At 33.5% G+C, this 288358-nt stretch overlaps 6 protein-coding genes and 1 long non-coding RNA gene across 33 annotated transcripts in view; 2 read left to right on the forward strand and 5 right to left on the reverse strand.

Annotated features, from left to right (window-relative positions):
- Positions 1-7758, reverse strand: part of LOC111050171 (DDB1- and CUL4-associated factor 7) — a 20911-nt gene extending 13153 nt beyond the window's left edge. Inside the window, exons 1-5 of the mRNA XM_022336442.2 lie at positions 7500-7758; positions 3639-3773; positions 2252-2393; positions 1208-1315; positions 190-312 (exon numbers count right to left, since the gene is read on the reverse strand). Of these exons, the coding sequence (XP_022192134.1) occupies positions 190-312; positions 1208-1315; positions 2252-2393; positions 3639-3751 (486 nt within the window). The 5' untranslated portion in view covers positions 3752-3773; positions 7500-7758. The remainder of the gene's footprint in view (positions 1-189; positions 313-1207; positions 1316-2251; positions 2394-3638; positions 3774-7499) is intronic.
- Positions 7759-7989: 231 nt separating this feature from the next.
- On the forward strand, positions 7990-39304 carry LOC111050170 (lysine-specific demethylase RSBN1L). Its single transcript, XM_039441728.1, has 10 exons — positions 7990-8384; positions 9238-9353; positions 12506-13879; positions 14729-14917; positions 17374-17514; positions 19026-19165; positions 25251-25390; positions 26837-26976; positions 32720-32870; positions 34588-39304. The coding sequence occupies exons 1-10, from the start codon at positions 8213-8215 to the stop codon at positions 35187-35189; spliced, it is 3165 nt and encodes a 1054-aa protein (XP_039297662.1). The 5' UTR covers positions 7990-8212; the 3' UTR covers positions 35190-39304.
- A 6052-nt stretch (positions 39305-45356) lies between these two features.
- LOC111059838 (hepatocyte nuclear factor 6) lies at positions 45357-158741 on the reverse strand. Of its 5 annotated transcripts, XM_039441732.1 has the most exons (7): positions 157134-158740; positions 124853-124876; positions 92601-92670; positions 91856-91879; positions 69963-69995; positions 62635-62747; positions 54113-54246 (listed from the first exon to the last, which is right to left on the reverse strand). In XM_039441732.1, exons 1-6 carry the CDS (start codon positions 158560-158562, stop codon positions 62636-62638), a joined length of 1692 nt encoding a protein of 563 aa, XP_039297666.1. In that variant the 5' UTR covers positions 158563-158740; the 3' UTR covers positions 54113-54246; position 62635. The 5 variants fall into 5 exon arrangements, with proteins under 5 accessions (XP_039297663.1, XP_039297664.1, XP_039297666.1 ...); XM_039441729.1 differs by lacking the exon at positions 92601-92670 and having other exon boundaries at positions 45357-54246; positions 157134-158741; XM_039441731.1 differs by lacking the exon at positions 54113-54246 and having other exon boundaries at positions 58532-62747.
- Positions 158742-220983: 62242 nt separating this feature from the next.
- Positions 220984-258471, reverse strand: LOC111046732. 5 transcript variants are annotated; one of them, XM_039441734.1, is made up of 7 exons: positions 258300-258471; positions 252152-254089; positions 241790-243727; positions 236961-237095; positions 235873-235953; positions 226865-226930; positions 220984-221959 (listed from the first exon to the last, which is right to left on the reverse strand). In XM_039441734.1, the coding sequence occupies exons 2-7, from the start codon at positions 254061-254063 to the stop codon at positions 221856-221858; spliced, it is 4236 nt and encodes a 1411-aa protein (XP_039297668.1). In that variant the 5' UTR covers positions 254064-254089; positions 258300-258471; the 3' UTR covers positions 220984-221855. The 5 variants fall into 5 exon arrangements, with proteins under 5 accessions (XP_039297668.1, XP_039297672.1, XP_039297671.1 ...); XM_039441738.1 differs by lacking the exon at positions 258300-258471 and adding an exon at positions 250128-250448 and having other exon boundaries at positions 252152-252285; XM_039441737.1 differs by lacking the exons at positions 252152-254089; positions 258300-258471 and adding exons at positions 250128-250448; positions 250764-251307.
- Positions 245915-248357, reverse strand: LOC120354482. Of its 2 annotated transcripts, none has more exons than XM_039441739.1 (2): positions 248083-248314; positions 245915-247362 (listed from the first exon to the last, which is right to left on the reverse strand). In XM_039441739.1, exon 2 carries the CDS (start codon positions 247166-247168, stop codon positions 245915-245917), a length of 1254 nt encoding a protein of 417 aa, XP_039297673.1. In that variant the 5' UTR covers positions 247169-247362; positions 248083-248314. The 2 variants fall into 2 exon arrangements, with proteins under 2 accessions (XP_039297673.1, XP_039297674.1); XM_039441740.1 differs by having other exon boundaries at positions 245968-247362; positions 248083-248357.
- A 1636-nt stretch (positions 258472-260107) lies between the features above and the next one.
- Positions 260108-269766, forward strand: LOC120354483. 11 transcript variants are annotated; one of them, XR_005573063.1, is made up of 4 exons: positions 260108-260238; positions 261729-261816; positions 267239-267409; positions 269503-269766. It is a non-coding gene; the product is annotated as an uncharacterized LOC120354483 (long non-coding RNA). The 11 variants fall into 11 exon arrangements; XR_005573059.1 differs by having other exon boundaries at positions 260113-260238; positions 267203-267409; XR_005573065.1 differs by lacking the exon at positions 261729-261816 and having other exon boundaries at positions 260223-260238.
- A 5124-nt stretch (positions 269767-274890) lies between these two features.
- On the reverse strand, positions 274891-284553 carry LOC120354484 (the record flags this gene model as incomplete). 8 transcript variants are annotated; one of them, XM_039441745.1, is given in 5 exon segments in its annotated part: positions 274891-275159; positions 276642-276843; positions 277794-277860; positions 282106-282217; positions 284406-284553. In XM_039441745.1, coding segments are annotated over 4 exon segments (321 nt in total). In that variant the 3' UTR covers positions 274891-275159; positions 276642-276777.
- Positions 284554-288358: the final 3805 nt, after the last annotated feature.

Genomic DNA, 288358 nt, shown 5'->3' on the forward strand with positions numbered 1-288358 from the left:
TCGTTAACAAAAATTCATAAAACAAAATGGCGGCCGTTCAAAATTGTATTTCTTGAATAACAAAAAATCATCGATTTTACAAAAAAAATTACAAGAATAACTTTTTTTAGTAAATTCAATCACAAATCGATTGATAGATTGAACGAATATCAAGTGAGATATGGCAGCTTTAGTGATAGGTGAACATACCTGTGAAGTTTCCAATCCCCATATTGTGCAGGTTGTGTCTATACTTGAAGTACCGATAAGGTTAGGATCTACTTCATTCCAATCGAATGACGTCAAAGGTGCACAAAAGTCAGAGTTTTTATTCTGAAAAGAAATTTAGAAACTTTATTTTGAAGCATTCTAATACTTTTTCTGCTCACGAGAGAATAATGAACAAAACCATGCTATTATTGTTTGCTATGAAAACAATGAGAAAAGTAGAACCTATCGTAAATAAAATAAAGAAAAGTTAGATTCAATTATATATACTTTTGAACGTCGAAAGTGAATGACTTGTTTACGTTTATTGGGCGTCATATTGAAAAGAGAGACGAAATACAGAATCAATCACTCAATCAGCAGGAAAACAAAACTACTCGTGGTCGAGACCATTACAGCGGCACTCACTCTCAATGATCAACTCAAGATATTTAAACATGTTACATTTAAGGTAAGAAGATTGAAAAAGTGTCTGCTTGAAAAGAAAGGTGATGGTAAAATGATCCATTTCTACTGTTATGGGATTCAAAATGTCCAGTTATTTGAAAATTACTGGCTCAGACTTTATCCGCTTGAGAAAGTAACCAATACAAATAAACATTGCTACAAAATAAATGGAAATTCAGGGTTGGGCAAGGAGGTATGAATGATTTGATATGACTGTCCCTTCCTTTCTTTAAAAGGTATTAAAATGAAATTGAACGCCTGTTGTACATGAAAAATTAAAAGCATTCTTTCTTCCATGCTTTCGACAGAATGATGTTATTTTCTATGCATTACTAATGTTCTGATACAGATAAATATAATAAAATTAAAATAGCTACAAATTAAAATAATAAAATTTGAATTTACTTGGAAAATTACAATGTGATAGTTAATAAAAACAAAAACTCTCCTTACATCCATTCAAATTATTTCTGATTGATCAAACATTACACCGATTATTTATTTGTTCTCAACAACTAGGAATTTGCTTTAGCAAATTGAAATATTAACTCACATTATTGAGAATACATTCGAGGAGAGTAGGTTCCCCAATGGCAGGTTCAGTCTTCCATATTCTTAGGTAGTCTCCACTTGTTGCTAATAAATCAGGAAATACTCCTTTCTGCAAAATAAAATCATGTTTTGATCTCATTTTTCTTCAATTTTTCAAAATAAAGAATTGAAATTAACATGTACGGGATGAAAACTAAATGTTTGACACATCATCACTTCTAAACTACCGGTACCGAACTGACTATAACTATAACTTGACATTTTTCATAATAATTCTGAATTTACTGAGGATGGTAATAGGCCTATTTTCATTTACATTAATCAATTAATTCTTATTTAATAATTAAAAAAAAAATTATCCAATTTGTGATACAAACTTCACGTACAGATAAAAACCAAATCTAATAGTCTCTTTCCCGACTGGATCTCTTGGGTCTTGGGGGGGGGGGGGGGGTTAACGAAACTTGTGAATAAAAGTTTTGTGGGTTGGAGTCCATCCACTATAGTTTTTTTCAATTGAATTGCTGCCTTTAGTTTAATCCTAGGAGGGAGAAGTTAGGGCTAAGAATGTTCAACTACAATGAATATGATCTGCATGCTTTTGACAAAATAAAAGATAATTATCCTATGTTTTCTATTGTCAAGTAAATTTGATAGAATAATACTTTTAGTTTTCAGCATGGAATTGTAAAACTATAATTCAATCTACTTGAGTTTTTCACAGAGCCTTGTGGTGCACGGGTTACACCTGCTCGTGACTAAATAGAGAAATACGACCCAGACATTCAAGCCTATAAATATAATACTGTAGAAGACTACCAAAATTACTAACACTGAAAATTAACACTTGCCTTGACTGAAAAGTTCATTAAAAATAACAAGAGTAGGCTAATTTTGTAGTATCAAATTATTTACAAAATGAGATGTTATATTGTGAATTAATTTAGTTTGGATGCGAACTAATTTGTAGAATTTGATGCTTATCACTTTGTATTTTATGAGAGTGCATTGAAGCACCATTAAAACGGGATGAAATATTACTTACACTGTCTGGTATCCACATAATCTTTGTGGTAGGGTAAGGATGATCGAATGTACCTCTAGGAATAAAATCCGACGTGTCCTCATCGAGAGAAACAATTTGAACTTTATTATTATATTCTTCCACAAAGCTTCCCAATGCCAACCTGTAAATAAATTTTCAAACGCAATTCTAGTATCGGTTAATTTAAAAAAAAATACTTACAAACTCAAAGTTAATAATATATAATTAGACGCTTGTAATTAATATAGTCTTTCTGTAATAATAGTTCTGATAGAATATTGTTCAAATAAATAGTTCACAACTGATTTTCCTCATCTAAAAATTCTATCAAACTAGGCAACTTCAACTTTATAACTTGAAAGAACTGTAGCTGAATAAGCAGCTTCTCGTGTACGTAATCTCAATTTAAAATGGGTGAAGGGATGCTCTAGATAATTTGAATTTGAATTAACACTTTTTTATAATCAAAAATAATTATCAGAATTTAATAAACCTAAGCTATTACTCCAATCTAATTATTGCGATCCAATGAGTTTAATAAGCTCTTACTTCAATCTAATTATTGACATTATCTAAGATCTTAGTGAAGTCTAGTTGGTTCTCATTCTTGAATAAGGTTTTTATATTTCAGCATTAGTTATTTTCAGCATTAGTTATTTTCAGCATTTAGTTATTTTTAAATAACTAAGCCTCATAAAAATTATCAAATAATTCAGCATTTAGTTATTTTTAAATAAATAAACCTCATGAAAATCATCAAATAAACTAATAATCCTTATAAAAAGTTTTGCAGAATTTCTCTACTTGAATTATTAATAAAAATGGCTCAACAAATGAAATTATGAGCTCTGTGACTGTGTTCAAATTCATGCTTCACATAAGGATGGCCACTAACGATAGGACATGCATTATACACATGTCATCACAGGCTTTGAGCAAAATTTTTGAGGTTGGGTTTTTATATCTCCGATTTTTTGTTGTTTATTTTTTCTTCGCTGCTCTATTTGAGGTTGAATTATTTTTCTATCAAAATGTGTAATTTTCCAGTGATTTATTTATTGTTATTGGTTGTTTATTTCATGTTAGAAGCCTCTCGCTGATGACAAAACATGTGTGTGTGGTGTGTGTGTGTGTGTGTGTGTGTGTGTGTGTGTGTGTGTGTGTATGTGTGTGTGCATGATAAACATGCCACATTCTACCGTTAGTGGCCAGCCTGAGTTCCTACTACACAATAAATTACTGTTACAAATCATAAATGTTATTTAACAAGTTATAGTTTGAAAATTTGCCAAACCTGAATGGTCAAAATAAAATTCTTGTTCAGTTTGATATAGATTTTGTTTGATTTGAATACAGTGATTGAATTCAAGATCAACTACAAACTTACCTGAACCGTCTATCCGGTCTAACAGACCAATTCATGGAGTAGAGAGGCCAGGGAGCTTCATATTTATAGATCTCTTTCCTTTTAGGAGTTGTCCCGTGAACTGCCATTGTCATTCCCCTGATAACTTATAATATGCTGAAAAATAATAGAAATAAATCAGCGGTATACAAAACATTAAGATGTTTGATCCTCAAGCAATGAAACTTCAATTAGCAAGAAACAAATGAAAAGAACGTTGTCATAAATGACTCAGTTCATAAATCTTTTTAAAATAATTCTTGTCTACTGTGTTTGCAAGGACCATTGGAAAAAAATAATAATAATAATTTTAGAATTATTATTATTTGCAATGATCATTAATACATTAATATCAACATAATCAATTTTCAAAGTTTTGAATATTTTTTTCGATCGACATAAAAATGTTGTAAAAATAAAAAACTTGTGAGAGCTTAAACATTAAACTGCATTTTCATATACATAGCCCACACAGAAATGAATAGATGAACTATCAGTAATAATCAGATGAATCTATTCAATAATGAGCACGATATTGTGCTGAAAACATGTATTAACTACAAACTAAGAAGGTAAATAACAATTACATGCAGGTTAGATTTTTGTCGGAGATAAACTTAGTTGAGCCAAGGAGCAACCAAAGTTTGCATACCAAACTCATTCTAGAATGCTGGCTGGCTTAAAATAATCACTTGTCACTATTAGAGAAAAGAGCACAATTACTACACGCCAAATGTCTGCTTGATTGCATCTATTGAAATAGAGGGATTGATTGAATTTTATAGTTTTAAAACATTTTATTTCACTTGGATTTTTGTAATAGGAGAGTATTTATTCGGAACAATTATTACTATGAGTTCATAATTTAGATCTCCTCACTTATCAAGTAATTTCATATTTTGTATACATAAAAACTCTTCTTATTCATGCAAATTACTCATTTATAAATATTAATAAAAACTTTTCGATAAGTTTGGGAAGTTCAATTTTAATCCGGATGATAACTGGATCCAGTCAAAACTATAGCCTAATTGTTTACTTTGAAGTGTTGATAAGTTCAAATAAAGATATTAATAGTTTAAGTCGGAAGTTTAAGTCGTCAATAGTACCGGTATACTTATTTGAAACTCTTCTTCGTACTTTGAGTAACTACAAAAATAATAACGATAACATATTTTATCCAGGATAAACACTTAAAATCAGTTCATATCCATGCAATTATTATCTTTATTTGAACTTATCAACACTTCAAAGTAAACAATTATAGTTTTGACTGGATGCAGTTATCATCAGGATTATCATTCGTTTGTAATTGAACATTTCTCAAGTTGACTGAGGAGGATAATTTCAACTTTCATAATGATTGGAGAATATATTTTGGAAAAATCGCTAAAATTGGTAAGTAAATACGAAATTGATTATTATCCACTGAATACATGACTGAAATATATAGCATTCAACAATATTAAACTTGAAACTGATAGCCTAGAATTGAATTAGTTTAGCGCTCATTCAAGTACAATCTCAAAAATCATTCAAAATATACCAGTCCTTCTCCAGTATTCTTTGAGTAAGTATTCCACTAATGTATTGGTCAATTTACAATGAGAGAAGCTTACATTGAGTTCAATGTCTCTACTAGATTTTTTGTGATTGAAAATATTGAATATTGAATGCACAATTTTCAACCCAATAAAGTTTCGTTTATTTTTAAGGACAATATAAAAACTACAATGCCATTATATCTAGATCTAGAAAACCAACTGACTGTATCTAACATCATATAGATTTGTTGTGATGTATTATAAAAACAATATTATAATTATAATCAAAGTAAATGTTATTAAAACAATGCTCCAGAATCATAGAATTTAGGAGTTGGTGGTGGACATGTCTACTTAGGTAAACACATGACAAAAATTGTGTGAAAATGTGACAATTTTACGATTTTCACCTTATTTGCCGACACGCAAGAATTCTAAATACTCCTAAACGTTTTATTGTTATTTGAGATTTAAAAATAATAATAATAATCGCGTAAATTTGTTAAAGTTAGTTGCGGCTTCACAACTAGACAAATAAATTAACAATACATATAATTGGATCTACATAGAAGATTATGGTGTAAGCTGTTACAATACATAATTTTTGAAAAGATATATATTTATATTTATTTCCATAATAAGCTAATAAAAATAACTATTTCCTAGCTCAATTATATTAGTTCTAAGATTCAATTCCAATGCGATTCGTATTGATATTTAGCAGTAATAATAGAATAATCAGTAATTTGTATTCAAGATTCAACCAATAAGTTATGTAAGTGATTACACATATTCTAACTTATTGTGCATTATTTTTATTCACGTTCTAGTCTCTGTACTGAATTATTATAGTATCTGTATTATTATTTTTATGATTACTGTTGTATTGTTGAAAGTCATGTTCAGTATGCGAATGGTCTTCGAATACAATAAAAAAAATTTACATTCTGTCCCACGGTTTATTCATTTTTATGTTTACTGCTGTATTGTTGAATATCATTTTTCAGTACCTAGGCGAAGGGTCTTCAAATACATTAATTTTTTTGTGCAAAATCAATAAACAAAGAAGCCGAAAGTCAGAATCTAGCCTAGTCAGACACCAGAGCTAGATTTCGAGTATCATAGATCTGGATTCTCACATATCAGTGACAGTGGAATTATTATTTCCATAAATTTCAATGACACTATTCGCACTCCTATTACCAAGAATTGAGATATCTCCTTATATCTATGAACATATCATAGAAATATTATGCTTAGATCACACTATACAAGAGCAAACATTTCACCCTAGCTCTATTATAGATTAAATATTGTTTGGTGAAGATGATCTTCGCACAATTAGCTATAAGTTTAATGCTTTGTTGTCCTGGACCATAGAGTACGAAATTATTTGAACAATATTGATTTTCGAGCACAAATTTATGTTGTCCTGCCTGCGAGAGGCATCAAAATACAAATCAAATTATCACATTACCTACTGTAAAGAAAAATATTTATTCAGATGAAGATAATGGTTTCAACTTCTGAACAACTGTCGATAAGTGGGAGTTGTAAGGTTAGGTTTTAGGGATTACGTTGTGAAGAAGATAGTAGGCTTCCGCTAAAATTTAACAATGCAGCCGCCACTATATTGACAGAAGACGAAACCATAACCTTCGCCAGAAACAATCGTTCTGGTTAGAATAGTCAGAATATAAAATCATAAATACATTCTACATAAAAATCTTGTCAATCAACATAGCACAATTTAATAAATTGTGCTACAAAATAATCGTGACAATTATACGATAATAACTGTACACTATTTCGAATAATACAAAAATATCGTCATTCAAAAGCAAAAACCTAACCTCCATAACCTACTCTTTTACCTTTAAAACATTATTAAACAGAACCTTTCAAGTTTTGAAGAGAAGACTGTGTGATATATGATGTTTTGATGTATCGATAATTTCATTATAGGAACACCAGATAAGCTTCGGAACTGTTCCCAATATTCACTTGAGAATCTATGTCTATTATACAATATAAGGAACATGATTCTTTGCATTTTTTATAAAGTTACTGTAATATGCATGTTAGTACAAGAGGTTAATACGATTAATAGGAAACTAAGGAACACTCACGGTACGATTCACAGCAGATATGCATGAATATTTCAATTCATGAATACCGGTAATGAGAATTCGTATTGTAATATACGACCTAGATGTGAGAATAAATACTAGCGATATACTATTTAGTAAGTAAACTACAAACCGGGGATATGCTACAATCATGTAAAGTCATGACTTACCTATTTTCTTTTAATCCAAATCATAAAGGTTCACTCACAAAAAAGACTAGAATATATCTCATGATCCGTTGTTTAATGGTTTTGGAAAGAAATCTTATTATCACGTACCGGTATTCATTATGTCCAGCATTTAAACATTGTCAATATTTCATTTTGATTATGTACAGAAACCAGAGCAGAAGGCTTATGTGTTATGCTAATTTGCTAAACCAATAGCCATAGCCATTATTATGAATACTCTTGTTATTATCTTTTTTAGAAGGCATAACCCTACTTTACTCACTGCCAACCCAACAAAACTGTAGACCAGTCACTGGCATCATTGATCTGCAAATTTATATGATACTCGATTTCAACAAATCATTCATAGAAAAATGAAATTTTATTATTTACATTTTTTGATTGATTAACTTTGGTTGAAGCTATTATATTATATTGAGATAATATTTTTTTCTTAGGCGCCATTGCCGCAGGATAGAACAGCAAGTACGAGCAACAGAGATGAGAGAATCGTATGTTGCAGTGTCTCAGTTGCATTCTGCTTCTAACATGTCAAAATACTAGGCTACATAATATGAAAACAATAATTTATTTGTGAATTTTTCTCAGTTATTGGTTTATTTGTATGTGATTGTTTATCCAGTGTTTAATTCGTAAAATTTACTGTAATGATGCAAATGAAGTGATAAATTACAACCTGTCAAAGGAAAATAATGCGCCATGATTACAGTACGAACTCTTGTTGCTTGAGTTCGAAAGTTTCATATTTACTAAAATTATTAGACTTTGTAGAAAACATTTCAACAGTTATCAAATTCAATGTTGGCTTTGGAACTAAGTTATCATTCAATTTCAATTGTTTGCTCGTAGAAGCGTTTCAAACAGGTAAGTTTGTCCACTGTAGGTTACTTCTAGGCTATCGTGATAGGTCACTTCAATTCTAAAGAATTAGCCTAATTATTGTTGAGATTCGATTTTTCCTGACTGATAATGCCATTAATGCGTATTCATTAAAAATATCTTCACTGAACTAGACTGAAAATTAATTTCAAATTCGTCTTTCAATTTGTCACTCTGTTGATAGAGATTCGAGCTACCTTGAACAATAAGCGTATGATAGTGTGGAATTAAAGGCGGCAATGTTCGTTTCTTTCTTAATTTGTGTTTCATTAATATGAAACCAACAATAATTAGACGACGGATGATATTATCGTCTAGACATGAAACCGCTACAAATAATAGAAAATTCAATATTGAAAATTCATTTTATTATTACAAACTGGGAGAAAATATTTATTTTTGTTCAATTAATTACTATTGGTTTTTATTCTATCATTCTAATTCAAAATAGCACTGTATGGAAAATGTATTATGTTTGCTGTCCGGACAAGTAAGTATACATGCAGTAAATCCGATCTTCCTTGTTGCTAAAAGCACTGTAGCAGTACGCCTATACGGTGCACTTCCAGTAGAAACATTGCAATCGTTGAATTCATGAATAGGAAAAATTGTATTGTTCTTGGATGCCGACCAATTATATTGATAGGTTGAAATAATTCTTCTGCTTAAAGCAAAATTATTGTGGGTATACAGAACACGTTCTAGTGTCTGGTTTTTCACATTCTCTGTTTTCTTACAATTTATAATAGAAGAGGCTTAGGTAGTCTTTAAATTATTTTAAATCGTTGAAAAAACTTTTTAACCTTGATGACTGATTCATTGCTTCATTTGTGTCTAGGTGTCAGGAGGAAGGAGTTACTGAAAGAAAATGTAAATCATCACAAAGATCGTAATCGTAAAAAAAAAATTACAACAAAGGTGCCAAGAATGTCATCTGAATCTAGAAGTGGAGAGGTATGAAGTTTTATAAATCACTATATATTTTTATAAAGCTTACATCAAATCAAGCTGGTTTTTTTCCTTAATAATAGAGATTTTCGCGAAGAAATTTTATTATTTTAATCAAACGTACATTATGCCTGTACCTGCAAGGGCCCTATCAACCGTGAACGACAGAGTCTCGGAGACAAAGTCTTCCACGGCTAATAAGGACGGACGCTCTGTCGCTGTCATTGTTCTCGCTCCCTCCCGAGCATTTTTTTCTCGCTCTGTGCGAAGTGCCATTTTTACAAATATACCATTGGAATTTATATAAATGATACAGATCACGTTTTTGATACGTATTGCAGATTTTCTTGATACTGAAGAATTTATCGCATAATATAATATTTCCCCTAAAGCCTAAACTACGATTTTTGTGAGAAGTTGATAATGTGATATAATACTAGGCTTACTGATTGTTAACAAACACTCCAGTCGTGTATGTTCATCAATTATTAATATTGAGGAGATTTATCTAACAAATTAAATGTATGTTGTTGAATTACACGCGTAATAATGTAATAATCATTCCATCCATATATCTCATAATGATTGAGACAAGAATATTTTTGAATGGAAATATTTCTTTTTTATGTCATCTTTTGTAGAACAATGAATACTACAGAAATAGGCCTACTCCAAGATACCACTAGAAACATGCATAATCCACTTATTTGTCAAATAACTTCATATAGCGCGCTTCAGAACTGTAAGTCATTATAACTCTCCTCTAAATAGAGTTCAGAGAATCTTTAATCATTGTTCGGAGCACTTGGATGTCTTCTGATGCCCTCCAAATTCCGTAAGATATCATATAATTTGGTTGGGTCTTGGGTAGCATGTGATCTGTCTTTTTTGATTGGTGCTCTAATTTTATCCCATTTTCTATTATTATTTAATTAATAATTTCCTTTAATTTTTGGTTCTACACAGACATTATTTTTCTCTTCATTTTTCCTTCTTTTTATATTTATGATTCTATTTTGTTTAATGATTATTCTCATAATCTATTATTATTGCTTATATCATTCGCAATTACTTTAGTTGTCATTTGTATTCATTCATAATCATTGTATATTTCTTTCATTTTTTCATCCTCTTTGTATTTCATTTAAATTGTTCATGTTCAAAATATTGTATAGTATGGAGGAGCCAAATGGGGTTTCACCTGTTGTCTCCATTAATAAAAATGATAATAATAATTATTATTATGTAACTCTTTTAAAATCATTTTGTAAATATTGTTAGTTCTGTGAACTTTAGGAGCACTATCAAATGACTTGAAAGTCCAACTACCCCTATTCCGTTACCTGCGAATCGGGTTTGAACGAATTATTCACAGTTGGGTGGATCGCTGCTTTGAGTTGTGACTAGGAATAATAATCCCGTCAAAATTGGTCGCACAATATCAATTATAGACAATGTCTATAGGCCACATTATTTTTGACATTCTCTGTATTCAAAAGTATCACTTGCCAGTTACAAGCCACTCAGTGTCGTCAGTGATGAGCTTCTATCACTTATACAAGTGGATATTACCGGAAATGACACTTAACTAAATGAATGTAATCCTGCAGAAGAGAAACTTGCTCTGACTATCAGGTTGGTAGAAAATATACATCACAATTTTTCTTTATTGATTTAATTTTACAGGAATTGTTGTAAATGGGATTTGGAGCTACGATTCAGATTTCTTACTTCTCGTACACATTTTCTAAAGGGGTGAGGGGTTCAGCAGAGGATACAAATCGAACCGATACTGAATACCAAACACTCAAGTCCAAGAACGGGAGTGGGTGTGAGAAGATGATGACTATCTGTCCTTGCTACTGGGGCAACGCATGCGCATAGGGTTCATTTTCGGTTTTTATGGGACACCCAGTGTATTTCGACTAATAAGCGCCATAAGGCTCAATGCCCAACCAGTCTCCTCGGACACTTTGTTCGCCAGTTTCGGTGTCCTGCTCACGAATCATACCGGGAGATCAACCTGAATCCTTTCTCTGGTGTCAAACAAAACATGAAGTAATATAGTCAACGAACTAGAGAAATAACCAACTTGATAACTATTTAAATATAAAATATAGCGTGCGGCAGTGAGTAGGGCGGTTTGGCAACACTGGAAATGGCCTATTGTTGTTGTGCTAGGGGACCGCGACTACCCCATCTATTGTTTTACCTTTCAGGTATTGGGTAACAGAAAATCTATTCACAGTGTCAAAGTCACAGTCTCATCAAGGGCTATTTTACGACCATATTTTTTAGGGTGAAAATGAATGTTTATTCACAGTGAATACTCAGCTATATTTTAAAATTTTAGAAAACTTTCTTCAATCTTAATTAACTGGTTAATCCTGATTACCAAAACATATTTTTTAAACAAGATGGTGTTAGCTATCACACCTCCGGAAATTCAATTACTGTTCCCGTGATGGGATTGCAGATCACTCTTTTGAGATACTTTTCGTGTATTGTGTGTGAATTCACTGGTGCCCAATACGTGAATGGTAAGGCAGGAGAGGTAAGCAGTCGCTTCCCTTAAAAATAGACTATTTGCAGGTTTACCAAATCACACAATTCACTGCCGCATCCGTTATACTTTTTGAAGTAAACATGTCGTGAATCTTCCACTTCCTAGATTTATTTATTGTAATAGCTCAAACGTAATACTGCATAATTATATTGCATTGTTATCTTTATTATTCTTATCTGAATTATATTTATTGTTATGTACACGTTATTTTTCCGATCCTGGCTGAAATATAACAGTCGTAAGGTCCATTGACGGCTTAAATTATATATTCAGGTCAGTTGGGATATTCTTGAAAGGGACTCGCCACCAGCCTAACTTTTACTACTAAATGAAAAACAAACTGTAGTCTTAATATTCTAATAGGTGGGTCGGGATGTATCCCAATTAATAGTTCGTTGTAAAAAACTGCGTAATAAATAGGCTACATTTAGTATTCAAAAATTCTTATTCTGAGATTATTTTATTACTTTTTTCTGAGAATGATGCCCACACAAATCCTGGGTAGAATAAGGAATAATGTTGAGAGATGTCACCTAAAACTTAATCAACTGTAATAAAAATGATTGTAACTATATGACTTTTTGTGTTGCAGTTTCCCAATAACAACCAACCGGATGTGATTGGTAAACCTCTTTATGAATCGAATTGTGATGCCAATAAACTCGGGTACTATCAGCCGACAAAAAGTGAGAACAAGTGTGATAGTGACTATGTGAGAAATGTGAGTGCAAATGGCAATGTGACCGTTGGCCGGGTGGCCCCTCCCCCTCTGGCAACGCCAATCAATAGGGTGCCTCAAACTTTAAAGAATAGTTTTAGTTCAGAAACAATTATGAGCAATAATAGTGCACTTACAAGTAGCCATGTAAATGTCAAAGAAATGTGTATGGACGTCGAGCTTGCCAGTAACAAGCCAAGGCCAGATTCATGTGTTGATAAATGTAAGGATTCAAGTACAAAACCAACGAATGCCAGTGATGACAAATCTCATCATAAAACAGATCCTGGATCCCATTCCAGAGAGACAGGCAAATCCAACAAAGAAGCTGATATTCGTTCAAAATCCCAAAACTCGCATTCATCTATTTCTTCACAAAGTAATTGCAAGACGCCATATTCTGTCCCATCTACTACAAATGGTAATGTCCTACAAAACATCAGCAGCAGCACTAGCAACGGACAAGCTGATAACAAATCAAAACATTACCACTCTGATAAATCCAACCAATCTAAGGATAAGCACAAGAGACATGCTACCAGCTCACAATCATCGAGGCATCACTACAGCAGCAGCCACAGCACTCACAATAAGAGTTCGTCGTCTTCCTCATCTGCTTACAAGAAACACGAACCAAGCGACCAAAGATCTGAACATGACAAACAGAAAAGGCCGTATGATTCTCATGTGGACAGAAATTCTCTCTCACACAATAATAAATCATCGCGCGATTCAAGCAGCAAAGATAAGTCGCGGGAGGTGAGTAATGGGGAAAAATCTCGCGATTCAAGCAGCAAAGATAAGTCGCGAGAAGTGAGTAATGGGGAAAAATCTCGCGATTCTAGAGACAAAATCCGTGAATCGAACGACAAGGACAAATCATCGCGTGACTCTCATGACAAGAAGCCTTTTTGTCACAAGTGTTACAAGAGATCAAAGAATAAGAAGGCTAGTATTGGTGTGCAGTGCAGGAGGGACAAAAGCTTGGCAAAATACGTCACTCATCAACGCAGTTCTGACAGTGACAGCAAGAAAGAGAAGATTTTTCAACAGCTGAAGCATTACACCAGTAAGCTGCCGAAACCCATGCCCAAGTCTGAGTTTGGTCTTGAAGAATTGAAGTATGGCAAGTACATCAGTATTGAAACCTATCCCAACGGCGGTGCTTCAGTTGTTCACATGTATCAAGATGAGATTCAGTCATTGTCCACTCAAGAAATGGATGAGTTAGCGTCTGAGTATTTCAAGGTAAGTTGGTTTCAGCTTGTTAAATATTCATAAGGATTGTTTATAATACAGATTTATTATTTCATGTCCTCCCAAAAATTTTTCTAATATTTCAAATTTCAAGTTCAAGGCTAGAAATATCCCAACTATTATATAGCCTACATCTATGTAATATGCTGAATTTGATAATATTTATAGTACATAATTCTTATTCAGTTGTATCAACTTGCGAATACCGTTAGCCTACAAGTATTGTGGAATGAATAATAAATTTGAAATTTGTGTTGTTGACGTTTACATTGACTGTCAGACTGTCATTGGTATTGGGAAAGCGTTTAGACATAGAAAAAATGCGTCATGGTACATGAATATTAGAAATAATCTAGGCATAGCTACAGTTACCATAAATCACCAATAACTAGAAAAGGAAAATTTTAGAATACATGAATATTTGAGACACGGCAATCTCTACCAAAAGCTCAAATTGGTGCGTTAGCCTCTAAGGTCCTTTTAAAGAATGTTGCTACAAATGATCTTAAAGCTACATAGAATTGGATATATAGAAAAATAACTCCTGATATAGAGAGAAATTGATAATTAAATTACTGTTGTTAGTCTATTTTAAAGTTTTAAGTAGCATCAAACTTATTAAAGCCGAAAATATTCATTTAAACCATACAACAGCAGATAAATTAAATTTAAAACGATATGCAAAGTTTCCTTTTCAAGTTATATTTCTTTATATTATGTCTTCATTTTATTATCCACTTATTTTCACATTAAATGATACACAAATCTTATGAATGATTGTGTACTGTTCTATTATTATCCATTGTCCATTACATTATGATGATTTCTCGTTACTAACAGGTTGTTTTTGCCGAGGATGAGAGAGGATTCGCTCACCATGTTATGGGCATTGTACATGACTCAGCTAAATATCTTCCTGATTTGTTGGATTATATGGCAGAGCATTATCCAACTCTCACTGTCAAGAATGGCATACTTGGTAGAAACTCCGATATAGAAACTACCATCATGGCAAACTACAAAGAACAGGTAAGGTAATTTTTATATTAAGAAAAAGACGTCTCAAAATCTTATGGTCATATGGCTTCCCAATCAAATAATTTCCAAAATTGAGGTAATGTATTAAAATGCATTTAAATTCGAATTATGTGGAGCATTTAATAAACATTTAAAACAATTTATTGTTAGCATATTGAAGGCAGCCTTGGGAGTGCACAGATGATACCCTAGCCACCAACTTTGCCTAGAATTTCGAATTGTCATGACAGTCAGACAGCTATATAGTAGAAATCTCATGAAATATATCAGCAATCATAAAATAAATCTCTTCACACCACATCAAACGAATTATATTTTTAGATATTCACATGGATTGTCTTTTTTCCATTAGGGCTACTCTTGAATATAAATGAAAATAAAGATCTAAGTAACCTTTTAAAAAGTGTTCACTCACAACATGTTTCGGCTATGATGCCATTCATATCAGTGATAAACACTTGATAATGACATCATAGCCATTCATATCAGTGATAAACACTTGATAATGACATCATAGCCATTCATATCAGTGATAAACACTTGATAATGACATCATAGCCATTCATATCATGATAAACACTTGATAATGACATCATAGCCATTCATATCAGTGATAAACACTTGATAATGACATCATAGCCATTCATATCAGTGATAACACTTGATAATGACATCATAGCCATTCATATCAGTGATAAACACTTGATAATGACATCATAGCCATTCATATCAGTGATAAACACTTGATAATGACATCATAGCCATTCATATCAGTGATAAACACTTGATAATGACATCATAGCCATTCATATCAGTGATAAACACTTGATAATGACATCATAGCCATTCATATCAGTGATAAACACTTGATAATGACATCATAGCCATTCATATCAGTGATAAACACTTGATAATGACATCATAGCCATTCATATCAGTGATAAACACTTGATAATGACATCATAGCCATTCATATCAGTGATAAACACTTGATAATGACATCATAGCCATTCATATCAGTGATAAACACTTGATAATGACATCATAGCCATTCATATCAGTGATAAACACTTGATAATGACATCATAGCCATTCATATCAGTGATAAACACTTGATAATGACATCATAGCCATTCATATCAGTGATAAACACTTGATAATGACATCATAGCCATTCATATCAGTGATAAACACTTGATAATGACATCATAGCCATTCATATCAGTGATAACACTTGATAATGACATCATAGCCATTCATATCAGTGATAAACACTTGATAATGACATCATAGCCATTCATATCAGTGATAAACACTTGATAATGACATCATAGCCATTCATATCAGTGATAAACACTTGATAATGACATCATAGCCATTCATATCAGTGATAAACACTTGATAATGACATCATAGCCGAAACATGTTGTGAGTAAACAATTTTACAAAAGGGTACTTAGATTTTTATTTTTATTTATCTTCACATGGATATATTTTCCCTCAAACTGACTCAACTATAAAAATGAAACCCACAAAAGCAATTAGAAGAAAAATTGAGAACTGGATCAAGACCGCAAATGTTGCAGCCAAAATATTTCAATTCTATGAATTTATTTTTGTTTTATCATTCTATTTATTTCCCCCTTACTACCTAAAGGTTGTCTCTCAAACAGAATTTAATTTTATATGATGTCCTGTACTGTATTACGTCATTTCTCATATATCTTTTTTTGTTTTAAAAATTCTGCATAGAATATTTTTTTCTCCAATTGTAGTATGTTTATGGTATCAATTACTTCAATTTATCATGTTTTGTTATGTGTTTGCTAAATTTTTGTTACATATAAATACTTTTTGATTCCATTTTTTGTCATTGAATGCTTACTGAATATGCTTACTTAATAATTATTATATTATTATTTAATCAAAGTTCTCGTAAATTTATATTTATTTGGCAATAAATTTGATGTTGAAAAAATTGTAACTTATGTCATTTCACTTGCTGATGGAGGGGAATGGATTCAAATTAATGTACAATATATATAATATAATACAATTATTATATTATAATATTGTAAATCCGTGCTTTATGATATTTCTTTTTGAACATTACCCTTTGTCATATTAAATTCAACTTCATTTCAGCTTAATAAATTCAATTAAAAAAAGCATTTGATAAATATATTTATAAAACTAAGGAGTTCATTGTTGTAATTTAAGAATACAATTTAAAGGCGTATGGCCTCTTCCATTCGTTGTGATGCTTTCCGATTAAACCACCCAAATTGTTTTTCTCAGCTTAAAGTTCCCAAACTTTTCTCAGCTCAATGCTGAGACCAGTTGAGATAAAAAATTAAAAACAGCTGTTGTTTTGCTCCAAAGATATAATTAATTAATTGTAAATGAATTATGATTTATGTTATTTATAATAATATATTCCATTTCAGGTATACAAAACTTGCTGCCATGGTACCGTACGACACGGTCCTTTACATCAGATAAGTCTTGTTGGAACAGTCCACGAGGAAGTTGGAGGCTATTTCCCTGACCTTCTTGCGAGGCTAGAAGCCAACCCTTTCCTCAGAATGGTATTTATAGTTTTTTCATCCATTGAAACTTAGATTTTTGACACTTAGAAACGGTTAAGGCTAATGCAATATACTGCTCTCGAAGATTGACTGTTTGACTGGTATTTTAAAAGTTCTAGAGAAGTTATATACAGAAGAAGTTGAGTAGAAGTTGAGTAGTACAGGTAGAAGTTGAGTTTCTTTATTTTATCGGTAGTTTAGTGCAGAGATTTGAAACATGGAAATTGTAACAAAGGCATAATTTTTATTAAAATAAAATAATAGGACAAGTATAAATTTCGAAACGAGAACACCCATAACGATTCATGCCTCTGACAATATACATTCATATTATTTTTTTATTTTCATCTTTAATATAATAAAGGAAAGAATTGGCTTATACAAATACGGGATAGTAAATTCACGAATGATGCATCATCACGTCTTATTTACTGGACTGATTGGACGTTTTTTTTTTTTTTTAATTTAGTACATAGGCTCAGCTGAGGTTTAAAAATTTTTTATTGGAGAAGTTTTAAAATAACGCCAAAGATCCGCCCAAAATCGATGGTTTTATTTAGCTGGAAAGAACCTGAAAGTCTGTATTTGACATGAGGAAGCAAGCTCAAATGAAGAATGCAGGCAACCGAAGTGAGTGTACTGTTATCAACTCTGTATGATACAGCTGGGGCTTGACGGTTTAGTTGAGCAAAGCGAGCCTGCAGACTAGTCTTATATAAATTTGCCTGCGATTTTCATTTGTGTTCATAAATAGACTATTAGTCCTACCCAGTCAATGACTCGGATAATATCTCTGTAGTTGAGTAATATTGCTTTCTTATTATTCATATGTTTTAATTTTCAATAAAGTTTTGGAGTTTCTGAAAAAGTATCTCACTTCAAGTTCTATTTAAACTAATCAACGAATACAATTTTTTATTCATACGGGATATGTTTCCCTATTTTCGGTTTTACTCTTCTGAACAGATATTACAGATCATTACAGTACGTGTAACTTACAAGTGTTACCTTGTTTGACTCATACTTATTACCACGACATTTATTTTCACGGTAATTTTTGTAAATTAACTCATCGTAATTTTTATTGTTATACGGTCAGGACAATTATGCCGCAGTCTGCGGTTTTCATTGATTTTCACTTCTTTTTTTTTAATTGAAATAGATTATTTGTACAATATTGAGTTTTTCCTTATTTCCAAACTTGGGTAATTATTTACCTATAACTTAACAAATTTATTATTAGTAAATTGTAGATTGAGTAAGAATATTAGAAATCGAATCAGTCAAACCAGTCAATCAGTCGTGTCATCAAATTTAATAAAAATAATACTAATAATTCCGTCTAATTAAACTATCAAGTAGAATAGAAATAAAGTAACATGTATGAAATGTAACTGAGCAGTTTCCAAGTACTATTTCTATCTCATGAACCTAGCTGATCTGAAAAATTCGCTTCAATTTGTGCTGTTTATTGTTGATTATATATTTATGTATTTTTAATTTTTTGTCAGACTATGCCGTGGGGTCCGCTTTCCGTTGTTCAGATGGAAACACCACAGGAATCCAACGATGGTCCCATTCTTTGGATCCGACCTGGAGAACAGTTGGTTCCCACAGCTGACATGAATAAATCACCCTACAAGAGAAGAAGGTAGGCTACATCACATTTTCTAAGTTTTAATTGAAACCGAATGACAGCCACTTCTTAGAAAAAAATACATAATCTTACTTTCAAAGTCTCAAATATATTGTATAATTCCCTGCAAATGTTTAATTTAGATGATAAATTTGTAGAAAAGTTTAATTTTGTTACAAGTAACGAAGTAACATAGACATTTTATATCCTGAGTAAATTTAATAGATTATTTACTATTGGGTTGATTGAAATTTATAAAACGAAAACTTTATAACGGGACTCAAAAAGGACTTTACAACTTTGAAAATTTATATAAATCTTATTAAACAAGGTACAGAGCTGGTTTTGGTGTTGTTTTAAAGGAAAACATTCAAGTTTTTTACATTAAACTAAAGATGTTCTATGTGACTTCCGTTGGTTATCCTGCAGACATCCCATCGATAGTCGATTTCTTGCCAGACTCGCATTAGTATTTCAGGTGTAACTTGCTCAACAGCAGCGCAAATCCTTGCTCTAAGTTCAGGTAGAGTGGCTGGCAAAGGAGGTACATACACCATTTCTTTTATGAAACCCCTCAAGAAATAATCCAGCGGTGTTAGGTCTGGGGAACGAGGGGGCCATGCAATTGGCACATTACAGCCAATCCACTGATTTGAATAGCGGTCATTAAGAAAATCCAGGTCAATCAGATAGTGTGGTGGTGCGCCATCTTGCATAAAGAAAACATTTTGTTCTCAGTCATCCTCATCAATCTGAGGTATCGAATTTTTTTGCAACATATCAAGGTACACTATGCCGTTGATGGTTCTCTCTTGGAAAAAAGGGGCCGTACACTTTCCTCTTACTCAACGCACAAAAAACGTTCAATTTAGGGCTATCACGCACATGTTGCAATGTTTCATGCGGATTTTCACTGCCCCAAATCATACAGTTATGTGTGTTAACTTTGCAACTTAAATGAAAAGTTGACTTGTCAGAGAAGATTATGTTGTCCAAGAAGTGTTCTTCATCATCATCATCATCATCATCCAGTTCAGTGTTCATTGAATCCAGTCGATCCAACAAATTCACACAGAAGCTCCTACGGGCAATGTTGTCAGTGTCTTTAATTGCTTGTACGCGTAAAAGCGAATATCGGTATGGTTTCAAATGCAAACGTTTTCTCAACACTCGCCAAATTGTCGATTGTGGGACTTGAAGCTCTCGAGATGCACGCCGGGTCGATTTTGCTAGGTTTCTTGACAAAACTTGCTCAACGATTTCTTCAGATGTGCTTGGACGACCCGAGGATTATGTATGTTTTAATGAACACCTTGTTTCTAGAAAAAATTTATGCTTCTCATAAATTGTAGGCCTACTAGGAGGATCTTTAGTGTACTTGGTACGAAAATTACGCTGAACTGTTGTCGCAGACTTCGATTCTTCAAACCAAAACACACATCTAGCACGCTCGGCTCCAGTGAAGGCAGCCATCTTTGACGTAACTGCCGCTAGCGCTTGTGTGGCGTGACCAGGCACTAGCGGACTACGTGAGTCAAAACTTGTAGTGTTTTCCTTTGAAACAACACCAAAACCAGCTGTGTACCTTGTTTAATAAGATTTATATGCATTTTCAAAGTTGTAAAGTCCTTTTTGAATCAGCCGGTAGAATAATGAAAAATATTTAATGCCAATTGTAGCTTTAGGTTTTAGAAAAGTGGTTTTGTCAAGTGATGGAATTGCATGGGGTCAGTCTGGTTTTGTATAGTGAGATCCGCGTTATAATGGCAGTGGAGAAAGATAGGAGAACAGCGTTGCCGTTCTCTGCCTGCCACTGCTTTCTATAGAAGATAGTTGATACCGGTACATCTGAATTGATATTAACTGTTCTTTCTTGTTAAAAATGATCAGTTATATTTTATTCGTCGAGAAATTTTTTTAACGATTTAATAATAAATTTTAATAATTGAGATGAACTTTTTTGTTAATTATTTATATTTTTACATTGTTGAAAAACAATATGGCAACGTTGCGGTGATAGAAAAGCGGTGGCGCTATCTGCTTTGTCAATTGATATACAAGGATGACTACACCAATGATAATCAAATATTGCCATTATAAATTGGATTTCACTTTGGTCATTGCTCTTAATAATTTAAATTAAATTACATTTTCCAATAAAGGATAATACATCTTCAAATTCATTATTTCCTATACCTACAAGTATTGTGCATATGTGGATACTTTAACTCATTAACTGCCTTGCCATTTTCATCTGCCTTATTTGAATTAATAATGTCTTTTGAATAGAATCAGTCCTATTAGAATTGAAGTGGTTTATCTGCATTTAACCACTAGACTTAAATTTGCTTTTTCAATAAATAAGTCAGAATGTGTCTGGAATAAGGAAATTTTTCCGTTGTCCTTCATTCCGGACCAAATGTTATTCAATTATACTCTTCAACTCTTTAATTAGGCTATATATTCTGATTTATTTTTAACTACTATATTATTACCCGAGTATAATAAATATTCGTGTTTATTGGTAGACTTTAAGTTTATAGGTTAATGTAATATACATTAATGTATTATGGACATAAATATTATTGAATATAGAATACAATAATAGTAGTTTAATAATAATTATTTATCTGATTGCCAATGAATTGCAACCAGAGGAGTTTATTTACAAAACATATACATAATAATTATAATATAAATACAAAGAAGTTGCTAATATTAAACTTAGTCCTAAAAATGATACCCCATTATAATGATAGACCTATGTGTTGGGGTGATCATAATATTCTTTTCTAAAACATGAACCAGTATTTTTTAAAATTTAGTTAGTACTTTTTTTAAGCGTATGGCAGTTTTGTCAAAATTGAGAAAATTTCACACTATAAGTGCACGTCAAGGGTTGAAACGTACTGTATTGCCTGGGGACTGGCTACAGTAGAGTCGTCAGCCTCACCCAGGTAGGCACGTCTCTCACATTCAAATATGATGTGGTGCACTGTCTGCTCCATCGTCCCACAGTCACATAGTGGGGAGTCTGCAAGTCCCCATTTGAAAAATGATGCATTACATCTCCCATGTTTAGACCTAATTCTGTTAAGCGCCACCCAGATGCGCCGGGGAAGTTCAAAACTAGGAGGCTCAGTGCCTGAGAAATAGCTCTCCGGCATTCCTGGGGGCGCTTCCTCTCTCCATCTTCTGGTCAGATAGAACCTCTCGTCTCTTAATTGCTCTGCCATCCTGATCGCTGACGTTCTGGACTTGAGCTCCCTCCTATTCAAGTCTGGAAATGTCCTGATGAATGGGGAGTAGTTGATTGGAGCTTATTCTTCGATAGAGCCGAAGGAGAGCTTGTGCTCTGCGAAGAGGAGGTGGGGGTATGCCTGGGATCCAGGAAACTGAAGCTCCTGAAATTATGCGCATCGAATTGTTCAGTTGCACATCTACAAGGTTAGTATGACAACTGTTGATCCAGGATGAGGCGCAGTACTGAGCAGCAGCATACACCAGCCCCAGACTAGAGCACCTTAGAGTCGAGGAGGAAGAGCCCCAAGTTGTGCCACATAGTTTACGAATGATGTTATTTGTTGTCTTCAACTTGGCTGCTACACTCCTTGGGTGCTGGTTGAAGGAAAGAGTCCTGTCCAGGGTGATGCCAACATATTTCGGGAACTTATTATGTTTCAAGGCAGCACCATTCATTGAGACCTTCAGCTCAGCATTTGCCAGTTTATTGCATAGATGGAAGGCTGATACTTCAGTTTTCCCAGGGCTGGGGCATAGCCTCCATGTAGAACAGTAGTCTGCCAGGACAGCTAAGTAATTGTAGTTATATAAGTGGAAGTTGAGTGATAGAGGTAGAAGTTAAATGGTAGAAATTGTTAGTATATTATAAAAAGATGACAAAAAAGTGACATTAATCTGTCCTATATCCTATTTACAATGAGCTCCTCGGTCTGGTAAGTTCCAGTATCATATAACTAATTTATTACTGTTCTTTTAAAGCTATCTATATATTTTGTCCTTTGCAATCTGTGGGATTCTATTGTAAATTCTAGGACCTAAATATTCTATCGATCTATGACCAAAAGCTGTGTTCAATCTTGAAACGTGATGAAAATTCGGATTGAAATACCTCATCCCAGTTTTTACTCTGGAAAAACAGGGCCGTGTCGTCTGAAAATGCTATTATTCTTCCTCTAATTTGAATGGAACACAACTCACTTACAAATATAAGATATAACATTGGGCCTAAAATCGTTCTTTGTATAAACTTGACGTACTGAAAATTTGACGAATTGAAAACTTGTCAAATTGAATACTTGATTTAGTGGAAACTTGACAAAGTAAAATGTGCAGCCAGCATCAGAAACCGTGTTTTAATGTTGATGCCACCAGCATCGAAAACCATTGCATAATCTTCAAGTCGTTACATAATTTTCACATTTTAGTATAGTTTTGAAAATAATTCATTGCAAAGAGGCCTCTGCCATGAGATTGATTGTGATGCTGTAATTGAACTTGAATTTTAAAAAACACTTTTGAAGTGAAAATACACTTACTTTTGTAGTGACGATCGTTTCGACCTGTTGTTGGTCATCATCAGACTGTGGGAATTCACTCAGATGACAAGGCTATGTGTGGTAAGGGATGAAGGTGGTGGAATAGGTTGTGGTGGGGGTTGGGTTGGTGGATACTTAGTGAGGCGGTAATTTTGAACTATGGACTATTTTGTCAAAGAGTGTGTGGGAAGAGAAATTTACTTGATCATTTAGGAGACTGTTGGGAAACTGTTTTGTGTGGTTGTAAATCCTCCATATCTCACAAAAAAGCAGAAAACTCAATGTATTGGAACAATACGAAATTTACAACCACACAAAACAGTTTCCCAACAGTCTGCTAAATGATCAAGTAAATTTCTTTTCCCACACACTCTCTGACAAAATAGTCCATAGTTCAAAGTTACCGCCTCACTAAGTATCCACCAACCCAACCCCCACCACAACCTATTCCACCACCTTCATCCCTTACCACACATAGCCTTGTCATCTGAGTGAATTCCCACAGTCTGATGATGACCAACAACAGGTCGAAACGATCGTCACTACAAAAGTAAGTGTATTTTCACTTCAAAAGTGTTTTTTAAAATTCAAGTTTAATGTTAACAGTGAAAAAGTATGGATATACAACAGAGATGCTGTAATGTTTACATTATAACCTAATCTTAGACAAAATTATTTTCTTCTCGCATTAATGGAGTTAGAGAGGAATTTTAAGTGATCCATCATCGTTGGTAAGCATCTGTTTTGGAATTGATTTCAATAATTCCAGATAGTCTGGAAATATATAAGATTTAATGTTGTTTTATAAATGATTGAATTTTCAATTGTATTTGTACGGCCATATCCTTGCTTGATCATTTTATTATATATTATTAATTGTGATATGTAGTTGTTAGAATATGTGAAGATTGAACTATTCAATATTTGGACTGATTAATAACTAAATATCACCACGATTCTTCTTCAAGATCTCTAATTTTCTGCATATTGTTCAAACTAAATTTAAATAACAAAGTTCTGTAAGATCTTATTTCACTTACATTGATAGATGTTGAAATTTGTTTCCTTGTTATTTATGTTTAGTATTATCAGTCTATCTTCTCGCCTTGTTCCTCACATTATAACACGGATTTCCTTTGACTTCCTATAACTTGACATGAACACTCATTACACCTGTTCCTTCCTGCACATAATTTTCATCTTACAAAGTCAATAAAAATATTGTTTGTAACTCTATCTGATTGAATACTTTTGTAAAATATTTCCATCATTCATATTATTGGAGTAGTTCAAAGTCGGAAATCTCTCACAGCACATATTCAAGCAATCAAGTCAAGTAATAACCTCAATGTGAATTAATATTGAGTATCTTGTTTTGGGTTCTCTTTCCTTGGAATTGTGTTTTGGAATGTAATTTCTTGATATGATTTCATCTGTGATTTGATTGTATTTGATCTGAATCTCTTGATATTGTTTTCATCTATCTATCAATGTGTCTTATTACTGAACAAGAGACAATAAATATGTTCTTTGAATTACAGAACTGGGATCAATGAGCTTCGAAACCTTCAGTATTTACCTCGTTTGTCTGAAGCTAGAGAATACATGTTTGAGGACCGAACTAAAGCTCACGCTGATCATGTTGGTCATGGCTTGGATCGCATGACCACTGCAGCTGTTGGTAAGTCACACTAGTAAAATAGGCAAAAACAGCAAAAAAGATCCCATGTCTAGTTTCAGTCCAGCTTCTTATGGCACAAAAACAGGGTTTCGTGGGCACTTTGTGAAGATGGAAACAGACCCAAATATTCTGATTCTAGGGTATCTCAGGATATCCAAACCACTTGATGCGCACTTGGGGGTCGTAACTGGGCCGCGTAATAGCCGATTCAAAATGGCGGATCCAGCATTAATTAAAACGGTCATAGAATGGTTACCATCCATGATAGAGACCTCTAGTAAACGCGAATCGAATCACAATGAACTATTCTACCAACTTTGTTATTACACATTTTCACCTAAAACATGATTTTATCCTACAAAAATGCACTTTTTCAAAAACATTTAATTTTTTTCTGAATAACTATTTTCAATGACAATTTTTGGATATAATGTGCCAAACAAAACTTCTTTGAAATAGAATTAATGATCTAGTCCCGTTCGTTCCAAGCTTTTATCACCTTTTGTTCTGGAGTTATGATTTTTTTTATTATGTCATTCTAGCCCCTGAGCCAATTAACTATCATTAAAACTGAACGATAAAATCGATTTTTTCACGACTACTTCATGATAAAGACTTGAAAATGGTCTCAATCTCTTTGTTATAACTAGACAAATAACGCGGCCCAGTCGCGACCCCCAAGTGCGCATCAAGTGGTTCGGATATCCTGAGGTACCCTAGAATCAGAATATTTGGGTCTGTTTCCATCTTCACAAAATGCCCACGAAATCCCTTAAGTAGCCGTACTGTTTAAATAAACTTGCATATTTTTGCCAGTACAACACCAATAACTTAGTTTTAACTAAGGAAATAATATTAGCCAGAGGCCATTAGAGAAGTAGTTCATTCTCTTTCTATTCTATTATCATCTTCTTTCTTCTATCATCTCGTATTTATTCGGGGCTACCGTTAAACCGGGGTCACTTTCTCCCAATTTTGGGTAGTTTAAATTTTAGATAGCTTGCAATCAATACTTATGTTGATACAAATCTCTTGCAATATTTTTTATTGTATTCTGTAATATTTGAAGAGTATTTTTTTATAAAAGTTAGACCGGCAGCACTACGTAGACAGACTTCTCGAAATCAATTATGAAATTGAATTCGTAATGAATCACATAGGTTCCATTATTTGTAACTTTCATGAAATTCATCTTGCAAAAGTAATTATTTAGGAAATTCACCATCAGAGTGACCACTGTATTCAGAATGTAGAATTTTTCATGAAAAAAACACTATAATATGAAAAGTCATTATTTTTGAATTTATTTTTTCTCCAACAGAGCCATACATCGAAAACTCTTTTTCTTACATACTTTGTGGCGGACTATTTTGTTATAGGCTATTTGTTTATCATGAGGAAATTAATTGAGACTTCATTCACTAATGACATGTGATCTCTTTTCAGGTGTTCTGAAAGCTGTGAATGGTGGTAAAGAGTATGATTTCAATCGAATCACAAAGGATGTGGTGGCGTTCTATGCTGCCGATTTTTTCGAACTTGTTGAAAAATTGCAACTTGATCTCCACGAACCTCCAATCTCACAGGTAAGGTTCTTCAGGAATGCAATGGTTCTTCGGAAATATTAGTCATTTGTCTCCCATATAATCGAATTTTGAAGCTAGGAACAGCGCACTTACTTTTGGTCGCTACTTGTTTCATTACAAATTCAAGTCTAACTAGATAATAATTATTGTATTCATATGAATTTGAGTCTCACTGCTCATCATTATAAGTTGTCGTTTGAGTTATCATGCAACTGGCAATGATGAAATAATAATTGAAAGTTGAGTTTTGTTTCGGACAGCATATTGTGTTATTATTTCATTCTGGAACAATATTACATGTCTTAAACTGCTCAGTATTTCAGCATACAGAGTGTTTATAAATACTCCCCCCGATATATTTTAATATTTGCAATATGTGCAATGTATTTTGTAGTTTGTCAATATATAATATAGTTTGATGTTTGTGCAATATTTCCGCTACAATCCGCTAGGATTGGTTGAATGTCATTGTACCTGATCGCTGTATAGGCTGCAAAGGGACTCATAGACAGAGAAAATAGAGCAGTTGAGTTACTAGTAGCTGGAGCTTCTCATCACGCCAATTCTCATCAATATCCATGCAGACTGATGTTTAGTTTATGGAAAATTTTCGTAATTAAATCACTGCCTACCAGTAACCTGCCGTTACTACTCTCCTCGTCTTTAAGCCGCTTAAAAGGGCCAATGACAGCACTTGCTATGCATGGCCTCGGCGTTCTCCTGACCTAACGTCATACCATTTTTACTTTAGTGGCTTCATCAAGGATAGTGTTTACGTGTCTCCGCCACCAACTGACCTAGAATTTATTAAGAAGCTTGTTTGAATTACTGAATATTGCAAAGAACTGTGGTATGGAGTTGATGTGTGCCTGCCATGTAACAAATGGTGGTCATATTCAACATTTATACGGTGCTCGATAAAATATGTTCAGTTACTTTCTATTAAAACTATAATTAAAATTTTACAACTTTTATACCTATAAGTTGAATGTGAAATAGTATTAAGAGTTGATACGCCGATATTCATGATAAATTTATTCATTTATATTCATGTTCACCAGCAATGATAAATCGATTTTATAGTTTCTAGATTGTGATGTGTTTATTGTGTTTAGAATGATTTTCCAAAGAGAAGAGATATTTGTACTGTAATCTCTTTTGTTAAGGCTACCTTGTTTCTCTATTTCCAGAGCCTCTCGTACAATCCTAAACCGAAAATCTTGAATATTGGCTATTTGTTTAGAATTATTAAAGTTAATTTTGAATTTTGCCCTGAATTCTTTTCGTGGTTGTAAAGAGCTGAGGTTGATTGCTTGTTTTTTATGCTCAGTTTGTGTTCCTCTATCCTTTTTTTTTTAAGATTACGTCCTAAAGACTCCAGTCATGGAGTATAAGACAAGTCATGTTATTACATAATAATTCTAACACTAAGTAGTTCAACCTAGTTTAGGTTTGAAAGGAATTCTTGTACACTATAAAAAGCTCTATCAACTAAATATTTTTTAATTTGTTTTTTGAAAATCTTCAAATCATCATTACTTTTCAAGATTTGAGGTAGCTTGTTATAAAATTTCCTACCAATATAATCTGGTTTTTGTTCAAATAACCTACTATTGTGACCCATTATATGATAATCTGCTCTGTTTCGCGTATTATACTCATGAACATCTGAATTCTGGATCACACCACTCGTTTTCACATGCATTACAACTTCATATACATACAAAGATGGCACAGTTAATAGACCAAGCTTTTTAATAAAGGCCTACAAGAGTCTAACCTATTCACTTTCTCTATACATCTGAGTGCCTTCTTTTGAATCTTAAACACCCTGTCCATATTTTGTTGAGATGAATTACCCCATACTAAAATAGCATACCTAATATGAGATAGTATAAGTCCATGGTAAGCAGTTAACAGTAGTTTTTTATCATTCAGCCTAGCAAGCTGCCGCAGGACAAATACCCCAGATGATATCTTATTACATATCCTCTCAATGTAAGGATGCCATGTTAATTTCCTGTCCAATAAAATTCCCAAGAATGCTACTTTCTCTTCTTGGTCTAATTCATTTTCCTCTACAAACACATTTATTTCTCTATCCTCTACTGAATTATATTTACTTTTGAATTGTAGGAATTGACATTTCTTACTATTTATTGTTAATTGCCTTTGCTTCAAGAATTGGACAATTGACTGTACTCCAGTAAAAGCATTTATTTCTAGACTATCTAATAAATAATTGTTAAAGATCAGCAAACAACAGAGCTCTGTGATCTTTTAACTCTTTTGGTAATTGGTTCACATACAACAGAAACAGTAAGGGACCCAGAATTGAGCCTTGAGGTACTCCAGCCTGGACCTCCAGTTTTTGAGATTTAATTTTTACTATTTCATTCCCATCCACCTTGGTAAGCTCAACACACTAGTTTCTACCTATGAGATATGATTCAAACCATTTTAGTTCTATACCATTCACACCTACAGTTTTTAGTATTTCCAATAATATTCTATGGTTCACACAATCAAAAGCTTTGGATAAATCAAGAAATATTGCGGCTGCCTTCTCACCTGAATCTATTATATCTATTAGTCTTTCAACAAGGGATACTATTGCAGTCTTAGTAGATTTCCCTTTCTGGAACCCATGCTGTTCATCACATATGAAATTAATTTCTTCCAGGTGCATCAATAGCCTATTTAAAACTACTCTTTCAAAAATTTTACTTATTACATTTAAAATACTAATGGGTCTATAATTTTCAACTCTTTCAGAATCACCGCTCTTGAAAATTGGCAAAATTTTTCCTTGTTTCAGATCATCAGGGAAAATACCCTGCTCTAGTGAAGTATTAAGGAGATGCAATAAAGGGTCCAGTAATTCATTTTCACATTCTTTTAAAATTTTGCTTGAGACCCCATCCAATCCTACTGTTTTTTTGTTATTCAAATTTTTTATTATTCTTGACAACTCATCTCTTGATAATGGATGAAATTTAAATACCTTTTCAATTGGCTCAGCATTTAATGTAGTTGTATTACAAGTATTAGTGTTCAGTGACTTTTGGAGATTATATGCAACCTGTTTATAATACTTATTGAAAAAGTTACAAATGTCTATACTATCATCCATATAATTTCCATGTTCATCGATTATCCTAGGGACAATAGTAACTGTATCTTTTTGAGCTGCTCTCCTATTTCTATTAATTACCTCCCAAACAGCAGAGTTAAAATTGGTACTAGTTGTTAATATTTCAGCTGTTTTCTTACACTTAGCTTTCCTCACTTCTTTTGCATAGTTTTTCTTTAGACATTTGTATTTGACTTCACTCGGAACATCCCTCACTAATTTAAATTCCTCATAAGCTTCCCTAACAATATTTCTTTGAGTAAGAATATCTTCAGTTATCCATTCATCTACTTTGTTCAATTTACTTTTTACTCTGACTTTTTTTATTGGACAGCATACACTAATGTGAAATCTTAGAGTATCAATGAATTGCTTATATTTGTAATTTAGGTTACAACTGTTATAAACACTACTCCAATTTTCTTGAAGCAGTTCCTGCTTCAAACAATTTATATTTCCTAGCTCATATTGCTGAATTTCTTTCACAAAAGTTTTTTTTCTGCTTGGATTCTGGCCCTGCAACTTAACATCTAAAATTTGATAGTTATGATCTGATAGATCTGAGCTACCAACCTGACATTACAACCTTCTATATTTGTGAGGATATTATCAATAATTGTCTGTGAAGTTCGAGTTACTCTTGTATATTCGTGGACCTTAATTTCTAAATTATTCATATTAATAATATCTCTAATATCCTCTGTCATTTTATCCTGCCTGGCAAAATCGGTATTGAAATCTCCTACTACTATAACATTTGTGAAACGAGCGGTTGTAATTTTCAAAAGTGTATGGAGCAGCTCACAAAATTTTTGCCAGTCTCCATTTGGTGACCTATAGATACCTAACACTGCTACCTCAAATCGATCATCAATTTTTAACCTTAGTCCCGTCACCTCTAAATCCATCTCAACAGAAAATCTCTTAACAAAATCCAGTTCATAAGTTTGGGTATGTTTAGCATTGCTAGTGAATATACATACACCACCACTTCTATGAGCTATTCTACAAAATTCTGATCTCAGTGAATAGCCTGGAATCCTAACTTGATTTATTTCCTTTATTTTTAAGCCATGCTCTGTGAAAATAACAATGTCAGGATCCTCCTGTTTAAGAAATACTTCTAATCTGTCAATTTTGTTGCGAAGATACTGAATATTTTGATGATAAATACTAAAAACCTTACCATCTTGTGCTACTCTATCTCTAGCATTTGTAGCTATTTCCCTTTCCCTGTTTTGAGCCAATTTACTAAAAAATCGTTATTTGTTTTTTTGACTGTTTTTAAACCAGAGGATTGCAAACGGCTTTCAATCAGCTCTGCCAATCTATTACAAAATATTACTTTGCCAGATCGATTTAGATGCAACCCATGATTAGTGAAGTTATGTCTTTTCAGCCTTTCATTTAGAAAACAAATCCCCAGTTGTTTAGAATTCTTATTTTTTAGGCTGTTGATTGTATTATGGATTGATTTGTTTGTCGAATTGATTGCTTCATTTAATTCTGGCCTATCAAACCTATTAGGAATAGTACTTATTATTAAGTTTGTTTTTTTGCTGAGTGGCACAATTTCCTTGATTTTTTCTGTTACTTGAGGAAGATGATTCAAGTTAGGTTGAAATTCTTCTATTTGTTTGACCTACATACATATTGTCACAATTATTCAGGCAAGGGATGCTGTAAACGCCTTGATTTTCTAGCTCTAATCTCTGAACGGGCTTCTTTAGGAATTTCGAAATAGTTTGGAAAGGTTTGTAGACAGGTTTGATTTGATGTTTTTTCAGTATTCTCCCGATACGGTCGGTGGTACCCTTGATGTATGGAAGGGGGACGGTTTTTTAAAATGCTTTCTTTTCCTTGAGTTTTTCTTCAGGTTTGGAAGGTGTCAGTTGTTTTTACAAAGATTTTTCATTACACTTCAGTATGGATTTGATTGTCTTGATCTCTTCTTCTTTGCTTTTTTCATCGGTGAGATGGATAGATCGATAGATTCAAGTGAAGATATATAGAGTAGTATAAAATAATATCAATATTTTGTTCAAGTGTAAACTGTTCTTAATTGTTAAACTATTTTTCGAATCAGGCAAAAATCACTGCAACAAAAGAGCTATTCAAGTAATATCATGCCTTCACAATGGCCTTTCAGTAGTTTATTAGAAGATTGAATCAGTAAATTTCAAAAACAATTCAGAAACGTTCCCAGAAATCGTGCAAGAAACATTGATCATTAATATCAATGCTTGTCAAATGACTTGAGTCCTCTGAAAATTTCAGACCTTACTTGTTGAATTGGTTGAAGGTCTACTATTCAGTACTGTATGTCCAGTTTGCTCAACAATATCTCGTCAAACATCAATGTAAAATTACGAAGGATTCTTGCCGTGCTATTGTAACTATTTTATAAAATAGCTGTATCTATAGTAAATTAATTTATTATATAAGTAATGTTCAAAGTTGTAATTAGTTAGTATCCGTTTACATAATAAAATTGATAAGGTATTACAAAATAAGCTTCCAGACAGTTTGTTTTACTTGGTCGTTAATGCTCTTTTACTGTGGGCATCAATTTCAAGTTCTTTCTAATGTAATATTTGTTCATTTTTCTAGTGTGTCCAATGGATCGAGGATGCAAAATTAAATCAGCTGAGGAGAGAGGGAATCAAGTACGCTCGAATTCAACTTTGTGACAACGATATCTACTTCTTACCTCGCAATATCATTCATCAGTTCAGGACAGTCTCAGCTGTTACAAGCATAGGTGGTCTATTTATTTATGTTCTCCATCTTACATAGCTATTATTTACACATTCAACAATGTATAACTAGTCTAAACCCAGAGTGTTAAGCGCCGCTTGCTTTGTTTAAATTTACCGTCTTATTCAATATTAAAAATTAAATTATTTGTCAAATGAAAATCAATACTTTTAAACATTATTTAATCTCAAAAAATGCCACTGAATGCCGAATTAACTTGATTCAAAGAGGCCAGATGAAGTTTGAAACTATTTTATAATTTCCATAATAGCGGGGAAACGTTGGAAGCAACAGATTGTTCCAATTCATTATAAATGCAAGATGACCCAAAATAACGGGAATTTTGAAAAATTCAAAATTGGGAAGGTACACTCCACGGGACACATTATTCAGGGTCTGTTTCAAGGTTAGAATGGTTTCGTTTTATGAACAGTTGTAAATAAAAACAGCTGATCTCAATTTGCGTCCCCTAATGTCAGTACGGAAAGTGTCCATTTCCCTATTACTTCCAGTTCTGTGTCTTTTAGATGGCATTTCTCCATTACGCAGGATCAGAAGCCCTCAGTTTTAGGACCTTCTCGTCGACTTCTACCTATAGATGGAATTGGAAACCAATATTCTTCGCTGATTAGCTGTTTTCATTCACAAATTTTGAGGGTCGGTTTCCGAGCTCGGGATTTAGCCAAGTTCTAGACTTCAACCGGCTTTAAACCCTGGAGTCAGAAAATTGGCTCTCCGAGTCAGGGCGTTGACGTTAACGAGGACTTGACTAGACCCTGGAGTTTAGAGATCACATTATACTCTGGAGTTTATGATTTTGCTTTCTGAGTAAAGGACTTATAAGTCCAGGACTTGAATTAGATTCTCGTCTCTTTCCGAGTCAAAGGTTTATCAAAAAGTCCAGAAAGTGAAACAGCATGATGTTAAACCCTTGACTAGGATAGGATTCAAGTTCTAGACTCAACTGAGCAAACACGAATCAGTTATTGTTTTGGAGTACATGAGTAGCCTAATAGCTGTCATGGATTACCTATTATTTGGATTAATTCATCTCAATTAATAATTTATAGTTTGCAAGCTTATTTCGGAATAAAATTATATTCAAATTTTGAGCTGTATCGTAACCTAAATGATGAAGAAAAAATAACACAACAATAAATTATCTTGGAATTGCATTATCCAATTTTATTAATTAGTGTCATTTGTAAATTGTAACATAAAATAAACATAATACCAATAATAAATTAAAATTATTCAAAACAAATACGTTTTTCTAGTTAATATTTTTAATCCAGGATCACTGACAATGATCAATAATAGCATAACGTAAAATGAAATTTAAGGTATCCTATCCTAAAAGGATAGGTTTTGCTTTGAAATGGCAATATGCTATTATATTATTTTTACAAACTTTTTGTAAAATTTATATAATAAGCATAGAAACCCAAAACAGAAAGCTGCTACGCTTGCGCATTACAATACAACGCAATTTTATTCACAGGTCTTCATTAGATAGGAAGTATCTAGGTTTATTATCAGATAGGAAGCTTACCGTGTTCAAGAACATCACACAACAGTTTATGATCTGAAAAGAAATACTCGAGAGTTTCTCATATTTCATAAGTTTTTCATTTAAGCTTGTACTTTATACCAATACTGTTGTGTTATTTCTGTAATTCGTCTGCTGTTTTACTTGATTGTCATTTGTGTTCTAATTTCAGCATGGCACGTGCGGCTGAAAATGTACTATCAAGAAGATCATCAACACCTACGGAATCTTTCCCGCGTGGTTCCAACAGCAACTGTACAGCATTTGTACAAAGAAAAAAAGCCAATTATGCCTGGTTCGCCTGTCACTCTATCTGACAACAAACGAAGAATCAGGAAGAACAGTGACGTGGATAGTCCGAGAGAGAAGAAACGGATGAAGTCGGAAGAAAGATCGACCGACTACGCTGCAACTGAAAAATCAAGTGAAACAGCTCTTTTGGTTCAAGACAAAGAACTGAAGCCGGAAAAGAATGAAGACAAGCAGGTAGGAGTGCTTACTGAAATGAAATTTGATACTTATCACTTTCAGAAAATGCAAGCTGATGTCAAAGTTGAAGATATTAGCTGCGCTTCTCCCACTCAAGATGAGCTCAATAATGTACAAATTGTTGAAGACATCAAAATCGAAAATATAGGACAGATGTTTGTGGAAGATGAGTGTATCCGCTTACAAACAAGGTTGCCTATAATTAAAGAGGAAGAGGGTGTTCTGATTGAAGTGAAGGATAACGTTGCAGCTGCTGCCAAAGAGGAAACTCAGTCTACTCTTTAAATTTTAGCTATTTCATTATGTTAATTATTTTGTTGTATTGGTGTAAAAATCTAATTTTCTATTTTTTATATGTTCTTGTATATTATTGTTCTTGTGTAGTTATGTTTTGTACAATATTAGTTTTCTATTATATAGCCTAGATTATTTTTGCGATAGAACTAACTATAAAACAACTGTTCAGCAGAAAGCTCTTATAACCTCCAAATGAATCGTCGATTTTCATGTTTACTCAAATAATTGGCTTGATAACACGTATGTATCACCATTTTGTTTGGCTTTATCAGATACAATATTCAATGAAGGTTAAATGTTAGATAATCAGAATCAGAAGCTAAACCCTATGGTGAAACAGCTGTCTCATAGAGCTGTTTGGAAGTGATCTTTCCATATTTCTAGTAAACATAAAAATTTGGATCAGTGAAAAACGGATGAGCCATATTTAATGTCTGAACGAGACTACAATGCAATTAATATTGAAATATTCTAACTTGAAATACGAAGATTAATCCTTTATAAAGAGGATGATTAGCTTAGCTTAATATTGTTGGAAAGCTGTGAGAATGAAACAAGCTTTGAATTAGTTTCATATTATTGAATTCTGTTTTATTTTCAAGAATAACGTTTTTCCACACACTAGCTTTATAGCAATGAAGAAATGAATATAAATTATGATAATTACTAGTTCTAAGGTACACTATGGATTCTAAGAAAAATATTACTAGTTCAATTCAAAATACTTATTAGTTAGTTTTACTTTCTATTTATTAATTACTAATCAATAATGTGAATTAGTATTTTTAAAGTATTCTGTGAATTTCTCAAAGATAAATAATTGATCAACAAATAATATTGCTTTAAACTTCTAATTCACATAAAGATTACTTACTTTATTAGATTATTCATTATGAATCACATCACAGATCATTAGATCATTGATTAAAAATCACTGTAAACAATTATATTAGGTCATGAAATGATTATTTTTGTGACATATATCAATTAATATTCCAAGATTAAGATTGAGCATTCTTTTACTGAAAATTGAGAATTTATTAATTAGTTATTTTACTTGTCAATTAATCTATTGCTGGTCAATCATGAAAATAAGAATTATTTATTTATTTATTGGATAGAGCAAACAAATACAATATTATATGGAGTATTTGCATGTTTTATTTAAAATTACTCAATATCATTCTGATAAACCATGAAAATATGAAGTATGTGGAGTCTTTGTTTCTTAAAAAAAAATTAATAGAATAGATACCTGCGGTAAATCATGAATATGAATTTTTCAATTATTTATTTATTAGATAGAGCAAACAAATGCAATGATATGTGAAGTCTGTGTTTTTTTTTAAATACTCGATATTAGAATAAATACCTGCTGGTCAATCATTAATATTTGAATGATTTATTTTTCATTTATTGGATAGAACAAAATAAAATATTTTGTGGTGTCTTTGAATGGTTTCACTGAAAATTTACTCAATACCAGAATAAATGCCTGCTGGTCAACCATGAATTATTATTTATTGGATAAAGCAAACAGATACAATATTATGTGGATTCTTTGTATGCTCCATTGAAACTTTACCCAATATCAGAATAAATAATGTCTATATGTCTATTTTAAATACTTAATTTTTTTTAAATACTTATAAAAATGAAACACTAGTGTGTGTAAATTCATTTAAAATTATGTATCTATTTGTTATGTAACTTTTCCTTTATATGAATGAGAGTAATTTATTTTGATCTGTGATCTGTCTGTCATACCAGATAAGTTTCTGTTCTAATTACCATAACTATGATATTGATTTTCTGTTCTAATTACCAAAACTATGATATTGATTTTTTGTTCCAATTACCATAACTATGATATTGATTTTTTACTTATTTCAATTATTTATTTATCACTGATTATTTTAATTATTTATTTATTCATCACAGATTTTTCGAAGAAAATAAGAATTATACAGCGTGTACTTTCATATTCTCAGCAATAAATCAAAACCTATCTCACAACATCACAAGTCATGATATTTCTTTATTGATTTAAGATTCTATATCATGTCGAACATAATTATTTAGTTTCCTTATCTAAGTATGAAATTAAGACCTCTTAAATTATTCCACATTATTCTATTAAATAGTCTTAAAGATTAATATTTGATTTGATATTTGATTATTTTATCGTATTATTTTATTTTATTATATTTGTAATTATTAATATTTAATAATTTCAAATTATTAAACGTAGTCATGAAAAATAAACAATCCAATGTATCAATGTTATCAATTTATTTCAATAACGATATTACGTTTGTAACTGTGGTGCAGTTAAATTGACTCTCAAAACAGACTTCTGTGTTATAAACATAATTTTTTACTATCAGTGTTATATTTTCATTCTCCAGAATAGGGGGTTCTAATAATGTGTTCCCTTGTATAAGCTGAGCTTTCTGTTCGGTCATGATAATTATTGTTAATTTTATTTTTTATTATTTATAATTTGGTGATCGATTCTATGAATTAGTATTATTTGGAGTCAACTCGGTATTCTCTCTGTATTATACATATTATTTCTTTTATATTTGCCACATTTCGGAGTAGATTTTGGAAAATACTTGTTAAAACCGAATCAAGTGAAAGTATCTGTCTCAGCCTGGATTACATTAAAACCATTAGTATAATGTATTTATATACATTATTTCTTGTATAGATGATAGAAATTATAAAATTGATAGATATCACATTTGTGACTAGAATCAACTGTGCTATAGCTACATTTTCTACATCTGGTCTCGAACCTGAAGATCATTAAATGAACTGATAAACCTGCTATGAGCAAAATGCACAATCTCTATCTTTGATAGATGTGGCTCACTCACTTCAAACGATTTCTTAAAATAATAGTAATATTATTAGGTGATTCAAGTCTCTGTTATTCAGTTCCTATTACATGTTGTAGTGTATACAGTTGTACACTCTCAATTATTAAGGAATACTCAAAATATGAAAGTGTCAGATAGATCAAATAAAAGATTATAATAAATATATACCATAATATATTAGTGATTCAGATTATAAAATGATGAAAGCAATATAGTGCAGAAGTAATAAGTGAACTTTTAATAATAATTTATAGGCTTCCGTTATCATTAAGTTTGTGTAATCCAGATCCCTTACCTGTTTCCGTTGTTTTTTGTTTGTAATTTTTATTCATAATTTCCAATAGAAGCTTCTGAAATTCTCTCACGGATATTTCTGATAGGCGAAATTTTCCTTGAATAGTATTCTGCTTCAATTTCCAAATATTTAGCCAACAGTCAAAAATATAATTATTAGCATTTCCCTGTCAGTTTATTCTGATTTTATTTCACTTCCAGTTCCAGAATAATTTATTTTTGCATATCACTCACGTCTAATTGAATGCTCTAAATAGATCTGACAAAATATTTCAAGAAAATATAGCTATCAGGATTTTAATCGTGAAGTTTTATTAACGGATTGTTGCTATTTACTAAAAAAACCTATTTACTAAATGAAAGAAAACCGAACGTTTCAAAGAAAATTAATAGATGACTTTCTTTTCGGATTAGCATAGAGAATGCAGTTAATGACATTATCGTGCAGTATGTGTGAACTCATTATCCCCAACATGAGTATTCTATTTCCGTAAATGTTTTTGTTGAGTTGGAGTATATTATGAACTGCATGTTTATTTTACTGTTTTCTTCCTGTCATTAAATACTGTTTTCTATAACGTAGTATGTTCTAAACTCATTATACTGTATTGATGCCTTAATATAGATTACATGCATTTCAATATCGCCTTTATCATTCACATTTTTCTGACTAAAACTTTTGTTGTATTATAATATATACTTTAAATTTTGTTGGACTATTAAGATTTATCTACTCTATCAAACTAACATAGAATAAAATTGTATAGATCTCGAGGAATAAGTAAAAAAGTGATTCTGTAAATTAGATTGATATAGTTTGTTTGTTTATATCTGTTTCTGTAGTAGAATTTGATGAAAGGCACAGGTTATAGGTGCCTTTGAAATTGACCATTAAATAATAGTAATAAAGTATTTCACCTTTGATATAATGTTTTTATTTACCCTTGAATAAATTATTCGATATAGTATTGAAAGTATAAATACAAATGTAAATCTCAGTACCCTTTTAAAGTATCTACTCTAGTCTAAACTATCTACTCTATTCAGAATTTCCGAAACATGTTGTGACAAAATAATTTAAAATGGTACTGAGATTTACATTTTTATTTATATTAAAAGTAGCCCTTAAGAAAAAAGACAGTATTGAAAGTATTATTTTCTTAACAAAATTATCTTATCGAAATTTTAGAGTATGCTAGGGGGAAAACAAAACAGTAATTGCGAAGATTGAAAAATTGAACTGTATGGGTTTTGTCATAAACCCATCTACTGAACTCTATGGGAGTTATAGCTTTGTGTTGGCCAGTTTAGATTCCAAACCTAGCTTTAAAAATTCAACCAAATAACGTCTAACTAACATAATAGCCCAATTCAGTGCACCACAGCCTAAAAGTTAGTGCTCAGAGACGAATGATGAGAGATCAAAAACCATTTAATACTGTTATAAAATCATAATAATATGAATTCAAAATAACGTATTTTAATGATAATTACATTCAATCAATATATAGGCCTAAATATTTTTACACTATGTGCAATAAAACTAGTGAATGTAACTAACTATAAACTCTTAAGTCTTCACTAAAAATAAATAACTGAAATAGAGCAACATAGTAGTGACATCAGACTTATGTAAAAAACACTTATATATGATAACAGAATTACAGAGTGTATGAAAAAATAATAGATGGAATTCAGTTGAAAAATCCAATATATCTCCACTAAAAATGCTTGGACTATAAATGTCAATAATAAAGACCAGCGGAAATCATCCCGGCCACTCATCATAGAATAAAAGAAAAAAAACTATATACAAGAAGCTACAATTCAGGAGGAAAAAATTAAGAAAAACAGCGGCAAATAGAATGAAATTTAGTGCCAATATACCGACGAAAGCAGGCCTTCTGCCCAAGTAATAAAGCCACCCTTCCACGATACGCTGGCAAATGGCAACCCTGCATTCATTCACGATATCTCTATCTCACCGTATCTCAGTATCTCAGCAGGTAGATCCCAATGGGCTTGGTAACAGGTAAAATGGCGTTCTGAACCACTTGAGGCGTTTCATAGCCATCATTTACTCTATAGGTATGGATGATTTCTGGCAAAATATTAAATCTTTTTTAAGGTGGATCAATAGGAATTTTATTTACAACTGTCTTATGAGCTCATTACGGAGAATTGTGCAATTATTTGTGTAGTTGGATATGGGTAGAATTCTTCAATTGCTTTTATTATTATACTAGCAGGTAACCCGTGCTTCGCAAGGGCCAATTTTAAAACTTTTCAAGCCGAAAACTTGAGGTAATGAAATATTCGAAATTTGAAAATAGGCCTATAACCATCCTCGGTTAATGGAGAATCTTATGCAAAATTTCAAATCAATCAGTCAGTAGTTCAGACGTGATGATGCGTCAAACATAATTTTCCTACATAATTTCCCGTACGTATATGAACCAGCTCTTTCCATCATTATAGAATAGATGATGGATAGATAGATGATTTATCAGTATCTTTGAATGAGAATAACTTTTGAACGGTTTGAGAAATCGGTGTGGTGTTCACCAATCATTTTCTCTTGTATTTCTGTATCGAAATCAAGTATTTCGATACAACATTCCAATTAAAAAAAATTAAGTTGAATTCAAAATGACGGAACAATATTTTGATGCGACAGAAAATCAGTTATTTTTATTTGAATAGTATCCCCAATCATACCCATCATCTAATGTCCCTTTTAACAGAAATGTTCTGCTGTTTCTATACAACAACTGGAAGCATGACAAATTGAAAACTTGTAATGAAATCTTGAAGCACTGAAAATAGGCTTATAATCATCCTCGGTTAATTATGAATCTATATGCAAAATTTCAAAATTAATCAGTAGAGTGGTTCAGACGTGATGATGCGTCAAACATAATTTAGTATTCCTTACGTGTATAAGCCAGTTCTTTCCATAATTATAGTATTATAGATAACTGAAGAAGATACAATACTTGAAAACCTCACAGAATCATAGTCTACTGATTTTTTTCAATACATCAATAAATTTTAGTATCGATTAGATCCTCCTGAATTTGAATCAGGCAGCCTTTTGTTTCCCCAATTCCAAACAAAATACCTAAAATATTCGTTTCACTCCGAATCTGTGTTTGATAGTACATTATAACTGAAGAATATAAATTATTACTTATTTTATTGAGATCTATTCATGTTTTTCTTATGAAATTCAATGATACAGCATGAAGCCTATGTTAATTTCATTTTTACTGGTGGGCAACATTTTACATAAAAAAAATTATTTGATAAAATCCAAGTTCAATTGAAATGAAAACAGATTCCTTCAAAAAAATAATTGATAATTATACATTTAACAATGTATCAGGCCAAATATTGTACCCTATACATGCATAATAAAGAATATAAAAAGAACACATTGAAATAATGCTTTTCTAACTACTTGTTACAATTGAAAAATTCAGAAATGAGAGTGGAAATTAAAAATAGGCTAAACATAGTCCACGTGGTTAGATAGCCGAGGTTGGATAATTGTGATGCTATAATTATAATGGCATTTCCTGCAATATTATAAATCTATATTTTGTTCTTTGTCGTTATTCCTCTACTCGTTATTCCTCTGTCGTTATTTTCTCATTTTTAGATTTTCATCACCATTGAAGAATGATAATAAAAAGTTTCTCAGTTCAATTTAACTGAAATCGTATTGACTTCTATCTAAATTCGGGTCTTTCTCGTTATTAATTTATTTTTGGGTACCGTAACTACTGTTCATGTTCTAATCTTCAATAGAAACAAAACCTGTAAATGCGCTAGAGATAATAATACCGTATGGTGAGCTGTAAATATTAATAAATTACTGAAAATGTAATAATGCTGATTACAAAATACCGTATCAGTTTATGAAAAGATAGTAGAAAAAAGGAACTATAGCAAGCCTACTACATAATTATGATGAACAATGACATTCCGTGAGACAATACTAAAGTTTTTTTTGAAATATTAACTACCATACCTATTAATAATTAATTACCTAACTTGATTGCAGAACTTTACATTAAATAATTGTTTTATAAAATTCAAGTTCAATTGTAATGAAAACAACTTCCTTCCAAAAATAATTTATAATAATACGTTTCGAGGGAAAAAATTGAGAACAAAAAAAATTTGAATTTTTCTCGGGGCTCGAAGCGAGTTTCTTTTGCTTTGAAGCCGAGCGCTTTACCATTACTCCACAACCGCGGTTGGAATGGTCTGTCTTGTAATAACGTTATAACCTACATTACATTATCGTTACTCTGACTCGAACAGTTTGTGTCATCCCGTAGCCTACCTATCTTTTCAGTTTTTAGTGATAGCCTAGAATAGAAATAAATGTGGCATATTTCATTTAAAAAAGATTCAATTCGTTTCTGTCTGATAATTCATAGCGATATCCATTAATTTTTGCATCTATTTATGAAGTGATAAAAATAAATAGATGTAAAATGCCGGCAATATTCAAATATGCTGTTAAATTTTTGACTGCAATTGAATTCGCCCCCAAAATAGCTAGAAAATGATTATTTATAGCACTTTGTTCAAAATAATCCGACACGTATTATTTAAAATGTTTGTTCAAAAAGCTGAATAATATAGCTCTTCAACTGGGTTCAACCAATTTTCGTTTCTGATACACGGATTGCAGTGTGCTACATAGGGTACCGTACCTAACCTTCATCATACTTGAAATACATCTCTTATGTTAAGAAAAAGTTGTCTATATTTAACCGATTTAGGAATTTGTCAGCGGAACAATATAGTATGTTGGCTATATTATTGTATTGATTTCATTTAAAATCAAAACTCTTACATAATTAAACTCACTGCTCGTACTGGCGGCGGGAGTGTTGTATGTTAGATGATTTTTAGTGTTTAATAATATCATATTTAAAGATGACAAAAACAGCTTTTCGAAAATTTGAAAGATTGAGAATCAATAAAATGTTATTCAAAACTTAACAACCCACAATAATATAATATTATCACAATCGCTATAAGCTGCCAGCATTTGTATCAAAACTCCGGTATGGAAACATGAGCTTCCTGTATCGAAACACATATTGCAACACATTGTTACCAGCATAACAAAATTGAAATTGAAATTTGGGCTTCGAGGTGCACAATTTTGATATTTTTAGAATCTATGTTCAAAATTTGGAGATCTAAATCATTTGCTAGTAATCTATATAATAAGAGAGAGTAGGGTTGTGTTTGTTTGTATCAAAACATGTCAACTTGTGGATTGCATACCGGAAAAACGGGAATGATTTAGATCTCCAAATTTTGAACATAGATTCTAAAAATATCAAAATTGTGCACCTCGAAGCCCAAATTTCAATTTCAATTTTGTTATGCTGGTAACAATGTGTTGCAATATGTGTTTCGATACAGGAAGCTCATGTTTCCATACCGGAGTTTTGATACAAATGCTGGCAGCTTATAGCGATTGTGATAATATTATATTATTGTGGGTTGTTAAGTTTTGAATAACATTTTATTGATTCTCAATCTTTCAAATTTTCGAAAAGCTGTTTTTGTCATCTTTAAATATGATATTATTAAACACTAAAAATCATCTAACACAATTTTGAGGTGCACAATTTTGATATTTTTAGAATCTATGTTCAAAATTTGGAGATCTAAATCATTCCCGTTTTTCCGGTATGCAATCCACAAGTTGACATGTTTTGATGCAAACAAACGAACACACGAATAAACACAACCCTACTCTCTCTTATTATATAGATTATATTATTGCTTTTTATTCTATTATATTATTTATCATTTATTTATATATTATATATTAATTTATTTATTATATTATACTATTGCTTTTATTATTATTTATAATTGCTTTTATTATTTGTCTCGGCGACACCGCAAGCGGCTCCAGGAGGGTAGCGTGCAGTCCACCACCAACGAGTACACCGTACTGAATAATAGACAGAACATAAGCAAAGTAATCGGTCTTACAGAGTTTCTTAAGTTTCTCTGACTCAGCTGGAAAAAAGCTTTCAGAAATTCTCCCAGTCGCAGTTCAATGAAATAAATGTGCGTACTCAAACTCAAATATACTAAAAAAGTACTTGTACTTGTTAACTCGCTCTACATATTCACAATTACATACAATAGAAATGGAGTGTATTTTCAGGTTTCTTGGTCCAGGATCCAGTTGATTACAAGTGACTGAGGACGTGTACTTGATCTTATCTATATTCAATTGTGATCGAATGAGCTTTTAATTCTGGCCAAGTCAGCTGTTGCATTATTATATTCCTAGTTTTTAACGGTTGTGATTACTGCCGTATCATCAGCAAATAAAAAAGTTGACTACTGATGTTCAGCAATTGAAGATTGTTAACGTAAATTGGAATTACTTCTCTGTACAACGCCGTAATCAACTTTCTCCATATCAGACTTACCTTCATTTATCTGCACACAATTTTATTCTGTCTTCCAAGTAGCTTTTATATCATTCAGTGGCGTTGGAAGGGGGGGTTTCCAGGTTATATCCTCCCATCAAATTTTCACAAAATCTATAGGGGGAGACTATAGTGGAGTCTATAGGGGCCCCAAAATATTTGGTGGACCCCCACATTTCAAAATCTTCTACGTAAGATCATTACTTCTTAGTAATGAAGTTTGTTTAATCCCAATCATTTCCAATTCTATAGCCAGCTTTTCCCTATAAACTGAATCAAAGGCTTTAGCAGGTTTAAATAAGTTATGACTGATTTGTTGCTATGTTTAATGTTGTATGTACACTATCCTAATCCTATTCATTAATTATTCACTATCCTTGGGGTCAACCGGCCTTTGAAATTCGTGAACTCTCGAGAATCCTTGGTACCCTATTCATGTCTGAGGAAATTATAGAGTGGTAGGGTAAGGTGGCTGGGGTTAATAAGAATCCAAGTAAGGCTTTGACAAGTTCCTTTATTTACAAAATAATTGTACAAATAATGCAATTTGGAACAAAGAACGATATTCAATAATATGAATATGACTCTGTTGACAAACAAACAATAGTAAAGTAAAGAGTGATAACAGTATATTGTACTGAATACAACAACTGTTTTGTTTGACTAGAATGACAGTGGGTCTCTCCATAAATTCATTTTTCGACAAAAAAGCTATGCTAATCAAGGTTTCTACGCTACAGTATTCTGGCATACATATGAACCACCAAATCCAAATTATCAGGTAAAGTTTGAGGCATCTATCTTATTGCTTTTATTGGTTCTATAGCCATTTTCACATTCTGAAACCAACGAAGGAAACATTACACAATAATTTCAACTACATATTTACTTATTTAAAAAGCTGAATTACATTCTGAACATCAAAATTTCTGCATCAGAAGCTGCAAACATAAACAATATTGAACTGAACACATAAAATTCACAACAATAAAAATATTAATTTCTGAGACCGCTTTTTCTAGATTGATCTGTACACCTAACACATTATAAAATACACTATATAATATATATTTATATACCAGAATACATACCTAGAATTATTATTATCAGCACATTCAATGTACTCAACTTTCACATTTTCCCTTACAAAAGAAATAATGGAATCTTTACAGTTTAGACTCTTGTCCTCTCAATTTTATCTGGACATCTATTAAATATAAACTTTTACAATTATGTTATTATGTATAACATGGTTAACCTGACAATATGCAGTTTTGATAGGCACAATAATTCCAAGATTATTTAAACATGGCGCTAGCCTCTGATTTTTATTTATTCTCTTGTGGGTTTTGTTATTTACCATAGCTCTGTACAAATTATTGAACCTAAGAGTTGAAAAGGGTCAATCACAGCTCTTTGGATTATGATTCTCAATAATTTTGTTTTTGTTGTTATTCCAAAATAATTAACTGAATTTGCTGTTGCTGAACACTTCAATAGTAAGTAATTAAACAAAACAAAAGTAAATAAATCATTTGTCTGAATAAATATTGAGGAAATAAAATCATTCAAATAAAAGTGACATTTCTTCATAGAAATATAGTATTTTTGAAGAATGCCTTTCGTCCCTGTGTTCAAGAGGCCTCTATTCTCCCTTTTTATTCTATAAATGGTGGGTTTAAATGAAATTTCAAGGACATGGCTGGAGCATTCAAGAATTCTGAATGAAAAACTTGTCTCCTTTAGAATGAATTTCAACTGACAAATTTCTCACGATACAATTAGAAGAAAAAAAATGATTTTCTCCTTTCCATGACCGTGATATTTTATTCCTCCAGCAACATAGAATGTTCCAAAAAAATTTCACGTTGATTTTCAATAAATTGAATATCCACATTATTTTTACTCGTAAGTTTCACTTTACATTACGAACTGCTTCATAATCATCACTTTCCAATGCTTACGACATAACAGTCTGATTTTTATGATTGGAAGCTTCTACTCACATTTCGGCTTTTATTTTATGGTTTGGAATGCTATATTGTATCCTGCTTTCTTGAAATTTATTACTATTTTGTTGGACTTTGAGTTGATGTACATGAGTGTTAAGAATTTGTTATGTTCAGTGCTGGGCTTTTGAGTTTTTTTTTAATTTTCTGTTGGATTTTGTGTATGAGTTGTGGGTGATAAGCATTAGTTTGGGTCAAGAATGTTATTGTATTGAGTAGTGTGGGTGTGTGGGTCTGTTGCTGATGGGAGTATGGTGTGTTCAGTGTATAGGTCATTGTTTTGAAGGCAGCATGTCTGTGATGGGTGGGGTAAGGAGGTTTGGTGGATTAGGACGTCTGATGTGGTTGGTTTTCTGTATTTATATTGAAGCCGTGTTGATTATTAATTTTATTTAATTGCCGTCACCCCGCCGCCAACAACCATTCAAATAATCGTGCCACTCCTACTACCCACGATGCTAACTAACTGTATAAATACCACAACAGAAGCGTCCACCAGTGTTGGATGTTGGACATGGATATGGCGTCCTAAAGGAGAAGCTAATACGTTTTAATAATAAAAATCATATTGCTATGTCGTAATTCACGTATTGAAAAGTTTTTATTATTTAATGTGAAGTATCATCTGGCTTTATGTTCAACATGGGCTGATAATTTTCTGTGAACCATAAATTAATGATTCTACAGTAATTTGTCATTGACTCTTACGAGAGAGTATGAACGGAATTATGAATTATTGGTGTTATTCAAACATGGCCAAATAATGTAAAGGGTTTTGAAGAAAAAAATAAAAATAAATTCCTACTCTATTTTGGTAAAGGAATGGAAGTAAGAAAAACAACAATTTCTTTTAGTATTCACCAATGCAGTGCAACACTCAAAGATATCTGTTTGAAAAAATTATCATCCTTGCTTATTGAAAAAAATCAATTATAAAAATTCGCAATATGGTAGTGAAGTTTTTGTTTTGCTGAGGATGATGCCCACATGAGCTCTTCGCTTGTGCCTGGGTAATGAGATGGATGATAGTGAGAGATGAATGGATCTACAGCTATAGGTGGGTTCCTAACCACCAGCAAGCTAATTGCAAACTCATAAATTGTATTTACAGGAATTCGGCTCTTAAAATGGTCACCCTTACAACGGGAGTAGCAGACGCATTGAGTTTAACTTATCTTATAGATAGCTTGTCAGCACGACCACGAAACCAAAAATACCCAATATTTTATTAATGAATTTAAAATATTTTATTTGGAATGATGTTAAAAAATGATACATTATAAAAATCATTCAGAGAATACTGCAGAACGGATAAATTTGTAAAAAAGTTACAATTAGTTATTGATAGATTCTGGATCTACCGTGATCCACTACCTGCAGCTATCATGGTCAACTTTAGCCATGATCGTTTATAAATACGGTATGATTGTTGTATCTTAATCGATTTACAATGCAATAAAACAAGCTACTTATCTAATATTATATGCTACCTATTGGAACAAAAAGGCACGCATATTTCTCAGTGTACATTTATTATCACTATTAACTGCATACATTATACAATATAATGAGATTGTATTTATGTTTGATCTCTCCTGATCAACTAATAACTGATGATCTGCAGTGAATCAGTGATCAATATCAGAAATCAATATCTGACCGATTGAAATTACAAAATTAATCTCATCCTCTGTGTTATATGAATGATCGGGTACTTGAAAAGGTTCTGTAGGATTTTTTGAGCACATGTTTAATTTTCAAATAAAGAGCTAAGTGTATTAGACAATAATAATTAGTTATGGAATACAGAAATCTACAGATATTTCAGGATTTTTGTTTTAATGAAGTGACTGCAGTTATTGAGTTAGCTGTGAAATGAAAACTATCAACCCAGATTTTGAACCATGTGATTTTATCAAAAGAGAAAAAAATTAAGTTACAATGATTACAGGTGTAGATGAACTGTCAATATAATAAGAGGTAGCTAGTTAATATCAATACTCATTGATAGAATATTCTTCATGTTATTTAGAATAATATTTAAAATGGCAGACAAATCACCTTATTTTATTTGAAACCTCACCTTCAAATTCACTGAATGACTAGGATTATTCAAAAAGGTATCAAAAAATGAACACATAAAGATATAAAAGGAATAACAAGCTCTATAATTGAACAAAAATCTTCTCTGAATACAATGAATGAGAATATTACTCTACATGAAAACTGTAAATATGGAAATCATGAGATACAAATGGAATGCTTATTCTGCATTTTTGCTTAATATTTACCAACACAAATAAAACTATGTACATTAGGTTAGGAAGAAACAAAATCAAACTCTTACACGAAACTACCAGGTTATATGAATTGGAAATAAAATATTCGTGAATTCACAAATTAATATAAAATCATTGAATATTGTAGAGAATTTCAAAACAATAAAATATTATATTGAATTATAAAAGCTCCCGTTCACAATATTGTACTCGCATCCACATATTAAGTCTTTAAAATAATCTTATGCTTTGTTTTGCTGCCATTATCTTCAAATTCAATCTTCATGAACTATGAACAACACAAAGCTTTCTACTTGAAACATACAAATTATCTACATCTTTATATTGCAGAACATGATTGTTCCCTTGTTCCCTGTACATAACCATGAATTCTATACACAATTTATCATTTATGAAAATCTAATGCAGTATCAATTAAATGATCACACAAGGGAATTAACACATTATATAAATCAATTTCAGTGGAATGGCTCGTAAAAGTATAGCCATCGCCACAAATTCAATCACACATACAAAGCGACTGAAGTAAATTGATTTATTTTATAGTAACACATAGTATCAAATGTTAAACATATAAATCAATATACATAGTAATTCAATGAAATTTTATAAAGCTTCAACTGAATACTCATATACTTGAGAAACAATGAATTTCTTTTGTCTGACAGATTTGAGAAAAATTTAACTATTAAATTAATTCATTTTAAGAAAAGATTATAAGAAATTACGTCATTCACAATCACAAACTAAAAGAGAAGTGGGATCATGAGATGAAAAGGAAGTTCTATTTTGGACTTTGAATTAAAGCTTCCAATGACAACTCTTTCTATGGAATACTTCAAGTTCTTCAAGTTCTCTAAAGCGTCAAAGGATGCTTATGTCTTAGAGGGGAAACAATATTTTTTCTGCCAATAACAGTATCCTACTAAATTTCACAGATGTCCACTGAATCAATTTAGAGAATATACTATTCCATTGCACAAATAGCTCTTACAAAATCACCCCAAATCAAATAAACCAATAATCGATTACTAAGATATTGAAAGAGTTCAATTCCATTGGAAAATTGTTATAAGATTTGAACAATATTAAAAGAGTTGGTCAGCCTATTCATGAGTAGGGATTTCCATATTAATTATCGTATTAACAACCTTCAAATTCATATTCACAAAATTTGCGAAAAAATTTAAAGACAATTATTTGCTGTATATTTTTAGTAAAGGTTAAAACATGTGCTATCAGTGCATTTTTTTCTCGCCAAAACTAAATAACTTCAACATCATTTCCGAATAGTGTGATTTCAGAAAAAAATCATTTCAACTTTGGTATAAATTATTAACAAATTGATAAAATACTGTAAAAAAGATAAGAGATGACAGAACAACATAATGGATTGCAATTTTATTTTAACATTAGTCATTTAGTACTATCCTCTGATCAATCTCTAACAACTATACAGCAATCAGTCTCAATTGGATCTACAATGCTATGAATACTGATTGATTATAATATTAACATTTGATCATGCTAAGAACTTTGCTGTTCTTACAATATTACCGTAAGCTATGAAATCGAAAGAGTGTCCAGGCACTAATCCCATGAAATTATTCAATGAATATTTTAGTAGAGAAAGCTACTCACTTTTCTGTAATAAATGCTTTCTTACTCATGTAATTAGTCATATGGAATAAAATAGTTGCATTATTATTAACACGAATAAATTACTTTAAACAAAGATTGTTCTGTAATCATATCACACCATGACGAATTGAGAGAATTTTCACCTGAAAATTATTGATTTCTACTTTTATGGCAAAGAAAGGTATTGTTTACACGTTTACCCACTAAAAACAGTCTTAAATTCATTTGAGATCAATATAAACAGAAATTGAGGAATAATCAGAGCTGAAATAACAACCCGGTAATCACGATTTAAAATTGTACTCGAATACACAGAGTTGGAATGGAAATATATAGACTAGAAGAGCAAACACTAGCAATTATTTTAAACATGTGCAAGAATCAATTAACTTTATAAATTCTTGGTAACTTTGAAAGGATTTTTTCTTTTAACACCACATGAGATGAGGTTTTTTATCAGAGCTCTCATTACAAATAATCTTAACAAGAGATCAACTTTACAATCTTATTGACTAGTTACAAGTAATTCATTTGCGATTGCTGTCACAAAATAATAGCAGTATAATTTTTTAACATAGCCATAAATAAGAGAATTGACTAGCCATGATCAATACTGGAACTTTCCAGATGGAGCAACACATTCCACCGTCTTATGGATAATAGTTTGGTAATGCAACAGAAACTTATACCTGATCCATATTACCAACACTATAACAAAATGACTAGATCTGTGGAATATATTTCTAAATTAAAGGTTAATTTCAAATTAAAATACTCTTAAGTAAGTAACAAAATAGTTGGGACTAGAAGATAATTGGTTAATTGGAATGTTCTACTTTTCATAGGAAATAATAATGTTTGTAATACTGTCATCATGCAAGAGAGAAGACTAGGCTATCCTGATTAATGTTGCTGTAGGAGAAATCGCAATAAGCATTAATCAATAGCTCAGTAATTGTTTCTACAGACTTGGATTTGGAAATGTTGTGATAACATATAATGATAATCATATAATTGAATTAAACTTGATTATATGAACGAGGATAATCCAAGTGGAGAAATGTTGTTCTGATTGGTCGATTTGAAAAATATAAGCTATTACTATGGTGTTGTCTCACTGGCAATACGCTAATAACTGAGTAGTATACCGTATCTTGGAATCCTCACATCTTGATAATTAGCAATTGCAAACTGTCAATTCATTTGACGCACATTTTGATATTAACTCATCATTTTATTATGATTTTCAATTTCTTCTTAAATAAGAATGAAAAGTCTGCGATTTAAGATTTTCCGAGGACACAACTGTTCAGTTTGCTTGAAATGCCATATGAATGATGGTGAAGTAAGTTCCATCAGAATGATGGTCAAGCATCAGAATGCTTGATGATTGTTTCAGTTAGTGTATGAAAGTAACAATTTGAAACGTTTCAAATATTTCAAAATACTTGAAAAATAATTCAAAATACGATACCAAATTAACGGAAAATTTGAAAGATTTTTTTTTACCAAAGAAAAAATCAACCTAGTCTCTTGCATGATGAGAAAAATTCATTACATTGAAAGGACTTCTAAACTTAACAGCCTTAAAAATTGAACAATAATAATTGGCTGAAACAATCAAATGGAATATAAGGCTAAAAAATTAAAGGATTCGCTGCCAATTATACATTTGATCAACTATTACAAAATGTGCTCTTATTAAAATACAAGTTCAATGATCTAAGAAAATTAATCACAACAAAAATCAAACCGCACAATAATTGTAAAATATCGTGGGTCTGAAACTTTTCAATACAAATACTATATCATCGGTTAACTCCTACTCTTTGTTCAAACAGTTATAACTATTTTTTACTCATATTTCATAACTATAATGATACATAGATTGTAATCTTACTCTATGATATATCTTATTTACATATTGATATTTCCACGATATCCATCTACTCTAATGGAATGATATATTCATAATATATAAAAAAAATATTTACAATTTCAATTATTACAGCTTTTATTATGCATTTCATTCAAATATCAACATAACATGTGTTAAGCAACATTTATATTCCGCTCCTATTCTGTAAACATGAATATGGCTGTGAATTTAAGAGAGCTTAATTTTGTAATATGCAAGTAGTGTTGACTGGCAAGTAAGATTGGCGGATTGGATTGTTTTACAATTTTTTTCTAACAATTTGTACAAACTTTTTGTATCATAAAACATATTGATTGGGTACTTGAACCACAATTTATCAAACCCACTTCAATAAAAAGGCCTAACTATTCTTAAAAAAAAATTAAGAATTACTTCCCTGGACAAAATTTGTAAAATCAGTTACGGTACATCTTACATGCCATACTATTTATTATCTCAGAGTCTTGACTTACTGTCCACTATTTTTTCACAATTTATAAGTCAGTTCCACACATGTGGGAAGCTGACTCTGTAAAGAAACTGCACGTGGAAAATTCTGGAAGTTAGGATTCTTAGTCACTAAAACTTAAAATTATTGACCCAAAGAGGTTTTTCTTTTATCCCAACTAGTGTTTTTTGAATAGACCTCATTTTACATACAAAAATTTGGTAGTATTATTGAAATTTATTATTTTTTAAACAGCGTATGCAATGGACACATTGCATTTGCTCTCTCCTTTGACACACCATACCATGCATACAGAATAAACAGCATGGTGATTGCGCGAGATAATAATTATCGCTCCAATCAACTTTGTGCCCGAGACTGATTTTTTTTATTTTTAGAAAAATAAGATGAATTAAGATTACAATCTATGTAACGAAATCTGTGTAGTTTACACAGTCAGAAAAACTACAGTCAGATAAATAAGCTGTGACCTGGTTGGGTGGCACTTGTGACATAGATTTTACCTAGAATGTGTATCACACTGTAACTAAAGTACCGTTACTTATTATAGAACTGTACTCAACAATCGTTCCGAATATTGTAATTGTCTGCACTGTAAACGCTTGCAGAGTTCATATAGTTAATTTATTAACAAGAGCAAACGTTTCACTAGATCGGTGGCATAGTTTACAAATCTCATTGTTTGATGTGCAGAAAATGTAATATTTTCTGATCTCGGAGAGCACTAGAAGTTCTAGCATCAACCAGCACACGTTTTTTATTCGGTTAGAATGCAGATTGTACACTTAATGGATGTCCCATTCACAAAAAGACGAGGTGCTGCAGGGGGTAACTGGCATGATGTCACAACACGTCAGTCTGCAGCTGGTTACTGCTGGCAGCCTGATTGTGCTGAGGCGATCCTTGCATTGCTTTCGGATCTTCATCTTTCCATTTGTCCATCGATCTCCTCCTTGCGTTCATAAAGAAGTTTCCTACGGTTGTTGGCTCCAGACCCAGTTGTCTGGCGATCGTCACCTGCATTTCTTTCGACGGTCGTTTCGTTTCCTGCAAGTACCAAATTATCACATATTAGAATACTACAGTAGCACTATAGTAGTACAATACACTATACAGTAGTAACAATAAACAACAATAATACTACAGAATTGATGAATGACGAGAAACTCTTCAATATGTCGTTAGGCTATATCAAGCAATAAAATAATGTTATGTATCATAATATTTCACCCACGCACAAATCACTGACTTCATGTAGGCAAAGAGAAGTTCAGACACTGAAATCGTGATAACGTTACACATTACTCTATAACCATATAGAATCACGATCCAAAGATATGATCATCAAGTTCTTCGAATGTCCAGCTTTGTAGCCGAGAAACTAAAAAATATTACCAGAGAAGAATGATGCAATTGACGGTATCTTTTCTCTATGATGTTACCAAGTCATACATAATACATGACTGATTATGTCAATATTGAGCTCCACTCTATTGTTGCCTTTCTATTGATTTTATAACAAGGAACAAAGCTAAATCAAGTACTTAAACATCTAGCTACAAATTTGGTTTGTATTAGGTGATCCCATACTAGAGAATGTTCAGGTGGACAGAAAATAATATTTTTTCATTTCAAGTATTGAATTCAAATCTATGAATTTATCTCATTAAATTCTTCCTATTTTATAATTAGTCATTTATTCCTCATCTACATATTCTACCGTATTATAATGTACTCTTGATGACAATATATATAAAGGGCTTTAAATGTGTAATTTTGCTTGAGATGGGTTGAATATCTTCGACTTTATTTTGAATTGAGGGAGAAAATAAGAAGCATTATTACTGCTTCCTTTTTACTGAGGGGAGATGAGCCACTTATGCGTGGGTAGTCGGAGAATAATAGTAATAATGAGGGTGAGGGATGAGTGAATCTACAGTGAGTTCTGAGCCACTAGAAAGTAGTTTTGAGTGCATATAGATATAGATGTGATGTTGCATAGGCGAACACGTTGTAAAGTTATTATTAACTTTCAATAACAACAATCCTGTTGCTATTGATCAGTGGGATTTGAATGAGTTGCGTACAGTTAGCTCCACTAGTTAGTTAAATGGTTATCTAGTTGATTAGCTAGTTATTTATTTAAATAGTTAACTCTATTGAGAGATATAATAGCACTACATCATCAATGTTTCCCAATTGAAAACAAATAAATAACTAAATTAGGAAACTCATCCAAAGTAGAACAACTCTGCTACAAATATAAGCTACTGCTAAATATATCGATATAAGATTGATAAATACTGAGTCAGCGGAGACGATTGTCTAGTCATATAACTATATCACATACGTATTATAATATAACATTTTTATAAGCTGAAAGCCTGAAGGCTTTAGTTTGTTGCTCAAGAAATTCATTATAAAAAATGACACAACTCTCAGTGTGTGTAGGCCTAAGTTACTTCTTGAATAACAGTTGATTGCAATTCTCAGCGTCAACTCTCTTCAACCTCTCTATTCGAAATAATTTCATTTACATATATAAATACATAATTTCCTGCACCAGTTTTAACGTCGAAATCTGATGATTATACATCAGAATTTCAATTTATATATTTATTATTTTTGGTTACAGATCAATGGGACTCATTTTCCGTCAGAGAAACAAATTTCTATCTTTCATTTACATGCTAGGAATAATGATGCACAAAATGAAAAAAAAATGTACTCACATGTGGATGATCACACTTCATTCTTTGATTTATTATATCATTATTTGTTTGATCTCAGTAGTCCATATCAATATCGGCATCTAGGATTATCTTCATGCAAGAACAAGTAAATTTATCGGGAATATTCCATAGCTCAAAATTTCAATTGCATCACACACACACACACACACACACACACACAACACACACACACACACACACAACACACACACACACACACACACACACACACACACACACACACACACACACACACACACACACACACACACACACACACACACACACACACAATTAAAAGAATGTCATAATATTGACAATATGAGAATAAGTATGATATTGTTCATGGGATGAATTACTGAATTATTATTTCAATTGAATTCTAATTCAATAAGAATAATGAAATACTGTTATGAACAGGCCATACCTATCTAACCCCCTAACTGATTATAAGTTGTAATGGATGATTTTAGAGTAATTAATTATTACTTCATCAACTTGCGTTATTGAGGTTATTGCGAGTTGAAGCGGAAAAAGTTGAAAGTCTTGAATATAACTATCATATAACTAACTATTTACTCTATATTCAACTATTACTAAATATTCAACTATTTACTCTATAGTTATTAACTTTACTGTAGGTACTTCAGCACCTGAAAATCATTAATTCGAGAACGCAATCGACATTTCGAATCTCGGTGTAAGCTAAAGTTGAATTATATTAACTACTTTGAAAACAAGTATCTTGGACTATTCTTTAACAGCATACTAGCAGTTCCATCAATATAATCTCTCTTTTATTGGAGATAATTGAGTAAATGTTATCAAATTTTCTCTCATGCATTTCAATTTTTTTAAATTTCCGTTAATAAATATTTCTGGCGACTATAAGGGTCATGAACAGTTAACTGGATCGGAACAGCAAGTCGTTTAAATTCAAAATTTAGCACGTTATAATAAATACGATCATAGCTTGATTTAATGCAACAGCTATTCTGATTAGAGTTAAACGCTGATTAAACTGTGCATACTATCATAGTAGGACTCTTGGTTTTTGGGGGACTGAAAACTTAGTATTCATTTTATAGATTAAGTAAATTAAGTTAAAGCTTGGAGAAAAGATAGCATAAAAAGATATCCTATGGTATAGGGCGTTTATGTAGCAAATTACACTGCTAAATCAAGCCGATAGTCCTAGAAGTTATTTCTCGTGAAGCTATGCGATACTGGTAGGTTGTCTCTCATACTGTGCCGTGTGCCGTTCTTACACTCTCACCCCAACAAAACAGTAATAATTGACATTAGTCGACAGTAATCGACTTCACTTGATAAAATCGACTCGGAACATAAACGAACTATACCATGAGATATCTTCTTATGCTACCTTTTCTCTATGGTGAAAGGTAGTGGCAGACATCAACTTGAATCGATTGATTCACATTCTATCACACACATACATATCCACACACACCGCATACAATGATAATTCAGCTCAAAACTCGTGTCAAATTTGCTTAGAGCCTCTAGAGCCTGTTACACACACATTGATTTTTGGACGTTCGATTTTTGCTGTTCTTATGAATTCTATCAGATTGATTAAACGGAACTTGACAAACACAATCTGTTTGACATTATCTGTTTATTCTAATAGCATTTATAAGGACGGCAGAAAATAGTACATCCAAAATTCGATGTGTGTGTAACTAGCTTTAGAATGTAAGTTATGAAAATCTTGAGCTTGAAAATTAAAATGAGAGCATTAGCAAAATAACGAGGCTGATGAGGATAACTCACTCTGCACCTTTTTCCAGTGCTTCTCGTTTTTAGCTTCTTGCGAAATTATTTTGCGAATGAAATAAAGTGTAAAAAGAAGAAACACATCTCTTGTATATATGATGGCTTTGTCTGTACTCAGAGAACTCCAAATTTACAATTCTCAACTCAATGTAGAATATTTTTTCTTTCCCGAGTTGCATGGAAAAGAGGTGGAGAGTTCGGTATCTCTTCATGACAATTATAATTAATTAATATTGTTTCCTAGTATAATAGTAGGCTATAGTTTAAAAAGTAGAATGACAATCTGGATGTTAAAAATAAGAGATGGTACGGAGTCGACCTACTAGAAAACTCAAAATTCAATCACCTATTATTGAATTTTATCAATTAAACATAATATCATGATCTATTATACGAGTAAAATCTAATTACTAATAAATATATCTTAGTTATTAGGATAATGAAATTACAGTTGAGAATACCGTTGTTGCTTATCAGCACAGTTCGATAAGTGACAAATTCAATGCTGGAAAACAGTCAGATATTGAGGCAAATGTTTTGAATTGGAGAAAAGGTTATTCCAATTAAATCTTCGAAACAGGGAATTTGATTCAGTGAATCTTCAATCCACAGATTTGATCATGAAAACGTATTTTAAAATTGTTCGTGAATTGTTAAGATATTGACACACAAAAAGGCTTTTCTATTAACACACTAAGAAGGCAAGAATTTGTGGTATCTTGAAAAAAAGTTATTCCCGACTCCGAAACATTTCTTATTTTTATCATTTTAGGGGATAAATTAGCTAGTTCAATGCAAATGCGCAACTTCGAACAACTGTATTATAAATCTCTGGTATTTTAAACAATAATATCACAGTGTCATAAACTTTGAAGAACGATAACTCTGAAAGTTCACTTTCAAATAATGTTTTTGTAGTAGTATTAGTCTTTTCATAATTCAAGATCGTTCTTTGGTCATTTGAGAGTTTCCATCTCCAATTCCCAGAATATTTATCATTATAGATTTCTTCACTACTTGTTCTGCTAAACAGCCTCTTCTCAAGAGTTCAAGTCCATATCACTTGGTTTCAACAGAATCTGCTTTAATAGGCGTCATGTTTCGAAATAAGGCTTTTTAATGCTTCTTACAAATTCCCGAAATAATTAACGAAGATTTATCATGATTTTCAGTGCTGTGAATTGTTGTCATTCGAAGTCACTCTTGATGGTTGAGTAAATCAGTTTCAAGAAGGAGAAGAAGAAGTTCTTATTCCTTGAACAGGAATCTTCAGTTTATTTCCATCGATTTGGTTTATTACACTTTCCATTAGATAATCGATTTTATTTATATTCCTTGTACGGATGAAAATGAGCTGTATTTCAAGAAAAGTGAAATTTGATACAATTCTCCAAAATATTGAGTCTAATTACAACATTCGAGCTTCTTGAACATAATCATACAAAGCTGTTCATAATTATTGATGTTGAAGTACGTTAGAAAAGTATCAGTGGATCAGAAATTTACAGTGTAATTACTCAAACAATGTAAATCTAAAGCAAAATTTGTGAAGTAAAGTTTTGCAATAAATTTCCTGCATGTATGAAAATAATTAAAGTCGTATTTTTACCATCCAATTATTTAGAGGAATAAAATATAAATTTATAATATACTTATTTCCATTAAAAGAATACATAATAAAACGTTTTAGAATCTGGATCAACTTGTGAATTAAATTATTAATTGGTAGCTTTTAAACTTCTTTATTACATGGATTTGATTTTAAGATTATTCAGTCATAACATACTTCTTCTTCTTCTTTCGACGTTCTCGAGTTGAAGGATTTAGATAAGTAGATGAATAGTAGTAATAAGTGAATACTGATATGAAAAATAATTAAATATTGAATTGAAATGTCAATATATTGAAAATTGATAAATTTTACATAAAAAAATTATTTAGAGTATTAAAAAAGGCTGATCCTCAATCCTGAGAGTTTTGAGAAAAATGATGAATGTGTTGAAAAAAGGCAGTTGAAGGATTGACTTTTGCAAGGAAATGTTGTTGCAGTTCAGGAAGTGATGTATCAGTGTTGACTCAAGTGTGTATCACTCCTCGATGTAGTGCATTTTCACTTCATGATCTTTTTTGAGTTATTACATTGCATTATGATAGAATTTCTCAGAATAGAGTTAGGCTTCAGTAATTTAGCCAGTCGTGAGTTTGAATCGAGACCAGCGCATGGATTTTGCATCATATCTCTCTCTCTCTTTCTCATGTGGGCAACATACACCGAAATAATGTGAATCACGATAAGCAAGTTATATCTAGATGATAATTGTTGATTGGAATAAATATATCAAATTGTTATTAAAAAAATTATCAATAATTATCATAAAATCAGAAAATCCCACTCTTTTGAAAATCTTAATTCCGATAAAATATGAATAGAGAATGGATCTCTATAAAGCGTATTTCCTTCGGAATTATGAAATCAATTCAATAACACTCTTTAAATTATTGTTGATCAGGGAGTGAATTGAATTTGAATAGAACAAAATGTTAAGGATATTCAAACAGAGAAAAGTAGTACATGAAAAACTTTAAAAATTTGTTTGTGTATCGTGAACGTTCATGAACATCATTAAATTAATAATTTATTTAGAACTTTCCACTTCGTTAAAAGTATAACTACTGTCTATGATCCACATGTAAAAGATTATTGCGTTATTGCGGTTAGCAATATCCAAAATCCTTCAGTTTATCCAAGTCCTTGTGTCGATTCTAGTTTAGTGTTTCCTTTGTTTCTATATTTTCTGTTTCTCATGTTCTCTTCTAGAAACAGATTCGTGAGAGTGATTGCGCTGCGTTTCTCTGTTGTCCAAAATCCCATGCGTGAAATTACGAAGCTTCTCGGTATCCATGTGTATATATATTATATTGCTTTTCTTCATATTTGTAGGATGTGTAGAAAATTGACAATTTGAAAAACATTGAGACTTGAGACTAAAGTTACTGAATTTAAGATGAATCTAAGACAAACGTAAGTTTTTCTGCAAAAAATTGATTTGATGCTTTCAAGCAACGATTATAGGATAATTGAATTAATTAAATTGTATTTGATTGAGGAAAACCAGATTCATTAAAGTGATAATAGACCATTTAATCGGAAAATTAACCAGTAGCTCATGAAGCAATGAGCGGTGAAAGTTTTGAAAGCTTTTGAACACGCTTTTATGAAATTTTGCTGTTGTGTGATGTGGTGAAACACTGTTGGTTGTCGCATGATATACTTCACAGTTTTCCTCAACGCTTCCCTCGATGGAAACAAACTCGCGTAGGTAGCTGACTCCACAGAACAACAGGGCGAACTTATTTTCAACCGAGAGAGTTTGTTATTGTTGGCGATTTGTAAAAGCCATTTTAATGGTCGATGATTTTGCTGTTTGAAAACGTTCTCGTGAATTGTTTTCAATTATTATTAGACGTGTCAATGAGGATTCTGTCCCTTCCATTATCCAAAATGATTCTTTAATTCATCTGGAAACATTCATTCCATTTGCTCCTCTATCGAGATCGATTATTATCGTAGTGTTCTTCTCCATAGATAATGCATTGTTGAGATTTGTTATTTTTATAAATTATTCCATTCCAAAAATCTCTTATGATCAATCTTGAATGAACTTGATGAATAGTTTCTCCAATATTTATATCGATACAGAAGTTAAGTTCTTGAATAGATGTAGTTGAGAAAGTTTGTTCTTTGATTGAGTGATTAAGAATTAAAATTAAATACGATTTATCATTTCCAAGAATGGATAGAAATATGCTAAGTGACATTGGAAAACAGATTTACGTATTGATTTGAGAGAATGAATTTTACAGTATTATTGATGTGTTCTCACTTCGATCAATTGAAAGGTAGTTGGATCAATTGATAGTTGATCAATTGATAGTTGGCAAATCAAATTACTGGCAAACAAATGGATGAATGAATTTCAACTTCGTTTATGAAATCAGTTGAACTGAACTACCAGATTATTTTAGAATTATTCTTTTTGTCTTCTCAATTGTTTGAATAATAATTGTAAACTTCTCAAGATGAAGCGGACGAAGGTTTCTGCTTTTGATTCTCTAGTTTTTATAATATTGTCTACATTTGTTCTACAATATACGTTTTCATGGAAACTTAATGACTTTTGAACATCAGTAAAGCTTATAAACATCATCGAATTTATATATATAAATATATATAATATATTATATGATATTGGAAAAATATATAAATATCGATGAATATCGATAATGTACATAAACTCAGAAATATACTTGGCTTCTACAGTGCCTGTAAAATGGCTCAACTACTTGATTAATTCATACATTTAGAAGATAATATTGATGAAAATTTAAAAGGTCTCTAAAATTAAAAAGGTAAATTTAAAATGATGATTGAACACAATCAATTCAGATTCCACCATGGTAAGTCGGATAGGATTTCTTGAAATATGCTCTTACAAAAAATACATATTATTTCAATACGGTACAGCTAATGTTAATCATTATGATAATTCACACAGCGAGTCATGTTTCTTGAGCGTCTTATTAAGCGATGTTATTTAAATAAATTACATTGACTTGTAATTATTGAGGACTGGTCATATCCTCAGGCGTAGAGATACCGAACTCAATAATAAAACCACCATATTTGATTTTCGTTGCATAAATCAGCCGGCAATCCTTTTTCCAGTTATGTTTACAAGAAATGTGCTCTCCTATCACCTGATTTGTAGTGACACCTCAGGCTCTGAAAACTCTGGACAATCCTCAAATTAGAAACGGAAATTTGTTGCAATTCGGATTCATTAAAATATAGGTAATTTTGAATTTGTGCCATCTGACTAGTTTAGGCAATGAATTTCATTAGAACCTTAAAAATAGCCTGTAGAGTACGGCGCTGGAGGTCTGTGAAAACCAAACGCGGCTTCTTGGGTGCGGGCGTGTGGTCTGGGTGTATCTGAGGCTCGTCTTTCCTCTTGCAAGCTGTAAAAACAAACAAATCAAAACATAAACCACAAAATTAAGCTACGCTCAATAAACAATGTCTAATCAAATCTACAATAAAACGACATTAAATTTGTCACTGCCACTCATTAATTTTACGAATTTGAGAAACTACTTTCGGTTGTAACACCATCATTCTCTGGCGAATTTTCAGTAAATAAAAGTTTGCGACATTCAAACTACCACAACCACAAAACCACGTTGAATTTGAAAGTATTCTTCATTGATTTAGGAGTTCACTTACTCTTTAAGCAGTTGAGGAATTTTGGCACTTGATTTGGCATTGACATTCAGTGAACACACTAGTGTATATTGCACGTCAGCATTCGGCTTTAACAATGAGGCAATACGATCGTCAACTTCCACCAAGTTTTGACATATCTCAGGGTAGGTGACCAATGAACAATGAGCAATCATGTATAGAGAAAATCTGAAAAGCTGGTGGTTTAAACTCAAAATTCATCAAATTGTAATAAATGGAAATTGTAACCATATATACTTTTGATTTACTGTTGGCGGATGAGTGATGGGTTGGAATCCAACCAAGAGCATGATTGTTTGTTCAAATCATCATGTCATCTCAAAAGCGGAAAAGCGTATGGGGACATCATTCATCAGCTGATCTAAACACAGTATTATCATCCAGCAGCTCATCTCTAATCGCATACCTTTCAATATACCAAATTCATATCGATCATACCAAATTGCATCTGAAGAATGGCCCTCTCTACCCTCTCTACCCTCTCTACTCTCTCTCTAATTCCTCATGAGCACAAATAGCATCTAAAATGTAATGTGACATAATTTTGTAAGATGGGAACTCTAGAAGGCTACTTGATGTGAAATTGACTACTAAATCATTTCATAGTCAGTCTACTTACAACGTTGTAGGTCTATTAATGTAATTTCATGTGACTCGGTTGTTCTCGATATGGACATGTACAATTTTCATCAACAATTCGAGTCTGCTTTTAACATTTTATTGCATTTAGTAAGAATTGTTGAGAGAGTTTGCAACACTATTTTAGGAGTTACGAGAGACCCAAATTGGGGTTTTCTAGAATCTTCAAGGAATATATCAAATCACACTTTTCATAGAGAGTTTAACTATGTGAGGGTTGATTGTTCTTGCTGCTATGTAAATTTGTTCGTATTAGATTGAATGTGTTTTATGTGTGTGTTTAATTGGTATTATTTTCTCCAGTTACAAATTCAATGAATATTTATTTGAGGCCTGCTTATCATCAATACCAATAATAATAGTGATAGAAAGACACACAACTAATCATCTTATTTATTTAAAAAAATTAATTCTTCGATATAATAATGATAAGGCTCTTCAAGAACATCTCTCTTGTCTCTTCACGAATTATCATTATATTCCATCGTTCAAGAAAGTAAATTGGAATTATATTGAATTACTGTCCAGTTTTCTGTTATAAATATGAATTTGTTGGTAATAGGTATTCTAATTATTGTGTATCTGTTGATGGAACTTTCAATCCCAAAAGCATGATAAATTTGGTTTCAGTTCAAGAAATAATATATGTTTTGAGGTTAATGATATAACTTTTAATAAACAAATTCATAGAGAGGAAGTTACAAATACGTGATATGTGAATTTCAATACAATTTTGAAATTAGAATCGATTCAGTATAAAAAGTATAAAAAATTCACTCTTTTAGTTTTCGAAAATAAGCCTTAATTTGACAAAACATCTTTTGAAGGAGAGCAAGTCCTCCCTAGAATAATATTGCATAATCGTCTACTCGAGAAATCGTCACATTATATTCAAGATATACGAGTGAATATTGGGATCGCTTGAATCCATGTGTATGAATACTAAATTTGAAAAATGGCTCACTATCTGTGATAATTTATATTTATGTCAACTGAGGTGGGGAACATTCGATTTGAGCAATCCACTATTATTCATTACCTTCAGTCAAATAATCAAAATTGAGTCATATGATACATGACTTCGATACAAAATGTTAAGAGAAAAATGAATGGTGAAAACCTAACATGAGTTTTGTCTTTATCACATATTATTTATTTCTCCTTTACAAATCCTAGTCTTTATTTAAATAAGGAATTGTCTCCCGTTAATGGTTAGCTATGATAAAATATAGTAAAAGAGAACAAGAATAATCTGATATTCACCCCATAAGATGAGGGATAAGATATTTTTTATTACTAGTCAGGCTTCATACTTCACAAGAAAAAACAAATTTCGGACAATATTTGAAAGACTTTGATAAATAGATGTGCTATTACGTGGCTTGGAAGAGCATCAGGGCTTACATCTCATGGGAGACACACCTGTTATCGTAACATTAGTGATTTTTCAATTATAAAAAACTTTCCATCGCACAAAATAGCCCACGTTTCGAGGCATATCAGCCTAGAAAGATGAATCGATGGATACTTAGATATACATTATTGGATATGCAGAGCTCTTATTTTTATTCTGTGATCTTGGCGTCTGGTTGTAGCATAATAATGTCCTCTTCCTTTATTCCCGTTTTTGGTCCCAGATGTTATCCCCTTGTCTTGCAGTATCTCTATCCTAAGAAATACCGCTGCCTTAAAGTATCTTCCTATGCGAAAACTCAATCTGTTTCCTTCTTCATCCCTTGCTTTTTTCTCATTCAGAGCCAGTAACCATATGGCAGCAATATATTATTCTATCTAAACCTTTTCCGGCTATTTAAAATCGTTTGCCCGTGCAAATTGGTTGAATACTGAATTTAGGATAACTTATTTTTTATAACTTGGTGAATACGAATATATAGTTCTCCAGTGAAAAAAGAGGTCGAATGACTAATGACTTAATTCGAAAGAATAGTTTAAAAGAGCTTAGTTTGGAGTCAATTTTAAATTGCAAATATTCCCCTTTCTTATATTATTTTCAACTTCATAAACTCCTCACAAAAAACGTTCATATTGAAATAATTATGATTTTTGTAAGAATAATATTAATTATTATAGAAGAATTAATAGTATTTTCCTACGGTTACCTTGAAAAGTGACCATTCCTGCACTGATTACAGAACACAAAGAATCCCTTTTACGCTCTAGTGCGCAAAGTATTACTTTGCGTAGGCCTACTCTTAATACTTTGCGTATTATCTTACAGCCATCGCAATCAGCTGTTGACATTGTTGGCGTGTATTTTGAATGCGAATTTGTTCTATCTATATTTTTCTGATATTCAAATAAATAAAAATGAGAACTCATTAAATTATACATTTTGAATATTATTGATTATTCATTATTTCAAATATTTTTTTTTCATTCATAAATTGATTGGTTGAAAAATTATTTAGAAATTGAGATTTACTCAAAATCATTCAAATTTTCAAATTAGTTGGATAATTTAATTTTCAATTGGATTATCAAGTTTAAAATAAATTGAAGTTGTTATTAATAACAAAATTATACAGATAAACATTTGATGGATTTGAGCAATCATTTTACCCATAATCAATCACTTCTCATATTCAATGGTAACTGTAGGAAAAAAATTATGTGTAATACGTGCGCAAAGTTCCTCTGCTGCACTCAAGAAACCATTCCGCCCTCGCCTGCGGCTCGTGCGTAAACGTTTCTTTCTGTGCAGCAAACTTTCACTTTGCTCACTAGTTGCACAAATAACTATTTTGTTAGAACTTCAATGTAGTTCTAAAACTTTTTTAGTTATTCATATCACTAAAGCACATCACTAAATTGATAGCAATCAAAGAGTAGATTTGTTAAGATCTTTTACTGACGATTTTATAAACCTCGTGCTTATATCAATCATTGAAACTGAGTGCGATATTAGTTAGTGTAATCTTTCTATGATGGTGGAAAAACGTGATTAGATTGAGAATTGTTAACCTTATGTGGTCCAGTAAAGGCAGGAATGTATGAAAAGGAAAATTATAAAATTTGTGAGTTTATAGCAGATAGCACTTTGCTTTACTATAATTTTCATAGATTACTAGTATTTTCCTACTAAACTTAAAGCCTATTTCAACTATAACGAACGTAAAAGAAAATTATACGTCTAGGAAATGACAGCTCTCTCTCTGAAGTTCGAGACGGAGAAGACGTTTTCCTTCATTGCTATTTGCACGAGTGTGTTGGAGAAAAATCCAAGTGTAGGCCTACATAATCGAGTGATATTCCCCTAAGTTTCGGGTTAAAATATCCTGGATATTTAATTTCAACATTTAGTAGTGGTTGATAGTTTGATATTCTGGCAAAATTACATTAATGACGAAGTCAATTTATGAGAAAATGAAGATTATGATGGAGAGATTAAAAATCCCTCATAAAGGATCAATCCTAAACAATAGAATATAATATTTAAGGTAATTTAATTTGATTGCTCATCAGAACTTGAGACGTACTTTCTCACCTATACGAGTATATTTTGTTATAACGTAACGTTTCGCCGGACAGCTCAACAGTCTTCCGTAACAATTGACATGCAAGAGCAGACAAACAGCTGCACACTTTGGTCGGAATGCACTAATATTCAAGTTTTCGACTGCACAGTCGAAAATGTTTGGTGAAACTAAACGTTAGTGGCTGGCCTTACAAACTAGAAATGCTGACAGGAAATTGAAGATCTTTGACTCATCAACAAAGACTATGTTCGTTCAGTAAGGGTGGCTGAACAGAGAGTATAGAATGTAGTCTTATATTCTATAGTCTATACGCTGTTCAAACTATCTTTAAAACATTATTGCTTATCTAGATGTCAGTTTTCAGATTGAGGGCGAGAAGAGTGCCAGATGAATAGTGAATTGAATTAGTGATTTCCAACGAGAAATATTCTGATAACGGAAATATACAAACATATAGGATTTGAAAATGAGCAATTCAAAACAAGCTTGGGTTAGTGTACTTTTTTAAAGTTTCAGTAATAAGATCTCATCATAGTTCACTCTGAAATATCACAAGAAACTTTTATAAAATTATCTTATTTCTTCTTAGCTTCCTGGGAAACGATTTCATTATTGTTGAGTATCCCACCTGAATTATGAGTTATATTTAGTTATTCAGAGTTTATAACCAAAACTGACAACTCAGTGTAGATTAAAAAGGTTAGTATAGTGAAGGTATGTTAGATTGTAGGTAGGCCTAGTATGTATGGGTAGTGTATGGTGTATGTGTATAGTATAGGAGATATGAGAGGGTTCTTAGTACTAATTAAGTACTAATTAGTACTTAAGTGACTAATGACTTTATTCATTTATTCACTTATAAAAGTATTCTATGTGTTGAATGACTAATGACTAAATGCTTATTTATTAATTAATTTATTCAAGAGGTAAAAGGAGGGATACCACTGCCATAAAAATAGAGTTTTGAATTGTTTACTGGTACGGTCAGACACATTAAATAGATAAGCGAAATTTTGGCCCAGAATTTTGAATATTGGTTATCTAAACACATCGAGACAGGCATATGGACAGGATCATTGCTAAGTGATAAAAAGACCAGTCGACTGATAAGCGACAAGTTGTTTGTTTGTTATAGCTTGAGTTATTGAGCTGTATCAATATGAGTTATGGGCTGTATGAATAAAGGCAATTTAGAAAGCACAATTGCATCAACTACAGAAACGCAATAATCTTTAGAGACCTTGAATAGTTCCTTATAAATATTGGTCTAAATGAAATGTTTGTAACAGATAAAATTTATAGATTATCCAGAGAAAAATAGAATATCTTATAATTTATTTCATAATTTTATTGTTGAAGGTGACTAATGTTAATTCATTTATATAAGTTTGTGGGCTTATAATTTCAGTGGTCCTCAACTGTATTATGCTAACGAGAAAAGGTTGAAAATCTTTTTGTCTTGACGTGAGAAAATCCATATATAGAGTTGGCGGGAAAAGAAAAACATGGATACAAATTGCAGCCAAAATTTTCTTTGCTTTCTTGTATTACCTTTTACTTGTTACTTGATAGCCGTTCAAGGTTTATTTACCTTATCTCTAATGGAATATTGATGATAACATTATACAGAGATTTGCTCTTCCAAACCGCAAATTTCGTTAGTTATACTGTTACGCGATTTCAAAATTTAACTGTTCCTAATGATTCTGACTACAAACTACAGTGTCTATCGAATAATGTGTCCCTACTGTTTTGAATAAATGATTATCAAATAGCAATAAAAATAAAACATGGGAATTTTGATGGGCATCTTGTTTGGTGATATTTGAGTAATTATGTACACGATTGATTGTGGACTATGTGAATGAATCGGAACAGATAGCGAACAGATCGTCACTCATCCTTCATCCTTCGTTCCAATGAACAAACACAAGTGACAGGTGACAGGTGACTTTGTTCAACATACATAACCCTGCACAACTCATCATCCATCTTCAAATAAATCTTTCAACTAGAGGAATCTTGCGTAAACAGAATATTAGTTTCTGTGCGGTTATTTGAGAGGAAATTAATCTATTAAAAATGAGATCCAATGTTTTCTCCACCAACAAAATAGTAATTGTATTATGAGTAGTATGAGATTGAATGAGGATACTTGGATATGTAGACTTGAGTACAGAACAGTAATTTCCCAAGCCTTTGCTTTGAGAATATAGATGATCAAATGTAAGTTAATCTGGATGTTAGATTTCAGTATAGAACAGTGAATTCCTAAGCCTTTGCTTTGAAAATTTGGATGAACAATCTGGAATTTAGATGGTTATCTGATTGCAATATCATGTCTGAGCAAAGATTAAATTTAAATACAAGAATATATTCTTGTTCATCGATTATAAGAAGTTCTCAAAAATAGGCCTATAAATCCGAGGACATGATGAAAACAGAGAGATATCTTTCAATTGATAAGAACTAAAGAAATCATGTTCACAATTTTAATAACTGAGAAATATAAATGAAAGTCATGGAGAGAGAGAAGAAAGAACTTCTCTCATTTTCAATCGACACTCCTACAATCCAATACTCAGTTGATACAAATCAGTGTTTGTAAACTTGTCTTGTAAACCTTCTTAGCTACAGTATGTCGTTGCTATGTTTTCGGAGCAATCGTACAACCAAGTTTTGTATTTTTATTTATTGGATTCATTCAAATTTCATCATCAAGATAATATTATAAACAATTTCCATAAATATATTTGATACATTTTCACATTCATAAATCAAAGTTGGCTTTCTTACCTAGAAAAGGATCCGAGTCTTGGCAATCCGAATCTGAAATAAGGGTTTTCAAATTATTGACTTTTCACATAAATAAACACGTCATATGATTCAAACAATGATACTAATCTACTATTTCCTATCGAAAATATATTGCTCTTGAATGGTAGATTAAATTGGAATAATTATGATTAATTAGATCAAACTCACTAACTCATATTGGTTTGATGCATGCATAAAAAGAACCAAACTAGAACTAAATCAACATTCTATCAGTCAACTTGAAAAATACACAAATCCCGGTCTCATGTTTGTTCCCTCTTCGAGTTTATCTTTTTTGTCGTTATCATACCAATAGTAAGTATCATTATAAAATTATCAAGCGATAGAAGAAAGAATATTAGTTATATATTATTATGTTGTTCAGTAGCCACTGCACACTCGTCCGAGTCTTTACAAACTAGGAAACTAGGCTTCACTAATCCCGAAACTCATGAGAAAATTTAATTCTTGAGTCCTACCAAGCAGTATAGGAATAGAATTTGACTTTAAGTTATGAAGAGTTTTTGAGAAAATTGTGATTTATGAAGATTTTTTTGAATTTAATGATTTCACGAAACATTGTTGACAGATATGAATGAAGTAAAATAATTTATTGGAGACACATATTTGGAGATATTGAATTTGTTTCAAAATTATATATCATGTGAAAAGAATGAACAAAAAGTGGATTTAGAATTTATTATTTGTATTGTATACAAATGAAATTATCTGTATAAGCTTCAACTGATCCACGCAGTAACGATTGATTTCTCAGTGGTCTCTTAAGTAGAAAAAATCGACAACTGTTGTTATCAAGAAATAATTAACTAAATGAGTTCAGTGGGATTTAGATTTTTCGTAGAAAATAGCTGAGGAGATTGTACGTCATTATATCTGTCTCCTTTGTCATCCTCAATAAAATTAGACCAGTATTTCATCTTTATTTGCAATCCTCCTTTCCATATTTTCCTTTCATCAACCGTGATGGACTAATGTAAAATAATATGGAAAACATTTGCAGCTCATACAAATTGTAAAGTGTTCGCGCTGAAATAACAACGACTTAAAGAGGTTAACTATGATTCAACGCCGGCGAATATACACGAATTATCGGGGGGGGGGGATAATAAAAAGCAATCTTACAAAATTTGCATAGGTTATTCCATGGAAGTGAGCTTCCACTGCTAACTAAAGGAAATTAGAAGATATAGCTTCGAATTATCGAGATTCTAGTAGATATTTTACTTCTACACTATCTGGGCCCGACAAGCATATGTTGCTGCCGAAAATAGCAAAGTATTTACTACGAATGAAACTTTTCAAAAAGTTTCAAATCACAATAATTTACTACTCACAATAAATGTCCACTTTATAGAAGCTATAGAAAATCAAAATGCTAACCACCAATCACTCAAACCATGAGGTCTTCAGAGATTTAGTTTTTGAAACATTAAACAATGTGCAATTTGAACCGGAGCTCAACGAATGGCGATTCAATTCTGGTCAATGAATGGTGAATTCATTCTGGTGAATTTTCTTGGGCGAGTCTCAACTAATATTAATTTATCCTTTATATCATTAATTGTGTTTCAGAGGGAGATGTGCTTACAGAGGTATGACTATTGATCCTGAAACTAATATTTGAGTATTGGTTTAGCGGAGGAAAATTTTTATGGGGAAACACAATTCCTAAGTTCATCCAATCATCAACCAGTTGCAAGTTCGATCGCTCTTTGATAAATAAACTTCTTTTTCCAGTGTCAAGAGTGTTTAGTGGACATTTGAAGATACCCCATTGAAGCTCACACTTGAAAGGATTCTTAGTCATTCAATATAGAAAACTCATTTTTATTGGCTTCTGAGAAACCCATCACAATCCAGCCACTCTCGCTCATCTTGACAATCTGTCTGTATCTCGCAATCTCTGCATCATATAATTGCTGGAACATTGTGATGTACACTTTCTATTCAATTACGTGTGAAAGGAAATAATTTCCTATTAAAAGGAAACTTTCTCAAAATGCTTTTATAAGTTAGCTATTGACAACTTCGAGCGAGTAGGCCCTCTTTCTTCTTTGAACCTTGTAATCTACTAAAAAATATTATCAATGCAATCATAAACATATATTTGAAAAAGCGTTAGCGAGTCCTTACTTTTGACTTAAGGGCAAAATCGTTGTCAATCTGTCTGTTCTACAATAACTTTTGAACGATTCGATCAATCAGCTTCAAATTTTTAAAGCACATATTCTTCGAACCTTTTCACAGGTCAAGTTTGTTGGACAACCAAATTGATTCATTCCTTCGTCTTTTTCAGGATATAAAAAAACATTGAAAGTGCATAAGAAAAAAATTGTTGTGATTTATCATTTAGTCAGTTGGATTATTAATTGCATACATTTCTACAATTTTTCCATTCATCTGCCTGTAACAAACGCGTTATTAATAATTGTGATAACAGTTGCTATAAAGTTACTAGTACTGTAATAGCTGATGCTATTTGAGAGCTATCACACAGACTTCACTTTATGCACAGACACATGATTTCAGCAGATTAATAAACACCTTAATTTACAACTTTTACATCAACTCGCTTCCGGTAATGTTCTGCCTATAACATACGCGTTATTAGTAATTCTACTTGTGATAGCAGTTGCTATGATGTTAGGATTATTGGTCTAAGGGATTTTGAATTTTGATAATGTATTGTTCACCCACACGGAGTTAATAAAGATGTTAAATGGATTAACATAGGCATACAAAGTTGGAGAAAATTATGAATAAAGCTTAATATATATATTTTCCAAAGATAATTTGACTGGGTTTCATTGGGGATTTTCGAATTAAAAAAAACTACTTTTCAGTACCTTCAAAATTCTGTTCTGCCATAATGACTTCAACTTTTTTTTAGGAAGGTTGTCAAGTAGAGATGCATGATCTAAAAACAGAATTTCAAGAGAAAATGGATGGTGAAAACTGCACATCAAAATCTCAAACCGTTTTAAAGATATTCACATATTAAATCATACAGAAATTTAATAAATGAATACATTAAGAATACGACAGATCAAATATGTTTTGTTCAAAATGTTCAATATGTGAGTAAAAGTTACTATCAGTGTTTACTTGGACTTGAAAAAGTAAAACTAGATAGTTTCGATTTTCAAAGTCATTAATTTTATTTTTACTATAAATAATGTAAAAATAAAATTAATGACTTTGAAAATCGAAACTATCTAGTTTTACTTTTTCAAGTCATAAATATATATAAATGTGAATATCTTTGAAACGGTTTGAGGGTTTGAGATATCGATATACGAATTCCACCATTTATTTCCATCTGAAATTCTGTATCAAAATTATCTATGCATGACCACCTTCCCGTTTTAAATATGAAGTTAGATCCACATGATGGGTCCAAGATGATGAGCAAAAAAGTGACAGAAAATTAGTTTTTTTAATTCGAATAGAATCCCCAATGAAACAAACTGTCAAATTATCCTTGTAAGAGAAATGTTAAGCTGTTCCCATAATTTTCACTAGTAGTTCTGTGAACAGCAGACCTCGCGCAGTTATAAACCACAGCCTCCTCTTAAACTGTCCGTCAGAGTAAATCCAGCCTGTATGACGTGTCGGCAAGATATCGGTGTGAAAACGGCTAATGGCTGTTGGGGTTGGTGTATCAAAAATGCTAACATCAAAAGCTAATCTACTTCAAGACATACTGGCAACAGATCAGGCCGAGTTGAAAGCAGAGAAAGGTCCAGAGAAATAATTATGTTATTTGGTCTATGTTAGACTCTGTTGAGAGGTCTATGTTATTTAAGTTATTAATTGCATGCGATTAATAGTGCATTTAATGGTGCATGAAAATTGTATGCAATTAATAGTTCACATGACTGCTGATTTTTTACCAAGTTACATTGAGATATTAATTCCATGCGTCATTGCATGCAATTAATAATCCACTTGGCAGCTGATTTATGATGAAAAATTCTATAGTCCGATTAATCCTATCTTTAGAGTAGATGATATACCTTATACAGCGATATCGGAGTTTTTGAGGAAATTCCTTTTTCTTTCACATTATCCTTAAAATGCAAAATTTCAATAAAACCTTGTGTATACATCGTCGCGTAGTTGAAAAAGGAATATTTCTGCCATATCTCATAGAATTCTTTCAACGCGTTTGACTGTAAATGCGTTAAATATATACATACATTCTTACATTTTTATAAATTATATTATATATACTTGTAATTACAAGTAGCGGACTTTAAAGATTAATACAACAGTTCATGAGCGAGTTATCCAACTCAGGGGATCACTAATATTAATAATAACTTGATATTGTTTAATATAAAATAGTATCGAATACTTTTTGACACCCTCTCAACAAAATGGTGGCTATAGGACTCCCCCATCTTGAGGACCCCTAGCTTCTGCTTTAAATACAATTTGATAGTCGAAGCTTATAAAGACGAAAGTATGAATGAACATTGTCAATAAAGAAACATGAATCGTACTGATTCTAATGAACATCAAAGGCCGCAGGCTTAAAAAGTATTTGCTCACATTAGGAATGAGAAGAAGGCCTAAATAGATATTCACCTCCTTGTACGCAATGTAATTTTACCAAAGAATATTGGTATATCGTAGGATAAAGTCGTAGTTGAACATTTGCGTGAGTGGATCGAAGAGGAGTCAAAATTCAGGGAACTCCAAAGTTCGGATCACCATTATGTTAGCCAATCTAGGTAAAGAATGCGACTAGGATAAGTATTTCACAATAAGTTTTAGCTTTCTTGACGTGATTCAGCTTTCTTCAATAGTAATAATTGAGCAAAATATCTCTCAAAAACTTTTCTTTACAAACATTGAGTATGTATACACATAGTTGAGTGTATACACTCATTCTACTTTGATGTTTATTGATTTGTATTGTAATAATAATGAAATAATACAGACGATAAAATACATTTTTATGAGATTTTGTATGGGTGTATTGCTAAACTCTTAGTTTAGGATTGTTTCTCTTACTGAAGTGATGAAAGTTACTGTTGGTGTGAAACCTGTCTAAATTACAATGAACATAACATTGAACATCAAGAACAAAAATAGTGATGGTACCGTCAATATCCTAAGGCGAACAAAAAGCGGCTTGCAGTGAGTATTAAATGGCAAATTGGAAATTATTCTTACTGCCTTTTTTGGAGAATAAAGATTGATCTGGCTCCCACACTGTTCCCTCAAAGAGCAACACCATACATAAGGAGACTTTGGATGTGAGCAAAATAAACATCTAGTAGGACAGATGAATTAACAGTTGCACTGAGTATCTGTAACATGTACATGCCCTTAGCCAACCTGCCGGATAAATAATCCAGGTGAGCATTCCAGGATAAATATTGGTCAAAGTGAAGGCCCAAAAATTTAAGGGGAGGCTCATTCGAATTTCTGATGAAGCTGAAAATGATGTCAGTGGTTTTATTTCTATTTAGAGATAGATTGTTTTCAGCACACCAATCATTTTCATAACTGCGTTACTCCTTTCAAGTACTAAATCCAGATCAGTCTTGGAGGTACAAATAATTTTTAATCCCAAATCATCTGCAAACAAATAGCCATCATTGTTTATATTATCAATAATATCAGGGCACCGATCTTCGCTCGTTATTTTTATTTATTGATAAACAGAACACAATTCTCTAAAGTGATCGTGTTCATATTTTACAGCGGCTATACGTCAGCTTATGAATTTCTGGGATGCGATATTTTGATTTTCCACAGAATCATTCGCTCACTTTTTACTATCCACAGACGACGAAAGTCTCAGTGGTTCCAGCCAAGGATGAATTATCGTTTTAATGTCGTTCAGCGAGTTTTCCCAAGGATAAGACTTCTATTATTTATTTGTATCCACGAGGGGTTGATAAAGTCGTTCGTTTATTGAATACAGAAAGTTTTATCTTCATTTTATTAGCTGAGATTAACTTAATTTTTTTGTGAAAATAATAGAAATAAAATGGTGGAATATAATCTTTTGAAAATATGACAATTACTTTCAAATGAATAAATAATAGATCAAAAGAATTCTAGTGTCTACGTCTATCGTAGACGTTGCTTTTCTTGAGTTCTGTTACCCTCAGAAAGTGGGAATTGTTCCCCATGAAGCTCAAATACTGGATATATCCTCTCCTAAATGTAATATTTGTCTTTTTGTGTATTGTCGGTACGGTACTGATAATTCATTAAGAAGCTGATGATACATGATGAGAAAGCAGAAGGTGATTGTTTAAGTGAGGTTGCATCGCCAGTCCCTAAGGGAGGCCATAAGGGCTGAGTTTGGTGGTATTTGTCTCATCATTTACAGAGATCGCGTTCTATCAGACAAGTAGCTCTTAATAAGGTCAAGGAAGATTCCCCTAAAACTATATATCTGGAGTTAATCAAAAAGATAATCAGAAAAATAATCATGAAAGATAGTATCAACCGCATTTTTATATGTAATAAAACATCAATAGTTTATAGATTAGATTCAAGGTTCTGGGAGACGATATTAGTATAATTAATTAATTTACGGTGTTTTTACGTATTTGAAAGCCATATTTATTCTTATTTATTGAAGAAGAGCTTGCTCAAGAACAGTAAGAACAAGTCTTTTTTTGATTATTTTTTTCAAAAAGTTTTGCAAAATTACTGATAAGACTAATTGGCCTATAGTCACTGGGGTCTGAAGGATCGGATCACCTTGTTTGAAAAGCGATTTTAATCTAGCTCTTTTGAAGTGTTCAGCAAAATAAACTTCTTCAAAACATTTATTACAAATAATGGTTAGTGGTTTAGAGATTATATGATCTATTTTTTAATGATTGAATTACTAATATTATCTATCCCTGGGCTTGAATAATTTTCAGTTCCTTAATTGTAGATTCAACTTCATCAGAGTTGGTGAGCTTTAGGATAAAAGAGTTTAAAACAGGAGTGATATGTTTGTAATTGAAGTTTGTGAGATTATTCCTAGCCTAATGGGCCTGTCTTGATCCCACATTGGTGGAGAAATCATTCAAATTAGCGGCGTCAACTTCAATGTATCCAGTTTCTGTCCACCGTTGTGAACTATTATCTTTATACTTTTCAATCTTGGTTTTGTAATAAATTTCATTTGTTCTACTCATACTATTCAATGTGTTTATCTGTTAATCAAATCTACATTATAAGGGTATTTTTTAACCCCACCATGCATTTTATATCGAACGATTATTGATTCAACTATACCTTTTGTTATCCAAGGTTAGAGGGGATGATTTTTACAAGGAATTTTAATCACAGTTTTACAATCATTTATTGTTTTATCAAACGATTTAACAATTTCTCAACAAGTGTGTAAATGGTATCTTGATTTCCAAAAACAAAATTCCAATTTTCGTTCTCTAACTGCTTAACAAGTATACTGTAAGAGGTCTTAGTGATATATACATCCCTATCGGCAGTATTTGTTCGATTTTTATCATTGCCCAGGTGAATAGATACTGAATAATGGACGGTAATTGTCGTTTTGAGAATATTCCCTAACGAATAATTGAAACTATTATTGACATTTGAAATCGTATAGACAAATTGTTAAAATTTAGTACAAAGGTTAATCTAATATTATTTTTTGGTTTGGAGGAAGTTTTCCCTAGATTTCCAGGAACAACTGAACTTCAAAGTGTAAACTCGATAACACCTTAATCTCAGGTAATTGCGGTGCTGAATTAGATGGTTTATTTGCAGCAGTTATTCATTGAGTTTTCAATGCATTTTCCTATATTATTTCCTCAAGTAAATTCATACTTTAGAGGGTTGGATGTAAATGCTATGTATGTTTTCTACATAATTCCTATCTCAAATGTCAAAGAACCAGACTGAAATACAATAATACTCTTAATATCTTAACTATGTCTCTGTAAAATAACTGAAAAAATTAGGAATTTGTGCGATACTGCGCTACATAATTCAAATTAACCGGTGATTGAATAGACCCCGAAAGTCTCTTTTGACTTTTCGACGGAAGGAAAAATGCAGGCGAGCTAATCGAGCTTGCCGGCTAGTTGTAAATAAGTCTACTAAACTCAAAGCTCTGTTTCGAAAAATTTTATATTTGACAGCTAGAACTTTTTCTATATAGCTTAAACAACTCAATATATTTGAATAACTGCCATAATATAATAAAATAGAGAACAGAGTATTTTTCTCCTCCTAACTATGGAGAATATTGTCTTCTGAGTTTAGATATTATCAATGATCAAACTGGCATGAATAGAATTTGGTCTAGAACTTTTGGCATAAACCACTCCTCGACTATCAGTAGACATATAGACATGATTCTGTATATGAGATCTGTTTATAATATTGGTGTGGTAATCAACCCATTGCCTACGATGATGAAATCCTGGATTCCACCAAATCATATCGATTTTAACATTCAATTGGAAGTACTTTAATTATTTAGGGTAAACAATAACAAATCAAATCTATAATTTATTATAGTGAGGTCCAAGCGTGCAACACAATGCTCATTAATTAACTCAATAGCAGGAATTATTTCCTTGTAAATAAACAGAAAATGGAAATGTTTGGGGTGAATAAAGCAGGAATAAATTTGGACTAATACTCGGGGCAGTATTAAACTCGATGTTGATATAAAATCGATAAATTGTAAAGCTTCCTGTGAAAAATGTGCTCTCGATACTATGTTTGCTATTGATATTGTCAATGAAGGAGAGCTCTCACTTTTGTAAACATCATTTATGAAAACACGTCATATTTTTTTTAATTTCAAGAACCCTCGAATACAATGATTGTTTGCGACGGAAGTATTGTGTTCACTCACCAGAAGTAATACAGGGGAGGATATATATTGTTTGATTTTCTATTGATTAATACACAAGGACGTTTTGATTCAGTCAAGGCCAAGAGAAACATCTGTTCATCACATAAAAATTGAAAACCAAATGTGAGCTGTCTAATTGTTTTCACTTGTATGGTATTTTCTTCTTCAAACCCCTTCTATCAAAATAAACCCATACGTTATTGGGAATCTCTTTTTTTTAAACATCATGAGACTTTCATCCTTCCGGTATTTCCCTCCATAATGTATTGTGACTTTCCTGTGTAATTCCCTCGAATTGACCGGAAATCGAAGAATGTGCAAACACGAACCGCTCAATTAAGTAAGCATCGATTATTACAATATTTCAAATCACTTTCAATCACCATCCTTCATACATTTCATATGTGAATACTGAATTTGTATTTTATTTACAATATCGCAAGGTGAATTTCATCTGGTAACTGAGATTTTCATTTAGGATGGCTTAAAATAAACCTCTTCGACTTATTCCAATGCTGAAGGTAAAACTCATGTGGTGGGAGCTTCCACTTGTTAGAAAAGCGTGGTATAAGTGATATTTTTCCCAGGAGCATACATGCTTCTTCTGCCTTATTACATTGTCGAGTGTTTGAAGGTTTCGTGAGACAATCACTTCTCCATGTACCGTGGGATTAATGGTTTCAGTCTCCTGTTTCTCTTCCATAAAGAAAACGCTCTTGAAACGGTTTTTATTTCGGTCTTAATCCAAGTAGAAGGGATCAATTAAAGTGAATTAGCTGCATTCAATAATCAATGAAGAGTCGTTAAAGTCATTGCTTGTCGCAAATTGAGACGCAACTGTTAAACTAGCACGTGTGACACGATGCGAATTTACGATAATAGCGCTATCGTTGCAAGACACGATTCTTCGTTGCAAGACGTACCGAAATCATGAGAGATTGAAAACTTGTTCAATTGAATACTTGATTCAATGAAAATTAGACAAACTGAATCCTGCAGCCAGTAGTCTATCAGAATAGAGCTCAAGGAATCCAAACTAATTAGAAGTACTACAACATGCCTCAAGAGTGTAAGTGCTTCTTGGTTATTCGGATTAGCCAAGGTGTTTCAAACATTTGGATGATTGGAGTGAGGAGCAGGTACAACATGTTCTAATCTCAGCTGATGTATAGCGAGACACGTTTTGTGATGATGGGCCAATCTACTGTGTTTAATATAGGGCCTGCACGAAACACGTGTGTTTTACATTAAAAGCTTATGCATGATGCCAGCAACAGGAATCAATTTGACTCAAGGGATGAGTATCGTATATAAAATGAGGATGACGACACTTTTGGGGCTACTGGCGGAAAACTTTGAAATATTTTCCAATCATTCAAGTGAATTGCAATTCAGTAAAGATTCTGTAAACGCTGCTTCATAACTCAGTAAGTGAGTGCTTTTTAGATTCTCACACTTTTCCTTGAAAACAAATTTCAGTAACCTCAATTCAATCTATGTAAAAATTTGATCATTTGCTTACTTTTCAACGTATCAAATTTAGAATATATAAGCTAAGTATTAAAGGGGGGATTTTATTCTATCACAACCTTTGAATTCCATTCTACTGAATTACAAATAGCACGATCAAAACAGCCTTTGAAATTGTTTGACGGAAACTCTGGCACTGTATTTTTTAATTTTTCAATGAGTTACCCTATCACCTTTGATGTTGTTATACAAAAAATGTTGATAGATTCTATGCGATTGTTTTGATAATTGGATAATCTGATAATATCTTAACTTTCTCTTTCATTTTGCAATGTGAACAGCACTTTGCTGCTCTTAAGAATACCTGTAGCTATGAGTGCTTGTTTAACTACATTAACCCAAGCCTCTAGAAACCACTTGATCAATGTGAAATGTAGAAGCTCTTGTACATAGTTACTAAAGTCCGACAGTTCTGAATGTGGCGAGACGCGAGAGTCTTTGACTCAATGCCAACCTATCTTGAAGCTCTCACTTACTCAAACTACTCTGCCTAGAATTTCCTTGAAGCATTCTGAACTCCATACTTCGTTGCAGTCAATATTGACACTTCGATTTCATGTATGCACTTCAGTTTGAATCAATCTCCTTGCAACAAAAAAATTTTCCTGAATAATTTCCATAGAAATTAAATAACGCATCTCTATCGACGATAAATTTTTTCTGTGATAATACGTATACGTATGTGAATTTTGTAATACGTCAAACCTTCTGTTAGTAGTGTACACTTTTTCATTATTGTGTTTTGTTAATGCAAGAACATAAGCAAAGTGAGCCTGTCCTTATGTTCTTCATACAATTCGCACCACTTGAATGGACATACTTTCTTCAAATATAATTACTAATCTATTTTGTCTAATTGAAATTGGGAAACTACTTTGAAACGCAGAAGCACTGGGAAAACATAAATTATTTTGGTCATTCCTCAACAACCATTTCCATTTTTTCGAAAATTTGAGAAAAAAATTGAAACATTTTTTAAAAATTAACTCTTGAGGAAGTTCTAGAAATGAAAAAAAAACCTACTTTGTCCACAGGTTTATAACGATTCAGGCTATAACTTAATCGTGAATGATTCGTTGTTCTTGGTTTTCCTCGTTCTTACACCAGGTGCAGTCAAACTTATATTATCATATTTGAGTGACAGGAATCAGTTTGTCTTTAAAGATGGGGTTCTGTCAAATGGCAGATTATTGGAGTTTGGCGTTCCTCAGGGCTCTATATTGGGCCCCATTCTCTTCAATATTTATATAATTTACCAATTAATATTGATAGGAACTGTCTGGACGGTTACCTATTTGCTGATGACTTAGGTTTGAAAATAAATTGTCCATCCAAAGATGATCTTGAAAGAGAACGGAATCACAGTTATTGTATTCTAAAGGACTGGTGTGCAGCTAATAATCTGTCTCTTAATAAGGATAAAACCTCTGATATAATTTTTAATTTTAGAAAGGAGAAGGACACGACGCCTATCAAGTTTCTTGGTGTTATGGTTGATTCTTGTCTATCATGGGAGGCACACATTGATTTCTTGTCTAGTAAACTTGCTAAAGGCCTTTATATGCTTCGTAGACTATCTGTAACGGTTGATAGGCCTGTGCTGATGCATATATATTACGCACACATTCAAAGTCTCCTATCTTACGGAATAATGCTTTGGGCTAATAGTGTAAGAGCTAATTCAATCTTTGTCCTTCAAAAAAAGCTATTAGGATCATTTGTAATTTGCCTCTCAATGCTCATTGTAAACCGCATTTTATTGAACTAGGCTTACTGACATTGCCATCACTGTATGTTTTTAATATTCTTTGTTATGTACAAAAAAATTAGGAAAAATATGACTCAAATAATAATCACCATAACTTAAATACACGAAATAGACATAGACTTAGAATTCCTCAATACAGCCATACCAAATCGCAGAGAAACTGGCATTTCATGTCAATAAAGCTATACAACTCCACACCTGACAAGTTTAGGTTACTCACATATGCACAATTTAAAAATAAAATATGTGTTGATTAATGAATGTTTGTATACTGTGAATGATTTCTTTTTGATTAACTGGGTGCAGTTTCTGTAGTAATAGTGATTTATGAATTTATGTATTAAATTTTTATGTATGAATTTTGATTTCAAAATGTAATCTGACAAAGTCAATGTATTTCTTGTGAATATTGAATGACCAATAAATTCTATTCTATTCATCTTCTATCAATTCTTTTTTACTTTCCTTGCCCTATTACCATAGGTAAGGAAAGCATTGCTTTCCAAAAAAAAATTAAGGTACCCTAATTTCAAGTTTTCTATACGTTTCAAGGTCCCCTGAGTCCAAAAACATGATTTTTGGGAGTTGGTCTGTGTGTGTGTGTGTGTGTGTGTGTGTGTGTGTGTGTGTGTGTGTGTGTGTGTGTGTGTGTGTGTGTGTGTGTGTGTGTGTGTGTGGTGTGTGTGTGTGTGTGTGTGTGTGTGTGTGTGTGTGTGTGTGTGTGTGTGTGTGTGTGTGTGTGTGTGTGTGTGTGTGTGTGTGTGTGTGTGTGTGTGTGTGTGTGTGTGTGTGTGTGTGTGTGTGTGTGTGTGTGTGTGTGTGTGTGTGTGTGTGTGTTGTGTGTGTGTGTGTGTTGTTAGGATCCGACAATAAGAAATTCAATGAAATTCAATTCAAGATGGCGGAAAAAATGGCGGATAATTACTAAAAAACCATGTTTTTCACGTTTTTCTCGAAAACGGCTCTAACGATTTTCTTCAAATTTGTACCATGGATAGCTATTTATAAGCCCTATCAACTGACATGTGTCTCATTTCTGGGAAAATTCCAGGAGCTCCGTAATACTCTTGAGAAAAATGGCGGATAATGACTAAAAAACCATGTTTTTCACGGTTTTCTCGAAAACGGCTTCAACGATTTTCTTCAAATTTATACCATAGATAGCCCTATCATAGCCCTAGATAGCCCCACCCCCATTCATAAGCCCTATCAACTGACATGAGTCTCATTTTTGGGAAAATTTCAGGAGCTCCGTAATATTCTTGAGAAAAATGGCGGATAATTACTAAAAAACCATGTTTTTCACGATTTTCTCAAAAATTACTTGACCGATTTTTTTCAAATTCATACCCTGTATAGTTATTTATCAGCTCTATCAACTCACTGGCATGAGTCTTTTTCCTGGGAAACTAATGGGGGGTCCACCCCATCCTTGAGAAATGGACTTTGTAACCTCCTTCTCGTGCATGAGGTAGGTAGGTACTAGGTAGAGCAGTTTATAAAAAGAACACAGTCATAGTCGAGATATTTCATCTGTAGAACAGCTGTTTTGACGAATTTTGAAAAAAATCATCGAATTTCACAATTTACACAAAAGAAAAAGTACTCTGAAAACAATTATATATACACATATAAAGTAGTCTGATCGTATTTGCAAATATTTTACCGCCAATCGTCATTATGTATTCCCCTAAATTATTCTCGTCTAAGAATGAGGCTTACAGATCAATGAGCAAGGGAAGTTGTGTGAGTGTACCACACCAGATTTTTCCAACGTTCTATCTTCCATAATCCTTATAATCATGTGTTTCTTCTTTTAACCTGATACTATAATATGAATCTATCATCCTCCTGGCTCACTTTGCTATCCTCCTGGTTTTATACTTTCTGCTTCTCGTTTCTCCTTTACTGTGTTTTGTGATTTTAACTTTCTGTATATATTTTGAAGCGCCGTGAGGAATAATGAATTTAAACTCTTTCAATAAATTTGTACTTGAGAAGGTGAAGAACGTTGTAAGGAAAATGGTTTACTGGTTTATTCATGGGAGAATGAATTATAAACAATTTCTACTCGCGTCTAGAGCACAAAATATTTTGACTTTTGGTTTAGTAATTTCTGCAATCTGATGATGATTGATGCATGGGATGTACTGCTTCGCGCTCATGTGTAAGATACTCCACAGCGTTTCACTTGAAATTCAAACGAGAAGGAATTTCCAGTACATTGTATATGAGTATTCCAATTTCCTTGTTTATTGTTGTACCATATGCGTGAATGCTTCCTCCGTGTAATCCGAAATAGACCATCGGCCACAAGGCTGATTTCCTGGTTTCATATCTAGAACATTACAATTTCAACTAAATTGAGCAAGAAACTAGCCGGCGGACTCGCTCGCAACGATCACTTTACTCATTTCATCGATTACATCAATCAATACTGGAATTAGTGGTCCAATAGTAATTATATTGAAGCATGTGGCAATCATAGCATCACGAGTATCCGTGCGATGTATCAGTTTTCCTCGTACCATTAATTAATCCATGCTAAATTATCTCAGTTATGTATGTTGCGGCAGGGCTGGAAAGTTAGACGAGCAACGAGCATCGAACAAGGATAACACTCAATTTATCCCATCTCGTCTGTCTCTGTTCTTCAATGGCGTAAATATGATCTCATTTCTCACTCAGTAATAATGCTATAAGGTCATTTAAACCATTCAATCAGTGGATACGAGTATCAAATTCCATGACGGAAATATTCGCATCATTTTTTAATATCGAATGAGATATTGAGATGGGACGTCATTGAAAAACACAAATCGAATGAGATATTGATAGATTTGAGCCGGGCTTTTGAGAGTATCCATCATGGAAAATTGTTGGATAAGTAAACCTTCTATGGTGTTAAAAATAAGGAACTTAAACTTATCCAATCATACCTAATTAATAGGAAACAGAAAGTTGTGGTCGCTGACACCTCAGAAAATTCTCAATATAAGGAAGTACTAGCAGGTGTTCTTCACGGCTCCGTACTTCCTGTTTCTGGTTTTTATGAATGACCTTCAGTCCAATGTTCACACTTTACCTGTGCTCTATGCAGACGATACCACTCTGATTAATTCTAATGTAAGTAGGAGGGTTGTACGGAATATGCTAAACCAATCCTACGTTGATGCAAAGCAATGGTTCACTTCAAACGACTTGTGCATTAATGAGAGCAATACAGAAGAAATATTCTTCTCACTCAATAATAATGAATTAGCAGATGTTGGTGTCACCTCTGTTAAGCTATTGGGTATGAACTTGGATTCAAAGCTTGATTGGCATATGCATATCACGGAATTATGTAAAAGACTGGCTAGAGTTACATTTTTGCTCCGAAAATTAAAATTCTGCGTTAGCCATCAAGTTTAAAAAAAAACACTTATTTATCTGTTGATACAGCATAGTACATTCGTTATATTAGAATGCTACATAATATTTCCACTTTCGCTAAAATTGGCATAAAATCATGATTTTTATTTCCAATATAAATTTGTTATCATTCTTCATGAACAGTGATCCATGTGGAGAGTAAAACACACTTTTTGTAAAGAATGTAGACTACTGTTATTGATTGAAGGCTTAGTCTGTTTAGTCTCAAATAGTCTCTTTAGTATCAGCTAAAGAATCCATTTAAAGAAGATGTCTGAATCTTTACTATTCAGGATTTCCGATCTCAGTTGCCAATGGTATTTGCACAGTGGAAACGACTCACAATGAAGAATCCACGGTCTTCCATAGTAACGTACAGTCAATAAGAAATAAACTTGGACAACTCGAGATTTTTCTTCATTCAAAGTTTACACACATTTTATGTATTAACGAACATTGGCTTACAGAGGAGGAGCTATCACTGTATGTCCCATCACAATTTGTTTTGGGTAGTAATTATTGTAGAAAGTCTCGTACGCATGGGGGCTCGGCCATATTTATCAGGGAAAACTTGAGTTTTGATGTTATCGATGTGAAAAATATCAGTGCAGATTCTGTTTGTGAAGCATGTGCGGTGCATCTGACAAAACTGAATATGGTTATTCTTACTGAATATCGTACACCAGACTCTGATGTAAATATTTTTATAAGCAGAGTAGAGGACATACTTTTAATAATCAAGACAACTAAAATTAGATATCTTGTACTAACCACTGACTGTAACATGAACTTATTAGAGACTGTCACATCAATTATTCAGGATTTTCTATTGCTGATGAAATCTTTTGATCTGTATCCAACTGTAAATGAACCTACAAAGAACTCCTCATGCTTGGATAATATATTTATCAATTCTTTTTCTAATAAATTAGAATATACCATGCTCGAGCAGAATTTATTATCAGATCAAGCCGGTATATGGCTTACATTAAAGTTAGATCATAAGGAATTTAATAGTAAGAGTAGTAGGAAAATAGTAAAATCCAGATTGGTAGCAGAAACAAGATTAAGGAATTGCAGTCCTAGTCTGTTGAATATTAACTGGTCTTTTCTATTCAGTAGGCCTATAAGTGATGTTAACCTGGCTTTTAATCAATTCTTGAAAAGTGTGTTGTCAGTTTTCAATAAGAAATGTCCAATTGACCAGTGAAGGCTGGTAAATTTAAGAATAATAGATGGTTTAATCAGGATCTTGGTAATATTAGAGCTGTATTGATATTATATTATAATAGGTGGAAATCGACAAGCAGGGAGGAGGATAAGAAGAATTTTAAAAAATATAAGAAATTGTATGCCTCTGCAATAACAAAAGCAAAAATAGAGGCGAATGATGTGTTAATTGAGGAATCTAGAAACAAGTGTAGTGACATGGAATATTGTCAAGAGTGAGCAGTGTAAGAGAACACCAAAAAAATTTCCATTTCTGCAGAGGTTTTTAACAGTTATTTCATAAACTCAAGCATGCTGACAAGTAATGGGGAAGTTGATGGTGTACCCAGTCATCTTGAGCTACTTGAAAAGTTTGTATGGGAACGAAGTGAGCGGGAAGACAATTTTCATTTAGGGCAGATAGATTCTCCCACCGTTAGGACAATTGCTATGCAGTTGAGTTCATCACGGACTGCAGATGTGTATGATCTATCTAATTATGTTATAAAGCACATTATTGATGCAATACTGCTTCCTCTCACTCATTTAATAAACCTGATTTTTGTAACTGGGGTTTGCCCAGACGCTCTGAAATTGACAAAGATAAAAAGGGGGACCACAGTAAACCAGAGTGCTATAGACCCATTGCCATAATTCCTATTGTAAGCAAAATCATTGAAATGTGTGTATTGATTGAGCTTTATGGGTATTTTACATCTAAGGGTTTATTGTATTTCCATCAATATGGGTTTAGACCAAAGCATTCCACAGTCATGGCGATTGAATCTGTGGTAAATGAAATACTGAAAGGCTTTGAAAAGAAATTAGTAACTGGTGCGAGATTGATAGATTTGAGCCGGGCTTTTGAGAGTATCCATCATGGAAAATTGTTGGATAAGTAAACCTTCTATGGTGTTAAAAATAAGGAACTTAAACTTATCCAATCATACCTAATTAATAGGAAACAGAAAGTTGTGGTCGCTGACACCTCAGAAAATTCTCAATATAAGGAAGTACTAGCAGGTGTTCTTCACGGCTCCGTACTTCCTGTTTCTGGTTTTTATGAATGACCTTCAGTCCAATGTTCACACTTTACCTGTGCTCTATGCAGACGATACCACTCTGATTAATTCTAATGTAAGTAGGAGGGTTGTACGGAATATGCTAAACCAATCCTACGTTGATGCAAAGCAATGGTTCACTTCAAACGACTTGTGCATTAATGAGAGCAATACAGAAGAAATATTCTTCTCACTCAATAATAATGAATTAGCAGATGTTGGTGTCACCTCTGTTAAGCTATTGGGTATGAACTTGGATTCAAAGCTTGATTGGCATATGCATATCACGGAATTATGTAAAAGACTGGCTAGAGTTACATTTTTGCTCCGAAAATTAAAATTCTGCGTTAGCCATCAAGTTTAAAAAAAAAACACTTATTTTGGATTGTTCCATTCTATTCTATCATATGGTGTTTACCTTTGGGGGAACTCAACCCATACATCAGGGCATTTTTGTGGCAGAAAAAAGCGATAAGAATCATAAGTAACCTTAGTGTTTGGGATTCATGCAGATAAGCTTTTAGACAGCTGAATATTATGACCCTACCAGCACTTGTCATTTATCAATATCTGTTACAGGTGAGAAAAAAAATTCCCAGTTTTGATACCCAGTCAAATACCCACAATTTCAATACTAGGAATAGGGAGAATTTAACAGTGCCTCACGCTCGACTGAGGAAAACTTTCAAAAGCCATTATTTCCAGCAAATAAAACTATTCAACAGGCTGCCGCTAGAAATTAGAGCGCTTCCAGTTGGTCAGTTGGTTTCAGGATGGTATTTAGCAAGTGGGTTACATCTAAGTCCTTCTATACAGTGCAAGAGTTTCTTGAAGGTGATTTGTTATTAATGTCTAGCAAAGTAGAGTTTGTATAAGTATTTTTCATAAAATAAGCATATTGTGATAATGTTACACTTGTGGTACAGTGTTGAGTGTTTTAGTTAGTTTTGAGTTTTGCTTTTTTGTTTGACTGTATTCGGTTGATTCAGTTGTTGGTTGTATTGTCACTTGGTAATCTTTTGTTTGTATTGCTATTTCCGCCAGTGATATGATTATGTTACTTTTATTGTATTGTTTGTATTGTGACTTTTGCCTATTACTGCACTGTATATGTTTATTGGCAATAAAAAATATCTTATAGGCTATCTTATATCTTAAAGTTAAATTTATGGAATATTGTTATACTTTCTGGCAGATTTATCACAGAGTTGGATAATGTTTTTTAAACATGTTGCAACGATCTCATTCATTTGAGAGGAGGGATATGCAATGAAGAGCGCCCTTATTCAAAGACAGAGATACCTGGCAAGAGATAAGTTCAGTTTTACGTCATTCCACTCCCCTCGTGACGTCAGACTCCCTTTCAACTACGGAATTCAAATATAAGCGATGCTACTTTGTCATTCTACCTTGTCATTCATGTTGTTGCTGAACCTGAGGCTGCACTGTTCTACACTTTGTGAACAAATAATCGCATTAGTGTTCACAGTAATTGCAAGTACTACGTGATAAAAACTATTCATTCTATGGCAAGTTCGATTTCCAGCCTTCCGAGTTGAAATTTAGCTACGCTTACATTTCATTTTCCAACTCTCTTGAACCCAACTATTTCCGTTTCAGATAGTATTATAATATTCAGTAAGCGCTCCTATTTTCAAAAATTTCTTCACCTATTCATTTATTGTCAATAAATGAAGTTTGAGTTTAAGCTGTTGAAATTTGATCTTGATATAATGTTAAGAGATAAATTATGGGATAACATTATCTTGCTCATATTTTGCATGAATACTATGTGTGAAGATTCAACAGTAATTTTCACAAACCTGCTTGAAACATAAGTTGGAATTAATAGTCCAGAGTTTAAAAATTGAGTTCAAAATAATTTGGCGGAAACATACATTCTCGTGCAGTCATTATTTTTAATTCAAACGTATGTTTCTATATCCACTTGGAATAAATTTATCATGCTTCTGAATAACCTTTATTCATTTCAGCTATGGGGTAGGTAGCTGAAATGTTAATTAGATGTTACAATTATACATTGTATGAACATTATAGAGTTGGAAAGTTAAAATGACGGGTACAACAACAGAGTATCGAATAGTGTAATAAGTAATATAGTGTATTACATCCTATACACTCTAGGTAAAACAAGTTTAACTTATGTTTTTTGGAGGAATAATTTATGACAGTTTTCAAATTTCTTTGATTGAAACAAATCTGTTATCTAGCAGGGGAGCATAATTATTTTCTATGAGTGGAAAGTGCACCATAATTCAACATTCTTGATACTGCACGCCAATTTTTAAAATATTCAAGCTCAAACATAATTTGGTTCACTTATCTATGAGTTACTCATAAAATAACTTATAAAAACTTATAAGTTGTTTCTGGTTGTACGGACAGAGTTTAAAATACTGAATGTTCTGTGAACGCAAAACAGATACGTCCAGGCAATGAATGCTCAAAAAAAGGTATGAATGGAAAAGTTTGGATGACAATTTTTGACCTTGTAGTTCAGTTCAGGGTAGTGAGGAGGTTAACATATCAAAAGTCCCTACCCCTGCCCCCTGTGCTGAGAGGGTGGGTGTGGCTCAAATCATTTCTTGATTTCTTGCATAAATCTCGGAAGGTGAGTTTGATAGGTGAGGTGGTAAGTGTGGTAAGGTGTGTCTGGTACAAATCATTTCTTGATTTCTTGCATAAATTTCGGAAACTATGCATTTTAAAGACATGATTATATCATACAAAATTGAAGCTCACATAACTTCCTACAATATTTACCTAAAAACTTATTTCTGTATCTGTATTCTGTATATAATTTTCTAGATATCCGCTCTTAAAGGTGTGACATTTTTGAAAAAAAACTCGTTTACCTCCAATTTTATCTATTCTTGCAAAGTCATAGTTAGTCATGCCGGTGGAAAGCTTTCTTCCCAAGATACAAGTGGTATATTGTTTTATAAAACTGAAGATTTCACACTCTCACTTAACACTAAAGCTGCTGCAACAGTCGTAGGAAAATGCGTAAAATTGTGAAATTATACATCAAATTGCAGAGAATTTAATGCCCTATAAGCTCATAATCAGCATGGATTTTATACATCAATTCTCAATAATTACATAAATTCGATTTTACATCATCTTTGAAAAGTTCTAAGAGCATACGTAGCAGAAAGATAGAGGCAAACGGGGTTTTTTGTTAATGTTACACCTTCAAGAGCGGATATCGGGAAAATTATAGAAGATATAGAAAAAGCAAATTTTATATAGAATAGTCATATCCGTAAGATGCATAGTTTCCGAAATATATACAAGAAACCAAAAAAGGCACCTTTGAACCACTTAACTCTTAGCACAGGGGATAGGGGTGGGGATTATACATATGTTCACCTCCTAAACAGAACTGCGGGGTCAAAAATTGTCTCTCAAACTTATCCCTCTATAGCCCTTCGTTGACCGGACTAACTATATACTACTACTGTAATTTATTTCTTTCAATTTCGTAGAAAGGACCCGTGAGAAGCTATGATTGTGGAATAATAAAATCAAGCTCTTTAAATCATATTTTTTCCAAGTATGATAGCGGAGGAATGAGATATTTTGTTATGATCTCCACAATTTACTACTAATGTAAAAAATAGAGTAGATTAGACGATACCTATTTCGAATAAATGGAGTTTGATAACTCTCCAGTAGTTATTTACTGGAAATTACTCTCAATCAACAATAATCGAATCAGTGTCAAGATTTATTCAAGAATAGAATCACTTCTTGAAGTCAATCACGATGTCATCAATTTTTCACCAAGTAAGTGATAATTGTTACAATCAAATCGTTATCTTGTATGTTGAATAAAATTCATTAATGATGAAAGGATAATATAATGATTTTATTCTACTCTATTTCATGAAATTATGAGGGAAATGACTCCTTATCAAGTTTAGTGGTATTAGCATGGAAGTACAAATATATCTATCTACTCACGACAAGTTGGCCAAAGAATTTTACTTACTGCCTCGTTGTGGAATCTGTGCAGCTGAAATAGAAAACAAAAACACCAATTACACATTGATTTCATTTCAATTCATTCATCATTCACATATATAAACATATCAGTCAATTATATAGATAACAACAGCAAAAACATCGATAATAATATGATTCGAACGATGATGATTGATGATGAAAAAATAGTACCTTGAATTAGGGCATATTCAAGTAGTAAATATACATATCAATAATGAACAGAGAACATAGCAACACATAGAACGACAACCTCTCCACTACGATATAAATATATATATTTATTTATAAGAATTTGAAGACTAAGAGATAAAAGACCTACTCCAACCAGCGTAACTTCCAGGAAACTGAGGCGGTTTTTGAAATGAAATCTCTATCGACCGGGCAACGGGCAAATAACGGCTACAAAATGAGAAATAATAGCGGTCTGAGTACGTTGAACACAAAGCTATCTCCAGATAGACATCAAATATCAAATAATGGGATTTGCGACGACATTTATATATTCATCTTATATATAGACAATGGTAACAGTGATAACGAGGAGAGCCCGATTTCGAACCTGAGCTATACTTTTCTAACCAACTAACAAGATGCAACATGGAATACACATCGGTACAGGTTGGCTCATGCACTGAAGCGAACGGGATATCGAACATCAAGGCAAGGTTAGGATGGAACTAAGCGCAATCAGACTATAGATTTATGACATTCTGGTTTATCAAGAGACTCACAAGCACGACGAGGGTGTTTTCCTTCGTTTCGTGTTGACTGCTCTCACGTTAACATTGCGCATCTGGCAGTCTGCAATGCAAACAAGAGTCGAGTCAGTTAACAACAACATATAGGCGCTCCGGGCAGCGCTCTGTCCTCAATAACATCAATCAAGCAATATTAACACCTTACATTAACACCAAAACAAACATCAAGCATCCCTTTCTCGTTATCACTGCATCACCAGACATCAACATAGTAAATCGAGTTTTATAAAAACTGTTGGTATGGTCCAATTTTTTCAGGCATTGGAATAATCATTATTCTGTTTAGTCAATTATATTCAAGACGAAGTTTAATCCTGGTTGGTTTCTTCAAAAGTTTCTTCAAAGAGATATCAATAGTAGTTTCTTTTATCTACTCCTGAGTTCAAGAAAAGAATTAATTTGTTTGAATGCCCTCAAAGTTTGTGTGAAAGTTATATCACCACTCGAAAAACGTTGTTAGGTAATATTCCTATCTGATTCTACATGTAGTTTCAATTTGGAAAACTACGTACTACGTACGTAGTCAAATCCTAATTCTTCGAACATTTAGAGGTATATTGATAGAAGTTTGTTAAAATCTATTTCATAAATCAACACATGATTTGAAGTGTGGTTTAATTCCTCAAAGTTTAAAACAGAACTCACTCGAGCACGTTGATATTATTACAGTTGTTAATAACGCAGGGATCCAGGTAGAGGAGACTTATTATATAGTTGAGACTGCATTTGTGGGAGTAGAATACAAATATCTGACTGCATTTGATAATTTATTTTTAGTTGGGTACTTCTTGGGTTTGAATCAAGTGCAGATTATTGTCTCATATGCTTTGAAAGTACCTATATTTGGTGTTTTGAGCTAGTCCCTCAACATGGACATGTACCAGATCATGGCTTATCTACAATTCAGTACCAATTCCACCTGACTAGAATATCTAGTGACTTAGTTTATATGATCTTATTACACTATATTCTTATCAAATATTTAACCGAGTATTGTTGAGAGAATCAATTCAATTGATTTTTTGTATTTTTGTTCTTGTTGAGGGTTTTTGTCTTTTAACTGGGCATTGCTGTCCCAATAGAACATAAATATATATTAAAAAAAAAAATAAAGACTGGATCAATGCAGAACCGTGAAGGTTATGGAGCACGGTTAACTACAATGCAAACACTATTTTTATGATAAGGAATCGTTTCTTCTGAAATTATGATAATAATATCCGAATTGAGGTTATTCTAATAATTGTCGATAGCAGATAAACGAGCAATCAATTACCGAGCAGACGAATGATATGGTGTTATTTGATTTCAACCACAAGTGAAGTACGCAGTCCTTGACTTTCAATCGATCAGATTTCTGTTCACTTGACACGATGGCAATGATGAATGAAATCTCAATCGGATCTAAACTGCATTCACAGACGAAGAATTGGGTAGCCGAAGTTTGGAGCAGCTGCAGTTTTGGATTACAGCTGCCAGGGCATTTGCGAAGGGTGTCAGGGCATGTGCCTGCGAAGAGCATAAACTGGTAGTACTAGTCCAGTAGCTTTTGCAAATTGAGGAGGGAAAGGATGCCTGCTAGAAAGGTGTTAAATGATTTATTTTTTGGCTAAGCAGTGCGAGATTTCAAACTTGATTTGTAGCCTATCATGAAAGATTTAGAAATCATGATGAATTCTCAACCTGTAATGTTTATTGAATAATGAAAGTGGTTGAAAATGTACTCTAGTAAATTTTCTAGTACTTTATCATACTCTAGTACAATCTGAGTATGATTTTTTATGAACTGGCTAGTCATTCAAACGAGTGATGATCTAAGAAATGTTTTACTCTTATCCTTCTTTATCATTTTCTTTCCTTAAAATTATTATATTATAATTATATTCTCTTATATGATTTACTATTATCATGATAAATTCTTAACTTATATACTATTATTATTCCTTTTGTAACTTCCATTGTTCTAGAAATCGAATAGCATTCATTTCCAGCTCTTACGTATAAAGAGAATAACATAAATCCCCAGTAAGCAGAAAAAATACATATTCCTCAAACTGCATAGCCTTTATAGGATGTTTTTATTATAGTGCTATCGCAAATAAATATTCTGTGGTCATTCAAAATGAAAAACCTTATTCTTCTATGTTCTATTTTTGTACTTTTCTTGGAGTCATAATAATCTTTCATCCATTCATGTATCAATTCAGAATAGCTTTAAACCAAACGGAATTATAATTGACAACACCAACGATCATAGTCCTAACTTTTATTGGATTCAGCTTAAAATATGAAACTTATTCCTAGGTGAGAAATTTTCAACTTAATAAAATACAATTTATACTTTTCCAATGAATGATAACATGCCAAATTATTGATGATCACCTAACTTATTGGATAGTGTTGTTCACTGGCATCATACAGTGATGCTATCACCTTTCATTAATTTGGTAAGAGCTCATATGTTGAGTCCAAATTGTTGTTCGGTTTTCCAGTACCGGTACTCATTACATTGTTCAACAGTCGATATCAGTTCAACAATATATATTATATTGGGAGGGAGTCCGGTCTCACAAAATCTTGAACTATCATGCGATAAACTAAAAAAATTATGAGCTAATGAACTAAAAATAGTGTAGGGGCCTCTCTGGCTCCAAATTTTCCATGCCATGTAAAAAATAAGAAAGGTAGTAGTTCTCTTAAAGATATGCCATATATGCATCAAAGCAACCTTAAGGTTTTCCTCCTAGAAATAGAAGTATGTCTCAGTAGGAATTCATCCTCGACCCAAAACACTTTTAACAAGATTGAAAAGACTCTCTACATGTCTTGTGGTTTGGGAAGCAGAAAACACGGAAAATACGTTAGTTTTTCGCCAGAGAGGAAAACCTGAAACCAGCGAGTAATTTTTTTCTAATTTCTGTAAACCGCATAAGAGGTCAGAGAGCTGTAGCATTGTAGCATTGATAGGTCGGCCTTGCCAATAAAGCGAATAATGGAATAGTGGTGACGGGTAGAGGGGTAAAAGGCCTGTCACAAGTCCAGATTAGCTGTTGAAAATTTTCAGCACTGGGGAGAGAAAAGAGTGTAAAAAGGAGTGTGTGGTTGTTAAAAGCTTCGTGGGATTCATCACACCTGCTCCGCTTCTCAGCCACTTCTATTTTCTTCACATTGCTAAGACAGACAGAACTACACCGTACTCCCTCACCACTCCCCGCCATCCGACCGTCGCTTTTGGGTTTCCAAAGACTTCACTTTTCTCCTACTGACTGACTTGTTCTGTTCTCTTCCACCTTTTTTCCTCTCTATTTTCGGGTTTCACCCATTATATATCTCCACACAGCTTCTATAAGGATTTATACTCTTTCAATTCTTACAAGAGCCGCATCCTATCAAAGCGAACAATGAACTATTGACAAAATAAAATACTACATCGATTCCTATCTCTTAACTCTTTCAATTGAGATAAATATCATAAATTCGTTAGACTTCGGCTAATTGACAATTCACAGGCACTAGATCCATTTTTCAATGAGTATTATAATATTGTTTTACCTGGCTGATTAAGATAATGTGTTAGAGCTTGCGGGGCACATCAAAATGGGTTCAGGACCGATCATGTTGTAACCTATTTATTAATAATGCTGTCAAAGTTGAAACGAATGATTAATAATTCTATTGTTAGATATTTTTCATCATTTCGTTTTGTATTCATATAATTGAGTAATAGCCGCCTATACATATATAAATAACTACTACGATATTCATGTTTTTGAAATTTTTATTGAATTGGAATGAACCAATCACTATAATCAACTCAATATCAGATCGATTGGCATCGTTAATCAGAATATCAAATCATTGTTATAAACATAAAAAAAACCACACCGATTGATGATGAAATTTCAAGTCAAATCCAATTTTATCATGCTACCGATAAGATCACCTCTGCAGGAATGAAAATTCCCTGACAGCTGAATGTATCCACTTTTGAATCACAACACCAAGTTCCTTAATTAGATTCAACCAAAATGAATAGAAGATATCGATCACCTCGAGAATAAAATCAACTTGTGTTGAACCTCATTTAAATAATTATTGATTAATGGAATAGTTGGATAACTGAAATTGTAAATTATGCTGCGCAAGCCTTTGATCAGCGCTTATGAACCATCTAACAAAGCCCATCAACTCAATTTCCCCTTTTCAACAATGCTGGCCGCAGCTACTATACATAATACAAAGCTTTTAATCAATTTAGCCAATCAACAAGATTTCCTGTTCTTATATGAGATGAAAGATTCCAGTTAATCAGGAAAATGAATCAATTTTGTTTAACCACATGTGTTGAAATTTCCATCGAGCCAACCGAGATATCACAAGGGAACAAGAGTTAGAGGAATGATTTATCTATATGCGGTAGGGGTATGAATTTTATGAGGTTCATTCAATAAATCTCATATTGGAATTTATAAGCTCAACCTGTTAAGAACACTGTCATTGTATTGATAGATGAATGAACACTGTTCAGTATTTCCTGAGCCATATTATGACGACGTCACACTGTTTCCAAGTGCGTACAAATGACGAGGAGTGCGAGAGTGTGGATGGCTACTATGCCAACGCTCGCCTTCACTTGCCTTGTCTCCGATTTTTTAGAGACGTTCCGAGCAAAGGCAAAACAAGCGAAGACGAGCGGCGACCCGAGCTTCCATGAATAAATCTATTCCATCCACACTCTAGTCAACCATTGCGTGCTTGCGGCAAGCGACTCGGCAAAAGTGTGGCCTAGGCATAAAGAGTGTCAGAAGAGCTCTCAACTATAGATTGCTTCTAGAACCATAGAAAAATATGATATAATTTAAAGTTGGTACAACGTACCAGAGTTATCTTCTTTCAACCTGTAAAAAATCACCTAATCATTGCTTTTGTTGAAGAGTATTAGTGTTTAATTTTAGCTGATGAAATTGATCTCGACTATAGGTATCGATGTTGAAACTTTCAGACTGTCACCAATAAATTAGCAAACAATTTCGAAAGATTGTATAAAAAGGCTGCAGTCTACCGGGGAAAAATTCTATTATTCATAATTCTATGCACCACATAGTGCACCTTCATACCTCAACTACCAAACATCATTATTCTACTTTTTTCATAAAGGTAAAACTTCTTCGAATCTTAATACTAATGAGCAGCTTCTTCTAAATTACTGAAAGGTTTTGGGAGAGTAATCCTCCTACTTGTTTAAATTTCAGTATAGTACTACTCTCCAAAATGGCATTATTTTAAAATGTGTTTACAAAATATTGATTGAGCTCCTACTATCAGTAAGTCATCACTCATCGAACAAGAATTAAATCCCCGGTTATTTGTTCGACGGAGAAAGTGAAAGCTCAGTAGAGGGAATCTACTCTAAGCTTGTGTTAAATCGAGTTCAATGCGTATGTATGATACAGCAGACAGCATACAATGCATGATGATGTTGCGCAGATAGGATATGAAGTGATATTGCTCTGTTACAAATTCATCATCATCCATCGCTCGTTTTAAGCTCCTGCGAACGGCTACTGTATTTCGGGCAAGGGCAACCCTGTTTTCCACCTGAATAGTCAGCACCGAAAGTGAGTCGATTAAACACGGTCGGTTGGCTCTAATCACTGTGAGGAAACCCTGTATAATTTTACTTTTATTTTTCTTGTTATAAGCACTCTTATCATTTTGCCTGGTACTTCCTGCCCTAAATACTCAAGCGGAAGAGCTCTGTTACATCGTTTTGCACAGAATTTGAATGACTTACACGTGTTACACGGGATAACTGGGATGAATTCGAATCGAGGCAATTACCTGGTTAATTCTCTGTGAACGATTTGAAAATGACAGAGATTTGGTTGCATCTGTGGAGCAGCTCCATTGTTCCCTGTTGTATGCTCGAAGGCATGGATCGCTTAGTAACTTCTTTCTACTGGAAAAATCCATTGCAATTTGGTACACGCGTACTCCATCCTCAGTAGTCTCACTATTACGAGTCCCCGCTATTTCCAATGTTGAGAGTTTAGCACGTGAAGACTCCACCAGTTCATTTCTCACATACGAGCAACTGCCCATACGTTAAGCTCTAATAAATTCAAGTAGGTGGCTTATGACTACATACATAATACTTGTGGTTATGTTGGAAGAGACTTATTTGAACTAGAATTTGTAGACTAATTGAGAATTTACAAGATCGTTATCATCCATACTTGTATTATGTTGTGTAATGAAGGTTTCAGTTGAGCGTGGGTAATGAGACGGGATGATCGAACCGAGTAGGGCAGTTCCGGTAGAAAAAATTAAAGAATGCCACAAGTAGAATACCACAGTGTTCAACGTAATTTATAGAAGTAGCCTAGATGTAATTACTTCAACTCCTTAAATATTCTTCTACTATAATGATCTTAGTTCCAAGCATTGACTTACTATCCGATCATTCATTCAGTACTGACTAATAAGTAACATTGACTCAATAAACATCACTGGTCTCTTCTTCTATAAATAATTCTGCAAATTTTCCTTTTTCTTCTGCATTTCGTTTAAAGAAGTTTATGGTTAGCTGTAAACATACCATACTATGATAGCCATATCACTGGGTTGAAAATCCAGAGGTTCCAGGCCTAATTCTAGGTATGACCAGGAATATGAAATGTTGAGGTTTGTTTATATAAGTAGCAAGATACTGGAAGTCGAAGACTAACTAGAAACTAGGTTATCATCAACTTATGCAAAAGTATAATCTCCATCAATACAGTGATCTCATCAATAATCATTTCTATCGATACGTAGGGATTAAAAGAAAGAAATTCTTTTGAAAGAATTGGCATGTAGCTGTAATATGACAGGCAACATGTATAGTGTACATTATGCAGATATTTAAGACTTATGTGTGTTCAATGGAAAAAATTCCAGGTAAATAGATCTACTTAAAAATTGAATAACGATTCGTATAGTGCACTTCAAGATAAAAAAGAATAGTTTTTGATCTGTTGGAGAACTAAGAATGATTACCTAATCCACATTTCTATCATTTACCCAAATTAGAAATAAGAGAAGTTATGGACTTCTTTACAATTCCTAGTTCACCATTTACCACCATTTTGCGGAATTCATAGATCAATAATAATTATTCACAAATCTCTATCATATGATTTGTATTAACTGAACTTATTTTCAAACTCAAAAGTATCATGTGATTAATATAAGAAATGTTTGGAACAATTTCTATGTGAATCAGAAAAAAATAAACTTGGGCAGTGCTCAAATTGCATGCGTTTTCTTGTGGAAATCGATGGTAAGAGTACATACTAAAAATTACGTAAGATCCAGCTTTTTTAAACATATTGTGAGTGCTCACACAATATATGAGTTGATCACACACATAATACACACACACACACACACACACACCACACACACACACACACACCACACACACACACACACACACACACACACACACCACACACACACACACACACACACCACACACACACACACACACACACACATACGTATAGTTCGATAGAATCTGAACTCTGTCCAGACCTTTAGGGTTACTTTTCTTTATTGGGGTGTATTTAAAAAATTGACACGGAAAACTCACTAATATACATGATTTTGTGATTGAAGAAAGTAATTCAACGCATCATTTACGTGATCAAGAAAAGAAGCCTTGGAAATAGTGAATCATTCAGATACTGTACATGATAAAATATTAGATGAATATTGGATATAATGATTTCATAACAGAATATAACATTAAATATGATATCATGGATGATAATATTATAATAGCATGCTTTTTTTCCTCAATGGTTTATTGATTTATTATCTAGCAAGGTTCATATTTTTAGGTTTACGAGACTGAACATATTACAGATTCAAATAGTTACTTGCATAGAAACTTGATGTTTGTAGGCCTACAACCGAACGGAAGAAAGAATCATATGTGATTAATTAGTACGTAATATTACATAAGATGTATACTCGTATCCAATTTTCTCAAGGCCTAAATATTCCGCTATGCGAATCGTTATAAGCTAGTAGGCTGTTTCATGCGGCAGAAAACCAAGGACAGTATAGTTCTGCTCACGCAGGGGTTGCACCATTAATAAGGACACTGGAGAGGAGAGAGCAGCCCTTGAACCCTTAGCAGTTGAGGGCCGCGCCAGACTCCCTAGGCTCTGACATTACGCACCCCTGTTATTGAGAGGGATGCCCGCATGACACACACACACACACACACACACACACACACACACACACACACACTCACGTCACCAACTTCCATTGTTGAGCGAATCTTCGCCAAATAATAAGGTGAGGACATTGAACTTCCTCCATCCATTTCATGAATAAGTGAAAATGTATGCAATGAAATTCATCGATCAATTTTAATTAAAATGCAGAACTAAGGAAATCAATTAATATGAAAGGCTTGAGGAAATTTCAACTATTTCACTGGGATTATCGTTACGGCTCGCCTACAGTAGGTCATTAACTATAAACATTCAAACTCAACACCTGAATTAAATTGGTTTGCTATACTTGTATGTATATACAACATACATATACATTAATACATAGCAGATAGTTCTATCCTTTTCCAAATGCACACCGTTCTAGATCTTTTTCAGCTTATGAAGAAATATAATGAAATACCAGAATATTTCATCACAAATACGAAAATTTATTAGGATCATAGAAGATATATTCTATTGGTGAATATAGTATACTATATAATATACTGCAAATAAGATATTGATAATAAAAAATCAACAACAATTGATATTTTATAAGGTAAACCGGGATGACTAGAATCACAGCTCACTATAGAAGATTGTGGAAAAAGAAACTTTTCCACTATGCTGTCCTATCATTTTCACTGATTTTATAATGTGAATCACACTTTACGTTATTAATTTATTTATAAACATGGACAACAGAATGTAATATAAATTTAAAATAAAATGAGCAATGTGTAAAAATTACAATTACAATGCAATGTGATGAGAGGAGAGGACCCGGACCTAATTGTTGGTGTATGGCCAGCAATCGAGTGTGGTCTGTTAAAACGTTTACTATAATTGAGTTGGGCTTCCTCAGAATAAACATTACGCTCAATAAATATTAAGCGAAGCTGAATATACCCTGTTCAACTCCCACAAAGTCCGCAATTGTGCTAACGAAACTTGAGACAACCTTACTTGGACTGATTTTCAAAAAAAAATTGGGAATTGAATATTAAGGTCTAAATGCTATTTCACATCAGCCGTAGCGTTGCTTAAAAAAATGCGTTTATTGAAAGACGTAGCCGTCGTATCTCCAAATGCTAAATCTACGCTACGGTGATTTGAAATGACACATTCATCAACATAGGAGATACATCGGCTACATCTTTCAAAATAAGTATTTCAAGCCAAGCTACGGCGGTGTGAAATCGCCATAAACTTGGGTTCCTTTCCTAATCGATCTATGATTATGATTCCATGTTATTGAAAAATAAGAATAATTCCACACAATCATCTCGGTGCATGCCATGCATTTCTTCCATATAGGATGAATTAGAGATTTCTCATTCCAGTTCATAGGGCTGTAAAGCATGGTATCTAAATCGAAAGTTCACTTTTACAATGGAATAATAATAGACAAACCTATTTCAGTCTATATTTTTCTACTCATAAAGTATGTTTTTGCCAACTAATCGATTTATGAAAGAAACGTAATTTGATTGCTCCATTAATATTCAAACTATCAATACAGAAATATAATACGTACAAAGAGGTGATAGTAAATAGAAACATTTGAATTTTCTCCTATTATGACAATCATTAGTCAGAAACCGATTGGAATCAGATAATTGGCTTAATATGCTAGTATAAGATCTTTAAGACCGATTATAAGATCTTTATTGTCATGCAAATTATTTATATTTGCTGGATAATGCCAACATGAGCCTTCAATTTGTGACGAGATGAAGACATGATTAAATGACGGTGCTGCTTCGAATCCACCAATGTTACGTCAGCAGTTTGAAGCACCTTAAGATACTTGTGAGTACTTGAGATACTTGTGCAGCACCTCAAGATACTTGTGTATACACAAGTACAATAATACCCCGTTTCAACAATTAAGTCACAATATTGTATTAAGCCACAATTATTTGCCTATTCGAGATGAACTTGCATACCGTAATCAGAGACGTACCAATTACATAAAATAGACTTACTAAAATGGAATAATAGACTGTGAACAGTGAAATAAAAACGTGCACAAGAACACTGTCAAAGGATGAGAAGATTTAATTTGAAAAGAGTAAGAAAAGAGAAGAAAAGATGAAGATTGAAAAAGCTGTAATTTTTATGAAAAGGTGATGAATTATTGAGGTGGATTATTTCATTTTTGAATAAAGCCGAAATCTAACATAATTACAATAAGAAGTTTATTTTTAACATTATTTTACAGTTTATTTTCAACTTGGCAAACAGTTTTACTGGTCTGTAATAATTAAAATTAAATGGCATTATGTCTGAATAATGAATGTTAACTCATGTTAATTATGTTTAACAGTCTGGATAAGAAAAATATATAAAAATAAGTTTTACATCCCTGTTTTTTGTTTTATCTATTGAAGCATTTAAATTTCTGAATTGAGTATTAATTTACTCAACCCCTTTCTTTGTTAGTATAAATGTATTTTTGAACGATTGCTACAATTTCATTGTTCACATTATTATTTTCATAATACATCATCGATCGATCATACATTATTTATTTAGGAATCAAAAACGAATATTGGTTTTCATTGAACATTGACTAGCTTCTCTAGTCTATCTCTACATTCTTGCTCCCAGACGGCACAATTTCTTGAATTATAACATTTATACAATTAGAATCTAAAGCCAGTTAGTTACACACACATCGATTTTTGGACGTTCGAGTTTTTGCTGCCCTTATGAATGAATAAACGGATCAGACCTCAGATTGAACGGAACATGACAAACACAATCTGTTTGACATCATCTGTTCAATCTAAAAGAATTCATGGGGACGGAAAAAATCGTACGTCCAAGAATCGATGTGTGTGTAACTGGCTTTAGAATATATAAAGGTGCGTACAGATCAGATAATGAGTGTCATCAATTGTAGAATTTACAATATGCCTAATGGAGAAAAACTCAATGACGCGGAAGTAGCTTCCCATCAGCAAAAAACTCATTCCAATTATAAAGGTGCGTAACATGAGCAATTCACTTTTAATCAGCTGATACCTGTATTTTTACAGAAAAGGTAAGATACAGATATAAAAAGCTTGGCATCAGCTGATTAAAAGTGAATTGCTCATGTTCGCGTCGCGTATATCTGTACGCACCTTTATAATTGGAATGAGTTTTTTGCTGATGGGAAGCTACTTCCGCGTCATTGAGTTTTTCTCCATTAGGCACATTGTAAATTCTACAATTGATGACACTCATTTCAAATTAATCGCATAATTAATAGATTGGTTGACTTTCATATTGTCTCGTTAATTCTTCTTAATCTAAACAGAAAATACAACTATTCAAAACTAATATACAGCGAGACTACTAGAACCTTTCATATGCTGTAAAATATGGTTTTAAAAGATCAATAAGTGAATGGAACTTCTCAAATGATTCATAATCATCTAGTTAGCAAACATATTTTTTAAAATCTCTTCCTTTGTCTTTGCGTATTCAAATGCCACTCTGGATAACTATTAGATTCTTCAAAATTGCCTTAATAACATTTGGTTCTCATAATTACCTAGTCAACATATTCATTCATTGCTTGATGAGTTCTTTCCAATCGTTACTTTTACTATTTAAATTATAATATGATGCAATAAATGGAATCAATGAGATTACTTTTACTATTCATAATGTGATGCAATCAAGAATAGTACGGTAATTGACATTTCTATTTACAGTTGTGGGAGAAAAATTCAAATTTGAACAGTACTTGAATGCTCATCAATTTTGTATGAGGCTGAGGATGGTAGATTATTAAAAGAGAAAGTAAAAAATTTTAGCAGTCAGTTGGCCCCATCGCTGATTTAGGTATGGTACATTCTTCATTACATACCGAAATTTGTGGGGCGATAGAGAATTGTACTCGTTGACAAAAGTTTAATTCACCCCGATGTTCGCCAACTCCAATCCCTCGACCCGGCTGTTATCTTCTTGAAGCCTTAGATACAGTCGAAGCAGATGAATTCTCCTCTTTTTGCACCAGATTTCTTCTTCTCTTTTCTTTTTCTTCTTTTCCCTTTTGTGCATGTTATTAGGCTCAATACAGGGCCCATATCAGCGAAGCTTCTCGAATTTATTTCTCTCGTTGTAGGTGAATACCACCATGATTAAGATGTTGGCTGCTCTATTCAGAACGAACAAAATCAGACTCCTTATTTTCTCCTTATTTACCTTTCTCCTCACCCTTCTTCCACTGACTACACAATCAATCATGACTTCTCACAGCCAATTTCTCCTCTGCGTTTTTTCTGTAGGTATTCATCTCGTTCTCGATCAAGCTGATCGTATTCTTCACAATTACTTGAATCGCTGTGTAATTTCAAGGAATAGAAACACTCTCATCAAATATCTATACAAGATTATTCAGTTTTCAATGGTTGGACTAATAAATTTATCCTTCATGAGTACAGTACAACCTATTCGAAGAAAATTCATGCACTGTGGTTATCAATTCATTTCACATTCATCTCATCAATGAATAAGTGTTTGCTATTCAGTGATATTATAGTTCTCATCGAATAAATAAAACTTGTCACTTGCATGAGCGTGGTCCCATTCAGAACGAACAAAACGCCTTATTCTCACCTTAATTACCAATTCAATAATTATATATTTGACTTGTCGATCTTGTATTTTCTTATGAATTCATCTTTCTACATGAAAAAAGAACTTATTTTTTGAAAGTGAAGATTTGAAGTGTTGAACCTATACTACAACCTATGTGTGCGTTGTTTATGAAGCTTTACAAAACATCGAGGAACATTAAATTATACGGCAAGATGAGACACCCATCATCGTCTCAACACTAAATATGACATTTATCAAACAATAATAAAAATTCTAAATTCTATTTTATTGTGAAGGTGATTGGGGTTTATAGATCACCAAGTAATCAAAATATTGATAATTTTCTTAATAGTCTGAGTAATGAAATCAGTAATATTCCTAATGGAATAAATGTATGTGTGGCGGGAGACATGAATATAAATACACATTCAACTAGTGTTCCTGTTCAAGATTATCTGCATATTTTCAATAGTAATGGCTATAAGTCTTACATAACTGGTGATACCAGAGTAACAACCACAACAAATTCTTGCATTGACCACATTTTTTATAAAAATTCAGGCAACCATTCTATGTCCATTAAAGGAGCTATATTTAGGACAACCATAACTGACCACTACGCGGTTGTACTGAGCTTGGTGAAGGTTCCTATCAATAAGAATAATAGAAAAGTATTGATAAACACATTAACTAGAACCAACTATCATGCACTATTGGAACGCATAAGGAATGAAGATTGGGAAGAAATCTATACCGTGAATGGAAGCACTGACACTATTATGGATAAATTTGTCGATCGTTTGACCAGTCTCATCAATCAATGCAAGAAGGTAAAAGTGATACCTAACAGACTTCGTCCCCTGAAGCCCTGGATATCTGAAGGCATCATAAGATCAATAATCACGCGGGACAAAATGCATTCTAGACTCAGAAGAGATCCTAATAACAATATATTAAAGAATGAATATAAAGTTTATCGTAATGGTTTGAATAAGATCATAAATCATGCAAAGGAAGTCTACTATAAAGGGAAAATTGAAAATTGTAATAACAACAGCATGAAGTTGTGGAAGTGCATAAACGAAGTTATAGGTGAGGACAGTATCAACGACAAGAGTACTGAACTTGATGCTCAATCCCTCAACAATTATTTCACAAATGTGGGTAAATTACAAGCTCAAACTATCAATATCCCTGATAATACTGGTGATCGATTTCCTGAAATACAGATCGATAACACGTTTTTTATGAGACCAACGTGCCCAGTTGAGGTTGAGGCAACTATTAGAAATCTAAAGAACAACTGCAGTCCTGGTATTAATAGTCAAGGTAATATTACGCTGAAGATAATAGCCAATTTTATATCTCAACCTCTCTCTTTCATTTTTAATAGATGCTTTGAGGAGGGATATTTTCCTGAGCACCTCAAGTCAGCCAAAATAAAACCTCTATTCAAACAAGGTGACCCGACTAATCCCTGTAATTATAGACCGATTAGTCTTATCAGCAACCTTGCTAAAATAATGGAGAAACTAATAAAGTCAAGAGTTGTTTCTTTCTTGAATCTTAACAAAATAATCAACAAGAACCAATTCGGTTTCCAAAATGGTAAAAGTACATCTGACGCTCTAATAAAATTCGTCAATACTTTATCTGATAAAATAAACTCCAATAAGAAAACTATTGCAGTCTTCCTGGATATACGCAAAGCTTTTGATACAATACCTCATAATACTTTGTTCAATAAACTGGAGTCCTATGGTTTCAGAGGAGTCTCGCTTAAATTGTTCAAAAGCTATCTGAGTAATAGAACCCAGTCCCTAACCATAAATGATCAATCTAAAGTAACTAACTTAACTTCTTATGGTCTTCCTCAAGGTACTGTACTTTCTCCCATCCTTTTCATACTCTATGTAAATGACTTTTTAAATTTAAGACTTCTAAACTCAACTGTGATATCCTTTGCAGATGATACTGCAGCTATTTTTCACGGTAATTCATGGAATGAAGTTCATACCATAGCTGAAAATAATATGCTTTTAATCAAGAAGTGGTTAGATAAGAATACCTTGAGTTTAAATATTGAAAAAACGAATTACATAACTTTCTCTGCAAATAGAGTAGGACAGCCCAACGAGAATCAAGATTTGAGACTCCATTCTCAGTGCAATTTAAACTTGGGTAATTGTGATTGTCCCACCATTAAAAAAGTCAATAATACTAAGTACTTGGGAATCATAATTGATGAAAACCTTAAATGGGATGTTCATATTAAATACATATGTAGAAAAATTAGATATTTATCTTTTAAATTTTACCAAGTTAAAAGAATTCTTAATAAGAACCACCTGAAAATGATGTATCATGCTCCAGTCAAGTCAATTCTGCAGTATGGCATAGTTGTTTGGGGAGGCTGTTTCAACTGTCATATTGCTGAATTATTTGTAGCACAAAAACTGATAATTAAAACTATATTAAGCAAACCCAGGCTCTATCCAACAGATATGGCTTTTAGTGATTTTGAGGTCATGACTATACGTCAATTATACATAAAAACCGTAATTGAGTACTTAATAAAATATAGATCCGATTTTCCTCTCACAATAAACTCTACACTTAATTATTATAATCTAAGGGCCACTGCTAGCAAATATGTAACCTATAACACTAATATTGAATGTATAAGGAGGCAGTTAATTTACATAGGTACTAAAATAATAAGCCTCATTCCAAATCACTTTCTCATGGACAATAAGATCAGCGGAAAAATTAAACTGGATATAAAAAACTGGACATACAGTAATTTCTTCTTCCATTTAGATATATGACTCGAGATTTCTGCTCCAGCATTGTTTTTTCATTTTTCAGTGGACTCGCTTACCTTTATTTTGAGTACCTATTCCTCTGTTTTCTTCCTTCCCCCCCTTTCTCCCTTACCTTTTTCCCTCATTACTTCTCTTCTCTTCTTTGCCTGCCTATTACATGGGAAACCATAGTTGGCTAGGTATCTTCCTCTCTTTTTTTTCTCTTCTCCAACACACCCAACCACAAAGCCCATGGTTTTTTATATTTGTAACATTTTATTGTGTTTTATTTGTTTCAAATTCTTTGTAATATTGTTTTGTCTTGTTATGTGTGTTTTTAATAATAATAAAAAAAAATGTTATTAATAAGTTTTAGTTTCTTTTACTATCACAATCAAGTCAACTAGGAAAATATTACTATAGAAGAATAAAATTCAACATAACTGGAGTTTTATTGAATGAATAAAAATAATAGAGAGGGATTGGTATTTTTTGATAGAGAATGATACTATGAAAAAATAGAGAGTTTCCAATACCTATCTATCTTATTACGGCCAATAAAGCATTCATTTTGTTTGAAATATGTGTAATAGATTTCTTCAACCTTTTTTATAAGCAGTGTTTATTCTAAAAACATTATTGAAGCTTGATCATAAATCCGATTTTCTCTTTATAAATTTAATCTCCCCAAGAAATATCGAAATTGATTTATAAATTTGCATTTCATTCTGCGAATGTAGAAAGACGGCGCTAGATAGGCTGCCTGCTTCACCGCTGTATTCATTCAGCCTTGAATTGGCCACTGCTGATTATGTTGAGATTTTGAATGGCGCAGCTATGAGATAAGCCATTTCTCGATTAGTTCTATTGGGGCTGAATTAATTCATGGATGGTATTCATGGAATGTGAATCCAGTATGCAACTACAGAACCTGGATCACATCTCATGAAGGCTTAATGAAATGTGATTCAGGTACTACAGATGCAACATTACGAGGTGCTATCAATGATGATCAATGATCATGGTGTGCTGGCCTAGTAGTATTCACAAATTATTGTCATTACTCACTGAAATATATTAATTGTCATATTCATCTTAGTGAAGAGTATGAATGGTGAAAGATTCTCATGCAAAGGGAAACTATTACGTATTCATTTTTATTGATTGGTGAATGAAAGAAAAGCTTCCACAACATTTTTGTCGCAGCTGTTATAACAAGACTGAATGATAAATTGATGGATTGAAGAGAGTAGAAAATATTAATTATTGAGTATCAACACACTTATACTGCTACTGCAGTGTAACAAGTACTACAGTACTACAGTACTACAGTACTACAGTATACAAGTGCTATATTTAATTGTGTGCACCTAAAAATTGCCCTTTTGTTCAAAAATCGGAGTTTCACGTTGACTGACTAACTCAACTCATACTTTCAAAATGACATTCACAATATGAATTTGATTTGAGCTGACTGCAGATCAACCACTTCTATACAGAAGTGTTCACTTCAGCTGGGACAACATACCTCACATTTAAATCAGTAAAAGCTTATCATTTCCATTACCAAGTGACTCCAATGAAATTAATTTTCCATTCTATATAATGCACTTATGATGTACTGTATTTGTGAATATATATATATACAGTACAATGTGCATTTATAAATCAACCCAACCACAATTTTAGCACACACACACACACACAAATATTAATGTTTATTGTTCATCACTATAAATAAGAAAACATATTTTGTAAGAAGAGTTGATGGGCGAGAATTAAGTAAATATGGGTAGCATCAGTTTATATGGCAACAAGTCTGGTTGCTGCTTAAACCTCAATAAACCTTTTTCGAGCATGAAGAACAGCATAGTAGTTGTCTATACTGCTTGATTCAGTTCCTAGTCGTAAAGTGAAAATTCATTTTTTAGATTGCTCCTCATATTTGAAAATTGTTCATTATCGTGGAACAATAGTTTGCAAAATGGAAGCATTTATGTAAGTTGTGTCTCGAGTTTCATCGAACCAGGATGTTCATTTTTATCGCCACCCAAGTTCAGTTCTCGTTTGTGTGAAAAATACAAGTAGGCTATGAGAATGCCAACGCAGTTAAAAAGCTATGAAAGCTTATCACAATTCATACATCATTTAGCTAAACGAAACATCCTTACCGAAACTCCCTGGCAACAATGACTTTTAAATGACAAGGGTCCAGGAACCAGGAATGTAGACAGGGCCAAAATTGAATTTAATCTTCACATCGATTACTGGCTGCATTGTCACAGCGAGACTTCACTTTCCATCTCACAGTCTTCCCGCCGACACTGCTTCCTATCAATGCCAAGTCAACGGTAAAAAACTCGCGAATTGACAAACACTTGAAAACTGCAAACTTACAAGAATACCTCTCAAATTCAATTTATGAAATTAAATTTGAGATATTCTTCTACTATCTAATAGTGATTATATATTCTATATTGATGTTGTGACGATTGGTTAGTAGCTTGCAAACATTGTGCATTCATTGAATTGAATAAAGGATAACAATATTAATTTCAAAAAACTACACAAAACTTCCAATATGTCAGGTTTAGACTTATAGATAAAGTGGTCAAAATAAAGTTCATATCCGAAATAATGATCACTCCATCGTTTACTTACAACTCGTGAATTTATCCATTGCATCAGACAAAAGGAAATAAAACTAGGGAAATAACTCGGAATTCAATAGAAAATTATTATACGAATAACATGAATAATATTTGTTGTCACGAGAGTTCGTGGTATCAAAATTTTCTGTGAGGAAGAGAAGGAGAAACTTCAATCGAAAATATCTGGTGTATTTTGTAATGTTTAAATTATAACAAGTTTATATCAAGAATATGGATAAAGTATGGTTCAATGTTAATCGAGTAAAATAATTATTAGCTCTTTCAATCGTAGAGGATCTGCTTTTCCTGTCTATTCCACAGCATCAAGTTTAATCAAAACAATATTTCACGCAATGGCAATAAAACTTCTCAATCAACAGTATTTTGGTGAGCTAAACTTTTGTTTTTGAATGTAGTATCGCACCTATTCGATACCTGGATATCAATGCATTCTACCTGAATAACTTTCTTTTCAAAAAGGACTTATCAGGAAAAAATGCAGAGAAGTGATGCAATACGCATGATTCTGTTGATGTGATAAATAAACGTATTGTAACTCCCTAAGCTGCTCGTGAGTTGCCCACTGCACTGTGCAACAACAATCCAACAACAACTGTACAACAGGGTGGAACCTAACATAAATGATCGATTGAGAATATCAGTTAGTGGGCCAAACCTCATGATTTACTCACTACTTGCATTCAACCACTTACTCAAGCTTCATTATTCAAACCCTTACCGCTTTTCGATCAACATCACTACATTTTACACATATTCTACACCAATGAAGGAAAAGAGCTGCTTCAATTTGAAAGAGATAACTAAGACTGACGCTGCCATAAGTATTATATTTGAATATGGAAGTGATTGATTGTAATATTAATGTGCACAATCATAATACGAGGAGCTATAGAAATGTACATATTCCTCAAGTAAGGCTATCAAGGACTTTGAGAAGCCATTTTAATGTGGGAATAAGACTTTTTGATCATTTGCCATCATATGTCAGAGATCTACCTTATCCTAGTTTCAGAAAGGCAATAAACAAATTCCTAAGTGACAACCCATTTTATAGTTTGACTGAATTTTATGAAAACTCCTTCAATTAATGTTTGTCTTATAAAATACTGTATATTATAGGACCTACTAGTATGTGTATAAGATTATATTTCTTATTTATGAGTTACCTAGATGGTATAAATTTGTATTGAGTGGGTCTCCACCCAAATTATTAATGTAATGTTTTTTTTTAAATTATCTGACATTGTCCAATGCAATTTTGTAATTGTTCTTTGACAAAAATAAATTATTTATTATTTATTTATTTAGTGTAGTTATAGATCTATAGATCATCACGTTCAATTTATTACTGATCAATATGAAGTGTGAGATCAATGTTATTTATTATAGGTGTTACATAAAATAGGTGCTTCATACTGAACTTAAATGTCAAAAAGGGAAAATAATAAAAAAATCTGTGAAGACTTATTGAAATAGAATATTGGCTTCATGGAGGGATCTAGACTATTTGTTCTAGGCTTTCAAAAATTTATTTCAGCTTCGAAGGACTACTTGATGATTGTCATCTTCCATCAGCAACTTCACATGTCTTGACATTTTTTAAGTTGTTTTGAAATTTTTTGTAAACAAAACCAGAGACTAAATCTTCTTCTTGCTTCAAGTTTACAAGCAATTAATCAGATCCGAACTGACGACGTTTCTAGTAATACTTAATCCTATGAGGAGATGCAGATAAATATTATCTTATACAGCCATTCATTGATTCTTCCCATAGAGATCCTAGTTATCCCATTTTTCTAGTTATTTAAAATGTAAGGGAAATCTTAATCTTGTCATTCGATTGTAGTCACCCAATCAGCATTCGATTGTAGTCATCAGCAATCGATTGTAGTCACCCATTCATCAGCATTCGATTGTAGTCACCCATTCATCAGCAATCGATTGTAGTCACCCATTCATCACATTCGATTGTAGTCACCCATTCATCAGCATTCGATTGTAGTCACCCATTCATCACATTCGATTGTAGTCACCCATTCATCACATTCGATTGTAGTCACCCATTCATCAGCATTCGATTGTAGTCATCAGCAATCGATTGTAGTCACCCATTCATCAGCATTCGATTGTAGTCACCCATTCATCAGCATTCGATTGTAGTCACCCATTCATCAGCATTCGATTGTAGTCACCCATTCATCAGCAATCGATTGTAGTCACCCATTCATCAGCATTCGATTGTAGTCACCCATTCATCAGCATTGATACCTTGGTCTTGGTAAGGTGTGTTATTAGACTTGCCCTACTACCTAAATAATTGAAAGGAGTATTTAATGTAGAAATTTATCCAATTCAAGAACATTAATTTATTTATTTATCACATTGTGTACAAATACTTAACATGAGGAAAGGCACAACAGGTTCATGCCCAAAACTGTCCCATTTCCAATTTATACTATACTGTCCAAATCGAAATGTTGGTTTTGTCACTTTCACTTTTCAAAATACAATTTATGCTCTTCAATACTCAGATAAACGAGAACATTTTAAATCAAATAGATGCTATTAGATACTATTATAATTTATCTAAAAACACTTGATCCAATTCATCATTATTCTTATATTTTCGTTTTGAGATATAGAGAGTCAAATATGTAAAGCTAGTGGTACATAATAATTTATTCTCAATCTACGTTAAAAGACAAACTAACATAAAATCACACCCATCAACAACATTCCCTCAAGTGCCTGACGACTTTGTTGCTAAACAATATATTATTTTTGATCTACAGTACCACTATGTGATTTTTCAGACACAATTTTCAAATCAGTATTTCACCTAAATTTGACAGTATTTCGGCCTAATTGGACATACAGCCTACTGTTATGTTGTAGCCTTGATTGGATGCTACCAATGAGTGTCAGTGTTTTGTCATTGGTAGAATATTATTCCTTTTCCAGGCCATCAGCTGACAGGTGATGAAGTTTCAAGCGGAAACAATTATTAACAAATCATTAATGGTCTAGCGAAATAGCTTAATGCCCAGGTAGGACGATATAGTTTTGACGTGAACAAATGTTTATGTAAGGTGACTAATGAAAGGAGAGAGAGATAGATAGAGAGAGAGAGAGAGAGAGAGAGAGAGAGCGTGATTGAACGAGGAGTGAGAATTATTGTGAGTTGGAGTGCAGGGTGGCTTAGGAGGAAGACACAAGACAAAAGTGCTTAGGAAGGGGTTAGAGCTGGTCGCCATGGAGCCTGCTGTAAACACTTTGCCGATCAATATTGCACACGTGCTTCAGCATTGGCGCTCTATACAAAGTACTATAGCTCGGCTCAGTCAGCCACTACTCTCATCACTCTCATTATCTGCCTCTCTTTTTATCTGTCAATCGTAAAACTCTTCTAATCTATCCAGAAATTTACTCAGCTTTCAACTTTTCAGATAAAGACCACAAGAATGATTGAACATCACTTGTAGACTTCAGATTGAAGCATCATTGATGTTGAGTTAATAACTACAATACAGAGTATCCCACGAAGGGTATAACAGCGGAAGACCATGTATTCTACATGAAATTCGCAACAAATGTTCTTGTATTGAACTTAGTTCTCAAGACATATAGTCAAGATTTATCAATATATTTTAAAAAAGTCAAAAACTAGGAAACTATCTGTCAACATCCATTTCGAAGGATATGTATGGAAAGAAAAAGGTATTTCCCATAAGATTCATATAATTTGTTCCTTCTTTGAACTTAATGTTTGCGTTCAAAGTTTCAAATTTAGCTTTGAACTCGACGTATGTACTTTTTCAACTTTGAGCGCTCATAAAAGTTCAAATACATCAAACATAGGAACAAATCATAAGAACCTTAATGGTAATGTTCCAGTCATATTCTTAGAATTGGATTTTGACTGATACCGTTTTCTAGGTATTAAAGTTTTTCAAAAATTCATATATCTCGAACACTAAGGTAGATAAAACATCACATAGACAACACATAAGACATTTTCTCTGGACATTTTTTGGTGCAAATTCCATGTAGAATCTATGATCACCGGCTGTTACAACTTTCATGGGACACTCTGTATATTGTTTAATAGTATAATTCTCAAAAATTGATCATACAATCATCAATCATTGACGTGAAACACAGGATTTTTTGTCGGCGAGGAAGGAATGCTGACCTCATTCAAATCGGATACAGGCCAAGTCAAAGGAGAAGAAGACAGGATTTCTTGTAATATGACGAATTACTTTGAATAGAAGAGCAATATGAACGAGTTTGTATATTATTAGCACCTACTTAACCAACAATATGTAGGAATGTGGGAAATTTATAATGAATAATAAGATGAATGATTTCTGTTTAGATCGATCTTACCACATAATTCATATACTAATAAAAAAATATAATAAAATGGTAATAAAGGTATCACCGTATTTGAATGTATCTGTAGTTATTGAAAGTTGCTTTATAGAGACGGGAGAACTGTACAAGATGAAATAACTGATTTATACCAAGTTAATTTTTACCAAATGCCACATTGCAGTTGGAACATCACAAATTCAATTCAAGTACTTATTCAATCAACACTTCTGAATAGAAACATTTTTTTAAACACAAATTGGCCGATCAAGTTCACAAAATCAAGAGCCATTGAAATGATTCTGTTCACTGAATGCGTATTTGATATACGTGTAATAGACAGGAAAGGTATGAAGCGGTCATATTTGTGGATCAAATTTAGCGAACCAGAATAATGGCTATGCGCCATACAATGATAAAATTGGGACAGGTCTGGAGTAAAGCTGGGCTTCCAGGAACGGTACAGCGACCGGAAATGAGAACTGACTACTCTTGCTTTCCTTTTCCATCTCTTCATTTATAGAACTATTCATGCCATAAAGTTTGTTTCGAGTGGAATCAACAAAGGTAGAATGTTTCAGTTCACAGTTATCAAGGCTTTGAATGAAACGTTGAGTTGCCAAATATGAATGCAGCATTTTCGATTATTGCTATGCTTCATTCATGAATGTTATAGTCTTGAATGATTCACTGATAGACAATATACGGTGCTGAATAGTGGGATTAAAGCTACTTTTCACAATCAAGGAATAAGAAATGGATAACATCGAGGATGTGGAAGTTCTAGAGGAGTTATAGAGTATTAGTGATATTGTAGACTGCAATACAGTACTGTGATCCTTTGAATGTGGTATTAGTTGTAGTGATAGTATTAGTATAGTTTTGTTATGTATTGTGTTCTATTAGGAAATAAATTCCATTTTGATTCAAAATATTAGTGGTAGTTTCTGTACTAATGGTAGTATGAAAAAAGAGTGTGAATCTTGAAAGAAAAAAGATTTTCCTAGAAGAATCGATTAAATATTATAAAACCTGCGTGAACAGGTTGAAGCCCACCATTATGAAGTAAAATTTACTCGATCTCATGATCTAAATCCTCAGTGTTCGTGATATACGAGAATCACAGACTTGAAGGCAACAGATCTCTCTTCTTTGAGCCTTAAGATCATTGGATGGAAAGAAGTAGCTGAGTACTCATTTTCAGAAGAAATGACGTTTTAAAAATATAGTAGTCAAATTATAATAGAAATGATTTATTGAGAGCAAGATAAAGAAACAGCTTTAGTCAGTCAAAGATTCGTAAGAATTATTGAACATAGTACTGTACACGTGTATCTAAAACCATTGTTATTTCGAAGGAACGATGCTCATTGTCAGAGAATAAGAAATCCTTCCAAAGTAGTATCCGCATTATTTCCCTTCGTAGACATGTATTCTGATGCAAAGTATCATCCCTAAGAATGTAATACCCAATCCACCGCCTACACTGATTCCGATTTCCTTGGAACATTTTTGAATAAAAACGCCCTTGAGGAAGATTTCAGTGTGAAAGAACAAAATTTCCCCTCTAAAAGCTGAGTCTTAGGACGGAAACTTAGCTTTTCCTTGTCGGGTTGATTAATTCTCAACAAAAATGTTTTATTATTTCGTAAGAGGAGAGAGACTTTTCGCAAACAACAAAGTAATAATTGAGAACTTTAGCTTCAAATCCGACTTTCAACACGACTGGAGAATTTCAGAGTAATTATAAAATACTCCTCTAGTAATAATTTTGTCTTGTAATTTTGTCTTGTTCCCTACTTGATAATCGGATTGAATATGTATCATTCGAAGAGAGAAATATTTATAAATGATAAAAAATTATAAGAAGAATCACTAGCATTTGGTACAGAGAATATTTGCTAGCTTGTTTCCATACAAGTCACGCTCTTTATAAGTGATAATAAGGAATGCTTCGTCAATAATGCTGGGCCTAATCGGATTCAGCATTGAAAAAACAACAATTATTGTAAACAGTAAACAAAGTAACTACATTTTCTGGTCAATCTGTTCTTGTAGATAAGTTTTAGTCTCGTAATAGTGAAAAATGGGTTGAATTATGATTGAAAAATGTGATTTGAAGTTTTCCAACTATTGTAGTACTGTTCTGGACATATAATCCTCAAATAGAATATCAACAATCAACTATACAAATTGGAGGAGAGGAGCATATTTTATGAGTAAGGGAAAAATAATGTGCATGTTTCTTAGATGAAATGCTATAAGATAACAAAATTTGGTGGTGTATCAACATAGTCAACAGAATCCGTCCAAAGGTGAACTACTCAAAAATAAAGAAGAGAGGTTATAGGGTAGAGGTGGACTATTCAAAATAAAGAAGAGAGGTTATAAGGTTATAGGGTCAAGACGAGAACTGGAATAGAATATTTTGAGAAAGCAAAAAAAAAAAAAAAAACGGTACAGATGCATAGTGGTCGCTTCAGTTCAATATTTGAATGAACACGGATCATGGAAAGAAGACGGAACAAAAAGAGATGAATGTTTTCCTTATCCAATCTTTTATGGACATCACCTACGATGTGAACTACTGTGTAATGAAATAGATTGGAATTTATACGGATGTTCTCCATGTCTCTGGTATACTATCATTGTAATTATAATGATAAAATTTTTTATAGTACTATCATTGTAATTATAATGATAAAATTTGTATAGTACTTTTCATATAATCACATTACATCGTTTAAGTCATGTATGTCATAAATTCACATTGCAATACCTGCCATTCATTATTACTGTCTTTATAATTTGTGGGCTATTATCAAGGTGTAGTTGAAAGTACGTATATATAATTCTGGATATTTTGAAAATGTAGATGTGAAAGTAATATTATATCAAGAACAAATACTTGGAACTGATTAACACTCATTAGGTGAGTTATACTTCAGTTAAGTATGATTGAAATCAATTTTTCATAATTGCGCACCTTTATTGAGTTTGGAAGAGAAAATCTTATGAAAGAGAAACAGAATCATGAAATCTACCGATTAACAAATAATTCTCAAGTTGTTGCAGAATATGAATTCCAGAGTATGAGAAGCACAAGCTAATAACATGCTGAATAGCCAATACAAATATCACTTCCACACTCTATTTGACAATATTGCATGACATTGCTAAATGCTCATCTTCACGCTAAATCTCTGATTTGATTGAAAACAGGGAGGGATACCTAAACAGAGAGTCTGTGTATCTCTTCCCTCTCCTCCCCATCGATCGACCACAATCCAACATTCCAACGTCCAACCTTATGAATTCAATCGAGATTAGAGATGAAGAGTTCAGGAATGCTCTACCATCTATTGAAGTTTGAAATGCTTCAAGAGAAATGAGTTGAGAGTTTTTCCTTGTTGAAAAGGTGGGACGAGAAGAAGGAAAAGTGGAGGAAATTCAAATGAGACTGATGGGGTAAAAACAATAACAGGAAAAATATACAAGGAAAATTCTTCTTGTCAAGGAATTATGTTTTCATAAAACATTTAATTCTTCTTGTCAAGAAATTATGATTTCATGAGAAAAATTTCTTATAAAATTCCGTATCAGGTTACAGGCAACAAAATGAGAATGGAAACTGTATTATAGATTAGTTTCACATGGTGATAAACATCTTGGTAAGTCAGTAGCATATAAAATATATGCTTTGATCATCATGTTATTTTCAATGAAAAATGTACTGACGAATGGAAACTGATATTTCTCATTTTTCAAGTTAGGAAAAGTTTATTGAAAGTTTATTTTTTGCAGGTAATAATAGAATTTCAAAAATACACTCCATGTTTCCTACTAATCTCAACAAATAAGTTTTTATAATGTGATTGATAAAGTTGGGCTGAGTGGCAAGTTGTGTTCTCTCATCGTTTGAAGTGAATAATGTTTATTGTCCAAGTTTCGAAGGATGAGCAAAGAAGTTGTAAAGAGAAGAGATTGCAATTACAAGCTGGGGCTTATCTCGGCCGCTTCGTCGAGTCTTTCATTGTTGAACCGTCAAAGCATAATCTCCCAGATCGTATGAGCTTTATGAACGGAATATAGGAGGCGGATTTTGTTCAGAACCCAATTTCCCATTCCATGAGTAGATGAAACTGCTTTATGGGCGCTCAAAAAAGTAACAAATCATGTTCTCATCCATTGGGAATTTGTGCAGTCTTACCATAGAAGACAGCAGTTCATGAAAAAATATTCTATAGAAATCATTTTAATATGATGAAATAGATAGACAATATGTTGTCTCTCCTACTATGTTGAATTTTACATATCTGAATACAGTGTTCAAATTATCTTATGGTTCCGGAGCATATTCATTATGGAAAAAGCTCATCATTTCAATGATAATTCCATTATTTAAAAAGAACTGAAGGTCTGGAGTTTCTTTAAAAACAATTGCTCTCTAAAAAATGTTTATGATAACAGGTTCCCCCTTTTATTACAGAAAATCAAATAATTATCATGAAGTAAATAAAATCCGGCAAGATTATCTTGGATAAAAGAGTTTTCATTGATTTTTGATTGAACAATATCATATTCTTTTCATTATAATTGAACAATATTGTGTTATTTTCATTATAATTTATTTTGATGACGATGGATTCATGAGTAATGGGTGATCATGATACTAAGACAAGTGCATGGACAGTGAGACGTCTTGAAAAATTGTTTATTTTTTATTGAAGGCTAGATTGAATAACCTTCCTATTTCACCAACTGATGCCGAATAATGGGTGGGGATGATGATTATGATGAAAACACAAAAACAACAGCAGATCACATTCAACACGTAACACAAACTTGAATGGTCACAATACATAACATAGCAGCCAAAAATTATCAATGCTTTAATAACTCTATCGAAACTCAGAAAAGTTACATTCAAAACTAAAAATCTCTCATTTATTTCACTTTCATTGGTATTTCACTATTGGTCTGTTTTTTTGATTAATTCGATTTTTCTCATTAATTTTTATTGTGATTTAGAGTTAGTGGCACATAGATAAAAAATATTAAATAATAAATAAAAAGAAGCATGGTTAGTTCTGGAAAACAAGCATCTTTGTAATAGTGAAGCAAGTGTAGAAGGAAGCCAGTTATCCATACCAAATGAAATGAATTGAATTTTTTACTATCAATTAAGTTATTCATTAAAAATTGAGATAAGATAATTGATTTCGGCTGCTACACCATCATCAATCTAAGTGATTCAAGTTGACTGGTAAGCTAGTGAGGATGTAATGATTGATAAATAAATTAATAAGTGAATAGATAAAGGAAAGTTGAGTAACTCAATATTTTACTTTTTTCAAGAAGTGATTGTAGCAACTCCATGTGATTTTATTTAATATTGTTCCAGAATCCAATAGAGCAATGAATATAGTACAATGAATATATTCTCCATCTTCCAGTTTGCCACACAAAAGAAAACATTATACTGTATTAAATATTCAATGTGATTATTAGGTATTGGATTACATTATGAAAAATATAGTTTTAAACAGTCAATAAATAATATGTGAATTAAAATTTAGAATTTTTTGAATTTTGTGTGAGAAGTTCACTTTGATATTTTTTTAATTGTACCATGATTGTTGGGAGATATGAATTGATGCAACCAAATCTTCGAAACTGTTCATTTGAAAAAATTGGAAATCAGTAATTAAGTATCGTTAAGTATCGACAAGTACATGACCAATAGAATTGGTCCAATGATAATAAGAACAAAGTCAGAATTTTCAAGCCTGTAATCCAAGATAAAATATATTTTTATGCAGTATAATATTTTCTTGTTTGATACAATATATATTTGTATCAATAACTAACAATCATTGGCTACCACAGCCAAAGTTCATTTAATAATCTCAGGATATTTGGGATATTTAGAGTTTGGAGTTTTTTAATTGCAGTGAAGATGAAGGTTTCATGGATTGTTTCAATCCGAATAATATTCCATGGATCTCACATTATGTTACGGTGTTGAAACGATTTGATGTAATGGAACTTTTGTGATTTTTGTCTTTCTGTTACAAAATACTTGAATTGAATCGAGGAAAATCACAGAATTGAATGCTTCCGTTGCCTAAATGTTATTGGAATACAAAATAGAAGGCGAAGTCTCTGAGTTTGTCACGGTAAATGAGGCCTTCCAAAGGAAATCTCTTCTGATTTAAAAATTGAAAGTTTCTTGTAAACTTGCACATAAAAAGCCATTCAGTATTTATGTAGAGTCGGCTTGAGTTTGAGGTATGGAACAGCAGGGGTTAAGTACTCCTTGTACAAATCAATCATTCCTGCCTGAAGTTTCAGATGCCACATTTATGATTGATTTGATCTTAATGGACCGTATATATTATTCACATAGCTCACCACTCTTCTGGAAAGAAGAGCTTCATTCAATAGAGATTTTATCACGCGTTCAATATCTGTGAACACTTGACAGATCAAGGAGCCAACATGAGGTATCGAGATTTTTTTTTTGTACTCGGGAAACACTTCTTGTATCAAGGAAGTGGGGTGAAATTTTGAAGGGAGAAGTAATTAATAGATAAAGTAATTGAGTGATCGAGCATTATCATTAACTGAGGAAATAGAAGAATCTTCTGTGAGCCATACTAGTATGCGTTGGACACATTATCAAAAGTATACAATAACTAAAACAACTTTCTACCCATTTGAAACTATGAAGTATCAGAACTATATATTATAGTTGTTCACTTAAAACCGATTTGAAACTATAAAGTATTAGTGTACTAAAACTCTCAAAAAATGAAGTAGTTCACTATTATACTCAGTATTACAATGCAACAAAAAGATTTTTCCTCCACCTACTGTCTAAAGTACTTACTTTACTCCCTGAAACCTAATACTAAAGTGTCACTTTTTCGCTCTCGGTAGTAAAAAACAGAAAAACTCCCTAGGGAGTAAAAGTGACTCCATTTAAATAACATGGGGAGCATCTCTATTTTGAAACTTACATTGTAATAGGTTAGAAGGTCTAAGCTCAGATGAGAAAGCATAATAGAGGTGTCTGTCATTGAGTCAACTGAATTCAATACCACAACCAGAAATTTGATTAACTCATGAAATATATGTTTGTATGATAATTATTATATTCTTAATATTAGTAGACGATAAAAATTTATACAATTTTTAAAATATTTTATTCTATTCAAAATACCAGCCAACAAATATTTTTGATCTGCAATTCAAATATGAACCGCGTGATCTGGAGTCAGCCATTTTTGGTAGCTGCTCAGCTGATATAATTGTTACAACTTTTGCCGATAGATAGCGCAATCGGCAGTGCCAATCAGACGACCGGTTTTTAGGTTTTAGATTTAGGTAATGTTGTTAGGAATCATTGTCACGAATACGTAAGTTATTAGAATGATTTTATTTGCAGTTTCTATAAAAAAATGTAGATGGAGGAAAAATGTTGTGTCACGAGCGAAAAATACTTTTTCCTCCACCTACTATCAAAAGTCTCATTTTACACCCTGGAATCGAATACTAAAGTACTACTTTTCCTCCCATGGGACTAAAAATAATTCCCAGCGGGAAAAGTGATCACTTTTACTCCCAAGGGAGTAAAAATAAACCCATAAGATTAACATGGGAAGAAGTCCGACAACGCCGCGATTGAAGAATGAGGAATGTGGCAACACTGTCGTGGTCGGTAGAGGAAAAGTAAAAGAGCTCTATTTCGATCTTTGGAATATTTTAGCTCTAGGAAATAAGTAGCTCTATTTCGATTGTTAGGTTATGTTCAACCGTTGGTGGATATGAAAAAGTACACACCTCTAATGACGTTAGAGGTGTGTACTTTTTCATATCCACCAACGGTTGAACATAACCTAACAATCGAAATAGAGCTGAAATAGTGTGAAAGCGTGAAGATGTAGTAAAATTATTCATTGTTATAGGTATTGGTGTAGGTGGAGGAAAAATGTTGTGTGCATCACGGGACTAAAGTACTTATTCTCCCTCAGGGAAATTGTCGCCCTCGGCTACGCCATCGGGCGACAACAGTTTCCCTCAGGGAGAAAAAGTTGCACTTTAGTCCCTAGATGCACAAATAACTATTTCTCCCTCAGGAAAATTGCTGCCCTCGGCTTCGCCTCGGGCTTCAAACCTTTACCCACAGGGAGAAAAAGTCGTACTTTTCACTCCAGATATACAAATAACTATTTCTCCCTCAGGAAAATTGCTGCCCTCGGCTTCGCCTCGGGCTTCAAGCTTTTTCCCACAGGGAGAAAAAGTCGTACTTTTCACTCTAGATATACAAATAACTATTATTGATTATTTTGCATCGATTGATAATTTATATTGATTAGTTCATTTTTTTATCTACTTTTCATCCACTCACTCTAGCTGAGCTCAAAAATATAGTCATCTCAAACGAACAAAAACTATGTAATACTATAATGTTATACGAAATACCAAAGCAATTACTGCAGTCAATTACCTAGAAAACGTCTGCTTCTGCAAATATTGACAACTGGAACGAATTTCGATGAGTGCTACTATCTAAAAATGTTCCGTCAGTTCGGGATTCAAACCCGATACCACCCGTTTGTCGGAGATATGCCAAGAGATACCGGATTCGACTCCCGGACTGGCGAAAAAGTTTTGGAATTTTAGCTCTTAGCTCCTTATACGTGTTGTCAATATTTACAGTAGCAGGAGTCCTGGAGGTAGTTGACAGCAATTTGATTAATATTTGGTTTTAACAAGTGAGCAATAGTAGGATGTTGTGGTTGACAGCGAGACCTCACCGGGATTCAAGCCCGAAACAAAAAGGAGGGTGGTTGGTGGTGGGGGGGGGGGCGACTCCAAACAGAAACACCACAATAATGCTAATCGGGTTTGAGAACAGACTGACCTGATTTCTCGTTTATTGTGTATTCGATTTCTAGGTTATGATTGCATTTTAGTGCTGGAGGAAATGAAGAGACAATGTTGAGGTAGGATGAGATCTCTCTGTGTGTGAGTGTGTGTGTGTGTGTGTGTGTGTGTGTGTGTGGTGTGTGTGTGTGTGTGTGTGTGTGTGTGTGTTTTAGCTGTGAATGTGGAATCAGATCACCGCTATTCATTACGCGGGTACTCTACTCTCTCTCTTCTCATCGTATAATAGCAAAAGTGGCTCTGCGTTAATTGTTTTCAAACTTCTAATCCAGATTCCCTTTTCATAAAAGTTTACCCAGTACGGAAATATCTTAAGGGAAGAGATTAATATCAATATTCATTCTAGTTCACACTCAATTTGTTCTATCAAAGTTAATTTATAATTGAATTATTGTTAGTGGTTTGGTTAATAATAATCAATCTTAGCTTTTCAATTCATAGAAGATTTAGATAGATTTATGATAGAAGATTTAGGATAGAAAATTTATGATAGAAATTTTAGACAGAACGTTCAAAACTAAGCATTAATAATAATAATTCTCAGATATAAAACTTACGCTCGGTGGGTTCGTCTACACAGGCTGAAACATACGCATACAAAAATCTATTACGTGGTATTGTGAATGGAAGCTTGCAAAATTAGTAATAGTAATCAGCAAATGAAAACATCAGTAATCAAAATAATAATAATAATAATAAATATAAAACTCATAGAATAACAATATGATGTCAGTATCAAAATAAACACAAACAAAAATGTAGAACAAATAAAAATTGTTTGTAATGTAGGCCTGAATATTATTGCACTATGCATTTGATGAAGTTGGCGGAAAAATCATTATAGATAAATTTAACAAAAGAATCAAACTACAAAAATCAACGTCGATTTGCATAGCACTCTGAAGGAATTACAAATGTCGCAACATGATATTGAATATTCTGCAAGAGTTTGAATTTATCCTAATAAAGCTGAATAATAATTATGCATTACAAGATGTATCAGGTAGCAGTACTACAGTTCTGCTCTTTATCAAATAGAACTCTCATAAGAGTGTAAAGAACTTTCATAGAGATATGATATTTATTAATTCGTTTGTCAATCAAAACAGACACTTTTATTAATAATATTTATATGAATTCATAGATAAAATTTTAGATTTCGTTTTCAATTCCAATATGGAACTATTCTTCTATGTTTCATGCGAATATTCAAACTACAATTCTGATTAGTATTAATAATTAGTAAAAGATTAATAATATCGATAAGATAGAGTCCATCCAAACACGCTATGGCATATTTAACAACAACAACAACGAACATTATGTAAAATAATTGTGAGAGTACAGAATGGATAGAATGTTTAAAGAGTTTTCCAAATGGAAATGTTCGGAAATAAATAGAGATTTCGATAATTACTTTTGGGAAAAAATAGCTCAAACGATGTAGCAAATAAACCTGCTACCAAATCGTGCAATAGTAGAAGCACTACAAATAGATCGCATGAGTAAAATATGACCCCAAATGCTAGATCTCAATCAAATATCTTGAATTTTTCATAATCTTCAAGCGGAGATATTCTGTAAAATCTCAACACTGATAGCGGTCGACGTCTTTTTCTGAAAGTCATTTGTATAGAAAAAGTTCAACAAACTACTTCTCAACTTTCTAGTCGACAAGTTGTCTCCAGGTCTCTACAGAAATAGTTTTCTTCATTTACTTATGAGTTTACTGACTCCTCCAACTGTCAAATGCTTCTTATGAGAGAGCCTAGAGTGCCATAAAAGTATTCAATTATTTTAAAATTATCTTATTGATACATACAAAACTCTATCATGCCTATATGCAAACATGGGATGAATTAGGAGGAAATTATGTTGATAGTAATGTACGGCATATAAAATGACAAAACTACTATTATAATAGAATATTTGGTTCAACGAAACGTTAGAGTGATGTAAACAAAGCAGTTTGGTGGATAAAATTATCAGCTGATAAGACTTGACGTTGATTCACACCTGTTCAATCGTGTTTTAATATTTTGAAGTAAAGCCCAAATTTCAAATTAACAGCTTTTGCTTGAGAAAAGTAGTCTTGGAAAGAGTGATGTGAATCAATATCAATATTTCCCAACTGATAATTCAACGAACAAGAACAAATTGTTCTGGTCACATCACTCCGTCGTTTTGCTGAACACTATAGCAATGATTCGATTTTAAAAAGCTGAACTTTAAACTATAATTAACTAGTGACACAAGTAGAATCATGACATATTATAATAGTATAATGATATGAAATACTTAAGGTAGTGGTAATGATTGTTCTACTTGTGATTTTTTTATTTCAAGGAAACATTTGTCACAGTACCAATATCGTTAAGTAGAATTAATTTATTCATAGAAACTTCACTTAAACGAGTGACCAGTTTTGAAAATAATAATAATTGTGATACTATCGATTGTGAATATGATGATTGATTGTCATATCATCGCTTTTTTAATGTCAATTTGAAGAGTTCATGTTGACTAAGAGTATCATAGACCTATGTTTTTTCGAGAATTTATTGAAATCTATTTACATATTCTATTCCATATTTCAATTGGCGGTAATAAAATTATTAATGTGTATGGCTTCTTGTTAATGGCGTGTCTCATATGGGAAGGTCCGTAATGACCTTTGTCATTAATATTGAATCATTTGTTTTGAATTCGATTTTTAAGTTTAATTCATATTGAAATAACTAATAGACAGTAGTGTGTTTTTTAAACTGTAAACTGTAAATTTGAAAAACGAAGGAGAAACTGTACAATTATTGTAGAAAATCTACTCGCGAAAATTCTTTTGGAGTATTGAACTGTGATGATAGTTGTCTTTAATAGGGTGAAGGTTTAGAAACCGTTGGCTCATTCTACCACAGAGCATAATGTGCCGTCACACTCTAAAAGCACAGCATATGAGTGATATTAGGAAATGATAATAGAGTGAAGCTATCACAGGGAAGTTTGTTGTGGGGCTGTTGCTAAGCAACCAGCAGGTGTCAACTCGTCAGGCCTTGGTCGAATTATCTCTCAACCCCCCCCCCTAACCCTCCTCATCTCATCACACCCCCACAAAACGTGTCCTCACCCTTCAAGGTACGACTGGAAAAAATTGTCTGTTTGTCCGCCACAATAAATAAACTATTTATCACCCTGCAATACGTGCGGAGGAGAGGAAACGCCATCAGTGTTTATAAACCCACTACAGGAACCCTAAGCAAAATATTAACTATAAACAAGAGTCTAGAAAAACTATCATCAGAGCTCAGTTTTGTTTTTATTATGTCGAGCGCACGTTCAGCCTAAAACTGCATTTTGAAATAGGAACCACTCCTTTTGCTTAAATATATATGAATTTTCAAATCGTCTTCCAAATTCAAAACTCACAAGAAATAGAATAAGAAGGTGATTTTATGTTTTTACTAGGAGGGCGAAGTTACAGCACAGTCAATCTTTCTTACCCTAAATATGCAGGAGTCCGTATGCGTGCATCACAGGTTATTACAAATAATAGGTACAAATAAAATGTACCTATGTGCAAATAAATACTCAAATAATAGGGTTTACACATCAATCAACGCTCAGTTCTCTCATAAATAGTTTTTCAGGTTTATACATTAGCAGCATAATAACAGTTGTGTTTCCAAATAAAATTGATGAATCAATGTCATTGATTCATCAATTTTATTTGGAAACACAACTGTTATTATGAATGTTTGAAAGCTGTTCGTTATTTGTTAATTTCCTATTCTATTCCTATAGTTTGAAACTCTTCCAAAGTAGTTCTACATTTCTCAATTACTTTTAATTGAAAGCTGTTGAATAAACACGAAATCACGTGTCAAAGGAAATACTTGAGAATATAATCAATGTCCCAATAAAGGACACATTTTAATGTAGACCATTCACTCATTAGAAAACATCTCATCATTCAGATACAGGAATTAAAGCCTCACATACTTACTATAGCAAAAGCCTATTACGGTATATCTATTGAATCAACTTGTAGAAATATATATATTTCCAAATAATATGCATTATATTATAGACACTTCACTTACATTGACTGTTAAAATTGAAAATGCCTGAGGATGAAACTGGAAGATCGAGCATAGATTTTCTCTCAACTTTTCGACAAAACCGACCGAATACCTTTCCCCATAACATAGTTTGTGAGAAACTCTCGTATATACTGCCTCACGAATAACAAAAAGTCTGGAAAATGTTTTATTTCAGTGAGGATACAATGCGCAACGTTTTGACAGCAGAAATATTCAAAGTTACCACCAACAGAAAGTTCATCTGAAAAATGCTTCATTCCCGAAGGGAACCAATTCGCAACGTTTTGACAAAAATATCCAAAGTTACTAACAGCAGGAAGTTGAAGAGAGAACTATGTAAATGTTATTAGATTTTTGAATGGTCGCGGAACGCTACGGGAACCAGAAATTAATTCAGGTAAGTAAGTAAATGGATGCTTGCACTGCTTGGGCAGGAGGCAGGAGGCAGGAATGTCTGGCGCCGTTTGAGCAGCGATACAGCGCGTAAAGGTGGACAGTTTGTATTTTAATATCGATCGGTGTTCGAACGAATAAAAAAGACGTCGGAATGCCGGGCGACCACCAAAGGTCGGAATCCCTATGATAACTGAAAGTGTTGACGGCCAAAGCGGGCATTCCTTCTTAATCAGAACGCGGAATTTGCAGTGTGGCAAGGTGGACGGAGGCGGTGAGGTAGAGGGCACTGGCTCTAGCACTAGCGCTGCCTCTTTTGACCCTTTGAATCCGCTGGCTTTGTCATTGAGGCGCTTCCACCAACCGCAACCAAGGGGATTGATCGGGCCCTGCTTTGCTGCCGAAGGCTGAATTCGGATCATACGCATTCTTCTTTTGCCGTAAAAGCGCATGCCAGGCATATTCACGAGAATTTCCCGCATCTAAAAAGTTATATTAAAACTCATCTCTCCAAGATCAACCAAGCAAGCAGAATCCAGGCATGATTGACAGCTATGGATTAATTACTCGCCGCATCTAAACCGCACACCCGGCGTCCAAATATTTTAATATCAAATAGCTGCGCTAATAAACGCTTGTGCCGCCCAAGCGACAGACATCCTACTTCGTCCCTTTACTGCACCAACTTCAAACAAAATTCCAAGCTCACCTGTTACAGGTAGCGCCCGCCCATCAAGCTTGATAGCCTCAAGTTTGGAATTTTCCAATATTTGTTAATAGGTAGATGGGGCCTCGCTTTATCTCTGGCAAATGTTTGGCATGAAACAGAATCCATTCTCTAAAATAAGATGGGAAATTAAAGATCTGCTAGAAAATAGCTTCATTCTTGGCCCTTGACATCATGATGTTAAGACTTTCTTACAACCATCAACATGTTATATAAATATCTCGAGGTTGGACATGGAGTTTGGAATTGAGGATGATTTGAACTAAGTGATTCAAAGTGAGAAATACCATGAGATTTGTTGATAAATTCCTTTGTATCAAAACTCTTTGTATCTGGTACTTCGTGTCTCAGAGAGGTGGTACCATTAAATTAGTACATTATTGAAATTATAGGGAAATAAATTAATTTAGTCTCGATTCTATTTCAACATTTCTTCAATGTAACAAAACTAATCTGTTGTTGCTTGAAAGCTCATTATCTTGATATTTTTTATGCAAAAAAATATGAAATTATCTATTACTGTGAATAGTTACTCTAAGGGTCAGTTTCCGAGCACGGGATTCAGCTAAGTTCTAGACTTTAAACAGCTGGAGTCGGAAAATTAGTCGCAGTAAATAGTTGCAGCAACTTGGCTTTCCGAAACGGGGCGTAGTCGTAGTCATTGTCAAAGTCACGTTCAAATTAAATTTCGAAAAACTAGAAAATTGAACAAAAAAAAATAAAGAGAAAATAGTGTAAAGTTTTGGTTCTATCATAACAGACGACAATAATGTTGAGACTGACATAAAAGCAAAACTAGCTGCCGGAAACAGATGCTATTATGCTCTGACCCAATATTTGAGATCCAAAACCCTGTCCAGGAAAGTGAAAATACAAATATATGAAACAGTCATAAAACCAATTATGCTGTATGGAGCAGAGACATGGGTTTTGACAAAGAAGTATGAGGATCTATTAAATATTTGGGAGCGAAAGGTTTTGAGGAAGATATTTGGCCCTGTATATGTTAATAGTGAATGGCGAATACGATCAAATCAAGAGCTGCGTGATCTGTTTCAGAAATGTCAAATTGTTGACGAGATAAAACTGAGGCGTTTGAGTTGGCTGGGACACGTTGAGAGGATGAGTGACTCAAGAGTTGTAAAAAAGGTTTTCAGGAACAATCCAGGAGGGAGAAGGCTGAGAGGACGTCCGCGAAAGCGTTGGCTGTAGGATGTGGAGGACGACATTAGGAAGCTAGGGAATGGAGGCGTAAGGTTGCCGATAGAGACGAATGGAGAGGCTTTTTGAAGGAGGTCAAGGCTCTGAATGAGCTGTAGCGCCAAGGAGTAGGCAAGTAAGTGAAAAGTTTCAGCTATTTTGAATTATTTAGGAATGTTTTATTTCGTCAAGGAAAAACGTTTACAATTATACAAATGAGAAAAAAAAGATTAATTTTGCTGCAACTATTTACTGCGACTAATTTTCCGACTCCAGCTGTTTAAAGCCTAGAACTTACCTAAATCCCGAGCTCGGAAACCGGCCTTTAACGTTTCAAAAGACTTAAACTAAATATTTACAGATATCTTGAGATAATATATATAATATAATATAATATAATATATAATAATATATTAAAACAGGAGACATAAGACATAAATAGATTGAAAACACTTAAAAACTTACATTAGAAATGGAGAAAATTTTCGGGAACTGAGTTCCCTTCTTCAACCGAGCAGACTCAGCACTGAGTAAAGTACAGTACCGACTAAACAGCTTAAATCTCAGCACTGAGTCAGCTCGGTTGAAGAAGGGAACTCAGTTCCCGAAAATTTTCCCAATTTCTTATGTAAGTTTTTAAGTGTTTTCAAGGACATCGTTGAAAAGAGGACAAAATTTCACATCGACTTTGAACTTTTTTCAACTTGTATCTCAATAACAATTGCACAGATACGAACTTCTAACCAGTTTCATTGAATTTCTCAGCCAAATTTCCTATAGAAAAAGTATTTTTACGCCCTCAATCACTCGACATAAAGCTATCAAATTGTAGACAATTATTCACACTCAAACAAGATAAGTCTCGTTTTTAATTAAAACATCGTATTTAAACTGAAATTCTGATTCGAGGATTTGAGCTAGACAACTGTATTTGGTCTCATTCGAAAGATAATCAAAAAAGGAAGTTTTTGCGCTATAAAAATTATCTCGTACCCTGGAAAAAAAATCGAGAAAAATGTCTCTGAAGTTTTCAAAAAAACTTCAAAAATCACTCTTTTTTACTTTGACCGCTAAAAAATACTTCTCAATAATCGACTTTGGCATGTTTTATACATCAAATCAATGTGAAATTTTGTCCTCTTTTCAACGATGTCCTCAAAATTCACTTAAGACCAATGGTTCTTGAGATATTGACGATTTAATGACTGGAAGTACGCCTACTTGAAAAATATTGAAAAATCTATATATCTCGAAAACGAAGGTCAGTAAAATTTTCTCCTATCGACCTTCGTTTTCGAGATATATCAATTGTTCGACATTTTTCAAGTAGGCGTACTTCCAGTCATTAAATCGTCAATATCTCAAGAACCATTGGTCTTAAGTGAACTTTAAGGACATCGTTGAAAAGAGGACAAAATTTCACATTGATTTGAGGTATGAAACATGCCAAAGTCGATAATTGAGTAGTATTTTTTAGCGGTCAACGTTGAAAAAGAGTGATTTTTGAAGTTTTTTTGAATACTTCAGACACATTTTTCTCGATTTTTTTTCCAGAGTACGAAATAATTTTCATAGCGCAAAAACTTTCTTTTTCGATTATCTTTCGAATGAGACCAAATACAGTTGTCTAGCTCAAATCCTCGAATCAGAATATTCAGTTTAAATACGATTTTTTAATTAAAACGAGACTTATCTTGTTTGAGTGTGAATAATTGTCTACAATTTGATAGCTTTGTATCGAGTGATTGAGGGCGTAAAAATACTTTTTCTATAGGAAATTTGGCTGAGAAATTCAATGAAACTGGTTAGAAGTTCGTATCTGCAATTGTTATTGAGATACAAGTTGAAAAAAGTTCAAAGTCGAGTTAAAATCTAAACTTTTCAAACAGTTTTTTCTTGATTTTTTTTCACGGTAACAATATTTTTCCAATAATGAAAAAACTTTGCCATTTTATAAACTATCGAATGAGTATAAATTTTCCAGGAAAATTTCAAAACTAGAGTGTTAAAAAATGAAAATTTTCATTTTCAACTGACCACGTATGCATATTATGAAAATTCACAGCACCACTTCTTGTGAATGAGCTTTCATCCGACCATAAAATTTCCGGAATACGTTCAGCAAGGATCCATTCACAAAATCTTATTCTCGCTTCAAAATCAGCATTACTCAAGTCCTGTACTGGAGTGTCATGAAACGGCCTTAGATTATTTTTTTTCAGTATTCTATGTATTGTAGTCTTCGAAGCATCTAGTATTCCAGCCGCCCGCCGAATCAGCTACAACTTATGAGTTATTAATTCTCTCCTCATAAAACAGCAAATTTTTGTGGTGTAATGTACTACATAAGAATACATTTTATTCAACTTTTATTCGAATTTAGTTTACACAGCTTACATAATCCTCTTCAGAATTAAATTCTCTACCATTTTTATTGCGAAAAATTATTTGTTTACTGGTCATTAAAGAAAGTTATTGGCATCAAACGTAGAAGTCTGTGTTTTTCTACTTAGATTTTTTGGATATTTCAACTTTTTACTCAAAAACTACTCACACTACAGCTTCCAGACTAGTTTTATTTAATTTTTCAGATATTTTTCCATATGAATCCAGCATAAGTTTTTCAAAAACTAGTCCCCAAACAATTCAGCATCAGTGTATTTCACCAGAGGAACTGAATTCCGAGCGAAATCTTCCACCATGTATAGCTCGCTAATGAAGCGTTTATGGATATATGTTTATATGAACTTTTTTTCTTATTTTTACCTCTACTATCACGTATTAAAATATTTTACCATAATTATGAATCACCCTGTATATATGTCATTATAATACTTGCAAAAAAATATCCTGTATGCAACTCTCATTTTACTATTCAAGTTACTTCCCTTTTGACACCTAGAACTGTTTTTGTAGTAGATAACTGATGCAGATGTCTTTTTAGAGGAAAGGGAGAGAGTTTTACTTTTGTTCAGTTTTGTTTTACCACTCAACTCGAAGTACTCTTGGCTAACTCATTCACAAATCGGATTTGAAACATGTTTAATGAATTGATAGGTAACTGGCTGAAGAGTGTGAGAATGGAGTTTTAATTCAATAGAAGAGTTAGTAAAATGCTCGGGAGTTACAAGTTGTCACTTTCAGTGCAGATACAACATCATCGATTTATCGCTTCAAGCTTTCTACAACATAGATCCTCAATACCAAGGATAAAGTTTGTAACTTAATTTAGTAAGGCTTCCTTCTCCCTTCCATTTTGTGATTGAGGAACGATTATTTCATTACAATTTTATTATGAATATCATAATCTATTGAAATTTCTCACAAACGAGAATGCCCATGATGCTTTCGTTCAACCCTAGAATTATTATTTGTCAGACGCAATCTTCATTTTTCAATAAAACTGAAAGTTTAATACTTTTTTACTCTATATTAAAGCTCATACCACTTTAATGTGCCACTGTAACTTATCTAGCAGTATACTATTCATTACCAACATTATTATAAGAATGTGATTAAAAGTTCGATCTCTCCTATGGCACACATAACAGTTTCATAAGCGCCAATTCAATAACCTGACATACATAGATAAACGATGATAGAATAAAATATATTCTAGTTTTGTTAACAAGTGCAGGGGATTTGATCTCAGGGAACAATGTCTCTGAATGAAAACACCTTCATTGACTGGCCTAATTTATTGTATTTGTATAAAATTAATTATAATTGTAGTTTTGATATTGAAATATGATACATGACACATGGGCACATGATATAGTGTCCATAAAAGATAGAATAGGCCCACACTGTTCCTTCAGTAGCCTATAAGTAAATGAATGTGAATTCAGCAATTCAGTCATTGTGTTGAAAAATTCATAACGGCAAGGAAAGTTGTGTGAGTGCGCCACAAGATTTTTTCATGAGTGTTTGATGTTTCCAATCACTATTTCAGTTTTGTTGTTTTCTGTTTCCAAGTTTATATTTTAGGTATTGTTTTCGAGTGTAGTTTGTTTGTTTTTTTAGTTTATTAGTATGATAGGTCTTTTTTAGTCAAGTTCAATAAGTTATCAAGTGTCCGTGTTTATTATCGTTATCAACATGAAATTCTCCACAATTGAGTATACAGACATGCTATGGTATGCAGAATGTGCATACGACTCAAAAGAGTGGAGAGACTTTACAGAAGACGCTTCCCTCATCGACAACATCCTTCTTACATCACCTTCCTAAGATTGATGCAAAGATCTAGGAATGGAAGGGTATTGGGGTAGCTGATAGACGCGAAACCTGCTCCAATGATTGAAGCCTCAAATGATCGTGTTGTACAATATTTGAGGAAAATTCACGTTCCAGCTTCGGCGGGCGGCTGGAATACTAGATGCTTCGAAGACTACAATACATAGAATACTGAAAAAAAATAATCTAAGGCCGTTTCATGACACTCCAGTACAGGACTTGAGTATGCTGATTTTGAAGCGAGAATAAGATTTTGTGAATGGATCCTTGCTGAACGTATTCCGGAATTTTATGGTCGGATGAAAGCTCATTCACAAGAAGTGGTGCTGTGAATTTTCATAATATGCATACGTGGTCAGTTGAAAATGAAAATTTTCATTTTTTACACTCTAGTTTTGAAATTTTCCTGGAAAATTTATACTCATTCGATAGTTTATAAAATGGCAAAGTTTTTTCATTATTGGAAAAATATTGTTACCGTGAAAAAAATCAAGAAAAACTGTTTGAAAAGTTCAGATTTTAACTCGACTTTGAACTTTTTTCAACTTGTATCTCATAACAATTGCACAGATACGAACTTCTAACCAGTTTCATTGAATTTCTCAGCCAAATTTCCTATAGAAAAAGTATTTTTACGCCCTCAATCACTCGATACAAGCTTCAAAATGTAGACAATTATTCACACTCAACAAGATAAGTCTCGTTTTAATTAAAAATCGAATTTAAACTGAATATTCTGATTCGAGGATTTGAGCTAGACACCTGTGTTTGGTCTCATTCGAAAGATAATCAAAAAAGGAAGTTTTTGCGCTATGAAATTATTTCGTACTCTGGAAAACAAATCGAGAAAAATGTGTCTGAAGTATTCAAAAAACTTCAAAATCACTCTTTTTCAACGTTGACCGCTAAAAAATACTACTAAATTATCGACTTTGGCATGTTTTATACATCAATCAATGTGAAATTTTGTCCTCTTTTCAACGATGTCCTTAAAGTTTACTTAAGACCAATGGTTCTTGAGATATTGACGATTTAATGACTGGAAGTACGCCTACTTGAAAAAATATCGAAATATTGATATATCTCGAAAACGAAGGTCGATAGGAGAAAATTTTACTGAACATTTTTTGTTGCAAATTTCATATGTAGATCTATGTGTTCCGGGGTTTACACCTATCTGGGACCCCCTGTAATATTATATTATATGAGTGATTCATAATTATGGTAAAATATTTTAATACGTGATAGTAGAGGTAAAAATAAGAAAAAAAGTTCATAAAACATATATCCACAAACGCTTCATTAGCGAGCTATACAGGGTGAAATTTCGCCCGGAATTCAGTTCCTCTGGTGAAATACACCGATGCTGAATTGTTTGGGGACTAGTTTTTGAAAAACTTATGCTGGATTCATATGGAAAAATATATGAAAAATGAATAAAACTAGTCTGGAAGCTGTAGTGTGAGTAGTTTTTGAGAAAAAATTGAAAAACCAAAAATCTAAGTAGAAACACAGACTTCTACGTTTGATGCCCAATAACTTTCTTTAATGACCAGTAAACAATAATTTTTCGCAATAAAAATTGTAGAGAATTTAATTCTGAAGAGGATTATGTAAGCTGTGTAAACTAAATTCGAATAAAAGTTGAATAAAATGTATTCTTATGTAGTACATTACACCACAAAAATTTGCTGTTTTATGAGGAGAGAATTAATAACTCATAAGTTGTAGCTGATTACAATAAAACATGGATTTAATAACAGCTGTTCCAAAAAAGCTGATTTATTATGTTTCAAATAATAAAATATTTAAAAGACATTATCAGCTGAAAATTATTTTCAGAAATATTTTAGCTCACTGTTGAACAAAAATGTTGTAAGTTAGGCTACTGTAACCGCGCTGTGTTTTTGTTTAATCTATTAACCAGTTATTTGTAACCATTCCACTTTGCTTTTGTGTTAAGTGTTAACTTTAAAAAAATGGCAGGTAATCTTAGACATTATTCATACTCCGAATTAGCTGACATGCATTTATGTATGGAATCGGACACTACTGCAATAGTACTGAAGCAAGACGTTTGTATCAAGAGAACTTTCCTAACCGAGTATGTCCAAGTTCAAGGTTTTTTGCCACTATTCATCAACGTCTCTCTGAAACAGATTCTTTGATATCCAAAGAGCACATTTATGCAGGCAGACCTCGATCTACTATGACTGTTGAGTTAGAAGAACAAGTTCTCAATGAAATTTATGAATATCCAGAGAAGAGCACAAGAGAATTGTCAGTGCAGTTTAATGTCAATCAATCCATTATTTGGAGGATACTAAAATAGCAACAATTACATCCATACCACCTCCAGAAAGTTCATACTCTATTTCCACGAGACTGGTTAGAAGTTCGTATCTGCAATTGTTATTGAGATACAAGTTGAAAAAAGTTCAAAGTCGAGTTAAAATCTAAACTTTTCAAACAGTTTTTTCTTGATTTTTTTTCACGGTAACAATATTTTTCCAATAATGAAAAAACTTTGCCATTTTATAAACTATCGAATGAGTATAAATTTTCCAGGAAAATTTCAAAACTAGAGTGTTAAAAAATGAAAATTTTCATTTTCAACTGACCACGTATGCATATTATGAAAATTCACAGCACCACTTCTTGTGAATGAGCTTTCATCCGACCATAAAATTTCCGGAATACGTTCAGCAAGGATCCATTCACAAAATCTTATTCTCGCTTCAAAATCAGCATTACTCAAGTCCTGTACTGGAGTGTCATGAAACGGCCTTAGATTATTTTTTTTCAGTATTCTATGTATTGTAGTCTTCGAAGCATCTAGTATTCCAGCCGCCCGCCGAATCAGCTACAACTTATGAGTTATTAATTCTCTCCTCATAAAACAGCAAATTTTTGTGGTGTAATGTACTACATAAGAATACATTTTATTCAACTTTTATTCGAATTTAGTTTACACAGCTTACATAATCCTCTTCAGAATTAAATTCTCTACCATTTTTATTGCGAAAAATTATTTGTTTACTGGTCATTAAAGAAAGTTATTGGCATCAAACGTAGAAGTCTGTGTTTTTCTACTTAGATTTTTTGGATATTTCAACTTTTTACTCAAAAACTACTCACACTACAGCTTCCAGACTAGTTTTATTTAATTTTTCAGATATTTTTCCATATGAATCCAGCATAAGTTTTTCAAAAACTAGTCCCCAAACAATTCAGCATCAGTGTATTTCACCAGAGGAACTGAATTCCGAGCGAAATCTTCCACCATGTATAGCTCGCTAATGAAGCGTTTATGGATATATGTTTATATGAACTTTTTTTCTTATTTTTACCTCTACTATCACGTATTAAAATATTTTACCATAATTATGAATCACCCTGTATATATGTCATTATAATACTTGCAAAAAAATATCCTGTATGCAACTCTCATTTTACTATTCAAGTTACTTCCCTTTTGACACCTAGAACTGTTTTTGTAGTAGATAACTGATGCAGATGTCTTTTTAGAGGAAAGGGAGAGAGTTTTACTTTTGTTCAGTTTTGTTTTACCACTCAACTCGAAGTACTCTTGGCTAACTCATTCACAAATCGGATTTGAAACATGTTTAATGAATTGATAGGTAACTGGCTGAAGAGTGTGAGAATGGAGTTTTAATTCAATAGAAGAGTTAGTAAAATGCTCGGGAGTTACAAGTTGTCACTTTCAGTGCAGATACAACATCATCGATTTATCGCTTCAAGCTTTCTACAACATAGATCCTCAATACCAAGGATAAAGTTTGTAACTTAATTTAGTAAGGCTTCCTTCTCCCTTCCATTTTGTGATTGAGGAACGATTATTTCATTACAATTTTATTATGAATATCATAATCTATTGAAATTTCTCACAAACGAGAATGCCCATGATGCTTTCGTTCAACCCTAGAATTATTATTTGTCAGACGCAATCTTCATTTTTCAATAAAACTGAAAGTTTAATACTTTTTTACTCTATATTAAAGCTCATACCACTTTAATGTGCCACTGTAACTTATCTAGCAGTATACTATTCATTACCAACATTATTATAAGAATGTGATTAAAAGTTCGATCTCTCCTATGGCACACATAACAGTTTCATAAGCGCCAATTCAATAACCTGACATACATAGATAAACGATGATAGAATAAAATATATTCTAGTTTTGTTAACAAGTGCAGGGGATTTGATCTCAGGGAACAATGTCTCTGAATGAAAACACCTTCATTGACTGGCCTAATTTATTGTATTTGTATAAAATTAATTATAATTGTAGTTTTGATATTGAAATATGATACATGACACATGGGCACATGATATAGTGTCCATAAAAGATAGAATAGGCCCACACTGTTCCTTCAGTAGCCTATAAGTAAATGAATGTGAATTCAGCAATTCAGTCATTGTGTTGAAAAATTCATAAAAATTAAGAAGTAATTTTGTAAAACACTCAACTCCAAGTTATTTTCTATTAAACTCTATTTTTTTAATAGGACTATTCTCAGGTGATAGGAAGACTCAGTTTCCGGTAAGGGGCTGGTAACCATTCAGGGCTTCTCAAAACGCAGAACTGGTAAAACGAGTTGATTAGTTCCTTTCACTACTCACTGGTCACTTGGCCCTTTGTAGGCAAATCGCTTCCTTCCCGTTCACTGTGCATTATCCAAAGAAACTTCACACAATTATAAAAATCTTTCTAACATGAGAACTAACTTTCAAAGTTAATAAAACGGTTGAAAGTAAGTGGAGATTGTAAAGTAGTATCAGTCATGTTGGCAAGAATACTGTATAGTGTTTTAAAGATGTTCCATAGCCAAATAAAATCTTCAAATAACGTATCACAGAAGTTGGAGTTTTGAATACACTCCCTTTCCTATTGTAGTGAGAGAATCAATATAGTTATTAATACTTGTCACTTGTTAGTATCTCAGGAAAAATGAAAGATTTAAAAACTAAAATAATTTAATTGGAATATTGAATTCTATTGAAATTCTTCAACTATATAAAAGCACTTATATTGTAACATAAACTTTATTCAGAGATTAATGAGCCATAAGTGATCGGCGAGCATACAGTTAATTATTCAATTTTTTTTAAATCAATAGGTGAGGATTATATTGTAGTGTTGCTGTTCACATCCAAGTTATACTGAAAAATTTTCGACTGAAAGAGAACATAAATATGATTTACAGAATCAATGAAAATTAATTATTTTAAATCTGTATGAAACTTTTTTTGATTAGCTTATTTTCTTTATTGGAATTCCTTTTAGCATACTTTTGTTAAAAATAATCAACATTTATATATGGAGCCTCAATGATTGAGATAGAATCGCCTGTGTTCAAGTATTGTTCCCGAATTCCCAATATCACAAGAAACATTACTCAAATCTTATAACATGCTGATTATTATTCAACTGACCCATCAGATGCTCTTTGAATATTTTGAATTCAGAACAAGTGCCTGAATCTTACGAATTGGGAAGTAATTGAATAAATTCCACTAAGCTTTTCCGACCAGAAAAAGTCTGTGGGGATTAGATGGAAAAGTAGACTCATCCAGAATTGCTTACATGCATATTGATGAGAGAGCTCAGTCATGTGATTGCATACGTCCGTCCATTCAATTCTCTTTGATCAAATGATAAAGAACCGATATAAAGGATTACAGTATTCAAATAGCATTTCATGACTTTTGAAAGAGAATCGGAAACCAAACCGAGATAATACTAAAATCTTTTAAGCCCCATATAGAACATTCTTTGACTAATATTCCAGCTACGTGGAAGCTTCCCTCGAACAATCTCACTCATTTCAATTCTGGCGTTGATTGTACTCTTTTTATACAATGCGGGAATTTGGATATTGATAATACCTGGAATAGCGATTAAGTGATTAGAATAAAAGAAAACTCGATCAACAAAGAGACTGAAATCTACCGATTAATTGTTCTGCAATACTGATTGAGTTTGTATTATCTATTCACTATTCTATTATTCTCTCTATCTATTATCGACTCCCTAACTCAAAGCCATTATCATCTACATTCTTAAGCGAACTGGATAAGTTATAATTTGGAATAATTTCGAGATATTTATTATATTCTTAGTTGTATTGAGTGATTTTTACTCAAAACATAAATTAATAAATCATTAGAATTGATGTCATGGAAAAGTATTGTTATTGGATATTATTTTCTTGAAAATTCTCACAGATTACGTAAATAGAACAAATTATATTTTTTCAATAATGAAAATATTTTGAATTCAGAATCAATTTCTTGTTCACATTAGTATAAGACTCCATCACTATTACGATACAATCGAATACGTTGATATAGTGAGATGCACATTATAATACCAGTGTTTGATTTAAATTGGTGTTGCTGCCCTTGTCTAATATTCTACAAAGATGAAAGTGCTATCCTTTTCTACCTCTGCAACGTTGCCAGATCGTTTTTTAAGAATGTAGGATTATAATTATTCAACAAAAAATCTAATCTCAATCATGAGAATTTTTCATTCAATCATTGAGAAAAATATTTTCTTGACGAATAAAATAGGATTGATTATTTCAAACAAGATTGAACAGTTAATATTACATCAGATATACTGGTATCAGATCTGAGATATCCTCTATAGAAGGCAGTGGCAAGACAGAAAATCAGCAAGGCTGTTCTTCTATCCTTCTTCACTGCAATTATAACGTGGACCTCACTATAGTTATAATTTTAGTCAAGATATTCATTATGAAAGGAAATTCAAAATTGTTTGCAAGGCCTATGGATGAATATTCAATTATTTCTGATGTGATGAAGATTGATTGATTGATTTTTATTTTGTGCTAGGTCTAAACAGACCCATTGCACATCAGAACATAGTACAAAAGAAATTATGTGTAGCATGAATAAAGAAAAAATAATAATAGAAGAAGTGAGTTCAGGTGCAACATAGCCATCTTCGAAAAACAAAATGTTTTAAGAATATACTGTCCAAAACAATTACTTTTTCAATCAAAAAATGGAATAGAACCATATTGTCCATGTATTCTGTTCGCGTTTTGTTACTCTCTGCATAATCATTGAAACATGATGTGACAATTGCGCGCTCAAAATATAGTTACATTTCGGAATTATACAAATAAACGGAATAAAGTACTACATTGATATGAGCGAATAAGTTCATAATACAAGCAGACGTGATCTTCAGTTGCATGATCATGACGGTAGAGAGCGTCTTTTGAACGTTCGTTGATAAAATCAGTGACTGAGATGATGTCGGTTAAAATTCCGCATATATTACGATAAAATGAGACCTGTTACACGAAACAATTGATAGAATTCACTCATAAGCAGCATGAGAAGGGGTGAAGCGTGAAGCGAAAGCCGCCTATTTTGCAACTAATCGATACAGAACAAGGTTAGCATAGCATATCTCGGAAAGCATTCAATTCCTAAGTGGGTCGACGGTTCGCTTGGTCCACTTTCAAATATGCGCCTTTATGCTATCACCTTCCACTCGAAATTGCAAATTCTAAGCATACGGAAAATGGGTATCAAGGAATGCGTTCAACTCCGTAAGCTGTGAATTCAACGCAGTCAAGTGTTTTAAGGATTTCCATGAAAACCCTTGAAGGAAATTCGTAAGCTCCATAATTCACAGAACTATGTTGATATTTGACTCATATCATCAAATTGTGTCTAATTTATTTATTTTCGATATAAATATATATCAATATATAATATATATATTTTCGATAATAGTTGATGCTAGACTTTATATTTAAAAAAAATATTAATTACGCGACCCAATTCATATTTACATAGTGATCTTCAATTATTGTATATTGAAGGATCAGCTGTTCATTAAAAGAAAATGCTATTAACCTATGGGCAATTCAAACATAAATAGATAAAGCTAATTCAATATACACGTATCATTTTATGAGAAAAGGAAATATTCTTTTCAAAAAGAATGAACTGATACACATGAAGCTCACATACATGAGATCAGTATCAGTTTGTTTTACTACAATATTTTAAAATAGTTTTGAAATTCATTGTAGAAGAAAAAATATATTACCATGAGATCATGAATATGAGCTTTAGCGTTTTTCTGCATTTTCTAAGATTTTTCAAGAACTAATTGAGAGAAAAGTTTTATTTTGGTACAATTTTTCAGCTAGGTTCTAGAAATTCCGTGTAAGAGGGGGTTTAAAATTCCACCGGAGATACGCCCGAAATATAGCCGGGACACACATAACCGCACCGAGCCCGCGCCGCGTTACGGCCGAGTGTCGGACGTACTACGGCGAGTGAGAGAACAAAATGCTTTCAAACGTGTAGGGACACATACTACCGCACCGCGTCAGCACCGTCACCGTGTTTGTTGCCCGAGCCGTGCCCGCACCGTCACCGACTAGTTCAGTTTACTTTTTGACGGTGACGGTGCGGGCTCGTTTAACATAGACAGTGAAAAACCTATTGAAGAGATACGCAATTTTCCAGTTTTGTACAATGGAAGTGATGAGAAATATGGTTGAACGGAAAAATAAGTTAAACCAAAAGTAAAAGTATATAACCAAATAATAAGTTAAGCCAATTAATAATGTATAATAGACCTGATATAATAAATAATAAAATAAACAGCAAAATGTATAATGGACCTAATATAATAAATAATAAAATAAACAGCAAAATGTATAAAAGAAGGAACCCGTGATTGTGTCTTAAATTTTAAATTTAAAACTAATTACGTATAGATACATAAGGCAGAATATAACAATTTATTGCTGATATATTTTTACGACACATGACTGATTGTGGTATTGTTATGCAGCGAAATATATACCAGCACTATGATTCTCATCTTCTGTGTCTACAGTTAGTTAGTTTAAAATTATTGAAAAATATAAATTTAAATAGGATGTAACAAGCTTTAATAGTGTTTTATTATTAACAATAGTTTAACACATTCAGAAATCAGACCACAATAGCACTACAGAACTGAGACACTGCTGCCGCTCGGCTGTATAACTACCACAATCACCGTGTCACGGGCGTAGCTCGGCCGTACCTCGGCACGGGTTCGGTGCGGTTATAATCATGAAGTTTTAATGAGTGTCTTTTATGCTCTCATCCATAGCCATTTAACCTATGGGATTCAGCTCTGGGGAAATTGTTCGGCATCTATTAAACTTTTCAGACTCCAGAAGAAGGCCATTCGAATAATTTGTCAGGCACCACCCCTAGCAACATGTAGGCCGCTCTTTCGTAAACTAGGCGTCTTGACTCTCCCATCTTTATATGTTTTTACTTGTCTGATGTACATGAAAATAAACCTTAATGAATATAGTCGAAATGGTGACATACATAATTATCATACCAGAGGAAGGTTAAATCTCAGAATTGATTCTCACCAATATGCGAGTACCCATAGGAATTGGAGAAACATGTCCATTAAGCTATTCAATGAGCTTGCCCCTGAAGTAAGACTGTTGAGTACCTCACTATTCAAGTCACACATAAAAGGCTTACTTACAGAAAGATGTCTTTATTCTGTTGGAGAATTTTTTGAATAGCTTCAGTGTTCATCTGTTCAACTGTAACAGCTTTGTTGTGACTTGTGTTGGATCCCGTTTTAATACCTACTATTTATCAATTGCTGTTGTTAATTGCTATTTACCAATTTAGTTGTAAATTTTTTTTTTACAAAATTACTACTTTGACTATATTATTATTATTTTAAAAATATTTTGACTGTTTTTAATTTTATTGTATATTGACGTTTGTTACAACACTTTGTGTTTTATGACAATAGAGGATTATTGATTGATTGATTGATTATGTGTCCCGACCTATATACGTTTTTCACATTTTTATGAGAAGTAATAAGTGCCAGAAAATTTTGAAATTTTGGTACAGTGGTTTAACTAATATGTACAAATTTTGCATCGAGAGTTCTTGGAAGTAATTGGAATCGCCAAAGATAATCTGCGTTTTCCAGCTTTTTTGAGAACAAATGAACAGAAACGTTTTGATCTGCTAAAGAGGTGTATTTAGAGTCTAGAGATGTGCTTTTCAAGATTCTGCCAATGGGTTTTTCAGGAAAGACTGAACTTTAAAGTCCAAACTCGATACACTGGTTTTGTTTGGGCGATGGCGGTGCTAATTTAGAGGGTACCTTTTCTACAGTTTTTCAATGCATTTTTCTAAATTTTTCAAGTACGGAACTTGAAAGGGCGAATATGAATATTTTGTAAGTTATGAACATTATTTGTTTCAGAGAACTGGACTGAAATACAATAATTCTCAAATGATAATTACTTCTCCACTTGGGAAATGATTTTAATATAAATTATTTTCTTCAACCCTAAGCTAGATGGTTAATATAAACTTTTTCGAGGACTAATAATTGATAAGAGAAGTTCATGTCCGTACATAAACGTACTGAGGGTCAGGCTCAGCTAGGGTCAGAAAGTTTTTTGTGGAGAGAGATTCAAAAGTTCGCAAGCGGTACATCCAAAATCGACGTTTTCCAGCGTTTTTCTGCATTGTCTCAGTCAACTGGAAAGAGTCTGAAAGTCTGTAATTGACGGGAGGAAGCAAGCTCAAATGAAGAATGAAACTAAAAACTTTCTCAACATAGGATATTTAAAAATTGTGAGTATTGAACAAATTCAATGTTTATGACGCTTTGCGTCATAATGCAGCTGGTAAAACACACTCAACCCAACTCAGCTAACAACAAATTTTATGAATAATAGTTGTAATAATGTTGTGTCACTTAAGTTCTAAGTGGAGTTCCAAAGATTGATAGGGTATTGTAATGATATATACTACTAAATCGACGAATTAAGTATGCGAGTATAGAATAGATTGAAATAATACTGTAGTGGTATAATATGAGAATATTAATCCTCAATCACCCAAGATCTTATATTGATGTGAAGTATCATGGATTTAAAATATGGAAAAAAGGTTTCTACAAAGATTTATTGGGTCATTTTGAAAAGTTATAAACATATTGATGAGTTCATAGATTATGATGAATACAACTTTTTTTGTCATTGTTCTGAATGGGTATGAGTATAAATATATTTTCACCTGAAACTGTCTTGACTGTTTCCGACAACATATGGTAATATGCGAAAACTATGAAAACTATCAACCTTGGAGACCCAAATCCATGATAAGTATCGCAGTGTCATCCAACACTCAATGGACAATACTACAATCAAAAATGATTTAAATGAATCGAAAATAAATCATCATTCACTAACATTCCACAAACACTATTCCACTTATTCACTTTTCAGGCTTATCAGTTAAGTGCTTACTCACTGTAAGCTTTAATAATTATAATAAACGATTCCACTTCATTTAGCATTATCTAAATAAGGAATTTAGTTAGTGCTTTTTTAATAGATTTGCAAACGCAAGCCAAGACTTATAACGACCAAATCTATGAATTTCCTGAATGAACAGACAGTTTACTTATAAAATGCGTACAACACGAAAATAACTCTGAAGTTGCGATTAAATTACTGACAATTTGACTATCGTCTACGTATTGTTATGGGTGAGGTCTTAAGTTGAATGGCAGGAGGCGAGGGGATTCTAGTAAACAACACAGAGGAGACAGGGGGGTTTCTGGATCATTCTAGACCATTCCCGCGAGTTCATGGTGCAGGGGGACGTCGACCAATGACAAGCGCGTACCAGGACCTTAGAATCACTGTGATTGGTCGGACGTTTGCCAAATTTCTGGATGTTTCTAGACTTTTTTATTAGTGTAGAAACCCGCAACAATATTAATTTATAGATTATGAGTACTAGTAGTTCTGTGAACAGTAGGCCTCACGCAGTTTCCTCATACACAAGTATCTGATCTCACCTGTTTACCGGCCTCTCCAGACATCTGTGTAATTCATGCAATAAATAATCCACTTCTCAGCTGATTGATTATGAATAGTTCTATATCTGATCAATCCTATTTTCAGTGTAGACGATTATATAGTAATATCAGAGTATAGAGGACATTTCTTTTGCTTTCATATTATCCTTGAAATGCATAATTTCAAAAAACCTTGTGTATACATCGACGCGCAGTTAAAAAAGGAATATTCTTGCCAAATCTTATACAATTCTATCAACGCGTTTGGCCGTAAATGCGTTACATACATACAGACAAAAGAAAATCCGAGTAAAAACATAGACCTCACTTCGTTCGGTCAATTAATGGAATAATATACAGTCGAACCTCTGTATAACGAAGTCTATCATCCCGAGAAAATATTCGCTGCAGAGAGGTATTCGTTATTGAGAGGTTCTGTCAAGAAAACTGCCACGATCCTATGGATCTTATAATATAGTATCACGGCGGTAAATAATTGAATATGGTACATAGAACATATCATCGCGAACGTAGGTAGGGTACCTATTAGGCCAATATTAATATGGAAATTCGAAAATTCATTCTGTTTGAAAAAACATGTTTTTTGAATATTTGTAGAATGTAATAAGTAAGTAACTCACCAATTTATTTTCAGAAAGCTTGATTTGTACTATTAGTAGAGTTTAATCAAAGTACATACTCTGTAGCAATATTTTTCAGCTTTTTACACTACTATTAGATGGAACGCAAAATACGTTTATTTTGTCAATAACTTCACTATAAATAAGTTACTATAATAACTCAACTTTCCTATTTTTTAATGTTTTATATTTGAAAAAGTGAGTAGTTTTCGGTTGAATTTTGCATTTGAATAAAAAATCATGTTCGATAAACGACTAACATCTATTCAAACAGTCAGACATGTCTGGTACACTATTTTTCAGTTTTAATCCTTGCCTGATAATTTTGAAAGCCTCTAGAACTTCTTGATCTGACGGATTCTTCTCCTCAGATTCGTCACAGACATCATCATCATAGTCAGTTCAAAGAATTGAAATGTGTGACAAAAACAAGAATGGGAAAGTCCAGTCGTTAACCTGCCTGGTCTACAATAATGACAAGTTCTTGGAATTTCCAGTAACTTGCATTCAATTTCCGACATGTCTTTCACCCTCTATTGACTGTCAACCACCTATCATCTTCCTACCTGAATTGCCATTATTTTTAGTCTATTGACCTTTCTGCTGAAACTAAACAATTCCTTGGAAATAACCGTCTGCTTCCTACACTACTCTTTGTATGTTGAAGTCAAGAAAAAACTTTGTTGTTGAGAGGTCCGAAACTCGTTAAATAGAGGTAAATAAGCAGCCAAAATTCAAAAATGTCATGGGACCAAGTAAAAATTCGTTGTGTAGAGGATTTTGTTAAGTGGAGGTTCGTTATAGAGAGGTTCTACTGTACATTATATATTGTATGATAACCTCAAGTAATTATAAATAGTTCTACATTTTAATATAATTCCTGTCATCAATAGAAAAGCCTACTGAATCTTGGATACTGGTTTCAATGGCTGTTTAGATATTGTCCAACAATGTTATATCAGTTCAGGTCACCAGACAATATTCAATAGAAAGAATGAACCAATAAACACCCTATGTGATGTCAGATGTGAGGCTTCACGTTCGCGTTTCACACATGTGAATAGTTTCCTATGCATCATGCATTTAGTCTACACCTATTCATAAAATGATCGTTGCAGCTTGTAGCTGTTCAACACACATCCTACCTGAGTGAGCAGCTGGCTCGGTTGCGTGGAGTAGTTATTACCGTATCCTTGATGCGATAATGACTAACAACTGGTACAACTATACAACTGGACTAAGAAGCCACATTAACTCCAATGCTCTTACCATCCCGTCAGAGAAAACAATATCCTTCAAAAATTAGCCTAGTACTTGATTTTTCCAACACAGTTTTTTGAAGTAATTTTTCTACTATCTTCATAAGTTTGATAAGTTTTCTCAAAATAATTTATCATACGAATCATTATATTCAATAGGTACTAGAATTATAAAGTTCGGAAGAGTAGGCCTAATTTCAGTAGACCTCAAAAAATACGTTTCTTACATGTAAAATATTATATCCTCAGTAATAGTTTTCTGTTAAGAGCAAGTTTCATTATTATTGTATTACCATCTTTTATACAAGTCTACAAGTAGACCACGGTCTAGTCAACCTTAGGTCGAGTACCTTTAGGTCGAGATGGACTCACATACATTGTCATTGTCATCTTATTTAGAAATAGAAGTTTCTTTGTGTTCTACAATATGAAAAGAAATATATGTTCAACGTGTCAAAATTCGAAATGGTATTATTTTTCATAGATATTTTATTTGAATATGAAGTATACATTTTTTGATGATAAGACTCTACTAATCCCTATTGCGTTATTTGGTGAGTTAGTGCTCCATTTAGATATTAGAAAGGCTCTTTTCAACTTTCTAATGAAAAAATATCCACGTAAAATCAAACATTTTCAATAATCTTTATAATAATATAAATAATCTCAGTTGGAGGAATCGATCAAAATTAACATACTACACAATATTATTAATAGTGAATATCTCTTATGAATATCTACATAAATCTTAAATAATATATTATATAATTGGATAATGTTATAACATGGGAAAATTTAGCACTCCTCTTTCAGTGAAGCTTCTGTTGAGGGATGATGCATCTTTAAAGACTAGTGAAAATTTACATTATTGAATAACAGTATTTCAATTTCCATTATAATCTCAGAAGAGATGATCATGTAACACCTCTTCCAGCAGCTAGGCGTACTGAAGGTCAGGCCTATTATCACATTTTGATGTCGCTACATGAATTAATACATTTGAAAAGTCCAAAATATCTGGCAGGAAAGTTTGATTTCATTGGTGATCGAAGTGTGAGGGATACTAGACAGGGCGCACAACTATTGGTTATCTCTAATCATAGGATAACCATGTATAACAAATCATTCCACGTGACAGCTTGCCGGATTTTGAATCGCTTGCCTACAACAATTAGGTGTATTGAGAGTCCAGCTCTGTTTGGCTTGGCGGTGTTGGATTGGCTGTGGGCGGGTGGCGGGTGGTGGGTGGCGGGGATTAGGTATGATTCGGGTAGAGCTTTTCAATGTCAGTTTGAACTTTCTGAGTATCTATTCTATTAAATTTCTTCGTTTGGCATCTATCTCTATTCGTTTGTAGACGTAATAGGATGTAGAATACAGATTAATATTCTAGATCTTGGGAAGTCTAATTATTGTTTTTAACTGAGTGCATGTGTGATTGAATGATAATTAAGTTATATTTTGTAATTTGATTTTAATCTTTTTTTTATTTTTAGTCTTGAATTCATCTATTTCACATTTTATTTTGTATTCAACTGTTATACATATTAGTTCTAGCTCTAAATTTCATTGTTATCGGCTTTTTTCATAGGCATAGTGTCTATTCAAAATTCATTTTTGTAAAAATTTATTTTGTATTTAGTTATCAATTTGAAGTTTAGATTTTCTTTTCATTTTTCTAATCTATTATAATCTTGATTTTGTTATCATAGTATTCATTTGTATGAAACGTAAAGGGTTGTGTACCAGTGAGGACCTGGAGTCCTAACTCCGCCCTTAACAAAGGCAATTAATCAATCATATGTTCTATTACATCTTATAGTATGAATTATCTTGTAGTCTTATATCATTATGTCATAGTCTTTTTATGAAAAAGACAAAGATTTCCTATAAAAGATTTATAAGTGAACCAATGCTTTTGAAATAGATATATAGAAACAGCTATATGAATCATATATATATACCTCCATTTGTTCACAATAAATAAAAGATGAACTAAAAAGTGAATATCAAATCGAACTCTCTCAATAATGAATGAAAAGATTAATGAAATCTCCTCAAAAAATATAAGAAATATTTGTCCAATAAATTGACTACATCTATTATTTTGTGCACAATAAAAAATCATCGTCCAGACATTATCCGAAATCGAGTTTTAAAATGAAGCCACTTGCTAAATCTTTGTTTGAGTTCATATTTTTAATTCCAAGTCTAATGATCAGCCCTACGATACAGTAATGTTAACTTTGGAATTTATCCATTCATGTTTTATCCTCTCCGTTACAAGCGGCTAATCTGAGATCAACAAGGGGTATTTTGGGTTGTACAGCCGCTGTGGGTAGCAGCACTGATTGTGATTACTTACACAACTGAATAAGAGAACTTTATTTCTTAAACATTGGAAGTATCACTACTACTCATTCGCTCTACGGTCCTTGAACATTGGCCTTCTCCAGGTATCTCTGTCCTGTGCTCGCTGTCTCCATCTTCTACGCTGAAGTATTGAAGAACAGTCTCTAGGCTACGTTCTCCAACCATATTTTTTAAGGAAGACCCCCCTTTCTTTGTTCATTTCAAAGTATTACTTGATGAATCATATTTCAACTATGCATGACCTCCAATATAATCTATATGTACTAAAAGTGGTGGAAACCCTGATTTCGAGTGAAGTGAACTGTCAGAGTGTAAGGGAGGATTAAATCATTCATTATTAGAGCTTGATCCACATTTGGATATTTCTGCAGTTAAGTTATCTATCGTCTTGCTTCTACCAGAAGTCTCTTTATTCTCAACTATAGTATTTACTTTCCACATTTTTCTGTTACCATTTTCCAGTAATCAATTTTTATTCCTTACTCTGCTCACTGTGAATTGTCCTCATGATAATGACTTTCAAGCCTGCTATGTACAACATATCTTTTCCTCATTTCATTTTCTGCTCCAATATCAGTGTATACCATTATGGATCATAGTTTCATACTTTGATTACTTTCTATCCAGAGTACTGTTCTTCTACCAGGCTGATTTCATCACGTCAAAAAATCTCCTAATAACCTTTCAAGCTAGTTATCTATCCTTTTACATTAATTTTACTGATCTCCAGAGCACTCTACGTTTATCGAAACGCTTTTTTCAGGTACCTATCATTCATTTGTCCTATGTTTTCCTGCATTTAATTACATTCTCGAAGTTTATTCCAAATCTGTCTTCCGATAGAAGCAAGTCAGTACCTCTTAACAACGACTCACCAAAAGAGTGGACAGAACTGTGGTTGGAAATAATAATTCAGCTAGAAAATATCGAGGAAGAAATTCTGAACTTGTGGCAGTTGGTAATTTCAAATTCTAGCACTCTTCTAGCACAAATCCTGACTCCTCTTATCAGTGAAGATGATGTACGGCCATCTGCTCATAATGCTGACTAGGTCTAGTCTTGTCTAGTCAATATCCTGCATTTTTATGTATGATAATTTTTATATAATACAACATCCTACTCGTTGACCGCGTTTTCATGTGTACTGTATTACTCTTTAGTAATGAAAATAATATTTCATAATAATTTATTGTGAGTTGAATGAATGTTAAATGCCATGGTACTGAGTTATCATTAGAATAATTTTCCAAGTAGTTGATTGACTATCAGCGAACTTTTTCAGATTTGAATTGAATTGGATTTTATTTCCATAGAATAATACAACATATTATAGAATATAGATTCCAAATTCTGAAGAAGAATTTTGAAAAATGTTTCCTATACACGAATATTGATAGGAGGGTGGAGGGGCGATGATTTGATATGAGAATCTGGTCATTGGTAGCATAATAGCAATAGCCTCATCGAGAGACCATTCTTATAATCAACGAGAAAATGTGCTAAACTTCTTGAATAATATAATTGGCATAATATGCACCATCTTCGTTTCAAAAATCAATCAATAAAATGGAAATTTACTTCCTCAATGAGAAATACAACGAAAATATCAGTATTTGAAATTACACATTAATATATTTCAAATTATTTGAAACTTTATTCCACTTAATAATATAAAGCTTGTAGTACAATTGATGGTCTTATGCTGGGTTTATGAATTGAATACTGAATTTTAATTATTAATGAAAAATCTTACATAGGCAACATATTGCCTGTGCGTAAGCTCAGTCAAGTTTATATTAATGAGTGTTAATGTATGAATAAAAAAGGAATCAAAGGTTTTGAATCTTAACACGTGCTATACAGGTCTCCTAGTTCCTGTAGACTGTCTACAGGTTCCGGTATACCGTCTCAACATATCACCATCTACAAGACAAATCTATCAACCATTTCTAGTCATGAATACTATGATTATTTATAGTATGAGTGTATCTAAATACTCCATAGCCCGCGTCTTAAGCGTTCCTGAAGCCCTAGAGGCTGTATTTAGAATTTCTATTCGACTATTTTACTGTTTTTTCACCTCAGTTATGAGCCATTATAAAACATATAATAGGCCCACATACAGATACGTTATAAAAATATATCCGCTACTACGTAGTAAGATAAATGAATTTCTGCAGACAGGAAGCAAGTGAATGAGCTCTTTAACATTGACGATGAACAAAATATAAAAAAATTATGACGGAAATGGATAAGAATGAATCCAGATAACGTTCGTAATGGAATGATAATTGGACAAAATATACAAAGATATAAATGAAAATATCCTATCGAGATACTGTATATTCCATAAGAAACATTAATGGAAAAGTAGACTAATAATAGTCATGGTGTGTTTACCACTTGGCAATAAAAATTCCTTGAATAGGCTCAGAATGGTCATCATCCAACCATTAATGCCATTTCAATAGTCTTGAACAAATACAGGCAGCTATTTAGCAGCTATTTTTTGAGAAATTATCATAGTAATAACAATAATAGCAATCATTCAATCAACAAACTATTCATAATACAACATTTCTAATCTACTCCTCGACAAGTGAGAAAGATAAACATCTATATTGACTCATATGAAAAGATGATGAGCACAAACAAAATTAACAGAATCAATTTGCTTTATCTGTGATTGAATCTAAAACGGAAACAGTCTAAAAATCAGCTATAGAAAATCAAGTTCATCTCTCTGGTAATATACAGGTTCTTCAGGTCATAATAAACTGTTTTACAGGGTTTTACAATAAATGTATGAAAAACAAAGCCATTTATAAATGCAGTATTTAAAGGTCAATTAATGTATAAAAATCATTTAGCACCGTGGGTCATCCACATGTATTTAGCATAGCTCGTACAGGTCTTAATAGACTATAGCGCTCAACGTGCTAAATATTCAACTGATTGGAGGAAAGTACAAAAAAATGAAGATAAGAGTAATAAAAAGAAGAAGCAATAATTTTTATGAAGCGGCGAAGTAAAATCGAATTCTTTGAAGTTGAAAAAGAGGATCACAAAATGAAAGGGGACCGACCTCCCACGGCAACGATAAGCGAGACAGCAAACTGTCGACCTCAAATGGCCAATTTTTGAGGTGTTTTTTTTCAAATTGAAGGAGAAGTAGCAGTGAATAGATTACTATGATTGGAATAAAGTAGAAAGTTTCGAAGTAAAATATGTGAACAATTTGTATATGAAAAAGGTTTAGTTTGAACACTGAGGCTCGGTTGCACAAAAACCTGTTAAATTTTAATTACGATTAATTCAACGAAAACCAATAAGAGAAGCCGAATCAGAAACTAATCACGATTAAAATTTAACCGGCTTTTATGCAACTGGCACAGAGAATTATAATGAATAGTTTGTTAATCCCATTAAATCTCAAGTTTTGGCAGCATTTTTGAATTTTGCAAAAGTACACGAGCATCAACAATAATAATATTAAAGGTGCGAGATGAGTGAGAATACAATAATGTCAGCCCTCTGTGCTTTAGCATGGATGAAAGAACAAAAAAGCGAAAAAAACGGTATTATTATTATTCACCGTAGGCTGAGACTCATGTGAAATGCTTCCCTCAAACAAAGGACAAACCCAACAGCTGTTTCTATAACCCCCTCTTACAGGAATAAAACATCTAGCTGTCTGTAAAAGTGCTGATACCCTCCCCCATCCTGCCACAAGCAACCAGATCTGAACTTTAAAGCATGCAGCCCCGTCGCGTTTCAATGTGAAAGAGGGAACACCTTGATGAGAAATTTGTAGGTGCTATTCGAATAATGCAAAGACAGTTTTGAAGTTATTATTATTATCATTCAACCAATTAGAACTACCCGTACCATATACCGTATTTTAAAAAGGCAAATAATTTTTTTTCGCTCTAATTTCTTCTCTTCCCTGAATCTCAACATTGAGAACTAGTTTTTGTTCAAGAGAAGAAACCTTAGTTTCTAATTGAAAAGATAATGAGTAGACCTACTGCAATTATTACGAAAACGTAGCTAGTAGTCTCTAATAAGAAAAACACCACGATTCAGCTTGTACGTGCATTCTTTGTAGCATTACTTCATTGTTTTTCATTCATTGTACTATTACTTTTAAAATTTATAAGCTGACAAACTCTACTATGAAAAACTACACATGCCAATAGGTGTTGGGTTCAAATGACTAAATTTATGTGAAACTTTACCAAACTTATACTTTAACCAAACTTTGTCTAACTTATCATTCCTCCCCATTACTACTCATTACTTTTCCATGTAACCACAAACTTTTAGTAGGCCTATTGAAGAATTTCTCATGACTCATTGATTTTGACAGCTCTCTAGGAAGAATATTCATGTGATCGAGTATGATGATTTCTTTAATATAAATCACAGTATAATAATGAATATAGATTATAGATTATAGATTCCTAACTTAGATTATGTGTTGGTTTATCCCTTATGATATCCTTCACTGCCTTTTTGACAGATCCCTGGGAAGAATATTCATGTGATCGAGTATGATGATTTCTTTAATCACTGTATAATAATGAATATAAATTAATTATAGATTCCTAACTTTAATTATGTTAGGAGTTGGATATACCTTACTGTCTAATATTAAAAACATTCCATGTCAGTAGTAAATGTATATAAACTGCAACATAATTATTCACTGACCTACTGTATGGATGTGAAGATTAAATGATTCAGATTCAACAATTCAAACTTACATAATCAACACAGAACTTACGAACGAACGCTATTTTAAATTCAAATCACATCACATTTGTAGGTGTTGAAAACTGTTAGGCTATATCAGGGAAGAAATCAAAATTATTTATAAAAATAGGTTTAAACTCTACTTGTTAATCTTCATTCGATATAAGAGCTTTAGAGATCCGTGAATTTTCATAAATTGACTTGAATACCTATTGTAATTGAATATATTTCAATTCCATTTCAGACAAGAACAAGATCAACATATCTCAAAAATAACAGGGATAATATTTTCAATTTCACTGAAAAATTGTGTTTTAGTTGTATTCATACTGAGAGCTGTACTGCTCTAATGGCAGTGAGAGCGTACACTTATATAGGGTGGGTGTACTGCCTAAAATACACAGAGTAACCAACTAGAATGAGTTCAAGATAATATATGACTTGAGATTTTATTCAACTTAGCTAAGTAAATAAGTTACGTCAATGAAACATGAGGAGTGGTTTTGTAATGGTATTAGCCAATTATGTTATTGGAGGTATGTTCGAAGATATAATTGAAATTTCCCAAATCAACCAAATTTTAATTGCATAGACATCGTATTGTAGCTAATATCATAGTTAATATTGTGTCGGAGTATTGCATTATATCATAGTTGATAAGTTTCATAGTTATTAGTTTCGGAAAGAAGAACTGTTTCGAACTAAGATTAGAATTTTCTTGTGAACACTCAAGTTCTGTGTTTTGCATAGTAATTAAAGAAAATATTAAATTTATTCTTGTTAGGTAGTATCAAATATCGTTTCGATCCGATTTCCTTTACTTCTATGTTATGTGAATGGATAACATTATTACGTGATTGTAATATTTACTCAATTACGTTTTCTAAAACAAGGGCCAAGATACGTTTAATGCAAATCATCTAAAGAAATATTTGAGACAAGCAAGAGTGGGAGTGCACTGACATCATATCAATCAAACTGCTAGTGCAAAATACACGGCAAGTGTTATATGATTTTATCTGAATATTAATAGTATGCACGCAATAGCATACAACTTACGATAGTTTTATAAATCGTGAGTTGTTATAAATGTGCGTATGCGTGTTGGGGAATCGGAAACGCCGTGCAATGCTGAATTTAATACGACGACCGAGATGCGCTTTGGTTCGCGATGTCTAAAATCGATAGCCAGTGTCACGTGTGGAGCACGTGTTCGGCTCTTACCTGCTAAACGAAGAGCTGACATCCTCTGGAACTCGGGCTCCTGCAGCCACTTCCACATGCGACGGAACGTCTCACGGCCCGACTTCAGTTTGGACCAGGGCTTCGGGTTGCGGAGCAGATCGGACAGGGTGCCCTGCGACCGACACAGCACTCGTTGCGCGAAGATCGCCTGTGGAATGCTGTAGCGCTTCAGCTCGGCGCTTATCCTCTGTGCTAGCTCCTTGGTGTTGATCTCCTCCAGATCATTCTGTGCCACCATGGTAGGTCCGCCTCCGACTGGCGTCACTGTCTTGATGGATAGTGTGGCGGTGGTCGTCTGCTGCCCCAGCACTTGTTTCGGCGGCGACGGTGTAGTCACCACAACCGCCTCCCTCTTCAGCTGCGGTGCCACCAGTGATGGTGGCGAATGATGTGGTGATACCACCACTGTGTGCGGTGTAATTGTCGTCAAGCCGTTTATCGATGGCAAACTGGCTGCCAGAGACGTGCTGGTCGCCCCAAACCCTGTCACTATCGTGTTAGGTGGTGAGTGCATTGATGCTGAGGGAGGACTCAGAGTGGACGCTCTGCCTACCAAATCACGTTGATTGTAGGGTGAATCATAGCTGTTGGGTGACATACTTTTCTGAGGAGAATTGAGTCCGTTCTGACTGTATGAACTTTGAGGACTAAGAGGAGAGTGTTGTTGTGGCATACCAATTCCTCCGAGGCCGTTATTGGGTGAGTAATGATGCGGTGGTGACATACCCATCGATGGCAGCTTGTCATAACCATAAGGCGAGTTCACTCCCATACCAAGGCCAATATTGTTCAGTCCATTATTTTGCATGACGGTGAACGACCCTGAAACGTTGCCAGTATGGCCGTATGCGAATTTGTCTGACATGGTAGAAATTGGGGGTAAAGGTTGGAGTGGAGTGAGCGTGGCATAGGACGATCCAGGACTGAATCCTGGAGGTGACATCCTGCCGTTGACTGAGGTAAGTGTCTGATAGGTTGGCTCTGGTTGGAGGGCGCGAAAGTCAGTGGCGTCAATCATGCCGGCCACGCTGACTGAGATTGCCGATGTAGGTGAGATTTTGCCGGGACTGAGTAACTCTGAGTCGTGCTCGGAATCAGTGTGTGGGTGAACAATGACTGAGAGACTCTCTTGCTTGATGGTGTCGCCGGCCAGGCTAGACGCGCCCTCGGCCGACAACTCTTCGCCGCTGGACGGGCCTTGCTCTTCCTTCACACAGTCACTCCTGTCAGATGCTAACTCGGCGAGTGACTCGTCGCAAGTGGGTACTACCGAACGCGAAATAGTAGTGCTGAGCTCGACAGGCGACATGTTTAGCCCGGCATGCGTGGATACAGCAGGCGAATCGACCGTTTCGACCGCCGATTCACTCGAAAATCGCGGCTCCGCCATTTCGCCCAACGTTTCCATACTTTCTCATAACACCGACACTTCACATCCGCACTCCGGACACTTGGCACATCAAAAAGCAATTAAAATAACACCAATTATAGTCAAAAATACACGATACACTTTAATTTGTCTAGAATACGGTTGTCCATGTTTGCGTGGTGGCTTTCGCGCATCCCCTCGCGCAATCGATACTAGCGTGAACACGGACACCGAACGAAGCGCACGACTCAACCAGCTGAGGGGAAGCAGGGTGGTTGTGGTGGGGGTCATCCCCTCCAGCTGCCGTGGAGGGGAGACAGCACAGCCAGCTGCACTTCATTGCCAGCGACACAAGCGGAGACATCGACACCACTTCCTTCCTTTTCATCGTGCCAATCCCAATGCGAATACGAACATCCGCACAGTCTTCTATCATCATTAAATTCAAAAATTACCTTTTTCATCAGTCCTTCTTGTTTGATGAACTATTAAATCATACATAAGAAAATCACCTTTATTATTGTTAGGGCTACACTTAAATAGAATGAAAATTAAAACCTATGTACCTTTTTTTAAACATTGCTTACTTAAGACATGTTTAGACATTCATATCATTAACAAGTAAATGAATAAAATAACAAATATTTTATTCATTTACTTGATAATGAAATAAATGTCGAAACATGTCGTAAGTAAACAATTTAAAAAAAGGGTAGGCCTACTTGATTTTTTATTTATTTCTATAATAACAATCTTTCAAGTGAACTAGCCATTCAAGGGATAAATTTTATCTGTGTGGGAAAATCGGAATAAACAGCTTTACTATTTCTTCATTGTATATTGTATTGTGTAGATTTAGACTAATGAGCCAAAGGGGTGCATCTGTACCCAGTAAAAAGTAAATTAAAAGAAAAAAGTATGAATAACGTCGTTCAGTTGAATAGTTTATGTTCATGTTTATGTTTTTGAAGGGACGGATTCAAAGATCCAAAGAACCTCACACGTCAACCGAAGCTTATTGTGTGGTTGAATAGTGTATTATATTATGGGAGATTTAAACAATCTCAGGTCAAACAGGTCAGGAAATGAAGTTTTCTTCGCAAGTATTATTTACTTTGTCGTCGAAAAGAATCGGACTATTGTTATTTATTTTAGATGACAATACATCTGCATAATTTTTAATGGATTAACAAGGACCTTATACAATAAGAACAAATATATTATGTAGTACAAAAAAATATTATAAGAGTGAATAAATTTTCTCCTGAGTGGAAAATACGATTTTCACAACATTTTTCGCTGAAACAAATTGATTTCATGACAACTATTCAACTAGGAATTCTTATAGGTTCATTGGTGAATCAAAAGATGAAAGGTAATGGGGCTCTTAAATTGTCATATTTCTTCATAAATAAACCATTTCTCTAATTATTTTACTCTATTACTTTTATTTATTTAATTTCCCATAGTCACAACACCAGAATTAGAATCCGAATCTTCATCTCGTTCCTAAAACTCGTACACAGCTTTTGGTCAGAGATCAGCATAATATTTAGGTCCTAGAATTTACAATAAAATCCTGCAGATCGCAAAGGACGAAATAAATATAAAGAAATTCAAAAGAACTGTAATAAAATGGTTATATGATACTGGAACTTACCAGACTGAGGAGCTCATAGTCATTGAACATAGGATAGATACTTCTGTCATCTTTTTATAATATACTAACAAGTATATATTCTACAACTTAACTTCTATCTCTATCAATCAACTTCCACTTATATTACTACATTACTACTCATATAACTAGATTTTTTTAAAATTATTTGTAAACGTTAGAAAAAAGAGTATTATGATCACCCCAATCGACACATTTCATTATAGAGAGGTGTCCTAATTAGGAGGAAGTTTATAATTAGCAACTTCTTTTGGCTATATTATGCTATATGTAGGCTATATGTAGGCTATATTATAATCATTATGTATATGTTTTGTAAACAAACTGTTCTGGTTGCAATTCTTTAGCAATCAGAGAAATTATTAATTATTATTATTATTTATAATTTCGGATATTTTATCCATAAATAATCTAGAATTATGAAAAAATGTATCATATATTCAGGAATTCCTTAACATGATTAATTTCAATTGAGTCTAATGAAGCTTATGAAAAATCTATGACTTCTTGCCTTTTTCATTTTGTTAGAATATTCTATTTATTTAGCCTTTTATATATCAATGCATTGAATATCAAAATGCATTTCATTGAATTCATATAATTTATATAAAGCTGGAAAATCATCATCAATTCATAGTATTTAACTTGACTTAGTTTTTGTTCGTAATGGCCCTTGCTAATCCATTAAGGATAATCAAATGTATTGGCATCTAAAATACATAGCAATAGTCTGATTCTTATCGACGACTAAGTAAAAATACTTGCGAAGGCTAACTAGCCTTCTTACATCGGTTAACTTACAGATTTTACGAAAGCCAATCCCCTACAATGCATCAAATCCTATGTTCCTTTCCTTATGAACTACTGAATATGAATATGGTAATAACGATTTTCTTACTTATATATAATTATAAATGGAGAACGCCTTCCACAATAATTCTACTGAATATAACACAAATAATAATTGTTTGAGTAGTTGATTAGGATAGATTAACTCACAGATTGTTGAGAAGCGGCATCAACAGAAATAAAGAACATTAATAACAAACAACAAAAGCTTCCATCTGAAATTTGAAGCGACGAGAGAAGAAATAAAGAGCCTCAAAATATTGTCAAACGCTCAAGAATAAAATGCAACGCAGAGGCAATTTCTTTTTTAATAGGAAAATAGAATTAAGGAGAGAGAGGAGTACAAACGAGCATGAAAGTACCTATAACCGCCGATAAAATTGTGGCAAAACTTTTCCATCAATGAAACCAGAGATGAGTTTTCCTCTCTGAAAATGAGAGGAGAAATTATATGAAAGTGTCAGGTGCCAGGGAAACCTTGTAGAAACACTCTGCGTAGGTGACGTTTGAACGTGACTTTGAAATAGGCTACAACTTTTCCATCCCGCGACTTATCTTTTCCCCTTTGACTGTCGCAAGATATTGGATTCTCGAATTGATCAGTTTGAGGGGAGTCTTTGCAACTGTTAAGACCCCACAACAATCGTCTTTGAAATTGACTGTTGTCAAATAATCGGATTACTTGCTTTTAGAAAATATCATTTCCCGGACTTTGTAACCTAGTACTGTTGTTATTCATGAAGCATGAATGAAAGAAGAATGTATTGCAGTCTGTCATTCACACGGTATATGAGTCATTCAGATCAAGAGTGTATAGCAAGAAGATTATTATAATCTAATAATATTGATTCTTATACATGTTCATTCTTATAATATTCATTCGTGTAAAATTTGTGATGACGGAATGTTGCCTAGCCACATATGACCGCTTAATGGTGCTACTGCAGCGTGCAGAGGAGCTGGTTAGTTTGCAATCAATTCCAATACAAGAAAAAACACATTTTGTGAATCTTATTTCAGAATAAATCATACAAATTTTTGTATACTTCAAGTGTTTTAAGAATAATTGAGCGTAGTGTAATTACGGGCTACTCTGAAGGCCGGTGAATCTCTAATTCTTAGTGTAGCCTTCAATCATTTCCTCCTTTTCCGAATACTTCTACATCTGTAATCTGTGATACTTAATTCCACGTGAGATTTTTGAGTTGGAGTGAGGTATTTATTCCACATCTTCCAGTTTGGAACTTCCCTTTGCCACAAAATCCTTATTGAGGGATAAGAATATTATTAGTGTCATTTTACGAGTATTGACGAAATTTCTCAATCAATATCATATCCGTGTTTATATTTAGCTCAAGGATCCAGACATATCTTTTGGCTGATATAGATCAGTGAGTGATCTGTGATATAACAAAATAATCCACCCCTCCATAAAGCTGAAAATATGACAGCACTTTGGATCACATCCCGAATTCACGACTAGTGAGCAGCAATACCTTTAGTAGTGTTAAAGCAGTGAAATTTTGATAAATAAAATGGATAATTAAATATTAATAGCTTGTAATGTGTATGTTAGGTTATATCTTATTCCATTTTAGAAGCAGCCCCTCACCTTGAAATCAGAATTAGTATATCAATTGAAGAGTTTATTTTGCTAACGATCTATCCATTAGGTTTGATTTTTTCCGAATTTAAAGTGTATATTAATTTGAGATATTCAGTGTCAGTTGGAAGAGATCTTGTTTCATGTGATAATCAAATTTCATGGGAATTACGTAGATTGTATGACATCTCTAGAGATTACTGAAGCTACATATCTCTCTCATCAATATTCAGAAGCGACTGACGGTTGGGTCTATTAGGTTATTGCAATTAACGCTATTGCGTTAGCAGCCGGATCTCTCCTCGATCACTCCAAAATTTCTAAACGCACTGTTATAGAGTGATATACGAACTTATCAGAATGGTTGTCAAATTTTGGGTGGTGTAATCCTGAATAGTGACTTCATGGCAAATTCTAGATAAGATATGGTTGGGAATTTCACACATTAAGGCATTCACACATTTCGTAAAGTACCGTAAAAGCGTGATAACAAAGTAGAATTTTTTCTATGACATGACGATTGAATATTACTTCCGTTCAACTATTAGGTGATAAGGTCACCTATTCAATGAGTATATCAAGTGAGTAATAATATCTCATATCACATCTGAGCGGTTAGATATCAGCGCCGTCATGACTGTAGTCAACCGCTTCTTATTGAAGAGAATGTATTTTTTAATCTATTTCATTTTAAACAATTAAATTCACTAGAATACATTTGTGAGGGTGAAGTCTAACTCGTGACATTACTGTAAATAAAGAGCAGTACATTTCATGAACAGATGAACTCACTTCTGGAATGACAGCGATTTAATGGTATTGAGATTCAATACCATAAATAATACCTTGGATACCTTCGATATTAAATTATTTAATGGTGGATTGATTTGTGTGCCAATTTCCTCTCAACGAAAGTCGATCATAGGAAGATTATAAGATTGAGAGTTTTTAAAATAGCATAGAATAGAAAGATGACTTTTCACCATAATAAAGTAAATAAAGTAGCCTACAATAGTAAAGAGTAAACATAATAAGCAATGAGTCATTATTGAAAAGTAATGAGCACTTTTTGCAAGGCATGCGTTATTGCAAAAAAAAAATATTAATAGATATTTTATATTTACTCAAATACATCTTACTTTGGTGCTTTGTAAATTGGGAAATCAATATATTACATTTGTGCAACGTTTCATACTAACGAAAACGACAAAGTTGTTGTGTTGTTTGTCTTATTTAGTTATAGAGTTTTTGTTCAACTATTTGATTTGTTTGCAGTACTTTTTTAATTTATCTTATTTCCTTATTCAAGATTAATGCTATCTTTTTACTCTATCGTGATCTCTATATGTGAATCTGTTAGTTGTTAGAATGTGCCAGAAAGTTATGTTCCATTAATAAAATGTCACTAATATAATAGAGTTCATTGCTGTTCGACAGAAAACCCCAATTAGATATACCGTCATTTTGCATTTCCTGTTTTCCTCCATACATTAAAAGTGCGATATCAGAACTATAAAAAGTGAAGAACTTTTTTTTTCAATAAATAAATTCAAAATAAAATGTAATGCCTTCCATTAGTGATCTTATTTTAATACTGTAAATCGATTCAAAACACTACAGGAATGATTTCTATTCCCTGATGAAGCGCACTTTCTTCAGTTATCTACATTGATTTCAAGTGAATTGTTGAATTGTATCCATGTATAAGCCTGTCGACCAAGTATTTCGACTGTTCAACTAGACGAATTTGGTCTCATGGATGAAAGGTTCAGCCTCTATGCATTTAATTAAGGTGTTGAACAGTCATTGTCGAAGTTTTTCGACTGAGCACTTTTTGAAGCGTGATACCGACCACAGTAAGCATTTATAGACATATTGTGCTATGTAAGACTGTTGTGTTCTGGAAGACCAAATGGATATACCTATAAATAACAGTAGTCCTATACCATACCGGATCTGGAATAATGCCATACCTTTTAGGTGCGGGAATAGGGCAGGTGGTACTAAAAGAGACATAAGTTTCACAGTATGAATTCACATGATGCGGGGTCACAAACACAGCTACAGAAGTTACAGAAACACAACTTATACTTATAAAAATGATGAAAATTTGATGACATTCAACTGAAGAGAATTTATTGATGGGAACTTATTAGTTATTCGAATAGTTTTGGACAGTTTCTCAATAATAGGTTATCAGCTCACCACGTATTACAACAGCTGTTCACTACCGGAAGAAGTTCCATTCAGTAACAGCTGATGCAAAGTAGCTGAACTGTGGAGAGCGCGTGGCAACATACTTTGTTATGGGGATCCATTTCAATGATAGCTCGTGAATAATAATAGTTTTATTCACTGATGAATAACTTGCATTAGCTCTGTTTTCACGAAACTAGAGAGAGTTTGGTAGTCTTGGATTTGAGGACCTTTTCACCGATATCAAGTAGAGCAATAATTACGAAATTACTAAATATTGAATAGGCGGAATTGTACTTTACGAACGTGAAAAGTTTTTGAAGCGAGCATTTTGAAGCCCGGCTTACGCGAAAGCAGTCTTGACAACATTCAAATGTGGACAATATTTGTGCAAGCATTCTGTAATTGTGCAAACTGGTAGATTTTGGTGTTGTTTGAGTTAAGAGCAGGCTGGATAGCGCAATTATTCCAGTTGCTGATTCCATTATAACCTCATGCCAGTTGCGACAATTTCGAATCATCTCAGTCCTAACCTCTGCAGTATAGAGTTCTCTTAGTATCAAGTTTACAAATTCAAATTTATTTCCAAAAACATACTTCATGGATATGAAATACAGTCAACAACATATTTTGGAATCCCCCTACTAGGGTTAAGTGGAAGAGGGGGCTCTTATTGCCTCAACTTCGCACACAACATTAGTAATATTTTAAAGTCTGTTAAATAAAGACAATTATCTATCAATCTATTTATCTACTTGACTATCTGTGTGTAGTTTTCTTATTATAGTCTTAGTAAATTTCTCTTTTCAACTGATGTTTTCTCACTATGAAGCATTCTTTGTTATGCTGATGAAGAAGTTTTGATTACATATTCGTCCTCAGTGACTCAAAACTTAGACATGATGCCTGATTGTTTAAAGATTTTTGAAATATTCGTGCTAAATTTGTTCACACTCCATTTTAAAAATTAGCAGGCAAATTCAGTTATCAAACCCCAATTATTCTTATTCGGTTAGTCCAGTCAATGAATACAGGTTTAGAGTTCAGAGTTTAGAAATGTTAAGAGGTACTATAACTCACTTTTTGCTATTAAAAAGAACAACTAACTAAAAAGTCCGATTTTTTACAATAAATGAATTAATCACTCACTGTGACATACTATACTGTACTATAACTGTTATACTCTAAATACAGTATATTTTATGGTGGACGACATACGTTGGAGAGGGAGAAGAAAGTCTTGTTTTATCTCTTTTCTGTATAGGGCTACTTTTATAGAAATAGAAAGAAAAATAAAAATATTTCAAAAAGGGCACTAAGATTTTTATTTTTATTTCTAAATCTTGTTTTGTTTCCCGGCTGTATCTGAGAGCCGGTTGACTCTAGAGAGAAACTTTCAACATAAAGTTAAGACAAAAAATTTGCCTTATACCACTATAGTTATGTCGAAGGTTTGAAATTCAACTGACAGTGAATTATGTGAATAATGCCTATTTCACTCACAACGTGAAACACACATAACACATTGATGATTTCATGACAAAATACTAATTAGGGACTTATGATGTCGTAAAATTTTTGATGTCTGTTACAGCTTATTCATGAATATTCTATCCAAGATTTTCTCCAATTTACTAAAAGTTTAAAGTAGATATTTATTCAATAACACATACTTTTTTATTCAGATAAGACATTCCATTTGGCTAGTCGATGCTTATACTCTAAGTGCACTTATACTCTTGAAGCACTTAAAACACTTCACTCACATGGGCTACTTTTCAACAAAATAATAAAAACTATATAAAAATATTGAAGTACCCTTTATTTTTAAAAAACTTTAAAATAGTTCAACTATAGTTGAATAGTTGAACTAACTATTTTAAAGTTTCTTGTAAATTATTTAAATATATCGTATAAAAAAGTTTAAAATATAGTTTACTAAAGCTTAAAATAGTTTAAACTTTAAAATAGTAAAACTATTCAACTATAGTTGAACTATTTTAAAGTTTTTAAAAATAAAGGGTACTTCAAGATTTTTAAATAGTTTTTAATGTTTTCTTGAAACACTATATGCATTCATACTCTTATGGATATTATACTCTTGCATGGTCTCTTCTCTCCTTCACTCAAAATTGACTTTGAAATAAACTCTCCACTTGACCAAAAATATTCATTCCTAGCCAAGATATGAGCCACATTGACTTAGAAATGAACCAACATGCTGTAACCACAATTAGGTGGATAAGGGTGAAAACCTAGTGGAGTGGTGAAGGTAGAATGTATCAGAAAATGTAATCGAGAAAGTGGCTGAGTGTATTGAAAACAATAGATGTATTCAAATGTGTCAGAGCATAGTGGAGCAGCGAAGGTAGGGAAGAAGGTAGAAGGAAGCTGAGACATTCAGATACATTTGAACACTCTCAGCTATCTTCTCTGCTAAACTCTACCTTCGTCGCTCCACTATGTTTTGACGCTAAGCGTTGTATCTCCAAATTAAACATTTTCGATAATATTAGGTACACTTATTACACTATCCAAACCCGATCAAGCTATCAATGATTAAGATGGGAGAAGCTTAATTTAGTTGCATTTCAACACGCTAGATGACAATGTACGTAGATTTTGCTTCTTCATTTATTGATTTGACAGTGAGAAGATTGTGGGAAATCTGTTGTCGTGCTGAAGTTACCTGTTACCTGTTGCCGCATAGATGTTGCCTAGAAATCTGTTACCTGTTGCCGCATCTGGTACATATTGATGCAGGTCAAAAGATACACTGCTCCAATGGTTTCCAGGAACAGTAAAATTAAACAGTAGGCATGCATGACACTTTTCAAGTTGATCTTTTTACTTTCAAAATATTCGTAATGTGGAATGCTTTAATCAATGCATGGACTAAAGAGAGTAATATCATTCAGACTATTATAGAAAATATGAATTTAAATGTAAATATATTCAATAATATATAGATTTATACTTCCCATTCTCTTTTATACAGAGTGGGTGAAAAGTCCGAGAACGGCTTAATATCTCATACACAAAGTTTATTTGACGGTGGGTGTGATTGGGGATCCTACTAAAATTAAAAATACTAATTTACTATGACTTTCAAAATATGGTCCACCATCTTGGATCCGACATATTGAATGCAACTTTATATTTTTGAATAGGGAGGGGGTCATGCGATACATGATTTCGATACGAAATTTCAAGAAAAAATGAATGGCGATAACCGCATATCGATATCTCAAACTATTCAGAAGATATTCACATTATTAATCAATATCATGCATATTAGAAATGAAATACATAAGTGGTATTGATTAATAATGTGAATATCTTCTGAACGGTTTGAGATATCGATGTGCGGCTTTCACCATTCATTTTTTCTTGAAATTTCGTATCAAAATCATGTATCGCATGATAACCTTCCCATTAAAAAAAATAAAGTTGCATTCAATATGGCGGATACAAGATGGCGGACCAGATTTTTGAAGTCATAATAAAGTAGTTTTTTCAATTTGAGATGGATCCCCAATCACACTCACTTTGAAATCACAATCTTTTATGAGATACTAAGCCGTTCTCATACTTTTTTCTCTCCTTTCTGCTTTGAATAGTATTGATTAATAATGTGAATTTCTTCTGAACAGTTTGAGATATCGATGTGCGGTTTTCACCATTAAATTTTTCTTGAAATTTCGTATCGAAATCATGTATCGCATGACCACCTTCCTATTTAAAAAAATAAAGTTGCATTCAATATGGCGGATCCAAGATGGCGGACCAGATTTTTGAAGTAATAGTAGAGTGGTATTTCCAATTTGAGTAGGATCCCCAATCACACCCACCATAAAATTACTTTTGTGTATGAGATATTAAGCCGTTCTCGGACTTTTCACCCACTCTGTATAACTCAGCACTTATGCTGAAGCCTCAACACCTAGGCACCTGGTCATAAGCCGTAAGCCCAATCCCAACTTATCAAACACTCTCTTTTTCAACAAAAATCCCACTTCTCAATTTCAATTTAATAGGATCACTCGATTCCTGTAAAACCCTTCACTAATGGATTATAATTCCATAACTATTGGTCACTAATAAATAATGAATAGATTTAAAACCCTGCAATCTAGATTAGCCAGTATTTTGTAATATTATATTCAATAGTCATTATATACCACATCTTTATAGAAATATACCTGCCTTCATAAAACACTTGGAACTTGGAGCTTGGATCACTCAAAATACTCAGAACCATTGGGCCTTCGCACTTATAAACGATATTTAACTTTTTGGTTGTTTGAAATCGGTAGGGATGCCGCTGAACAGCTCATCAATTCTAAGAATTACTGGCCCTGATGGAGCTCCTCTGTAGTATTGAAATACATTTAGAAAGAGTGAGCAGTTTTCCGTTTTTAAATACAAATGGTTTATGATACGTTAAACTTTGAGTCTTCAAAAGAGAAACATTTTATAGATAATACGAGAGAAATACCATTGTGAAACCTGTAATTTTAAAAATTCAAGCACTCCCTCTCATTCTCTTGCGATCGCGCTCTTATTTCATCTCTCTCTCCCTAAATAAAGGAAACTGATCAATCAATCACTCTCTCTCTCGATTTGGAATCGTTTACCTCCAACAATTATTAGGTGTATTGACAATCGAGCTCTGTTTGGCGTGTCGGTGTTGGTTTGTCTGCAGGCGGGCGCCGGGTGGCGGGGATCAGGCGTGAGTCGAGTTGAGCTTTTCAATTTTATCAGTTTGTCCTTTCTAAGTATCTATTCTATTACTATCCTTCTTTTGAAATTCAACTCTATTCAACTCTTTGTAGACATAATAGAATGTAGAATACAGGTCAATATTTCAGATCTTGGGAAGTCTAATTATTGTTTTTAACTGTGTGCATGTGTGAGTGAATGCTAATTAATTTATAATTAGTCATTTTTTTATATTTTCTTGTATTTATAGTTTGAGTTCATCTATTTCACATTTTATTTTGCATTCATATTCTATACGTATTTGTTTAAATTTCAGCTCTTAATTTCATTGTTATTTTCTATTTTTCTTTCATGGCCATAGCTTTGAGTCTCTATTTCTAAATCCTTCTTCTTACTAACTCCTTCACCTACTAAAACCAATATTGCTTCAAGTTCAGTGCTTCAACTACATCAAGTAATAAATTAAATAATCTCTACTTATAATACTTTGGATCTGACTCCTATCGCGGACAGTAACATACTGTACATTTTATGAGTAGTATTTTGTTCACTTGTAACTTGTCGTTTTATACTTTTGTGAATATTTTGTATGAATTTTGAATTTTGTATAAAACAAATTTTATTTGATTTGATATTTAAAAACTCATCTTTGTAAAAATTTATTCCGTATTACTTGAATAAATTTGAATAAATTACTCGTATCAATTTGAAGTGGTTTTGTTATCCATAGTATTTATGTGTATGAAATGTAAAGGGTTGTGTGGCAGAGAGGACCTGGAGTCCTAACTCCGCCCTTAATAAAGGTAATCAATCAAACAATCAATCAATCAATCTCTCTCTCTCACACACATACAGTCACACTCACACTCTCACTAACTTTCTTTCTCTTTGTTGTCTCTATCCTTTTATATATTTTTATGAACAATTTATTTCATTCTCATACATAATTTCTCAAGTTGGTTTTTTAGGATCCATAGAATAATTACGTGCATTGCTAATTATTATATTTCCTATTATAAAAGCCAGCATTTATATTATTTTAATCGACACGAATAAAGCAATATAAGCTTATCCAATTCCTTTCTTTTTCTCAAATCAAACTGTTATCCATTTCTTTCTACTCGGTAGCTACGAAACTGTGCTTGATTTTGAGAAGCTAGAAGGAAATCTTAAAAATGTTGGTTCAAATTAATAGTTTATCAATATGCGATCAAGAAAACTCAAATCTAAAAAATACACTAGCCAACTTATTGTATACAATGCGATAATTATGAAAAGAAAGAGATTATTACTTCTCATTACAGCTGACTTGAGGTGCAGAAAAATTATGAACATCTGCCCTCTCCTATTGCTCTATTATTTGCATTCTGCATGAAGTTATGCAGAACATAAGTCATGCTCCGCCAACTGCAGATCACCGACGGGGATTTTCGAGAAAACTCTTTGGCAGAAATCAAGCTGAGATGGCAGTGTGGACCTGTCCAATGCATCTGCCTTATATGTTTGCGATCGGGGAGCCAAATTGGACCAGGAATGAACAGCTTGAGATAGCTCTTCCCAACAATGAAATTATAGTTTTCTGGTGGGAAATCAGATGAATTTCAATGAAAACTTTGTTGTAGATATAGTTAGATCTGACTGTCAGAATTCTCTGTAAATAAAATGAATTCATCCAATTCAACGGATTCTGACAGTTTAAAATAGCTGTATAATCTCAATATTCAAAGAGAACAAGGATACGTTATAGATCAAGTTTTCAACTTCTGTTATATTACTGAATGTACAAATTGATATATCTGAAGTTAATCGTAGTGGATTCGATTTTCTTGGATGAGGGAGTCGATATCTTGATTATGCAAAGTTTGCAAGGGAGGTATTTTACATTGCAGCACTTTACTATATTCGCGTTATGCTGTGGTTGTTTACAATCGATCACTGTAGAGTGTGAATGGGATAGAGTTTGATGCTTTATACGTACGGTATACTACACTCTATACACATCCATAATCTATAATATTATAAAAAAGAATTGGCTTATACATGTTGTACGGGATGAGGAATACATGTTTGACGCATCATCACGTCTGAAGTCAGTAGCAACTGATTAACATTAAATTATGCATAAAGATTCTTAATTTACCGAGGATGATTATAGGCACATTTCCCGTTCTTCAAGATATTTATACCGTACGTCACGTTTTCAGTTTGTCAAGCTTACAATTCGTCAGATTCCAAGTCAAGTTTTCATTTCTTCAAGTTTTCAATTCGTGAAGTTTACAGTTTGTGATACTTGGCTTGGTTGGTCATAGATAAGACAGTGTATTAAAGGGTTTCATTATCCACTTTCTTTTTCATATCTATACTATACATAAAGCTGGGTTTTGGTTTGTGCCTAAATGCCGTCGTCGACCACGACAGGGTGAGGATCTCACATTGGGTAGATTTCAATTTGTCCAAATAACCTAAAAGATTATGTTCAATTATATTTTAATGGGAGAGGTTGAGTTTATATTGTTTTATACTTTTAAATGGCAATGTGTTGATATTATTAGAAATGTTTGTTTCTTGAATAATAAACACAAATAATGAAAAGTTATTTGATCAGCTGTTCTAGTACACTTGAAATTTGGACAATAAGAATGTCAACAATGCTGTCGTCGTCAACTGCGGAAATTTACGCAGAAACGAAAACGTACCTGAAGGAATTGTTTTATAAATGTACAGAATTTGAGATACTGGTTTGGCGAATCATCACAAGTTTATCAATGAGTTGTAATCATGCATTATTATCAATGAGTTGTATTACAATAATAGCAGGTGAATTTAACATTCAATATGATTATTCCCCAATAGATTATACTCAAACTACTATAACTCATAATACATTTTTCTACAGTTACCCAAAAAAGTGCTCATTCCCGCATCAATTATAGTACGCAAAATTCCTTATTCCCACACCCAGTGCGGGAATGTAGATTTGAATGCGGCAAAGTACTTTGCTGCACTCAAAATTTGCAACGTAACAACACAAAATAGTTAACACACTTTATGACGGTGGAGTGAGTAGGGGTAAAGTGAGAGTTCTGAAGAAAAGCTGGAGAAAAGCTGCCCCAAAGCTGGAGAAAAGCTGGAGAAAAGCTGCCCCCAAATCTGCCCCAAAGCTGATTCTTGGTTCTAACCTTGCCCAATTCAATGTAATCTGAACTAACTTAACCTAGCCATACCCCTAATCTCACAATAAATCTCAAATGAAGATCCCCAGAGGGGGGGATGACCCTCTGTCTTTAACCAGCTAAGTTTGAACTACTTGAAAACTCACCTCAGGTTGTATTAAACATTTATTATAAAAATAGATCATGAGTGTTGATAAATTTGGTCGATATTTGTATGATAAAGATAATAATAGTGATATTAATGTTGATATCAAAAATTTGATTCAGAATTTTTTCCATTTTTTACAATGCATACCATTAGCTGCAACTTTCATACCAAACATCAATCTCAATAATGAAGAAGAGTGGAAGTATATGACTGATCCAAACTTAATCCAACAATTCTCACTTTCTTCTGGAATCTCTTTTAAAGAATGGTATGAAAAAAATGTATTAAATATGGGTCAAAAATCTTAGGTTTTGGTGAGTACACCCAGAAAGAAATTGTAGATGTAGGTGAGTACACCCAGAAAAAAATGTAGGTTTGGTTACCCAGACCAAGAATATTATTCAACTTTAATGAAATAAATTCATTTGAAAAATCTAAGCTCATATAGATGGTGCAAATTTGACACTATATCATCACAGTCAGTATTTGAATATATTGTGCTTTGAAAGAACCTGATAAATCAAATAATAATATAAAATGCTTTAAAATCAAATTTGACGAAAATGGTTGGAGATCATTCTATGGGAAGACAAGAAAAATTCTACAAATTAATGATAAATCAATGGGATGATACTGAAGGTAAAATATTGATACATTTGTGGAGTGTGGGAGATTAATACTTTTGATTTGAATATTGTCTAGTTTTTAACCAAATTTTTTGTTATTTTATAGAAGATTTTTTCAAATTTATAATACTCTTTTTACTGTTCCACTCAGTGGTGTATATTCAAACTCATTATCATAGAGGATTAAACAGTAGGCACTGGTTTTTTTCTGAGAAATTACTTGTTGTTTCCAATGTCAACTTTATGTCTATTGCACCAGATTTCAATAGTTCATTTTGCTTACTACAGTCTATAACAACCAATGGTGCATATTCATCAAATTTTTATACTCAATTGATGTACTGCTGTTATAAGGATAGTATTCATTTTGGAATTCAGAGAACATGTGATACAATAAATGTTTATTACCAGCAATATTTTCATAGGGGAATGATTGAGAATTTAAATAGAGATTAACATTGTTCAGATTACGGAAATCAAAATGTGACCTGTTAGCAGTTATAACATTTTTCCTATTCTTTTGAAATCCAAGAATAATGAATCTAGGTTTTAATATGTTTGAAGTTGTCTTAACTGTCCATTGAAGATTAGTATTTTCAGGTAATTATGGAAATTCATGCAATTCCCATGACCTGAATAGAATAGTAATTGGTATATCACTATGTGTTAAACTCAGCAGATCAAGACAAACAGTGTCAGAAGCATATATGTAGGGTACTTTCCATTGTGGTTTTGTAATATCAATTTTCACCAATTTTGCTGTCTCTGATTCAATACAATTTAAGTCTGATGATGATCTTAATAGAACAATTTCCTGACAAACATTTAATAGAACTTTTCTATAGTCTTCCATTACACCTAACCATATATCCAAAGGAATGCAAAAGCAGAATTTATCTAAACTTTTCCATCCAGTCAACTTCCATCCTGCATTCTCCATAATTTTTTCATTGAGTTTTGATTGACATAGATAGTTTTTCATGGTTGTTGTCAATCCTACATTATGTGTGCGATCAACTTCAACCCCTCCCAATTCATATCTGATTTCATCAAATAGGTATGCAACTCCATTATTGATAGGTGAAAAGTCCTTGGTTTCAACATCATTCTTATCTTTCACTTTGATTTCACCTTCAATTATGAGAAAACTTCTACTTGGAAGTGTATAAATATCTTCTTGTTTTAAACTAATTCGAATTTCATCATTGTAATTGAATGTCTGTTGAATATATGGTGTGTGAGTGATATACTCATATTTGGTAATACCTTTGACTATAGAAAGAATAGACATATTATCCAATGCATTAGTTTGATGACGGCAGTTCGCGTAACTCAAGACGGAGTTCTGGTACGTGCCGCTAGAGCTGCGCTACTTGTCTTTCTCGCGCTCTCTCGCACATATCTCTTTCTCTCTTCCACTCCCTCCGTTTTCGCGCTCTCTCGCACATATCTCTTTCTCTCTTTTACTCCCTCCATTCTCGCGCTCTCTCACACATATCTCTTTCTCTCTTCCACTCCCTCCTATCACCTCTGCCATAACGCTCATACTATCGCAAACACAATCTCAAAGCACACTCGTTTCACACATCACCACTGATTCGCCACATCACCGGCCAAGTCAAGAATATAGGCCTACTCCTGCCAATTCCATCTTTTTGAATCATGTTATTGATTTATAGGAGATTATAAAATAATTTACATATGCGTTATTGCACTCTAATACCTTTGAAAGAACAATTTATTCTATAAGCACTATGTTGAAGCTATGTTCATTTATTCTCTCTGTGATAAATGAGAGATAATAATAAGCTATGAATGTTTTGACAACCTTTGTTTTGGAAAGCTGAAGCTTGACTACTGTCAGTTCTAACACTTGAATAAACATATTCCGGCTTACCCACGAATCTACATATATATATAATAAGTCCTATAGGGAACTATCAACTATCTTACACACAGACATTAATTTATATATATAAATATATATTGATATTTCCCTATAGGACTCAAAAACTACTTGATAGAACAGCATGAAACTTTGGGAATAATATGTTGTGTGTATATTGGGATAAATTCAGATGAATTTCAAGATTCACCAAATAGTCAAGTGTGACATGTGATACATTGACTTTTTGGCGGTACTAAGTTTGCCGGGCAAGCTAGTTAAAGATAATACTAATGAATTATGAATTATGTTTGAATAAGTTGCAAGTTGCATAAAACACAATAAAGTTACATTATTTCATTCGGGATTTCAGTAAAAGCTCGCATTTTTTGTGTAATTTTTATCATTTAATTTATTAATTTATGTTTCAATCAACAAAGAATAAAATTAAATTATGCACAAAATTTCACTGTTACCTGTACCGGGTACTCAGATTATATTATAGTACCATACATTAAAAATCAATCAACTTAACTCACAAATTACAGCAATAATGAGCAAAGTAAATTTCCAGTAAATATCGTCTATTTTTTAGGGCTACTGTTGAATATACTGTAAATAAGATGGAAACTTAATAGTTACCCTTTTTAAAATGATTTAGTCACATGTTTTGGCTATATGATGCTATTATCAGATAAAAAGAATCAGATAATACAAGAATAAATTGAGAATCATTTTAATAGTGAGTCAATAAAAGAATTCAATATCTATATTGAAGCATAGTGTCACCTGGTCATATGGGACATATATATGAATCATATATTTATCTCATATTGATCAGGATTTTAGAGTTTTAATTTAGAAAAGTTTAATGAACAGTGTTTTTGTCTTTGAACAATTTTTGTCATCGACAGAAAGATTGTTTTTTTCATTTGTTATCAAAATTATTGTAGCTTCTCTTTTGTTTTTGATAACAAACGTGCTCGCTTGTGCGACTGATAAAAATATGTATTGAAATGGCTTCATGTTTGGCATTGACTGAGTTATATATTAATACCCAAAATTTTGCTTTTGTGTGGTGTGTGAGCTCGTTCGATAGGACTGTGAGTAAAGTCCGGCTGTTCTGGTGAAGGGGATAGATTTTGTTCTTGTTTTATAATACAGTTTTCCTGTCACAGTTCGGGCAGTTTAAAGAGAATTGTATTATTGAATAGAAAGGGATCTGAACCCACTTCATTAGATCAGTTTTTATGATTTTTAATTAATAAATTAACGTCGCGTCTCAACCAGTGGATGCCAAATTGGGAAGCCATTTTTATAAGGGTAGGTGACTACTGAGTCATTGTTTTAAATTTTTCATAACCACAACAAATGAATCTTCACTAGCAGCAAAGTGAGTAGCCCTTGAAAATATTCATCTGATTATTATTATTTCTAATTATAATTCTAATTTTGTACAAATAATTTATTTTTTTGTTTTAAATATCAAAAACCTGTACGATTTTTCCTTGTTTTTCATTTTCCCACCCTTACATATTCAGTGAAGGCACATTTTTGCTTACATATTTGGTGGAGGCTTCTCCCGCCGTCCATATCGTGCTTACAATAGATAAAACCTATTATTGAAAGAAAAATTCTTTTTTGAAAAGTTCTAAAGAAGACATGTAACTTGGAATCTATTTCAAACAAATTGAAAAATGGGAATGCCATTAGCACAAAAGCAGACAAGGGAAGTAGGCCTACTACAGTTATCATAAAACAAATAGATTATAATGATAAAGTGAAAAAATTCATTATAGATAACAATTTGAAAACATTTGATTTAAATTGAGAGATTTGACATTTGAAAATTCAACAGAAGATCCAACTCATGAATGTAGTACCTAAAAATATTAATAATATCGTATCATGAAAATGATAAATCCTTTATCTCCAATGTTTAATAGACCAATCAAAAATACATTTATAAGGTTGGAATACCAATAAGGCCAGTAGTAAAGTATTGTAATGCTCCTGCATATAAAACTTGCAAATATATGAATAAATTACTACTTCAAAAGATAATAATGGAAGAAAACCATAAAAACACATATAGTTTGGTTCAAAAAATTAAAGGTATAAATATTCCAACTAATTTCCAGCCATTTTCCTATCATTTGATGTAACCAACATGTATACTAGTATTACAACAAGTGAAACAATTAGAATTCTTAAACTAAATTTTATAGATAATAACATGAATTGGAAAGATCTTAAATAATGCATAATAATAATAATATACAAGGATAGCCTTTTTAATTATATACAAGGATAAAATAGTCATTGATAAGCTCTATCAACTGCCACAAGTCTCATATCTGTAAAAATTTCAGGAGCTCCGCCACATTAATGCAAAGTGTGATTTTAGATTCCCGATTATCAGGCTTCAGATAAAACTTCTCTGGCACTGGTATGGTAGGACTAGGGAACTATAAATACCTTAAGTCTTTATAGTTCCCTAGGTAGGGCGTTAGAGCATGAAGGCTGATTCGATTCGCAAACTAGTTCTCGGAGAAAGGAGAAAAGTCAGAAACCGGAGTGAGACAGCAGGCGTTAGCTCCACTTTCTCTGTCTATGGCTGGGTATGGTGGCGGGGGAGTTAGGCTGGTGATTCGCAAGCTAGCCACACGCGGCGCTATCGGACTAAGCTAAGAATGAGTAGTTTCACCATACGCGCCGTTAGAGCCGCGACACTTGTGCCGTCTTCGAATCCGCGTATCCCATAATATGTCTATTCTTTCTATAGTCAAAGGTAATACTCTCATCAAGATGTACACTCTGATCAACAAGTAATATTTCCGACTTGACTTCTTTCTTATACATTTTTATTATATATTTTTTCTTCTCAATACAACCTGAGGTGAGTTTCCAAGTAGTTCAAACTTAGCTGGTTAAAGACAGAGGGTCATCCCCCCCACAGGGGGGGGGTTCAGTGCTGAGGTTTGTGTTGCTTAAGAAAGGGTCTAAACATAAAAATATCATTAGAGATTCTGTGTGCTTGTTGCTCAGTTTCAGAAAAAGTTGAGTTAGGATCCCTTGACAAATGGATTTACTGAAAAAAATTATTCTTGGTTTATTAGTTATTCAAGAAATTTGATCTACTTTTTCCATAAGATCCTTATTTTCTGTTCAATCTTGACAAATGAGGTGTTGATGGATTTGTTATTAGATTTACTGGGAAAAGTTATTCTTGTAAATTTTTTGTAAAATTGATGGTTTCTTAGTTATTAAAGAAATTGAAAAAAGCTGGATCCAGTTTTCCCATGAGATCCTTATTTTTTGTTCAATCTTGACAAATGGGGTGTCAATGGATTTGTAATTATATTTACTGGAAAAAGTTGTTCCTGTAATTTTTTTGTAAAATTAATGGTTTCTTAGTTATTCAAGAAATAAAAAAAAGCTGGGTCTAGTTTTTTCCAAAAAAGTGGGAATGGGGATCTTCATTTGAGATTTATTGTGAGATTAGGGATATGGCTAGGTTAAGTTAGTTCAGATTACATTGAATTGGGCAAGGTTAGAACCAAGAATCAGCTTTGGGGCAGATTTGGGGGCAGCTTTTCTCCAGCTTTGGGGCAGTTTTTCTCCAGCTTTTCTTCAGAACACTCACTTTACCCCTACTGGAGTCCTGCAAAGTAGAAGAAATGCTGGTAAACCTGTATATGTTGCTGGCTGGAAATTTTTGTAAAACAGCTGATTATTCCAGCGAGATATTGAATAACAAACAGTAAATAAACAAGAAGTTTTGATAATATTCAATATCAGTATTTTATTTCTATTCAAGTTATCATGAATGATTTTTTATATGTGAGATGCCTATATTTTTAACTAGAATACATTGGTAACATCGACCATTTTTATGATCAAGGGATCAAGTATTTTTATATCTTTATTCACTTTTGTGGTTAGGTTACTCTTGTGTCTCTTGTTTACTCTGTAAAGGCTGTGATTGTTATATTTTCAAAACAATAATGTATCCATTAGGTTTGAAACATAAATATTCACACTTCAAAAAAAGTTATTCAGTTCTTCAACTTCCCGAAACATCTCTACTCACATTTTCGTAGAACAACTTCAATGAATGCCGTTGATGAATTAGAAACAGAATACAGAATATATGTTATTGAATACCATAATCAAAAACACTGGATTTACATCCTGTTTACTCAACAGTGACTTGAATGATTGAAGTTTAGCATTTCAGGTAAATGTGATGTCTATATAATATAATTTAATAACGTTTTAAATAATGCAGTATAATCTTAATTATACGTCTCATGCTGCTACTGGTCGCTTGGCCAGAAAAGCAGAAAGGCCAAATTGACATGTTCACTAATGTATTTACAAGAAAAAACAAGCTGAAACTATATTTCTACCCTAATTGTGTATATATTGATCATTCAGACTCAAACTTGAGGATATTTGGAACTGGAATAAATAGTACACATGAAAATTTCATAGAATGGTCAGGTTAGACTTAAGTCTGTCCTGAGGGCTGATCACTAGCCTAATCCTTGATCATTCCTGGACATATTAACTTATTTATTTATATTAATAGAAAAATAAAAACATAAGCTTACAGCTTTGATTGCATAGACAAATTAATCGATAAAACATATTAATGGGCACTGTATAAGTATAAGCAAAGTTCTGCTGCAAAACTTTTTTGTTTTCAGATAGGAGAATATTAAACTGTTAGTCACAGGTGAAGTATAACCTTTGTGAGGCTCATTGATAGCTCAAAAACATATCCAGACAAGTGATATGGCCATTTCTACACTTGCTGATGACTTCTTGAAGATGAAGTATTATTATAATTGAATCTCATATAACTTTATAATATTCTATCTATTGTCATTTAGACTGAATTTAGAATAATTCTGTTTTGGAATGGTTGCAATATTTATTATCAGCATTAAAAATACTAAAGATTTGCACAAAGAAACATTTTATTTGGTATAGGACATGTGCACCGTCTATTACTGACTTTTCACATTCTATGGTAACTGTAGGAAAAATTTAATGTGCAATATGTGCGCAAAGTTTCTTTGCTGCACTCAAGAAACCATCATTCCGCACTCGCCTATGGCTCGTGCGTAAACGTTTCTTATGGTGCAGCAAAGTGGCACTTTGCGCGCTAGTTGCACAAATAACTATTTTCAAGATAATTAGGATGAGAAGAATCAGTTCAATAACGTCTGAACTATTGAACTGATTAACTTAAATTTTTTTCTTTTCTTCTTCCCATCTTAATATCTTAAAAAATGTAGTATGAGTTACATTTTAGTAGTTTGAGTATAATCTATTGAGGAATAATCCTATTGAATTGTGAATTCACCTGTTATTATTGTAATACAACTCATTGATAATAATGCATGTCTCTTGAAGTCATGAATTATTGTCAACACATTATCCTCTATTTCTTAAAAGATTTATTACTCTTAAATAGCTCTGCTTTGCTTAACCTATGTTATTGCTTTATCCAGCAGTCCAGCAATTAATACAATTCTGCAGGTAAGCTCAGCATACTATTTTTTAAAATCTCCTACTTTTTTTCATTCATTTTTCATAAACGTGATTACATACAAATTAATAAAATGAACATTATCAATAATAATAGTTGTTAAAGAACAACTTGTGCGCCGGCAGTGAGTTTGAACAACTACGACAAACATATCAAAAGAAAAAGAAAAATCCTATTTCATTGTATTCATAAGTTCCTTAAATTCTACTATTGATGACTATGGAACTCCTAAAATATTTATCAGTTGTTGCAAAAAGTTGTTGGACTAATTAGGAATATACAATATTGATTTAGAAAAACTGCATAAAAATTTTCATTCCTATTCCAGATGCAAAAGGAATAGAGCCTTATTTGTTCAAACGTGTCTCAATTTCACAACTCTTTCTCAAAGACATAATATCTAATACGTTTTCATTTTGCAATCTCAATAATAAATGAGTGGTTCCCCGAAGAAATATTAGGCATTATTGTTGACTGGCAGCCCGCTATCTATCTACTGTTGAGTAGTTGGTGAATTGAAGAGTGCACTCCTCAAGTGTTGTTTGGTGAGAGCATTGTCATTGAACGTAGTAGCCCAGACAATCTTGACTAACTTGGTATGTAAACGATTGTGTCCAGTTTTGTGACGTCGGAAACAGAAGGAGGTAAGAGAGAAGGAATAAGGGCGCTGACAAAGCAGCACTTGAAGAAGGAAGAGGAAATGGGTCGCAAGGGTGAGATGCACTAGAAGGAGAGGTAGAGGAAATGACAGAGAAACGTGAGTAAAAGAGAGAAGCATGACGCATGCGCCCTGTGTAGAAACCTAGTAAACTGTAATCGATAATTCAGTTCGAAGAAACATCGACGGCTGAAATAGACCCGCTTTTCCAAGCTTGATTCAAAATTGGAAACTCCATGAATCAAAGGATCCAACCTCATTGAATTCATCAGTGTGATGAAGAACATCAAGGATAAAAATTTGCCTGCCGGTGACACCACCCCGCGGCCGTGCTCCGTCTACAGAAAATCCATTCTTGAATCGAAGAACTCGATTGCATCGTATGGAACGCACGGACCTTGTCCCCATTGTCTACTCATTTTATTGATCCGCTGCATTGAGCTGTTCATGTGGAGGGAGAAACAACCCTACCTCACCACCTTATCATCCTCCTCCTCCCCTCTCACCCTGTGATCGTCATCATCCCTTACTGCACAACTTCATACCCCCATCTAAGCCCTTAGGGGTCGGTGGGTCCAACGTATGACTCACCACGCTTGCAGATCTTCAAAATCGATAAATATAGTCGAACTTTCGCTTGCAAGCCCTGTTTATGCCCCAAAACGATTGAACACTTTCTCTCATACAATACAAAGCTAATAACACTTAGCAAGAGATCTAACTCATATACTAGAGCTTTCACTCTCTATTTGAGTTTCATAGTGGAAATGCATTATAATGATTAAGCACCTTCGTTGACTCTACATGAACTTCAAAACTAGAAACTCTGATACGAGTAGCTCCAACTCTGTGTGTGAACTTGAATAATTTCTGAACTTGATTGTATATGACAGATTGTATGTACTGTTGCATATATTGTTTGCTCATTACTCTCAGAATATATATCTAATTATCGTCGCCTGTATCACTTGTATTTCCGCAAATTAATCATCCTTCTATACAAATTTCTATATGATTCTATGTCCTGCTGGATTGAAATAATAGCCTGAAACTGAGATCAAACTAACTAGCTTAGTTTGAGATCGAACTGAGATTTGATGTGTCTACGGATTATGCGAATGACAATCACCCAATTCTTCAATTAGACAGATGGAAATTACTGAGATATTGCATTTACTCAAATGCTTCAATAATAAATAGGTTTCTATAATTTTTCAACTGAATATTAATAGGTCAATGTAATGTTGAAAGAGCACTACATGTAGAGGAGTAAAATTGGGAATTCGTTCAAAGTACTCACTGAATAATTATTAGTTATATTATTGACATTTATTTCAAATGGTGCGTTCTATTCCCCTTCACGTCTGCGATCATATTGAATAGAACTCTCATGACTTGAAAATAATTGATGAAAATATTAACATAGTAATAAATTGCAATGCTATAATTCAATAATTTATTATGTAATATAGAAGTTAGTATAGAAACTATTCACCACCCTCCACTGCTGGAATTGTGTGAATAATAATTATTCATCAACATTCGAACCTCACACGAATTACTTCCAACTCTCACTTACTCACAAAGCAAGTACGATAATGCCATCCTGGATTAGTTCTCCATTTTCTCAATTCCGTAATCCTGAGGGTGTCTACTAACAAAAGGACAAAAGTGTTGAAAATGTGTGTACGCACATGCTTGTCATACATATTGTGTCATCAGCGAGAGGCTACGAAAAAAACAACTGTTTGACAGCAGCTTCTAACATAAAATAAAAAACCAATACCAATAAATAAAACACTTGAAAATTACAAATTATGATAAAACAAGAATAATTCAAGCCTAAAAAGAGAAGCGAAGAAGAAATGAGTAACAAAAAATCGAAAATACAAGAACGTTACCTCAAAATATTTTGTTCGAAACCATCAACTCTTGTTTGTTATAATGTGGATCATTTTAAGTTAAAGACACCAGCTTACTCATTTCAGTTTAATCTTTTACTATGCAAACAAACGGCCCTAAAGAGCATCTACACAAAATAAATTATCAAATAAATACTGTAATATTAATGCACGTCTAGATGAGTTTCAGATCATGTGATATTGTAGATCATGGTCCCCTACCATCCAAGAAAGTCGTGTATTATTTAATATTAGCAAATTGAAAATTTATTTTTTAGTCTAAGGGTGATGTCCACCTAATTCCTGGGGATATGCGTAGATAATTAAGAGGTTGGTATAATGTTTATAATAATAATATAGAGTGACCTGGCTGGCTAAGGTCTGGTGTCAGAGTTTTCAGGGCCTCTGACATGACCTAACGACTTCTTTTTAGGCAGCCGGGACCGACAAGCGTGTCCATCCGAGACACGGGAGTGGCCCGAGAAAAATGTCTCTGAATTGATGATGATGAGAGAATGGACCTACCAAACAAATTATTATTCTAGTTGCCCATGTGGGCATCATCATGTTGCCTATATTCTAATTAGCCTATGTGGGCTGGGCATTATCCGCAATGAAAAAAAAATTGAAATACCCAAGTAAAATCTTTGGTGAGTAATCTGAAGGCATTGAACTCCAGTACCGATTTCGAATAGACGAATGATTTTGATGATGTCGTTATCAAGATAGTTATGTTCTTATATTGCCGGATTGAATAAATAAAAATGGATGATGAACTATAGGTCTCCAACTGAAATATTAACCACGAATCTGGAACTCTCACCATAGTTTTGGCATTTTAACATGCCTATCTATTCATCGCGCAATCTCAAATCTTGGAGTTGTGTAATTCGTGAATACAATTTGGGATTTTCTAGTCAAATCAAATCGTTCTCAAACAAGCTGGAATATGCTAAAAAACTCTAATTCCAAGATTCCATGAGAAGCTTAATATTCTAATGCTTTAAAACAAACGCACGCGGCGGCAGAAAGACGGCTAAAAATCAAACGTCTGCATGCAGACGTGAACAAAAATATAGTCGAGTCACCAGGTACTTTTTGCTGGAAGAAGCTCCGAACATGCAGTTTATTTCGTGTAATGATTATGGAGTATTGGACAGCTTAAATGCAAAACGTTTACCATTAATTATAGCCCTGGAGCTTTTAAAATTATTGGAAAAATTGGAATTTGGAGGAATTTTCGTTTCTAATCAACTATATCTTCTGATTTTCAATTCTTAAATTTATGATTCAAAAACACTTTTGGCGTAGCTTTGTGCTTTTACAACCTGAGACCAGGTGGACCGATTTATCTCGAATAGGTCAGGATAGGTGCACCAGATAACAATGTTCCTTTTATTTCAAAAATAATTTCATTTTTAGCTTCAATCATCATCATTGACGCCATTGTTCTCACATTGAGATATCCCACAATTATTATAAAGATTTCTGAGATCATGTTCGATCAGAATCACTCTTTGAATGCACTTAATTTTAGTATTTGCTGGTGGATGTGCGCACATAAAGACAACTCAATATTTCAAACTCTTATGACTTTGGATACAATGATCGGGTCTACTACATCTCATCCTTCTCGGTTCGTCAAGGCGGTTGAAATTCGTCTGTTGAATTCCATTCAAAATTATAAATTAATCCTTGATAGTACTTTAACTTACATTTCCATACACGTAAAAAGTGGCTTATTTCTATATTCAAAGTTGCTTATTTTGTGAACCCATAATGAATAAAATTATTTTAAATGGTCTTAAATTCAAATTCGAATTGTAGAGCAAAACATATCGAAATGTAGTAAAGTTAAATTGTAGAGCAGAATCTTTTGTTACATTTGATGTGAAAATTCATAGAAAAATATAATTTTAGAATTCGATTTGATCGTTCCAGAAAATGAAGATATTTTTCTCATTTTTAAAAAGAGGAATTTAGTTCAAGGTAGATTTGAGACAACTAAGCATGTAGAGCATGAAATTCTCTATCGATAATTTGAGACCAATCGCAAGTTCATATCATGTATCAGTATCAATTTGGAGGCTGTATATAAGTAGAATCGTGAAAAATGGAAAAATGTAATTCCCCATTATTCTTGTTCAGCTGTAACTCTTTAATAATAATAGTTTATTACAATGAAAAGAGGAGCAATTTCTCTACAACCTTTTCAAGTTTTCAAATTTCAAGTATTCAACGAGAAAGAACGATTTAACAAAGATTATGCATAATCGAAAAATCTCAATTGTCCAATATTTCCCTAATATTAGCCCAGTAAATGAGGACAAAAAAAAACAGGATTTTGAGGAACTAATTCAGGGAAAGCAAAATTCTCGCAGGATGTTAGTATTCATAGTAGCCTACATAGCCTGGATTCACAAAATACTCATCGTCTCCTCGCCTGTTCAACCCCCCCCCCTCCACCACCAACCAAAAGAAGTTAGAAACTACAGTGGTTTCTTAACTAAAATATCTCGGCATCAAATCAAGATATCAAGCTGAATCGTATCAAGGATGAATAGATCTACAATTGATGTCATATAAAATGTTATCGTATATCCATTGATCAGGAAGTTATCCTCATACAAAGCTTGAAAATTGGGAAAATTCCTCCGTCTGTCTGCTGCTGTGTGCGTTCGTCGTTAGAGCAGGTTTTTTTTATCTAACAGTATCAAGTTAGTATAGGGATGACAAATTTTTTAAATTTCTGATGTTATCCACATATCCAAGTAGCTTGAGTGTTCTGAAATTCCACCCATAACTACACATAATACACCTGAAACGGATTACACAACTGTCTGTAATAGATAGAAGCCCTCATACCAGAACAACACAGCGGGAAGTATCCATTCTCTGGGAGACACAGGAAATCAACTCCTCCCTCTGTCATACTCTACTCTCACTTTCCTGTTCCACGGTACATCATGAAGGTTGGATGGTGGAGAAACCTATTATTGAATGTAAAGAATATTCATAATAAGACATTACATAACTTATAATAGAATAGCTAATTTAGAAATTAGAAGAAAATTGTAATTGCTTTTTTGGGATTTATTTGTTTGGATATTTATTTGAATAAAGAATTTGAAAGATGTCATTTTCATATTTTTCGAGTGAGTGGTATTTCATAAGCTACCTATTTTCAGGAAAATTACGTATGTGCTGCATTGTATTGAATTCTGAATTACAAAATGCGAAGCGATTGCGTAGACTAAATAGTAAAAAATATCTCACCTTTCAACACCAGCAATGCTTTCCCGCACCACAATAATAGTTTACAGGAATGGTTTGCGGCTTCTATTCATAACATAACTAAGAAAATTCTGAGTAAAATATGTATTATTTCAAGTATCTTTTATGAGTATTATTCATTATAGTTGATGTAGAGGGCAGGGTATAAAATGAATACGTAACCTAGAACCTGTAACAATGCTGTCAACGTGTATTCTAATCGTACAATCAGCAGTGGCGTATTCAGGGGGGGATGTACGCCCCTCCCCATGAAATGAAACCTGATTTTTTGTGTGGCTGAATCAGCCACAAAAATTAGCATCTAATGCCATATTTTCATTATATTGTACTATTCAAGTCGAGAAATATATAAGGGATGAGATAATTGCACTGAAGTAGCAATGATAATAATAATGAGCTACTTTCTTGAAGACAGTGAGTGGTATCTAGTCCTAGTGCGCAGGGAAGTAGATAGCAGCAGATAGAGAAACTACAGATAGCACTTCAAAGTTAGTTCACTTTTTACCGTCTATTATTATGAAGGAATTCAATATAGCTTATACATTATATCACCCATACAGGGTGATTCATAATTATGGTAAAATAATTTAATACGTAATAGTAGAGGTAAAAATAAGAAAAAAAGTTCTCATAAACATATATCCATAAACGCTTCATTAGCGAGCTACAGACTACAGGTTGAAAGATTTCGCCCGGAATTCAGTTCCTCTGGTGAAATACACCGATGATGAATTGTTTGGGGACTAGTTTTTGAAAAACTTATGCTGAATTCATATGGAAACATATCTGAAAAATTGAATAGAACTAGTCTGGAAGCTGTAGTGTGAGTAGTTTTTGAGAAAAAAGTTGAAATATGCAAAAACTCTAAGTAGAAAAACACAGACTTCTACATTTGATTTCCAATAACTTTCTTTAATGACGAGTAAGCAAATAATTTTTCGCAATAATAATTGTAGAGAATTTAATTCTGAAAAGAATTATGTAAGCTATGTGAACTAAATTTAAATAAAAGTTGGATAAAATGTATTCTTATGTAGTACATTACACTACATAAATTTGCTGTTTTATGAGGAGAGAACTAATAACTCATAAGTTGTAGCTGATTGCAAATAAAATATTCGGTTTTTCATGAAAAGTTTTTTTTTATATAAAAGTAGCATATCTAAATGACATTAAACTTATACCAAAAGACTAGTTGATTATGCCATTAAGCCTGGGAGGAAGCTCGAACAGAAGTAGATGATCTCCTATGATTCCTGCCCAAATGTTTACTGAAAACTGATGTTGTGGAAGATTAGGATTGATGGCATTAGGATTCTCAGCTATCCAAATATGTTGGTTGTGGATGTTAACGATAGCTGTTCTTGTAAAGTGTGCCTCGTCAGTAAATAAAACGGTTGTTAAAAAGTTTGGGTAAACAAGTTTTACTAAAAACCATCGGCAAATACCAGCAGGGGGAATACAGTCTCGTGGCAATAGAGTATGAACTTTCTGGAGGTGGTATGGATGTAATTGTTGCTCTTTTAGTATCCTCCAAATAATAGATTGATTGACATTAGACTGCACTGACAATTCTCTTGTGCTCTTCTCTGGATGTTCATAAATTTCATTAAGAACTTGTTCTTCCAACTCAACAGTCATAAGATCGGGGTCTGCTTGAATAAATGTGCTCTTTGGAAATCAAAGAATCCGTCTCAGACAGACGTTGATGAATAGTGGCAAAAAACCTTGAACTTGGACATACTCGGTTAGGAAAGTTCTCTTGATACAAACGTCTTGCTTCAGTACTATTACAGTAGTGTCCCATTCCATACATTAAATGCATGTCAGCTAATTCGGAGTATGAATAATGTCTAAAATTACCTGCCATTTTTTAAAAAGTTAACACTTAACACAAAAGCAAAGTGGAATGGTTACAAATAACTGGTTAATAGATTAAACAAAAAACACAGCGCGGCTACAGTAGGCCTAACTTACAGTTTATTTTTTTGTTGAACAGTGAGCTAAGATATTTCTGAAAATAATTTTCAGCTGATAATTTATTTTAAAAATTTTCTTATTTAAAGCAAAATAAATCAGCTGTTTTGAAACAGCTGTTATTAGAATCCATGTTCTATTTGCAATCAGCTGCAACCTATGAGTTATTAGTTCTCTTCTCATGAAACAGCAAATTTTTGGGGTGTAATGTACTACATAAGAATACATTTTATCCAACTTTTATTTAAATTTAGTTTACATAGCTTACATAATTCTTTTCAGAATTGAATTTTCTACAATTTTTATTGCGAAAAAATATTTGTTTACTGGTCATTAAAGAAAGTTATTGGGCATCAAACATAGAAGTCTGTGTTTTTCTACTTGGATTTTTTGCATATTTCAACTTCTTTCTCAAAAACTACTCACACTACAGCTTCCAGACCAGTTTTATTCAATTTTTCAGATATTTTTCCATATGAATCCAGCATAAGTTTTTCAAAAACTAGTCCCCAAACAATTCAGCATCGGTGTATTTCACCAGAGGAACTGAATTCCGGGCGAAATCTTTCACCCCGTATAGCTCGCTAATGAAGCGTTTATGGATATATGTTTATGAGAACTTTTTTTCTTATTTTTACCTCTACTATTACGTATCAAATTATTTTATATAAATTATCATTTTATATTATTTTTTTATTATGTATTTAGTGCTTTTATTCAGTTTTATAAGGAACTTTATCAGACGATGCTTTCACACATTCTGAGATGAGACACCAATACAAATCCTAATCGAGAAAGTTTTTTATTTTCAGGGTAAGAAAGTTTTGAGAGTGAAGAAGTTGTAGATAAAGATCTAATCTTCACTTTGTGTTTGAGACGTTTTTCTCCAAGATGTATAGTTTTCTTTGTACTGGATTGGAAAGGAGAGTGACAAATAAATAAAAGTACAAAATTGTTTCCTTGCTCTTTGATTTTACTGTTATCTAGTATTAATCTTCTATTATATATATAAAAGGCTAGGTACCATTATTCGGAACACAGCCAAACTACTATTAGGACTACACACTTGAAATTTCGCACAAATATTCTTCACACTATAGGTGAGCATTAAGCATTAAAATCTTTTGCCTCTACCAAGGACCCAAAAAAAACTTATTAGAGGCATTGTGGTGTTAATACCATATGTTGAAAGTATGATTGAACGAGCGTTAGCGAGCTCTTACTTTTGACTAACTGAAGGCCAATATCGTTGTCCGTCTGTTTGTATGTTCTACAATATCATTAGAATGAATTGATCAATCAGCTTCAAATTTCGAACAGGTATTGTTTGAATCTTTTCACAGGTCAAGTTCGTTGGACAACAAAATTGACTCACTCCTTCGTCCTTTTTCAGGATATAAAAATAACATTGAAAGTGCATGAGAAAAAAATGGTTGTTAATACGGTGTTATTAAATGGTTGTATATGCACATACATGCAAATACATGAAGAAGAAAAACTGAACTAATTATAATATTTCTAGACATCACCAGAAAAAAGCATCACCAGCATCAGTATGCTGTTCTTTGATTATTAAGTATTATTATCAATTACAAATATCAAAGAAAAATAAGTACTGAACGTTGGTTTATGAAGGATTCAATTCTCTTGAATTTGATGGATTATCTCAACATTTTATAATAAAATGTGGCTCTCATTCCAATTGATAAAAAAATCTACTTTCTGTCACTTTTAAACTTTTGTCCGCCAGGATTCGTCATAATGGATCCAGCTTCATTTCGAATCCAGCCTCATTTTGAATCCAAGTTTATTTTTCAAATGGGAACGTGGTCATACGATACATGATTTCGATACAGAATTTCGAAAGAAAATTGATGGAGGAACTGGCACATAAAATATCTCAAACCGTTACGATGATTTAACATTTTAATATACTAATAAATGATACAAAAATGAAATAAATGAGTACGTACATTGGATAATCAAGTCTTATTGAACACTAATAGTAGCTTCTACTCAAAAATTTAACACTTTAAACAAAAACATTTTTCATAGCAAATTTGTCAACGTCATAGCAACTGCTAAGTAGTATAAATTATTAATTACGCGTATGTTACAGTCAGACAATAAACATGCAGATAGACAAACGTTAACGGAAGCGAGAACTTATGTTGTGTATTATTCATCTGAAATAACAGGAGCTCTCCTGTTTTTAGGGTAGAGCGTATTAGGTTTGTTCACTCCGGGTCAAGAGTATACTATTTAGAGCGAGTGTTTACTATAGAAGAGAAGACTTAATTAAGAAGAACTACCCATATAGGGTAATATAGTTACTGTATATTACCTATATTGGGTAATATAGTTACTGTAGGAAGAACGTACCAAGTTGAGTATACTCGTTTTATTCACTGGCCCATGTTTTTTTGCTGTGATTATATTAATGAAAGAAAAGGAGAAAGATATTGAGTTAGTTTCTTATGTCTTAATCGAAATTCATTTGATTCACGTCCATTCTCGGAGAAGGATATTCAAGGCTACCATTAGAGATACTATACAGATAGATTGAAAATTGAGAGAAAGGGAGTAAGAGAGCGTGAGGGTGAATCTATACATAATATTAATACGAGACTAAAAGAATGTGAGATAAGTTCAACTCGGAGCTCCATTCAACAAGCTCCATCAAAGCTCCATCAAGATCATCCCTCTTGGTTATGTAGAGTGAGTGAACGTGTCTCAGTTCGGCTCCGCATTAAAATGCATATTTCGTAGGGTTATATAGTTCAATTCACTACAAATTATACATCAAGTTATTCAGTTTTTCGAGCTTCATTAAATTGTAAAATTATCTTTTCAATTACCTTACTCTCTTTTTATTTATTTTCGAAAAACGTTCCCAGTTCTTCAGTATACCTGTTCGCCTATGATCCACCTAACGGTATATCATGGTCAGGCCTAGAAGCACGCCGAAAAATGGGGTCAACGCTCCCAAGCCAGGGCCTTCCCCAGCTATTTCTGAACCCTCATTGTCTGAGGAGGCCCTTCGCATAATGCGACTGCAAATTGAAGAGTCTGTTCAAAATACAGTTACAATGGCAATGAAGAACATTCTAGAAGTCCAGGCGCTGAAAGTGGAGAATCAAAGGCTGAATGAAAAAAATCGGGAGCTCGAGGTGAATTGTCCCCTTAAAGTCGACGATCTGGAGCAATATGGTCGCCGACACTCCATTCGTATTTTCGGCATCCCGGAGAGCGATAAAGAAGACACGGACCTGCTGGTGCTTGATGTCTTCAACAAGAAGCTGAACATGCCCGTGACTCTGGCGGATGTCAACCGCTTGCATCGAGTTGGAAGGCGTCAACCACCTCAACAAGGGCAAGCGAAGCCGAAGGATCGCCCCATCATCGTTCGTCTGTGCAGCTACCGGGCCAGGAAGATGATCTTGGACGCGAAGAGGAAGCTGAAGGGTTCCGGCGTCACCATTCGCGAGGATCTGACTACGAAGCGTCTCAAGATCCCCAACACTGCGGCCGGCCGACCAACATGGGCACAGGAATGTCTGGTCATCTGACGGGAGGATCAAGATCTCTATCGGCGAGGGAGGATCTAAGAGGGTCCACACTGTCGAGAGGATGACTGACCTCCTAAAACTAAAGGTAAACTGAATCATTTCAGCATTCGATGACAAAGGTGCCCTTCACTACAATCATAGGAAAATCGTATTTATAAATTTCACAGTACAGTATTTATACCTTGGCATTATTTATGAGCAGACTTTCTTTCCACTGCTATTATTCGGTAATTATTTCATTAAGGAAATCCACATTTGATAATACTCATTAATAATTTTTCTCTATAATAAATTCTCAAATCAACATTCTATGATTCAACTTCTATACTCCAGAGGGTACTAGAAGAATTGCTTACTAATTACATCACTCGCCAAAATCAGTTCCATTTTAATTCATAATTTTGAAAATGCTGAATTTCAAATGAATTGGATAATTAACATACGTTAGATGTAATCTCTTCCATATAAGGTGAACATAAATGATAACATCTTCTATTGTCACAGCTTGAACAATAAAAGCCAATGTGTAAAGAATTATTGATGGAACAGAAGGATAGGTAGTCTGTTCATATGTTTATATAGAGGCAGTGTTTCATTTAACGTCATCTCAGACATTCATCACTAAAATATTACAGTACTCAATTTGCTGCTTTAATCGTTATTGCAACTCCCAATAATTATTTATCCTTGTTCTCATACTTCACCGTTAAATCCTATTCAAAACTCATCTAAGATAATCTCTAGAACTTTCTCAATCGTCTCCTCTACTTCTTATTTTTCTTTCTCATTTCTCATCTTCCTCATTTCTATAGTTATTACTAGAATAGTGTTGTTATTTTTATATTTTTATTACAACTGTTGGGATTGTAGTGATTGTTGCGATGATGATAATTATTCTTCTTAATCCTTCTTATTCTGCTTCTTATTCTTCTTCTTTTTCTTCTTCTTATTCTTCTTCTTCTTCCTCTCCTTCTTCTTCTTCTTCTTCTTCTTCTTCTTCTTCTTCTTCTTCTTCTTCTTCTTCTTCTCCTTCTTCGTCTTCTTCTTTCCTTGATTAATTCCATCACAATATTATATGCAATCTCTTATTCTTTAGTTTAGTTTCAAAAGTTCTTCCCAATTATTGTGCACATTCCTTCTTTCTCTTCTCTTCTTCTTTGTTATTCTTCCACTAGCTATCCTGCATGTTCAAATGTCTATTTACTTTGTTACTGCTTTCAACTAATATCCATATCTTGATATTCGATTCTTTCTCACTGTAAATCATACTATTCTTATTTCATTATATAAAAATATTATTTATTATCAGTTGTATAATGTATCTTTTCTCATGTGATAGCTTTCTTCAAAGATTTTTCGTTTTTCTGCTGGCTTTTTCTTCTCTTTTGCAGTTTTTACTGGATTCCATCTCGCTTTATCTTCACTTGGACTCGATCTTCCACCACAGGACATCTCGCCCTATCTCCACCTGAATCGATCTTTCACTACTGGATTCCATCTCGCTCTAGTTCCACTTGGTCTCGATCTTCCACTACCTAGATCTGTTCCTCTACATTTTTCATCTTATTTACCATTCGGATTATCCACCACTGGAGCTCCATAGATCACAACATCTACAGTACATCTTATTGTTTTAGTGAATTTTAGAACTAGTGTTTTTAAAATAGTGAAGGGAGCAGAACTGTCAAGGCATACAGAATGCACTCGAATCAAGAGACTTTTTCATTTCGGTCAAGTTTTATCAGTTTCATCCCCATTTTCCCCGTCATGTGTCATTCTGATGTCGGTTCACGGTTGGTCTTCTGCTTCCATGATGCCTCTCACTGACACGTCAGCTCGCTTGCCCTCAAGTAGGTATGATTATTTCAATAATAGTAATAATGACGCAGTATATGTTTCTAGCAAATAAGCTCCACTCCTTCAAAAAACTTTTCAAGGCTGCTCGTCCAATCCCTCAGCTGCCACATTGATGAACTCAGAGCAATCTTCCGTTCTCAGAACTTCAATATAATTGGAATTTCCGAATCATTTTTGAAGCCTAGTATTCCATCAAATTGTGTTGCATTACCTGTATATAATCTCTTCCGGAATGATAGATTAAAAAAAAAAAATTGTGGGAATGTAGCAATTTATGTGAAAGATGGTATCAAAACAAAAGTTTTAATCACATCTAAACAAGAGTATTGTTCCAGACCAGAGTTTATGCGACTTGAATTATCCTTATCTAGTACTGATAAATTACTCGTTGGTATCTGTTATCGCCCACCAAAAATAGGTCATTTTACAGATTTCGAAAGTGCCTTGCTTTCTCTTATGCCTTGTTATAACCATATACTAGTTATGGGGGATATGAACACAGACTTGAACATGACAAATCGTAACTTTGACTACTTTCAACTGACTATAATTTTCCAATGCCTAAACATGACTATTTCACCTCTCGATCCAACTCATCATACTAATGAATCAGACACATTCATTGACCTTCTCATTGTTAGTGATCCTAACGAGGTTGTTCAAACAGGCCAAATCCCAGTCCCAGTTAATTCTGGACATGATTTTATCTACTGTATACTTTCCCATAAGATACCTAAGCCAGAACAGAAAATTATTACTTATAGAGACTTCAAAAACTTTGATGAAGCCGCCTTCTGATGTGGCTCAGACTCCATGGAATCAAATTGAAGCGTTACCCACAGTTGATGACATGGTCAAGACTTTCGAGAATTGGACTTTGACTTTGTATGACAAACATGCACCTTATGTAACAAGGAGGATTAATAGAAAACGACGAGTACCGTGGAAGACATACTTAAGATGATGGGACGTAGAGACAAAGCACAGAAAATTTAAAAAGACATTTGACTTGGACAGTTTGTTAGAGTATAGGAGCCTTAGAAATAGAGTTAAACAGGAATTACAGAACTCAAATATTAGGTGCATGAATTCGTTCATGACAAACAATAGACAAGACTCTAAATCACTTTCGCACGGAATAAAAGAATTCGGGCTTGGCAAACAGAAATTGAATCCCCAAATTGACTTACCATTGAACACTATAAATGACAATTTCGTTTTACACTCCAACCAACGCGACGAAGTTGTCATTGCTAATCATATCAATGATCTTGAAGAGCAGGTTACAAACTTAGATAATACCAATTACTGATCAATTCCATTTCCATCCAATCTCAGAAGAAGACACTTTCAAAGCAATTCAATGTATTCACAGTAATGCTATGGGTGTAGACAAAATTCCTATGAAATTTATCAAGAAGATGTTATTTGCTGTTTTACCAATCATTACATACATTTTCAACAAGTCACTTGAAGAAGGCATTTTCCCTGAAAACTGGAAGTTTGCTCTGGTTCGCCCTCTAAATAAAGTTCCATCACCCAATGAAGTTAAAGATTTTAGACCAATCAATATTCTACCTGCATTGTCCAAAGTGCTAGAAAGACTCATTCATGCTCAAGTTGTAAAATTTCTAGATAACAACTTTTATTTCATAACTTTCAATCAGGCTTTAGGAAATTCCATTCAACCAAGACAGCTCTGCTTCGTGTCACTGATGATATAAGGTTAGCTATGGACCAAAGAAAATGCACCATCCTCACCCTATTTAATTTTTCTAAAGCATTCGATACTGTCGATCATACAGTCCTTTTGAATAAGTTGGCTATTCTTGGTTTCAGTCACAACTCGTTAGTTTGGTTCAAATCCTATAGTATTTCACATTTATGATTTATCATTCAGGGTTTCAAAGTTATTTATGTAGACAAATTAATAAATTTTTTACCTGAAATTTGTTTAAATAATTTATAAAAAGCAATTTATTTAATATTATCAATCATCGTTTGTTGGATACTATAGTTTATTTCGACTTTTCAATGTTCTAAACACAAACTACATTTCATGACAAAACTTCACTACTAATCATTAAACAAGCAATCATTCAAAACATCAATAATATTTCGCTTCAATGGCAATCAATATTCATAAGTAATCATTTGCATCTATGGCAATCAACATTATTAATCATCATTCGCATCTATGGCAATCAACATTATTAATCATCATTTGCATCTATGGCAATCAACATAAGTAATCAACACAAAAAATATTATCTCATTACTGCCTCTCTAAGTCATAACCTTTTGGTCATTCCTTCTTTAGGAAACAATGGTTTTCCATCGCAAAAACATTCATATACTAGCAAAATTCTAATCAACAAACCTCACTAAAAATTCTATATACACCCCAGCATCCATTTCAAACGATAATTAATCACATCAAAGTTTATAGAGGAAACAGTTTTTAAATTTAGAAAAAAGACATCAATTATTACAAATACTTTAGAGGGAATTTAAACTTTAACTCATTTCAATTAATAATATGACAAAACTTTCACATTCAATAAAATCATCATTATTCAAATTAACTCTCATTTATCTTGAACATTTCATATTTATGGCGACACAATTCATTAATACTTTCAAATTTTGAAGTTTTTATTATTATAACAAAAGAATTTATACATCAGATTAAATTTCAACATTTTCTAAATTGAACCATTCATTTTTCAAATGATTTCTGAATTTGAAGACTGTATAATAATTACAAACCATTTCAAGATTACAATAAAAAGAAGATTATGATGGATAATGGGTAAATAAGTTCCCTAAAAAATTACAAATAAGAGATAAAGGAAAAATGGGTAAATAAATTCCCTAAAACCATATACACATGAAATTGATACACTTCACATAAATGATACATGATGAAAAAATATATCGCAAGCACATAATTATTTACACTACAATAGATAGATTTAAAAAAAATTAAGTTTTATCAACAATTAAAGATTGGGAAAATAAGCTATTTCAACTACAAAATTATTTCAAAAGTATACTTTAAATTCACAAATTCAAATGACTATGGACAAGATTGGTTAAGATATGCAGAATAGAAGAAATTTACTGAATACTACACAAAGACAGGAAAGAATCGAAATTTGAAAAGATTTAGGGCCAAGAAAATAGGCTACAGGAAAGAAAAAAGATACAATTATGGACTTCTACCATATGTAGTATTGACGGTCATTGCTATCCTGAATCCCGGCATGACACAGGATTCCTAATCATAACATAGTGCTGGGGAATACCCTTTCATCATGTGATTCACTGTCATCATCTTGTAAGTAAGCAACTTAAAACAACCTTTGAATACCAACACATCAATTGTGACTTTGTGCTTTGATTTTTGTCAAAATCATGATTTTGTTCATGGGTTCATTTGTTTCAACAAAGCCATTTTGCTCCCAAAAGTCAGTCAAGTTCATTGGAGATTGCATTGCATATACCTTTTCAATTTTCAGTTGAAAATTGAATTCATCAACATGATTCAAAGCAAGATTCATTTTGTTTACATTGTTCCTAACCTCTACAGAAACCTGTCTCATGTAAACATTCACTTTGTTCACTGTTTTCCTAACCTTCAATTTGGCAATACTACTTTCTTTACTGTTGACTTTCAATAAAGACAACTCCCTACCTACTACTTTATTCAATTCTACTATCTCACTAGGGTTGACTTTTTCAACAACAGTAACTAGGCCTAGATTATCAGAAACTTGAATGAATTGATCTTGTATCTCAACACTACTATTATCATGCTTCAATTTGCTTTCATCTTTATGATTTTTAATCAATGTTTCATGTGTATCTTTCAATAAAAGATTTATACTAACCTGCCCTAGCCTTATGTTAGCAAATTCTTGCTTCATCTCATCAAACCTAGCATTTTGATCTTGTTTCAGATTGTCAATCTTAGCATTTTGCTCATCAAACCTAGCATTTTGCTCATCAAACCTAGCATCATGATCTTGTTTCAAATTATCAAACTTTTGTGTTAAAAGCGCTATAAGATTTATATCATTCTTAGCTCCTACCATACTTCATTTGATATTTCTACTACTTCCTCTTGAATTGCTACATTTGAAACGTTTTCACTTACAGCTACACTATCATTCAAGTCATTGTTTAAGGTTAGGTCTAAATCTTAAGATTTTTCATCTACGTTTTTAATATTTTCACTGGATAAAATTTCATTATTTTTATTGTTCTCCATCTTGCTACTGTGTAAAAAATATTTACTCATTAGAATCTGAACTCTCTCGAACTGATTCCCCACTCAGCAGCATCTCCCATTCACAATCTATCAAGATATTCTATCCTACTAATATTTTTTTATAACCAGGGATATATTTTGTAGTTTATTTGTGTCCCACACCAGGGCGTACCATTTGTCGTGCTACCCAAATTTTATCCAAATAGGTTGGATAGCTTTCACCTATCAGTTCAGTTCAGTTCAGTTCAGTTTCAGTTCTTCGCCACAGTCAATTGACCGGGGAATTGTCAAGTTTTATTATTAATCTCAATATCAAAATTTGATATAAATAAAAAAATATTTATTTATTTTTAATATGAATAATCTAATTGTCAAATCTTAATAGTTTATTTTCGCAAGTGATGGAAAGTATGTTCCTCTGTGTATTCAGAAACTGCATAATATGGCCTTACAATCAAGTATTTTTTAATTCTGAGACAAATAATTTTTTGCTCTCAATAGTTTTGAGATGTAGCGGGAGAAGGTTGAAGAATCGTGATCCTGTGCAAATTGGAGATCTTCAAAATTTATCTAGTCGGTGCCGAGTGATATTCATATTGGTCTTATTTCTTGTGTTGCAGCTATGTTGATTGCCTCTTAAAGGTGGATTTGAGTTTTTTGCTAGTATTATAGTTTCCAAGATGTATATAGATATTACTGTAAAAATTTTGTTTTCCAGAAACAGAGGACTGCAGTGCTCAATTACATTCGTTTGAAAAATTGTTCATATTGCCTTTTATTTGTATTCTAAGTATTTGGTCAAGACAGTTTTGGGGTGCAGCTCCCCAGGCAACAATCCCATATCGCAGGTGCGAAGTAAACAGCGAATAGTAAGCAGTTAGAGCCGTTTTTTCATCCTTGGTATTTCTTATTCGTCGTATCACATAAAGTGCTGAGGATAATTTCTTAGATAAGTAGTCGCAATGCTGTTTCCAGCTCAAGTTCTTATCGACCATCACACCAAGAAACTTAGTAGAGCCCACCGCCAGCATGCTGTCCTCTCTCAACTCCTCATCCTCTCTATTGCAGTTGTTTGGTGTGAAGTTGATGAGCGTTGTCTTTTTCTTGTTGATATTGAGTTTCAGACTATTGCAGATTGATGTGGCTTCTTCAAATGCTAGGCTAACTCCACTATTGTTTGCTTTCTGATTGGTAGGTAAAATAATGGTAGTATCGTCAGCAAAAAGGATGCACGTTTTGTTTTCTGTGAGTAGCTCTGGGAAATCATTAATATAAATAAGGAAAAAAAGAGGTCCTAAGATTGACCCCTGAGGTACTCCCCTAGTGACTTTCTTCATAGATGAGTGGATGTTTTGTAAGCTTGTTTCATTCTGGTATAATATGTCTACGTATTGAAATCTCTCAGAGAAATAATTCAGGATCCAACGTAAGGCCAGTTTGCTTATGTTGAGCTGTCTGAGCTTAGAAATCAGTATATTTTGGTCAAGATTATCGAAAGCTTTTTGGAGGTCCAGAAATAGTCCTGATGCTTTTATCCTCCCAGATCTCATTTATTGTGCTGCATAAGTCGGCTATAGCTGTGTTAGTACTCCGCCCCTTCCTAAACCCATGTTGGAAACTTGTTATCAGTTTATTATTCTCCAGATGGTTGACTAACTGATCGTAAACTGTTCGTTCCAGAAGTTTTGAAACAATGGGCAGGTTGGCTATCGGCCTATAATTGTTAGGATCTTGTTTGTCTCCCTTTTTGTGTGTGGGATGTACCTTGGCTATCTTTAATTTCGTGGGTAAGGCTGCTTGACTACGAGAAGAATTTATAATATGGGCTTGATTATTTCTTTTTTACAGTATCTTATCATCCTTCCCGATAACTGGTCAAATCCAGTTGAGTTATTTGATTTAAGTCTATTGAAAAGAATGTCCAAATGAGACTGTGTAATTCTTTTCAATGTTAAGAGAGCAGGTATGTTTTTGTTTGGAACTATTTGACTACTATTCTGTTGATTAGGATGAGGGTTTGGTGTTGTAAACTGTTCATTGAAAATATTACTGATCAAGTGTGGATCCATAATTTGATTGCCCTTGTCAACAAGGCTGATGTTTTTGGAATGACTGCACTGCTTGTTCTGCTCTTTATTTACATGTTTCCAAATTGCTTTCGTTTTATTATCAGACTGCATGATCTTGGTTATGGCATGTTGTTTTCTTCTTTTTTTCACTTCCATATCATAGATTTATTTAGATTCTTGGTACTTTATTTTATCATTAGTTGATCCTGTAAGTGTATATCTGTCTTGGTCTTGTTTTAAATGGGCTTTCAATTGGATAATTTTGCTGTCCCAAAATATGGCTTTCTTAGTTGTATTAATCTTTTTTGATATCCTGGGGATAATGTGGTCAAGAGAATTGCGCATTATCCTTAAAAAGTTGTTATATTTCATCTCAACAGAGGCTGGTGTGTATACTGATTCCCAGTTTGTTGATTTTAGTAGATTTTTTAAATCAGACAGTTTTGCATTCGAAGAATTTCGAGAGTATTGAAATGTTGGTTCCTGGGCTCTGTTCTTATTTTTTATTTTACATATTAAATGGTGATGATCGGATATAGCTGAGCTTTCTGCTAGAACGTGTATGTCTTCCTTCTGATGTTTGTGTAGCAGCCATCAATACTGGATGCTGTGCTCTGAGTTTTCCTTGTTATAGGAATGTCACAAATCCGGCACCCATATTCAATCAGTAAATTTTGCAGGTCTTTTACTCCTTGGTTGTCTGTTTTTAAAATATCAAAATTCGCATCCCCCAAAATAACAATATGATTATTATTTCTTGCTTGGTGCTGTAGAAGATGGGCTAATTTTTCTAAGAATATAGCTGTTGTGTTAGCACTTGGGGACCGATAAGTTCCTATCAGAATGAGGTTACGAGATCCATATTTCAACTTCATTGCTACAGTTTCAAAGATTTGTTCAGCACTTAAATCACCTAGTTGAATCTTTTCAATCTCCAAAGATGTCATTTTTTACGAATAGTGCAATGCCACCCCACATTTTTTCTGACCGGCAGTACTCACTTAACAGTCTATATCCTTCAATATTTGTTATATTCAATTGCTCAAATCTCAAACCATGTTCCGAAATGATCAATATGTCTGGAGAATATTTGTCTATCTCGATAAGCAGTCTGTCTAGTTTACTTTGCAGTCCTCTTTGGATGTTGAGATGGAATATTGTTAATGGTCTATTATATCTAGGTGAGTTTTTTGTTATTCTATCATTCCTATTCTTATGGTCCTGCTTATTGTTTCTATGAGGATGAGTCTTTTGTCTGTCTATTGTATTTGCTTGATAATCTGCACAAGATTCACTGGCACTTATAAAAAATTATTTGATCTGCTATTATATGAATCCAAATTTGAAACTCCAAAGCAGCCAATTTCTACACTATTTACATGTGATTTACTAAGCCCAGTAACATCCTTATTGGTTCTTTTGCCAATAACGTGTCTTGTAATAAGTTTCCTTAACTTCTCTTTTCCACTACTCTTGTTCAAATGTAGGCCATGCCGATATAATCTCCTCTCCAATATATCTATATCATCAGTACGAGATATTGCCCTGGTCAGCCATTCATTAAATTTCGTGACGTGAAAGTTCATTTGTGGTCTGTCATATCTACAGGGTACAGTACATATTGATAGATTCGTTCGTTTTGCAGTTTCAAAAACAGGTTGCAGGTCAATTTGAGTTTTATGTCTCGTGCACTCGTCGTCCATATCATTGGTCCCGGCCATTACCAAAACTCTGTCTTCAAAATCAAAGTCTTTTGTCATTTGAGCCAAGTCACGTGTTACTGCTTTGAAATTTCCGCCAGGTTTAGCAACCACTGTCACTTCAAAGTCATCATTTCGCAGATCGTTGTTCAGATCCCATCCCAGGTCCCTACCGTGACTGTCGGCCATCATCAACAATTTTCTCCTTCTTTTTTTCTTCCTATGAGTTTTCTTAGTTTCATTACAAACTCTATCAATTTTGTCGTCCGCCTCCGTGTTACCGCTCTGAAAGATTCTGAAAGAGTTATCTGTCGATACTGTAATGAGATTCTGTTGTCGGCGCTGGGCTGTGCTGCCTGGTGAATAGAATGATTTTAGGTCTTTTATCTCTAGATCGAGTGTTTCTTTCTCATTTTTTAAAGTGGAGTTCTCAGCTTCCAGCACCTCTATACTAATCTTCATGCGATCAGTTACCTCCCTGCACTCTATTAGCTGCTTGTCCACCTCAATGCAATGGTTCAACGCATCATTCCATTGCTGTCTCAATACAGCCATCTCTTCAATCAAGTCTAGATTTTCTTTTTTCAATGAATCAATGCATGTGTTATTGTTTAAATTCAATTCATTCGATTCATTTGGACCAGGGTGGAGGGAAGAATTTAAATTTATTGGAGTGCTGCAATCAGTATCCGTCGGTACACCAGAAACGGAGGACAGAACATTATCCGTATCGTTGAGAGAGTCGAAGTCGTCAACAATAGTTGTCTCTTCATTAAGAGAGTCTTCGCCAATATAATCGGATCTGTTGTCAGGAGGGGGGTGATTATGTGAGATGGACTGACTCATTTCTACTATCTTTGTTATTTCCCCGTCTGTTTTCAAAGCAGCCTTACATTTTTTGTTTAAGCAACGCCATTGGCGTAGACCAGCAGCATTAATATTTTGTAAACCTGTAAGTAAAATAGCGAAAAGTCAACTTAGGGTTTCCCTTATTAGTTCTCCCTATTATGAAATCCTCCATTGCAATCCTCTTTTTTAATCAGAGTATCAATAGTAAACCTCAATTAGGTATGTCCTAAGATTTAGTAGAAAAGAATATGTGTAAACTCTAAGGTTCAACTTTAAGAAATTTATATTGATTTTAAATTGGTAATCAATAATTTTGATGTAAAGTGGACTGTATTGAATAGAAAAGAAACAAGTGATATCTCTACAGAAACAAGTACATGCAATGAATATATAAAAGAACAACTCACCGAAAATCTGCAGAGTACCTAATGTAATATTTATATTATTGAGCTTACAACTCCCAGGTAAGGTATTCAGGTGTCCCCGAGGTAGGAGATGAATCAAGGATGGTGAAAAGGCAAGCTTAATTGTCATCTACTGTTGGTAAATTCGGCTTCCATCATATAACGTTGCACATATATTTCTGACGAGATATTTACAATGTCTTTAAAGACTATAGATCGGTGAACTTTCCAATCGAAAAATAATAGTTTAAAACTTTCAACTAAAGGGAGTTTGGCAAACACTCTTCCAAACGTAGGTTTATGGTGTACGATTTAACATTAACGAAAAAATAATAATTTGAAGAACGATTTTCTTCTGGGAATGATCGACGAATAATAATTATCAATTCCCGACTCGAGGCAAGCTATTACAAAGCGAGACTGAACTGAAAGAAAAAACCTACCGGCTAGTGAGCGCGACGCACTCAAGTGAAAGAAATACGAACTGAACGAGGAGCGCGCGTCCAATTCAAAAACGAAAAATGAAAACTAGAGCTGGCTCCAACATCCCCCCCCGGCTGAAAAGCTATTTTCAGACAAGGCTAGAGAACAAAGAAACGAAAAAAACAATGAATAAACGACGAAAGAAATAAAAATAAAACAAAACGAGAATAAAACAAAAAATGCAAAAGGAAAATTATTGAGTAGGCAACGGATACAACTTTGTAGCCGGCCTTTTGAAGCGACCATTGGCGCACCGCACCATAGCCACTCGAACGACACCGTCAGCACCGGGAAATACTTCCTCAATCACCCCCAGAGGCCATTTCAACGGTGCGACATTTGGTTGATCCACTAGGACGATTGTACCAACCGTGAGAGGGGTGGAATCCTTACACCATTTCACACGGGTTTGTAATTCATGTAAGTATTCTTTGCGCCAACGACTCCAGAAAGACTGAACCATTTGATTGACTAATTCAAACCGATCCAATCGATTCATTGGACGATCTTCCACATTTAACATAGGAAGGTACTTAAGAGGTGTCAAAGTGAGAAAATGAGCCGGTGTGAGGGCGAGGGGTTCACTCGGATCCGCGCTCATTTGACATAACGGGCGTGAGTTAAGTACAGCCTCAATTTGAACTAAGACAGTGTTCAATTCTTCGTAAGTCAACAACTGGTTACCAATAACTCGAAACAGGTGTGACTTTACTGATTTTATATTCGCCTCCCAAAGACCGCCGAAGTGAGGTGAACCTGGCGGGATGAAATTCCACTCAATGCTATGATCAGCAAGTTCATTCTGGAGCAGGTTTTGATATTCCTTGGAGTTCAGCATCCGTGACAATTTTATTAGCTCATCATAGGCGCCGACGAAGTTGGTACCATTATCGGAATACATGACCTTACAAGGACCTCGTCGAGCAAGGAAACTGCGAAAAGCTGATAAGAACATTTGGGTCGATAAGTCCGAAACTAATTCAATGTGAACGGCTTTAGTTGCCATACAGATAAAAAGACAAATGTACGATTTAAATATGAAAGGATTCCGACGCCTGGCCATGGTGATTCGAATGGGTCCACCATAATCAACTCCACATTGGACGAATGGTTTAGATGACAGAGTTCTACAGGCTGGCAGATTGCCCATTTTCGGCGGTGTAAGAGTGGGACGATAGTGAAAACACTTGTTACATTTTCGTACATGACTCCTTATAAGGACACGGGCTGATAAAATCCAATATTTTTGTCTCAAAATAGACGCCAATAAATGAGGTCCAGCGTGACAGTGCTTTTCATGAAAATAATCAATCAAAAGCGTGACCAATGGATCATTTTTCGGTAATATAATCGGATGACAGCTGTCATAATTCAACTCAGAATTTTGTAAACGTCCACCCACACGAATAATATCATGATCAAGAAAGGGTGACAGTTGTTGAAGATGAGAAGTACATTCTTTCCCAGCTTTCAATTCCAGTAATTCTTTCGAAAAATGAATTTTTTGTACAACTTTACACAAATGTTTTTCCGCCAAATCGAAATCTAATTCATGAGGTTTAGGCAATAGACGAAGTACTTTCAATATTAACACCATGATACGCAATAGACGTTGGTAGTTGGAACAACGAGCAATTAAAAGATGAATCGAATTAATAGATGAATTTTCCGACTGTACTACAGTGACAATTGAGTGAACCTTGACCTCAGGTAGACACTCTATAGGTTCCAGATCGACCTTGACGGGCCAATCACTCTCTTCTAACATTAGCCAAGAGGGGCCAGACCACCACAAATCATGATTAATTATTTCAGAAGGGGATAAACCTCTCGAAATGGGATCAGCTGGGTTTGAATTTCCTGCCACGTGTAACCAGTCGTTGATAGGACAGTCTTGAATTTTCGTAACTCGATTAGCGACGAAAGATTGCCATCTAGATGGACAGCCCCTGATCCAATGTAAGACAACCGTTGAATCCGATAATGCAACAACGCGAGTCACGTGACAACGAAGGCTCAAAACAGAGACAACAACCTGTATTAATTCAGCGAGCAAGAGCGCCGCGCATAATTCAAGCCTAGGTATGGATAAAGTCTTAGATGGCGCGACTTTTGATTTAGCGCACAACAATGTGATAGTTGCAGGTTGCATATCCATTTGAGATTTTATGTAGATCACACCACCATAACCTAAAGTCGATGCATCACAGAAACCAATGACAGTAATTTTCGAATCATTCATCACTCCTAAATGACATGGTATGAAGAGATTGGACAATAAAGGGAACTCCTTCTGACATGTCTCCCATTGAAGCGCAATAGAGGGAGGTACTGAATCGTCCCAATCAAGACCAGCATTCCATAATTGTTTAATTAAACATTTAAGAAACAAAGTTAGGGGTGACAAGAGTCCCAAAGGATCGAAAATGCGTGCTACTACCGATAAAATGTGACGTTTGGTAGGAACAGACTGATTAGGATTCATTGAAAAACAAAACGAATCACTACCAGGTTGCCATTTCAAACCTAGGACAGCCAACAAATTTCCCATCTCGAAATCTTTAGACAAGGCCGATTTTTCATCTTCCGAGAAATCATTCATCAATTCAGGTGAATTGGAACTCCATTTAGTAAGTTCGAATCCGCCTCTCTCGAACAATTCTTTAGCCTGACTACAAAGACGATTTGCTTCACCTAAAGAAGACACACTTGTCACCAAATCATCCATAAACATGTCACTCGGAATACGAGCTTTAGCTTCAGGGAAATTTTCACCTTCTTCTTGAACAAGTTGATGGACAGTTCTGAGAGCTAGAAACGGTGACTCACTCAGACCAAATACGACAGTTTTTAATTCAAAAATTTGTATGGGATCATTGGACGAAAATCTCCATAACAAACGCTGAAATTTGCGACACGATTCATCGACAAGAATCTGTCTATACATCTGCTTTATATCAGCAGTTACAGCGATAGAAAATAACCGAAAATTGACTAACAGAACGAAAATATCCGTTTGCAACTTGGGGCCGATATGAAGTATATCATTCAATGATACTCCAGTAGTAGTTTTCGCGCCTGCGTCAAAGACAATACGCAAAGGCGTTGATTGACTCTGAGTTTTGATTACAGCATGATGAGGTATAAAATAACCACTTTTATCACTCTGATTTTTTATCAATTCCATGTGTCCTTGTTTGAGATAATCCAAGAGGACATCGTGATACACTAAACGCATGTTTGGATCACGTGCCAGTCGTTTCTCCAAACTGATGAGTCGACGTTCTGACATAGCATAAGAATCACCAAGACAATCAGGGGATTTTGAAAACGATAATGAGACAACGAATCTACCCGAATTTTCACGACAAACGGACGATGCAAAATCCTTCTCGCATTTCAACTCATCAGCAGTGAGTTGTTTTCCTACATCTGGAACGCTTTCCACTTCCCAAAATTCTCGAACTAACTTATCCAACGGTGATGTTAGACAAGTCATCAAACACATTGAATTTTCTGAAGATTGAGTTAAAATAGGGGCTCTACCCATCAAAATATAACCGAAAACACTTTCTAAGGCCATCAAATAATTCAAATCAATTTTCACACGACCATTTCGGAAAATATGGGGCACTAATTCAGCTCCTATAATAGCGTCAATTTCGCTGGGACTGTGATAACTTTCATCAGCAAGTCGAAGACCAAACAAATTTGATAATTTAGAATTATCAATTTTACTAGTGGGAAGCTGTTCCATGATTTTTTCGACAACTAATGGTTCAATGGAAAATTTAACACTAGAATCGAGTCGAGATTGAAGCATGACAAAAGTACGACCAAAAACTGATTGCAAATTTCCGCCAAAACCATTCACAATTAATTGGAAAGGAGAAATCGATAGTTGCAATTTACGACAAAGTTTACGAGTAATGAAATGACTTTGACTAGCTGAATCAACTAAAACTCTTATTTTGTGCAATCTACCTCTCTTATCAGGTACCTCGACTTGAGCAGTTGATAGTAGAACACTATACGGTGCCGACTTCGAATCGATAGAACAACAGGTAATAGTATTATTTTCTACCCTTTTCGCATCCGAATTTGATGACGAATTTGAAGCATTTCCGAAATGTAAAAGCGAATTATGCTTCTGACTACATTCCTCGCAGTTGGAAGAAGTACAATCTTTACTACGATGGGCTGGCGAGAAACATTTCAAACAGCAACCCTTCTCCTTAACAAAACGAAAACGGTCCCAGGGTGATAACTGACGAAAAAGACGACAATTGATCAATTTATGATTTGTCATCGAACATTTCAGACATTCTGATATTTTTACCGGTGATTTGGTCACTTGCGAATTCGATTGAACAACCAACACTTTGGATTTTGGTATTGGTTTCACTACTGGCTTGCATTGTTTAGACGATTCGTCATGCGGTAACGATTTAATCTGCCTTTCGATGAATGAAACAAAATCAGTATATGTGGGATCATCCTTAGTATGAACTGAAGCTTCAAATGCCTTTCGAGAAACAGGATCTAAAATTTTCAACGCTTGGAACAGAAATATTGCATCAGATACATCTTCACCTCGTAGGCGTTTTAAAGCAGTAATTGAACCACAGAACTGATCGACTATAGAAACTAAACCTGCACGAGACTCAGATTTTAGACAATTGAATTCGAAAATTTGTTTCAAGTACACATTTGAGAGTGAGCGGGGGTCATTGAACCGCTTAATTAATGCATCCCAAATAATTTCATAATTATTAGCAATAGGTGGTAGATGACGTGAAATATTAGCCGCTTCTCCAGATAGTTTGGACACCAGATATTGGACCTTTTGTTGATTTGGAATCGATTTGTTGTCATGAATCATGCATTTAAACATTTCGTAGAATACCGCCCATTTTGATTGATCTCCGTCGAACACAGGAATTTCAATTTTCGGTAAAATATTAGACGAATCCTTATTGGAAGATACAGGTTGAGCCGGGGTAGAAACACTAGGTACAACCTGACTGCGTTTTTTCAATTCACTAGCAATTGCTTCCATATGTTCGAACATTTCCATATGTGAACTACTAAATTTGGGTACAAATTCCGGGTCTTTTTCCATTTCAAGCTCCTGTATTTCCATTTCAACCGCTTCATAATCCTGAACAGTTTTAAGAGTGGAACTATAGAGAATTAGAAATTGTTTAGCACTAGCTTCTTCTTTTAAAGCCTTTTTCGACAATTCGAAAGTAAGTTGAATACGATAGAAATATTGCTCAAGTTTAGCTCGTTTGAGCTTTAACTTCTTTTCACTCATGATTGGATATTGGAAAGGTCTTAATGATTTTCATTTACTAATTTTCGAATAAAATTACGAATGCAACAATGAACGATTTTCATTGATGATTCAAGCAAGCAAAATGATAATGTTAGTACAAATTGAACAGAGAAAGCTCAATAGACGAAGCAAGCTAAGCGATAACGTTATCAGCATTGCAGAGTAACGGTTCCGATCGGACAATAGAGATAAGAGTGAACCAACTTGATCGGCTCAATTCATAATGTACAAACAGGTTTGAACCCTAGCATGCACAAACGATTTACAATAAAATGGATAAGTGCTTGCCAAATATTTGAATAAAAAATAGCCAATAAAATCTGGCCTGGTGGACCAGTGTAAACTCTAAGGTTCAACTTTAAGAAATTTATATTGATTTTAAATTGGTAATCAATAATTTTGATGTAAAGTGGACTGTATTGAATAGAAAAGAAACAAGTGATATCTCTACAGAAACAAGTACATGCAATGAATATATAAAAGAACAACTCACCGAAAATCTGCAGAGTACCTAATGTAATATTTATATTATTGAGCTTACAACTCCCAGGTAAGGTATTCAGGTGTCCCCGAGGTAGGAGATGAATCAAGGATGGTGAAAAGGCAAGCTTAATTGTCATCTACTGTTGGTAAATTCGGCTTCCATCATATAACGTTGCACATATATTTCTGACGAGATATTTACAATGTCTTTAAAGACTATAGATCGGTGAACTTTCCAATCGAAAAATAATAGTTTAAAACTTTCAACTAAAGGGAGTTTGGCAAACACTCTTCCAAACGTAGGTTTATGGTGTACGATTTAACATTAACGAAAAAATAATAATTTGAAGAACGATTTTCTTCTGGGAATGATCGACGAATAATAATTATCAATTCCCGACTCGAGGCAAGCTATTACAAAGCGAGACTGAGCTGAAAGAAAAAACCTACTGGCTAGTGAGCGCGACGCACTCAAGTGAAAGAAATACGAACTGAACGAGGAGCGCGCGTCCAATTCAAAAACGAAAAATGAAAACTAGAGCTGGCTCCAACAATATGAATAAATAACTTACAAATGTGCTCTATTTAGGATAGAGAGAGAAAAAAAAAGTATGATTGGATTCAAGTGTTAGTAATGTTATATTGATAGAGGAATTAAATTAGAATTAGAAACATCCATACAGACGATTAATTAGGATTATATTTGACAGGATTAATAGTAATTATTGTAATAGTGATGTAATTAATATTACATGTAATGTGTTATTCACAATAAATATAAAGCAGTATGTGGGTGAAAAATAATGCAAGGAGTCTTCAGAATAAATACATGGAAGATGAGTTAGAGATATAACTTTTAAAGATACCCAATAACAGAAAGTTATATTCAAGTTATAATGTATACGTAAGTTATATTAAAGTCCAATTTATTCTGTCTATGTAACAGAAAGTTATATTTAAGTACAATGTATTCTGTCTATGTAACAGAAAGTTACATCAAAGTTATATTAAATATTACAGAAAGTAATATTCTGATACAGAGAGTGATATTCTGTGATAAAAACGTTTGAGAATTTATTCTGTCTGGTCAATAATAGTGAAAGTTACAACTGATATCAGTCTGCACGGCGTCAGGAATCAAGATAGCAAGTTAAAGTTACGATTTTTTATAGAGGTTAGAGATGCCGGTTTATCTCTTGTTTTGGGACTCTATCACACGATAAGCTCCAGAGTCAACGTCGACAATCAGAGATAAACGCTAGCTAGGAAAGAGACACTCAAAAACACGAAACGGTAGTACTGTAATATATTGTAGCTTGATGTAGAAAGGAAACGATAAGAAATTAATTTACTCGTATTCTTTGAAGAGTTCGTACCGTGGAGTATGTATAGAACTTTTCAGTTAAAATATCCTAGTTCAAGCAAACACCGAAATTTAGTCTGTCCCTCACTGAGAACCAAGTTACTGTTAATTAATGTGGCCCTTTTGATTCCAACAAATAAATATCGGGCGTATTCCGTCCGCCTCCGGGACAAGCCCGAAAAATGCCCAGAGCAAGGCTGCACAGAGTTTACAAATAATATACTCCTGTACACCGCTCACAAGGACAAGTGGAACACAAAAGAATGTATGTTTGCCACTTAGAATATCGAAAAAGTCTCTGAAATAGGTAATTGTTGTTTGAAAAGTTATTGAGTAATTAATTAGTTGATTCTTTGTGAGAAGCAGATCAGTAACTAATCCAAATCCCAATGGAATTACAATTTATTAAAAACTTATCAATCAGCCTAACTGAATTGTTAAACTGTTTGAGATGATAAAGAAATAAAATTTGGAGTGTGAATTACCAGAGATTAAAGAATAATCACTAGAAACTCTTCACGTATTGTAACAGTCTATTAACAAATTTTCTAGATGAGCTGAGGTTCAGAAAAATATTTATATATTTTAAATGTTCTCTATTATTTAAAACTGGAATAATAAATTCTGACAACTCTCAATGCTGCCATACAGACTCAGAAATATCAGTCGACGAATTAAAAGTATAGGAGTCAGAAGGAAAAATAAATATTAAATAATTATGGTGTTAAGTGATTAGTAATATTTGCTACGATTGGGCTATATTAATCAATATTTATACATAAAAAAAAACAATTTCTAGGTTATGAAAAAGTTCAGTATTAAAATTGACAATCAAGAAATAGAAGTAAACAGGCTATCTCATCTGAACCGGAGCTGCTTGGAAAGCAACCGTCCTCTACCACTGCCTCGACTCGACTAAGTATCATCTAAGGAAAGTCATCAGTTCCAAATAAGCAAATATCTTGATATATCATGTATCACGTACACCCTGAGTAGCTTCAGAGGTGGGTGATTGATACCCAGGTGTTGCTCCTGGATGACTTCGCTCAGTCGTAATGTGGGCGGGGAAAGGAGGCAAGTCGAAGTTCCTCTTCTTTCTTCTTTGTGCTTCAGCTGGCGTGGACAGCACCTCCTGGTGCTTCTGACGGCGTGAAGGTTGCTCTCTTCTCTGATGACACCACTTTGATGTAATTTTGTATTGGCCTTACGGCCTCGGTTCTGCTCCAGTGAAGTAGGAAGAGGAAGAATAGACAGGATAGGGACGGCAGACAACGGTCAGCTGTGCCCTGGGGAGAAGGAAGAATAGGGACGGGAGACAACGGTCCACTGTGCCCTGGGGAGATGGAGAATAGGGACGGGAGACAACGGTCCACTGTGCCCTGGGGAGATGGAGAATAGGGACGGCAGACAACGGTCCGCTGTGCCCTGGAGAGATGGTAGAATAGGGACGGCAGACAACGGTCCGCTGTGCCCTGGGGAGTTGGAAAGATAGGGACGGCAGACAACGGTCTGCTGTACCCTGGGGAGATGGAAAGATAGAGACGGCAGACAATGGTCCGCTGTGCCCTGGGGAAATGGAAGGACAGGGATGGCAGACAACGGTCTGCTGTGCCCTGGGGAAATGGAAGGACAGGGACGGCAGACACGGTCCGCTGTGCCCTGGGGAGATGGAAGGACAGGGACGGCAGACAACGGTCTGCTGTGCCCTGGGGGAATGGAAGGACAGGGACAGCAGACAACGGTCCTTTGTGCCCTGGGGAAATGGAAGGACAGGGACAGCAGACAACGGTCCGCTGTGCCCTGGGGAAATGGAAGGACAGGGATGGCAGACAACGGTCCGCTGTGCCCTGGGGAAATGGAAGGACAGGGACGGCAGACAACGGTCCGCTGTTCCCTGGGGAGATGGAAAGATAGGGATGGCAGACAATGGTCCGTTGTGTCCTGGGGAGATGGAAAGATAGGGACGGCAGACAACGGTCCGCTGTGCCCTGGGAAGATGGAAGAATAGGGACGGCAGACAAGGGTCCGCTGTGCCCTGGGGAAATGGAAGGACAGGGACGGCAGACAACGGTCCGCTGTGCCCTGGGGAAATGGAAGGACAGGGATGGCAGACAACGGTCCGCTGTGCCCTGGGGAAATGGAAGGACAGGGACGGCAGACAACGGTCCACTGTGCCCTGGGGAAATGGAAGGACAGGGATGGCAGACAACGGTCCGCTGTGCCCTGGGGAAATGGAAGGACAGGGACGGCAGACAACGGTCCGCTGTGCCCTGGGGAAATGGAAGGATAGGGACGGCAGACAACGGTCTGCTGTGCCCTGGTGAGATGGAAAGATAGGGATGGCAGACAATGGTCTGCTGTGTCCTGGGAAGATGGAAAGATAGGGACGGCAGACAATGGTCCGCTGTGCCCTGGGGAAATGGGAGGATAGGGATGGCAGACAACGGTCCGCTGTGCCCTGGGGAGATGGAAGGACAGGGATAGCAGACAATGGTCCGCTGTACCCTGGGGGAATGGAAGGACAGGGATGGCAGACAACGTTCCGCTGTGCCCTAGGGAGATGGAAGGTTAGGGACGTACAGCAGCCAACGGGCCACTGTACAAGGACAGGAGGTCGGGGACGTACAGAAAATTTCCTACAGGACAAAAACGATTCTATTTCAGCCAGCAGCCATTTTTTCTGAGGGAGCTACATAGCTTGCTTCCTCTAAGGACACACCTTAAAAACGTCATCAATGCCTACCCCACTAATAAATAATACAACTCTACAAATTTCATTTATTATACTCAATAAAACTTCATTTTTAATTTATTTACCCTTTATGTTGTTTAGAATTATCTGTTAATTCAGAAATATAACTTTATTACAGTAGGATGTTCAACACAAGTGTATCTGATAAATTCCCGGTGAAATTTTAGTCTGCATATTGATTACACTGATATTTTCTATCTCATTGATATCTTGAATATTGAATTGAAGATTCGCTTTTTAATCGAGAAAATTGTAATATTACAGGAAGAAAGGTCATTAGCGTACAAAGTGAAAAGGAGGAGAGGGCCTAAAATTGAACCTTGTGGTACTCCATGCATAACATTTTTCCAAGTTCACTTTTTGTCACCGACAGATACACATTGTTTCCTACCTAAGAGATAGGTTGAGACTGAAACCAAGAATAGCCATCTTATTCAAAAGGTCTGTATGATCAACAGTATCGAATGCTTTAGAAAAATCAAATAGGGTGAGGATGGTGCATTTTCTTTGGTCCATAGCTAACCTTATATCATCAGTGACACGAAGCAGAGCTGTCTCGGTTGAATGGAATTTCCTAAAGCCTGATTGAAAGTTATGAAGCTTACTATTGTTGTCTAGAAATTTTACAACTTGAGCATGAATGAGTCTTTCTAGCACTTTGGACAATGCAGGTAGAATACAGATTGGTCTAAAATCCTCAACTTTATTGGGTGATGGAACTTTATTTAGAGGGCGAACCAGAGCAAACTTCCAGTTTTCAGGGAAATTGCCTTCTTCAAGTGACTTGTTGAAAATGTATGTAATGGTTGGTAAAACAGCAAATAACATCTTCTTGATAAATTTAATAGGAATTTTGTGTACACCCATTGCATTACTATAAATATGTTGAATTGCTTTGAAAGTGTCTTCTTCTGAGATTGGATGGAAATGATTGTTGAATTCTGATGAGGAAATTAGATTGTAAATTTAATATTAAAATAAGTGGACTGTATGAATGTACTGTAATAAATAAAGATGTTAAGAGCTACAATGTGTAACACTTCATTTATTACCATCAGAATTCCAACATAAAACATTGAGATTGAATTGTAAATTTGTTGAACACACAAGATATACTAATCCTTGTGGACTGACTCCTTGAGTACGGACCGATAGATAATAAAACATACACAGAAATAAGAACAGGGCTGACTGGTTAAATGCGAACCACAGCTTATAAACTAGGTGTTGACCGACTGGTTAAATGCGGACCAACGGCTTAACCTACAATAACAGTAGACGGTTGAATAACAACGAGAATAAATCGAAGTAATTAGCAAATTTAATGAACTGTCTTTTGACAATAATATGTTTGAAAAATAGTTATTCAGTTTGAAAATAATTAGGTTGTGATGACAAGAAACTGCATGAACAGTCATACAGATCAAACAATGTATGTGAAAATAATTAAGTTAAATCAATAGTGATGATCCAAATAGTTGCATGAAGACACAAGTTCCAATAACAAGTATGTAATTAAAAAACAATTGAAGTTTGAAAATTCCAAGAATGAAACAATGAATATGAATCATAAAAATAATCAGTTGATTATTCAAAATGAGTTACAATAAATTTAAATTTTGTACTAAGTCACCTTAAAAACCTGATGCAACAAAAAATGCAAAGTCTCAAAGGGTATTGTAATTAATGATTTGATCTTACTTACTTATATAATCATTTTACTTTATTAATTTTCTGTTTTTTCTTCTTTTAAATCTTGGTAGAGAGTTAGTGGGAAGAATACTTCGAATATTCTTTCCAAAGAATGGACATTGATATGTCCAAAGCTCCGCCAATTTATGTAGATGCATAACAATATTATCTATTTTATCCATAGTTATTACAAATTGTTTTTTTTCATATTATATACAGCTCAATAATTATTTTCTTAATTTATATTTTGTAAAATCATCAATAATTTTGCTGTATTGTAAGCTATTGTATATAAGTGTATAAGCCAGTATATATTGTAATCTACATAAATAAAGTACTCAATCAATCAATCAATCAATATTGGAATTTAGACTGACCATTGTTTTTTCTAGAGGAGAAATAGGAATAGCTATTTCATAGTATTAGGAGGCTGACCATCAGAGTGTGTCAATATTTATGACATACCACAGATTTTTTGATCACTATAGCTCCAAAAAATCATTTGATTGCTTGAAAGTGAAAATCTTACCGGAAGATCAAGATCAAAGCACAGTCAACATAATTTATTATTTGGGTGAAGTATTGTAATAGGCCAATGATTATTTTCTAGTTTTATTCTGAGAATACAATTTCAATATTTGTCCATTGTTAATTTTTCTATTTCTTTTATCAAAAATAATTATTCAAAAACGTCATTTGCACCTTCTATGCATAAGCAATAATTATCAATAGTTTCCGTCGTTCGACAGAGTTGCAGATAAGAATAAAGAAGTGTAATATTTTATCATCTTCTTTGATAAAACGGTCAATTTTAATACTAGAAGAAAAATTCAAGCTGCTATGAATTTAGGGAACCAAGTAAAATAATATAGTAGCATTTCAAAAAAATTGAAAATTCCAAATTTCAAGTTTCTTTTATTTGCAAGTACTGATGACTCATTGACTGTTTGGAAAAACATCCTGCCTGGAATGACACTAATTATTATCCGCCCAGAACCTGAAATATTCATCTGATTATTATTATTATTTCGTAATTTCTAATTATAATTCTAATTTTTGTAATAAATAATTTATTGATTTGTTTTAAATATCAAAAACCTGTACGATCTCTTTTTCTTGTTTTTTCATTTTCCCACCCTTACATAATTGGTGAAGGCATATCTTGCTTACATATTTGGTACATCAAAAATATTTGATGTCATGTATGACATATTATAAATTCTAGTAGGCCTAATATGCTTACAAAGGAATATCAGTTCCAAGTCATGGTGATAAATTTTTAATTATTATTTCCGTTCTTCAACGCATTCGTATTGAAATTAATTTATTGCCAAAAAGAAAACGAAAAATGTTCTAATACACATACATACATGTGCAAGAATAAAAATAAAATGTACGTAATACAATTACACATACATGCATATGCATGAAGAAAAAACTGACCTAATTATAATATTTCTAGACATCACCAAAAAAAAGCATCACCAGCATCAATCTGTTGTTCTTTGATCATTAAGTAGGTATTATTAATTATAAATTAGGAAGGTATTATACATGACAATTACAATGAAAAAGGATAATTGTTGCAGATAATTATCAAGATTACCTCCGTCTCACCGCGTCGCGCTCAAATGCACGGAGGTACACTTGATCACATGCATTTAATTCCAGGTCGAACATTTTCTGCGCCGCGCCGCGCCTACTTTAAGTAGAACATGCACTAGGTCGGTGGAGCGAAGCGGCGCGGAGAATTTTCGAGAATTAACCCTTGATATACATGATCTACAGTTTGCCCGTGCTTCACTACAGGGTCTAAGAAATTCCGTTGAGGATGAGTTGTTAGGGAATATTGAATAAATGAAAGAAGCGCCCGTAGTGGAGTTTTGTGGAATCCGCGATAAAAATTTACATTCAACCTGGGGAAGGATGGGGCTTCTGAATGAAAACTGTTAAATGAGCACCATCACATTCTCAATTGTAGAAATCCTGTTTTAATTAGCTATTAGTAATTACAAATCTTCATTAATTCCTAATGTCCGAGTATGAATCATCGTTTTAATGGAGAAAATGGTGGATATCAGGCAGCTTCAAATTTAATATGATGATGACTGACTTGAAGACCCGTAGTTTGTTCTTCAATAATAGATATGGGCTGATTAAGTTTTCAGCTATAATGTAAATAAACACCATTGCTATTTACAGAGGAGATCAGTGGAGTCGCCCTATCCTATTCAACACAGTCATATCAAACATCGTAAACTATAAAAGTTTTGAAATAAGCAAAGTCTCTATGTTTTTATCATCCTGGACTAGTGAGCCCCTGGGTTGGAGAAATCGATCAAAAACTGTTGTATTGTAACAAAGTCAGAAGACAAAACTGTCTAGGCCTACTAACGTTGGTATTGTAATCTTTGAAACTCGCAAGTTTTAATTATACAGTGTTGATGAAAATCAAGGAAACAGCTAAATATTTCTCCATCAAGAATAATTTGACAGTAGGTTTCATTGGGAATCCTATGTGAAATGAAAAGATACTCTTCAAAAATTACTCTGTCGCTTTAACATCTTTGACCCTCATGTCAATCCAAATACATATTTTGAAATGAGAAGGTGGTCATGTGATACATGAGTTCCAAGAGAAAATCGAAAACCACACATTGATATCTCAACCCGTATGAGTTTCTTGAAGTAAAAGTTGTGAATTGTGTTGTATATTAACCAGCTGAAATCATGTGTTTGTGCATAACGAACTGTCTGTGTGATAGTTCCCAGATAGCCTCAGCTTATGTTATGATTGAATGAATGGAAAAACTGTAGTAATTTCATGCAATGAATTCTTCAGCTGACTAAATCACTGAAGATTTCACACTCAACACTATAACAGCTGCAAAAATCGTAGAAAGATGCGTTAAATAAGGAAATAATACATTAAATTGAAGAGAATAAGATGCTTTATGAGCTAATGATTAGCATGGATTTTTTCAATCAATCGTTAAAAAGTTATAAGGTCAAAAAGATGAAAAACCCGGAGCCGGAAGGGTTTTTCTTCAAAATGTGACACCTTCGAGAGCTCATACCTAGAAAACTAAATGAGATAAGGGAAAATCTTACAAATAGAACTTGTAGGCTAATTTGTAAGCTTCAATTTTGTATTCGACGAAAATTTCCGAAAGACGCATATTGTTCTAGATATGTGCAAAAAACCAAAATAAGGTACTTTCAAATCACCCCACCCCCTTAGCACAGCTAGGAGTGAGGACTTTTGATATGTTTACCTCCTTAAAAGAGCTAGGGGTTCAAAAATTGTGTTTTCCAAACTTTCCCCCTATAATCTTCCGTTGACTGAACAATAGTTGTATCAATGTCATATCACAAAAACTTTGAAACATTGTTTGTTAAATCAACTTATAAGATCTGAACTAGTGAACTTAATTCATATTTTTTCATACTGTTACAATCACGAGATATCACTTCTGAAGTGTACCAAATTTTTTTAATCAACACTTAGATAGTGGAATGGCATTAGTAATGAAAATGTATGCATGAAAAAGAGTCTTGCGAAAAAGGACCATTTTACAAGGAGCCGACTATACCTGGAGTGATCTACACATTCGACTATACGAAATTCTACAACCTGGTGTAATCGCACACCTCGACTAATCAGAATATAATTATGTTGAGAGCCCATGTCTCGATTATACCAGGTCCTGTGTCTCGATTATACCAGGTCCTGTGTCTCGATTGTACCAGGTCCAGTGTCTCGATTGTACCAGGTCAGGTCCTGTGTCTCGTTTAGACGACCTGGTATAATCGAACTACTGGGTTAATCGAGACGGAATGCTTCGATTATCCCAGTAGTTCGATTACACCAGGTCCAATGTCTCGATTGTACCAGGTCAGGTCCTGTGTCTCGTTTAGACCAGGTATCGTTTAGACGACCTAGTATAATCGATTATCCCAGTAGTTCGATTACACCAGGTCCTGTGTCTCGATTAGACTAGGTTCTGTTTATACCACCTGGTACAATCAAACTACTGGGTTAATCGAAGCATTCCGTCTCGATTAGCCCAGTAGTTCGATTGTACCTGGTTTTGGAGCTTCATTGTAGAATAGGACCTGGTATAATCGAAACCTGGTCCAATCAAGACACTTCCATTTTTCCACGACAGGTTTTTCGACTTATAATGTAATTTCAAGTAAGTGTGAAAATGACATTGCTGTGGAAAATAAAATAAAGCTAGAAAAAGGGTAGCCTATTTTGATTTTGTAATTTTTACCTAATATGAGTAGCCCTTACCAAAAAAGTGAATATGTATATAGTTATTTGTATATCTAGAGTGAAAAGTACTGTTTTTTTCCCTGAGGGAAAAGTTTGAAACCCGAGGCGAAGCCGAGGGCAACAATTTTCCTGAGGGAGAAAAAACATTTTTCACTCATGATATACACAACATTTTACCTCCACCTACATTTTTATAAAAACTTCAAATAAAATAATTTTTAAAAACGTACGTGACCAAACAATGTGTTACAACATAATCTAAAAAGTAAACAGAAACAGCTGGCTTGTAATCACAGTTCTCCGCCGACAGCACTATCTGTCGGCAAAAGTTGTAACAACAATGGCCGCCACAACTACAGCTATGATCCCTAGCTGTTCCTGTTTCAAATTTGATTAGTTAATGAGGAATATTCGAATATTTTGAATAACATAGAATAAAAAATTTTACATTTTTTTAGTACAGTGATATGAAGTTAGTAATAATTTTAGCATACAAACATAAATTTCATATATTGATCAAATGTCTGGTTGAGGTATTGAATTTAGTTGGTTTAATGACTAATCTATATGCTTCCTCATCTGAGCTTAGACCTTCTAACCTATTACAATGTAATTTTTTGAAATAGAGATGCTTCCCATCTTATTTAAATGGAGTGACTTTTCCTCCCTAGGGAGCTTTTCTGTTTTTTACTACCGAGAGCGAAAAAGTGACACTTTAGTATTATGTTTCAGGGAGTAAAGTGAGTACTTTAGACAGTAGTTGGAGGAAAAATAAATTATTATTCTCTCCTCTCTAAAATGTTTGAATATATTTCTCCTTCATCTATTATATTTATAGGATGAATGTAAGACAGGAATTGTCCTGAAACATCACTATCATTTATAGTTTTTAAATTTCAAATTATTTTTACTTGAAACAAAAAGATAATTCGACTTCAAATAATTAGATAATTTTACATTGATAGAGCTATTCTATTCTACAGTTAGCATACCTTGAGTAAGAGTGTCGTCCACACACGCTGGCAAGAATATATTCCATATTTTTTGTATTATTTACAGGAGCAAAGTGAAGACCATAATATCCATGTTTTGACTATTTTAATTGAAACAAATTTAATTTATAATATTACAATATTTATCACCAAAAATACAGTTGTGTAGATGTTATTATACAAAAAATACAAACAAAAAATGTACAATTATTATTAGTTTTTGCATTGATTATTCTGATTGAAAGGGGTAGCCTATATCTTGAATATTGTGTTTGAAAAATAGCCTACATGAAAATTACTCATTCATTTTTCAAGAAATGAACTTTTGGTGACAGAATCTATGCTCACTGTTATGGAATATTATTCAAATTCACTTGCCATGAAATCACAACAGAAACAGATTTGAGATTTATACAAAATACGAATACAGAATATGAATAGAATAGTGATCAATCGAAGTTTTCTAAGTTTAACAGTATAAACATTAAAATCTATATTTAAATCTAAGTTTTCAAGTCTGGAAGTAGGAAAGGAAGTCCGAAAAGTCATATTGATAAGGCTGAGTTCAACAATGGAAGTGAAATAAGTGCTCTCACATTCACATAATTTAAAATTCGAAGATAAGATATGAAGTACCTTGAACATTGTTGTAAAACAATAAATATCTCAGTTTACTGATCTTATATAAAAATTAGTTTACTGATTTATATAAAAATTGGTAAGCTGGTATATGTCATGATTTCTAGTCTTTAATTTATTGTAAATAAATTATTCAAGTATAATAAGTACTGTCCAAGTAATTAAGGTTCGCAAACTTTCAAATTATCCCAGATTAAATCCAGATTAAGGATTATTCCTTCATAATAGAGATTACAAAATGTGAACATACTGAACATTAATTTTAATTTTGGCTTGATCAGCATAATTCATATGCATTACGAAACTAACAAATGAATAAATTATTCTTTATTATCATTTTTCAATATAGATGTGAGTGCTTCAATGAATGGTAGAAACGCTTCGCTGTTAAAAAATGCCTTCAATATCTCTTTTTCTGAATGACCTGAAAAGAAAACATAATGAGTCTCCATATAGGTTTTAGGAAAATATAAGATGTAAATTACTTATTGAACAATAATACAGTTGAAATTACTTTCTAGTAGAAAGTTTCTCTTCCTTTATCAACACACTTTTCTGCTCTTCTAATTGAGGATTCGCAAAGTACTCAGACTAAGTTGCATAAAAGTCTGTCAAATTTTAACCGTGATTAAATACCACGAGGAATTTCAGAGTCTTATTTTCGAAAAAGTCATCTCTGATTGGTTTTCAATGCATTTAATCATGATTAAAATCAAATAAGCTTATGTGCAACCGGACCCAAGTGTATAAAGATATTGGAACTCGTTCCAAGCTTCATTAACTATAAGGAGATTTTGATAGGGGCTTGATTAAAATACTGTTTACAGAAATGAAAAAATAGACGCAGATCAATTTAAGAGACAATAATCTATTATAGTGAGGTCGACGTTATAATGGTAGTGGATAAAGATAGGAGAGCAACGTTGCCGATCCTTTTCTTGTCAATGCCTTCTATGAAGGGTAACTGATACCAGTTTTATTGATTTAATACTACCAGTTCATTCTAGTTTAAAATAATAAATTATATTTTATCAAACAAGAAATTACATTTTCAATGATTTCATAATGAATTTTAATAATCAAGATTAAATATTTTGTTAATTAATCATATTTCTAAATTGTTAAAAAACAATCTGGCTACAGAGCAAAGCGAGAAAGAGATAACGCTATCCGCTTTGTTGAATGATAGACAAGGATAGCAATACAATTGCAAATCAAACACTGCCATTATAACGTGGACCTCACTATAGATTAGCTAGTATTTCTGTGAACAGTAGACCTCGCGCAGTTATAAACCACAGCCTCCTCTTTTACTGTCCATCAGAGTAAATCCTGTCTGTATGTCGCGTCGGCGAGATATCGGTGTGAAAACGGATAATGGCTGTTGGGGTTGGTGTATTAAAAATGTTTACATCAAAAGCTAATCTCCTTCAAGACTTACTGGCAACCGGTCAGCCCGAGTTCAAAGCAGAGAAAGGAAAGGTCGAGAGACAAATTATGTTATTTTAGTTATTAATTGCATGCAATCAATTGTTCATTTAATAGTGCATAAAAATTGCATTCAATGAGGCATGCAATTAATAGTCCACACAGCAGCTGATTTTTTACCAAGTTACATTGAGATATTGAATTGCATGCGTCGTTGCAAGCAATTTATAATCCACTCGACAGCTGATTTATGGTGAATAATTCTTTAGTCTGATTTTTACTCTAATATTGGCGTATGAAGGAGGTTCCTCTTCCTTTTATATTATCCTTGAGATGGAACATTTCCAAAAACCTTGTATACACCTCGACGCGCAATTTAAAAAGGAACATACCTGTCAAATTCCATAAAAATCTATTACCGCGTTTCGCCGTAAATGCGGAACATGAATGTAAACATAAAAATAGAAAAACATACAAACATAAAGAGAAATGCAAAACTGTCGACTTGAATTTTAGACCTCACTTCGCTCGGTCAAATATCTTTACTCTATGGCAATGTATATTATGCCAACCAAAATTTGGACAAAATTTCCAGTTATTCTTGTCATACGGTACTGGAAACTTTCATTGTCTGAACCAATAGTTATGTTCAATACGATTTATTTTTGGTACTATGAAGGTATTTTTGGTATAATGAAGGTAGGTAAGTTGTGATTGGATGTGAAAAATGAATAATTTCACTTTTTGTGTAGTTGAGAAGTTGATATTGTGGTAATTATTCATATTAAATGAAAAAGACTAAGAAATTGTCAAAAAACCACTGATTTATTGATACTTAGAAAGACACCGGTTTCGGTTATTATACCATTGTCAATCTCTGATAAACTAAAACTAAATACAAGAGCAGCAGAATTTATACTAGTAGGCGAGTACTGCTATTGGTCAAGGGCATGAACGCCTGCCATTGGCTCAGCTAGACAGTCTCCTCCCACTCAACGGTGTCACAAAATGGCTGCTTAAGCAACAGACCCGCCATGATAACAAAATTTACTTACAGTACAAAATAAGAACCAAGAAAACAAGTGGAAGATAATAAAAACAAATAAGTAACTGGAAAAACTATTGACTAATTTATGCTTACAATGTTATGATAAAACTAAATTCGTAGTGTTGTATTGGTTGAAATGAATCTGGTCATTTAAACTATACTGGGAATTTTCCTTAATTACTCTTGTTATTTCTAAAGCCTCTAGAATTTTCAAAGATCTGCCTTTGTTATTAACATGCAGAAACTCAACATTCTCCTCAACTTGTGATGATCGTGAACTTGTGATTATTTGTTATCAAATGTTCTGCAAAGTTAGATTCCCCATTTTGTTTTCTTGGTTCTTATTTTGTACTGAAAGTAATATTTGTTATCATGGCGAGTCTGTTGCTCAAGCCGCCATTTTGTGACATCGTTGAGTAGGAGGAGACTGTCTAGCTGGGCCAATGGCAGGCGTTCATGCCCTTGACCAATAGCAGTACTCGCCTACTAGTATAAATTCTGCTGCATTTAATTATTATTAAACTATTTAACAGGCCAATTTCATTGCAGAGACGTTATGTTAGCTATCGCTCTGCCGATAGGTAACAACGCGCCAACAAACAGGTTTTTCTGTTGCAGAGACGAAAACCCTACAGGCAGATGACATCATTATTTAAATTCTCTTGTATTTAGTTTTAGTTTATCAGAGATTGACAATGGTATAATAACCGAAACCGGTCTTTCTAAGTATCAATAAATCTGTGTTTTTTTGACAATGTCAGTCTTTTTCATTTAATACAAATAATTTCATTTACTATTTTACACCAAAGTTGTCAACTGAGATTTCAACAAATTTCCGCAATTTGTTGCCAATTTCTTGATAAACACAGCAACATTTAACTTGTTTTCTACAGCAAAAAATGACAACATTTTTAGAGAAAACTATTTGTGTACAACATTTTGGTGACTTATGCGCCCGGTTGCAGAGTCGACAAATAACGTCGCCCATAGTTAACAGCGTGGACTTAACTATTTAACAGCCGATAGGTAACAGCGCGCCAACAAACAGGTTTTTCTGTTGCAGAGACGAAAACCCTTCAGGCAGATGACGTCATCTGAGGCTATCAATAACTAAGTGTACTCTTAATTTAAATGCCCAAAATCGTGCTTATAAATCCACTATACATTCGCGCCAAGTGTGTTTTAAGGTTATGTTGACTTGTTCGTATGTAAAGACAGACGAAAATGATCATACATAATAGTTGATTACATTATAATAACGTAGAAACATTATAACTATTTGAAACTGTAGACAAAGTGTAAATCAACTGAATAAAATATCATTGACTATTCGAGTAGCTTGTACAAAGATGTAATACAATTTTCAATACTTAAATAAAATAATCAATTATTATTAGTTTTAATAATAAGCACCGTATGCAGAGTCATTAGAAATTTATCTTGTAAACTGGCTGTTTTGCTTCCAACATAATATATATCAAAATGTCAGAAGGTAATGGAATAGTTCTGGACAAAATTTTTTTTTATTAATATTATACAATAATAAATATACCAGTTACTTATTGTACTTCTACCTCTAATTTTATTTTACTTAATCCATTCATTTAGCTATCAAAAAATCAAACTTAAATAAAACCAAATGAAATCGAACTGAAAATAATTACAAATTAGTCTGCAGTTTATGATCTTGATTCGTAACCTCCAAGCATAAACAACACAATAAGCAGACAGCAGTTTTGTGTTAAACAAGCGTAATGTTGTGACGTCATCCGACTGGAGGTTTGGAAGAACTGTTCACAGTGATTCTCTCTCCGTTGCCAATACATTACTCTTGAATAGAAGCATACCACGCAAAAAGTGGTATGAGCAGAAGTGTAACTTATGTGTGTGCCTTATCAGAGCCATAGCTAACAGGGGTCTGGTAAACGACTCTGCAACGAACATCTATTTATGGGCGAGTTGTAAACTTATGGCTCTGTTAACTATGGGTGACTTTATGTAGCGACTCTGCAACCGGGCAAAAATGCTGGTGCTAAAGTTGTTTGAGAACTAAGGCCCGGTTGCATAAAAGCCGGCACTTAGAAGATATCAGTGATTGAATTTCATAAGAAATAATTGATTAGTAGATTATTCCACTACTGTGTAGAATTTACACAGAAACATCCCACCAAAGTAGATGCATAGAATAAAGATAACATAATTAAGAAGATATCCCATGGTATGGGGCGTTCATGTCAAAATTTCAAGCACATTTATTGTAAACTCAAGTCGATAACTGTCGACTGCTATTTATTATTACTGTTCTGGCCGGATGAGAGTGTAAGAACTGCCAGCGTCACATAGCTTCATGAAAAATAAGAACTATAGTGAGGTCCACGTTATAACGGCAGTGTTTGATTAACAATGGTATGCTATCCTTGTCTATCATTCAACGAAGAGGATAGCGCTATCTCTTTCTTGCTTTGCTCTGTTGCCAGATCGTCTTTTAACAATGTAGAGCTAAATAATTAATTAACAAAATATTTTATCTTAATTATGAAAATTCATTATGAAATTATTGAAAAATATAATTTCTTGCTCAATTAAATATAATTGATTATTTTAAAAGAGAATGAACAGTTAATATTACATCAGTTAGTAAACCTGTATCAGCTACCGTCTATAGAAGGAACATTGACAAGACAGAGGATCGGCAACGTTTTTCTCCTATCTTTCTCCACTGCCATTATAACGTGGACCTCACTATAGGACTGTCAGCTTGAGTTAACGTTGAAAATTGGAACATAAATACCCTATACCATGGAATATCTTCTTGTGCTATATTTTCTCTATGGTAGAAATAATTCTTATTACCTGTAAAGTCAATCCCTTGCTCCAATGCATCTTCAACTACTTTGAAATGCTCTTCAAGTTTGGGATCTACAAAAAATGTACAAATAAACCTGGGGTTTCAATAAATTATGGTTAATAAGGCTGAAAGAATAAGACGTTAATTTTGTCAATAGCACTATATTTGATGCTGAAGATGTGGCAGGTCTTTCCCGTCTTTCGGAGGAGATGATAAGTCGTCGGTCCCGACTAGGCTTACATAAAAAGTAGTCGTTATATCTCATCATAATAATCCCTCTCACTCATTACCCACGCACAAGCATAAGAACTTATGTGGGCATCACCCTCAGTATTATTATTATTTCTATTACTATTATAGGTGCTGCCATGAAACCTGGTTCTGTAATTTGAATTGATTTTGAACAATTAATTCGTAATAAAAATAAACTAGCCCTTTTGAACTCTCAATAAATATACCTAATTTATCTCATCACTGACCTTATTGATCTATTGCCCTTACTGACTTAATAAATTTGGACAATTTAGTTCTTAGTTCATAGATTTAGACTATTTTAGTTTACTTTTCAATCTAACTTTTGGACATTCATTCTCTCATTATTACATGATTCAAATAATGGTACTTGCGAATTGGATTTAAATTAAACAATAGGCCTATTGTAATTTTTAAATTTTCTTTTCTTTATTGCATTCAATTACATATTTATTATTCATTCTTCCCTGATTGTTGATTACTTATCTTGACTGATTTTTTTTTTTTAGTTGTGATTTGTTACATTTCAATTTTGTTAAATTAAATACCCCTCAAAAATGAGAGATTTCACAATTGGAGTTACAAACCGTGGTAACCCAAAATTAATATTCCAGAATTATAGTTTTAGAAGATCATCTGACACGGCAGCTGGAGAGGTTCAATGGCGTTGTTTAGATAAAAATTGTAAATCCTCTCTTAAAACTGACAAAAATGTTTCTGAAATAGTTGATTTTCCAATCTTACATAGCCATGCTCCTCCAGTCAGTAATTCTCTCAATGGCAGTTCGTGCTCTACTCCCATAATTAATAAAAATTGCTCAAACAAAATAGTTGGTTCTGATACAGAAGGTAATGATTCAATGATGGACCCAACTATAGCTACTCATTCATCACTTAATTCTAATCCATATGAGTGTAATAAATGCTTTAGCTTGGTTGAGAGATTGTTAAGCGAAAACCAAGCATTAAGTGAAGCTAATTCTCAAATGAGGATTCAATGGAATGCTGCCATTGACCGATCAATCATGAACGAGAAACTAGTTATGGAACTCACTGATAAAGTTTCAACGGATGTTGGAACTCAAACTAAGAGTGCTGAGGGGTTTGTTCTTAGAGATAATGTTTCCCTATTGGCCACTCAGGCTAATGAGTGTTTTCTTAAGAAGAATACTTTCTACAATGCAATAACTAGTAATAACATGGTTAGTGAAGACAATGAAATGGATTATGATGATATTAGATGTAAGCTTGTACACAGAATCTCCAAACTTGAATCACTATTGAACTCTAGCAATAGACTATTGTCAGATATACAAAAAAATATGAATTCAGCAAGAAGTCAAATTAAAAGCCTTTCCAAATCATGTTGTAGTGAAGAGGTAAGTGATATGAATTATTATGAGAGCCAAAAAATTCATATCTGGGCTGATAGCCACGGTAAGGGAATTAGAGAGCCTCTAACTGGGTTACTTCGAGGGTATGATATATCTTGTGTTTCCACTGTGGCCCCCGGATGAAGTTTGAGACTCTTGCAAACTGGATGTTGTCTCCTAATGAGACTGTAGGTCTGAATCGAAATGATTGGATTGTGCTTCTGAGTGGCACAAATAGTATTCACTCCGGTTTTAATGATCTTGATAAGGAGAGATTTGTTGCTAAACTAGTTGAGGTGATTGGGACCTACAGACACAACAATCTGATAATATCAACCATACCCTACCGTTACGATCTCTTTGAGAGTTCCATTGAAAATAGATCTATAGCTGCTATAAACCGAATCATAAGGTGTTTGTCTAGACTGCACTCTGTAAAAATTTTAGATTTATGGTCTATTGAAAGACGTCTCCACACTAGTCACGGTCTTCATTTGAACAGGAGAGGTAAGTTCATGGTTGCAAAGAGAATTTTCAGAATTGTAACTGATACAATGACACAATCCTTTGTGACAGTTGATGCCACCTTATGTAGTGGCTCACGTGCTAGTGATGATGGTCCTTTCCAATGTGATGAGAGAATTGGCGAAAATGGTAGTGTGCATTGCTCTATTGAAGCAACACCTGATTCTATAGTGGTTGACCGTACTGATGTGGTAGCTACTCATGAAATTCCAGTTTTGATCTCTTATAGACCAATCAATTTTTTAGATTAAACCAGCGATTGCAAACATTTGAAGATCGCACAAATCTGATTGACTGTCTTGCTGAGGCTGGAAGCAACCATGGTCACTCACCTAATTCTATGTCAGGCCCAGTCACTCTAAATGTCCTGCACTATAATGTTCGAAGTATTCGTAATAAAAACACAGAGTTGGCTCTGCAAATTCAAAACATGCAGGAAAACAAATCTCTAAGTAGAGTTGATCTCTTATGTCTCTCTGAAACGTGGTTGAATGGCAGTGAAAGTGTTAATATTGAAAATTTTAATCTTGTGTGCTATTTCAACAGAGAGTTACGAAAGGGCGGTGGTGTGGCCATATATTCAAGATGTGGATTTTTGACCTCTGAATTCAGCTTAGCAGAGGTTTGCGAGTCAGACTTTGAGGCAGCGGCTGTGACTGTGGAGGGTGATTTTCTAATAGTCTGTATTTATAGATCCCCTGACAGCTCAATGGATACATTTGTTGACAGGCTTGACAAGCTTCTTTCTTCAACTTTTAAGAGATTTAAGGGAATTATTGTGATTGGCGACTTTAATGTTGACTTTCTCAGCAACTCAAGCTCAAAGCAGGAGTTGATGTCAGTCTTCTGTGCCTATGGTCTTCAGGATGTGATTGGGGAGCCTACTCGGGTTACAGCTCACTCTTCCACTCTGTTGGATAATGGTTTCATCAGTGTCAAATATATTGATGCTGTATTGTCAAGAGTGATTAGCTTGTCTCTGTCCGATCACTTTGCTCAGGAGATAGTTGTTCCTTTACCTCTGCATCAGGTGAAATCTCTCAAGGCTGTAATGAAACGATCTTTCTCTGATCAAAACAAGTTGAAATTCTCTCACTACTTAGGTCAATGTGACTGGTCACCTATATATCTGAATGAGATTCACCACGAGGCTCAGACTGATTACTTTGTCCAGATGTTTGTTCAGGGTTTTGAAATGACCTTTCCTTTGAGGAATTCCCAGAAATACTTCAAAGATCTCCTGGTCAAATCCTTACTTGAAGGATCTCTGTAACAGGAAGCGAGACCTGGAGCTGTTTATGAAGGCTTTCCTCAAAATACTCTGTTTCGTGAGTTGTTCAAAAAGATATCCTCTGACATCAGACTGCTGATCCATTCTCTCAAGACTGAATATTCCAAGAGACTGATAGCTTCTGCTGACAACAAATCTAAGGCTGTATGGAATCTAATCAGGAAGGAAACTCCCATCAGGGTGAGTACTGAGTATCCAATTGTGATTGATGGCCTCCCAGTAGGATCACTTTGTGAAGTTGCTGAAGTATTCAATAACTACTTTGCTGGGGTGGTTTCATCGAATGATAGGCTCAGTTTGGGGGTTTTTGACGGTCCTTCTTTTTGTGATTTACTTGTAAATTCTAACCCTGGTAATGCTGCTGTCTCTGAGATGCCAACTTGGTCTGAGCAAGAGGTTGTATCTATTGCTAAGAAGCTAAAAATGAAAATGTCCAGTGGGTCTGATGAAATTCCTTCAAAAATACTAAATGAGTTTTTCCATTGTGTCAGTGGTCCTGTCACTCAGCTTCTGAACGGATCATGTGCTTCTGGGTCATTCCCCGCCTGCTTCAAGGTATCTAAGCTAAAGCCAATTTTCAAAAAAGGCTCTCGGAAGGAAGTGGATAAATACCGACCTATAGCTAACTTGACCTCTTTGTCCAAGGTATGGGAGAGAGCAATATATGACCCCTTGCTGGCTCACTTCCTGAATAACAATCTTTTAAGTGAGTGTCAATATGGTTTTAGAGCTGGAATGTCAACCGTAGATGCATTGGAGAGTTTCATCAGTGATATCTATTCATCATTGGATCAGGGTGTTAAGGTCATGGGGTTTTTCGTTGATATGAAGAAGGCATTTGACAGCCTGAACCACAGCATTCTCCTAAGGAAGCTTCATTACTATGGAATTAGAGGTAATTTCTTGTCGATGATTGAGTCTTATCTTAGTAACAGAAACCAGATGGTTGAAATAGAGGGCGATAATGGTGTTGTCATTAATGGTAAATTCAGGTCTGAACTTCGTCCTGTTGGAGAGGGGTCCCACAGGGATCAATTTTGGGCCCCCTTCTGTTTCTGATTTACATTAATGACCTCCCTGCAAATGTACATCATGCCAAATCAGTTCTCTTTGCTGATGATTCAAATTTCCTAATAACAGCTAGGAATAGTGATGAACTTCAGCTGACTGCAGACTCTGTGCTTAGTGAGGTGGCTCAGTGGTGCAAGGCAAACTTGTTGGAGGTAAACATTAAGAAAACCTCATTTATTGAATTCCAGATACAGCGATCACAGCTGGGCTCTTTTCAGTTTGATATTGATGGTGAGGAGGTTCAGCCCTCTACCTCGGCAGGGTTCCTGGGAGTGACTGTCGACCGGAATTTGGCATGGTCAGTTCATGTGGAATCACTGATAAAAAAACTCAATTCAGCAGCCTTCATTATCTCAAGATTATCTGGGGTTCTGGCAAGAGATGCTGTGATTGCTGCCTACCATGGGTATTTTGAGTCACTACTCTCATATGGCATACTGCTTTGGGGTGCTTCAAGAGATGCACTGATGGTTTTCAAAGCCCAGAAGAGAACTGTTAGGATCATATTTGGGAAGCCCCATAGATTTTCTTGTCGGTCCATTTTCAAGTCATCAAGAATCATGACAAATCATGACAAAAGTATAAAGGTTTTTAATTCGTTGCCAACCCGGTTAAAGGAGGCTCAATCACTTGGCCTGTTCAAAAGAATGACTAAGGACTGGTTGATTGAGGAGTGTCCGTATAGTTGGCAGGCACTCATAAATTAAATCCTAGGCCTTCCTTTCAACATTTTCAAGATTAATTACTATGTGAAAGAGGCTGATAGACTGACTATATTTTAGTACCGTACTCTACTATTCTATTTTTTATCTATAAATGTTTGTTTGTTGTGTTACTGGTATCTATAATAGTGTGCATCATAGTCATAGTTACTTTTGTCATCTTAATATAATGCATTGTTTAGAAATAAGAACTTGTATTGCTAGATTAAGTTAAGTTTTTATTGACTGATTTTTGTATGACAATTGTCCATGCTTTTCTTGTAATGGCCTATGACATGTAATATATAAATAAATAAACAAATAGGCTATAGTGGTATAGACAACATCAATGTCTTATTATTTCAGTTATGGAGAAATACAACAACATCTATAAGGCTGAAATCCTATATATCAGTACAATGAAAATATTATTCCCATGAGTTCTAACGGGACTGTTTCCACCCAGTCCGGCAACCACGTATGAATAGTCCCATTGGAAATCATGGAATTTATATTTTCATTTTACCGGCCACATTCACTGTACGTGTATGCTTTCACTGATAGGTACTAGTATGTGGAAAACCATCTTTAGGCGTTCAGAATAATTCTCACGTTGTGATTAAAAATGTCTTCTGTAATTTTATTAATCATTCTTCCATCTAGCCTATCATGAAGAATAAATTTATCATCTGCCATGGTTTTGTTGTAAATTAATATTGGTTTTAAGTGAAATAGTGTGATCAGCAAAAGAGACTTGGCATTTTTCATAATACATGTCATGTTCAGTTATTGAACATTGATTTATAGGCTAATCGACAAGCTTATTTTATGATTTGGGAAAACTTGATACGTTCAATAGGCGTGAAAATGATCAAAACAAATTCAATAATCATAGAAAGAAAAGATGCAGGTCTTATTACAATTATTATTCATTATTCTTGTCCTAAAATATTCGTTTATTATTCAATGATTGGATACGATCAATAGGTGAGAAAATGAGCAAAACCAATTCAATAACCATAGAAAGAAAAGATGTAGGTCTTATCACAATTATTTCGCATTATTAATCTATAATTCAATGATTGGATTGATAAATAGATTAAATTGAAATGGATGTCACTTTTGAAAGGACCAAAGACAAACGACGCACACAGCAGAAGACAAACGTATGCAGGAAGATGGAGAAAACTTGTTTCCCCAAGTGTTCAAATGTTCAAACGCACACTGACGTCTGTCTGTCTCCACAGTATGACTACTCATTCATGTGAGCAGACGTTTGATTTTTTTCCTCCGACTGTCTGCTGATGTGTGCTGTGCGTTCGCCTAAGGCCCTCTTACTTCATCTTCATATTTAATCTATACTAAAAAGTAAAGAACTGGCTTATACAAGTACGGCCTCTTTCACACGATAGGAGACGTGCAACTTGAACACTGAACAGTGTTCACGTTTTTTTTTGTCGAAGAACATTGGACGGATTTGGATTCAGCGACCCCAAATTTTTTAAAGCGTAAGTCCCATTTTCGAAAATATCCGAAAACAAGGAAGTTATGGCTGTTTTCAATAAAGCTTTCTATTATCATATAATTATACAGTAAAAACGAACAGGTACTGTTCTATACAGTACGTATGTACTGTAGTTATTATAATACAACTTACGCTGTAGGAAATTTGGTGGGAAATTTATCTTGATTTCTGAAAATACCCAAAAATAAGGGAGTAAGATAATTTTGAAAAACCAAAGTTTTCCTGCCGATTGACAAAAAAAATTAAAAATTAGTCTATGACATATTATCAAGTTATGAAGCTTTTCATAAATTTATTTGTCTCCCCATGGCAGTAGGTTTGCACCCAACGTTTTCACTTAAACATTTCTATGATAATCATTAAATTGTGATAAAACACATTATCGCATTGATCTTCTAAATCCAGTGACATGCACATCGATTTTCGTAAAATTGATTTGTTACCGTTCCTATGAATTCTACCAGGTTCAGCGCAACTTGTTAAATATAATTTTGTTTGATTCAACAGAATTCATAAGGACGGCAAAAAATCGCTTTCTGAGTAACTAGTCAGGACTATTCATGACTTTTTCAATATGCATTATCCACTCAGCAGTTCTAATACAAACACAGACATCAGTTTCGTTTTACTTGGAATGGAATAACAATTTTTATTCTTTTAATTCCTATTATTACCATAGATCAAATATATATTATTACATAGTAGGTATGTAATTGTCCCACGTCACATTACAGGAACTTCTTTTTATTGTATCAATTCATTTGTTTTTCTTTGTGAAAGATCCACTGTCATGATGGCCTCAAGACTTGGCAGTGCCAAGTATTACAGTGATGTTATTGTTGCACTTAGTTTACAATCAATGTTATTTATATTGAATTGTAAAAATATGTATTTGTAATTTTTGGCAATAAATTCAATTCAGTTCAAGATCGATTTAGATCAGCTCAATGTTTATACGGTATGTTCATAATCGATTTTTCTGATTGTTGCAAAGAAACAGAGTCAATAATTACTGGGAATTGGAGTGATATTCAACTATTTGAACCTGATAAATTAAATTGTTGAATGACAATTGAAATTCAGTGAAGTTTACTGTACAAGATTCCTTTTCGTCGTGTTTTATTGGGTGATAAGTGGAGATGATTTCTGATTTCATATTTGGATTCATCTTTTCAAAGTAAAATTTTTTTCCGAAAACTAGAACTTTTAAAAATTAAAAATGTTCATGTTTAAACTTTTCAGGTGTTTAAAAACTTCTTAAACCTTTGCCTGTCCCTTCGTGAGGCAGGAGTATTATTATCTTAGTACGTTTACTATATAATCATATGATAATGGAAAGCTATATTAAAAACAGCTATAACTCCCTTGTTTTCGGGTATTTTTGAAAATGGGACTTACGCTTGAAAGAATTTGGGGTTGCTGAATCCAAATCTGAAATCAGAAATCTTTTATCTATATTTTTAAGGAAGTTAGACTTTGAGAAAAAGTGATGAGTCATGCTTTGAGCAAACGTCGGCTTGATTGTAAGATCCGTCGGCTGAATTGTAAGATCCCCATGTGAAAGCAAAGGAGAGCTGCGAAATATGAAATATGACTTTCAGGAGACGGGATTCTGCCATGTGAAACTAGCCTACGGGATAGTGAAATTGTTTGACGCATCATCACGTCTGAACTACTAGACTGATTAACTTGAAATGTTGCATATCGATTTTTAATTAACCGAGGATGGATGGTTATAGGTAAATTTTCAATTCTTCAAATTTCATTATGTCAAGTTTTGAAATACGCCCTTGCGGAGCACGGGTTACCAGCTAGTTGGCAATGAATATTTTGTCCACTCATATTTTAGAATACTCGGACAACTTAATTCTTGTGCAATCTACAGGAGCAGAGTTTTGATAAAGACGATAGAATCAATGTTTAAAAAATACATTTTTCATGATGAAACGAATTTAATTCATATTTACAATATGCCTATTTCTTACCAACTAGCAGGTTGCTCCGCGTGGGTCTAATTAAAAACTTGGCAAACTGAAAACTTGACCTATTGAAATCTTGACTAATTTAAAATAGGCATAATATAACCATCCTCGGTAAATTTAGGATCTGTATGCAAAATTTAAAGTTAATCAGTTGAGTAGTTGAGACGTGATGATGCGTCATTCATGAATTTCCTATCCCGTACGTGTATAAGCGGGTTCCTTCCTTTATTAAATTATAAATTATACAGCTATTGTGTAGATGTTAACATATAACATTTTAAGAAAATTCGTACCTGATAGAGCGGCTATTAACAAACTATCTGGAATCTGTTCGAAGATTTCTCTCATCAGTAGCGGGCCAAGTCGTACCGGCTCTGTAGAATGTAAACATAAAAATTGTTATTTTCTTAGATTTTTTTAAACTTTTGAGCAGATCTAGGAGGAAATATCATTTGCAAATGAGATTAAAAGTGTTGATTTGTCATGCCGCATCCACATGTTGGGTTGTTGGGTAAGAGTGTAAGAACGGCACAGTATGTGACTACCAGCGTCACACAGCTTTACAAAAAATAAGTACTATAGTGTGGTTCACGTTATAATGGCAGGTTTGATTAGCAATAGTATTGCTATCCTTGTCTATCATTCAACAAAGCGGATAGCGCTATCTCTTTCTCGTTTTGCCCTGTTGCCAGATCGTCTTTAAACAGTGTAGAATTAATCATTAATTAACAAAATATTTCATCTAAGTTATGAAAATTTATTATGAAATTATTGAATAATATAATTTCTTGCTTAATAGAATATAATTGATTATTTTAAACGAGAATTAACAGTTAATATTACATCAATAAACCTGTATCAGCTACCGTCTATAGAATGCATTGACAAGACAGAGGATCGGCAACGTTTTTCTCCTATCTTTCTCCAGTACCATTATAACGTGGACCTCACTATAGTTTTTAGTAGAGTAAAGTGGGATAGCACCGTGGGATAAGTACTCTACTGCTTGCTTCCCCCACCACCGCTTCTCACTCTACTGTACCACTACTATGCTAATGAAAACAGTCTGCACCTAGTAGAGTAGTCATTTTAACATTTTTAAGGTTAGTTCTGTTTACTAGACAACACACTTTACCTACTATTCTCAATTGTAGTGAAAAAAGTTACTCGACCAAGTAAGTAGAGTAGAGTTAGTATGCCAATTACTCGACCACTAACTCTACAAGTGAAAACCAGGCTTTAGTGGTATTTCTGACATCATGCCACAGTTATCATTATGGATAGATATCACAACATCTCACCAACAACATTATCTGAAGTAGAATATATTAGTATTAATAAATGAATAAATAAATATACTTTTTTAAATAATTTAGTCTACCTGCTAAGCAAGCCGATGCATCCAATTTCCTCAATGTAAATTCAAAAAAATGTGGATTTTGAGAGCTCTGTGGATTTTCCTGCGACATGGCATTATTCCCATCGTCTGCTTCCATATTAATGTGTCTCATTTCATCTGCAATAAAAATGATATATATTGTATTATATGTTCCTATTGAAAATTACAAAAAAAAAACTAAGCATGAATGATTCCAAGAAATGATTACTCTTGATTAGAATGATCAGAGATACTCCAAATTTGTTATTGTTCTCACTGGAAATATTGTTAATCATGAAAAATGAATAAATTATTTCATTGTAAGAATTTTTTATGATATTAATAGTAGACTGAACTATAGAGAAAATATAGAATGAGGAGATGTCATGTTCTAAATCGATTTTTATTAACTCATGCCGATTACTACTGTCGACATTTTACTATCTATTATTACTGTTTTGACCAGGTGAGAGTGTAAGAACGATACAGTATGAGAGGGACTACCTGCGTCACATAGCTTCAAGAAAGATAAGTAAGAGGGCTATCGGTTTGAGTTTCCAGTGAAATTTTGATCATAAACGCCCTAGCTAGACCATGGCATATCTTCTTATGTCATATTTTCTCTATGACTAAACCTGCATCATGAGGATGTTCAGATTTCAGATGTACTTATATGGGTGGAAACCTAGTGGAGCGGAAAAACTAGCTTCAAGCGTGAGTGTTGAATGTAATGCATGTATTTAAATTATGACGCATATAGTATCTACTCCACCAAGCTTGAAGCTGTCTTCGCCGCTTCACACCATCATTTCTCCCTATAATGGGTCCACGTTATAATGGCAGTATTTGATTAAATTAACATTCGTGTTGCTACCCTTGTATATCATTCGACAAAGCAGATAGAGGATAAAGATATAGTCCAGTCACTATATTCATTGGATTATGCAATTTATATTGTAGTTCTGATTTTTTAATATATTTTCAGGTACATAAGAGAAGTACAGAACCTATTTCCTTGTACAGAGTGGCCCAAAAACCGCGTATTTTGGCTCATTTTCCAGTTTTCAGCTATTTCTGCCAAATCTCGTAATCGGACAGAAAAATTTGCTCCTGCCTTTTTTTAGATTATAAAATTCTGAATAGAATGAGATCATTCGCAACTCTCTCATCTCCAATGACTACTGAGTTATGATTTTTCAAAAATGACTGAAATTTGAAGAAAAAATCAATTTTGATGAATTTTAGTTTTTGATCAACAATATCTTCCGATTGTTACCATTTAGATGTATAATTCAAAATCCCTCTGAGCGTATTTTTGTGCTCTACAATCTGAGATCAGATAGAGCGCTCTATCTTATATAGATTTCCAGGTACACCTGACAACAATGCTCCTTGTATTGTTAAAAACACCTAATTTTCAGCTTCAACCACCATCACCAACTACATTGTCCTCACATTGATATTTCGCACAATGACATAAGTTCATGAGATTATGTTCTATGAGAATCACCCGTTAGATGCACTTCATTTCAGTATTTCCTAGTGGAGAGGCGCGCTTAAGGACACGTCAAGGATCAAAATTTCAAACACATAACTTTTGACACAATGCTCAAATTTCATCGTACTACACTTCATTCTTCTCGGCTCGTCAAGGCGGTCCAAAATCATGCATTATAAGTCAAATTCGGTCGAAAAATGGAAAATTTATTGTTGAGTGTACTTAAGCCCGTATTCCAATACACAAAAAAATGGCCAATTTCTATATTAAAAGCTGTATGTCTTGTGACATACTTCTGATAAAATTTCCAAATCTAGTGAGGATGTAAAAAATGTTCCCCTTTACCCACTCCAATAAATAATACTTTCGATTCCAATACAATTCGAAAGTTACAGAAGATTTTGAAAATGGCGATTTCAGTTTTTACATTTTTTCGTGATTTTACTGTTATCAAGAGTTTTTAAAACGAGCCTTATAAATCATAGAAACTGACGATTGATTCCAAATTGTAGATAAATTCATCCTCTTCGAGCTCAGTTGCTTGAAATCTATCTTGAATAACTTTTCCCTATCATAGAACTACCAAAACCGTTAATATGAGAGAAATATCTACAATTTCTGAATATTTTTCAACAATAAAATCTCACAATACCAACATATTTTTTCATGAATCGTTTACAGCAGATGAAAGAGAAAATTCTATTATACATTTCAAGATTAAATAATAATTTTTATAATGAGGGGTTGAATTGAATTGAATCTATTTGTTTCCAACAAAATATAGCATACAATGTACATTTATACATAGTATACATAGAATAAAAAGTATAAGTTCACAATTATTGAAACTACGATCACATGAACCTTAAGGTTTGTGATAAATATACTCCTAATATCTATCAAAATAACTTTTCTGGTAGCAAAATTAATAGAGGACCAGGTAGGCTGAGTCCTGAATACAACTCGTCCTACCAAAACAATAGGTAATGCGAATAATTGCAAAATCAAATAGTGAATAATTGTTATTTTTATTGTTGAATTAATTGTGATGTAAGTTTCAAAATACATAAGTTGAATGTGATGCTAATTGTAAAGACTTTTAAAAACGTGAAAAAAAACAAATTCAAAAAATAAAATGATTTTGTATTCAAAATTTTGAATATTATTCAATGTCCTGAAATGACAAACTCTTTGATTGCCTTTGTAGGCACAGCTATAAGTAAGATAAATCTATATAAGTAAATGAACAATAGCAGTATGAATGAATAAGAATGGATGATATTACAAATTTATGATGAACATACAATTACTCAACCTGAATGTCTTGAGGATGTCGAAAGCTGTCGAAGATTGTAGGCATTTGTAAGAAATGCTCCGGCAATGGAAATCATCATCACCATACCGGCCAGAGAGTGGGAGGGTATACGTACCCCAAAGTGGAATGCTAAATTGCACAGTCGACCAAGTGAGTGGGAGGGTATATGGAACCCCAAAGTGGATGCAATTTCGACTGTCAATAGAGACTGCAGACCTTTATCGGTAGATTCGATCGTAGGTAGAATTGTAGAACAGATTCGGTAGCAGATTGATTCGAGAGATGTAGAGAGAGATTGATTGAGTTTCCCAAAATTCAAACTGTGGACAGAGGAAAAGAAAATACCCTACGGTAAGAAAATATGTTGACTGTAGCAACAGCGCTCTGAACTACACAGAGTTCAGAGTACAAAAAGTTTGAAAACAAGAATATGAAATAAAGATTTGTAGAAACATCAAGCAATCTTGATGATCTTGGAATTTGCAGAAATGCAATGGAAATCAAAATTCTAAATTGACATCTTTTAAAAAGGATTGAAATAGATGAACAATGTAAAATTGGAAAGAGCTTTAAACTAAATTCTAAAAATTGAGTTCAGAAAAGCGTGTTCAAATTGAAAGTGAGGTTACACCTACCAGAAGTTTGAGATTCAAACACAATCCGTGAAGACATACAAGTTGTTTGATTGAATTAGGCCAATATTTATCGCAAATATGCCAATGAAACATGAAAGTACTGAATATTCAGCTGGAATTAAATCAAATTCGACAATTGAAACAAGAGCTGGCCAAATTCCACATTCCGGAATCGAGTTGAAAACAAAGAAACAGCACACAGAGTGCCACGGCAAACCGAGTGGAGCAAAACCTACCTACAATGGTTTACGCAAGTGAGAAATGCAAGAATAAAGATACAAAACACAAATATTATTCAAAAGCAAGTGAAAAAGGACAAATTTGAAATTAATCAACTAATACTAGACAACAAATTGAAATTATTACAAAGATACAAATATTGAAAACAATGCAGACTAAATCTGCCAAACGTTGGCTATACTGGCAACGCGCTAAGTTCAAAGATCAAAGATGATGCAAATTGAGTTTTAACAGTTTGTTTGTGAGTCGTGAGTTCGAATATTATTATGAAAAAATTGAAAATAAATAAAAGAAGGAGATCAAACTCCAAATATATATATATATATATATATATATATATATATATATATATATAAAATGTTCCACTTGAGTATTGGAAATAATATAAGAATTTAATTGAGAAAACATTGATATAATTCTAAACAAGGTAAAAATATTTAAGTAAAATATTACAAGTGGAAAACAAAGAATAATAATGCTATATGAGGAAATAAAACTCTTGATAGCTCTACAACTAAATTACAAAAATAGCTTAAAGGATGTAGAAACTGAAAAAAAAATAGAATATGATGCGATATAATAATTAACTCCGCACTCATACACACACACACACACATAAACACCCACACAAGCGCACACACACGCATACAGGTGGGGGGGGGCATGCACACACACACACACACACACACTCATTCATGCTAAAAGAACGGATTGATGGAGTGATTTTAGGAGTAGACCGATCTGAGGAGACTCAAACAGTCATCCTCATTCAGCGAGGCCAACCACAATTATTGTGGGACTCTCTTATAAATTTCAATGGAACAGTTCTCTGGTTATAACCTATAATTTATCTTTTTAAACAAGAATGAACAATTAATATCACACCAGATATACGCTGTTCTCCCATCTTTCTCCACTGCCATTATAACATGGACCTCACTATATATTTTTGGGAACTGAACAGTTATGCTGGAGAATTGTGTCATCATTAAAAAAAACCATGTCTATTAGATTAATGACAAACTAATGAATATACCGGTATCAGTAATTATCCTCTAAAGAATGCATTGGCAAGGCAGTGAATCAGTTAAGTTAGGACCGCTATTATTAAATTTTAATACAAAATGACTTCAAAAATCCATACCTGCTTCTTGATTTGGTCCATCTTGATCAACAAACGAAGTTGCTAAGCTGATATCAGTCGGTGCACCATCAATTTGAGGAGCCAGAGACGGATTGAATAATTCTTTTCTACCTCCAATTGTAGTTGGTGTCGTGCTTGCACTAGACAGAGAAAGCACGTTCAAATCAGTTGTAGTGCATATCTTTCTTTCTCCGATCATGTTTGCTGTATTGAAATCTTTCCTTCCCCCAATTGTAGTTGGTGTCACAAAGGTACTGCTCACACTAGAAAGACAAGGCACGCTCAAATCTGTTGTATTGGTTTGCTTTCTTTCTCCAATCATTGATGGTGTCATAGAATTATTGTTGAATAAATTTTGTTTTTCTCCACCTTGAGGACAGGACAATATATCTTTGGTTGGTCTCACCGACTGTCTCTCTCCAACTGCTTGAAAAGTATGTTGATTAATATTTCCTCTCTCTTCATCACTTGCTGATTTCACGTTCTCTTTGTCAAATACTCCTCCAGTAGGCCTAATAGACGATGAAACCATTTTATTGATAGTTGATCCACTAACAGATGATGGTTTCATGTTCTCTTTGTTGAATGACCGTCCAGAAAACATTTTATCAATTGCTGAAGAGTGTCCCCCTTTACTTGAACTGATCCTTGAGGGTATGTTTGGTTTGGGTGTTACTCCACCTCCTAAAGAAGACATTGGCATGGTTGCATTGTTCATCTTTGTATCTAAATTTGTTGGAGCTATCATCATACTTTGATTAACTACTGCCTCAGGCCTGACCGATCTCCCGTCTTGAAATTGTAGTGGCACTGTTCCAGTGTTGTCTTTTAAACTTATTTTTCCCTCAGCTTTGATTCCACTGTGTGTCCTCAAAGGAACTCTATCTCCAACAACTTTTGATCTGGACATGCTCGTATCACCGGTATTAGTCTGTCTTCTCTCTCCAAATCGACCATGCATTGTTTCATTTTTCGTGAAAAATTGTGCTCTTCCATCAGCAACCAATTTCATCGGAACTATTTTGTCTCCAAATTGTGTTTGCGCGGTTTGATTGTTGGTTGCCAGCTGTATTCCTCCACTGTTCAACTGCTGGAAAACTGCACTGTCAACTTCATTCGTCCTCAATATTTGATTATGCTTACTTGTATCAAATGAACTCGGCAACACTGTTTTGTTCACCGGCATTGATTGATTGTTAGTTGTCAATACTTGTGTTGAATGGGGAGAGGCTACTCCTCTGTTAGTTCCAAATGAGCTCGGCAACACTGTTTTATTAACTGGCAGTGATTTATTATTGTTAATTAACTGTTTTGAATACGAAAAAACGGCTCTATTAGTTTCAAATGTAGCTTTCTTCGGGGTTGAAGATGCCACATGTCTATAGCTTACATCCAAAAGTCTTTTTCCTTGGATTGGAGACTGCATTCTTCTATAGTTCGCATTGAACTGGCGTCTTTCTACAGTTGGGGAGGCCTGTATGTTTCCAGATTGAATTCCACTGTAATTTGCATTGAACTGGCGTCTCTCTACAGTTGGGGAGGCTTGTATGTTTTCATAAGCTACATTGAAAGGTGTTTTCGCCTCATTTCTTGACGGAATAATTCCACTGTTGGTGTTGAAATGTCCTCCATGTGAAGAAGCTGGTACAATTTGTATTTTATTTATGAAATGAGACATCACATTTCTATCTAGAGGTGTGTCTTCGATAATCGGAGGTAACATGTGTCTGTGAGGTGCATTCAATGATCCTCTTTCTTCAATTTGAAACGACATATCAGATTCACTTCCAAATAATCCTTGTTGATTTTGAGGTTGCAATAATGTTTGGTTGGTTTCAAATCTGGAACCATCTTCAAACTTCTCATGGACTGAATAAGAATCAAACGTTGCCGAATCGGTAGAGGTGTCCATTGAGTTTTCTGTGAAATTTTGATCATCTGAAAACAATATCGAAAAATGAATTTATCTATTTATTCAACAGAGACAAAAACACATGATTAGAAAATGATTGGAAATGAAAAACTGACTTATAAACCTTAATATTCCATTCCTGAATTCTGATTGAAAATTAGTCCAAAAGAGGTTATGTCAACCAGCACTCTCAAACACAAATATTTTTGGTACCAGAATAATAACAAAAATTTTTTAATTTAGAAATTGATTATGATCATTTACAGAAAGAATAAAGCTGGATTCGCACACAACAGTGACAGTGAAAATATGATTCCCACAAATTTATTTATTTATTTATTTATTCGTTGACAGAATCACAAATCAAATAAATATGATTAGGAAGGAACAACAGGCTTGGCCAAAATCTATTCCATTCTCAAATTTTGATAAATTAATAAAATGTCCAGAAAATAGGTTATGTAAGTTCTAATGGGATTATTCATACTCGCTCGGTCGGGCTGAATGTAAATAGTCCAATTTAAACTTGCTGAAAGACCATTTATGTCTTTTCTGAAGAGTAACTAAATATTCTTCAGACCATTGTTGCCAAAATTCCTTTGTGACTTCAGCAAGTCTATTCCAACGTGCAAGAAAATTCACATGTTTGAATTTCTGCTTATGAGAAGGCAAAGCATTGAGTGGGCGCGCAATGAGAAAATGCCCAGGTGACAAAAATTGAAGATCAAGAGGGTCCTCAGACAATGGAACAATAGGTGAAGAATTCAAAATAGCTTCAACTTGTGCAGAAAGAGTACACATTTCTTCGAAATTCCAAATATGTTTGAAAGCAATAATTTTATATATACTCTTGAAATTTCTTATTCCTCTCTCCCACAGACCACCATGATGAGGAGCTCTTGGGGGAATGAAATTCCATTGAATGTGCAAAGATGCAGCTGAATTTTGAAGTATTTGTTGATTGCTAGGCAAGTTGAGGAAGTCACCTAACTCTTTGTGATCATTATTTGCACCCACAAAAGTGGTAGCATTGTCTGAATATATATTCCTTGGAATACCTCGTCTTGAGATGAAACGGGTGAGAGCAGCCAGAAAGACTGAAGTGGACAGCTCTGATACTACTTCTATATGTACAGCACGAGTTATCATGCAAATGAAAAATGCAAAATAGGCTTTACCAAATGTCCGTGACTTTGTACCACCAATACGGAGACTAAAAGGTCCAGCATAGTCTAGACCAACATTCATGAATGGAAAATCAATATTTACACGCACAGAGGGCAATTGACCCATCAATTGTGCAGCTTGAGTATGAGTGAAACGAAAACACTTGATACACTTTCGCAGAACATTCTTAACAGTACGCCTTGTTGATGGTATCCAGAACCGTTGTCTGATTGCAGCCATGGTTGCTTGCACACCAGCATAACACAATTTGTTATGATGATAAAAAATCAGTGCCTTGGTGAATTTGTGAATGGCAGGAAGCAATAACTGATGCTTGAAATCAAAATCAATATTAGCATTAGCTAAACGTCCTCCTACTCTTATGAGGCCATCAGAGTGAATGAACAAAGACAAAGAATGAAACTTACTGGAGGCATTCAACTCATCATTTGCACGTAAAATTTCCAACTCCTTGTGGAATGCTTCAGCTTGAATGGCCTTCAATAGATGAATTTCAGCATCTTCAATTTCATCAACTGAAAGGGCGTCAGTACGGCGATCAGCAACTTTCTGACGAATGTTATGTAAAAAACGCAGAACATAAGCAGTGACACGAATAATTTTAAAGCTATTGGAAACACGTTCAGAAATAATGGATAAAGGTGAAACAACTGCAGTATTTACAAGAACTGTATTGGGAGCTAGAATAGCTACATGAGAAGAGAATGACCTCCAACTATCAGTTCGATCAGCCAACCATGGGGGACCATGCCACCAGAGTTTGTTGTTTGCTAATTCACTAGGAATCATTCCACGAGAAATTAAATCAGCTGGATTGTGAGATGATTTCACATAGTTCCAGACATACTGTGAGGTAGATTCTTGGATTTCACCTACTCTCAATGAAACAAAAATTGACTTTCTGTCAGGAGGAGACTGCAACCACTTGCAGACAATTTGAGAATCTGACCAGAGAAAAACACCTGAAATAGTCAAATCAAGAGAATTCAAAGCACTTACAACTTTGTTAATGAGTCGTGATAATACTAAGGCACCACAAAGTTCCAAATTTGGAATGGAGACAGGCTTGAGAGGTGCAACACGTGATTTCCACAAAGAAGATGAGTTTGAACAACATTATTTTGGATGGTGCGTACATACACACAAGCTCCATAAGCAGTAGCGCTAGAATCAGAAAAACCATGAAGTTCAACTATGGAACATTGATCCTTTGATACTACACAACGTGGTATTGAAATGCTTGAAATTTTGGATAGTTCTTGTATGATCTGCAACCACTTCAGTAGCATGTCATTGGGCAGACTATCATCCCAATCAATTTTTGCAAGCCATAAACTTTGAAATAAGATTTTTGGAAGGATTATGATGGGACTAATGATTCCAAGTGGATCAAAAGTTGAAGCAATAACTGACAGAAACTCACGCTTTGTGAATGAAGTCTTTTCAGAAATTTTATCAATGTTAGAACAGATGGATAGACTATCAGAATTGGAATTCCACAGTAAACCTAGAGCTTTGGTTATTCCATTATCAGGATCTGAAATTGGTTTAACAATGGAAGTTTCTAGCAAATTGGATGGTAGTGAATTCAGTAACTCAGGGGAATTGGACATCCACTTCCTTAATTCAAAACATCCTTTATTCAAAGTGGTGAGCAATTGATGTGACAATTCCATGGCTTGTTCCAATGTAGATGCACCAGATATTAGGTCATCAACATAAAAATGTTGATGAATTGAATGATACAATGGAGAATCAGGTGTTGATTCAAGTTCAGCAAGTAAATTCAAGGTTCTAGTGCTGAGATAAGATGCACAAGCTGTCCCATAAGTAACTGTGGCCAATTGGTATTCTTGAAGAGGTTTTGAAGTATCATCTCTCCAAAAAATACGATGCAAATTACGATCAGAAGGCTCTAAAAGAATTTGGCGGTACATTTTAGTTATGTCCGCGATGAAAGCAAATGGTCGCATACGAAATCGTAGGACAATGTCAAAAAGGTCTGACTGAACAACAGGACCCTTGAAGATAACATCATTGAGAGAAATTCCAGTTGATGTTTTGGCGCTAGCATCAAACACAACTCTTGTTTTGGTTGTAGTGGAGTCGGGCTTGAAGACAGCGTGATGTGGAATATAATAGACTTGTTCCTCAGGGGCTGGTGGCGGTACAGGGTGCATGTGACCTAAATCTTCATATTCCTGCATAAATTCAACATATTGAGGTTTGAGCTCAGGTTCTTTAAGAAATCTTTTTTCCAATGAATGGAAACGTTTCATAGCTTGAGTCCTTGAATGACCAAGGGTGGCAAATGAATCCTTGCGAGGTAAGGACACTTGGAAACGACCATCTTCATGCCTGATGGTATTTTCTTTGTAGTGTGCTTCAACCCTAGCACACTCAGGAGAGACAGGAATAACTGAAGAGACTTCTTCCAGCTTCCAGAAGGTTTCCAACTGATTGGAGACTTCAGCTGTGGAGACAAAATTGGTAACAAATTGATTAGATGATTTTTTGAGTGACACTGATTTAGGTAATTGACAAGAGCCAAAAACAACCCAGCCAAGTTTTGTATTTTGTAGGATTGGAACATCAGGTGACACAATAATTTGATTGCCAGTCATGATTGCGGCATAAACGTCAATACCCAATAGGATATCAATTTTCTTAGATTTATGAAAATTTGGATCTGCAAGTCGAATATTGCTTGGAATCTTGTAATAGTTAAGATCAATTGTGACACGAGGAATACATGAGGCAAATTTCTCAACAACAATACATTCTTGTTGCGTTGACCAAGTATGATCAGATGATTTTATTAATACTGAATGAACAACTGTAGATTTGGCTTGCATACTGGACACTCCATTAATCAGATTAGTTACATGACGAGAAGGAAGAGCTAATCTATCAGCCAACTCTTGAGTGATGAATGAACAATCACTTCCTGTGTCCATTAAAGCATTACATGCAATTAATTCACCATTTGAACTAACAACCAGAACCTCTGCGGTAGGTAATACTTGAACTGATGACTTATTATTAGAAATGATGGATGAAGCAGCATGTGAAACAACTGTTGTTTCTGAATTATCAGATTGTGAGCTAACTGAATTTGATGCTGAAGATGAATGGGCACTAGAAACGGTGCACTCATTCTGAGACTGAATCACATTAGAAACAACATTCTTACCTCCTGAATTGCTAGTAAAGGAATCATGTAGAACAGTGTGATGTCGCTTATCACATTTTTGGCATCTCTTTGAAGAGCAGTTGTGATTGTCAGTGTAAGGATTAAGGCAATTGAAACACAACCCTTTCCTTTTGATTGCATCATAACGTTGATTGATGGGAATCTTTGAAAAATTGACACATTTGAAAATCCCATGAGATCGATCATTGCAAAATTGACAGGATACTGATGGCTGAAAATTATTCAGAGTATTATTTTGAGCAAAAGGACGAGTATTTTGCCTAACATTGGTGCATTTGAAGTAGCTTGAGTGAAAACCTTTTGATTAGTTGGTGGATTTGAGGGGCTATGAGATGAAATAGCATCCATTACCTTACATTGATTTTCAAGAAATTCCCACAGTTTATCCATAGTAGGGATTTCATTTATTTCAATGCGTTTTTCCCATTCGCGCAAGATATTAGAGTCAAGTTGAGAAGTGATTTTTTGCATGTAAAGTAAATCTTTAATTTGAACATCCAATTTGAGCGCTTCTAAAGCATTAATGTGACATTTACAGTGATCAATGAAAGCTCTAAGAGATTTGGAACAATTTTTCTTGAGTGCTGGGGGTGATTCAATACCTTGAATGTGGGTACTTGCAATTAATCTGGGGTTATTGTACCTCTGTGTAAGCAGATTCCATGCAAGCTCAAAGTTTCCATTCCCTGGAGGAATATTCTGAATGCGTGCAAGGGCTTCACCACTGAGAGCTTTGCGCAAATAATACAGCTTTGTAGCTGGAGCCAAAGTTTGGTTTTCAATAACCATATTGGAAAAGGTATCACGGAATTCAAGCCATGAATCAAAGGAACCTGAAAATTCTGGTAACGGTACCATTGGTAATTGTAGACCTTGATAAATAGGCATAGTGGGTTGCAAAGGCAGAGAATTGACATTATTAGCAGTCACTGAAGCAGATGGCGATTGATGGTGATGCTGATGTCCCATTGCCGGTGCTTGAAATGTAGCAACTTGCTGCTGTGAATCATAATTTTTCAAAATTGTATTTACATTAGCAATTAACATTAAAAATTTTTCTGTGACAATTTGATGTTCATTGTCATCAATGTCATCTGAATCAAATTCCAGGCTTATCTCTTCATAACGCTGCTCAAAGTTGAGCAATTTAGTTTTGACTACTAGTAGTTTTTGAAAATCATTTTCATCATTGATTTTAAAATTGAAATATTCAGTATAAAGCCAAGATAGATTTTTAATGATGCCACTTCTCACAGTGAGAAGGCTGTTTCGTTTGCCTTTAGGAGGCATATTGAAAATTGAAACGATACCTCAATTGAAAATGTTCGACCTCCTCTTACACTGGATGGCTACTGGTGTTGTATCCAATTGTTGGGAATAATGACATAAGTGCTTGGTTGAATGTATCAGTATGAGCAACTCCATACAAATATTACCCTTGAACATACAGAAATAAACACTATGAATAAAAGTATAAGACAATAATCATTACACAATTGATGTAAAATAATGAATAAGAATAAATGTATTTTCTAAGCATATGTCAATATGAAGTATCCGGACCGGAGACGGCCAAACTTATAATGATAAATATACTCCTAATATCTATCAAAATAACTTTTCTGGTAGCAAAATTAATAGAGGACCAGGTAGGCTAAGTCCTGAATACAACTCGTCCTACCAAAACAATAGGTAATGCGAATAATTGCAAAATCAAATAGTGAATAATTGTTATTTTTATTGTTGAATTAATTGTGATGTAAGTTTCAAAATACATAAGTTGAATGTGATGCTAATTGTAAAGACTTTTAAAAATGTGAAAAAAAACAAATTCAAAAAATAAAATGATTTTGTATTCAAAATTTTGAATATTATTCAATGTCCTGAAATGACAAACTCTTTGATTGCCTTTGTAGGCACAGCTATAAGTAAGATAAATCTATATAAGTAAATGAACAATAGCAGTATGAATGAATAAGAATGGATGATATTACAAATTTATGATGAACATACAATTACTCAACCTGAATGTCTTGAGGATGTCGAAAGCTGTCGAAGATTGTAGGCATTTGTAAGAAATGCTCCGGCAATGGAAATCATCATCACCATACCGGCCAGAGAGTGGGAGGGTATACGTAACCCCAAAGTGGAATGCTAAATTGCACAGTCGACCAAGTGAGTGGGAGGGTATATGGAACCCCAAAGTGGATGCAATTTCGACTGTCAATAGAGACTGCAGACCTTTATCGGTAGATTCGATCGTAGGTAGAATTGTAGAACAGATTCGGTAGCAGATTGATTCGAGAGATGTAGAGAGAGATTGACTGAGTTTCCCAAAATTCAAACTGTGGACAGAGGAAAAGAAAATACCCTACGGTAAGAAAATATGTTGACTGTAGCAACAGCGCTCTGAACTACACAGAGTTCAGAGTACAAAAAGTTTGAAAACAAGAATATGAAATAAAGATTTGTAGAAACATCAAGCAATCTTGATGATCTTGGAATTTGCAGAAATGCAATGGAAATCAAAATTCTAAATTGACATCTTTTAAAAAGGATTGAAATAGATGAACAATGTAAAATTGGAAAGAGCTTTAAACTAAATTCTAAAAATTGAGTTCAGAAAAGCGTGTTCAAATTGAAAGTGAGGTTACACCTACCAGAAGTTTGAGATTCAAACACAATCCGTGAAGACATACAAGTTGTTTGATTGAATTAGGCCAATATTTATCGCAAATATGCCAATGAAACATGAAAGTACTGAATATTCAGCTGGAATTAAATCAAATTCGACAATTGAAACAAGAGCTGGCCAAATTCCACATTCCGGAATCGAGTTGAAAACAAAGAAACAGCACACAGAGTGCCACGGCAAACCGAGTGGAGCAAAACCTACCTACAATGGTTTACGCAAGTGAGAAATGCAAGAATAAAGATACAAAACACAAATATTATTCAAAAGCAAGTGAAAAAGGACAAATTTGAAATTAATCAACTAATACTAGACAACAAATTGAAATTATTACAAAGATACAAATATTGAAAACAATGCAGACTAAATCTGCCAAACGTTGGCTATACTGGCAACGCGCTAAGTTCAAAGATCAGGCGATAAGTTCAAAGATCAAAGATGATGCAAATTGAGTTTTAACAGTTTGTTTGTGAGTCGTGAGTTCGAATATTATTATGAAAAAATTGAAAATAAATAAAAGAGGGAGATCAAACTCCAAATATATATATATATATATATATATATATATATATAAAATGTTCCACTTGAGTATTGGAAATAATATAAGAATTTAATTGAGAAAACATTGATATAATTCTAAACAAGGTAAAAATATTTAAGTAAAATATTACAAGTGGAAAACAAAGAATAATAATGCTATATGAGGAAATAAAACTCTTGATAGCTCTACAACTAAATTACAAAAATAGCTTAAAGGATGTAGAAACTGAAAAAAAAATAGAATATGATGCGATATAATAATTAACTCCGCACTCATACACACACACACATAAACACCCACACAAGCGCACACACACGCATACAGGTGGGGGGGGGCATGCACACACACACACACACACACTCATTCATGCTAAAAGAACGGATTGATGGAGTGATTTTAGGAGTAGACCGATCTGAGGAGACTCAAACAGTCATCCTCATTCAGCGAGGCCAACCACAATTATTGTGGGACTCTCTTATAAATTTCAATGGAACAGTTCTCTGGTTATAACCTATAATTTATCTTTTTAAACAAGAATGAACAATTAATATCACACCAGATATACGCTGTTCTCCCATCTTTCTCCACTGCCATTATAACATGGACCTCACTATATATTTTTGGGAACTGAACAGTTATGCTGGAGAATTGTGTCACCATTAAAAAAAACCATGTCTATTAGATTAATGACAAACTAATGAATATACCGGTATCAGTAATTATCCTCTAAAGAATGCATTGGCAAGGCAGTGAATCAGTTAAGTTAAGACCGCTATTATTAAATTTTAATACAAAATGACTTCAAAAATCCATACCTGCTTCTTGATTTGGTCCATCTTGATCAACAAACGAAGTTGCTAAGCTGATATCAGTCGGTGCACCATCAATTTGAGGAGCCAGAGACGGATTGAATAATTCTTTTCTACCTCCAATTGTAGTTGGTGTCGTGCTTGCACTAGACAGAGAAAGCACGTTCAAATCAGTTGTAGTGCATATCTTTCTTTCTCCGATCATGTTTGCTGTATTGAAATCTTTCCTTCCCCCAATTGTAGTTGGTGTCACAAAGGTACTGCTCACACTAGAAAGACAAGGCACGCTCAAATCTGTTGTATTGGTTTGCTTTCTTTCTCCAATCATTGATGGTGTCATAGAATTATTGTTGAATAAATTTTGTTTTTCTCCACCTTGAGGACAGGACAATATATCTTTGGTTGGTCTCACCGACTGTCTCTCTCCAACTGCTTGAAAAGTATGTTGATTAATATTTCCTCTCTCTTCATCACTTGCTGATTTCACGTTCTCTTTGTCAAATACTCCTCCAGTAGGCCTAATAGACGATGAAACCATTTTATTGATAGTTGATCCACTAACAGATGATGGTTTCATGTTCTCTTTGTTGAATGACCGTCCAGAAAACATTTTATCAATTGCTGAAGAGTGTCCCCCTTTACTTGAACTGATCCTTGAGGGTATGTTTGGTTTGGGTGTTACTCCACCTCCTAAAGAAGACATTGGCATGGTTGCATTGTTCATCTTTGTATCTAAATTTGTTGGAGCTATCATCATACTTTGATTAACTACTGCCTCAGGCCTGACCGATCTCCCGTCTTGAAATTGTAGTGGCACTGTTCCAGTGTTGTCTTTTAAACTTATTTTTCCCTCAGCTTTGATTCCACTGTGTGTCCTCAAAGGAACTCTATCTCCAACAACTTTTGATCTGGACATGCTCGTATCACCGGTATTAGTCTGTCTTCTCTCTCCAAATCGACCATGCATTGTTTCATTTTTCGTGAAAAATTGTGCTCTTCCATCAGCAACCAATTTCATCGGAACTATTTTGTCTCCAAATTGTGTTTGCGCGGTTTGATTGTTGGTTGCCAGCTGTATTCCTCCACTGTTCAACTGCTGGAAAACTGCACTGTCAACTTCATTCGTCCTCAATATTTGATTATGCTTACTTGTATCAAATGAACTCGGCAACACTGTTTTGTTCACCGGCATTGATTGATTGTTAGTTGTCAATACTTGTGTTGAATGGGGAGAGGCTACTCCTCTGTTAGTTCCAAATGAGCTCGGCAACACTGTTTTATTAACTGGCAGTGATTTATTATTGTTAATTAACTGTTTTGAATACGAAAAAACGGCTCTATTAGTTTCAAATGTAGCTTTCTTCGGGGTTGAAGATGCCACATGTCTATAGCTTACATCCAAAAGTCTTTTTCCTTGGATTGGAGACTGCATTCTTCTATAGTTCGCATTGAACTGGCGTCTTTCTACAGTTGGGGAGGCCTGTATGTTTCCAGATTGAATTCCACTGTAATTTGCATTGAACTGGCGTCTCTCTACAGTTGGGGAGGCTTGTATGTTTTCATAAGCTACATTGAAAGGTGTTTTCGCCTCATTTCTTGACGGAATAATTCCACTGTTGGTGTTGAAATGTCCTCCATGTGAAGAAGCTGGTACAATTTGTATTTTATTTATGAAATGAGACATCACATTTCTATCTAGAGGTGTGTCTTCGATAATCGGAGGTAACATGTGTCTGTGAGGTGCATTCAATGATCCTCTTTCTTCAATTTGAAACGACATATCAGATTCACTTCCAAATAATCCTTGTTGATTTTGAGGTTGCAATAATGTTTGGTTGGTTTCAAATCTGGAACCATCTTCAAACTTCTCATGGACTGAATAAGAATCAAACGTTGCCGAATCGGTAGAGGTGTCCATTGAGTTTTCTGTGAAATTTTGATCATCTGAAAACAATATCGAAAAATGAATTTATCTATTTATTCAACAGAGACAAAAACACATGATTAGAAAATGATTGGAAATGAAAAACTGACTTATAAACCTTAATATTCCATTCCTGAATTCTGATTGAAAATTAGTCCAAAAGAGGTTATGTCAACCAGCACTCTCAAACACAAATATTTTTGGTACCAGAATAATAACAAAAATTTTTTAATTTAGAAATTGATTATGATCATTTACAGAAAGAATAAAGCTGGATTCGCACACAACAGTGACAGTGAAAATATGATTCCCACAAATTTATTTATTTATTTATTCGTTGACAGAATCACAAATCAAATGATTAGGAAGGAACAACAGGCTTGGCCAAAATCTATTCCATTCTCAAATTTTGATAAATTAATAAAATGTCCAGAAAATAGGTTATGTAAGTTCTAATGGGATTATTCATACTCGCTCGGTCGGGCTGAATGTAAATAGTCCAATTTAAACTTGCTGAAATTATATTTTTACTGTTCAATGACACTGTTGTGTGGGAGTCAAGCTTCAAAAATCATACAAGAGAATATGAGTGTTTTACAGAAATTTAGAAGTAGCCTACAGAATTTAAAATTCTATAGAAATTCAGACTGAAAACAGAGAAAATATCTCACACACGGTGATTGTTTTATAGAGATTTAGAAGTAGGTAATCTACTTTAAAATTCTATAGAAATTCAGACTATGAAACAGAGAAAATATCTCACACACTGTGATTATTATTGAATTAAAAAAAAAAACTTAATTTATTGTCACTGCCGCCTGCCTCAACGATAAATATGTACTATTACTTGTGTAAAACAATTTTTCCCTTTTCCTTATTATTTCATTCCTTTCTAATAAATTTTCATTTTTTTTATTAATTCTGTATCAAAATCTGATGTATATTTCTTATTTTATTTTTGCATTTTGTATTAGTTTTCTTTCATTTTTCACTTAAAATCTTTGAAGTGTAACATTTATTTTGTCTAAGTTTATTTATCTCTTATCATTTTTTTCCTGTAACTGGGCACCCGCCGAAAAATCTTTGGCTTTGGCAGAACCCTCTGTTTGTATTGTGAATAAAAAATGTTTATTTGATTTGAAACATTGGAATCGTTTTGGGCGTGAGCCTGTGGTACTTTTCTGTAAGTTGTGTAGTTCCGAATAATTAAATAAATAAATTGTTCTATAGAAATTTAGAAATAGCCTACTTCAAAATTCTATATAATTTTAGTCTATAATTCAAAACATTTCACTAAAATGTACACTATAGTGAGGTACACATTATAATGGCAGTATTCGACCAACATTGGAGTTGCTATCCTTGTATTGCTATTATTCGACAAAACAGATAGCGTTATCCTTTTCTAGCTCTGCAACGTTGCCAGATCGGTTTTCATCAATGTAGAAATTTAACTTATTGATAAAATATTTAATCTCAATTGTGAAAATTTATTATTCAATCATTGAAAAATATATTATTTTTTGACAAATAAATTATAGTCTATTATTTCAAAGAAGAATAAACAGTTGATAAACAGGTAACAGCTATCCTCTATAGAAGGCAGTAGCAAGGCAGATAATCAGCAACACTGTACTCCTATATTTCTTCACTGCTATTATAACGTGGTCCTTACAATAGAAACAGAGATGCTGTGGAGTTTATCCATATTGAGGCGAAATGAAATAGATGTCAGCTCCATATATTATTTAAGCGAAATGGTCGCTTAAATAATTATGTGGACCGACAACATCCATTATTTTCATTCTACCTTGGAATATTTTACTCCCAATAAACTATAGAGTCTAAATTTTCTTTCAGAATATTGTCTTGCTATAGAATAGAATATATTTGAACTGTATAGTAAAAATTGGAAAACGGACAGTAGTTAATCTTATGAACATGAGTCTTTCCTCGATAATTCAAATATTTGTACACAAATTAGTGGATAAATAAATAAATGAATAAATAAATAGAGTTGTGAAGCAATCAAGGCTTCGTTCACCCCTGTAATTACATTATTTGTGAAGCAAAAAGTTTTCATTCCTCATGATAAGTCTTTTCATCATACGATGAAATGATAATTTTTGAATCACTTTTGCTATTAAAAAGAACGACTAGCAGTCAGATTCTTTCCAATAAATGAGGAAGATAGGAGAACAGCGTTGTCGATTCTCAGCGTTGTCGATTCTCAGCCTTGCCACTGCCTTCTATAGAGGATAGCTGATACCGGTATACCTGATGTAATATTAACTGTACATTCTTGGTTTGAACAATCAATTGTATCTTATTCGTCGAAAATATTAATTTTTCAAAACTGAGACTGAATATTTTGTCAATTAATTATATTTCTACATTGTTGAAACTGATCTGGCCCCGTTGCGGAGGTAGAAAAGGATAGCGCTATCTGCTTTGTTGAATGATAGACAAGGATAGCAACACCAATGTTAAACAAATACTGCTATTATTATTATAGTGATGTCCACGTTAGAATGGCAGTATTTGATTAACATTGGTTTTGCTATAGATGTCACACCAGACGCATACCTACAATTTCTTTGCAAGTATTGCATTTCTTCTATAATCTTGTGTCATAACCAGGCCAGTTTAAAATCATCCATAACATTCTTCATACATAAGAATTAATATGAAGTCGAAAAAACTTATCCTTTCAATATAGCATCATGAAAATACTGAGGAAGCTAATGATTTAATTATATGTTTTTGAAAAAATTAGATGTTGGTAATTTATAATTTATTGCTATAGTAAGGTCCACGTTATAATAATTACAGTGTTTGATTAGCAATGATATTACTATCCTTGTCTATCATTCAACAAAGCGGATAGCGCTATCTCTTTCTCGCTTAGCTCTGTTGCCAGATCGTCTTTTAACAATGTATAACTAATAATATTAATTAACAAAATATTTCATCTTACTTATGAAAATTAATTATGAAATTAATGATTAATATAATTTCTTGCTCAATATAATATAATTGATTATTTTAAACGAGAATTGACAGTTAACAGTTAATATATTACATCAATAAACCTGTATCAGCTACAGTCTATAGAAGGCATTGACAATACAGAGGATCGGCAACATTGTTCTCCTATCTTTTTTCCACTCTCATTATAACGTGGACCTCACTATAATAATGATAGTAATTTTATTAATGGAGAAAACAGGATGAACCCATTTTGCCTCCTTCAATATTTTCAACACATTACCGTACTATACAATTTGAAATACAAGAAGATAAAAAGATAAATAATATACAATTAATATAAAAGAATACAAATAATCATTGAAGTAATTGTAAACAATAATAATTTATTATAAGAATAATTGATTATTCAACAAAAAAGAATCAAATAATAATAAAAGAAAGAAAAAAAGAAGAACGAATGAAGAGAGAAAGGATGTCTGTGTTAAACCAAGAATGGGCGGAAATGATTAATTGAATTAATAATAATAGAAATTTTATAAAATTAGAACACCAATTACAAAAAGACAGATCACATTCTACCCAACCAAATTATATGAGATCTTATGGAATTTGGCTCGTATACTATACTATAGCTCGTAGGATTCCAATATTATCTTCATCAAGTTCCACAATAACAAGGAAATGTTCAAACTCTTGAGCAATTTTTCTCATAAAAGGTTTGATTGTGTACATCTCTATTGGAAATTTCACCTTCTACTGTTTGAAAAGTTGTAACAACTTTGATCCTTTTCTGAAATTGGTCGATTTCTTCCTTTCTCTCATCAGTGTGAACTTGAGAACGCTACAAATAGAATCTGTTCCTCCTCTGTGAATTGTATGGAATTGGAAGAAATTGAAGATGTAATCCTTACAATTTGCAGGTTTGAGATGCTGATAAAATTTAATACTGTATAAACAAGCAACGTATTACTTTTATGAGAATAAAAAAAATTATAAAAACATACCGGTACGGTAACCTAAAAACGTCATAAATTAGGCACGGTACCTACATCAAACATAAAAAAATGTTAAGATGTTTTAGAAAAACTCTCAATTGGTGCTATAATTGAGATTTCAGATATTTATTCTAGACCAGGATATATAAATTTGTAATTAAAAATAATGTTTTGTCTGTCAAAATGAATTATGTTAGTTCTAAGTTTGAATAGCCCTGCTGTTTTCTTCTATAGCGCTACTCACCCACTTGTTGAAGAACAACTTAAAAAGTTATAAAACGGAGAATGATCATTCAAATTGAATACACTATTGGATATTTAATGTTTTTTCATAATATTTTTAAAAAATATCAATTAAAAATCACTGAAAATTGAAATCACTTGGGCTAAATGTCAATGTCTGCGCGGCGCCGCTGTGTTCAGTCATAGAATAAGTACAGAATGGAAACTTGTAATTAATCGCCTATCTAACTAATGCTTTTTACATGACGCCAAAACTGAACACGTCACGTGACCTTGGGAAGTTCCAATCCTGGTCTTCTGATTGGCTCGTGGCAGTGGATGAGATCAATTGATCCGGATCATTGAAGTGATCCGAACCTACCATCAATAATATTGCAATGCAGCGCTTCCTAACAAGATGGCGGATTTTAGCGTCAGGGTACTAGCCAAGTTTCCATACTGTATGTATACAGTGGCTCAGTGTCAGTGTGTCTCAGTGGTCGTAAAAGAAAGCACAAAAAATAAAATATACTATTTTCGAATTCTCATACAAAATCAACCATGAATAACATTATTCATTATTCTTATATATAACCTAAAATTTTAATAGAAATTTAAGAACGAATATTAATCACAAAAACCCATCATGCAATGAGTGCTTTTCTCACCGTATTCTGTCTAAACGCAACATATTTGAACCGATCAATTCTACGCTGTGATATTTCATTGTTTAAAAATGTTCTTGAATGCATTCACAGAGATACAACAGTTGATGGGGAAAACATAGTGAAGCAGCAAAGTTAATTGTTTTTCTATTATTATGTACAAAATCAAAGTATTTTACCTACCCTTTTCATTTTTCCGGTTGTATTTCGATTAGCCCAGGTGTTTGATTATCCCAGGTGCTCGATCAGCCCAGGTGTTTGATTACCCCAGGTCGGGCTTTCCCGATTAGACCAGGACCTGGTATAATCGAACTGAATCGAGGCATTCTGTCTCGATTAACCCAGTAGTTCGATTATACCAGGTCATCTGAACAATACCTGGTATAATCGAGAAACAGGACCTGGTATAATTGAGACACAGGACCTGGTATAATATCGAGACGTGGGCTAAATGAGACGGAATGTTTCGATTAGCCCAGTAGTTCGATTGTACCAGGTTTTGGAGCTTCATTGTAGAATAGGACCTGGTATAATCGAAGCCTGGTCTAATCAGGGCCGCGGAATTGGGAATATCTGGAACTCAAAATATCAATGTTAAATGTCCTATGCTTGAAAACTGTTGCTGGGTGGAACTCCGAATATTTGTCAGACAGCGGAATTGGAAATATCCGGAACTCGAAATATGTTGCTAGGCGGAATTGGGGAGTATCTGGAACTCAAATTACTTGTTTGGCAGATGGCGGAATTGGAAATATCTGGAACTCAAAATATCGGTGCCAAAGTGGGAATACTTGTAATGTGTTTGTCATTGAGAAATGGTTCAAGTCTGACTTATTTTCTAGAATGATATGGACTTTTGGACCTGGTTTGTCGTTCTTTTTCAATTATAGACTATTCATATGATTTGCGATTGTACCAAAAAATAAGTAGAAGTAATTTAATATTTTCCAGATAATATAATATTTTATAATAAAATAATAATACGTACATATCTATTATTTTTTAGAAAATTTAATATGTCTTCAATATAATAGCATCAAGTTTATAGGTTATGTTATGCATAATAATAAAAATAATATTTAAGGTAAGTCGGTAAGTGTAACGTACATTTTGCATTTTGCAACAGAAACAGCTTCTTATAGAGTATTGTTTTACAGGCTAATCATTTTTTATGTAATGTATTCAAATGTAATTATAATTAGGATTGGGATAATACAAAAATATACTTCTTGCTTAGTGATATCTATTAGGCTACATTGTGACAGAATTTGGTTTCTCAATAATTCTCATCCTGAGGTAAGTTTAATGTGGACTAAGTTACTAAGATTGAAAATATTATTTTAAAATAGCAAATTTAATTTATTAATAATAGGCTAGCAACTTTTATTAATTTCTTTGTTCTATCATTAGAATACTTGAATAATATTAGAAGTAGGGGTACTGAATAGGCTAAATATATTTAGACCTAATTCCCTATTGTGAGATATTTATGAATTTAATCTTCTTTTAAATACTGTAGTTAGTTTACTGCATCATTTATTCAATAAATTAAATAAAAAAGGATTTGCTAACATAAGTGATTTACATGTAGGCCTACTGCAGTCAGGCTACTTGTTGGAAAATCCATTTAGAGAAATGATTCAAGATTAAGCTTAGAGTGGTTTAGCCAAATGTGGATTGTTTTATAAAATAAAGTTTTTCAGTATTTTATAAAAAGTTTTCCATTAACCAAATTATAAACTGAATGAAATTCAACCAGACTCACTGAAGCCGTAGAGCTGATTGGATTGGTTGTTTGAAGATAATTTATATACGGTACTCAGACTACTGTAATTTGTAGCATCATAGAGAAACAATAGCATAAAAAACATCTCATGGTGTTTAATTTAATGGTTTAGTATAGGGCTCTTATGTTGTAAATTTCACTGTTAACTCAAGCCGCTGGTATTTTTGCTTTATGGTAACTCAATATAAATATAATAACTCTGGTACTATGAGGTCCACCTAATGGCAGCATTTGATTAACATTGGTGTTGCTATTCTTGTCTATCATTAGACAAATCAAATTGCTTTGGAAATTGAAATAAGTTTTGCTCTATCCTCATGTTGCTTCACATGATTGTTTTTTTACAATGTAAAAATATACCTAATTAATTAGACCTTACAAAAATATTTAATTTAAATCATGAAAATTTATGAATTACTAATTGAATAATATATTTTCTTGACAAAAAAAATATTATTTATTATTATTATTAAATAGAATGCACATTTAATATTAGGTTACATCAGATATGTTATTCCGAATCAGCTATTCACTATTATAGGAGCCAGTGGCAATACAGGAAATCGGCAACGCAGTTGTCCTATCTTTTCTACTGGCATTATAACATTGACCTAACTATAAGCCTACTTGAATGAATGAATTTATTTGCCAAAAACAAGATACAAACATAAACATTAAGGAAATGTTAATCTATTTAATTAGAAATTATAACAAAATGATGTCCTTATTTATGATAATAGTATTAATAAATTAAGATTAAATTTATGCTCACATGCATGAGTACAGTAGGTGAGGCAAAAATACCTGCAGAAGGAAGATTCCTTGTTTGCCAGTGTGACTCGTATAATCAGCTGTACTTAAGTATCGCTGTATTTATTTACCCTCTTTGAATGAGTAGTTTTCATTTGATCGCCAACTTTTTTCATGCTAATGTTAAATTTAATATTATACAAAAGTTTTCCTTATAAATTAACTTGAACTTATTATTTATATTTTACAGTGCCAAACTGATCAACTGCATCCTAATGGAACGTTCAAGATGTGATTCAGTAACTGATACGATTGTTGCAATAATTATTTTTGACTAAGTAAGTAAACTATTCACCATGAAATGGAATTTTTCCTTTTGCTCCAAATCAGTATGGGCTGGGACACACAGAGAACAATCTGCGGGAAGCGGTCAGAATGGCCTTCATCTATATTTTAGATATTCATGTCTATAACCTGCTAAGACCTCTCTGTTTCCTGTCTGCAGATCGCTGTGTGTGTGTCCAAGCCACAAAGTTTTATAAATATTGTGCGCCACCCACTTGGAAAACATTTTACAGGTGACATTTTTGTACTGTTTCGATTTGGATACTATCAAAAACAACTTGAATATGGTAATTTTAAAAAATCGATTTAATTTACTTAAAATTGATATTCTGAGAAATCAAATATGTAATGAGACAGGCAATACTTTCTTGATCACTTTATACTTGTTTTCATCCCTCTGGAAACGCTGCTGCATTGTGGTCGTCAGGCTAGTTTTACACTCATTCGGTTCGTTTCGTTTTCGGCAAATCCCGATAAGTGTGATACGGTAATACGGTTTGAATTCAGTACCGAATAGAAACCGCATAGCACCGAACGCCCCCTCGACACGAATAGGTTTTATCATATTCGAATTTGTTGCTAGGGAAACAGGAAGAAACAAAGTCTTCTACACACGCTGGCCTTTTTTGTTTTTATTTTAACCTGATATCGTGATTATCTGTTTCAAAATTTCCCAAGTCAAAATCATATGGTCAATTCAATTCTGTTAGTTCACAGGAACATTTTTTTCTCAATGAATAGTTTGCCAAAAAAATATGAAAGATATAAATTAGATATTCGTCCTTATCCATTATTACTGTAGTGCATCCTTTGTCAGCTTTCAAAATCATCAGGTCATTGGTTTTCATTCCAAATTGACAAAGGATGCACTACAGTAATAATGGATAAGGACGAATATCTAAGTAAGGTAAACCATTTCATTGCAGATAACAATTTTATTGAGATTAACTCCAATCCCACCACCAAAATCAATAGCTTGATTAGAAATAAGTTGAACACCACCACCAAATTATTTAACAAGAAAGAAACTAAGTATCTAACAGTTATGAATCCATATCCACCTATACTTTTCGGTCAACCTAAATTACACAAAACTAATGTTCCTATAAGACCAGTGGTATCTTTTGTTAATTCCCCCTAAATTAGCTCACAAACTGAATAGCACCTTTCGGTCATTAACAGGTTTTCAACCAAAGTTTAGTATTGAAAATTCATTGGAGTTGGTCAACAATATAAAACATATTCCTGTTCTATCATCCTATAAACTTGTGTCATTTGATGTTACTAATTTATTCACTAACATTCCGGTGGGAGAAAGTCTTGAAAGAGCTGAGGAAATAATGAAAGCCTCTATAAATGATCATACACTCAGAGAAGAACTGATAGGATTGATGAAGTTATGCACTCAGCATAATTATTTCAGATTTAACAATAGATTTTTTGAACAAAGAAAGGGGTTGGCAATGGGGTCACCCCTCTCACCACTCCTAGCTGAATTATTTATGGATAAGTTAGAAAGTAGAATAATTGAAAATAGTCATTTCAAAGATAAAATTGTTTACTGGTTTCGATATGTTGATGATATTATTTGCTTATGGAAAGGAAGTAACAGACAACTAGACAATTTTCTTTCCTATCTGAATGGATTACATCAGAGTATAAAATTCACTGTAGAGGTAGAACAGGATTGTGTATTGAATTTTCTAGATTTAAGAATAGATCATAGCACTGGTTTTCACAAGTTTTCTATTTTCAGAAAACCAACCCATACTGATGTTATCATTCCTCTTCATTCTTGTCATCCTATTTCTCATAAACTTGCTGCTTTCAATAGCATGGTCTATAGAGCACTAACAATACCTATGAGCAATCATGATTTTGATATTGAGATCACTAAAATTAAACAGATAGCTGTCACAAATGGGTATGAAGGAAGTATGGTGGACAGATTATTGAGTAAAATTAATAGACAAATTTCAATCAATTCTAACTTTGTAGGCTCAAACTGTGAGGAGAAGACTTGGATAACAATCCCATATTTAGGCCTTGTATCTGATAAGATAGGTAGGGAATTGAGGAGGAATGGATTTCATGTTGCTTTCAAGACCAAACCGATTTTAAATAGTCTATTTAGCTGGAGTAAAGACAAAATTGATATTTGGGATAAAAGCGGGGTGTACAAACTTAAATGTGATGATTGTAATGCTTGTTACGTGGGTCAGACTGGTAGAAGTTTCAAAAGTAGAATTAAAGAACACATCAGAGATTAGAATAAACAAAATGGGGAATCTAACTTTGCAGAACATTTGATAACAAATAATCACAAGTTCACAGTTAAGGAGAATGTTGAGTTTCTGCATGTTAATAACAAAGGCAGATCTTTGAATATTCTAGAGGCTTTAGAAATAACAAGAGTAATTAAGGAAAATCCCCAGTATAGTTTAAATGACCAGATTCATTTCAACCAGTACAACACTACGAATTTAGTTTTATCATAAACATGTAAGCATACATTAGTCAATAGTTTTTCCATTTACATATTTGTTTTTATCTTTCACATTTGTTTTCTTGGTTCTTATTTTGTACTAAAAGTAAATTTTATTATCATGGCGATTCTGTTGCTTAAGCCGCCATTTTGTCACACCGTTGAGGGGGAGGAGACTGTCTAGCTAGGCCAATGGCAGGCGTTCATGCCCTCGACCAATAGCAGTACTCGCCTACTAGTATAAATTCTGCTGCTCTTGTATTTAGTTTTAGTTTATCAGAGATTGACAATGGTGTAATAACCGAAACCGGTCTTTCTAATTATCAATAAATCAGTGGTTTTTTTGACAATTTCTTAGTCTTTTTCATTCAATTTTTAATTAACTTTTAGGGTCGGTTTCCGAGCTCGGGATTTAGCTAAGTTCTAGACTTTAACTGGCTTTAAACTCTGGAGTCAGAAAATTGGCTTTCCGAGTCAGAGCGTTGACGTAGTCGAGGACTTAAATAGACTGTGTAGTTTAGAGATCACGTTAGACCCTGGAGTATGTAATTTCGCTTTCTGAGTGAAGGGCTTTTAAGTCCTGGACTTGAAACAGCGTGATTTTAAACCCTCGACTGGGGTAGGGTTTAAATTCAAGTTCTAGACTTAACTGAGCAAACACAATTCAGTTATTGTTTTGGAGAAGATAAAAAGCCAAATAATTGTCATGGAATACAGTTTTTTTTCAAAACAAATACGTTTTCAAACTCAGTAGCCTAATTAAATTTTCATTCATAATCACTGGTTAGGATCAATGATCAATAATAGCATAACGTAAAATGAAATGTTTATTCATTCACCTTTCAAAGGTTTTGCTTTGAATAGGCCTACAAAGAAATCGAAACATATTTTCACAAAATAGTTTGGAGAGCATGCTCATTTGAATTGTCCCGCTGCAATCAGCTGTTTCCGTTTTGCTATAATGCCAACAATACAACAGCAAAATATTGTGAATTTCCCTCATGTTTACTGCGTTAAAGTCCTGGACTCAAATAAGTCGAGAACTTGATAGACTCCGGAGTTTAGAAGATAAAATCGTGACTCAGAAAGTCAATTTAGACCCGAGAGCTTATTTTAGTCCTAGACTCTGTAAGTCCAGAACTTATAGATCCCGAGCTCGGAAACCGGCCCTAAGTCTAGAACTTGAATTTATACCCTACCCCAGTCGAGGGTTTAAAATCACGCTGTTTTAAGTCCTGGACGATTTTTGATAAATCCTTGACTTGGAAAGAGGCGAGAATCTGGACTTATAAGCCCTTCACTCAGAAAGCGAAATTATAAACTCCAGGGTCTAACGTGATGTCTAAACTCCAGGGTCTATTTGAGTCCTCGACTACGTTAACGCTCTGACTCAGAAAACCAATTGACTACATCTTATTTTGAATCTGACTCCAGAGTTTAAAGCCAGTCAAAGTCTATAACTTGGCTAAATCCCGAGCTCGGAAACCGGCCCTAAATTTTTGTTGTTCAAGAAATAACATCTTACAATTTAACACCAGCGGTTATATTTAAATATGATGACCTGTGACCTGTGAAAATCCAAACACAGCTGTTTTTGAGAAGAAAATACCTAATTAGAACCGTACGAATTAAAACCTGACATGTATGAAAGCCTCATTCGTTTTCGGTAACGAACCGAACCGAATGCGTGTGAAGCGTGTAAGCCTCACTGTGCAGAATAAGCCTCGTCGACAGAGTGGTGGTCATGGTGTGGGTCTGTCTACCCGCTAACTTTTCAGGGTCTTCTTCAACTTGTCCTCTTTCTATGCTTCGTACAGTAGCTGCAACCTTGTTCAATATTCTTTTGCTCAATAATTCAGGCCCATTCCTGGCCAAGGTTGAAGTCACTTCCACTACATGGATCAATTTTGCTTGTAGATCTTTTTATAGTGATGAGTTTCTTCATTTATTGTGAACATTTGTGGTTTCCATTCCACCATTAAGGCTGATTCCAGGATAAACATTGCAGGCAGAGTCAAAATGAGGCCACAAAGGTTGAAATAGTGGTCTACAATGAGCAACTATCTTGAATAATGAATCCTCAAAGTTTCATGAATTTATTTGCTCCCAATTCAGCAATGGATCGGATCTCACCCAAGATTTAAACTATATATCGCAAAAAGTAAAAATTATGAATTGAGTTTTCCCTTGTGATGTGCTTCATTTAGTGAGACCGATGGTATCCAAATCGGAATAGCCTTCTTTGAAAAATGTTACCATAAAAAGTTTTGAAAAGCGTGATGCACAACCTTAAGTTATCATTCTTATCAAACATGCACCTGCCACTCCCACTAAACTGTTGACGTCTTGCTCAAGTGACTCCACTGAATATATTTATGAATACCGACTAGCATAAACTAACTTATTGCCTAAGCACAAAGCAGGTTCAAAAACATCACATTCATATTAGGTGTACTTCGTCTACTTGAGCCTACGTTTATTTATTATAATTTTGTACCAATTTTCACTTAGATAAGACTAAAACTACCATAATTTTATCTTTGATAGATTAACTATAACAATTTTAACATGTCTAGCTATTATGCTTATCAACTCATAAAATATTTTGTATGCAACATCAAAATAATTTAATATTTTATGTTCGCAAGTTTAATATTGATATTTAATGTGTTTTTAAGAGCATTCTAAAAGAGATATATAGAGAAATTGATGTTTTTCTAGCTCAAAAATGTAAACTTGAATCGTGAAATGTGAAGAAAATCATACATTGACAGCCTATCATTTGCATTTGAGCATGTTCCTACTGCTGGCAGCAAATAATAGGATAATAATATATATATTTTAAAATATTGAATGCTGGGATTATAATATTAATCATACTTTTATTATTACAGATTGAATCCACAAAATAATTGAAGAAATGGTTTCAGATGATTACGAACAAGCGCAGCTATCTTTGGAGAGGTAATGCACCTACTGATATCCCGTGATAAGAACTTGGGAGAGATTTAGTGAAAACCTGGAGAACGGCCACTTAGCTCACAAATCTGAGCTGTTCACATCAAGCTGATATTTGTGACAGCCATTATAGCTTTAATCATGTAAGTAAACACTCGATCAGACTATAATTTTCAATTATTTGTAACAATTAACTGCGCCCGGTTCTACTCAGAATAACAAAGGCACAGGTTTCTTTCTTTAAACTACAACAGTACTATCACCGACAGGAGTCGAGTCGGAGCAGTGGTAGCGGACAGTCGTGTTTCGAGGAGCGCAGATAAGATAAACCGTTTCTTGTTTATGCCTTTAGAAATATTTTTTCATCGTAGATCTTGTCCATAACCTAATAACTTACTTTATTAATTTATTCTTTCAATTAATACGTAATAATCTTTCTAATAATAACTCATCATTAATAACATCAGTAATAAAATCGGTATTGTACCTCTTAAAGTCTACTAAAGTATTTAGTACTTGTCTCTCTATTTGAACTTATTAGTTGCGAATTCATTCATCAGTAACCATAATCAACCAACTTAGCTGTATTAAACTGTATTGAATCGTAAATTATCTCTTTATAAATTGTAGGTTTGAATTACTCTTACTCATAATATTAATATATTTTTTATCCATCCAGGAAATTGAATAAACTAAATTTTTATATATCTGATCATTACCAATAAATATTTCACTGTATAAATTCATTACCGTATAATCGGATACAGGCCATTAAACCTTAAATAAAATGAAAAATAAATAAAACAGGAGTTCTACTATTTTTCTCTTTGGGAGGATGGTGGGAGTGTTTACCGCTACTCCTGGAAACAATTCGTCCACTAGCATCCGTCATAATGGTCATTGAACACAACTTATTTGTACATCTATATGAGATTTGTCCCTTCTGGGATACGTAGCTTTTTCGAAATTTGAATTCGTCAACCCACATTAAACCATCCATTACACTAAAGTCTGCAGTCAGACTATTTCGTTCTGAATTAGTCATATTTTGATGAATAAAGCAAGTAAACAGCAAAACAAAAAAAACTTAAATTAGCCAACAGATTATCATGCAAGCAAGCTAACACGTATTTATATTTTTAATACTAATATACTAATCTTGCATCCTATAAGCCTATTTCAATTCTTACAGCTCATCATGAAAAATTAATTCAGTAAGATTATTGTTATAGTTGAGCGTTAAATATTCCACTAGGTAATTGGTATCAGGCATGTCACACTTAACTTTATTTTTTGAATCATTAAATTTATCTGACAATCAATATTTTCATTTATATCTCAATACGGACTTCCTATGTGCTTAGTCATGCAGCATTTATTATTCCGAAAACATATTCCTTCTCAATCAATTAGTAGTAATATCTATCATTAAAGTGTTGGATTAAATAAAATAGATAGGTAAATCAGTGTTCCAAAGATGAATTTAATGCGTTCATAGTTGTTGATTGTCAGTAGATGGTCCAGAAAATACGCGATATACGATGAATCACACAGAATTCCATATTATTTCCATCTTCCATTTTAGGATGAATATAAGCTGAGCTAAATTCAAAAAATTGTAAATTATTCTGTCATTCTTCAGTAATTAATGAATGCAATATGAACAACTCTCTTTCATGAGGTGAATCATTTTTTCCAACATTTTCCAGTTTCTCAATGATAGGGGAGTTATAATTATTTGTATAGGTCTTCTAAGGAACCATTATCTTCAGCTGGTACCAATCAACTAAACTTCAACTCCAAACCACCGTATTAATACCAGTATACAATTTATAAGTCTATTACAGCTGTTAACTTTAGATGCTAAATCATATTATCACAACATTATCTTCAATCATGATCATCTTCCCGTTCATCGGTAGCCGCTGGGCCGACAATTTTGGAAACATAGGTCTGTAGAATGGATTAATAAATAATTGTTATTAGTCCCCCTATCAAAATTTCTATTCAGAAACCATCCCCAATATTCACACAACATATTCCCAAAGTTTCATGCCGTTCTGTCAAGTAGTTTTTAAGTCTATAGGGAACAAACAAAGTAACAAATTAACACATAGTCATTTATATATATATATATATATATATATATATATATATATATATATATATATATAGATTATTTCTTTCTTACATAATTATCTTTCTGTTGTTTCCACTTATTTTTTTTCTGTTACAGTTTCTCGATTGATCAAAGCACCACAGACTGCATCGTTCGTCACCTCTGCCTTTAAGCGCGTTATCACCTACTCCAATAAGCCACCCCAATATCCTTAATAAGCAATAGAAGTTCTTATCGACTGTGTATGACTCATTAATATCCATGTTCTGTATAAATTTATGTGATAGGCCTACTGGTATTAATGTTGATGTACCGTAATGTTTTTTGCTCATGTATAATTGATAATAATACATTAAAAATAAATATAATGTTAAATTATTATTGTTGGTTTTTATTGAACGAGCGTTAGCGAGTTCTCACTTTTGACTTACTGAGGGCCAAAGTCGTCCGTCTGTTTGTATGCTCTGCAATAACTTTAGAAAGAATTGATCAATCAGTTTCAAATTTTAAACACGTATTCTTCAAACCTTTTTACAGGTCAAGTTACAGGTCAGTTACTTTTTACAGGGACACATACTACCGCACCGCGCCAGCACCGTCACCGTGTTTGTTGCCCGCGCCGTCACCGACTAGTTCAGATTACTTTTTGACGGTGAAGGTGCGGCCTCGTTTAAGGCTGTTCGGTACACTTTTTATTATTTGAATTGGATAATATTTTTTCAATATAATTGTTAAGATCATTATAAGAGTGAGAAAAAGTGGCAACTGAAATTTTTAAGTGGTATAATAAGCGAGTTATGGGTTGTAGAAGTGCTAACTTTCCAGATTCCGTTTTCTTTCCAGATCATAAACGGTTTCGACTATATTATTAGAACTTCTCTTGAAATTTTAAAAAATTATTCTTTCCAAACTAAAACATTTTATTCCCCATTTCGTTCATAAATAAAAAAGTAACATTTTTTGCAAATTCGATTACTTGTTTATTTTGGCATTAATCGCGAAAAAACGCATATTAGAACAAAGCCAATGATATACTGAATGTATAAAAAAACTCCAATGGAAAATTCAAAACCGTTTATGATCTGGAGAGAAAACAGAGTTTAGCACTTCAACAACCCATAACTCGCTCATTAGACCACTCAAAAATTTCAGTTGCCACTTTTTCTCACTCTTATAATGATCTTAACAATTATATTGAAAAAGATTATTCAATTTAAATAAAAATAAAAAGGTTTACCGAACAGCCTTAATATAGAGAGTAAAAAACTTATTGAAGAGACACAGAATTATTCAGTTATTTACGATCAAAGTGATGAGAAATATGGTTGAACGGAGAAATAAGTTGAAGTAAAAGTAGAACCAAATACGTTGAGCCAAAGGTATAATAGACATAATATAATAAATAATTAAATAAACAACAAAAAGTGTAAAATAAGGAACCCGTGATTGTGTCTTGAATTTTAAATTTAAAACAAATCACGTGTAGATGCAGAAGGCAGAAGATAACAATTTTATTGCTGGATATATATTTCCGATACATGTATTATTAGGCACTGAAATATTTATACCAGCACTATGATTCTCATTTTCTGTGTCTACAGGTAATTAGTTTAAAATTTAAATTATAAATTCAATTTAGATGTAACAAGATTTAAATAGTGTTCTATTATCAACATCAGTTTAACACATTCAGAAATCAGACCGCAGTAGCACTACAGAACTGAGACACTGCTGTCGCCCGGATATGTGTGCTCTCCCACCGCCATTACCGTGTTGTGGGCTTAGCTCGGCCGTACGTCGGCGCGGGCTCGGTGCGGTTATATATGTCCCGGCCTTGAGTCTGCACACAGGCGTTTGCTTTTTTCTATGACTGTCTGCTGCTCCGTGCGTTTGCCTTAACACATGGCAAGATGAAATACAAAAGGTTGCAAACAAGTTTGGTTATCAGTAGTGTACTATAAATATCGGGGACCGAGCTTCGCTCTGGAGTACAAAAGCATAACAATTTATTACGAAAGAAGAAATTAAAATAACATTCATACAGAAATGTTCTATCTAATCACAGTAAATTGAGATTAATTCCCAGAGGAATGCAAAAATTTCCCTCACAAAGGCCTAGTTGCACAAAAGCCGGTTAAATTTTAATCCTGATTAACTTCACGTGAACCAAATCAGAGAAGACCATTTCAAAAAGATGGATCTACTAATAGCCCGGCTTTTTTGCAACCGGCACTAAGTACCTGATTGAATGATTACAAAAGTTCAACAGCTGAGTCATAGTTTTGACACAGTCCCACACACATGAACTCGCTCACTCACTAACTTCCATCACCAACAGACGACGAAATAACTATTATCAGCTATTTTCCAAGGATGAATAATAATTATCCTTTTAATGTCCTTCAGCGAGTTTTCCCAGGGATGAGACCTAGTGCAATCGAATCTTTATATTATAAACTTACTATCTTCTGAATTTCGTGAGAATCGGTAGAGCCGTTTTCAAGATCCAGTGAAATACAAACATATAAACATCTAAACATGTGAACAGAAGTTGCTGTATAGGATTATTATTGTAATATTACATTTTTTCTCGATTGGAATCGAATCTTCAATTCGAGATCTATAAAACTTTATAGTAAATATCAGAGTAATCGATATACGGACAACTTTTTGACTGAGAATTTATCGTAAATGATTGTGTTGCATGTTCCATGGTGTCACCGAGGCTGAGTTGACAGAATTAACAGATAAATGGATTATTTAAATAGAGATGATATATAAAAATTTAAAATAATAGTTTCAAAATAAAGTTTTATTGAGAACAAATATAAAATGTGAATTCTAAACTTGTAATTTATAATTTTTTGGTGACGTGTCCATGACGTCGACACTGATCTTGAGATGTGGTTTTTGTTCTGACGAGGAGGCGTCCTTTTTCTCTAAAAATGATGGCTGGCTGCGTGTGTTCTAAAATAAATAAGGTTTGATTTCACATTGCTAAAATTTAGTCCAACTCTATAAAAAAAATAAACTAAGAATTTTAAATTTCCAAAGTTCCATGGAACCGGTGACTTATATTGGAAATGGAATAAAAAAAAAATTAGAAATGAAGTTTAGTTTACATTGAATTCAAATTATACAAATATTGGAAGATTCATGTTGAAAGTAAGCTTACATCAAATTTCTACCTAGAAAACAATATATTTTGAATTAATATAATGTGAAGTAGGTAGCCTACCGTATTGTTATGAAATGATAGCTTAATGCACATGACTTTGCTGATATTTCAGCAAAGATTGTCATTACCGTATGGAAAAATAGATTTTAAGATACCATTACAGTAACTTAGTTGAATGGTGAAATCAAACACAAAATTTAATTGTTTATAATCAGCATTCAACTATAAGTTACTGTAGTGGTATCTTGAAATCTATTTTTCTATAATGACAATCTTTGCTGAAATATCAGCAAAGTCATGTGCATTAGGCTATCATTTCATAACAATACGGTACTTCACTTTTTATTAATACAAAATATTGTTTATAATATTATTTCAGAGAAAATCAAGAGCCGGATATCATAATATGTGATCGAATTCTGCAGAATAAAGTTTCTGAGTGATTGAACTGTCGTCGCTATGAAAAATAGAATACGCTAGTTTGAAACTTCCCGCTCATTCCAGTCCACCCAATAGCGCTACTTCGCGCTAACTTTTTATCCAATGAAATTTCAAATGTGCAAATATGTAATAATGGTGTAGCCTACAATTCAAAACTTCCCATCATTTATATTCCTGAATTATATATGGGTTTTCAAGTCTGCAGGCGAGCAGAAAAAATATGTTATGGGTAATTCCACAAAAAATGATTACATGACAGTTTATGTAAGTACGGTACCTACGTTAATTAATGAAAAGGACCGCTCGACTGATTCCAAACCATTTTTGGTTTCAAATAATATGGTTAATTGCTCTTTTCAATCTAATACGTCGTTTTTGATCAACTTCACAGGAGATATAATAAATTTATCATCTCCAATAAAAAGGATCAACTTTAATCTCTTTCATCTTCTAAAATCATCTCAACAAAAAATGAGGTCTGGGCGTATGGAATACACCCCCCTTCCCCGACGTTGACCAGTGCCTGTTTTTGACCCGAACAATATGGTACAGTAATCCTATGCTTAATAAACACAACTAAGGGCCAAGCCACATGAGTAATATTTTCAGACGGCACGACAGACAGGAAGCTGTCCGATTGGCAGATAGGGTTTGCGTTCGGGAATTGGCCTGATAATCAGCCAATCGGAGATATTTCTGCCTTGCCGACTTGTTTCAAACGCTTCGTTAGGCTTGGCCCTAACTCTATTTGGTCAACTACGGTAAGCATAGGCAACTCGGTAACACATAAAAATTGTCAACTATCAACATTATGATGTTGACTACAGCACCTTTGTATTTTCATTATGATAGGTAATCGATATTTCTACATCTCATCAAACACTGTGTCAGAAGTAACTTAAAAATGCGTTTACACCAAAGTTATTAACTTAATCCTTATAGATTCTATTAGATTGAACATAACTTATCATACACATGATGAACATTATAAGTGAAGTCAAGTTTTGTTAAGTTCCGTTTCAATCTAATAGAATCTATACCGGTAAGGATTAAGTTATTAACTTTGGTGTGAACGGAGCTTAAAGCATTCCTTATTTCTCTTAATTATTTTACTTTCTATATTTCCTTAATATTTTATTCAACGATTAATTTATCCAGCTATAGAGGCTGAGAATGCTTTAATTTTGGTTGTAAACTAAAGTAACATCCAGTAGCTTTAATTAACAAGGCTAATTTCGATCAAGACCAACATATTCGTCACTATGGCCCAATGAAAATCGGAAATTTATGTATGGCCATATATCGAATATAGAATAAAATATACGTTCTAATTGGAGTCGCATTTTTCTATGTTTGTACGTGATTGTGGGTTGTACTGTATTTTATTGGTTGAAATTTAGCTTGATGAGTACCGTACCGTAGTAGGAAATAACAATATTTTCTGTTCTATCCTCTATGGTAGTACAATAGAAAGATGTAGGCCTGATAATAAATGTTATTCTATTTCTCTTTACTATTATTAGTAAGTACGCGAGTATAGTAGTTCGTAGTGGAAGAAGTACAGTTGGAGTGAAGCATCAGAACAATGCTCAACGAATAATAATTATGTCTTGTAGGCGAATATGTCTTTACTCATACTTCATAATTAAATACCAAATTTGGTTTTGGAAATACAAATGCTTCTGCAACTACGATTATTGACAAGTAAATAGAACAAATGCTGTAGTTTTTGTAAGTTATGATGGATTCGTTGAAGAATCATACGATAGAATCATCTTCTAAATTACATTCAGACTCTTTTTGAAACAATAGTAGTGTTAATACAATGTTCTAAAACTAAATGGATATACCGTATACAATGGATAAAAAAATATAAAATGTGACACTAACTTGAAAAAGAAACCTTTTATTTCAAAGACTTCTACTATGGAACAGCTAGTGCTTTATTACAATAATGTACAATACGTAGGGTAACTAGTAGAAAAATGCACTATGATACAGGAATAACAAATTCCAATTCAAATCAATCTTATTCCATTTGAATGGTATCACATTTACTTTTGAGTGCAGGATTCGAAGGTTTAATAGATATGATCCCAATCAAGGTAACCGCCTTCAAAAGTCTTTCGCCATCATAAGCCAGTCTTCTATGTGCCTGTAAAATGTTGTAAAATGTCAGAATTTGTCCTGCAAAACATTAAGAAATCATTTAATAAAATAAGTTTGTATTTATTGCTGAATGAGCTATTTTTATAAAATAGTATAAGTAACAATATTATTTTCATTGGGTATTAGTAGTGCTGACATCAAAACTGAATTTTGAAGCTCAAGTGAAGGATAAATCTGAGAAGGCGAATCTGGGGTTGAACTTGGCATGGAGAGGCATTTTTAATAATGCTAAGGTAGACTTTCCAGCTAAATGTAAATGGTTTAAAGCTTGCGAAAGGGCTGTACTGTGTCACGGAGCTCAGGTATGGGATTACAGGCATATTACAATGTAAGTTACTAGGTTATTTTTAGGCTCATGGTTCAAACTGGTAAGGCAGGACAAAATACCTTATTTGATGGGAATGATTAATTTATTCGAGATAAGATGTTTTTAATTTGTTTAAGTTCCTTTTATTTGTATTCTCTGAGTTGTTACTATCGCATTAGGTATGATTTTCATGGGAGAACATTGTGTTGGTTATTTTATTTGATTAATATATATATGAGCTTTTGTTCGGAATTAATAAAATTTGATTTTTAGATAATAATTATTGTTCTACGCATTTTTAAGATTTGTGTTTGACTGAAAAAAAATTATTATTGAATTTTTCCGGCTAGCAATTGTTCAATCAAGCTGTAAATTGTATGAGTTTTCATATATATATATATATATTATATATATATATATTATATATATATATATATATATATATATATTGTATTGTGTAATCTTGAATAATAAAGCATTCTTTCTATTTATTCTATTCTATTATCTATAATGCAAAAGTTTTCGCTAATGTGCGATGCACAAATTTTCTGTCCTAATGTCAGTACAACCAGTTTGAAAAAGCAAAGCAAGTAAAAGCAAAGCAAATCTCAGTATAGTGATATGTAATTTTTGAATAGAATGATTTATCATTCAAACCTATTTGTATACATTATTAGAAATTTAAAAGCCTAGAGATTGCAATAAAAATTCAAGTAAAATTTGAGTTGACAGGTTGTTGAGGAAGCTAAAAAACTTTGAAATTCGATAAATTGGAAGAAATTAATGTAAAATAGTGGGAAGTAATTTTAGCCAATAAACCTCACGTGTTAATTTCAGCAGAACTTACATAATAATGAAACAGGAAAGAATAAAAAATCTTAAATTATGTATAATATGTAACTTGAGACAAAAATTACCGCTTCCCATGCTTGAATCTGTATAATCAGAATGCTTGAATCTTAATATTCATTGAAGTGATTTGAAACAAATTTTTCTTCATCACAATATATGGGCAATGCTCAACCATTTGCATCAGGCAAATGCCTAAAATTGCATGATGTCCCATAATTTAAAATGTCAATAGTCAAGAAATCACATTGAATCATGAAATAGTTAACATATTTCAAGAAATTATTTCGATCCTCAAAGCTTTTCAATTACTTGATAATAGGAGTAAAATGAATGCTTTGATTACTGCGACCTTCCTTGGTGAACGGGTCCGACCACATTATGACAGAGATGTTCTTGAGAATTGAATAGGTTCCTGGATTCATGGATTTGATAGCTTTTACCACAGCTAAACAGTCGGCAAGTTGATTTCACCTCCTTCTTCCGCTTTTATGATGCAGTACAATAGGTTCACCTGGAATCAAAATAATGGACAAAATCAGAAATCAGATTATAGTGTAATTTAGTATTGTAATTATGCTTTATTTGGAAAAGTAAATTATGCATTTTCTCCTGTAGGAGGCGAGTTAATAGTATGTAGCACACCGACTAAATTGTCATCACATTGATATTTCGCACAATGATATAAGTTCATGAGACTATGTTCTATGATAATCACCCGTTAGATGCACTTCATTCCAGTATTTCCTAGAGGAGAGACGCGCATAAGGACACCTCAAGGATCAAAAACTTCATTCTTTTCACCGCTTTCTTTGATATCTGTAAAATACTTATTTGCAGTAGTGTAGCGTGCCTTCGTTTGTTATTCACGTGAAGAAATGCAGATGATCGATAAAACTTCTTGAAACTGTAAATTCCAATATATTTTTACAAATAATATAAAATGCAAATTAATTTAAACAGTTCAATTGTAACAACATTGATATTTTTACATTTCCGAGTATGTCAAATTATCCAATTCAAGAGAACATCTTATTTAACTAGGTAATTTGAGAGGTTTTATTGAAAAAAGCTGTAACCAAGGTCTTAAGCTGAATAAAACCACTGAATTGAAAGTCAAGCACTTATTCTGATGCAGTATGTACGTTTAACATAGTGACTTCAGACTTTTAACATATCAGTGCTTCAAAGTGCCAGACGTTCAATCAGGTGGCATAATTCAGCTATAGGCCTCAGTCAGAACTCTTCACCCTAATATATCTCTTAATTATGATGTATCCTCAATTGGACAATAAACGTGAGACTAATTTGGACAATAGGACAATCTAATTGAACAATAGAGACTTGGATGTGTAGAAACATTAAAACATTGAAATCACTACCTTCACAGTAATTCTAAAAACTTAACATCCTTTTTGGGACACTATATAAACCAATAATCAAGTAAAGTGAGGAACTACTTACCAAGGAGTTGTGTCTTTCGGAAAGCTTTCTATGTGGTGACAGGCAGACATAAATGGCATTTTTATTTCTAAAAAGAAAAACGTATTAGTAGAAGAACGAGTTAAGTAGAAGAAGTAATAATTAAAAAGATTGAATGCATCATACTAGAGATTAATCTACTCTCAATCCACATGAAATTTATATTGATTTTTATTTCTAAGGGTTGCATCCATTTTGCACGTATCGTATAGAGCACTAGCTGACTAAAGAGTGCAGCCTTACTTGTCTTAGCTATCATGGCCGACATATTCCCTGTTTTGATAAGCCTAAAAGTTTGGTCAGAATGGACTCCCTACTTTCAAATCAGTGAAGAGTGCGCAGGTGAATAGTGGAATAAGAGTGGTGGTGTTATATGGCGGAAACTATGTCATTTTAAGTATTCATGTTCATCATGCAGTGTTAAGGTGAGCATCGAGGCTTTATTGTTGGAACGTTCTTTAAAAACAATGACAATGTGGTAGCGACGCAGATGCTTTTTGTAGGCGGTTTGGTTTGAATCTTCATGACAGTTCCTGATCTGGTCGAAAGGATCTGCACTTCCTAGAAAACAAGCTGGGCAACCTAAAAAAGGTGGGGTACCTGAAAATATCGCGGCAGTGAGGGCGTCCATTGAACAATCCCTATCGCGCTCTGTGCGGAAACATCCAGCTCCACTTGGAATCAAAATAATGGACAAAATCAGAAATCAGATTATAGTGTAATTTAGTATTGTAATTATGCTTTATTTGGAAAAGTAAATTATGCATTTTCTCCTGTAGGAGGCGAGTTAATAGTATGTAGCACACCGACTAAATTGTCATCACATTGATATTTCGCACAATGATATAAGTTCATGAGACTATGTTCTATGATAATCACCCGTTAGATGCACTTCATTCCAGTATTTCCTAGAGGAGAGACGCGCATAAGGACACCTCAAGGATCAAAAACTTCATTCTTTTCACCGCTTTCTTTGATATCTGTAAAATACTTATTTGCAGTAGTGTAGCGTGCCTTCGTTTGTTATTCACGTGAAGAAATGCAGATGATCGATAAAACTTCTTGAAACTGTAAATTCCAATATATTTTTACAAATAATATAAAATGCAAATTAATTTAAACAGTTCAATTGTAACAACATTGATATTTTTACATTTCCGAGTATGTCAAATTATCCAATTCAAGAGAACATCTTATTTAACTAGGTAATTTGAGAGGTTTTATTGAAAAAAGCTGTAACCAAGGTCTTAAGCTGAATAAAACCACTGAATTGAAAGTCAAGCACTTATTCTGATGCAGTATGTACGTTTAACATAGTGACTTCAGACTTTTAACATATCAGTGCTTCAAAGTGCCAGACGTTCAATCAGGTGGCATAATTCAGCTATAGGCCTCAGTCAGAACTCTTCACCCTAATATATCTCTTAATTATGATGTATCCTCAATTGGACAATAAACGTGAGACTAATTTGGACAATAGGACAATCTAATTGAACAATAGAGACTTGGATGTGTAGAAACATTAAAACATTGAAATCACTACCTTCACAGTAATTCTAAAAACTTAACATCCTTTTTGGGACACTATATAAACCAATAATCAAGTAAAGTGAGGAACTACTTACCAAGGAGTTGTGTCTTTCGGAAAGCTTTCTATGTGGTGACAGGCAGACATAAATGGCATTTTTATTTCTAAAAAGAAAAACGTATTAGTAGAAGAACGAGTTAAGTAGAAGAAGTAATAATTAAAAAGATTGAATGCATCATACTAGAGATTAATCTACTCTCAATCCACATGAAATTTATATTGATTTTTATTTCTAAGGGTTGCATCCATTTTGCACGTATCGTATAGAGCACTAGCTGACTAAAGAGTGCAGCCTTACTTGTCTTAGCTATCATGGCCGACATATTCCCTGTTTTGATAAGCCTAAAAGTTTGGTCAGAATGGACTCCCTACTTTCAAATCAGTGAAGAGTGCGCAGGTGAATAGTGGAATAAGAGTGGTGGTGTTATATGGCGGAAACTATGTCATTTTAAGTATTCATGTTCATCATGCAGTGTTAAGGTGAGCATCGAGGCTTTATTGTTGGAACGTTCTTTAAAAACAATGACAATGTGGTAGCGACGCAGATGCTTTTTGTAGGCGGTTTGGTTTGAATCTTCATGACAGTTCCTGATCTGGTCGAAAGGATCTGCACTTCCTAGAAAACAAGCTGGGCAACCTAAAAAAGGTGGGGTACCTGAAAATATCGCGGCAGTGAGGGCGTCCATTGAACAATCCCTATCGCGCTCTGTGCGGAAACATCCAGCTCCACTTGGAATATCGTCCAGAAAAGCAAGGCGAATTTTACACTTCGATCTCCATTTACACCCCTAAAAGATTATGGTTGTTTCAGACGACTGGTTAAAGCATACAGATGCTTGCAACGCACTCTTAACCTCTGTGCAACACGATACTATTCAGTGGTCTACAGATGAACCATATTTTCACGTCTCCAGATCAGTAAATACAGGAAGTACAGATCCAGTCGACCATACAGTAGTAAGCCATTCCTTAATGGCGTCGCATAGGTTCATCAGAAAGCCAGTCATGATGATTCAAACCAAACCACCTAAAAAAGGTTTAAAAGTTGCATTTTTCAGCGTTTTGCTTCCACGCTCATATCTTGAAAACAATGCATTCAACCGACATAACTAACTATTCAAAAATGAAGCTTGATACATTCTCTACACTTTTTGTTTAGTGAAATTTTGTGATATTCCCAACAGTTCCCCAGATATTCGCTCTTGAAGGTGTGTAATTCTTAAAATAGCAGGTTTTTATCCAATGTTTTGCTCTTTCATGGGTCATAGCTCTCCAAAAATGCATCATAAAATGGGGACTTTTGATATGTTCTCCTCCTAACTAGTTTCAACATAGCTGATAAGTCAAAAATGTTGTTTAAAACATTCCCTCCAAATTCCTTTGTCAATTGGTCTATTGTTGCAAAAATGGATATTTCACACTCAACACTAAAGCTGCTGCAAAAGGTGTTGAGAAATTTGTAAAAGTGTGAATTTATACATCAAATTGAGGAGAATTTAATGCTCTATAAGCTCATAATCAACATGGATTTTTCCCATCGATTTTTAAAAAGTTATAAAAGCAAAAATAGAAAAAAATTGGTGGCAAATGTGTTTTTTTTAATGTCACACCTTCAAGAGCGGATATCTCGAAAACTAGAGGAGATAAAAAAAAGTTGTAGAATGAATATTGTAGGAGATCATGTAAGCTTTAATTTGTTATATATGATAGTTATGGTAAGTCCTTAAGATACATATTTTTGAGTTTTATGCGAGAAACCAAAAAATGGTAAATGGAAACCACAATTTTTATACTGGGACAAAGTCACCATAATTTTAACCTAAAATGACTTTCTAAATGATCACTATGTATAACAATTAAAATATAATTAAAAACAAAAATAAATGTACTCGCCGATATAAGTCTTTTAGAAATGAGTTTTCTAATAGGCTACGAAGTTTTCAGACAACAAAATCACAAGATGAAGCAAGAAGCTAGATTTTATGTCGATAATTCAAGTAATATACCGAGATTCGACAAGATATTGATTGTAAAACCTAGATAATGATCAAGGCTACGGATATAAATGTTAAACATCGATTTCGGATAACAGATATCGGAGATAAATGATTTGAATCTTTTTCCGCGACGTGGGTCAAAGTCACCCCGGTATTTTACAAAGGCGACTTTCTAGAAGTATCTTAAGCCTAGGTGATGAAAAATGATACAATATAAGTAGAGTTATAATAAATGAGGTTATGTAGAGTTCTTTTTTATTATTGTATTAACTTAATGATAAGTTAATAGGAAAAATATCAAATAAAAGAATCATTGCTATAGATTCACAAAAAAGCTTGTAGTGCACCCAATAAAACACAGAAAGCGAGACAGGATAAGGGGCTAAGCTATCTGTGATAATAGGAAAACAGTTACCGTACAGGAAAACTTTATTTTCTATATGAAAACATAGCAAATCAAGTATGGGTGCCTCAGTAGCCTACCTACCTTTACTTATTGCAAATGTTAATTAATTTCATTAGATTATTGGAACACATCAACTTATATTTTATAGCTTTTATAAAGTTTCTAGTTTTTAATGTTCCCGAAGACCTGGCATTACTGGCAAGGGCTGAAGAAGTTAAATCATAAAGAAGTAAATAAACCATTTCACAAAACTTAAGTAACTTACATCTAGTTTTAATAGGTTGATATTAAAAGAAAACTTACTTGGTAGGTTTTTGATATTTCATTAGCTTCATTAACTTGAGCCATTCGTTCTCCACAGAAAACTCAAAATATAGGTACGATATAGGCAGTAGTAGCCTAATGCTATTGTTATCTGAAAAATAGTTTCCAATTAGGCCTAGCATAAATTAAATAAATATAGGCTAAGTGAATTATCATCAGAATAAAACTAAATAGCCAAAATAAGTTAAATCAATAAAATATGGTATGCTACTCTAGTTTTAAGTTTGATGTTTTTAATTAAAAACATTGAAAATATAAAGTTGTCTTTCTTATTGTATTACTTTATGTGATACCCATGATTATAAAATAAAGTGATAAACAATGAAACAATGTTGATCAACCAATCTCATTGATTCACAGTGAAACTTGCTTATTGTTTAACTCTAAATGTATTAGGAAATACTGTACCTATGTAACTAAGTTAATGACCAACAACCTTGAAAAATAAACATTAATTGTTATCATGGATAAATAGCAACATAATATTTCAATAGGAAAATTCAAATCCTAAATAATGAAATACTTACCAACATATAAGTCAGTTTCTTTCTTGTTATAATAAAGATTTTTTTATTAGGTATGCTACATTATTGCTACTTCATTTTATAACTAATACCATAACCAACAGTAAAAACACGAATTAAAATTATAGTGGTTTATAAAATAATAGTCATGTACATATTATGCAAATTTTCGAAACTCTGTTATCTGTTTCAAACAAGACTGACGACTGTTGATGAATTTATTCTAGGTTAACTATATATAGTGAGGTCCACGTTATAATGGCAGTGGATAAAGATAGAAGAATAGCGATGCCGATTCTCTGCATTAATTAATTATATTTCTACACTGTCATAAACATAATTGGCATCGTTGTGGACCTAGAAAAGGATAATACCACCGGCTTTGTCGAATGATAGACAAGGATAGCAAAACCAAAGTTGATCTAATAGTCATTATAACGTGGACCTCACTATAGAACCCTTCATATTTGTTTTGCGATAAATTTGTTTCATCACACATTTACACAGTCTCGCTAATAACGATCGATACTGTGAGTTCGATATATTTCCAATTCCACATACTTTCAATTCCACCAGCTGACAAGATATTTTGAGTTCCGCCGGCCTGCACGATATTCGGAGTTCCGCCTGTCAACATATTCGGAGTTCCATATATTTCCAATTCCACATACTTTCAATTCCACCAGCTGACAAGATATTTTGAGTTCCGCCGGCCTGCACGATATTCGGAGTTCCGCCTGTCAACATATTCGGAGTTCCATATATTTCCAATTCCACATACTTTCAATTCCACCAGCTGACAAGATATTTTGAGTTCCGCCGGCCTGCACGATATTCGGAGTTCCGCCTGTCAACATATTCGGAGTTCCATATATTTCCAATTCCACATACTTTCAATTCCACCAGCTGACAAGATATTTTGAGTTCCGCCGGCCTGCACGATATTCGGAGTTCCGCCTGTCAACATATTCGGAGTTCCATATATTTCCAATTCCACATACTTTCAATTCCACCAGCTGACAAGATATTTTGAGTTCCGCCGGCCTGCACGATATTCGGAGTTCCGCCTGTCAACATATTCGGAGTTCCATATATTTCCAATTCCACATACTTTCAATTCCACCAGCTGACAAGATATTTTGAGTTCCGCCGGCCTGCACGATATTCGGAGTTCCGCCTGTCAACATATTCGGAGTTCCATATATTTCCAATTCCACATACTTTCAATTCCACCAGCTGACAAGATATTTTGAGTTCCGCCGGCCTGCACGATATTCGGAGTTCCGCCTGTCAACATATTCGGAGTTCCATATATTTCCAATTCCACATACTTTCAATTCCACCAGCTGACAAGATATTTTGAGTTCCGCCGGCCTGCACGATATTCGGAGTTCCGCCTGTCAACATATTCGGAGTTCCATATATTTCCAATCCCAGCTAGCTGCAAGATATTTTGAGTTCCGCCGGCCTGCACGATATTCGGAGTTCCGCCTGTCAACATATTCGGAGTTCCATATATTTCCAATTCCACATACTTTCAATTCCACCAGCTGACAAGATATTTTGAGTTCCGCCGGCCTGCACGATATTCGGAGTTCCGCCTGTCAACATATTCGGAGTTCCATATATTTCCAATTCCACATACTTTCAATTCCACCAGCTGACAAGATATTTTGAGTTCCGCCGGCCTGCACGATATTCGGAGTTCCGCCTGTCAACATATTCGGAGTTCCATATATTTCCAATTCCACATACTTTCAATTCCACCAGCTGACAAGATATTTTGAGTTCCGCCGGCCTGCACGATATTCGGAGTTCCGCCTGTCAACATATTCGGAGTTCCATATATTTCCAATTCCGGCCAGCTGCAAGATATTTTGAGTTCCAGATATTCCCAATTCAGATTCAGTGGAAAAGATAGGACTACAGACTATTGACAAGACACATGAATATAATTCACGGTATAAAAGTACCGGCGTGCAGCAAACTGGTCTAAAGCCAACTGGTTCAAAATGGCTGCCACAAAGGAAGTGTCACAATGTGGCTTGAATACACAATCTCCACAAATTCCCATTCTCATAAATATTCCCATTCTCATATAATTATCAAAAATTGAGTAATTGTACATAATAACTTTAAAATCTAGAAAAATAAAAATCTATTTGATATGAAAAATATGTTTAATAGCAATTCTTGTTCAAATTTTAGTTCACAGTTCATTTACAGCTTTCAGCATCCAATTCATTCCAAAACTTGAGAATTAAGTAAAATTCTTATCACATTCAATTATTGAACTATTACTAAATCAAATTATTCCATTATAGTATAATATTTGTGAATTATTAAACTTCATTTTTTTAATGAATTGCAAGAAAGAAAAAGTTTACAGATCAGAAAGGCATTAGCATGGTGACGCCATCTTGCTTGTACCAAAATTCAAATCCCATAAATTATTATTTACATTTCTTTTAAAATTTAAATTTACTTACTAATTTTATTAGTTTCTAATATAATCAGATTAATAAAGAACAATATAAAAATTTGTAGTATTCTTCTATTAGAACATTAAAAGCTTTAAATAAACTATAAAAGGTTTTAATAAAATGGTACTACAAGTTTTTATATTGATTTTATTAATTTGAATAAAGTAGCCCACAGGGGTGCCCACAAGGGGGGGGCATGGCGCAATTTGCGCCATCAACATTTTTGGGGGAGGCATGATTATTTTATATTTTATGTAAAAATTTTGAATCATGGCTAAAAAATCAAGGTATTAAATAGAGATATTATCCTAATGTAGTTAATTTTAATACTTTTTCCCACCTTTACAATGTTATATTTTACTAAGTGTAACTCAATATAAAATCATAAAAAATACAACTGATAATATTTTGTATGCAGGTATTTTAGTAATTCTAAGCCTATGAGTTTGAAGGTAAATCTTTGACAAAAATAAATTATAACTTCAACATCCAATATTATTCTGATTTCCTTTGCTTAATTAATTTTTTAATGGTCCTTTGAATTTTCTTGCTGTTGCAACTTAATTTTCTTAAAAGCACAATGATAAGTTGAATTGTAATGTACTAACAATCTAATAATTATTTTAATCTCGAAGGCGTTTCATGATGATATTAATGTTTCTGAAATGGGAATGCAATTATAAACAACATCGCAAACTCTAGTGAATTTGACAGAAGAAAAAACTTCTCTTGTCAAAAATTTGTGAAAAATATCAAATGAAGCCAATTTCAATCTTTCAAATTTACACCCTATTTTCGTTTTTCAGGAAACAGCCCGAAAGAATTTTTCGCGACGGTTCTATATGTATTTTGGGGCGCTGAATTCTAATCTGAAATTTGCTGACACGCCAGAGGGCGGCTTCACCCCCAAAACTCCCAAAAAAAAACAAAATTTCGGACTTTTTTCAAGTTTTCCATTTAATCTTGAGAACTTTTCAAAAAAAAACATTCTCTAAAATATAAAACATGATAAAATTTTCAATAAATTGAGTGGTCGCGAAGGACTCCACGATTTTTGATTCCGGAGCTAAGAGTTTTCAAAAAAAGGGTATTTTTTTAAGGGGTTTCCAAAATTATACAAGCCTACCACTTCTACCCTATACAACTAGGATCTTTTTCTTGTAATGATAGAAAGCCACACATCACGTGAATTAACAATATTAATTCTGAACAGAATTCCTTAGGTATTTTTGAATTTAGTAGTGGTGGGAGGGGGAATACACCCAAAAATAGAAAATCATGTCCTACAGCCAAAATTCAAATTTTCATTATAATACCATTATAATGCCTTCCTAACAAAAAAGAAACACATTTCGGCTGAAATCACCTTACGAGGGTTATGTTCTATGAGAATCACTCGTCAGATTTCAGTATTTCTTAGTGGGGGCACACATAAGGATACGTCCAGGATCAAACAATCACTTATGACTTTTGACTTAAAAATCATGTATAATGTCACTAAAATTTGTTAAAAAAATAGGAAATTCCTCCTTTAGTGTATTTCAGCCCATATTTCAATGCATAGGAAAATGACCGATCTCTATATTCAAAACTGTGTGTCTCGGTAACTCAAAATGATACTTGGTCTTGATTTGAAGAAAAGAATCTCCTCTTTTATGGGAGGTGAATGATTTTTGTAAAAATATAATCGTGAAGTAAGATACGTTTGTTTCAAAAATCAAGAAATTTACGATATTTCTCTCATTTTTACAGTCTCGACAGTTTTTCGATATAAACAATAATGCAAGATCAATTTAAGGCAACTCAGCTTATAGAGCATGAAATTTTCTCTCATTTAAGACCAATCGCAAGTTTCTATCATGTATTGTACTCATTTTAGAGACTCTTTAATAACAGTAAAATCGCAAGAAAAATTATTAAATAAAGATAATCATTTAATTGGCTGTAACTTTTGAACGGTATTGGAAACAGAAGTATAATTTATGGGAGTGAAAAGAGGAGAAAATTCATCACAACATCGACTAATTTTTGGATTTTTTTATCTGAAGTGTTCCATAAGATACGCACCGTTGCATATGCGAGACTGTGAAAATGGGGGAAATATCACAAATTTCTCGCACATTTAAAGTTGCGTATCTTTTGGAACACTTCAGATGAAAAATCCAAAAAGTAGTCCTGCGCTACCACTCAATTCATTGGAAATTTAATTATCTTTAATGTTATATAGAGATTGCTTTTTCTCGAAAAATTCAAAATTCTCGAGATTAAATGGAAAACTTAAAAAAGTCCAAAATTTTGGGGGTGAAGTCGCCCTCTTGCGTGTCAGCAAATTTCAGATTAGAATTCAGCGACCCAAAATACATATAGAACCCAAAAGAAAATTCTTTCGGGGCTGGTTCCTGAAAAACGACCATTTGACTGGACTATAAGCTGTTATCCTATTATATTGAGCGAGCAATTTCTGTACATCTGTTTATATTTTTCAATTTTTTTATCTGGCTATCTGGTTATATGGTTATTTATGTTCAACGGATCTCGGAAACGGCTCTAACGATTTTCACGAAATTCGGAATTTAGTGTAGGTTTATGATATCAAAATTCGATTGCACTAGGTCTCATCCCTGAGAAAACTCCCTGAATGACATGAAAAGGATAATTCATCCTTGAAAAAATAGATGATGATTTCGTCGTCTGTCGATAACAGAAGATGCGTGTGCCTGTGTGGGAGATCAGCTGTGTAATCAATTAGCTTATCGTATCTCGCGAGAAATCTAGAAATTTTAATTGACTCGATCAAAATACAGTAATCTGATTTGTTGACATGAGATGGTATATATCTTAATATTCAAAGTTAATCATTATTTTACAGTTCTAAGTGATTAGTGAGTGTTATTTTGTTATTCTATTTGGTATGTAAACAATCCAAATTAGAAGTTTTATGTTTTCAAATATTTGGACTAAAAATTTCACTTGAATTCAAGTGTATCCTACTTTTTGGAATATTAAATATTCCAACTATAAATTTATAGTGTATAAATCAAAATTCGGGAAGAAACAGTTTTGGGCTGTGCCTGTTAGTCCTTCCCCAATCATTTAAAGAATTGAGTTTGTTTTTTTGGAAACCCACTTGATATTTATCGATCTGGAAAAAGCTTTTGATACTGTACCAATACAGAGACTATTCGAAATTCTAGACAAATCAGCTATTAATGAACATTATATCTC

This window comes from Nilaparvata lugens, chromosome X (genome assembly GCF_014356525.2).
Source record: "Nilaparvata lugens isolate BPH chromosome X, ASM1435652v1, whole genome shotgun sequence".
Classification (NCBI taxonomy): Eukaryota; Metazoa; Arthropoda; class Insecta; order Hemiptera; family Delphacidae; genus Nilaparvata; species Nilaparvata lugens.

Excerpts from the sequence above, each read along its gene's own strand:
- LOC111050170 (XM_039441728.1), top strand. The coding sequence starts at position 8,213 with ATGCGCCATGATTACAGTACGAACTCTTGTTGCTTGAGTTCGAAAGTT. Across the intron at positions 8,385-9,237 it reads CGTAGAAGCGTTTCAAACAG|GTGTCAGGAGGAAGGAGTTA; the intron begins GTAAGTTTGTCC and ends ATTTGTGTCTAG. Across the intron at positions 32,871-34,587 it reads CTCAGCTGTTACAAGCATAG|CATGGCACGTGCGGCTGAAA; the intron begins GTGGTCTATTTA and ends TTCTAATTTCAG.
- LOC111059838 (XM_039441729.1), bottom strand. The coding sequence starts at position 158,562 with ATGGAAACGTTGGGCGAAATGGCGGAGCCGCGATTTTCGAGTGAATCG. Across the intron at positions 124,877-157,133 it reads GTCAGCTCTTCGTTTAGCAG|CCTGTGTAGACGAACCCACC; the intron begins GTAAGAGCCGAA and ends CGTATGTTTCAG. Across the intron at positions 69,996-91,855 it reads ACAGATTCCACAACGAGGCA|ATTCGGATTGCCAAGACTCG; the intron begins GTAAGTAAAATT and ends CCCTTATTTCAG.
- LOC120354482 (XM_039441739.1), bottom strand. The coding sequence starts at position 247,168 with ATGAAACGTTTCCATTCATTGGAAAAAAGATTTCTTAAAGAACCTGAG.
- LOC111046732 (XM_039441734.1), bottom strand. The coding sequence starts at position 254,063 with ATGGACACCTCTACCGATTCGGCAACGTTTGATTCTTATTCAGTCCAT. Across the intron at positions 226,931-235,872 it reads GTTAATAGCCGCTCTATCAG|ATCCCAAACTTGAAGAGCAT; the intron begins GTACGAATTTTC and ends CATTTTTTGTAG. Across the intron at positions 221,960-226,864 it reads GCAAGGGATTGACTTTACAG|GTCATTCAGAAAAAGAGATA; the intron begins GTAATAAGAATT and ends TTTTCTTTTCAG.